This window comes from Acanthochromis polyacanthus, chromosome 21 (assembly GCF_021347895.1).
Source record: "Acanthochromis polyacanthus isolate Apoly-LR-REF ecotype Palm Island chromosome 21, KAUST_Apoly_ChrSc, whole genome shotgun sequence".
NCBI classification, from domain to species: domain Eukaryota; kingdom Metazoa; phylum Chordata; class Actinopteri; family Pomacentridae; genus Acanthochromis; species Acanthochromis polyacanthus.
In genome coordinates, this window is record NC_067133.1 from 30,049,638 (window position 1) to 30,337,995 (window position 288,358).

Consider the following 288,358-nt stretch of genomic DNA (forward strand, 5'->3'; position numbering starts at 1 on the left):
GCTTAAATAGGGCACGCTATCTCACACACACACCGATGTGAATACCAAATCCCTCTTTTGGGGAGTTTATTCAGCCCTCTTGCATCAGAAATGCCTGTGCATAAAGCAAATAGAAAAAAAAAACATGATCAGTGTGCTGGCCTGCTGCTGTGTGATTGGTAAAAAACCCAAACTCTACTTGCATATGAGAGGAAGCTCAAGGTGGAAACAGAGGAGTTTCACATCTGTTGCTCTGCAGAATAAGGCTTGTTTGCTGTTTTTAGTGATTCTGAAAGTTAATGCTTCAAACCAGCAGCAGTTCAGGGACCAGGAGGCACATGGCTGCTCAGGGCTTTCACACCAGGAGCAGCCTGAGAGACATCAAACCCAGAGCTGTTATAAAACCCAATCCGTTCAAGGTGTCATCAGTGATACGCAGCCCTTTGGTAACATCTAGTGGCAAACATGGAAAACTACACTGTCACCAGATGACTCGGTTTGGGGTTTGACTTTCAGACTTCTAGCTTGGCCCTGTCAGGTAACTAACGCAGTTCTTCAGAGGTAAATTAGAAAACACTGTTAGCCATTAAACATGCTGATATGGAGCCTCAACAGTGCTGCATATCGCTGCCAAACACGGCAAAACTTTAGACCAGCAAGTAAAAAAGAAAAAGAAAGAAAAAACTATCACAGATCTCTCAGTCTGTGTCTGTGTCACATAATTTAATTCCATCTCTGTATCGGTATCACAGACATGCAGGAATGTGGAGCGTAATCACACTATGCTGAGTGTTTCTTCCTGTTTGGGGAGAATCACGTCTCAGCAGCAACTGAGGCAGCAGAACATTTGATTTACTCCAATAATACCACTCAAAAACGCTTAAAAAGCCCACAGGAGCTTTTTTTCTCACATTATTAGCTCTGAATTACACTGCTCTGCACCATGACACCTCTATTAGGTCATGTCTTAAACTACTGTTGGTCACTCAAAAGTGACTTGGAATCGAAGTGCAAATTATATGTTTTAACCTTTTATCTACGAGACATTTCATAATCTATAGCTCCTGTTGCTCCAACTGATTGATAAATCCTCCTAATCTTCTAAATCAGGGAGGGTCAAACGGTGTCATGCAGGTGTTTTAGCTGCTAGTGATTTATCATGACTGCGACTCTGCTTTGTCAACTAAATGACAGTTAGTGGTGCAAATAGAACTGAATAAAATAGCAATAAAGGGTCCAGATATTATATGTTTTAATACATCAAACTGTGTTTTTATCTGTGCAGCCAAATATGACAAATTTATAGCTTGTCTGTTTTTTTCCTTCCTTGTGGAGAACTTTGGATCTTTAAAAGTGCTCAGTAATAAAGATTATTTTGATCATTATTCCCCCTTGATCTCTCCAGATATTAAGATTTTTGTTCCTTGTATCATCATTGTGAAATGATTCTATTGTCTTTATGTTTACTAGAAATATAAACTATAGTGCAGCACCAAAGACATGACTGCAGTATAAATGCCATTTTATTGGAACATAAATGTACAGTTTAAGGCAATGCTGGTTCCATATTACACCCAGAATTATGTGAACTAAATGAAGTCATCTGTGCACGACAATGCATGAGCCACACTGTCATTAATTGTCTTTTTTGACTAAACTCAAACCCACTTTGGCACTTCAAAAAAGGTAACTTCATCACAGCCAGTCCCATAAACATTTTAATATTCTACATCTCTGGTGTAAGCAGGATCATGAGCCGTAATATACATCATTCATTTATTTTCACAATTTATGAGAACAGGAAAAGAGCAACACATACAGAAATTCAGATGTCAGCATTAGATATTCCAAAGAAAATCCCACCAGCTATTGATCAATGTGCATTTCCCAGAATTAAAACCTTTAAAAGTACACACAGATTTTCTATTCCAAGGACACAGGTGATTTAAAAATGAAGATGACACATCACTGGTGCCTTCCAAAGATGATAAACAGCAGTAAACGGTTTTCTCTTCCTGCATACATCCATGTCTGATAGGGATATACAGTAAAATAAATGAGGCTAAACTAGGTCAGTGGGTTTTTATTTTCAGTCTTTACTATTAAGTTGAAAGAGTTTCTGAGCCCATCTGTAGTATAAGAGGTAAATGATGCCAAATTTGTCTTGTAAAGTTGAACACACACCAGAGTGTCCCAGCTGGCAGGTAAATGCAATGCAAATGTTAAGAAGAAGAAACAACTGAGACTTGAATGTTTTTACATTGTAGAGGATCTGTTTTTCTGAGATGGTGGCTGTGTGAGGGTGTGAGCTGTAGCGTGTTGGGAAAAACTTCCACACCCAAACAAATGAGACGCTCACAAATTTACATTATCTTCACAGCTGTCAGGTAGGACTGTGAGAGCTGCTAATAATATGGGCCTTCAGTGTGTTTTGGATAAAGCAGTAATGTACAAGGACTAAGAAAATCATAAAAACTCTGATTTGTGCAGTTACACGAGCTACATCTCACATATAATAAGCAAAATCTTACGAATCGATGCAGTTAACACAATATAAACTGTTGTAATATTATATTACACAAATAGTAAGATCTAAATAATCTTGTGATAGTTACTGTAGAATTTTTACTTTACCATTCACAGTATTCAAACTCAATTAAAACCATTTAACTTCCAACCCTACAAGAGCAAACTAGAACCTTAAGACAATAAAACACACCAGCTGTAGAGGCTCATGTGGAGAAACCGTCTACATGCAAAGAAGTGGAATTGATAAAAAGAATAAATAATAAATTGCTAGAGATGGTTTCGTCTCCTTTCTGTCTCTCCTCTCCCTGTTTTCCCCTCATCAGGATTACTCATCATCCTTTCATTTCTCACTTCTCTGTTATTCGGGCTTGTCCAAGTCCTCAGTGACTGAAGGTGCATCCTTCTGCTGAAATAAAATAATCAGTTTGCCTGTGAACTTAAAAAACTTCTAGGACTTGATAATGATTAGTAAGACTGATTAGAATAATGTGTTGGTTTTTCTGAGACTCACCACAGTTCTGTCTTCTCTGCAGGAGCATTTCAGCCACTTTCTGTACTCCTCTCTCACCTGGAACACAGAAACAATTCAACAGTTCAGTTCTACAGGAAACACTGAATGAAGGGCTGCAGCTGTGGATTATTTTACTAATCAAGCACTCTATTGACTATTCTGGTGATTAATCCAGTAATCAGAATCCAGGCTTGACATGCACGATTCAGCAGCAAAACAGGAAGTGAGCGCGCTGTGCAACAGTAATAACCCTCCTGGTGGAACATGGGCGGACATCTGTGGTGTATAGGACATATATAAACGGTAAATGATCTGTATTTATATAACGCTTTACTATACCTGCAAGGTACCCAAAGCGCTTTACATGATACATCACATTCACACACTGATGGCAGAAGCTGCCATGCAAGGCGCTGAACACGACCCATCAGGAGTTCGGTGTCTTGCTCAGGGACACCTCGACATGGCACGACAGGCCGAGGGTCACCGAACCGGTGACCCTCCGGTTGCAAGACGGCCACTCTACCCACTCATCCATGCCACCCCCTCTGCAATATAGTATAATGCAGGGGTATAGTACATATATAGTGTAATACATGTATAGTACAGGAGTGTTGTACTAAAACTGCAGCCATGGGAACCCCTCATGAATGTAGTTGTTGATGCAGAAATCACATAAATCTGTTTTTATATTTGGTCAGTTTAAACTGCAGCTACTACAGCTGATAAAACACAAATAAGAAAAACTGATCAGTTTATTAGTATTGATTACAGAGAATATTCAATCAGTAACTTTAGTTTCACTTTAATTTGGCTCAAATTAAAGTGATTTCCTTCATTATAAGTCAGTGTCAGACCTACATGTACTTCAATACAGTATCATGTTTGAATAGAAGGAGCCCAACAGTTTTATTGTGCATCTGTCTGTTGTCAATAATCTCTGGCATGTATTGGTAAAATAAATATATTAACACATTAAACAATTTTCTGCTGCCATTCCTGTCTCATATCATTTCCAGGCACAGCGCTTTTTACTGTCATAAATTGGTCCTCATTGTTCTCCATTAAAACAATCTGTTGACAGAAGCAACTGAACACCATCAATTCATTTTGTCCAGAAAACGAGTCAAATGATGATTAAACGCTCCTGTCTGTGTGGACGAGTTTGAAGCAGAAAGTCTGAGTTCACAAAGAAAGGTGAAAACCATCTTCATACCTGTTAACTCTGACTGAGGTTTTAGTTTTTGTCGATTCACACAAAGAAAGTGTGACTATATCAAACTTAATAGCTCATTTGATAAATATTGTAAACACCAGAAAGGCTGCACCAGTTTAAACAGAAGCGTCCCATCAAATTCAGAATTCCCTTATAATTTATTGATTAGAAATTCAGGTCAGTATAGGATAAAGTCTGGGTTTTGGACTCGGACCGCGGTCAGCCAGTTAGTGACCTGGGGTCTAGTGGATTAAATGAAGCCTCGATTCAGGGAATTTTGCCTCAAAGAATTTTAGTGATCTAATAACTCAAGGAATCATTCCAGCCCTAAATAAATGCAATGCAACGTTGCAAAGTGCTACACCATGCACATCACACTCTATAAAGTAAGTTTGACACAGAAATAGTGAGAATTAGAGAGATAAAGATGAAGCACTACCTCCTTGTTGAGCAGACAGTGTACGATGTAAAGGCAGGTGCCCTGCTGGGAGTTGAGGATGATGAAGAGGACCTGGAAGAAAAGGTTTGTCTGGTACAAACCCAGAATCCATGTGCAGCCCAGTATGACGAACTGGGCCACGATTTTAAACACAATTATCCTGCAAGAACATCACACACAGAAGACAAAACACTTCTTAATATGTTGAGATTCATAGAGGTTGACCTGAATATCCGAATATTCAGTCGTGATGGAGTTATCTGAATATTACTTTGGAGATCCGAATCCCCCCCCCCCCCCCCCCCCCACACACACACACACACACACACAAACTTGACTTAGGTTTTAACCTAAACTGTGTCTCTCTCAAATTCCATTTCCAAATCTACCAAACATCTTAGCACAACAATAAATGCCATTAGCCACTGGTATATACTACTTTTCACTCCATGAAACTTATGTTAGAACATCAAATTAAGTATCTGCATAAAACTACCAAATAGATTCCAAACAGTGGCGGTTTTTCACGGAAGCCAAGGGAAGCCTGGCTTCCCCAAAAAATATGCAAGAAAGAAAAAATATAAATAATCTTCACCACTATGTATTTTATGTTTTATATTTTTGTCAGTCCTTGTTGTCAAAACACTACATCAGGCATTTCTGCTTTGTGAGGAGCAAAACAGCGCCCCTCTTGTCAAGCTCTTTTTGTGCATTACACTACGTCTGTCATGTCCTCTGCGCTGTCTGTCTGTTCAGAGGCCAGCTTCGCCTTGCCTCCCTTAGAGAAAAAAACAGCCCGTATTAGCCAATCAGACTGAAGCAAGGCTCATCGCTTAATGGTCGATGCGATGCATCATTAAAAAAACATAAGGGAGGCCAGATCAAATCTGGCTTCCAACCAATCACAAACTGTGATGAACAATACCCACACAGCAAGTATAGCCATCCCGTCTCATCCCGGCTCATCCCGTCGTGTGATCACATAAACATATACACATATGTCTATGTGATCACTCTCTCCTCCCCCCAGACGAAAATAGGAATATTCGGAGCGTGTCTCTTCCCTTCGCCTTCGGCCCACTTTGGCTCATCCTGCCGTGTTCAGCTCATCTCGGCTCATCTCAATTCGTGTTTCTTACCACCACCTGAATGGCCGGGTGGCTGCCGACTCTGACGTCACGCTTCACTTCGTTGCATAAACACAAGACAAGATGCCGAAGACCTCCGCTGTTTGGGGATTCTTCAGTTTAACTGAAGACAAAATGAAGGCAGTGTGCAATATTTGCGTCCGGGAGACCAGACGAATGGATCCAAATACTCAGGTGGGTCTCCTCCGGTCCGGGAGACCAGATGAATGGATCCGAATATTCGGGCCGTCTCCGCCACATCCCCCCACCCCGTCAGACATTTAATAGGACATTTTTTAATAGGGCCCGAATATCCGGAGACCAGAAACCACTATTCGGGCCAGCCCTAGTTGGATGTACTGACAAATTCTCTGAAACACTTTTGGAGACGGCTTATGGTAGAGAAATGAACATTCAATACACCAGCAACAGCTCTGGTTGACATTCCTGCTGTCAGCATGCCAACTGCACGCTCCTTTAAATCTTGCCACATCTGTGGCATTACGCTGTGTGATAAAACTGCACCTTTCAGAGTGTCCTTTTATTGTGGGCAGTCTAAGGCACACCTGTGCACTAATCATGGTGTCTAATCAGCATCTTGATACGGCACACCTGTGAGGTGGGATGGATTATCTCACCAAAGGAGAAGTGCTCACTATCACACATTTAGACAGATTTGTGAACAATATTGGAGAGAAATGGTGATATTGTGTATGTGGAAAAAGTTTTACATCTTTGAGTTCATCTCATAAAAAATGGGAGCAAAAACAAAAGTGTTGCGTTTATATTATTGTTGAGTGTACTTATAACAACCTGAAATTCAGGGAAAAAAATATGGACTAACCTTGAAGATTCCTACCTGGTGTCTTTGGATTGGGAAACATCACTTTTCATGTTGGCCAAAGTGGGTCTCAGACTCCATAGAGTAGCAGAGAACAAAATGCAATTGAGCTTAAAGAAGAAGAAAAGCACAAAAGCTGAGATCATACAGAAAGTAAGGAAATATGAATAAATTCAAAGAAGCACAGTTTTAGTCAATAACAGGAAGTTTAGTTGTCAGCAGCATTTGACTGTGATGGACCAGGAAATGTTGTGTAAGAATGTTTGTAGAGTAGAAAAACCTGTAGGATTGTTGTTTACACAAGGTTTGCTCAAACTTTTTGCCATTAGGATTGACTCATACTAAACATTTTCTCATGAACATTCGGTTTGATGAGTTATTTATCAGTCTTCGAGTTTTTTTTGTTTCTTTTGGGTGGGGGAAACTTTCTACTCATGATTGAGTCTACCCTGGAGTCTCCTCCCAGGTGGACATGCTTGGAAAACCTCCAATGGATGTTTCCTTGGAGGGTCTGAATCAGATGTCCAAACCACCTCAACTGGCTCTTTTCGATGCAAAGGAGCAACAGCTCTACTCCAAGCTCCCTCCGGATGTAGGCAGGGATATTCGTCTAAGGTTTTGATTTCTTAGTCAACCAAAGATGTCTTAACTGATTCTTATGTAATTTTTCCAGTAGAATCCAATTCTGCCTCATACATTTTTGTATCATGCATATTTAATGAGTTAATTAGCATTTTTGCATAAATTAATGCTAAAACTAAATTTCTTCAAAATGCAGCTGTATTTAACATAATAAATGGCAAATTTTCATATTTCTGTATTTATTTGAACTTAAAACATCAATTTTTATGTCAATGTGTGATGCAAAATTGATATAAAGAGATAATTTGCATAAAGTCTGTTAACCGATTCTTCAAATATGCCACTCAAAGGAATGCATTACAATGTCTTTGAATATGATATCCATATGTAAAAAGTTTTTAAAATAAAATTGTCGTAAACGTAAACAGATGCTAATCAAAATATATATTTATCATATATTCAGCAAAATGTAGTATTTATGGAACCTAATTTGCATATTGTCAATGACATAAACTCCTGTTTGTCCAGAAAAAAATACCAAAGTAAGTAGGTTGCTTACACAGTCTGCTACCTGAGAGCCCAGTATGAATCTTCAATCAACTGTCGGGTTTTGATGACATTTTGCTGAATGGATGCCATATTATCTGATTTAATCTACAAGAAAATGGGCATTCTACTCATCAATTTAATGTATCAGTCACAATTTTTAAAAGCAGTATTTATTGTGTACAGACTTTATCATTTTCTCAGTTGATCATATTAATCTTCTATATTTAAAACATTACCAGAATTCAACAATAAACTTCTCTGATATAATAATTATGTCAGCATTAGACCTATTCTTAAATATCTTAACATCATTTAAATGCATTGAATACAAAAAAAATCAACAGAAAAAGAAATCAAGCAACTTCAACAATGCAACAGTTACCTTGATTCATTCTTCCTGTAATGCAAAATAAATATTTAAATCTATGAACATCATAAAGGTTCATGTACATATTTTTTAAACCACCAGCAATGTAGATCTAAGTTTTTTCAATAAATCAAAACATACACACGGCTACCTGCTTGCAACACTCTTTTCATAATGTAATGTAACAAATTTTGATTATTAAACTAATTTTAACTTTTAAAAATTACCAGCCTGAGTGCATAATATACTGGCACATATTGTAAACTCCTGTTTGCAGATGTATGTGCATCTAAACTTAAAAAACATCATTGTAACATTCACATAAACATTCAACTTTGCATTTGTATTAACCATGTATGTTGTTACATACTGCAATATTTGGATAATTTATGCTACATTTCTAATTTATCTCTTCATGAGCATGTAAAGTGGAAGACAGTTGATTGAAGATTCATACTGGGCTCTCAGGTAGCAGACTGTGTAAGCAACCTACTTACTTTGGTATTTTTTTCTGGACACACAGGAGTTTATGTCATTGACAATATGCAAATTAGGTGCCATAAATACTACATTTTGCTGAATATATGATAAATATATATTTTGATTAGCATCTGTTTATGTTTACGACAATTTTATTTTAAAAATTTTACATATGGATATCAAATTCAAAGACATTGTAATGCTTCTCACCCTTCGAAATAGGTCTCAAAGGCTGAGCCCATCCACCCTGCAGAGAAAGCTCATTTTATTCGCTTGCGCCTGAAATTCAATTTTCTTGGTCCCTACCCAGAGCTCATGACCGCAGGTGAGGGTTGGCATGCAGATGGACTGGTAAATTGAGAGCTTCTCCTTGCGGCTCAGCTCCTTCTTCACCACGACGCCGCACCAATCTGCCTGTCCATCTCTCGTTCCATTTTCCTGTCACTTATGAACAAGGTCCCGAGATACTTGAATTCCTTTGCTCCACAACCCGGACTGAGCAACCCACCAGTTTCCGGCAGAGAACCATGGCCTTGGACTTGGAGGTGCTCTACATCCCCACTGCTTTTCACGGTCTGAGGAAGCCTACAGGACCACCTCATCTGCAAAAAGCAGAGAAGAGATCCTGAGGTCCCCAAACCGGATGCTCTCCTCACCTTGAATGTGCCTCAAGAACCAGTCCATGAAGACCACAAATAGGATCAGAGACGAGGGGCAGCCCTGGCAGAGTCCAACACCTACTGGAAACATGTCTGACTTTGTGCCGAGTATGCGGACATAGCTCTCACTTTGTTTGTACAGGGACCAAATGGCTTATATCAGCAAGCCCATTTCCCCATACTCCCACAGTACCCCTACAGAGGCCCACGGGGGACACGGTCGTAGGCCTTCTCCAGATCCACAAAACAAATGTGGAATGGCAGGTTGAATTCCCATGACCCCCTCAGCAGCTCCGCAAGAGTAAAGATCAGGGGCCTCATTTATAAAACATTGCGTAGGATCCATACTAAAAGTTTGCGTATGCCGAAAATCTGAAATGGGCGTATGCCCTTCGCCCCTGATTTATAAAACTGTGCGTAAGCACAGCTGCATGCAATTTCTTGATAAATCACACACCAGCTGGAAGATTGCACAGGTGGATCCACCTCACATTCCGCCCACAACACACCCACATTTTACCATGAATGGTCAATGCAAAGTAACTCATGAATGTATCTGTATATAAATAAGCTGCTGATCCACGGCATTTCACGCAGCGCCCCCTGCAGTCTTTTCACTGCTGTGTGTCAGGATGAATGAATCATGTGTTGACCCAGGCCACCCTGCCACTAAATTTGTTATGATCATGTCCGATGTACAAATAATTTGTACACTGATTGAATGTACATTTTTTCGGTTCACATAGAAAAATTCATCTTCACTCGGAGCCCTTACAGCAACATGAGTGCAATCAGTTACGCCGATTACATTTGGGAAACCGGACATTGCTGCAAATTGCCGTTTAATGTTGGCCTGTTCACCCACAGTGTAAGGAAACCTGATGTACTGACTGGTCATGTTTATAATGTCATCCAAAACAGCTGGCATTATTGCGCTGAGGGATGGTTGTGATATCCCAGACCTAAAGGACATCATTTAACTGTATATCAGACCCAGATAGGATTTAGACAACAAATGTAATCTCATATATTCTTCATATAAAACACATACCTGTCGGCCAATTCCCGCTGGAAGGAGCAGGTCTTGCCAGAAACCCCCGAGTCATCAGCTCCTGTGTCTGTACCGGGATGGCGTGGTTTCGGCGGGTGGGTCTGTCTAAGACGGCCCAGTTCAGCACATAGATCCAAGAGTACTGCTCTAGGAAATCTGAATTGGCTTATTAGCCAGTCATCATCATGGGCAAATCCCCGTGATCCCTAAAATCTCTCTCCATTCTTAACGTGATCTTCCAGCAATGCCAGCGCATCCATTGTGCCACATTACGCACGGCTGTCACCCGCTATTTATCGGCTTGATCAGCGATTGGACTGATTGTCACATGCCTTTTCCAAATTAGTAATCAATCAGTGCCACTCACCGCTCTATATCATTTGAAGATGGAAGTTTGATATATGAACATAGTTCTGCAAATACAAGTCGTAGGCCGAATGGCGCACTATATGAACATCGACAACAATGAGGGTTTATGATTATCCGGCTCTACAAGTCTAATATGTGATAACAATAAAGGTTTGGCATCAATCTGGTTTCAATTCGCCACTTCACCTTCCGGCACTGCCGTTCCCTCCGTCTCCAAAATGTGCATAAGCAAGCATCAAAGTTGGCGCACCGGCGCGCACTTTCTCACGGCAAGTTTGTTTTTAGAAATCACAACGTACACAGCGTACGCCACTTTCTATGCAAAGGTTGTGATTTACGCCACTTTCTAGCCCTGTTTTGTGCGTAAGCAAGCATCAAGCATCAAGGTTGGCGCACCGGTGCGCACATTCTCACGCCAAGTTTGTTTTTATAAATCACAACCTTTGTGTAGAAAGTGGCGTACGCCACTTTCTAGCCCTGTTTTGTGCGTACGCAAGCTTTATAAATGAGGCCCCTGGTCCATTGTTGCACGACCAGGATGGAATCCACATTGCTCCTCCTGGATCTGAGGTCTGACAGTCGATCAGGGCCTCCCTTCCAGCAACCAAGACTAAACTTTCCCGGGGAGGCTGAGAAGTGTGATACCCTGGGAGTTGGAAAACACTCTCCGGTCACCCTTCTTGAAGATGGGAACCACCATCCTGGTCTGCAACTCCACAGGCACTGTACTCGATGTCAACGTGACATTCAGCATCTCAAGGCGAATCTCGACCACACCTGGTACCTTGCCACCAAGCATGTTCTTAACTGCCTTGGCAACCTCTACCACGGATATGGACAAAGAATCACTTGAGTCGTCAGGCCCGGCCTCCTCCGCAGAGGACATGTTTAGCGCGTGGTGATACAACTACGAAGTCGATCATCGACCTTTGGCCTAAGGTGCCTGGTACCAGGTACACTTATGAGCAACCTTATGCTTGAACATGGTGTTTGTTACAGCCAATCACTGACTATCACACAAGTCCAATAACAAAACACCGCTTGGGTTCAGATCGGGCAGGCCGATTCTCCCAGTCACTCCCCTCCAAATTTCTCCATCATTGCCCACATGTGCATAAGCACAAACAATAGTCAGAATATTCCCCTCCATGTCATACAGAAGTGATCTTCTCATTTTCCAGGGAGAACTCCAACTCAGGCAGGTGCTCAGGCAGGAGCATGTGTGTATCCCCACATTTGCCCAGCACCTCTCACCCTGGGCAACTCTGGAAAAGGAGAGAGTCCAACTCCTCAACTCCTCCCCAGGATTTTGGTTCTGGAAACTTTGCTGTGCGTGGAGGTGAGCCCAACTATGTCTAGCTGGTACCGCTCCACGTCCCACACCAGCTGAGGTTCCTTCTCCATTAGTGAGGTGACGTTCCATGTCCCTACAACAAGTCTATGCCACCATGGGGTGGTGCGCCCAGTCACCTGCTCTTGCCTACTGCCCAGAGGGCATAGCACTCGACCCCGATTTCTGGTCCTGCAGGTGGTGGGCCTATTGGGTAGTTCCAGTATGCAGCATTTTTCTTTATGAAGTTGGCTTAAAATGAGTCCAGAAAAGTTGAAATTTGGGAAAACTATGCTATGCTGGCCCGATATTTTGTTGCAATAGTTGGGATGCATTTTTAAATATGCAGCATACTCACTCCAAGGATAGCAATCACTGGGCCTGTTAAAGCCCAGTTGAAGTTGCGCTGCCTCGAGAGCCAGCACCTGCAGCAGAATCACACACAGACAATTTGTCAACATAGAAGAATGTAGGAGAACATGAATGTTACTGTTTGTTCTACTCACGCCTGTGCTTCAGTAGCACCGTATCCATCAGAATACACCAGCGCAGAAATGCCCACAATCACAAACGGAACTCCGTAGCCAATCAGGTAGAGCAGCGGCCTGGGGAGACCGTCTCTCTGGATGACCTGCACCTTGGAGAGCCTTCGGACCAGCAGATGAAGCTGCAGGGCCTCCAGCAGCATCCACACAAAGCTGGCAACGACTAAGAAGTGGAGAAGTCCTGCCATGACAGTGCAGGCCAGCTGTAGGGACACAGAAAGGGAATGTTGAAACCAATCAGAGCGTTCTCCAAACACCTTCAGCTCAGCTTCACTACACAGATGTTAAAGTGTCTCAGTCTGATTGTACCTCGTCATCCAGAAATCTGTCATTCCACAGTAGTAGCAGATGAGATGAACCGAGGTTGAGGCAGAGGTGAAGGCGAGCTGTGTTGTTGATTTTTGGGTTCCAGCTGCACAGGAGGAAGGTGAGGATGGCCAACGCAAAGAAGAACAGTCCGACAATTACACATATTCGGTTCAGCCACTCTAAGAAATCACTTTGTGGTGGAGTCTGAAAATGCAGAGAGACAGATGTTGATGGACATGATCTTGGGTTGTTCTCATGAGGAAATTGTAATGGTGAAAAAATGTATGTAAGTGCTGGACACATATTCAGACTCCTTCACAGCACTGGGTTGGCCAACAAAAGGCTATTTTTAGACTATGGACCATGTTTAGAGGTGGCAGTTCACAATATTTCCCAAAAACTTGAAAGTATCTGCCATGAAAAATGGAATAAACTGTCCAAATCCAGGTGGGCTGACAAGGAGGTCCCGCTAAGTACTGAATTAGAGGTGTGAAGACTTTAGAATCTGGGAGATTACAGTTTCTGATATTATGCAAAAACATGTTTTTAGGGTAAATTGGTGGGAAATTGCAATTTGATCCATTTTTAATTAGCTCTACAACACAATAAAGTGTGCAAATAGTTGTCACAGCCCCGGCATGACACCTCATTTTTCTGCCGTGTACTCCTCTGCTGTAGGTGGGTCTCCTCTCTTGTGGCTGCTGGTTGCCAGCATGGATGGAGAGCAGCTGTAGGAGCCGCACACCTGCAACTCATTGTCATCCTCACCAACTGCTGTACAGATGGGTTCTGCACTGCACACATCGTCGGATCCTACGTTCTGCTTGCCAGTTACACTAAGGTGATGGTGTGTGCCACATCCTCTAAACCTCCTGGAGCAGCTTGCCTTTCCCCTTCAGAAGATCCTCCTATCTGAGGACGAGGACCCCTGCCGTCCTCCAGGAGGGAGGACGTGGATCCCCAGACTGCTTTGGTTGACCCCGCTTCCCAAAGAGGACCTGGTGTCATCCCTGGTCGTCGCTGCCATGCTCTGCCGATCGCCGTGATCGCACGTGCCTCATCTGACTTCCCCCCTCCCTCACCTTTAGTGAGTTCTGGCCTAGATAATTATTTAAATAATTATTATTTGTAAATAAAAACTTGTGTAATTTTCCAACTGCCTGCCACCTGCTCTGTATGCTCTGACTTCAGGTTCACCTCCCATGTACCGTGACAATAGTGAAGGGTTGAGTGTATAACTCTAAAACAGGAGTTTCAGAATCCTCTACTGTGTCTCTGACCAAAAGGTATTTTTACAACATAGATAGAAATTGGAAATACCTCCCCAATCTGCATGATGAGGGCAAAGGTAGAAAGGTGAGAGCAGCTGCAAACCGTGTGGTTTTCCTCCGAGTGTGAAACCCAGCAGCCCTCTACTGACCAATGAAAGGTCTCTCCACCTTCTCCATCATCCTTCGGCCTCTCTTCATTGTTCGGGCTTCTGTTGTCCCAGTACACACAGGTGGCAATTCCTGATTCGGGTACTTTCTGCAAAAACCAAGAGAAATGGACTGAAAGCATGAAAAGTGTTTTTAGATAAACACACAGGAGGACAATTAATATGCTGCAGCAGCACCTTGTGGAAGATGGTGAAGTTGACGGGCTCTGTGAGGTTGGTGTTGATTGTTTTGGGTAATATGGCAGTGAAAACATCCGAATACATCTCCGTCTTGTTCTCTGATTTGAAATATTGATGACTAAGAAGGTTTTCTGTCCCATTCAGTGTCAGAAAGGCAGCAGCTGCAGAACCTGGGGATGTCCACACCACAAAAGAAATGAACAAATATTACTTTTTTCTTGGTTGCAGTCATCAACCAATTTACTGAATTTCCCTTCGTGGATGAATAAACTGATTCTATTCTATTCTATTCTATTCTATTCTATTCTATTCTATTCTATTCTATTCTATTCTATTCTATCATCTTTTCTTCCAATCCACTCTCTCACCATTGTTGGCGCTGGCTAGAGCTTCAATGTTGATTTCCATGGTCAGGTTTTGGACAGAGAGGCGGGCAGCCTTGTTGTGTTGACTCTCAGGACCAATGGCCAGAAGGTCCAAATCTTAGATGTGGATAAGGATTACTTTACTTTATATTCACTGTGGTTTTATATATGGGCCATGTAGACAATAATGAAGCTTTTCTCACCCACTGTTGGAGTCTTCACTGCTTTTCTGATGTCACTCTCAGTTGGTGGGACCATCGCAGCAACTAGGCGGTCTAAGATGACAAGAATGTAACTTCCAGTCTCTCCGTCTCCTTCACTGCCCACAGTTTGTGTCTTGGCACGTTTTCCTATTTCCTGCAGGAATTTAAGTCAGTGTGATCAAAAAAATACACATGCACACATAAGATATGGTATAAAGTTGGAATTCTGTTGGGTGTTTCGTACCATGAGTGCAGAAAAACAGTTTGCTACCGTCTGTAAAGAAGAGGGAAGATGAAGCATTATTGCTGTGTGTTACATTACATACAGGAACTGTGTCTTCAGTCTCCACACTGAAAACACACCATGCTGTGATTTGCATTTGTTGCTCAGAGCAAGTTTATAACTACATACCGCCTCTGGTAGGATGATGTTTGTGTTCTTCAGTTGTTCATCCATAATGTTCAGGAAAGTTCTTTCCTTTGTCTGTCCCTGAAACAAATGTGTGTGTGTTCAGTATTTATCTACTGTATACCAACTATCTGACCACTTTCAGTTCAAAGGAAAGTACACTGTAACCTTTTCTAATCTCAAAGTCACAACATTTTCATTGCACAGTAGTGAGACTTTTTTAATGGAACTAATTTACTCTCAGTCAAGATCCTGAAATATCACAGTTCTTTTGAGAGGAGTTGCATATTTGTTTGGACTTTATGATGTATTACATGAAAAATAGCCTTTTAAAAGACAAATGTCAATGGATCCTACCTTGTGGGGCTTGATTTCATCTAGAATAACTTCCAGACCTGCCAATAATTTACAAAAATATTGTGTGTGACCACTTTATATCTTCATTAATATTAACTATTAAGTTTGACAATGCTCACTTCTGCAATATGAGACGCCTTTCTCCCAGAAGATTCCAGTTGAGGGGTAGAGTCCTTCAGTACAGGAACAATGGTAGGTGCCAGGTACATTAGTACACTCAGCATTTTTACCACATATATCAGGAGTCTCACTGCACTCATCTGTATCTGTGGAGGAGAGAACACACAGGTCAGGAAGTTTCTGTGTGTCTGTGATCTATATGCTGCACATCTAAATAACACAGTGAATGTAAACAAACAGCAATCAAGAGAACACACCCGTGCTGTCCAGCAGATAATAAAAGAAGCTGATGCAGTTGTAAGATCCGTTTGAGTTCATGCAGTCAGTGTGAGGTCCACAGACAGCAGAGTCTTCAGCACACTCATCAATATCTGTTAAAGAAAAATAAATACAACACACACAAAAGTGGATTTGGGCCCACACTCTCTCACTGTGTGGCACTCACTTTCACAGCACACATTTTAATCTCAGTTATTGATCTTAAATTTAGAACTTATTTCACTCCCACCAGTGGTGTTTTTCTAGTGAGTATACTCCAATTTTTCCCCTTCTAGCCTCAGTTCTCATATATGTGAGAACTTGACCTGTGAGACACACACACACACACACACACACACACACACACACACACACACACACACACACACACACACACACACACACACACACACACACACACACACACACACACACACACACAGTAGTAGCAACTCCTTTATTCAAACTACCAATTAGATACACACGTGGACAAAATTGTTGGTACCCCTCAGTTAAAGAAGGAAAAACCCACAATTCTCACTGAAATCACTTGAAACTCACAAAAGTAACAATAAATAAAAATTTATTGAAAATTAAATAATCAAAAACAGCCATTACTTTTGAATTGTTGATTAACATAATTATTTAAAAAAACAAACTAATGAAACAGGCCTGGACAAAAATGATGGTACCTCTATAAAAGATTGAAAACTATTTGACCAGAGTGACATGATTAACTCAGGTGTGTCATTTAATTGACATCACAGGTGTTTCCAAACTCATAATCAGTCAGTCTGCCTATTTAAAGGGAGACAAGTAGTCACCCTGCTGTTTGGTGAAAAGGTGTGTACCACACTGAACATGGACAACAGAAAGCGAAGGAGAGAATTGTCCCAGGACATCCGGAAAAAAATGATAGACAAACATCTTAAAGGTAAAGGCTATAAGACCATCTCTAAACAGCTTGAAGTTCCTGTGACAACAGTGGCTCATATTATTCAGAAGTTCAAGACCCACGGGACAGTAGCCAACCTCCCTGGACGTGGCCGCAAGAGGAAAATTGATGACAAATTGAAGAGACGGATCGTTGGAATTGTATCCAAAGAGCCCAGAGCAACCTCCAAAGAAATTAAAGGTGAACTCCAAGGCCAAGGTACATCAGTGTCAGATCGCACCATTCGTCGTTGTTTGAGCCAAAGTGGACTTCATGGGAGACGACCAAGGAGGACACCACTGCTGAAAAAAACTCATAAAAAAGCCAGACTGGAATTTGCAAAAATGCATGTTGACAAGCCACAAAGCTTCTGGGAGAATGTCCTTTGGACAGATGAGACCAAACTGGAGCTTTTTGGTAAGGCACATCAACTCTATGTTCATAGACTCAAAAACCAAGCATACGAAGAAAAGAACACTGTCCCTACGGTGAAACATGGAGGAGGCTCAGTAATGTTTTGGGGCTGCTTTGCTGCATCTGGCACAGGGTGTCTTGAAAGTGTGCAAGGTACGATGAAATCTGAAGACTATCAAGGCATTCTGGAGAGAAATGTGCTGCCTAGTGTCAGAAAGCTTGGTCTCAGTCGCAGGTCATGGGTCTTCCAACAGGACAACGATCCAAAACACACAGCCAAAAACACCCAAGAATGGCTGAGAGAAAAGCGTTGGACTATTCTAAAGTGGCCTTCTATGAGCCCAGATCTGAATCCCATTGAACATATGTGGAAGGAGCTGAAACATGCCATTTGGAGAAGACACCCATCAAACCTGAGACAACTGGAGCTGTTTGCTCATGAGGAGTGGGCCAAAATACCTGTTGACAGCTGCAGAACGCTCATTGACAAATACAGAAATCGTTTAATTGCAGTGATTGCCTCAAAAGGTTGTGCAACAAAATATTAAGTTATGGGTACCATCATTTTTGTCCAGCCCTATTTCATTAGTTTGTTTTTTTAAATAATTATGTTAATCAACAATTCAAAAGTGATGGCTGATTTTGATTATTTAATTTTCAATAAATTTTTATTTATTGTTACTTTTGTGAGTTTCAAGTGATTTCAGTGAGAATTGTGGGTTTTTCCTTCTTTAACTGAGGGGTACCAACAATTTTGTCCACGTGTGTACTTATAGACATTATAGCATCAGCAGCTCCTCTTCCCTGCCATCTAGTAGAGCTGATGTTTCCTCTTCATCAGGCTCCCTTTCCTAAACGTTAACGTTAGCTTCAGCTAAAGTGCTCCCTAAAGCGGCAGTATTCACAGGACAAGCAACAGGCTTATTAAAAGACTGAAATAGTTTAATTTGACTTTGCTTTCTTTTTGTTATTTTTTCTCCACTGACTGGTGTTGGATCATTAGAGGTTGTTGACTCATGTCCCTCTTCTTCTAAGCCAGGGGTCTTCTTCTTTTCCTTTCGTCTTTTCCCTTCAGGGGTTGCCACAGCGAATCAATTGCCTCCATCTAACCCTGTCTGCTGCATCCTCTTCTCTCACACCAACCACCTTCATGTCCTCTTTAACCACATCCACAAACCTCCTCTTTGGTCTTCCTCTAGGCCTCCTGCCTGGCAGTGGGAAACTCAGCATCCTTCTACCAATATATTCACTCTCTCTCCTCTGGACATGTCCAAACCATCTCAGTCTGGCCTCTCTGACTTTATCTCCAAAGGCTCTAACATGTGCTGTCCCTCTGATGTACTCAGTCCTGAGCCTATCCATCCTGGTCACTCCCAAAGAGAACCTCAGCATCTTCAGTTCTGCTACCTCCAGCTCTGCCTCCTGTCTTTTCCTCAGGGACACTGTCTCCAGACCAAACAACATGACTGGTCTCACCACAGTTTTGTAAACCTTTCCTTTCATTTTAGCTGAAACTCTTCTATCACACATCACACCTGACACTTTTCTCCAGCCGTTCCAGCCTGCCTGTACACGCTTCTTCACCTCTTTTCCACACTCTCCATTGCTCTGGACTGTTGACCCTAAGTACTTAAAATCCTCCACCTTCTTGATCTCTTCTCCCTGTAACCTCACTCTTCCACTTGGGTCCCTCTCATTCACACACAGATACTCCGTCTTGCTGCGACTAACCTTCATTCCTCTCCTTTCCAGGGCAAACCTCCACGCCTCGAGCTTCTCCTCCACCTGTTCCCTGCTCTCACTACAGATCACAATGTCATCTGCAAACATCATAGTCCATGGAGACTCCTGTCTAACCTCGTCTGTCATCCTGTCCATCACCATAGCAAACAAGAAGGGGCTCAGAGCTGATCCCTGATGTAGTCCCACCTCCACCTTGAACTCCTCTGTCACACCAACAGCACACCTCACCACTGTCTTACAGTCCTCATACATGTCCTGCACCACTCTAACATACTTCTCTGCCACTCCAGACTTCCTCATACAAAACCACAGTTCCTCTCTGGGCACCCTGTCTGAAGCTTTCTCCAGATCTACAAAGACACAATGCAGCTCCTTCTGACCTTCTCTGTACTTCTCTATCAACATCCTCAAAGCAAATATTGCATCTGTTGTACTCTTTCTTGGCATGAAACCATACTGCTGCTCACAGATGTTCACCTCTGCCCTTAGTCTAGCTTCAACTGCTCTTTCCCATAGCTTCATCGTGTGGCTCATCAGCTTTATTCCTCTGTAGTTGCCACAACTCTGCACATCTCCCTTGTTCTTAAAGATGGACACCAGCACACTTCTCCTCCATTCCTCGGGCATCTTCTCACTATCTAAGATCCTGTTGAACAACCCAGTCAGAAACTCCACTGCTACCTCTCAGAGACACTTCCATGCCTCCACAGGTATATCATCAGGACCAAGTGCCTTTCCACTCTTCATCCTCTTCAATGCCCTCCTCACTTCATCCTTACTAATCTTTGCTACTTCCTGGTCCACAACAGTCACCTCTTCTACTCTTCGTTCTCTCTCATTTTCCTCATTCATCAACTCTTCAAAGTACTTTTTCCATCTTCCCATCACACTGTTGGCACCTGTCAACACACTTCCATCCTTATCCTTTATCACCCTAACCTGCTGCACGTCCTTCCCATCCCTGTCTCTCTGCCTTGCCAACCTGTACAGGTCAGTCTCTCCCTCCTTACTGTCCAACCTAGCATACAAGTCATCGTAAGCCCCTTGTTTGGCCTTTGCCGCCTCTACTTTCACCGTACGCTGCATCTCCCTGTACTCCTGTCTACTCTCTTCAGTCCTCTCAGTGTACCACTTCTTCTTAGCTAACCTCTTTCTCTGGATCCACTCCTGTACCTCCTCATTCCACCACCAAGTCTCCTTATCTCCTTTCCTTCCAGATGACACACCAAGTACTCTCCGACCTGTCTCCCTGATCACATTTGCTGTACATGTCCAGTCATCTGGAAGCACCTCCTGACCATCCAAAGCCTGTCTCAACTCTTTCCTGAAAGTCATACAACACTCTTCCTTTTTCAGCTTCCACCATTTGGTCCTCTGCTCTGCCTTTGCCCTCTTCATCTTCTTCACCACCTGGGGCATCCTACACACCACCATCCCATGCTGTCTGGCTATACTCTCACCTACCACTACTTTGCAGTCACTGATCTTCAGATTACACCGTCTACACAAGATGTAGTCTACCTGTGTGCTCCTACCTCCACTCTTATAGGTCACCCTATGTTCCTGCCTCTTCTGGAAGAAAGTATTCACTACAGCCATTTCCATCCTTTTTGCAAAGTCAACCACCATCTGTCCTTCTGCGTTCCTCTCCTGGATACCAAACCTGCCCATGACCTCCTCATCATCTCTGTTTCCTGCACCAACATGTCCATTGAAGTCTGCACCAATGACAACTCTCTCACTTCTAGGGATGCTCTGCATCACTTCATCAAGGTCCAACCAGAATTACTCCTTCTCCTCCAGCTCACATCCTACCTGTGGAGCATACCCACTAACAACACTGAACATCACACATTCAATTTCTAGCTTCATGCTCATCACTCGATCTGACACTCAAAACTCCTCCTTCAAGATAACTCCTACTCCATTTCTCTTCCTATCTACACCATGATAGAACAACTTGAACCCTGCTCCTAAACTTCTAGCTTTACTACCTTTCCACCTGGTCTCCTGGACACACAGTATGTCCACCTTCCTCCTCTGCATCATGTCAACCAGCTCTCTACCTTTTTCTGTCATAGTTCCAACATTCAAAGTCCCTACTCTCAGTCCTAGACTCTTGGTGTTCCTCTTCTCTCTCTTCCTACGAACACACCTTCCTCCCCTCCTTCTTCGACCAACAGTCGTCCATTTTCCACCGGCACCATGTAGGTCGACAGCACCGATGGCAGTCGTTAACCCGGGCCCAACCGATCCGGTATGGAAGTCATACATTTGATTCACATGCTTGATTTGGCCAAAGTTTTACGTCGGATGCCCTTCCTGACACAACCCTCTGTATTTATCTGGGCTTGGGACTGGCACAATAAGACACTGGCTTGTGTCCCCTTGCGGCTACATTTCTTTTTCTAAGCCAGGGGTATTTAGCTAAAATTCAGAGAGGTCCAGTCAGAGAAAATGTATTAAAGCAAAAGTCCAGAACATCATAATGTCTAACTTGAGTTAGTGTGATATATGTTGTTGTAACCTGGTAGTTTTATTAGGGTCTACCTGTAATCAAAAAATGACCGTCAAATAAATTCAGTATGGTTCAAAAACATTTTGACAACATTTATTAAAAAATAACTTTTTATATAACTGGATATCTTTAAGTGTAGAACTTGAAAAAAAATCATGAACAACCTGAACCAACTTCTATACATCTTTAACTATATCTAAATCTCATAAATGTTAACAAATGAACCCTTTTACATTTTTTCCTGTCTTCTATCACTCCCCTTTTAGATCTGCTGATTAATGTAGTGACTCTGAACAGCCAACTCCCATCGAGTGAGAACCGACTCCCAACTTATTTAATGGAGTATGGAGTTGAACACTGTTCTCTCAGAAACCGTGTTATGGGATCCTAGGTTAAAGATGCTTGCCTTCAGTGACAACAGAGCTGTTGATGAGAAACTTCAGAGAATAAGAGCAGCAGCAGCCTGACACCTCCACCATTAGAGGACCAAGTGGAGGAGGAACCTCAAACTTCTGCTGTGTGGAGCCTCTTTGATGGAAGAGCTACAGGAGATGATTCAGGAGAAATTCTACAGCTGATGTGGTAATGGAGGATCATATCTAGAGGAAGCCCTCATCCAACCAGCAGACGACCCACTGAGCTGGAGGCAGGACAAGGCCTCAGTCTGCCCCACCTGATGAAGGTGATGGAGGGGAGACTGTGTATTGTGACAACTTCTGTTCCATCTGAGAGAATCTTCTCAAAAACAGAGCCGATACCAAAAGGAGAAATATCAGCCCACCCAAGCTCAGCCATCTGATTTTTCTGAATGTCAGCCTGCTCCGAGGACATTTATACTGTTTGAATACTGAGTTTGGTTCTGTTTCTGTTCTGGTTGTGTGGGTTTGTGTGCAGAGTTTTGTTCATTTGTTTTTTGTGCAAAAACGTTTGATTGAAATATTAAAACAAAAGTAAGAATGCCTGTTTTTGTAACAAAACAAATGCACAAAATGAGGCAATTATAAGGCTTCTCATAAAAACACTGAATGCAAAAGAGTTTGTCAGTACACAAATTATTCCTATTTGCCAGGTTAGGCTAAAATATGAGGCTACAAACAATACTAAATTAGGAGCCGTTTGGGAGCCAAAAGAGCTGGCTCTTCTTTGGAAGCCATGCCAAAAGAACCAGCACTGAAAAGAGCTGAACTTCCATCACTACTGTCCTCCTCTCTGTCCCTCACCTCTCAGCTGTTTTTTGAAGGCAAAGCTGGGATGCAATGCAGCGACTTCATTGGCTGAGTAGCGTCACGTGTGATGGCTGAAATTGTACATAATTGGTTTGTGTGTTTTCTGAGCTAATAGACCAATGATAAACACTGGAAAACTGCGCCGGTAAAATAGAAGCGACCTGTCACAGGGTTTCTGCAGGGCATTAGTCATTAAGTTGATTTTATGAAAATTAAGGAGTTAAATGGCATTAAAAATCATTAAACTTGATTTTCAGTGGCATTCAAAATTATTTCTGCAGTTTAAGAAAATATTTGACAATAATAACATAATAATATATAATTATAGACTGCAATTCATCAGATATGTGCATCTGCGTAAACATGCCGAAGCATAGTGATAATTGTACCGGCCGGTTGGGTACAATTGCCAAAAACTGGATGTATGTAAAGTGGCCGCCAGGCTGGACCAGGAGGAGAGCTGGGAAATGGGAAATGGAAATTCCAACAAAAATAGTTAGAAAATGTGGATTTCAGAGAATGACTGCAGCCCTTGGGTGGTCAGGGGTGGTTTCCGGGTTCAGAAACAATGAAATATAGGGACAGTTTTCATATAAAAATCATCTTTTACAAAAAACAAATCTGTGTAATGTGTTGAGTTCACGGTCGTGGCATTAAATTTTTACAGTATAGCATTAAAATGGCATTAAAAATGGCATTAAATCTGACTGACTAATTTCTGCAGAAACCCTGTGTCAAATGTACACCCATCTGGACAACGTTAGGGTCCACCGGATCCGTACCACGGTTCATTTAGTGACCCCTGTTCTAAGCCATACACCTTCACTGCTTTGTAACACTGATGTAGCCAGGCTAAAAATTTCAAACTTTATGGTGTAGTAGTGTTGGAATAAGGTTTAATAAAATTAGGGATAAGAAGTACATTTGAATAAATAAATATTAAATAGTCAACAATAAATAGTTTAGTAAACTGTTGTTAAAATCCATACATTTCATTGTGACTAACATTGTTAAGTTCATGGTTAAAATGTTTGATTGTGAATATTTTATTTCATGTTTAAAATATTTAGTTGTGATCCTGTTTGTTCTTTGACCTGTGACCTTTGACCTGTGAATGGGGAAGTGACGTACAGGCAGTGAGAGAGAAAGAGAAGGGACCGCACGGACGGCAGAGAGAGACACGCACGTGTTCAGACGGCGAGCGCTAATGCCAGTTTTGTGCTGTAGATTGTCAGTGAGATAGTCTATGAAAGGATGTGCCATGAGACCGCTGAGTAAGCGACAGATAATTTCTACTCAAAGTTCTGTTACTCATGCTTTCGTTCATTAGCTAAGTGAATGGCTAAGCCAATTAGCATTACGATCGGACTGTGGTTTCAGTTAGCTAACACAGCTAGCCACGTAGCCTATCCTGGATTGTGTCCGACCTGGAGACCGTGAGAGGGATACCAGATAGCGCTCTGAGTGACCGGAAAAGCTCAGAGTTCCTTTGGCAATGTGGAAATATATGAGGAGAGCGCCGCTGGAGTTGCAGTGTGTCGTCGATTCGTCTGCTAATGGACCGAGGTTATAGGACCGGTAGGAGTCACTGGACGCCGACAGTTCGCTGAACAGAGGTATCACGCTTATTGCTTTGTTTTGCTCATTATTGAGTGAAGAACTGTGGAGTTTCCTTTGAGGAATCCCAGGCGACATATCAGGCCTGCACCTTGTGTTTTTTTTTTTGGGATGAATTGCTGGCTAAGAGACTAGTTAATGGTGTGCACACCCTAGCTAAAGGGACAATTTGAAATAGAAAAAACTGTTATTGTGATTCTTTCAGTATTAGCATTATTATGATGAAGTTGGTTTGATGTGAAGCTGAATTGTGGCTGTGTTTGTTGCTTATGTGCATTCATTCCCATGAATCTGGGTTTAATTAAAGTGGGATTTGTTGTAGTTTGACTATTCTGCTACAGTTATTGATTTAAATGGTCCATAAACTAGTTTATTCTGCACATTGCACTGAATATTTTAGCCTCAGAATTGAAGTGTTGAGATTGCTACATAGATCCAAGAGAGTCAGGTAAGACTGTTCATCCCAGAGTATAACTAAAAGGAACTCAGGGCCCTTTCCTATATAACATAAGGATAGGTGGGCTACACTGAGAAGGCGAATTTATAATTGGGAAAGTGAACGTTACGTTATAAAACATACTGATCTGTATCTCTGCGCATTTTAAGCGGTTATACGGAAATTCAGAACCTTTTCTAGCGGGTATATGGCGTATACCTGCGTATCACGTAGACTACACCCCTGACTCCCACCTAACAGTGACCTTCCATTTACCATTATTTTTTCATGCTGTAAAAGTTGGAGCTAGCCGTGAGCATTTGAGGTGATTTTGTTGACACTGTTGAGCTTTTCTTTTAATGATCTACAATCTCCAGGTGCAGTATTGTATTAAAACTCAAGAGTGGTGGGTTAAACCGTTAAACCTGAGGCAACACTGCTAACACTGCAGTCTGTGCTACATGTGGCCATAAGCAGAACAAACAGTGAGAGAACGCACCTGTGCATGAATTATTGATGCTGGCTTCAACATCTGGGATGATGGGCTGATAACCAGCGAAGCAGGTGCAGTTGTACGATCCAATTAAGTTCATGCAGTCAGAGTCAGGTCCACAGACAGTAGAGTTTTCAAAACACTCATTAATATCTGAAAAACATAAATAAAAATAAAAGAGGCAACACACAAAAATACATTCAGTCCCACTCTCTCGCTGCGTGGCTCTCATTTTCACAGCACACATTTTAATCTCAGGTCTTGATGTCACATTTAGAACTTTCACCTGACAGTGACCTTCACATGGCCCACCCACATCACACACCAGGTGGGGAGGGCCCAACAGAGACTGTACTTCCTCAGGAAACTCATCTCCGTAAAAACTGTTCATAAACCTTTACCGCTCCACCTTTGAGAGCCTACTAACCTACTGCTGTACAGTGTGGTTCAGCTGCTGCCATACCCCGAGACATTTACACCGGCAGACTTCAGAGCAAAGCCAGAGGATTCACCGGAGACCTCTCACACCCAGGACACTCGGTTTTCTCCTCCCTCCCCTCAGGTCGATGTTGCAGGACACTTAGAGCCAAAACCAACAGATTCAAAAGCAGGTTTTATCCACAAGCTGTCAAATGTCTTCTTACTCCCTCCTGCGCATTTTAAGAGGTTACAGGGAAATTCAGAACCTTTTCTAGTGGGTGTATGGGGTATACCTGCGTATCACCCTGACTCCCACCTAACAGTGACCTTCCATTTACCATTATTTTTTCATGCTGTAAACGTTGCAGCTAGCCGTGAGCATTTGAGGTGATTTTGTTGACACTGGTGAGCTTTTTTAAAGGGGACATATTATGCAAACCTCACTTTGTGAAAGTGGTCTTACAGTAGTGTGTGTTGCAGTAGCTCATTATGAGGTTCGAATTTGAAAACTGTCTGTTTCCTCCCTGCCTTGCTACACCACATTTTGTGAAAATGCCTGCTCAAACGTCCGATTTTGATTTGGGTCCGCTTATGACGCAATAAGTGGATTTAACTCCTCCCCCTGACTGCGCCCCCCCCTCCGCACTGTCCTACCAGCGTGCGTTGTCCTGGGTGAGGGAGGGGGTTCTGGAGTGGCGGTTCTCTCACAGCGCCACTCTTCTCTTGTTTCCCAGAGCTCGGCTTCTCAGTGCGGTGCCGGGCAGTCTCGTGCGAAGTGACCAGGCTCATGGCACCAGTAGTAGCTGTCTGGAGAGCAGCGGCGACGTAGGCGACGTAGGCGGCTTGGTCTCTCACCCTTCTTCTTCTCCGGGCCCACTCTGAGCCATCCTGACGTGCAGCTTGAACGCGGAAGTCGTGTGGGGGCCGGGACGTGAGCCTCTCTCGGCTTCTCGTAGTGCCTCGGCTGCCGGAGCATCTCCTCGGCTGCCGGAGCATCTCCCCAGCCGTCGGCAGCCAGCCACCGGGCACCACCAGCCGAGAGTGGGGAGCCGCCCGGCGCCGCTGCTGTGCAGAAAGCAAACACTCAGCGAGGCACTACGAGAAGCCGAGAGAGCGGAACGCACGCTCACGTCCCGGCGCCCCCACGACTTCCGCGTTCAAGCTGCATGTCGGGATGGCTGAGTGCGGGCCTGGGGAAGAAGAGGAGCGAGAGACCGAGCCGCCTACGTCGCCGCCGCTCTCCAGACGGCTGCTACCGGTGCCATGAGCCTGGTCACTTCGCACGAGACTGCCCGGCGCCTGCACCGAGAAGCCGAGCTCCGGGAAACGAGAGAAGAGTGGCACTGTGAGGGAACCGCCACTCCAGAACCCCCTGGCTGGCTGCCGGCTGGAGCATCTCTCCTGCTAGCAGCTGCTGCCTGTGGCGGCCCACCGTTTTGCGGCGGCGGGTTCTAGGTGTGGTGGAGCTGTCGGGGATTACGGGAGCGAACTCTCCGCTAGCCGGCTCTTTTCCTCTTGGGTTTGCTCCCAAGAGGCGGCTCAGTCCCTCGGTGACAGCTCGTTGGAGCTCCCTCAGTTCTTCCTCCATCTGCAGTCGGGCGAGCGCCATCCCACTTCTGACACCAATGTAGCACTGAGCGCATCCTCTCCCAGAGAGGGGAGGGGGAGTGGACAGATGCGTTCATTTGCATACCTGGAAGCAGGCCCAGAAACAGCTTGTTCTGAGGAGGGCTGGTGAGAGTGAATTTTTTGACCGCTGAAACTCCGAACAAAGGATGATTTTGTGGCGAACAAACTTAAATACTATGTTTTTGGGCTTCTGAGACCTATATGACGTGACTGAAAAATAGCATAATATGGGACCTTTAATGATCTGCAATCTCCAGGTGCAGTATTGTATTAAAACTCAAGAGTGGTGGGTTAAACAGTTAAACCTGAGGCAACACTACTAACACTGCAGTCTGGGCTACATGTGGTCATAAGCAGAACAAACAGTGACCAAGAAAACGCACCTGTGCATGGATTATTGATGCTGGCTTCAACATCTGGGATGATGGGCTGATAACCAGGGAGGCAGGTGCACACATCAGCTCCAGATATGTTGGTGCAGACAGAAAGAGGACCACAGGCAGTACAGTTGAAACACTCTGCAGTATCTGAGGAAGGAACAGGTACTCATTCAACATATGTGTTGTTTGACTGTGTGATGCTTTACAGGTTGTTTCTTAATGTAGAATCAGTTTTGGGTTGAAAATTAAATGAAGCTGCTTCATTTTAGAGGCTCAGTGGAATTGGGTCATTTTTAACCTTTAGGATAAGTGAAGTGTACAGGATGTTCAGACCACACAAGGGTTCAGTAAAATTTTGCAAACTGCATAAATATGATGGAGGTGCAAGAAAGAGAGACAAATGAAGATGTTGCCTTTTAATGTTACCTTCGCAGTTGGTGCTTGTTCCAGGTGCATTTCCTGGATCTGTTGTAGTTCCTGGTTCTGCTGTATTTCCTGGTTCTGTTGTAGTTCCTGGTTCTGCTGTATTTCCTAGATCTGTTGTAGTTCCTGGATCTGCTGTATTTCCTAGATCTGCTGTATTTCCTGGATCTGCTGTAGTTCCTGGTTCTGCTGTAGTTCCTGGTTCTGTTGTAGTCAGTCCATCATCACACGTCACACACAGGTATGACCCCTTGGTGTTTTCACAGCATGAGGCCGGACCACAGATGCCTGGGTCCCTCTTGCACTCATCAATGTCTGAAAAAATGACATGATATCAACACGCTGTGCACATGCTGCCTCTTGATGCATCTCTTCACTGATTTGTAGCAAAGTTTTCTTCATTTTCTCCCCATAGTGAAGCAACCCAAACACTATAGACATAAGACATTACAGATATGTCTATGCACTCATGGTGACAATAATTACCACCCACAATTTCAGAGGACATCATGGTTGTTCAATTTTTTGCCTGTACTTACCAGTACAACCAAATGACTCAGCAGTAGGCAGGTGTGTTGAGGGGATTTCATATCCTTGAATGCAACCACAGCCTCCGGGTATGTTCAGAGTACACCCAGCGAATGGCCCACAGGAATCCTGATTACAGTCATGATGATCTAAACAGAGATAAAATGATTATAGCATGATCATATAATTAATGAGAATAAAAAAAACAAAACGAAATAAAACCTTTTCAACTGTTTACCAACATTGTATCTGTTGGGACTTAATTAGTGTGCAAATAAAATCGTCTTAGAACCATATCATATGTGGATCCAGACATGAAACATTTACTTATTCTCAGTCAAGCAGCGTTAAAAGAGCATCTCATGTCATAGTTTTGTTGAAGCTACCAGTTCCATGACCCAGTCATACCTTCCCTTCCTCTTATACACGACCATTACAAACAGCTGCACAACAAATAATAAGTAGTTTAAAAGTTCAGCTAGTCGTCAGAAGTTTGATTTCCCTGAAATCTGCGTGTAATGTATGATTCTTCTATATATTCACAGAGAAACAGAAGCTATATGATTACAACAGGAAGCTACAACTCACAGGTTACATAACCCAGAAAAGATGCTGGGTGGGGTGATGATTTGAACACGTAGAATCCTCCAGGGCACCAAACTACACTCATTGGTATCGCTAAATCACCACAGATCTTTTTAGAACCTCGAGCTGTTCCTGTCCAGACGTTATCAGACAGCTCGGTTGGATATTGAAATTCAATAAAAATTCCAGACAGTGATCCACCAGTATATATGTTGCATTCTGTAACAATTCTGTCTCCTCCAATCCCTGTGAAGCGCAACCATTGGTTAACAAGTGAGGAATCATTTTTAGGAAAGCCTGGGAAAGACTTCGATCTGAAGTTCACGTTGCGCCATGGTTCATTTATGGTGGTGTATCCATCACAGGAACCTGCAGGTCACAATAAAACATGAGGGCTATGTCATCCATTGTTAAAAGCTGTGTTGTTTCGTGTGTCACTGTGAAAGTCAAAATCATTCGTACCTGGAGGGAAATCACAAAAGACCGGAATGACAAGCAAACCTAACAACAGGAAAAACACTGGAGTGAAGAAGTTGCTGATGCATCAAAATTATACATTTTAACTGCAAACAACAGACTGATACCAAAAGACATCTGGTTTAATTAACACCACGTTCACATTTACCATAAAATACCAGCTGCATCTTTATAGAACTGTCATTAAAGGCATGAATCATAAAAAATTACCAATGTTTGATTGAGATTAATCTTTACTGTCTGTCCAAAATAAACCATATTCTAGCTAAATAAATGAGCCCTGGCATTAATTTAAAAAAAAGGATTTCCTCTGATAAGCTAAATTTATCAAGGATGAGCACAATAATATCAATTCACTTACAGAGAAGTTGTGCCAGGACACAGTCCATTGTTCCCATGTCAAGTCTGCAGATCAGCTCTGACTGTGTGAAGTTTTTACACATTAAAAAAAGGAGTACACCACCCACAAATGTATTCCTAAAAGGGATTATGGAAATGCAAAAAACAATGCAAATTCACTGACTTGAGGTGTTTGATAGGTTCAGAGGTGAAAAGGGGAAGATGTAGCCAAGACTTCAGCATGTAGCAGGACGAGGCAGCATCTGTTAGTAGAATGCAGCCCATGTGTGTTCTCTGTGACCCACTTTTACATCTGAAAAAATCCAACACAAAACATTTTTGCTGCTCTTTTTTCTTTTTTTCTTTCTTTTTTTTTTTTTTTACCAAGGTCATTGGTACTTGAACCGATCAAACCTGGATTACATTGTCCCAGAGACACCAGAAACTCTTTAAAACACAGTTTCAGATTTCTATTTCTAGTGAATGAGAAAAAAAGGGACATTTCCATGCTTTTTTATTTTTTGCATCATCAATCAATGTCTACGTCTGTCTATGCCAACCCTGTCTTACAAAAAAATTACATTCCTACACAGTTGTACTTCAGTTTCAATCATCATGTTGAGTCTAATATATGACTGGTTGGCTGAAAAGAAGCAATACTTGGAATGCAAGACAATAAATGTTGCTTAGTAACATATTTGTAAAACATAATGGAGAACGCAGGAGAGAATATCAGGACAAGTGACACAAACAGAGCAGCAGCACATGCAATCTGTGTCAGCACCACTACTGAGGATTCTCTCTGTTTTTTAGGTTTATATTGTAGTTGGGACCAACATGGGGACAACTAGTCTGGTTAGTCACTTCAGAACAGACAATATCTAACCTCGACCAGAGCAGAGAGTCCTGGCATTTCATCCTCGCACAGCATCGGCCTTTTTGGAGATAATTTAGGATGATGTCACAGCTGCAAGGAAACACCTCAGAAAGAGGAAAGAGTCATTTTTCCTTCACACTGATGAGTGACTCTTTAAAGAATAATCATGTTTATTTTGGTGCAAAGTATATTAATGAAACTATGATCTTTTTTTTACAGACTTGATCTTGCTTCCAAACTTTTGGCCTGTAGCGCATTTCCTCCACTCGATGTTAAGTCCTTATTAAGGCTTTTTAAGTTGTGTCTCATGTCTGAAAGGAACAGTATTTTGATCTTTAATCATTATTACTAACATTTATAAATATCTGTAGATCAGAATTGTGCTGCCTCATCCAAACTGTAGCTTCACAGATTTTTACACAAACTTCTTTTACTCGTATTCCGATCAATTCAAAAACTTAACAGACAAATAGGAAATAAAAGCAAAATGGAGAATTCCATAAATTACTCACGAGTCATATGTCCCATGGAGCCGAATGGGTGACGTAGAAGTCTCCAAGAGAGAGGACCAGACTCATTTGGATTCCCTGTTGTTGGGGTAACAGACTCAGGTGGATAGGTATGTAAATGGGATATGAATGGAGTAGGCCTTGTTCCACCATGTGCCAACAAGATGAGCAATGTTTTTGGACTATCCAAAGAAAAGAGGTGGACATAAATGCTCGGTTGTGTCATGTTTCTGTAATGCCGGTGTGTCCGTCACAAGAACCTTTCTGTATTCAAACTATTAGATACATGCAAATGGTATGACTTAAGCTTTCACTGGTTTCATAGAGTATTTTTACTGTATCTTAAGTAAATATCACTCACATCATCAGGATAAACAGTGGCAAGACCTAGAATAAATCAAGTGTAACGCCCACCACATCTGCCGCCAGGTAGAGGCAGTCTTGTTTCGTATCTGCAGATGGAGACTCTGGTGGCAATAAAACACAGCGAGTGGGCATAGGCAATGCTAAAGAAATTCATTACAATAGCAATATTAACAACACAACCAAAAGAGCAACAGTAATGGTGGTAACACCAACAGGAAGTAAAGCGGAAGGCCACGGATCTAAGGAATACGAGGCTGAACTCAGACTGAGCCTCCTAGAGGTCTGGCAGACAACTACACCAGGGTCAATACAAAAACAGACAGAATTAACCACAAATCTGAACTAAGTACCACCGAGCCAGGAGAGTTTAGAATCAAAATGCACAAAAACTCGAAACACAAATTCAGCCATATTTAGCACTCGGAACTCAGGATTGACAAAGCAGAAAACTAAAAGCTGCTGATTGGCAACTACAGAGTAACACTACACAAGTTACATGATTGTGGAGGGAACTTATTGTCACAGACAAGAGAGGAGAAGGAGAAGAATCTCTCTTTCACCTCTCTGTCTCAATGACTGCACCATAGAACTTCTCCTGGGAGCCACTCGTCCTACTGGTTGCCCATATAACCTGTTGAAGCCTGGAGAACTACATCTGTGATTCTCTAGCTGCTGGTGTCACTCACCCCTCTTCCTCTCCAGCGGGTGCAGGATTCTTCTCTGTAGACAAGAAGGATGATTCTCTATGCCCCTGTATAGACTTCCAGGATGTTAACGACATTACCATGCTTGTGAGGCAGCTGAAAAGATTTTATTCCAACAGGCATTTTGTTGACCTGTAACTGCTTTATTTTATTTGTTTGATGCACTTTATTTTAGCTGATGCTTCCCATTTTAACAGTTTACTACCTTTAGCATTATTGTTTTTGCTTTTATCCTTGTTTTATTTTTGTTGTACAGCACCTTGTGTTTTTATATCTGTGAAAAGTGCTATGTAAATAAATTTTACTACCATCAAGAACACCTGCCCTCTGCCACTTACTAACTCAGCATTCACACCCTCTGCATGGATCAACAGTATTCACCTAACTGGATCTTCATAATGTCGACCATCTTATCCAGATCTGTGAGGGTGACAAATGGAAGACTGTCTTCATTACACCCTTTGGACATTTTGAGTGCCTCATGATGCCTTTCAGATTCACTCATGCACCAGCTGTCTTTCAGAACCTCATCAACAATGTCCTGAGAGATATGATCTGCAATTTTGTTTCTCTGGATGACATCCTGATTTACTCTTTACCTTCAAAGAACACATCCTTCATGTCTGCCAAGTCCTGGAGCAGCTTTTTAAGAAGAGACTCTTTGTCAAGGCCAAAAAATGCAACGTCCATGAACCCACTGCCTCGTTCCTCGGATATATTATCTCCCCAAGCGAGGTAAAGATGAACCCTGAGAAGCTGTCCGCGGTGAGGCACTGGCCACCTCCTGACAATTGCAAACAATTGCAGAGGTTCCTGAGGTTTGAGAACTTCTACTGACTATTCATCCGTATAGATGAATAGTATAGAAAGGTCGCAGCCCCACTTACTGCTCTCACTTCAACCACCAGACCCTTCCTATGGACCTGTGAAGCTGACCAGGCCTTTCAGGAAATCAATGTCTCTGCCCCTATACTCATCCAACCATATCCTGACCGCCAATTCATTGTAGAGGTGTTTGCTTCAGACACTGGATTTGGAGCTGCATTGTCCCAATGTTCACTGGAACAAAAACTACACCCATATGCTTTCTTCTCTCATCAAATCTCAGCGGCCGAAAGGAATTATGGTGTCAGGAATCATGAACTATCGACAATGAAGTTGGCTCTGGAGGAGTGGAGGCATTCGTTGGAGGGGACAGAATAGCCTTTCATCATTTGGACCGACCATAAACACCTTGAGTACATTCTTGGCATGAGCCAAGAGGTTGAATGCTCACCAAGCCCACTGGACACTGTTTTTTGGGCGATTTAATTTCTGTTTGACCTATCACCCTGGTTCTCGTAATGTTAAACCTGATGCCTTGTTCCAACAGTTCTCTGCCCCAGAAGCTGCCGGAAAACCTGAGTCCATACTGCACAGGTCCTGACTGGTTACCTTCCTCACATGGCAAGTTGAGACACAAGTCCAAAAGGTGCTGGAGCACCAACCTCAACCAGGGAACGGTTATCCTGATTGTTTGTTCTTGATGTAGTCTGTTCCCTGGTACTCCAGTGGGGCCACATCTCTAGTGTGACTTATCTGGGAGAAGCCCATACACTGGAGGTGGTGCGCCGTAAGTTTTGGTTGTCGTCCATGCAGGCCGATATACGGGTGTTCATTTCTGCCTATTCTGTCTGTGCTCGCAATAAGAAGTCAAACCAACCCAGTACTGGTCTGCTGCAGCTGCTACCCATCCCCAAGCGGCCCTGGTCCCATATCACTGTAGACTTTGTCACTGGTCTTCCACCCTTGCAAGGTAATACAGTCATTCTTGTGATTGTTGACTGTTTTTCCAAGCCAACTGTTCCTCTGCCCGAGTTCCCTACAGCTAAACAGATGGCTGAGATAATGATCCTGCTCTCTGGACTACCAACCGAATCTGTTTCCCTCACAAGAGCAGAAAATAGCCATCCCTTTGGTCCAATCCTCCATCAAGACATGTGAAGTGACCTGGAAACAGGCTTGGAAATCCCTCCTGTGGGCTGCTCAGTAGATGGATCTGCAGGCCAACCATCGTACCCCCGCTTCAGCCTACTTTCCTAGGGCAGAAGATTTGGTTGCGGGCCAAGGATTTACCTCTGTGGGTGGAGTCCAAGAAACTAGCCCCCCCCCCCCCGATTTATTGGCCCCTTCCCAAACGAGCGTGTTTTGAACCCCAGTACGGTTTGCCTTCACCAATATGAGGATCCATCCCACGTTTCATGTCAATCAATCAATCAATCAAAGTTTATTTATAGAGCACTTTACAACACACACTTGGTGACCACAGTGCTTTCGAGTTAAAAACAAACATTAAAATAAGAAATAAAAGTAGATTAAAAGAAAGATGTCTCTCAGGTGAATCCAGTCAAAGAGAGCCCTTTCCTTTTCTCTCCAGGTGGGCGTGACTGTGGTGCTTATTTCAACGTGGGCAGGTGCTGCTAATCCCAATCACCTGAGGAGGTACGCGAGCAGGTCGCCGTGATTCCATCAACTACTACTTTTCTCCAGAAAATCAAGTGTCAGACCACAAACTCAGCGCAAGACCATTAAACAGCCTTAGTCAGTTCTGATCCGTGTTCATTCTAGCTCCCTTTTGCCAAAACTTTATACTGACCATTGTTTCCTTGCATTCCAGCTCTGTATCTCCTGCCTGCTCGCCTACCTGACCTGGACCCACCTGCACTGTCCCTCTTCAGTACGGACTGCTCCCATCACCTGCTTGGTTTCATCTACGTCTGCCTTCATCACTCTGGACCACATTCCCCCATCAAAGTCCAGCTCCATCTCCCACAGCATCTGCCTGTCCTCCGCCATCACCAGCACACTACCACTGCCTGCCACTACCAACCCGGCTTTCCCCTTACGCTTTGTCAGGTAAGTTTCCCGCTCACTTTTAGAGTCCAGCTATTGCTCAGAGGTTTCGTGTTAGTTATTGTTCTGAGAGTTATTTTGGATTTTCTGGTCAGCCGAATTGTCAGCAGTCTAGTATGAGCGTTGTTTTATTTTTTGTATTATTTTCATAACCTGGTCTTACCAAGTACTGGTTAGTCTGTGAAATCTGTCCTTGTTTGACCAGACTCTGTTGTTCAGTTTACCTGCCAGCTCCACAGAGTTTAGCGCTGCTTAGCTTAGTCAGTTCTCACGCTCTGTTTCCTGTGTTATGTTCTCTGTCCCTTTGTAAAATAAACTCTTTAATTCACCACACCTGTCTACTGTGTCTTCGTTCCCGCACTTGAGTCTCAGTTCTCGGCCCTTGTAACCTTAAGACAATAGAAGGTTATGGAAAATATGAATTAATGCCCTGAAAACAACTGCACCTTTAATATAGATTTTATATATTAACAGGTCATTCTATAGCTTACTCTGTTTATGCACAAAAATGCCATCTTAATTATTTAAATGCACATTTGAATAAAATTCCATCCAAAGTTGCCAAGTGTGATTTTAAATAAATTTGGAAGTGATACTAAAGAAGAAAAATTGTTGTTTAAATATACTCTGATTCTAAACATTTTTCCCCAGAATAGATCTTTTCAGAGCCAAGTTTCTGTCAAAAACACTTCAATGATGCTACTTCTACTTAAATTTTCGAAGTAGATGTCACCATGACATTTATCACAGTACTTAGTGCCAGCTTTAATGAAAGCTTCCTGTGGTGTAGTCTAAAGAACTACTTTCAGATTATACATTAAGAAATACTGATACGAAAACATTCAAACACTAAATTTCATACATCATACATTTTAATACATCAAACTATGTTTTTATCTGTCCAGCTAAATATAACAAATTTATAACTTGTCTGTTTTTATTTCTACCTTGTGGAGAACTTTGGATCTTTAAAAGTGCTCAGTAATTAAAAAGGAATTTTATCACTATTCCCCATTGATCTCTCCAGATATTAAGATTTTTGTTCCTTGTATCATCATTGTGAAATGATTCTATTGTCTTTATGTTTACTAGAAATATAAAATATTGTGCAGCACCAAAGACATGACTGCAGTATAAATGCCATTTTATTGGAACATAAATGTACAGTTTAAGGCAATGCTGGTTCCATATTACACCCAGAATTATGTGAACTAAATGAAGTCATCTGTGCACAACAATGCATCAGCCACACTGTCATTAATTGTGATTAAATGCTGCAGCCTTGAGGAAGACACATGCTTTGCATTAAGCTCAGTGTTGTCTGTAAAGTACACAGAAACAAATCAAAATGTTGGTCCAGTCCTGTCAAACTATTCCAGAATATGCACTCATGCATAACCCTTTGTGTCATGCAGGTTTTTACTTGTTTTTCGGATTTGATTTGATTTTTTTGACGAAGCTCAAAACCTACTTTACCACTCCATTTCATCCACTGAAAAAATAGTAACTTCATCACAGCCAGTCCCATAAACATTTTAATATTCTACATTTCTGGTGTAAGCAGGATCATGAGCCGTAATATACATCATTCATTTATTTTCACAATTTATGAGAACAGGAAAAGAGCAACACATACAGAAATTCAGATGTCAGCATTAGATATTCCAAAGAAAATCCCACCAGCTATTGATCAATGTGCATTTCCCAGAATTAAAACCTTTAAAAGTACACACAGATTTTCTATTCCAAGGACACAGGTGATTTAAAAATGAAGATGACACATCACTGGTGCCTTCCAAAGATGATAAACAGCAGTAAACGGTTTTCTCTTCCTGCATACATCCATGTCTGATAGGGATATATAGTAAAATAAATGAGGCTAAACTAGGTCTGTGGGTTTTTATTTTCAGTCTTTACTATTAAGTTGAAAGAGTTTCTGAGCCCATCTGTAGTATAAGAGGTAAATGATGCCAAATTTGTCTTGTAAAGTTGAACACACACCAGAGTGTCCCAGCTGGCAGGTAAATGCAATGCAAATGTTAAGAAGAAGAAACAACTGAGACCTGAATGTTTTTACATTGTAGAGGATCTGTTTTTCTGAGATGGTGGCTGTGTGAGGGTGTGAGCTGTAGCGTGTTGGGAAAAACTTCCACACCCAAACAAATGAGACGCTCACAAATTTACATTATCTTCACAGCTGTCAGGTAGGACTGTGAGAGCTGCTAATAATATGGGCCTTCAGTGTGTTCTGGATAAATCAGTAATGTACAAGGACTAAGAAAATCATAGAAACTCTGATTTGTGCAGTTACACGAGCTACATCTCACATATAATAAGCAAAATCTTACGAATCGATGCAGTTAACACAATATAAACTGTTGTAATATTATATTACACAAATAGTAAGATCTAAATAATCTTGTGATAGTTACTGTAGAATTTTTACTTTACCATTCACAGTATTCAAACTCAATTAAAACCATTTAACTTCCAACCCTACAAGAGCAAACTAGAACCTTAAGACAATAAAACACACCAGCTGTAGAGGCTCATGTGGATAAACCGTCTACATGCAAAGAAGTGGAATTGATAAAAAGAATAAATAATAAATTGCTAGAGATGGTTTCGTCTCCTTTCTGTCTCTCCTCTCCCTGTTTTCCCCTCATCAGGATTACTCATCATCCTTTCATTTCTCACTTCTGTTATTCGGGCTTGTCCAAGTCCTCAGTGACTGAAGGTGCATCCTTCTGCTGAAATAAAATAATCAGTTTGCCTGTGAACTTAAAAAACTTCTAGGACTTGATAATGATTAGTAAGACTGATTAGAATAATGTGTTGGTTTTTCTGAGACTCACCACAGTTCTGTCTTCTCTGCAGGAGCATTTCAGCCACTTTCTGTACTCCTCTCTCACCTGGAACACAGAAACAATTCAACAGTTCAGTTCTACAGGAAACACTGAATGCATTGCAAAGTTGAAAGGTGCTACACCATGCACATCACAATCTAAAAAGTAAGTCTGACACAGAAATTAGTGAGAATTAGAAAGATAAAGATGAAGCACTACCTCCTTGTTGAGCAGACAGTGTACGATGTAAAGGCAGGTGCCCTGCTGGGAGTTGAAGATGATGAAGAGGACCTGGAAGAAAAGGTTTGTCTGGTACAAACCCAGAATCCATGTGCAGCCCAGTATGACGAACTGGGCCACGATTTTAAACACAATTATCCTGCAAGAACATCACACACAGAAGATTTAACGCTTCATCATATGCTGAGATTCAACAACCACTTGACAAAATGTTCCTAATTAAGTAAGTGTTCACATGTTTCCAATGCATCTCAATGTGTTGACTTAAGGTTTGACCTAAACTGTGTCTCTTTCACGTTCCATTTCCAAATCTACCAAACATCTTAGCACAACAATAAATGCCATTAGCCACTGGTATGTGCTACTTTTAACTCTATGAAACTTATGTTAGAATATCAAATTAAGTATCTGCATAAAACTACCAAATAGATTCTAAATAACTTGTAATACTTGTAACAACCTGAAAGTCGGGGGGAAAATATGAACTAATCTTGAACATTCCTACCTGGTGTCTTTGGATTGGGAAACATCACTTTTCATGTTGGCCAAAGTGGGTCTCAGACTCCATAGAGTAGCGAAGAACAAAGTGCAATTGAGCTTAAAGAAGAAGAAAAGCACAAAAGCTGAGCTGAGATCTTACAGAAAGTAAGGAAATATGAATAACTTCACAGACGCACAGTTTTAGTCAATAACAGGAAGTTGAGTTCCTATATTTTGTTGCAATAGGTTGGATGTATTTGCTAATATGCAGCATACTCACTCCAAGGATAGCAATCACTGGGCCTGTTAAAGCCCAGTTGAAGTTACGCTGCCTGGAGAGCCAGCACCTGCAGCAGAATCAAACACACAATCTGTCATGTGAAAAGAACGTAGGAGAGCATGAAAGCTAATTGGGACTCTGCTTTCAAGTCTGGAAATATGGAACTATCCAGCTCAGCCAGATCCAACCTGAAAAAGGGCAGGGGACTATATGTCCAACACTGTGGTTTGCAGTACGGGGGCCCCACAGGGGACTGTCCTTGCCCCCTTTCTTTTCATCCTCTACACTGCAGACTTCTCCCATCACACCACAAACTGCCATCTACAGAAGTTCTCTGACGACTCTGCCATCGTCGGCCTCATCACGGACGGAGATGAGGAGGAGGACAGAGAACTTAACCGGGACTTTGTGGACTGCCTGCTGAACAGCCTCCAGATCAATGCGGTGAAAACCAAGGAACTGGTGGTGGACTTTAGCAGGAACAGACACACTTCTACACCAGTGAACATCCAGGGAACGGACATTGAGATTGTGGACTCCTACAGGTACCTGGGTGTTCACTTAAACAAGAACCTGGACTGGACTACTAACACCAGCGCACTTTACAAGAAAGGTCAGAGCAGACTCCACCTGCTCAGAAAACTGAGGTCCTTTGGGGTGCAGGGAGCACTTCTGAAGACCTTTTATGATTCTGTGGTGGCATCAGCCATCATGTATGGAGTGGTCTGCTGGAGCAGCAGCATCACGGCTGCAGACAGGAGGAGACTAAACAAACTGGTAAAGAAAGTCAGTTCTGTCCTGGGCTGCCCCCTTGATCCTGTGGAGGTGGTGGGAGACAGGAGGATGATGACAAAGCTGTTGTCTATCATGGAGGACACCTCCCACCCCCTGCAGGAAACAGTAAGATCACTGGGCAGCTCCTTCAGTGACAGACTGCTTCACCCGCGATGTCTAAAGCAGAGATACCGCAGCTCCTTCCTTCCTGCTGCAGTCACACTTTACAATCAAGCTCCCAGTAGTTTCTGTTCACCCATTTACAAACTGTGCAATAGGAAGTGTAAATAATGACGCTGTGCAATTTCAAAAAGTCTTGCTGTAAATACTGCTTCTTTTCTTTTCTTCTTCTGAAGAAAATATTCTTATTTATATATGTATGCACTGTGTGCTGCAATCTCTTTTATTCGATGCCCTATCTGCTGCTGTACAATGTAAATTTCCCCACTGTGGGATTAATAAAGGTATCTATCTATCTATCTATCTATTAAGTGGGTGAAAGCAACATATGCAAGGAAGAGTGAGGGGCACTTCATGGAGAGAAATCCCCGATGTGTTTGACAGAGCATCTGGGTCCTTGTTAACATAAACAACTCCCATCACCTGCACCAGCACAAACCTAGCAGAGGAGCTAAACAGTTCTTTGCCAGGTTTGAAGTAAATGAGGAGGACGGTTCCCCTAAGCTGCTACCCGCTGACAACCTGGCCCTCAGGAGGTCAGGACGGCAGAGTGTGAATCCATCAAAGGCTGTTTGTTCCTTCTGTGTTTAGGGGAGGGTATTGAGGAGCTGTGCAGACCAGCTGGCTGAGGGTTTTTACTACCATCTTTAACCTCTCGCTGGCTGTCTGCAAAGTCTACAGCTTCCTAAAATCTGCCGCTGTCGTACCCATCCCCAAGAAGCAGTCGGTCAGCAGTCTGAATGATTACAGACCTGTATCTCTCACTTCAACTGTGTTGAAGTGCTTTGAAAGACTGGTGGTGAAGCACATAAAATCCTCACTACCTCCCAGCCTTGATCAGCACCACTTTGCCTACAGAGCCCTCCACACAGTGTGTAAACAGCTTGAACAATCTGGAAGTTATGCAAGGATGTTGTTTGTGGACTTTTTAAAAAATATTATTTTTATGGCCTTCTTCGGCTTTATTAGATAGACAAAGTGAGAGACAGGAAACAAGAGAGAAGAATGGGGGCTGTGAGCGAGAATCAAACCCAGGCTACACACGGTTCACATGCTTAATCTGTTGAGCTATAAAGGCACCCATTGTTTGTGGACTTTAGTTCTGCTTTTAATACACTCTTCCCAAGCAGACAGATGTCTTTACTGCACAGCCTGGGTAGCGGCGAGCACACCTGCAGATGGATCAGAGACTTTCTCGCCAACCGTCTCTACTCAGTCAGGCTAGGGCCTCATCACTCCTCAGTCCTGACAGTTAGCACTGGGGCCCTTCAGGGCTATGTGCTCAGTCCATGTTGTACACCCATGACTGTGCTCCAGTCCACAACAGCAACATCTTTGTCAAATTTGCAGATGACACCACTGTGGTAGCGCTGATTCACAACAATGAGAGAGGAGGTCCTGAACCTCAAATGGTTGTATTTATATAGCGCTTTTATCCAAAGCGCTTTACATGATACGTCACATTCACACACTGATGGCGGAAGCTGCCATGCAAGGCGCTAACCACGACACAGAGGTGTCTTGCTCAGGACATCAACATGAGCACGACGGGCCGAGGATCGAACCAGCAACCCTGCAGTTACAAGACGGCCACTCTACCCACTGAGCCATGCTCCCTCAACAACAACTCTGCCCTTTGTTGTTGTCATGCTTGTTCTTCTTCTTGTATTTACTTATGTTGTGCATTGTGTGTGTTTAATGACAATTAAAAGCTTTCTATTCTGTTCTATTCTAAGTTCCTGTTTGTTCTACTTACGCCTGTGCTTCAGTAGCACCGTATCCATCAGAATACACCAGCGCAGAAACGCCCACAATCACAAACGGAACTCCGTAGCCAATCAGGTAGAGCAGCAGCCTGGGGAGACCGTCTCTCTGGATGACCTGCACCTTGGAGAGCCTTCGGACCAGCAGATGAAGCTGCAGGGCCTCCAGCAGCATCCACACAAAGCTGGCAACGACTAAGAAGTGGAGAAGTCCTGCCATGACAGTGCAGGCCAGCTGTAGGGACACAGAAAGGGAATGTTGAAACCAATCAGAGCGTTCTCCAAACACCTTCAGCTCAGCTTCACTACACAGATGTTGAAGTGTCTCAGTCTGATTGTACCTTGTCATCCAGAAATCTGTCATTCCACAGTAGTAGCAGATGAGATGAGCCGAGGTTGAGGCAGAGGTGAAGGCGAGCTGTGTTGTTGATTTTTGGGTTCCAGCTGCACAGGAGGAAGGTGAGGATGGCCAACGCAAAGAAGAACAGTCCGACAATCACACACATCCGGTTCAGCCACTCTAAGAAATCACTTTGTGGTGGAGGCTGAAAATGCAGAGAGACAGATGTTGATGGACACGATCTTGGGTTGTTCTCATGAGAAAATTTTAAGGGTGAAAAATGCATGTAAGTGCTGGACACATATTGAGATTCCTTCACAGCACTGGGTTGGCCAACAAAAGGCTATTTTTAGACTATGGACCATGTTTAGAGGTGGCAGTTCACAATATTTCCCAAAAACTTGAAAGCATCTGCCATGAAAAATGGAATAAACTGTCCAAATCCAGGTGGGCTGACAAGGAGGTCCCACAAAGGAAATATTTTAGAAACTGGGAGATGACAGTTTTTCTAATTTCCTTTAATATGCAAAATCACGTTTTTAGTGTAAATTGGTGGGGGAATTGCAACTTCACCCTTGATAAATTAGATCTACAACAAGAGTGGTGTGTATAACTCTAAAACAGGAGTTTCAGAATCCTCTACTGTGTCTCTGACCAAAAGGTATTTTTACAACATAGATAGAAATTGCAAATACCTCCCCAATCTGCATGATGAGGGCAAAGGTAGAAAGGTGAGAGCAGCTGCAAACCGTGTGGTTTTCCTCCGAGTGTGAAACCCAGCAGCCGTCTACTGACCAACGAAAGGTCTCTCCACCTTCTCCTCCATCATCCTCCTGCCACTCCCAGTACACACAGGTGGCAATTCCTGATTCGGGTACTTTCTGCAAAAACCAAGAGAAATGGACTGAAAGCATGAAAAGTGTTTTTAGATAAACACACAGGAGGACAATCAATATGCTGCAGCAGCACCTTGTGGAAGATGGTGAAGTTGACGGGATCTGTGAGGTTGGTGTTGATTGTTTTGGGTAATATGGCAGTGAAAACATCTGAATACATCTCCGTCTTGTTCTCTGATTTGAAATATTGATGACTAAGAAGGTTTTCCAGCCCATTCAGTGTCAGAAAGGCAGCAGCTGCAGAACCTGGGGATGTCCACACCACAAAAGAAATGAACAAATATTACTTTTTTCTTGGTTGCAGTCATCAACCAATTTACTGAATTTCCCTTCGTGGATGAATAAACTGATTCTATTCTATTCTATTCTATTCTATTCTATCATCTTTTCTTCCAATCCACTCTCTCACCATTGTTGGCGCTGGCTAGAGCTCCAATGTTGATTTCCATGGTCAGGTTTTGGACAGAGAGGCGGGCATCCATCTTGTATGGACTCTCAGGAGTAATGATCAGAAGGTCCAAATCTTAGATGTGGATAAGAATTACTTTATATTCACTGTGGTTTTATATATGGGCCATGTAGACAATAATGAAGCTTTTCTCACCCACTGTTGGAGTCTTCACTGCTTTTCTGATGTCACTCTCAGTTGGTGGGACCATCGCAGCAACTAGGCGGTCTAAGATGACAAGAATGTAACTTCCAGTCTCTCCGTCTCCTTCACTGCCCACAGTTTGTGTCTTGGCACGTTTTCCTATTTCCTGCAGGAATTTAAGTCAGTGGATCAATAAATGCACATGCACACATAAGATATGGTATAAAGTTGGAATTCTGTTGGGTGTTTCGTACCATGAGTGCAGAAAAACAGTTTGCTACCGTCTGTAAAGAAGAGGGAAGATGAAGCATTATTGCTGTGTGTTACATTACATACAGGAACTGTGTCTTCAGTCTCCACACTGAAAACACACCATGCTGTGATTTGCATTTGTTGCTCAGAGCAAGTTTATAACTACATACCGCCTCTGGTAGGATGATGTTTGTGTTCTTCAGTTGTTCATCCATAATGTTCAGGAAAGTTCTTTCCTTTGTCTGTCCCTGAAACAAATGTGTGTGTGTTCAGTATTTATCTACTGTATACCAACTATCTGACCACTTTCAGTTCAAAGGAAAGTACACTGTAACCTTTTCTAATCTCAAAGTCACAACATTTTCATTGCACAGTAGTGAGACTTTTTTAATGGAACTAATTTACTCTCAGTCAAGATCCTGAAATATCACAGTTCTTTTGAGAGGAGTTGCATATTTGTTTGGAACTTTATGATGTATTGCATGAAAAATAGTCTTTTAAAAAACAACTGTCAGTGGATCCTACCTTGTGGGGCTTGATTTCATCTAGAATAACTTCCAGACCTGCCAATAATTTACAAAAATATTGTGTGTGACCACTTTATATCTTCATTAATATTAACTATTACGTTTGACAATGCTCACTTCTGCAATATGAGACGCCTTTCTCCCAGAAGATTCCAGTTGAGGGGTAGAGTCCTTCAGTACAGGAACAATGGTAGGTGCCAGGTACATTAGTACACTCAGCATTTTTACCACATATATCAGGAGTCTCACTGCACTCATCTGTATCTGTGGAGGAGAGAACACACAGGTCAGGAAGTTTCTGTGTGTCTGTGATCTATATGCCTGTGACGGCCCCAGCCTGTGGCCAGGGTGGTGGATCTCGTGTGTGTTTTGGTTTCAGGGAGCTGACGGCAGGAGGCAACCAAGGGGGTCCAGGTTGACTTCAGGTCCCGGAGGCGAAAGGCTGGCTTCCGCTGTTGAGCTGAAGAGAGTGGTCGGCTGGAGCAGTGGGCCGGCTTGGGCTCTCTCTCTTTCCCTCGCTCCGTCCCCTGCACTGACTCCGTTTTTTAATTGTTGTTAAAATGAATATAGTGATTTTTGGACTTTTAAACGTTCTCCCTGGTTTGTGCACCGCAACGTTTACGGCCCTTGGAGCCGGGGTCGTAACAATGCTGCACATCTAAATAACACAGTGAATGTAAACAAACAGCAATCAAGAGAACACACCCGTGCTATTCAGCGGATAATTAAAGAGGTCAGTGCAGCTGTAAGATCTGTTTGAGTTCATGCAGTCAGAGTGAGGTCCACAGACAGCAGAGTCTTCAGCACACTCATCAATATCTGTTCAAGAAAAATAATTACAACACACACAAAAGTACATTTGGCCCCACACTCTCTCGCTGTGTGGCACCTGTAGCAACACTGCTAACACTGCAGTCTGTGCTACATGTGGCCATAAGCAGAACAAACAGTGACCAAGAGAACGCACCTGTACATGAATTATTGATGCTGGCTTCAACATCTGGGATGATGGGCTGATAACCAGGGAGGCAGGTGCAGTTGTGCGATCCAATTAAGTTCATGCAGTCAGAGTCAGGTCCACAGACAGTAGAGTTTTCAAAACACTCATTAATATCTGAAAAAAAGAAAAAGAAAAGAGGCAACACACAAAAATACATTCAGTCCCACTCTCTGGCTGTGTGGCTCTCATTTTCACAGCACACATTTTAATCTCAGGTCTTGATGTCACATTTAGAACTTTCACCTGACAGTGACCTTCACATGGCCCACCCACATCACACACCAGGTGGGGAGGGCCCAACAGAGACTGTAGTTCCTCAGGAAACTCATCTCCGTAAAAACTGCTCATAAACCTTTACCGCTCCACCTCTGAGAGCCTACTAACCTACTGCTGTACAGTGTGGTTCAGCTGCTGCCATACCCCGAGACATTTACACCGGCAGACTTCAGAGCAAAGCCAGAGGATTCACCGGAGACCTCTCACACCCAGGACACTCGGTTTTCTCCTCCCTCCCCTCAGGTCGATGTTGCAGGACACTTAGAGCCAAAACCAACAGATTCAAAAGCAGGTTTTATCCACAAGCTGTTAAATGTCTTCTTCCTCCCCTCTGAATGATAATGTCACATGCCTACACACGTGGACAAAATTGTTGGTACCCCTCAGTTAAAGAAGGAAAAACCCACAATTCTCACTGAAATCACTTGAAACTCACAAAAGTAACAATAAATAAAAAATTATTGAAAATTAAATAATCAAAATCAGCCATCACTTTTGAATTGTTGATTAACATAATTATTTAAAAAAACAAACTAATGAAATAGGGCTGGACAAAAATGATGGTACCCATAACTTAATATTTTGTTGCACAACCTTTTGAGGCAATCACTGCAATTAAACGATTTCTGTATTTGTCAATGAGCGTTCTGCAGCTGTCAACAGGTATTTTGGCCCACTCCTCATGAGCAAACAGCTCCAGTTGTCTCAGGTTTGATGGGTGTCTTCTCCAAATGGCATGTTTCAGCTCCTTCCACATATGTTCAATGGGATTCAGATCTGGGCTCATAGAAGGCCACTTTAGAATAGTCCAACGCTTTTCTCTCAGCCATTCTTGGGTGTTTTTGGCTGTGTGTTTTGGATCGTTGTCCTGTTGGAAGACCCATGACCTGCGACTGAGACCAAGCTTTCTGACACTAGGCAGCACATTTCTCTCCAGAATGCCTTGATAGTCTTCAGATTTCATCGTACCTTGCACACTTTCAAGACACCCTGTGCCAGATGCAGCAAAGCAGCCCCAAAACATTACTGAGCCTCCTCCACGTTTCACCGTAGGGACAGTGTTCTTTTCTTCGTATGCTTGGTTTTTGAGTCTATGAACATAGAGTTGATGTGCCTTACCAAAAAGCTCCAGTTTGGTCTCATCTGTCCAAAGGACATTCTCCCAGAAGCTTTGTGGCTTGTCAACATGCATTTTTGCAAATTCCAGTCTGGCTTTTTTATGAGTTTTTTTCAGCAGTGGTGTCCTCCTTGGTCGTCTCCCATGAAGTCCACTTTGGCTCAAACAACGACGAATGGTGCCATCTGACTCTGATGTACCTTGGCCTTGGAGTTCACCTTTAATTTCTTTGGAGGTTGCTCTGGGCTCTTTGGATACAATTCCAACGATCCGTCTCTTCAATTTGTCATCAATTTTCCTCTTGCGGCCACGTCCAGGGAGGTTGGCTACTGTCCCGTGGGTCTTGAACTTCTGAATAATATGAGCCACTGTTGTCACAGGAACTTCAAGCTGTTTAGAGATGATCTTATAGCCTTTACCTTTAAGATGTTTGTCTATCATTTTTTTTCGGATGTCCTGGGACAATTCTCTCCTTCGCTTTCTGTTGTCCATGTTCAGTGTGGTACACACCTTTTCACCAAACAGCAGGGTGACTACTTGTCTCCCTTTAAATAGGCAGACTGACTGATTATGAGTTTGGAAACACCTGTGATGTCAATTAAATGACACACCTGAGTTAATCATGTCACTCTGGTCAAATAGTTTTCAATCTTTTATAGAGGTACCATCATTTTTGTCCAGGCCTGTTTCATTAGTTTGTTTTTTTAAATAATTATGTTAATCAACAATTCAAAAGTAATGGCTGTTTTTGATTATTTAATTTTCAATAAATTTTTATTTATTGTTACTTTTGTGAGTTTCAAGTGATTTCAGTGAGAATTGTGGGTTTTTCCTTCTTTAACTGAGGGGTACCAACAATTTTGTCCACGTGTGTACAAGTGCAATATTCATGGTCAAGTGCAATACACGGGATCCTCGACTTACATCAGAGTTCTGTTCCTACGGCCCGACCTTCACCATAAGACGGAACTCTGGCAAACATGTAAACAAAGCTGTCACAATATCGACCAGTTCTTCGGAAAAGTCAAGAATGCCAATGACTTTCATGCATGTATAGTCATTTTTCAATAAGGTAACAGAATATGTTGCACTTGGGAGCAATAATGAAGACCAAAAAGTTGGTGAATGCAGCACAATCCAAGGTGGCGTACAACCGACAAATGTAAACAAAGCCGTCTTATAGCGCCGTGTGACGACGTATTCATCACAACAAACACTATACGTCGTACACCGAGGATCCCCATAACCAGTTCTGACATAATGACGACACGTTGTAAGTCGAGGACGTCGTAAATTGAGGATCTCCTCCATTTATGTTTAAATGCAATATTTGTGGTTGTGTATTGTTCATATCTCTGGTCCATACTTTCTCTTCTGTATACACCCCCTGTTGAAAGTTTTGAGACACTTTCTCATTCAAATAAATTAGAATCCGTCTCAAAACTTTTGACAGGGGGTGTATATTTCGGTTGTATATATTTTTAATCTGTGTTTAATATTGCTTTTTATAATCTATCTTCTATTGCTGCTCATACAGCGCGTGCCAAACTGATTATCCATTGTTTTTTGTAAATGTGAAAAACTTATTCTATCCTATTCTACATGTGGCCATAAGCAGAACAAATAGTGGCCAAGAGAACGCACCTGTGCATGGATTATTGATGCTGGCTTCAACATCTGGTATGATGGGCTGATAACCAGGGAGGCAGGTGCACACATCAGCTCCAGATATGTTGGTGCAGACAGAAAGAGGACCACAGGCAGTACAGTTGAAACACTCTGCAGTATCTGAGGAAGAAACAAACTCCATAAATGTGATATAGGTGCAGGAAAGACAGACAAAAGAAGATGTTGCCTGTCAATGTTACCTTCGCAGTAGTTGCTTGTTCCAGCTGTATTTCCTAGATCTGTTGTAGTTCCTGGATCTGCTTTAGTTCCTGGATCTGTTGTAGTTCCTGGATCTGCTGTAGTTTCTGGATCTGTTGCAGTTCCTGGATCTGTTGTAGTTCCTGGATCTGCTGTAGTTTCTGGATCTGTTGCAGTTCCTGGATCTGCTGTAGTTCCTAGATCTACTGCATTTCCTAGATCTGCTGTATTTCCTAGATCTGCTGTATTTCCTGGATCTGCTGTAGTTCCTGGATCTGCTGTAGTTCCTGGATCTGCTGTATTTCCTAGATCTGCTGTATTTCCTGGATCTGCTGTAGTTCCTGGTTCTGTTGCAGTCAGTCCATCATCACACGTCACACACAGGTATGACCCCTCAGTGTTTTCACAGCATGAGGCCGGACCACAGATGCCCGGGTCCCTCTTGCACTCATCAATGTCTGAAAAAATGACATGATATCAACACGCTGTGCACATGCTGCCTCTTGATGCATCTCTTCACTGATTTGTAGCAAAGTTTTCTTCATTTTCTCCCCATAGTGAAGCAACCCAAACACTATAGACATAAGACATTACAGATATGTCTATGCACTCATGGTGACAATAATTACCACCCACAATTTCAGAGGACATCATGGTTGTTCAATTTTTTGCCTGTACTTACCAGTACAACCAAATGACTCAGCAGTAGGCAGGTGTGTTGAGGGGATTTCATATCCTTGAATGCAACCACAGCCTCCGGGTATGTTCTGAGTACACCCAGCGAATGGCCCACAGGAATCCTGATTACAGTCATGATGATCTAAACAGAGATAAAATGATTATAGCATGATCATATAATTAATGAGAATAAAAAAAACAAAACGAAATAAAACCTTTTCAACTGTTTACCAACATTGTATCTGTTGGGACTTAATTAGTGTGCAAATGAAATCGTCTTAGAACCATATCATATGTGGATCCAGACATGAAATATTTACTTATTCTCAGTCAAGCAGCGTTAAAAGAGCATCTCATGTCATAGTTTTGTTGAAGCTACCAGTTCCATGACCCAGTCATACCTTCCCTTCCTCTTATACACGACCATTACAAACAGCTGCACAACAAATAATAAGTAGTTTAAAAGTTCAGCTAGTCGTCAAAAGTTTGATTTCCCTGAAATCTGCGTGTAATGTACAATTCTTCTATATATTCACAGAGAAACAGAAGCTATATGATTACAACAGGAAGCTACAACTCACAGGTTACATAACCCAGAAAAGATGCTGGGTGGGGTGATGATTTGAACACGTAGAATCCTCCAGGGCACCAAACTACCGTCATTGGTACATATATATCACCACAGGAAAATGCAGATGCTCGAGCTGTCCTTGTCTTGAAGTTAGCAGACATCACGGTTGGATATTTAAATGGAATAAAAATTGCAGACCGTGTGCCACCAGCATTTGGCCCGTAACATTTTGTAACAATTCTGTCTCCTCCAATCCCTGTGAAGCGCAACCATTGGTTAACAAGTGAGGAATCATTTTTAGGAAAGCCTGGGAAAGACTTCGATCTGAAGTTCACGTTGCGCCATGGTTCATTTATGGTGGTGTATCCATCACAGGAACCTGCAGGTCACAATAAAACATGAGGGCTATGTCATCCATTGTTAAAAGCTGTGTTGTTTCGTGTGTCACTGTGAAAGTCAAAATCATTCGTACCTGGAGGGAAATCACAAAAGACCGGAATGACAAGCAAACCTAACAACAGGAAAAACACTGGAGTGAAGAAGTTGCTGATGCATCAAAATTATACATTTTAACTGCAAACAACAGACTGATACCAAAAGACATCTGGTTTAATTAACACCACGTTCACATTTACCATAAAATACCAGCTGCATCTTTATAGAACTGTCATTAAAGGCATGAATCATAAAAATTACCAATGTGTGATTGAGATTATTGATCCTCACTGTCTATCTAAAATGGACAATTTAAAAACATAATTAAAAATAGTATATTATTAAAGCACAAAGAAATGAAATAAGAGCATCATAGTGTTTGTTTTGAGAGAAAACTCTGATCAGAGTGAGAGCGGCTGCAGGCCTCTCAGACTTTACAGTCATTTTGTTTGTTTTTAGTGCTCATTGTGAAGTCATTGTTATAAAGGGACAGATTGCATACATTTATTATTCTTTCTGCTCCCTTTCATTCAGAAGTTTGGAAAGTTTTTTTGTATTGCATTGAATTCTTGTTTTTTTTCTTTTGTCAATGAGTGACATAAAAACTGACAAAATAAATAAACCTTATTCTATCCAAATAAATGAGCCCTGGCATTAATTTAAAAAAAAGATTTCCTCTGATAAACTAAATTTCTCCAAGATGAGCACAAAAATATCAATTCACTTACAGAGAAGTAGTGGCAAGACACAGTCCATCGTTCCCATGTCAAGTCTGCAGATCAGCTCTTATTGTGTGAAGTTTTTACACATTAAAAAAAGGAGTACACCACCCACAAATGTATTCACAAAAGGGATTATGGAAATGCAAAAACCAATGCAAATTCACTGACTTGAGGTGTTTGATAGGTTCAGAAGTGAAAAGGGGAAGATGTAGGCAAGACTTCAGCATGTAGCAGGACGAGGCAGCATCTGTCAGCAAAATGAACGAATGAAAGTTTTTATTTTGGACATATGAAGAAAAAAATGCCACTCCACATATCCATAAAGGAGTAGGACGAAGCCTAAGCTTAATCCTCCTTCCCCTACTCCATCTCAGTACACCACTCCTATAGTTATTTATGTACATATTTACAAACAAAATAGAAAATAAATAACATAAACAAATATTAAATAATCAGTCATATACCCGTGTCAAAGCCAATGGCGATTTTAGGGGGTGGCCTGGGGTGGCTGGGGCCACCCCTGAAATCTCATTGGCCACCCCTGCGGCCACCCCAGATCTGATAGGTAGTTGGTCACATGGGCGTAACGGACGCGGGGTACGCGTGGGACATGTCCCCCGCACTTTCCACATCTGTCCCCTCTGTCCCCCGCACTTTTTTCAGCCGTTACAACAGCTAAACCCGTTATTAGCATCCAGTAACGTGTTTTCCCGAGCCGTCTTTGAATGCACCATGAGCGCATGCTAACGCAGGTGTTCCACAGGAGACGTGCTGCTGTGCTGAGCAGTGCTGAACGTGCGTCTGGAGTAATGTTTAGCAAACCAGCCAGAGCTAGCAAGAAGCAAAAAACTTTACACAGTTTTTTCCAAACAAACCGTGTAAGTTGTGTGACCTTGTTGGATGTAAACAATGTTAGACTTGTTAGCTAAATGATGACAAGGTAAAACGTGGCAATATATCAATATGTTAAGCTAGTTAACAATAATTTAAATGTTGTTGCCTCTGTTACATTACTGCTAATTAGTTTATTCTTGGAATAAACCCAGTCCTCTTTCATTTCTGGGCAGAAGATGTGCTCACAATTGCTCTCCATGTATTTAAGTCTTTTGGTCCCAAAAGAGGAGAGTCAGGGAGGAGAAAAAAGAATAGGCTATCTATGGCATAAATTTACAACTATTTTTACTGCTTCTCTTTCTAATTCTATCTCAGAATTTTGATTTTCCGATTTTTTAATGATTATTTCCATAACAAAGAGCAGAGTCAGACAGGAGATGGACCAGAGGCGGCGTAATGTTGACCATGCAGGGTCTGCAGAGGTGAAAAAAATATATAAGTGGCTGAGAAAAAAATATGTATCTATGGGTTAAAGTGATTTTGAGGTTAAATTCTACTGCAATTTTTACTCTTCCTAATGCTATATCAGAATTTTTCTTACCACATTTTTTATGTTTATTGCCATAACAGAAAGAGCAGAGTCAGGGAGGAGATGGATCAGAGGCCAGCAGCAGGGACAAGGATGTAGGGTCTTTACAGGTAAGGACAGATTATAACTTCCTGAAAATAAGATATCTATTGCAGGGAGAAACCAGGCAGTACTGATCATTTCATGTTCAGTGTTTGGCACCTTTGGCTACTCGTCCAGTAGATGTTCAAGGGACATTGTTGTCAACTCAACTAGAGTTTGGCCACTAAAACTTTAGATTTTATAGTTTAAAGTTTTATACTTTATAGTTTAAAGAACTGGCCTAGTTGGTCCCCTGGTATTGTACTGTGGCTGTTAGGGATTATGTGGTTCTTTAGCCACTAAGGACGGAGCAATTAAATGTAAGAGAATGATAAATCGCTCTGAAAAATTTGTCCCCCTCACTTCTGAGATGGTGGTTACGCCCATGGTTGGTCAAGTTCGTCAACACGAGAAACAAGAGAAATTCTGTCAATCAATGATAGAAACGTCACACGTGTAGTTACTATGCAAGGTGCTCGGATATTTTTTTACAATGCTGGTTTTGCCACTCAACACTTAGATGCCGGACTTCTGTTCAGCCTATGGATGCTCTAATGAGCACTGTAAGGAAACAAGAGCTCGTGGGGTTACTTTTCACATATAAGATGTATGTAAGGAATAATATATTGTTAGCAGGTTGTCATAGCTAGAGTGAAATAAACGCCAAGAAGACGGATAGAACCCGTCAGCTCCGTGTCTGGCTTCTACTACCCATGATCTAACCAGCTCTTTACATCATCCTGTGTATTACACAGCTGCTTACTGGTGAAATAACTAATCTGAGACAATTTTTTGTTTAAAGTTCGATGTTATGAATCTTGCATTCCTAGCAACTTACTGCAGTAATTGGTACAAGATGGCGCTTCAGTTAGTAAAGCAACAATACAGGTAACACAGTTGATGAGCTGATGACTGATAATGTTATTCTACAGGATGAGTTGAGAGCAGTTGAATTTTGCTAATCTAATCTAATTTGTGAAGAGATGAGGACTTTAATCCAAGGAAATGGCTCTTAGAAAATTTGTACCCTATCCTGAACATATTTTACTGATTTAGAGTAGTTAAAATAACCAGATATAATTGAGGACTGTAATAACAGGAAATGGAATTTAAAAATAAACCAGAATAGACACCTTTATTCAACACTTATGAGACAGGAAATCATGGGAGAAAGAGGGGATGTCACACGCAGCAAAGTACTGGGATTTGAACTGTGGTCGGCTGTGTACATGGCATTAAACTCCGCTATGCCATAGCCACCCCACACTACCTTTGTGTCCCATCAAGGCCACCCCGGTAAAAAAGTCCTGGATACGCCACTGGTCAAAGCCCCTCCTCCTCCTTGGACCCTGTGAAAACCATGTTTTTGTGCTGCTTTTTTGAACTGGCTTGTGTTTTCTGTAACCCACTTTTACATCTGTAAAATCTAACGAGGGACATTTTTGAGCTTTTGGACTTCTTTTTTTTTTTTAACCTATGCCTTTGTACTTGAACCAATCAAACCTGGATTACATTTTCCTAGAGACACCAGAGACTTTTTTTTTGCTTTTTCTGAAGTAAATATCACTCATACCATCGGGATAAACAGTGGCAACAGGTGTGATAAATAAGCCTTGAACCAATAAAATTCAACGCTCTCCACATCTGACGCCAGGGAGAGGCAGCTCTTGTTACGTATTCGCAGATGGAGATCCCGGTGCAGGACAATAAAACACAGCAAAGCCGGTGTAGGCAATGCTAAAGATATTTGTAACAATAGAAATATTAACAACACAACCAAAAGAGCTATAATAATGGTGTTCAGGCCAACAGGAATTAACGCCGCGGAACTAAGAACACGAGACTAAACTCAGACTGAGCCTCCTAGAGGTCTGGCAGGCAACAACACCAGGGTCAATACAAAAACAGACAGAAGTAACTACAAATCTGAACTAAGTATCGCCTCTGATGATCAAGTGTCATGCCACTTTATACCACAGGGTGTCAGTAGTGGTTGCTAACAGCACATGGGGTGTGGCATTCGTGTACAGGTAGAAGAAGAACCAGGACTGGGTTATCTGTGGTTGTCTGGGTGAGCAAGCATGGGGATAAGGAAGCTAAGGCTAATGACAGAGGAGTGAATAGTGCTTCCTGTGTAACCAGCAAACATAACACCTCGCCAGGACAGTCAAGAAACAAAATCAAATCAAATCAAATCAAATCAACTTTATTTATATGGCACTTTTCATACAGTACAGTAACACAAAGTGCCTCACAGAGGATAAAAACAAGAACAACACAATATAAAACACTATGAAAAACCCGAAACCTCCCACCCCCCACAAATATACACACAGACACACAATCACATATACATTCACACACATACGTAGACATACGAACAGACATACAGACCCACACACACAAACATACCAACATACACGCACCCACATACACCATCTGTCAGTAAGGAGATATAGAGGAGACATGGCTGGGCACCGAAATCTGAGGTGAGGAAGAAGCTACCTTTGGGGGCCACGCACACCGAGAGGAGTCATGGACCATGACTCCAGGGGCGCCGACACAAATACCACCCCAGCCCAGGCAGACAAGAGGCTCCACACGAAAGTGTAACGCTCTCCAGCCACCCGGGCCAGGGCCATCCACGGGCCAGCACCCCCATCAGTGGACCAGAATCAACTCCAGGTGTGGTAGGCCCCCAGGAGGAAACACTGTAAAATCGAGGGATTAAAACAGTAAAACAAAACAAAAGGGATAAAAGAATAGAATGTATAAAGTAAAAATTTATATATAAAATAGTAATAAAAACTATAAGAATAGAGGTCTGCTTAAGAAATTATAAAGAGTTAAAATGAGTCAGTTAAAAGCCTGATTAAAGATACACAAAAACTCGAAACACGAATGACGTTAATTTGGCCGGGCTGGACATGGCAGGCTGGGCTGTGGTGTGGCTTGGCCAATGGCAGAGTGGGGCAGGTGCTGTGGATGGAGGACATTGTCCAGTGTGGGTGAGGGTCCAGGCATAGAGGTAGGGAGCGCAGGTGGATTCCAGGTGAGTTCCGAGAGTACAGACAGACGAGGGTTAGTACAGAGGAATCTGGGCTGGAGCAGGCGGGAGGTCCAAACTGGAAGAGCAGAAGACACAAAATTAGTGCGAGGCATGAAACAAGGAGCTAGACTTGAACAATAATCTGAAATGACTCAGACTCTTCAACTGTCTGGCAGAAGGTATTTTTGCAGAGTCTGGCTTTATGGAGAAGGAGGTAATCACCATTATCACTCCCACCTGCAATCTCCACTGAGTGGATTGGCAGCACCTGCTCGCAGACTGAGGATAGAAGCCAGATTCTAGACTGACTGTCACCTCTAGGGCAGCGCAAAAAACTTTCCATGGTTCAGAGGTGAACGGGGAACCATGGTCTGAAACTATGTCCACAGGGATGCCATGCTACTGGAACACATGCTGGATCATAATCTCTGCTGTCAGCTTCGTTGAAGGTAACTTGGGCAGGGGAACAAAGTGAGCAGCCTTTGAAAACCGATCAACAATGGTGAGATGGATGTATTCCTGTGATGAAATCCCAGCTATGTGCAATGAATGAGCAGGGGCTGTAACAGTCAAGGACAAGGCTGATCTGAGGTCTTGTTTTGTGCACAGGTGGAACAAGTGGCCACGACCTTCCAGATATCCACTTCCATAGACAGCCACCAGAATTTCAAACAGGTTCAAGCGACCCCACGATGGCACGTGATCCAGGAGGCATGACCCCACTGGAGAACCTGGGAATGGACGGAACCTGGTGCAAACAGTTGATTAGGAGGTCTGTTACTGGGATCAGGTTGATGTCTTGGAGCCTGATAGACCTGAGATTCCACTTGCCAGTTGAGGGCAGCAACAAGGCAAGACTTGGGCATGATGGGCTCTGGTTCATAGGAGGATTCGAACACTTAGCCCTTTGATGCACAACATGGGTCAAAATTGACCCATATTGACCCATATTCAATGGAAAACAGGTATCCTTTGACCCATGTTGTGCATCAAAGGGTTAAAATGTTGAGAGAGGGAATCCGGCTTTACATTTCAAGATCCAGAGCAGTAGGTCAGGGAAAACTTGACACTGCATGAAAGGGGGACTTTCGACAGTTAACGGCACTGAAAATTTCCGTGGAATTTCAAATTAACGGCAATAAACAGCCATTTTCAGGAAGCACAAAAAACTACTGAGAATTGTCAGGAATTGAGATGGGCGGCTGATCTCCAAGGGGGGAGCCTTCCAGTGTCAATGAAAATGCTGTGAGCTATACAAATTGTGAGAAAGTCCCCTCCATCTGCAACTGTCCCTGCCTGATATGCCGTAGCGACAGAGTTAATGACGTTACGGACGTAACAGCTGTTAACTTAAACGAGCGGAGCGCAGCCTGTCGAACGATCCCGTCAGAGCTGATGAACTGTTAATTCTTTGTTTCATTCATGGCAGTAACGTGCGTGACTGCAAAAAAGTAAGTTTATAACTCAGTTATATTAGGCGTTAAGTGCCATTTCTGTGTATTTGTTATGCTAATTGAACGAAGTTGTTAACTGCTATCAGTGTTTTAGCTAGTTCTGCATTCACCGGCTAATATGTCAGCAGTGACGATAACTTGTGTTTGTGACCTAATTTCATGATCTAATGGCACTTGCTGTTTATGTGGCTGGCCCAGTGTCTGGGTAACTTGTTGCTTGAAATTAATAAGCACTGGAAATGTTCGCTTACACCAAGTATTCAATTGCATTTCTTGTTTATTGTCTATTTCAGAACCACACATCTTGCCATGTTTGATAACTTTATGTAACTGAGTGGACAACAGTAAAGAGGAGAACTGTACATCTGCCTACTGTGCTTCTCTGACCGGAACACATTCATATCTTTCACCTACTCAGAACTAAATTCAGAAGTTCACACTTCTTCACACAAATGCAAATCAGACTGATGGGTGTGCGTCTGCGGTGGGAGGGTTGGTGGGTGTGGAGGGTGTAAGGTCGGGGGTTGGGGGTGGGGTTGACTTTTCACACTTGAACTGGTTTTTAGAGAAAAAGGACCCTACACAAACAAAACTATACAGTATATACTTTATTTGAATCAGGGTTCATACAGCTTTTATAAAAGTAAAATCAAAGCGCATCGCAGGCACTTAACACTCAAAATCCTACATCTCAAACTCCATGCAGAGCAGCATGACTACAGTCACCTTTTCTCTTGTGTTGCTTAACTGTACAGTGGATGTGTTTACCACACATCTGCCAGCAATGCCCTCAACAGGTATTTGAACATTAACATTTTGATAACTTAAGTGGGATTTTATTAACCCAATCATGCCAGATGGAATGGCCTTCACAATAGTAACAAGTTCTCTGTATCTGACTGGAAAGACTTTAGGCTTTAGGAAGTTTTCATAGCTATAAAGACTTCCATTATCATCAAATAAGGATGTCACAAAGATTATGTCCCTCCCAATCCAGCTCTCATTATATACACTTTTGTTTTTAATAGTAATTTATCCATTGTGCCAAAGTATTTCTTTATGTGGAGAAAAGTTGTGAACATAACACAATTTCCAAGAAAGTAATGCCTGCTGATAATACTTTGAGAGTTTCAGTGGCAATTTAGAAACTGAGAAGTTGCAGCTCATTAGAAATTGTAAGCCTCCTACTTTTTTTAAATACATCGTGTGGAATAAAATTCCAGAGTGATTCTGGTAGCTCCAAACATTTTTTAAGCCATTTAAATTTGAAGGTAGAATTTAAGTGAAAAAAAAATTAAACTTCTAAACCTCCTGCTGCCTGGAGAAGTCTTTTTTTTTTTTTTTTGACTGTGGCCCCACAAAGCAGGCCTGGAGAAGTCTGCTACTTTCAGAAATGCTGCGTTACTGATGTCATCACGTTAGAGTTGCTCATCCAATCACACGCATCGTCTCGCAAGAACCGCACGATAAACGAATGGACAAAGAAGTGGTTACGCGAGTTTCTACAATGGCGGCTCGGTATCGCCAGTCTCACTACAGGCTCCTCGTATGGAACAGTCAGGACATGACCGGCTGGTTTCAGTCAGACCCGCGACAGACACTGAGAAGAAACTGTTGAGCGTTATCAGCGGGCTGTCTGCCAGAGAGCACCGCTGGAGGAGAAACTGGAGGAGAAGCTGGAGCGGTGTCTGAGCTGCAGGAGAGGATTTCCGCCATGGAAGCTCAAATAAATACTTTCTCCAGCAGCGAGGAAATTCAGCGGAAAAGAGGACAACACAGTTCTAAAATTGTGGTAAGGATATATTCCATTTGTAGGATATTTTTTATTGAGTTTTGGTACAATTTTCTGAATTGGTAACGTTAAGCAGTGATATGTCGTCCTCCATCTTCTCAAAGCTAATAACGGCTTCATTTCACTCTTTTCCAGCCGCTTGTAAAACCCATTTCGAGACTCTGCGCAGGAATTTCCGCTATAGTCAATCCGACATGGCGGATCAGGCGGAGGCGTCTGCCCGGAGTCTGCAGAGAAGAAAGAGAGTAAGAGATATTACTTTGATTCATTTGATTACAATTTCATTGATGGGAGTGTGTGTTTTATATAAAATGTGGTTAGAATAGTATTGCTGGTCTCTATGATATTATTTTTCTGTTACATTAGTAAATGTATTGATTTCTTGTACTGATTGTGTTCACAGCTGCTGGATGCCAGGAAGACGGTCCTTGCTCCAGACGAAGAGGAGTTCTGGAATGGCATCACAACAGACATGATGTCGGATGAGGAGGACGGCAGTGTAGATGGCGTACATGGATGGATTGTGTGGCCTCCATCCTTCCGCAGCCAGGAGCTTTCCGACTTGTGTGCTGCCCTACAGGCCAGGCTGGAAGCTGATGGAAGGTACACAGCTCTTCATCACAGACGTTTTTACAATGGACAGCCGTCTGAAAGACTGAAGCCATTGAAATACGACAGGGCAGCAGCCAGGAAACATTTTATTCCAGAGCTGATGCCTGAGACCAGCCCGGAGTGACAGATCAACTATGTTTTAGTTTTTGTTTTGAATTTTTTTTTTTTGAAACTTTGAACAATTCTATTTCATTTTTTTCGTTTTTTTTTTTTTGTATTTTTTTTTTTCAAGAACAGCTTATTTTAATTTTGATTTCGGATTACTGAAACTGTAGACCAGTGGTTGGCAACTGGTGGCCCGCGGGCCAAAACTGGCCCGTCAGGAATAATATCTGGCCCGCCAGATGATTTTGAAAATTTGATTTGGCACAGAGCCAAGCCAGTCCGTCACCGCAACATGAAACTCGCGTGGTCAGCTGCTGCTGGGCATTTCCGCGTTTGCGCTACTGGACACGGTTGTACCAGCCAGATTTCACTGAGCAACAGTGTGTGCAAAACGTGTGTGTGTCTCGGCAGTCATTTTTAATATATCTGTGATCAGAATTGAGACGTGTGTCCCAAGCAGCGGTGATCAGCTGTAGAAGCTCCGCTGCTCGCGGTATCGCCCCGCGCACCCCCCCCCCCCCCCCCCCCCCAAACTCCACGCTCGCGGAATCGGAACGCACAGGGTCGATAATTTGGCTTTTCATGCAGTGTGAATCGCTCAAAAAAAGAGGGCCTGACAAGAATTCAGTCTCCTAGCTGGCTTGAAGTACTCAAGGTTTTTATGGTCGGTCCAAAAGATGAAAGGTAGCACCGCTCCTTCCAACCAGTGCCTCCTCTCCTCTGAGGTTACCTTGACAGCTAGTAGCTCCCGGTCCCCCATGTCAAAGTTCCTCTCTGCCAGGGAAACACATTGGGAGAAAAAGGCACAGGGGTGTAGCCTCTGGTCGGCAAGTGAACGGTAGGAAAGGACAAAAAGTGGTGCTTGAGGTCTTCAAATGCCTTATATGCTTCAGAGGACCATAGATGGAGCTTGGAGGTGAAGAGTGAGAGCTGTGAGTGGGGTAGCAACCTTACTGTAGTCTTGGATGATGCACCTCTAGAAGTTTATGAATCCAAGAAATGTTGTAGTTGCTTCCAAGCCTCCGATCTTGGCCAATCCTTCACTGCTGTTAGCTTTTCTGGGTCCATCTTTATTTCTCATGGAGAGTTGATGTACCCTTGGAATGACATGGAGGTGGCATGGAACTCTCACTTCTCAGCTTTGATGAGCTGCTTGTTTTTCAGTAGTCTTTCTAAGGCCTGGCGGACATTGAGTATGTGTTCCTCTGGGATTCTGGAGTAGATCAAGGTATCGAGGTATACAAAGATGAACTGGTTGATCATGGTACAGAGGATGTAGTTAATGAGGTTTTGGAATACAGCAGGTGTGTCAGTGAGTTCAAGGGGCATGACTAAGGATTCAAAGTGTCCAAGAGGAGTACTGAAGGCGGTTTTCCATTCATCTCCTTCATGGATCCAGATGAGGTGGTAGGCGTTGCACAGGTCCGGTTTGGAGTAGATGCCATCATCATGCAGGGAAGTGGTTAACGGCAAGGGGTTGGTGTTTTTGATAGGAACATTGTTGAGTCCACCATCTAGACAGGGTCGTAATGTTCCATCCTTTTTTTCCACAAAGAATAACCCTGCACCCACTGGAGAGGATGAAGGTTGGATGATTCCTGCAGCTAATGAGTCTCAGATGTAGGTCTCCATAGCCTCTTGCTTGGGTTTGAACAGGTTATACAGGAGACTGGTAGGCAGTGTCGCACCAGGAAGAAGGTCGATTGCACAGTCGTACAGTTGATGGGGTGGCAGAGAAAGGACCGTCTCTTTACTGAAGACAGGTAGATCACGGTACTGTGGAGCTGCTGCTCCACAATGCGCAATGCTGTCCAGTCAGAGCCTGGGCTTCCAGAGGCAGAAGAATTATCATTTTAATATTCACTGATTCCTAACATTTGCCCCCAGAATATATCTTTTCAGAGCCAAAGCAAAACCTCAAAGAGGAAACACTTCACTGATGTTGCTTCTACTTAAATGTTCGAAATAGATATTCTATCAGCTTCCTGTGGTGTAGTCTAGGCCTCAGGAGGGGTCCTCGGCTCCAGTTCAGCCCCCGGAGGGGTCCTCGGTTCCAGTCTCACGGCTGGCTCCACTTGACAATCAGCACTCTCCCCACAGAATCCGGGCAGCTGCGGCTCGTCCTGTGATTACACCCGTGCAATAAAAGACCGGTTCCTGCATCCAATCTCTGACAGATCGTAAACTCTGCCTACGCAGTCAGTTTCCCTCTCGCTGCTTTAAACCCGTCTGTATCAAGATTGATTCTAACGTTGCCTGCCTTTCCTTCCGTCCAGAATGACCCAGCTGCCTGGATCTCCTCCTGTCCTGCTTTCCCCCTCGTGTTCCTCTCCAGATTCCCCTCCTTGGTTCCCTCTCTGGTCCCCCGGATCCCCCTCATGCTCCTCTCCGGATTCCCTCCTTGGTTCCCTCTCTGGACCCCCGGATCCTCCTGCCGCCTCACCACCTCGGATCACCTGCACCTTGCTTCCCACCTCTGGCGTCCCAGCCTTCTGCCTACCTGCCGCCGCGAGTGTCCATCCACTCCAGACCGCCGCACTCTGCTCCGCCCAGCCCCCTCACTGTCTGCTGATCCCCTGCTCCACCGTTCCAACCCAGGCTCCTCATCACCACACCCTCCTGGACCCACTCCTGGCTCCCCTCTCCTCCGCTATCTCCCAGCTCCTCTCAATAAACCTTCATTCAGCCTGTCTCTGCCTCGGTAGTGTGGTCTCTGCTCGGGTTCGCTACCTCGTTTCGTGACATAATTGTACAGTTTAAGGTTATGCTGGTTTCATATTACACCCAGAATTATGTAAACTAAATGAAGTCATCTGTGCACAACAATGCATGAGCCACACTGTCATTAATTGCGATTAAATGCTGCAGCCTTGAGGAAGACACATGCTTTGCATTAAGCTCAGTGTTGTCTGTAAAGTACACAGAAAGAAATCAAAATGTGGGTCCAATCCTGCCAAACTATTCCAGAATATGCACTCATGCATAACCCTTTGTGTCATGCAGGTTTTTACTTGTTTTTCGGATTTGATTTGATTTTTTTTGACTTAACCTACTTTACCATTCCATTTCATTCATCCATCCATTCTCTATACACTGCTTTATTCTCACTAGGGTCGCGGGGCGAAGGCAGGGGACACCCTGGACAGGTCACCAGTCTGTCACAGGGCTACATATACAGACACACAATCACACTCACACTCACACCTACGGACAATTTAGAGTAACCAATTAACCTCAGCATGTTTTTGGACTGTGGGAGGAAGCCGGAGTACCCGGAGAAAACCCACACATGCACAGGGAGAACATGCAAACTCCATGCAGAAAGATCCCAGGCCCAGGCCGGGATTTGAACCGGGGATCTTCTTGCTGCAAGGCGAAAGTGCTAACCACTACCCCACTGTGCAGCCCCCCACTCCATTTCATCGACTGAAAAAATAGTAACTTCATCACAGCCAGTCCCATAAACATTTTAATATTCTACATTTCTGGTGTAAGCAGGATCATGAGCCGTAACATACATCATTCATTTATTTTCACAATTTATGAGAACAGGAAAAGAGCAACACATACAGAAATTCAGATGTCAGCATTAGATATTCCAAAGAAAATCCCACCAGCTATTGATCAATGTGCATTTCCCAGAATTAAAACCTTTAAAAGTACACACAGATTTTCTATTCCAAGGACACAGGTGATTTAAAAATGAAGATGACACATCACTGGTGCCTTCCAAAGATGATAAACAGCAGTAAACGGTTTTCTCTTCCTGCATACATCCATGTCTGATAGGGATATACAGTAAAATAAATGAGGTTAAACTAGGTCAGTGGGTTTTATTTTCAGTCTTTACTATTAAGTTGAAAGAGTTTCTGAGCCCATCTGTAGTATAAGAGGTAAATGATGCCAAATTTGTCTTGTAAAGTTGAACACACACCAGAGTGTCCCAGCTGGCAGGTAAATGCAATGCAAATGTTAAGAAGAAGAAACAACTGAGACTTGAATGTTTTTACATTGTAGAGGATCTGTTTTTCTGAGATGGTGGCTGTGTGAGGGTGTGAGCTGTAGCGTGTTGGGAAAAACTTCCACACCCAAACAAATGAGACGCTCACAAATTTACATTATCTTCACAGCTGTCAGGTAGGACTGTGAGAGCTGCTAATAATATGGGCCTTCAGTGTGTTCTGGATAAATCAGTAATGTACAAGGACTAAGAAAATCATAAAAACTCTGATTTGTGCAGTTACACGAGCTACATCTCACATATAATAAGCAAAATCTTACGAATCGATGCAGTTAACACAATATAAACTGTTGTAATATTATATTACACAAATAGTAAGATCTAAATAATCTTGTGATAGTTACTGTAGAATTTTTACTTTACCATTCACAGTATTCAAACTCAATTAAAACCATTTAACTTCCAACCCTACAAGAGCAAACTAGAACCTTAAGACAATAAAACACACCAGCTGTAGAGGCTCATGTGGAGAAACCGTCTACATGCAAAGAAGTGGAATTGATAAAAAGAATAAATAATAAATTGCTAGAGATGGTTTCTTCATTGTGCAATGAAGCGTTTCTGTACCATTTAAAACTTAAAACCTTTAACTTTAGGTAAACTATTTAACCAGAATACAAAATAACATTCATTTAGCTTGTTGTCACTTTTTTCGTCCCATATTTTTTCTTGATATTAACATCGAAAAGCTCTTCATATTTAAAGAGATTTTAAAAAGTTAGTTTTTATTTTTATTTTGTTAAATATGTGTTCTATCTGGACAATACTGTGCAACTTCTGGACAAAAACTATGCACAAAACTTTTACATCTATCCTCCAGTTTGCTGGTTCAGATTGTTTTCCAGACTTTACCGCACATCACTGTGTTGTTTTTCTGGTTGAATTCATTTCAGTAGTGAGTCATCTCTAATGCTTTTAGGTTTTATTGTAAATAAGGCAGAGGCATTAACTGTCTGAAAGTGCACACTTTATGAAACGACATCGACAATGCAATCAAAAGAAGCCCCTTAGGTAGCAAGTTGAACTGGAAGTTGTAGAGTTTGGTTGATTAATTTAGAGAGGCGGTTGCTGGGAGAGTTTTGGTGCAAGATGTGAGGCAGTGAAATCTATAGAAGACATATCAGACAGAACAAGGTAATGATGAAGTCTTCGGATGGTTGACACTGTTTACCACGCTTCTCTGAGGTTTATTATGAACTGTACATTGTGAGTTCTACTCTCGGGCAGGATGGCAGCTTTAGCCACCTGAAGGATCCGTCATTGGTAGACTTTCACATAAGGGGCAATACTTGGACTTCTGCCCACCTACATTTGTTCTCTAACAGCACAGAAAAGTTCTGATCTTTACTGTCCGTTCACAGGATCATTTGTTGCTTTGAGTTCCGTATCGTGCTGAACTGGATGGAATATGTTGCAGAAAGACTGGAAGCTAACCAACTTAATTTCACTCAGCGCTTTTAAATCCAAATTGTGAGTCCTTGAGGCCACGCCTGGCACTTGTTTTTCATAAGTTGCTTTTAAATTTTATCTTTGTATTTGTTTTTTGCTAGTGTCACAATTGTGTTGTAACTGTGTAATCTTGTAGCTCTGTTTTGTATTTGCTGCTGCCTAGTTTGAGGTTGCTAATCTCAGTGGGATTTCTTCTGGTTAAATAAAGGTTAATAAATAATAAAATAAATAGTCTAACCTCTAACAGCTGCAGCACAAGGCTGCATTGTGGAAAACAACAATTTGCAAATGCTTAGCGTGAATTTAAAACCATTTGCAAGTTTTATCAGCTGCAGTTAAATTACATTTCCATAGACTCACAGTGTAAACACAGTAACTAGGCCGAGGCTCAAAGAGCATTTAACAAACCTCATCTGATGCAGGATCAACTTATTGTACAGAAATGGCCCAAATACAGTTCTATCTTTATGCAGTTGTGCTTAAACAGTCATATAAGCTGTCCTCTTCAACGTGAAGATGAGCAGCCTGCACTCCAATTAAAGGTGTTGAAATAATGAGAATAATGTAACATGTTCTTCAGACGCAATTGCTCATCAAAGAATCAGTATTTCTTTTGATCATAGCAGTTAAATTCAGTATTGTAATCTCTTTTTTTCTTATTTATTTAGTGCTCTAAATTACTATCTCCTCTCAGAGTTGCTTATTTAGTTATTTTTGGCCAAATTTAGGTTCTCTGAAGTTTGATTTAAGCTCCTTGATCTGACAGTAGAGTATCAAAAACATCAAAATAAAACTGCTAGAACACACCACATGCACACTTACAGAGACGCTCAGCACAAGGCTGCTTTTTTGCGACAAACAGCTTAAAAGTATCTTTGGGGTGTCAAAACCTCAAGTGTTTTTCAGTAAATAACTCTGAAAACTCTGAAGCAAGCGCAAGTTTATTATGGATTTAAAAGAACAAAAAGCCCAGCAGGCAAAGTGCACAAAAAGTACAAACGTGTTCACAAAAATACTGCTTATATGTCATGCAAGAAGCTTTATAGTACAGAGCGAGTGCATGCACAGCTATCCTCTTTTACAAATAAATTAATTCAGTGAAGAACAGATGAGAGGAAGTCGGAAATGGAAAATAAGTCTACAAAAGTAGTCAGAAGAGGTAAATATTTGACATGTAATTGCTACTGTGATTTCTCTATTAGAAGATTCCTAAAGCCATGTACATATGCGTACAATTTTGTAGTTTAAGTTCCTGGATGACAGAAAAACATGGCCTAAATAGCCACTCACAGAGCATCATTTAAAGGAAAATAACAGCAATATTGATGGTAATGCCATTGTTTCTAATCAAAACCAGAAAATGCCACGATGAATAATAGCAGACAGAGCTGAAGGGCACGACAGCTAAACAACAACAAGGAACTGCTCCACTCAGTCTGTCTGTTAGTCGGCCTTGTCCACATCCTCAGAGACAGACGGCACATCTTTCTGTTAAAATACAGTGTTCACATTATTGAATACACTGAACAAGACATTTAAATAAACTATGCACAGGTGAGATTCAAATCTGACACAGCACAGGGAGCAGCATGCGGGGTAGGCTTTAATTTATTGCGTTATCAGTGTGATGATACCGTAATTTCCGGACTATAAGCCGCTACGTTTTTCTCACGCTTTGGACCCTGCGGCTCATACAAAGATGCGGCTAATGTACTGATTTTTACGTGCGAGCTTCATGCCATCATTAAGTTTAGCCTCCTCACATCAGACCAATAAAATTACCAAACAGGTCACAGTGAACCACTGACACTGTTTGAATTAAATCAAACACACACTAAATTCTTTAGATCAGTCATTCTGTGCTTCATGCACACACCCTCATCATGGAAAACATGAAGAAATGCATATGATGCAGCTGTTGCAGGCCAAGCCTGCTCTCCTTTAACCTGGGCAGGTTATGGTGTGTGTGTGTGTGTGTGTGTGTGTGTGTGTGTGTGTGTGTGTGTGTGTGTGTGTGTGTGTGTGTGTGTGTGTGTGTGTGTGTGTGTGTGTGTGTGTGTGAGACGTGAGGAGGAGCGCTGCAGCTGTGTGTGTGTGTGTGTGTGTGTGAGACGTGAGGAGGAGCGCTGCAGCTGTGTGTGTGTGTGTGTGTGTGAGACGTGAGGAGGAGCGCTGCAGCTGTGTGTGTGTGTGTGTGTGTGTGTGTGTGTGTGTGTGTGTGTGTGTGTGTTGAAGAGACGAGTGTGGAAATGGAGGCAGAGTGAAATGCACCACGATGATGTACAATACAATACAGTAAAAAACCTAAAGATAAGTTTTAACGCTAAGGTAAGCGCGCTAGCTTAGCGTGTTGGAGTTGGCAGTGTGAACTGACTCAGTGTGTTTATTGCCGTGTTACAGGCACTGTTCGGGAAGAAAGTATGTATTTAATTACAATTTAAATAAAATCTTTCTGTGTAAATATCTCATGTTACAACGTGGACACCTGTGGCTTATAGTCAGGTGTGGCTTATATATGTACAAAACGTTTATCTTTTTAAATTTAGTGGGTGCGGCTTATATTCAGGTGCGCTCAGTAGTCCAGAAATTACGGTAATTAGTTTCTCCTGGTGAATAGTTTGGTCCGGTCAGTATGCTACTTTTGTAGTTTTGCTCTAAAACAATCAAAAACCAAATAGATTACAGGGGACACTACAAAGATCTATTTATTTTTAAATGTTTTATGGTTTTTAACGGGCTCTGTTCTGTTTTCTCAGTAAAACTCACCACTGATCCTCTTTCTCTGGGCTTGTTGAAGGAACAGGTCAGCCATTTGATGTACTCGTCTCTCACCTGGAAAATGCACGTTTTTCAGACACATTGATCCTCTACAAAGCACATCAAAATGCTACCAAAAAGATTAACTCCCATCTATTTACACGAAGAGCGTACCTCCTTGTTGAGCAGGCAGTGGACGATGAAGAGGAAGGTTCCTTGCTGAGAGTTGAGAACAATGAAGAGAACCTGGAAGAAGAGGTTTGTCTGGTACAGGCCCAGAATCCAGGTACATCCCAGAATAACAAACTGGGCCAGGATCTTGAACACAATCACTCTGTGAACAGAAAGACAGAAGGATTTAGTAGATTTGATCAATCGTGTGTAAAGGGTGTAAAATGGAAAAATATGAATAATTTGTATAATTTTTAACTACTTATTAACTAATGTTCATCTGCCTGAAGAGAAGAGGTTTGCAGAGTTAGAAGCTTCTTTTAAATCACTTCTTAAAAACCACTTTTATAAACTTAGGTGAAGTTTACTTTTAGCTTTAATTCGCTTTAGTGTTTTATTCTCTATTATGTCCTGTTTATTTTATATGTGCTCTCTCATTTTATTTTAATTTTAGCTGCCTGGTGTGATGTCGTCTTTAATTATTAAATTCTCTAATTATTGGATTTTTAATTCCCAACTTTTAACTTTCAGTTTTATTCTTCAAGAATTAAACTGTCTAGTTCCTTTGTTTGATGTGTGTTCTAATCTAGCTTTTTATTCATTTAACTTAACATTTTTACTATTTATTTTATTTGACTGCTCTGATTCGTCTCCTTAAGTCTTGCTTGATTGTTTCTGTGTTTTAACTGTCAAAGCACCTTGTGAACGCTGTTCTTAAGAGAGCATTATTATTATTATTATTAGTAGTAGTAGTAGTATTATGCTTTCTAATGTTGCTTTGTACCTCTGGTCTACAAGCAAAATGTTTCCAGAATAAAAGTAGTTAAACTTGAACTATTTTCACTTGCTAAAAAAAAGAATAAACAAGTCCAAACTGATGATTGGCTCAAGTTCTCAAGATGCATTAATAAGTCAAAAATTGAAATTCTATACGAAGTAATAAGAGAGCGATTATTAATTGAAGGGATGTGTATTTGTCTAAACGACAAGTTCTGACTCCAAACATTCCTGCAATGTAGAACATGTTCATCTGTGCTAATGTTTTGATAGAATATGCCCTCTTTGGCACATTATACACTTTATTACATTTCAGAAGCCATTGATCTAAGTCATACACACGTGGACAAAATTGTTGGTACCCCTCAGTTAAAGAAGGAAAAACCCACAATTCTCACTGAAATCACTTGAAACTCACAAAAGTAACAATAAATAAAAATTTATTGAAAATTAAATAATCAAAAACAGCCATTACTTTTGAATTGTTGATTAACATAATTATTTAAAAAAACAAACTAATGAAACAGGCCTGGACAAAAATGATGGTACCTCTATAAAAGATTGAAAACTATTTGACCAGAGTGACATGATTAACTCAGGTGTGTCATTTAATTGACATCACAGGTGTTTCCAAACTCATAATCAGTCAGTCTGCCTATTTAAAGGGAGACAAGTAGTCACCCTGCTGTTTGGTGAAAAGGTGTGTACCACACTGAACATGGACAACAGAAAGCGAAGGAGAGAATTGTCCCAGGACATCCGAAAAAAATTATAGACAAACATCTTAAAGGTAAAGGCTATAAGACCATCTCTAAACAGCTTGAAGTTCCTGTGACAACAGTGGCTCATATTATTCAGAAGTTCAAGACCCACGGGACAGTAGCCAACCTCCCTGGACGTGGCCGCAAGAGGAAAATTGATGACAAATTGAAGAGACGGATCGTTGGAATTGTATCCAAAGAGCCCAGAGCAACCTCCAAAGAAATTAAAGGTGAACTCCAAGGCCAAGGTACATCAGTGTCAGATCGCACCATTCGTCGTTGTTTGAGCCAAAGTGGACTTCATGGGAGACGACCAAGGAGGACACCACTGCTGAAAAAAACTCATAAAAAAGCCAGACTGGAATTTGCAAAAATGCATGTTGACAAGCCACAAAGCTTCTGGGAGAATGTCCTTTGGACAGATGAGACCAAACTGGAGCTTTTTGGTAAGGCACATCAACTCTATGTTCGTAGACTCAAAAACCAAGCATACGAAGAAAAGAACACTGTCCCTACGGTGAAACATGGAGGAGGCTCAGTAATGTTTTGGGGCTGCTTTGCTGCATCTGGCACAGGGTGTCTTGAAAGTGTGCAAGGTACGATGAAATCTGAAGACTATCAAGGCATTCTGGAGAGAAATGTGCTGCCTCGTGTCAGAAAGCTTGGTCTCAGTGGCAGGTCATGGGTCTTCCAACAGGACAACGATCCAAAACACACAGCCAAAAACACCCAAGAATGGCTGAGAGAAAAGCGTTGGACTATTCTAAAGTGGCCTTCTATGAGCCCAGATCTGAATCCCATTGAACATATGTGGAAGGAGCTGAAACATGCCATTTGGAGAAGACACCCATCAAACCTGAGACAACTGGAGCTGTTTGCTCATGAGGAGTGGGCCAAAATACCTGTTGACAGCTGCAGAACGCTCATTGACAAATACAGAAATCGTTTAATTGCAGTGATTGCCTCAAAAGGTTGTGCAACAAAATATTAAGTTATGGGTACCATCATTTTTGTCCAGCCCTATTTCATTAGTTTGTTTTTTTAAATAATTATGTTAATCAACAATTCAAAAGTGATGGCTGATTTTGATTATTTAATTTTCAATAAATTTTTATTTATTGTTACTTTTGTGAGTTTCAAGTGATTTCAGTGAGAATTGTGGGTTTTTCCTTCTTTAACTGAGGGGTACCAACAATTTTGTCCACGTGTGTATGTAGCAGCTTCTGTCAGTGTGTGGTACTTTTAGCAAACTGTCTCATGTTTTCTACACAACGCAGACAACTTCTGTCCTATTAGTGGTGAGATAACCTTTAAATCAGTGTAATGGCTGTTGTGAAAAAGGCATATCATCTTCATTTTGGGTGTAAAATAAGGGATCAGGACCACAGATGGGCCCCACATTATTGCTGGAACACATGTACAACTAATTACCATCAATGACTCCACAAAAAAAGAAAAGCTATGCCTTCTGCAGTTAAGGTGATTTGGTGAGAACCAGCAGATCATGGCAGCGGTTGCATTTGTTGTATGGTTCCCCCAGTTCCAAAAGGAATATCAAGAAAGAAAAAAATGGACTGTGCAGTATCCAAATGTTTCATCGGCTCTGCACCCTGTACCTCATGGAGAAGAACTAGGTCTAGATCCTGATTCTGGGTACAAGAGACGAGCCAAAAAGCGCCATGTATGAACTGAATAACTGTTGTTTTAAGTGATGTTTGTATTTTCCTAATATATTTAGATACAATAAGTCATGACACTTCTTTTGTTCAATCCTTGCCAGCACTTGGACGCTTCAGATATAAGTATTTATTCAGATTTTTGTACATATGTACGTATAATAAAACTTTGTCATTAAATACGTTGAAAACATTAGCCAATCATCAGTTCTGTCATTTCTTTTCCACTTCATCTTATCAAAGTATGTAAGATTTGGCCAATTTTATCTCTCCATCTTTTCATGCAAACAAATCAATTCCAGTCATTCTCCTTAGCTATTCATCTGATAAAGTGGAAGCCACACCTTGTGTCTTTGGACTGAGAGACGTCACTTTTCATGTTGGCCAAAGTAGGTCTCAGACTCCACAAAGTAGCTCCAAACAGGACACAATTAAGCTGGTAGAAAAAACACATTTAGGCTCAGTTTGGAGGTGACCAATGATCAGTTCAAGAAAATATGTAGTTTTTTATTACTCACTCCAAGGACAGTTATCACCGGCCCCGTTAAAGCCCAGTTGAAGTGTCTTTTTTCAGACAGCCAGCACCTGCAATTCAAACATGTATGACAGAGTATTATCCAGCCTCTCACAAGTAATAATTACATTAACTACATACAGTGCCTATCGTAAGTATTCACCCCCTTTGATGTTTTACCCTTTTATTGCTTTCATAAATCAATCATGGTCAATAAAATTTGGCTCTATTAACAAAAATTTATTGGAAAAAACTCTTTAATGTCAAAGTGAAAACAGATTTCTATACAGTAATGTTAATGAAAGAAAATTATAGAAATAAAAATAATTGTTTGCATAATTATTCACCCCCTTTTTAATTTAATGGTCTAATTCAATAGAGGTCCATCAAATTGTTGCTAATAGTCTCACAATTAGTGAAATGAAGATCACCTGAGTGGTGTGGGTGTGTTTCAAGTGACTGAGTTGTAAAACACCTGTCTGAAGGGTCCAGAGAGTGGTTGGTCAGTATTCCTGGCTACCATTACACCATGAAGACAGAAGAACACTCTAAGCAACTCAGGGAAAGGGTTACTGAGAAGCACAATTCAGGGGATGGTTACAAAAAACTTTCCAAGGCACTGAACATCCCCGGAGTTCAGTGAAATCAATTATCAAGAAATGGAAGGAATATGGCACTTGTGTGAATCTGCCTAGATCAGGCCGCCCTCGTAAACTGAGTGACAGTGCAAGTAGGAGACTAGTGAGAGAAGCCACCAAGACCCCTACAACTACTCTGAAGGAGTTACAAGCTTCAGCTGCTGAGATGGAAGAGACTGTGCATGTAGCAACTGCTGCCCGGGTTCTTCACCGGTCAAAGCTTTATGGGAGAGTGGCAATGAGAAAGACACTGTTGAAGAAAAGTCATATTAGATCTGGACTAGAGTTTGCCAAAAAGCACGTGGAAGACTCCATGGTCAAGTGGAAGAAGATTCTTTGGTCTGATGAGACCGAAATTGAGTTTTTGGCCATCAGACAAGACGTCATGTTTGGAGGAAACCAAACACTGCACATCACCAAAAACACACCATCCCCACTGTGAAGCATGGTGGTGGCAGCATCATGCTGTGGGGATGTTTCTCAGCAACTGGACCTGGAAGGCTTGTAAAGATAGAGGGCAGAATGAATGCTGCAAAATACACTGAAATCCTGGGGGACAATCTTTTTCAGTCTGCAAGAGAACTACGTCTTGGGAGAAGATTTATTTTCCAGCAAGACAATGATCCAAAACATACTGCAAAAGCTACACAGGAATGGTTAACCCTTTAAGCTTCAGTCAATTCCAGCCGTTTTCAGTACAAAAAATCGCTAATATTCTATTTTTAAATAAAAAAAATTACGAAAAATACGGGGAATATTGGACGCGCATCGGGAGGTGCATTTCCTTGAAAACGACCGATTCGGGGATTTTATACCGACTTCAGGACATGTTTTGGACAAAATAGTTTCCTGGCTTGTGTCATCTGATGTAAAAGGTTGGATTATAGCCGTTTTTTGTGGAATCTTTTTTTTTGTGTGTAATAATAAACCCGGAAATGTGAGTCGCGCTGTGTGCTTTGAAGCCGTGTATAGAGAACGGATGGATGAATATTTGTTTTTGTCGGACAAATGTGTTTTTCTCACCCGCTGTGGTAATCGCATCTGAAAGTGGTTTATACCGGCGGATTCATGAGAATCTAAGCTTTCCATCGGTGTATAGTGTTTGTATAATCGCGTTTGCACCCGTCGGACATTCCTGAAATTCCTATGCAAATTAGTAGGTGTACCGCCGGCGGTACACTGAAGCTTAAAGGGTTAAAAAAGAACCAGGTAAATGTTGTGGAGTGGCCGAGTCAAAGCCCAGACCTCAATCCTATAGAGAATTTGTGGCTGGACTTGAAAAGGGCTGTTCATGCCCGATACCCGCGCAACCTGACAGAGCTTGAGGAGTTTTGCAAAGAAGAATGGAGCAAAATTGCAGTGGGCAGATGTGCAAGACTGACTGAGACCTATCCACACAGACTCACTGCTGTGATTGCAGCCAAAGGTGCATCTACTAAATACTGACTTGAAGGGGGTGAATAATTATGCAAAAAACAATTATTTTCATTTATATAATTTTCTTTCATTAACATTACTTTATAGAAATCTGTTTTCACTTTGACATTAAAGAGTTTTTTCCAATAATTTTTTGTGTTAAAAAAGCTAAATTTTATTGACCATGGTTGATTTATGAAAGCAATAAAAGGGTAAACCATCAAAGGGGGTGAATACTTATGATAGGCACTGTATACATTAAAGGTGCTATGTGTAAGTATTTAGTTCCCCTGTCAGTCTCTTCGTCCCCCAGCTGCCTCTCCACTGAGTCTTCCATGCTGCAGACGATTTCAGCTCCACCAACTTTAACTACAGTTGGCGACTTTGGTTGGTTATCTAATCGGAGGTTGACTTCATTGTGTCTCATTGAGCTTATCGGCATTTCGGCGCACGACCTAGTTCTTCGTCTTTCGCAGGTTTTGCTTGGAGCGGCCCTTCAGTTTGCTTAGAACAAGGAGTAATATCGGCAACAGGAAGCCATGATGGTGGAGTTTGAGTCTAACCGCAGGAAAAAAAACTCACCAGAGAGGTAGCAGAATGACATCAGGATCATCCTGAAAGTGGGAAACACTGGAAGGGAAAAGCTTGTCAACATAAAATAGTCACATATAGCATCTTCAATGCAGAAGACTTAACGAAGCAGAGAAGTCTGGCATCAGGCATCATAAAGGCCAATTCATGGTTTCCTCATCTCGATGCCAATGAAACCGGACGGCATGCGTCCACATGGTTCGATTGATGCTACAGTAGGTTCATAGACGCCAGTCTGCACACAAATGGTCAAATTACCCTTCATATCAAACACAGAAAAACACACAAGGCTCCTGTGGATGCCTCTAAAAGACTTTGGTCTATAGCGCTATGGTAATGTAGTGTGCTAAAACACAGGTGGACAAAGCACAGGATAGCTGCAGAATGCAGAATTTCCCACTGTGTTCGAGCTCCGTCAATGGAAAGTATGTAGCTGCAAACTTAAGAACCTTTAGAGCCCAAAAAGTGACTGCTTAGTACCGTTTCAACTCTTTGAATGACGGATAAAAAGGTATGGATTGGCGCCCCTGTAGCTCAACTGGCTGAGTGGGTGACCCATAACCAGGGGCTTTAGTCCCTGACGCAGCAGCCATGGTTTGAGTCCGATCCATGGCCATCTACTACATGTCCTTCCCCCACTCTTCCCCCAACGTTTCCTGTCTCTTTCTCCACTGTCTACTGTAACAAAGGCTAAAAAAAAGTGTGAATCACAGAGAAGTTCCTCACATCACCAAAGCCAGCCTTTGTTCTGGCACATGTCGGCATGTTTGCCATGCAATCCCAGTATTGGGCTTCATGTGGACCCTTGTAAACTTGGGTAGATGACCAAAATTGAGGCGATATGTACCCAACATGGACACAGATGGCATAAACTGACTTTAACTGCAACATTTTCAGTTTGATTCCAGCCATGAGTCATACGCCTCACTGTCACCCTCCAAACAAATGTTTAAAAACACTAAAAACAGCAGAGTGAATTGATCTGTGTGTTCCTGATTGTTCTACTCACGCCTGTGCTTCAGTAGCACCGTATCCGTCAGAGTATATCAGCGCAGAAACGCCCACAATCACAAACGGAACTCCGTAGCCAATCAGGTAGAGCAGCGGCCTGGGGAGACCGTCTCTCTGGATGACCTGCACCTTGGAGAGCCTTCGGACCAGCAGATGAAGCTGCAGGGCCTCCAGCAGCATCCACACAAAGCTGGCAACAACTAAGAAGTGGAGAAGTCCTGCCATGACAGTGCAGGCCAGCTGTAGGGACACAGAAAGGGAATGTTGAAACCAATCAGAGCGTTCTCCAAACACCTTCAGCTCAGCTTCACTACACAGATGTTAAAATGTCTCAGTCTGATTGTACCTCCTCTTCCAGATATCTGTCGTTCCACAGTAGTAGCAGATGAGACGAGCCGAGGTTGAGGCAGAGGTGAAGGCGAGCTGTGTTGTTGATTTTTGGGTTCCAGCTGCACAGGAGGAAGGTGAAGACGGCCAACGCAAAGAAGAACAGTCCGACAATCACACACATCCGGTTCAACCACTCTAAGAAGTCACTCTGTGGTGGAGGCTGAGAAAACACAACACACAGACATAAACTTAGTGTAATCAGCACAGCATTCAATGGTGCAACCAGTAACAGTAAATGTAATCTGTAATACCTCTGCAATCTGCAGAATGAGGGCAAATGTGGAGAGATGAGAGCAGCTGCACACGGTGTAGTTTTCGTTGGTGAACACAACCCCACAGCCCTCTACCGACCAACGCATGATCTTCTGTTTTGCTGCCTCGTTACCTTCTCCCAGTGTTTTGTCCTCCCAGTACACACAGGTCACCATACCAGCTTCAGACTCTGCCTGCCTGTTTCTCTAAACCACAGAAACAAAGACTTTCAGATTTGTTGAAAAATGGCCCGACACGTGTGAGCTTAAAGCTCGATAAATGAGGCAGCACCTCTCTGTGTTGGATGGTGAAGTTGACCGGCTCGGTGAGGTTGGTGTTGTTCACGGAGGGCAGGATAGCGGTGATGACGTCGGAATACATCTCTGTCCTGTTTTCTGTTTGAAAGTATGTGTGACTGAGAAGACTCTCCATCCCATCTAGAGTCAGGAAGGCGACTGCTGCAGAACCTGAGAATGTCCACAAGGTGGAGGCGACCAACAACACTTTACAGTCCAAACAGTGCCGTTTCCACAGAGTAGTGTCCTCAACTTAAAATGTATTCTTCCTACAAAAAATACATTATGTTTGGGCGGGGCTATTTGCTATCTTAAAATCAAGAATATGAGAAAAATGGGAACACACTGAGTGTATACGGGTGCAAAAATTACTACTACGGCTTTTCTTTAAACTGTATTGTTTGGTGCTTGTTGGCATTTTTCTTATGACAAGCTTTTTTCTCACCGTTGTTGTTTTTGGCCAGACCGTCCAGGTTGATCTCCATCGTGTTTCCTTTGGCTGACAGAGAAGACCTCTCCACAAAGTCACTCCCAGGCCCGGTAGTTTCAAGACTTAAATCTACGACACAGATTAGAGTTTCAGCAGCTTCATCTTATGGTGAACCAGAACACAGAGTGAATGTCTGCAGTAAACCAAGGTGAACATACCCAGAGTTGAACCCCTTATGTTGGTCTTGTTGAGCTTCTGACCTGGCTGAATCATCGCAGCAACTAAACGGTCAGAGAGGCCCAGAATCAAGCTGCCCGTCTCCCCGTCTCCTTCACTACTCACCGTGATCGACCTGGCTAGTGGTCCAACACCCGACACTTCCTTCAACAGGTACAAATATGAGTGATGAATAAGTGACCTGGCTGATGATGAAAACAGAAAGCAGGATAAATATAATCATGGCGACTCAGCTTATATATGGAAGAACACGTACCATCGATGCCGACAGGCTGTTTGCCACGGTCTGCAGAGAAAACAGGAAGAGAAGGAAGAAAGAAAATACTATCACAGTTTCATCTAATGATTTTTTTGTAAAAGCAGCTCTGCACACTTTAAGAAACGACCATAACTAAGCAAAATGACAAGACTGGCTAAGAGTTCTCATCTCATTAAAACCAGTTAAAACTGAAAAACTTTTCAGCTCTTTCAACCACATCTCTGTAGACTTTTCACTTAGTATTGATCACATTACAACATTGAGTGCAGATTTATTTCTGCTTCCCTGTTATGAGATAAAATATATTTTATTTTTCATAATAGGATCATCACATTCTGTTTTCTACAGACCGGGCCCGGCACCATCATGCCAGCGTTGTCTATCAGTTGTTGCTCCATGTGCCCCAGAAAAGCTCTTTCTTTTGTCTCTCCCTGCAGCAGATACAGAAATAAAACCTTAGACAATAGCAGACGGAGTATAGGTTTGACAGTTTGTTAAATACGCTTTATTTGTTTGAAGGTAAGTGAGAAAATCACTTCTCACATCTGGACAGCTGCTGGTTTATTCAGTCAAGCGTAAAGATAAGAAATCAGGTATTATGGCTCTGAACAAAAGGTAGCAAATCAACCTATCAGAAACTCTAACATCCAGTACTCTTTTTGGTTTTTAAGCTATACTAACACGTAAACTTTTTTACTCTACCACCAGGAAAGGAATATACAGTTGTGCTCATAAGTTTACATACCCTGGCCAAATTTGAGAAATATTGTCCTTTATTTTTTAGCAAATATGTTTGTTAATGGAAACATTTTTATTTCATTTAGGGCTGGTGTTTAGACAAAGCTATTTATTGTCATGCAATTGTATTTGCTCTGATCATTCATGTTTCCATTAAAGAATGGAGTACATTTTACATATTCTGCCAGGGTATGTAAACTTATGAGCACAACTGTATATATATATGTATATATATGTATATATATATATATGTGTGTGTGTGTGTGTGTGTGTGTGTGTGTGTGTGTGTGTGTGTGTGTGTGTGTGTGTGTGTGTGTGTGTGTGTGTGTGTGTGTGTGTTAAACTTGTTAAACAAATCTGTTCCCGTTGCTGAGTGCATTGGTTCCCTTTGTGCGTCGCTGTGTGGTGAATGGTAGCTACAGATTTATACCGACTGAAACCACCAACAGCACAGAGACGCAGCAACTACAAACATCTGTGCATCCAGTTAAGAGATTCTTTTGGAATATGGGCTATTTTTTTCAGCGTTTCGTTGTTGTTTTTCTTTTGGACAGTATCTTTCACATTCCATGAGTTTAATTGATAATTCTGTCATAAATCTATGCTGTAGATGTCCTTCCCCACAAACACATTTACTCATAGTGTTAATGAAGATTGCAACAGCTGGACCATTTATTCAGCTTGGTAGTAAAATGCCAAATGGAGGACACTGATTTGCACAAAACTAATGCTTAATAAAACAAAATGTGATTGACCATATAGTAAAGTGTAAAAATACCAGAGAAGACATTAACTGCAGACTGTAAATTAGTAAAACTATAAATTTAAAATCATTTCTAGACCATGACAAGTTGTTTGGATCAAGTAAAATACTAGATTGCTCATTGTTCTTTTGTGTCTCATTTTTGTAATATTCTGTCTTGTTTTTGTCTTTTTGTGTTTACTTTTTATCTTGTTTGAGTTGTTTATTTTTATCGTTCTGTTTGTCTCACTTTTGTGTTTTTGTTTTTGTTGTGTGTTGGTTTTTTGTTGCTTTGTCACTTTTGTCTCTTTTTGTTTAGTTTTGTGTCGTTTGTCTCATTTTTTGTCATTTTCTTTCTCACTGTTGTCGTTCTGTGTCTCATTTTTGTAAAAATTTTGTCTTGTTTTCATTGTTTTTTGTCAGACTTTTGTCGTTTTGATCATAAAGTAAAACACTAAATCATTCAGTTCCAGAGATCTGTGATCTGTGTTTTGTCTCTTTGTAGACACTCTGTGATCTGGAAGTTGTAGTGTGGAAATGATAACCTGAGGTATAATATTGCTGAAGTTGAACCTATTTTTCTTCATAAATTTCAGCTTGTTCATGATGTTTTGAAAAAGATAACTCCTTAAATATGAACATTTTCAGAATGTACTTATTTGCACTAAAACAAAGGCAGCATCAGGAGTTGTGGTAATTTATGGGTTATTATGCTGTGGTTTTACTGGTCCGGGTCACTGGAGATCAAACTGGGCTGAATGTGGAACTGGACTAAGATGAATTTGACACACGTCTTAGATGCTTGATCCAGTTTCTTGTCTTTTAATGCACGTTCATCATCTGAATGACTACTTTTATGTTTTATTTCTATGATTTTAATGCTTGTCTACCTTTAAATATTTTTTCTGAATGTATTTATTTGTCCTTGTAGAGCACCTAGATTTGCCTCAAGTATAAATTGTGCTCTACAAATAAACTTCTCTAAACCCTACAGTGGGAAACGGACAGGACAGAGAAGAAAACAGGAAGTCACGGACTCAAGCTCGAGACTCAGTTCAGTCTGTTTCGTGCTTTAGTGCCTTTGCCATGATCTGCTCAGTTTCAGCCTCCATTGTTAAAAGTGCACAAAGAAACTGGCACAGAAACCCATCAATAAACACACCGACGCACAACGATAAACACTCCCAGTGGAGCAGGCCACCACATAGACTCCATACCAGAATATAAATACAGCTGTTTACTCTTTGTGAATGTTGGATTATTGATACAAACTTTACCTCTTTGGGTTCTATCTCATTTAGAATGTCCTGAAGGTCTGTTGAATTAGAGAAGAAAGAAACGCTGTAAAAATGTACAGATCATCTGACACATCAGAGTATATTAGTTGTAAATGGCATCTACTTTGCATTCTAAGCTCACTTTCACAGAATGATGTGCCCAAAATCCACAAAAGCCCCGTTGAAGGGAAGAATCCTTCAGGACAAGAACAGTAAAACGTGCCCGGTACGTTAGTGCATATAGTTTGTCTGCCACATATTCCAGGAGTCTCAAAGCACTCATCTATATCTGGAGAGAGGGAGAGAGAGACATATTAAAAACATACCAGCAAAATATTCAACAGTAAAGTCAAACATCACGTTAATCATCACCTGTGCATGGGTTAGCATAGCTGGCTATCACGCTGGGGTTGTTGAGCCGATAACCGCTGAGGCAGGTGCAGGTGTAAGATCCAATTGTGTTTGTGCAGTTGGCGTTAGGACCACAGATGGCGACGTGTTTGACACATTCATCGATATCTAGCAAATACCCAAACAGAAAACAACAGACCAGAACAGTTCGAAGTGTTTTCCATGATGTAAAAAAAGCCTGCACTCCACCTGCATCCTCTGTGTACAGAAAACCTTGGTTTGCTTAAAATGAGAAGGTACTGAATGTGGAGCGACCGTTGGGTCCTCCGTGCCACAGATAGCGTCTCAGTGCAACTACCGATGCAGATGTTGGTCTTGTTTGGGTCATGCTGTGAATCCGTCGGTTCGTATCCGATTTCACAGGCACAGTCATAAGCTCCAGGCGTGTTGGTGCAGATAGAATCAGGGCCACAGATGGTGGAGTTGAAACACTCGTCGATGTCTGAGGGAGGGACGACAGTTAGCATGGTTAGCATGAAAGTTTGTATTCAGGTAAAAATGTGGGGACATTTTAATAAGAATTCATTCTGAAATCTGCCTAAAAAATTGTAATCAACCGCATTTTTCTGTAAGAATAAGTTGGCAAAAATCTGGTATTTCCAGGCTTATTCCTGATGAAATGAAAAAGCAAATTTTCAGAACTGCAGGTAACCTCTAAAATTAAACATTGTTGTTATTGTTAATTTATATCTATCCAACGGTCTGTTTTTGTTTTTTGTAATATAATAGCTATGAGTCTCTTTAAATGGAATCATGCTATTGTATTGACATTATTTAACAAAATATAATGCTGGGAGTTACAATAAAAACTAATAATTGGCAGAGGACATCTTCATTAGGTTGTATAATTGAAATTCACAGCCCTTTGAAAACCCAGAGAGTGTGTTTTTTTAACACTGGGAGTGTCTGACTGACACTTTTTAAATAGTTCATCCAAACCACTCTGCTGCTGTTGAATCTGTCGCCTTCATTTGTCTGATTTATTCTCACTTTAAACAAAATGACCACAAGTCTTGCATGAGGTCAGACACTTTAACGATACACATTCATACAGGTTTACTGAAGAAACCTCAATAATTTACAGTCAACATAATAAACGTGCTGCTGTTTTAGCTTTCACACTCCTCTGGGACCTCAGCTGTTCATTCTATTTACTGCTATTCAGAATTTTACAGCATCATGTGTTGCCACTTTACAAAACATTTTAACATCTTTGGCTCTTCTCCTTTGCCTGACAGAAGCAAACTGGAAAAAGAGACCAGTGTCATGTTATAAAGTGAAATATTAATCGCTGAAACATGATGCTTTTCATGTTATAGCAGAATATTTTTACTTTATTATGACATAAAAGTCATGTCTCAGCCCAGAGGTAAACGTAATCAGACCATGTAAAAGAAGCATATTTCTCAACTGATCCATGCATCCACATGTTTTCCTCGTTTAAGCACAAGTTTCTCATTAAAACAATAGAAACCATCACATTATAGTTCAATAACAACATAAATAGTGTGTTGTTTTAACACGAAAAGCTTGTTGTTAGAATGTGAGATGTTCCTATGTTGTAATAATGTGTTATAGCAACAATAATAATAATACTGATCAGCTTTCCTGTTATCCAAATGATCCATCATTAAAGATGATCAGTTCAAGATTACACTTAAATATAGTCAGTGCATCTCCAGCTGCACCAAAGATGTGTTTTAAGAACTCAGAAAAGCTTGACTGAATCATGAGCAGAACGTTTGCTTCCACATTGGTGTTTTTCTTTCCATTGCTTAAAAACAAAACAGCATGAGGATCATTCCAGAGCTGGAGGAAATTTTATGCCCCACCCAACTAGGAGAAAAGAATATTCTAAAAATATAAAATAAGTCTGGAGTTCCCCCTAAAATAACATTTTCTCTTGTCCCACCCCAACGATGACTAAACTGAATCTCTAATAAAACAGTTCAAAAGAAATTTAAATTTTCTTTGATTGGTCTTGTTTTTTCATTGATGTCTTTTTTAATTGTGGGAACATTTTTTTAATCAACATAATATTCCAAGTGCTAATTATTATGCAAGGAATGTGTGTCACACACATATTAGCATAATCTGTTGATGATGTTTCAGTTGTTTATGTTTCGTTTTTGTCATTTTGGGTCCAGTTTTTGTCATTTTCTGTCTTGTTGTTGTCACTTCCTGTCTGGGTATTGTTGTTTTGTATCTCATTTTTGTGTTTTGTGTCTCATTTTTGTCATTTTATGTCTGGTTTCTGTTGTTTTATGTCTTGTTTTTGTTTTTTCTGTCTTTTTCGTCGTTTTCTCTCTTGTCTAGTTTCAGTCGTTTTGTGTTTAGTTTTTTATCGGTTCCATCATCAAACAGTTTTCCTAAAGAATGAGCAGAGCAAAGCTATGTCCTCTCTTCTATTCTCCATCTTTTCATCCATTGTCAGCCTTGATTGAATGTCTCTCTCTACCTCATATTATCAGGATCAGACTCATTCTTTGGACTGTTTTCCATCAGTCAGTTTGTCCACTTGGTCAGCAGTAACAGCTAGCTAAATATCTAGCTTCTACTGCTGAGAAAAAGATCACATTAGCATGGATTAGCAACCCTGTTACTGTGATTAGAGTAGGGTTAGCAAACAGCACAGAAAACATGGAATAAAAATGCTACCATTGATGTGGAAGCTGAGACAATCAAGCCTTTGGTAGTTTGTTAACTATTATTGATGAATGTGGAGCAGAAAAGTGTAAAAGAAAAGGTTTATTTTTCAAACATTTTGAGTCCAAATGTCCTCCAGTTCTGGAATGACCCTTATGATCCCTAGTGATATTAATGCAGCTTTGAATGCTAAAAATAAATATATGCATACATACCTTGGCAAACAGGAACTGCGTCAGCATCGTTGAGAAAGCCATCATTGCAGTCACAGCTGAAACTTCCTACTAAGTTCTGACAGGTTCCATATTCACCGCAGATATTGTCAAGACACTCGTCAATATCTGAAAAAACGAACAAATTTTCCTAATTTGAACACGACAATGTAACTGCAGCATAAGAAAGATCCTCCTGAGGCTTTATTTTAAAACTCTACCTTCACATGGGTTGGTTTTGTTGGGTGGTAGTTTTGGATTCTGGGCCTGGAATCCATCCAGACAGGTGCAGAAGAACGATCCCATGGTGTTGTTGCATGTAGAAAGAGAACCGCAAATCCCTGCTGTCTTCTTACACTCATCTATGTCTTTGAAGAGACGTTACAGACGGGAGTTAAAGGTGGGAAACACGATACGGGTTCACCAAATGGAGACCGTCAGCATGAAGCTTCTCAGTCTAATTCCAAGGTGAGACTGAATTAATTGTATTTACCAAGGCAGCCGTATGAATCTGGTGTCGGCAGGTTTTCTGGGATCATTTCAAATCCATCAGAACAAATACAGCCTCCTGTATCCCAGCACTCAGCATGCGGTCCACAGGAGTCTGATTTACAGTCATGATGATCTAGACAGAGACAACACACATAAACAAATAACACGCATTATGGAGGATGCATTACTGAATGGGTTTAATCCAGACCAGGGGTGTTAAACATGCAACCCGTGGGCCAAAAGCGCTCCTCCAGAGGGTCCAATCCAGCCAGATTGTAAATTATTAAAATTGTAAATTTAAAAATTATTTCTAGATCATGACAAGTTGTTTAGATCATAATGTAAAATACTAGATTGTTCATTGTTCTTTTGTTGTTTTGTGTCTCATTTTTCTAATATTTTTGTCTTGTTTTTGTTGTTTTTTGTCTTTTTTTGTCTGACTTTTGTCGTTTGTCTCATGTTTTTGTCGTTTTGTGTTTCCTTTTTTGTCTCATTTGTGTTTATTGTCTTATTTTTGTCATCTTGTGTTTTGCTTCATTCATTGTTGGTCATTTTGTTTCTCACTTTGGTCATTCCGTGTCTTGTTTTTGTTGCTTTGTGTCTCATTTTTGTAATATTTTGTCTTGTTGTTGTTTTTTGTCTTTTTTTCTCGGACTTTTGTCATTTTGATCATAAAGTAAAATCCCATATCATCAGTTCCAGGTGACTAAATGTTGTGTTCCTTTGTAGACACTCTGTGATCTGGAAGTTGGAATGTGGAAATGATAAACTGAGGCTGAATGTTGCTGAAACTGAATTAATTTTTCTGAAGAAATTTCAGATTGTTCATAATGTTTTGTAAAAAGATAATTCCTGAAGTGTGAACATTTTCAGAATTGTACTTTTTTGCACTAAAACAAAGGAAACATTTGGCGTTGTGGTTATTTATCAGTTATTATGCTGTGATTTTGACACTCCTGATCTACACTAAAGCAGAAAGCAAAGGATGATGATGAGAGATCATTGCTTACATATTGCATGAACCAAAGAGGAATGTGGATGCTGTAATGGTTTGTAAATGTAGAATCCTCCAGGACAGAGCACCACCTGCATCGTAAAACTATATTTTTTGCAGCTACTAACATCACCGTAGGCCGTTCCCTCTGCTACCGTCTCAGATTCATTTGTTGGATATGTAAATTGAAAATGCGTGGTGTAATCGCCACCAGCACGATTGCCTGCCGCACATATTGTAATAATTCTGTCTCCACCGATGCCTGTGAATCGCCACCACTTCCCAACAAGATGCGCGTCATCCTTTGGGAAACCGGTGAAAGAAGACGATGTGTACAGTTTATTCCGCCACGGCTCAGTTATGTTTGTGTAGTCGTCACAAGAACCTGCAGAGAAGAGCAAAAAACAAATGTAGTCAGTGTCAGAAATAGTGATTAATTTATTGGTATTTTACTGCTGTATTAATCTTCATCCATACCAGGGGGGAAAACACAATGGCCACAGGTGAAGAGTGAACCTATACGGGGAAAAAAAACACTTATTATTTACAAGATTGGTTAAGAAAGCATGTATTAAATTTACAAAACAACTCAATTTTAATGCCTTCTTTGAAAGTATTCTCACATAAGGGGAAAAGGATTAACCCTCCTATTATCTCTCCTATTATTCAGTGTTTAAAGTCTCTAAATAAGTCATTGACATCACTTTTTTTATATTTAATGATGTTTCCTAATTTAATGGGAACAGCTGGGTAATCATAAAATAAACGTGATGATATGTTTTTAATGTCCTGTACACATGTTGTACACATCAGCGTTCTTTGAGGCTTTTAGCTAGAAAACACAGAAGAAACATTAACATTTTACACGGTTTAGTTTTGGTTGTTTTGGATGTTACTGAGGTCAACAAAACATGTAATTTTATAATCTTCAAAAAACTTTAGGGTTCTAAACTTTTTTGAAATTGTGTTACATCATACATGTTACTATTCTTGATAACAGAAATAGTTTTTCATTCCAAATGTTATAGAGAATAAAAATATGTACTTTGAAATATTATAAAGGCATTAAAACGCTGAAAAACAGATCTCTGTCCAACTTAAAGTGAGATTTTATTGGGATCTGGTGGGGGGTTGTTTTACTGAAAGGACTGCTTAGGTTGTCAACAAACAGACATAAAGTTTCTGACACATAATCTTGGGGAACAATTTTAATTCTTATAATTTTCCGGAGGTTTTAATTGCTGGAGTCAAATTAACTCCAAGGATAAAAGATGTTGGTAAATTTGAAGGTAATAAGAGGGTTAAACAGAAAAACATTGTGGAAATTAAACTGAAATGCATATGTAAAAGGTGTGTAAAATGCATTTATCATAACAACATGTTACACTTTTCCATACCTGTCTATTTCACATGTGGTGAAAAAACTAAAACTTCTGTGACACTGCAGAGTGGTTTAGATGATAAATGAACATTTTAGAGCACTATGTGCCTTCAGCAGAGATAAAACATACTGAAGCTGTCTGCTCTCCTCACTAATCTTCTATTTTATTGAACTGATTAGTTTATATCCGCTATGTAAAAGAAGAATTAACTCACCCAGGAGCAGTGAAAAGGCAAAGCAGTTCATGTTCGATGTCCAGATCTACTCCACAAGTCACCTGTCATCACTCCTTAAGCCGTGTATTTGTACATTTTCATCATTTGCACACCATCCAAAAACAGTTTTCATAAGGTTTGGCATCAATGCAAAAATCTATGCAAATGGGGTTTCTTGTGATGGTAAAACTTTAAGATGAATGAAGCTCACATCCAAACATGCAGAAGGAGCCTCTGTGGGTTACTGATGGTTTCAACAGAGAGACAAACTAAATGAACATTCAGAAAACAACTGGCTGTTGTCCAGAATATCCATTATTTCATCAGGATTACATCATTAACGAGGTCTCCTTCAGTATTTAGAACCTGTGCATCCATTCGACCTGAGTAAAAACAAACAGAGAAGAAGCAAAGGACTTTCTTTTTCTACTTGTCTGAATGTTGTGTTTTCTTTTACTTAAGTAATAGAATAACATCCAGTAATGCCTTGCTAAAGGGAATAAAGGGCTCTAGTTTAAGGTCAATTTGAAGTTAATTTTAAAGGTGCACATTACCAAAAAATAATTCTACCAAGGTTTAATTTTCAATGATAAAGAAGATCCAGCTACTGTAGTACCTATTGGGGACACACAGCACAAGATATCTCAATAATGAAGTACAGACAATAAACTGCACAGTTTTAACAGTTTAAGATGAGCAGACAGCCTTAATCTCAGTCTATATATTAGAAACAAAGCTTTATGTTTGATGTTTGAATGCTGAATCCTAAATGTAAGCCTGCTGTCCAACAAAATGTTAAATGTACAGCTCAAGAAACTCTCAAAACATTGGGATATTTAAAGCACATCAAAGATATCCTGTTGTTCAAACGGTTCTCAGAAGGTCCACCTACATGTTTTTTATTTTACATGAACAGTTTTCAATGTGTCATAGTTTTGCAGTTTGAAGAGCATAACATTAAAAAATGTGATTTATAGGATAAATCAAACTGAATAGAAAATCCACCATGTCTTTTAAACACTGCAGGAACTGTAAATAAATTAGTTTAAATTCCTTCAAACACACACTCAAGTCTTCCTGATTCTTTTGTGTTTTAGCGTCAAAATGTAGTGAGATCATGGACAATACACCGAAAAATTAGTTTAAAGAGATCATTTCCTAATAATATGTTTATGTAAATAACTAAAAAGCAGTAAAATTATATCACTTGCTAGAGGATGATTTCAGACAGCAACAGGAGATTCTGACAAGTGGAAAGTAAACACAGGAGACAACTGATGTGATCAGCTGTTTCCCTTAGTCGTTTTTGAAGTTACATTATACATGGAGTTAATGTTTATTCTCTGCATTTAATGTCATCAGTGTTTTCTGCCATCTATTGGTCTAAATGAACAATTTCAACACTGCGCTTATAATCTATACTGACATCAGTGTAGACAGCTGTAGTATTTCTGTGAATATCAGGCTATTTACAGCAGAAATATCAGTATTTGAAGTTTTGTTGTTGATGTTTATTGGGATTTTTTATACATATAATGGGAACAGACTATATAATTATACAAATGGAAAAATAGATAAAATGCTTCTTTCCTAATTGTGGTCTTTGGGAGTTATTAACAGTTATTAAGATCCACGCACAAAGACTGGAAGAAATAGCGCGCTGCTAGGAACTAATATTTGTAGTGAAAGTTTCCAGTCGAACACACAGACTGACGGAGCAAGTACGGTAGGAGTACGCGCGCAGGTAAATCCGCTCCTGAGTTTCGTTCAGTTCATTTCTGTTTAATGTCTTTAAACGTTGGGTTTGTGTTTGTCTGTAAAACGTGTATTTGTGTGTCTTCGTTCCGCTCTCAGGCCGCTTCAGTTTGAAGGTGTTTTAGCCCAGTTAGCAGCTAATGTAGCGTTAGCATTAGCTGCAGCTAACGGCTTGTTGTTGTAGCATCAGGAGCTAATGCCACAAAAATCAGAGGAAGGAATTATCTTTTATGCTAAACTATTGTGTTTTCACGATGAATTAAACGTTAAATAACCTCCAGAGAACAGGTCATTTCTGTCAGTGTGTTGCTAAAATGGATAAAACTAAACGCACTTCGTTCTCAGCAAAGACAAACCTGTAGCTTCGTCAGGCTGCAGTTAGTTTAGTCGGGATGTAGTTTGAGCCTTTTAGGAAGCGATAAGAGCAAATATCTGGGTCACAGAGGTGCTTAGGTACTATAATGTGTTGTATTTGATTGATTAGGAAGCACAAATGCATATATTTTATATGTAAAGATTCTAGAAATACCTTAGCAGTTTTAACCGACAAACTGAATGGATCATCTGTACGACAGGAGAGCTGCAACGACTAGATGATTAATCGATTAGATGTAAACTTTTATAGTAATTGTCAACTATTAAGGTAAGCAGTTAGTTTGAGAACAAAAAACTCTGATTCCTGCTTTTTAATTTGTAATATTTTCTTATTTGTTTTATACTGAAAATGTTTGGGTTAGGGCTGCACAGTGGATCAGAGATTGGCACTGTTGCCCTCAGTTGGAAGATCCTCAGAAGATCCTTCTCAAGGAAGATCCCTGGAAGGCTGGAGGTCCAGGGATCTTCTACTGAGCATCTGCTAGCTGCAAGGCAACAAAGATGTAAATTTGCGTAGGTGTGAATATGAGTGTGATTGTTTGTCTCTAAGTGTAGCCCTGTGACAGGCTGTTACCTGTCCAGGTGAACATGTGACAGGCTGTTACCTGTCCAGGTGAACATGTGACAGACTGTTACCTGTCCAGGTGAACATGTGACAGACTGTTACCTGTCCAGGTGTCCTCTGTCTTCACCTAAGATAGACTCCGGCCCCCAGTGACCCTAGTGAGGACTAAGTGGTGTATAGATGGATGGATGTTTGAGTTGTAGACAAAACAAGATGTCTAAAGATGTGACTTTGAGCTCTAGAGAATAAAGAGTAACATTTCTTTACACCATTTTAAATACTTTCTAGACCAAGCAGGTCATTACTAAGTTGAAAGAATAATCAATTGTTGCAGCTCTGATAGACGTTCCTGATTAAATGTTAGCACAGGGGCCACTTTTCCTTTAATCATCCTTTTATTAATGCAGTTCTTCTTGTTTTACCAGTTCTTCCTCTAAGCCTGAAACAGCTGCTGGTGTGGTGAGTAAATCCAGGGATAAACCACCAACCATGACGTCTCTGGTAAGTCCTGACCTCACTCTGAACGTCTCACTTTTATTCCTGTTAATGAGGCTCAGTGTTGTGGCAGACGCACGACTTCAAACACATGAAAAGTTAACTGCATTAAATACGTCATCAAGACAGCATTAGTGTTTAATTTACCGCAGCTCAGCATGCTCTACAGCAGGGGTGTCAAACATGCAGTCCTCCAGAGGGTCCGTTAAAGTGTAAAAATTCCAGAGAAGACATTAACTGCAGATTGTAAATTAGTAAAACTATAAATTTAAAATTATTTCTAGACCATGACAAGTTGTTTAGATCATAAAGTAAAATACTAGATTGCTTGTTGTTGTTTTGTGTCTCATTTTTGCAGTAGTTTGTTTCTGGGTTTTTTTGTCTAATGTTGTCATTTTTTTGTCTCGCTTGTGTTTTATTTACTTATTTTTGTCACTTTTGATGTGTTTTGCTTTATTCATTGTTTTGTTGTTTTTGTCATTTAATTTTTTTCTCACTTGTGTTGTTTTGTATTTTTTTGTCATTTTGTTTCTTTTCTTATTTTTTATCTCATTTGTGGCATTTGTATATTTTTTGTCTTGTTTTTGTCTATTTTTTGTCATTTTGTTTCTCAGAATATTTTGTATAAAGATAACTCCGTAATATGACCATTTTCAGAATGAATTTTTTTGCACTAAAACAAAGGAAACATTAGGAGTTGTGGTTACTTATCAGTTATTATGCTGTGATTGTACTGGTCCAGATCATTTGCCATCGTCGATGAGTTTGACTCCCCTGCTCTACAGTAATGAGATCAAAAGATGCCGTGGTGTGAACTGTTGTGCCCATCATTAAAGTTGATGTAAAAATGGTAGAAAACAGAGAGCTGAGACGAATCCCTCTGAAAGAAATGTTGTGGATTTGTTTGTCTTGCAGGGGAGCAGCAGTTCCTCGACCACAGAATACATTGTACGAGTCCCCAAGTGAGTAACATGCAAATGTCCAAGGAGAAGTGTGTTTACAAGCCCTGTCCACGGCCTCACATGTCACCAGCTTGTTTTATTTAGAATCTGAAAGAGAAATCTTGAATGTTGCTTTTTCAGTGCAGATTTTTGTTTGCTTAGGGATTTCTAAAAGGAAGTGATATTAAATAAGGCTTTTAGAAGCATTGACTTCTGCCTCACAGTGACTAAAAACATAGTTATCACGTCAGTCTCCCTTATTCAAGTGCATGTGTGTTGTGTCATGATTATAGCGCCGTCAGGTGTTCCGTTATGGGTTTGGAATTAATGCGATGTTTGTAAGCCTTAATTTAATGAAAAATTGAGTTTGTTAAAATGAGTGGCATCATTTTGTAATGTTGTTGAGGATTTTTTTAGATTGTGAGGTTGTGTTCTGGTGATGTTGATGCTAAAATGTGTTTTCATGAACAGAAAATGATTTGTTGCTTTTTATGGTGAATACTGTAGATGTGAATGAAGCCGTTTGTCTTTTATCTGAATAGGTCTTGAAATGTAAACTGTTCTTTGACCCTGAATGGGAATAAGCAGGAAATGGTAATAACTTTATATTTGCACTTCTGTTTGTCCGCCCCACAGAAACACGAGCAAGAAGTACAATATAATGTCTTTCAATGCAGGGGACAGAGTCAGCTGTTCAACCTGGACACAGGTGGGCTTCTTGTCACTTATTTCTAGACCTGAAAAAGCTGGATTTACCTTTTGGAGAAGCCAGAGTCGGTATGAGACGAGGCGACCAGTGTGATTATCCCACTTTCCTTGCAGGCTCGTATGGAAAGAGACATGAGCGCTCGGCGGATATTCGGAGAGGAAGAGACGACGGAAGGTGCAGCCGGTAGCGAGTTTGGCAAAAAGCAGCGCGAGGAGGCTCGACGGAAGAAGTTTGGCATCGTGACCCGTGAGTTCAAAGTGGAGGACCAGCCTTGGATTCTTAAGGTTAATGGAAAAGCCGGCAAGAGGTGAGAAGAGAGGCGGCTCTTTATTCTGGAACTCATTCTTATTTTCACTGTCCTACTAACACTAAAAATGTTAGTTTAAATATACTTACACAAGTCATGAGAACAGCTCAGGGTATTTGTTATTATTTACAGGTATTCGTTTTGACAGCTACTTGAAATCTTCACTGAGTTTTAGATGTAAAAAGGTAAAAGCCTTTAGTGGTTAAAATATGTCCTGTATTTTTTTACAGTGTGATGACAAAACATTTGCCAAAATAAAGAATCAAGAAAAGCACTCTGAGAGCGCTGTACTCCACCAAGGCTGCTCAGTCTTTGAAATCTTTAATAGAAAATGACCTTACGCTGAGCACAGGCGTGTGTTCTGCATGTGTACATTATGAACGGATACCGGATCACATGATCTAAATATGTAGCGGCCGGAACTGATGGGACTCAGAAACACCCGCACAGTTTAATCAGTTGTTCCTTGGATCATTTCTGATGGATAAGTCCTGATAAGTCTTCAGACGTAGATTTGAAAAATCTAATCACTTGGTCCATGTGTCATTTCTGACCTTGCCTGGAAATTTTCTCCAAATCTGTTAGTCCGATTTTGACGTTTATCCATATGTCTGTCAGAGTAGTAATTCTTGGTTGTAATCTGTCTACACTACAGCCTCTCTCTCCCTCTGTCTGTCAGGTTCAAAGGACAGAAGAAGGGCGGTGTTACAGAAAATGCGTCCTACTACATCTTTACTCAGTGTCCTGACGGCGCCTTCGAGGCCTTTCCTGTTCACGGCTGGTACAACTTTACACCGCAGGCCAAGCACCGAACACTGACTGCTGAGGAAGCCGAGGAGGAGTGGGGCAGGTAGGAGGCCGGGAAACAAAAAAGGGATGATTGTTTGTGTCGGTGAAGAAAACTATGTGCCCAGTTAGAGATTCTGTTGTTTTTCCAGGAGGAACAAGGTGGTGAATCACTTCAGCATCATGCTTCAGAGACGCCTTCGGGAGCAGGAGCGTGGCGAGGAGGACGAAGACGATGGAGATAAATCAGGGAAGAAGAAAAAGAAGGGTGGTGGGAGAGGGGGTGACCTGCGCATTCATGACCTGGAAGACGATCTGGAGATGAGCAGCGACGACAGCGACAGCAGTATGGGAGACGGTAAGGAGGAAGACGCTCCTGACAGCCGCTCATAGAGGACAGCTGGAACACATTCAGTGTTCTGTTATTCTGACGTATTTGTCCATTTTCTCCTTTCCTATTTGATCTTCTGACTTTCTATTCTGCCCTCTCTCTGTTTTAGACGGAGAGAGCAAGGCTAAGGCGAAGAAAGAGGCAGGGAAGGGAAAAGGAAAGAAAAAGAAGCGAAAGAGCAATGATAAGGAGGCCCTGGAAGACAGCGATGACGGAGACTACGAGGGTCTAGAAGTGGATTACATGTCAGATGAAAGCAGGTCAGATCCAGAAACGCTCCGTCTTCATGGACAATAGTAATAATAGTACTAGATTACTGTTAGTAACGTGTTGCTTTGCTTTCCTGAATCAGCTCAGACGAAGAGCCAGAAAAGGTGAAGCCCAACAGAGGAGGAGAGGAGCACCCTAAAGGTCAGATCAGGTTTTATTGAATGTGAAAAAGCCAGAAAAATACAGAGGATGTGTATGATGTAGATAGGACCGTTTAAGTGCTTAATGGTATGAAAAAATCTGAAGAACTCGGTGATATTTAGACTGTTTCCTTCCTACGCGTTTGTCCGTTTTAGGGATCGATGAGGCGTCTGAAAGCGAGGAAGAGAGCGAGGAGGAAAAACAGAACGAAGAGGAAACAAAAGAGGAGGAAGAGGAGGAGGAAGGAAAAAAAACTCCAGTTCAAATGGAAAAGAAGAAGAAAAAAGGTGCAGGCCTTCTCACAAACACACTGGATTGATGGATGTTTTTAAAATGTGATGCATGAGGACAGAGTAACCCTGAGCTGTGTGGTTTGGTCCGTCGCAGACAGCAGCGGGGAATCGGACAGCTCAGACGACAGCGACATCGAGGGAGAGACGGCCTCGGCTTTGTTCATGGTGGTTCGTGTGTGTGTGGCTGAATAAATGGATAACTTTGATGATTTATCTTAAGAAACAACATGATTAGTGACACAGTTTTAGAGTTGTTGTATGGCAGTGGTGAGTGTGAACGTGTGAATGATTCTGCATTCGCATATTTGCTCTTGTAGTTTGTCATTGTTTCCATCAAACTGCTCTTCTGTTCCCTGTCTTTTAGAAGAAGCGTACGCCTCCTAAGCGCCCCGGCGGCCGCGGGTCTGCAGGGAGCTCCAGAGCCGGCAGTCGTCCCGGAACGCCGTCCATAGACTCCGCCTCCACCTCCAACACGCTACGGGCTGCTGCCAGCAAGCTAGAGCAAGGTGTTTGCTCATGATTCAACACTATGCCATATCCTAAAATGTGAATGTATTTATTTCTGTATTTGATGGAGACAGTGTGCATTAATGAACGTCTGTTTAGACGGCAACAGACATAAATATGCCAGGTTATAGCAACCATGCTAAGTTACATCCACAGACAGGTAAAAAAACAAACATCGCAGTGAAACATAGGACAGTAGGTCACAATAAAAGCACATTTAAGCAGGACAGATATTATCCTGTTTCTATTGCAGCTAAATCCTCCTTTTCTGCAGGTAAGAGACAGACTCAGGGTCCTGGCACCGACTCACCGGCCGCCAAAAGGCTGAAGATGGAGCCCAGCAGCCAGAGCCCCGTTCCCTCTGGGAAGAGCACACCTCAACCCCCTTCAGGAAAATCCACTCCCAGCTCAAGGTACTTTCTTCTTTTCTGCGTCTTACACGTGTCCAGTTATTTATTTCTTCTTCCCTGAAACCAGAGAACGCATCACGGTTCAAAAGCCAACATGAAAATACAGCTGGGTGTTTAACCCTCCTATCGCCATCAAATTTACAGACATCTTTTATCCTTGAGGTCAGTTTGACTCCAGCAATTTAAATCTCCAGAAAATTATTAAAATTGTTTTCAAAGTTTATGTGTCAGGAACTTTAGGTCTGTTTGTTGACTACCTGACAACAAGCCCCACCCACCTCCCCTCAACCACCCAGAACACCAGAAATAAACAGATCACAGTAAAATCTCACTGACTGACCTAGAATTGGAGAGGGATCTCTTTGTTTTCTGTAACATTTGGAATGAAAAACTATTTCTGTTATCAAGAATAGTAACACAAATATTATGTAACACAATTTCAAAAAGTTTAGGACCCTCAAGTTTGTTTTGAAGATTATAAAATTACGTGTTTTGTTGACCTCAGTATCAGCAAAACAAGCAAAACTAAACCGTGTAAAATGTTGATGTTTCTTCTATGTTTTCTAGCTAAAAGCCTCAAAGAACGCTGATGTGTACAACATGTGTACAGGACATTAAAAACATATCATCACATTTGTTTTATGATTACCCAGCTGTCCCTATTAAGTTAGGAAACGTCTTTAAATGTGAAGAAAAAAATGATGTCAATGAATTATGTAGAGATATTAAACATTGAAATTCACCCCAAATATAATATGTGTGTTAATTTCAGCCTAAAAAGCATGTTTGAGTGAGTTTCTCTTCATTTGCTTCGCAGCGATGTGCAGCTAACAGAGGAAGCGGTGCGCCGCTACCTGATCCGCAAACCCATGACCACCAAAGACCTGCTGAAGAAGTTCCAGACCAAGCGCACAGGTTTGAGCAGCGAGCAGACCGTCAACGTGCTCGCTCAGATCCTCAAACGCCTCAATCCAGAGCGCAAAAACGTAAACGACAAAATGCACTTCTACCTCACCGAGTAGCCGAGGGAGGAGAGGGGTGGGGTGGTGGGAGGCAGAGGGAAGGAGAAGGTCTGGAAATGAAGCTGAACCCTCAGGAGAGAGGGTTTGGGTCACAACGTGTGCAGTGACACGCCACAGCATGAAGGTGGAACTGTCTTCTCAAGTGTTTTTTGTCGAAAAGTATTTTGTCAATTTGTTTTTCATAGTCTGATAATTTCCCATAAATCAACAGACACCTCAGTGAGTGAAGAACAGCTCAGTTTCTGTGAGGTTCTCTACCTGTGTAAACTTAGAAGTGGATGAAAACAAAAGACTTTAACTGTTTTTTTTAGGTAGAAACTTTTCTAATAAAATGGACTAAAACATTTGCTTTAACCATCTTATTATTCAAACAGCATTGTACGGGGATGGAAACCAGCAACTGAAACATATGGAGAAATGTTTAGTAGTAATCTGAATTTGAGCCTGATTAATCTGAAAAAGCAAAACTAAACATCAGAAATAGAATAAGATGAACTAGACGCAGTGTTTCAGTGGCAGGCCGTCTTTCTAGCTGGACGGACAGAAACACAAACAGGTTATCTCCACCGAACTAAAGGAGGATGCAAATACTCATCCAAAGCTCTCATTTGCAAGCGTGCCTCGTGTTTGTTGTTGTAGCCGTGAGTTTGTTTCAACATGCTGGATAAAATGCAGGGTTTTATAGGAGAGGTTTCATTGTGATGTTGAGGTTTGAGCAGCTTTTTGTGTGTTCATCATGAAGACATCAAACTGTGAGCTTCTTTAAGGGTGTAGTGATGAAGTCTGGGAGACGATCTTCCTCATCTGGTAACAAACTGATTTATTAAGAGGCCAAAGGGATGCTGGATTTGAACTTTTGAGCTTAATAGGAAATATTAAGCTCAATAACCATAAGGGATACAATTTAAAGATTATATTCAACATTACAAAAGTAACTTTGTACAAAAAAATTCTATATAAAAATGCTTCTTAAAAGACCATTTCCTATTTTGAGACATTTTGCACAAAAGTTGACCAAACTGTCAGAAATGAAAACCGTCTAAGGAGGTTCTTATTCCAGATGTGGAGCAGATCCAGCACCTAACCTTTGTTCTAAACTGCACTGGTTAAAGCCTCATGCACAGTGCAAGAACACAAAAATACAGAAAGGAACATTCATTTAATAAATTCTTCTTGGTTTTTGTTTGAAGCCAGAGCAGCTGGTGTGAGGAGTGTCAGGACTCTACTGCATCTATTTGGCAGCTTTACTTTCTTTCAGATGAAGATGTTTCCCTCTAAACGTCACTTCTTTTCATTCGATGTTCTTCTCCCCAAAATCCAAACACGAGTGAAAATAGTTTCTTTTCTTTCCTCTGTTAATCATGTGATGAACCTCAGATTAGTCTTCTGACTTAAACTACATATGAAGTGGTTCAGACTAGCGCCACCTGCAGGAGCTGCAGCTGAGCATTCCTGCTGACACTCAGGGATCACAGATGTCCTGTATAATAATAATATCAGAATATCTCAAAAATGCTGGTATTTTTGCTTTTAAACTTTACATTTTGCTGCTACTTTTACTTGACTAGGATCTGGAGTATTTTAACGTCGCTGAATTGTATTTAAGTAAAGGATTAATCTCCTCCTTCCACCACTGCAACTCAAAACAACAGCTTATTTGAAAATCTTCAAGAATAAAGATAACTTCCGTTGCTCAAAAATGGAATTTAGCAAATCACAGGCAGTGTAATGTGCATAATAAAACTGGTCTGTTGGTGAATGTGGACAGAAAGAAGGAAGAAATGGAATGAAGTTAAATATCAGGCTGTCTAAAATCAGTTTTCCACCTGAGCGGTCAGAAAGGGAGCAAACAGTCACGTAAAGTTGTCTTTTCTTATTATATTCATTAATAATCCACCAAAATCATGATAAACTGAACCAAGAGGAGCCTTTAACACATTCATTTTCCTTTTATTTGGTAAAGTGCATTGGAAATGCTTCTCATAGAATCTCTGTATTATACAGAATTAGAGGAACACCAAAGTGATGGTGTGAATAGAAACACAGGATTTAAATGAAAGGATCTTCCCTGTATTTTAATGTTGAAGTCATTTATGTATCAAATATTTAATAGACTTGAAGCTGAGATACTCTCCAGTAGCAGGAAATAAGTGGGTTTGTTGTAATTTGGCTCATTTAAAGATAATCTGATGAATGTAGTCAAATGATAAGAGAACATTCAGTTAATTATGACGGTGGTGGAAACATCTGCTGGTTCTGTCTGACCTCATTTCTGTTCGTTAGAGCATCAAGTGCAACAAATATCAGCTTCAATATCTCAGACGTGGACTAAAACTCCATTTATGTTCCGTTAACATCCCAGCTGAGACCAGGCAGGTGTTACTCCGGAAGGCTGCGACAGATGACGGAGATCCGGCGCTGTCTGGGAACTTTCTGTCCGTTAAACACAGACTCCTCATCTTTCAGGATCTCATGAGTGTATTCGTACCGGGCCTGGTCCCTGTAGAGGAGAGGAGAGGATGAAACGCTTCTCTGTTCTGTCTGAGCGTAGATAATGTTTAAATTCAGTACAGTATGGATGGGTGTGGTTTTCCTAAACAACAGTCATTTCCAGGATTGAAGACATAGTCAAAAAGTTGAATACTTAATTAAAATCTTAATCCTGTAAAGCCTGACCCATCCAAGAATACCCAGAAAATTCAGGGGAGGGCTGAGATGTTTATGAACCATTTTAACAAAACCCATTTTAAAAAATAAAAAAACTGCCGTATCATTTTGTTTATGATATATTTTTTGCTTCACATTTGATACATTTGGAAACTTTTTTTCTCACAACAATGTTGATTTCAGAAACAAAACCTAGTTTTCTTCTATTTATTTACCGTGTTGATGAGATGGAGGTATCGGAAACTCGTGTGGCAAATGTGATACAAATGGTTCTATAGGGTTAATTTATTGTTTCTTTACTGTACCTCAGTATGTAGAGGGATCGTCTGGACAGCAGCAGGTCCAGCCGCTCGCTGGAGTCGTCCTCCTTCACTAAACGCATGATACTGTCCGACAGAAGGCTCAACCCCGCTATGGTGCTGCCGCAGAACTAGAACAGGAGCAGAGTTTCTTTATCTGGAAGTGATGCAGAATACTGGACAGGGAACTGAAAGGAAACCCACCTTGACGCTGTCGATGTGGGGCTTGATGTAGCCGGCTTTGTCCAGGTCCAGAACGTGCACGGGACCGAGGAGTGAACTGCCCTCAGAAAACGCTGCAGACCGAACACGAGCCAGGATCTCCTCACACGCTGCCCCCCAGCTCACCCGCTCCGTCTCCCGGTAGCCGTGGATCGCCTGAAAGTGAGTCCATCAGCTGTAAACTGGAATATGTTCATGTGCTGACTGATTTACAACAATATTTAATCATAATAAAATAATGTTTATATGTAAGGACAATATTTTGACAAAACTCTCTGTGAACGATTTAAATTTGTCTACAGGTCGGTTCCCAAGTGTCTGCTCAAAAACAGCTTCTGTAAAGTGGATTATAGGTTGGGTGAAGGAAAACGGTTTGATGGTAGAAATGACAAAAACAAGACAGAAAACGACAGAATCGAGACAGAAATTTTAAAAAAAGGACAGAAAAAACCCTCATTAACAGGTGATGCCAGCATGTGGGACATGTTCCATCTATTATAATTATTATTTAAAATGTTGGTTAAAAAAATGTTCCCACAATTGCAAGAGACATAATAGAAAAAATAAAACCCCCAAAAAGGAGCTTTATATTTAATTTTCACTGTTTTATTAGAGGTTCAGTTTGGTCATCAGGACAAGAGAAAAATGTCATTTTAGGGGAACTCCAGACTTATTCGGTATTTTTAAAAATGTATTCAGTCATTCTTTTCTCCCATTTTTTTTAGATTTGGTCTCAGGACAAGAACATTCACACAACTACTTCATGTTGTAGGATTTGGATTATTAGAAATTTGATGTAAAATGTCCTCCAGTTTTGAAGTGAGCCTTAAATTGCAAATTTGATTTAAATCTGTCAGAAAAAATGCACTTAGTTTCCACAAATTGTCTGCAGCTTTGCATTGGACTGAAAAGGGTTTGTGTGTTTTACCAGCCAGTCAGGGCTGTTTAATGCAGATTAAGAGAACCAAAACACAGTTTAAAGGCGGGAGTTGTTGTAAAACGGCTGTTTTCCTGCTGTCTCTGATCAACTGGAACCTGAAAACTGACAGAAATGATGAGGAGATGTTGGTGTGTCAGTAGCAGCATCTTGACTCTCACAGCTGGACTGAATTAAAGGTAAACACGCGTTCATTTCATCTCCCCTGGCTGATAATAACTGATCCGGTGGTTCTCTAACATCTGGACTCACATCGTCCCAGTGGTCGAACTCGTAGCGTTTCCTCCTCAGACCAGGTTCCAGCTCCTGCAGGAGAGCAGCCTCCTCCTCCTCGGTGATGAAGCCGGTCCTCACCTCCACCTGCAGGCCGAGTCTCAGCACCAGCTGCCGGTTTGACCCGACGACCGGAGCCTCGTCCCGGAGCGGAGACGTGCCGCCGGTGGTTCTGGAGCTCAGACGGCGGCGGTGAATCGAATAAACGGCCGGTTTGTGGATTTGTTTTAATATCGTCACCAAAAGTTTCATTTTTCTCTCTGAAATATGATCATAAAGGAGAGTTTACGAGGTTCTATTTACGTTTTAACTGCGTCGCACGAAGTCAAGCTCTGGGAGCCGCCATCTTGGAAACGCAATGCACTGTGGGGGTTGTAGTCTAACGGCAATAAAAGACGAAAAGACACGAATCACGGCTAGAAAACTTAATAGTTCTGTAGACAACTATAGACAAAGTAACATTTATTTTGAAATCGCATAAAAACGTCTATATATATACGCACACGTCAGGTATTTAATTATACCATAGCTGCTGTGTATTTTTTTTGTAAAATCAATGTCAAGATGTGGGGAAAAAAATCTTAAAGCTAATCTTTCATGTGGAGATTTGGCTTCTGTAAAGCATATTGAGACAATCTGACCTGTAATTGGCACTGTACAAATAAAATTGAATTGAACTGAATTTGCGTAAAATAAATAATAGATAATAATTTATATTTTTTAAAGATATTACCTGAAATTTACAAATTCACACTTTGCACAAAATAACCCACCGCAATGAGACTTTATTCTGTTACCCATCATGACCAGACTTTTATTTCTTTTCTTCTTTCATAATAATCTAATTATCTACAGTTTATACAGCCCATAATGGACAGTGATGGTGATTTTTAATGGCTGTCAGTAAGTCCTGGTTCGTTTTTATTCCCATCCATGTGTTTGTGCTTTATGTTAATGCGCTGGCTGTGCTTCCAGGCATGCATGCAAAGCCACAAAAGACTCCTACTGAGAGGCGGCCTTCCTCCTGCTCTCATGGCTCTGGGATATGGACGCACAAATAGATGAGCAGCGATGCAGAGAAAACCACCAGATGCACATGTTGGAGTTCTCTGCTGTGAACAGAGGAGGGCAGTGAACACCAGAGAGTGTCTGAACGCTCAGGTTAGTGGTCACCTGCCTCAACATGTGGTCAGAGCAGGTGGAGTTACCAGTTTGTTCACATACAGTCAGAGCTGGACGAAATCTGCACTAAAATGTCTCGTTTGTTGCTGGGCTGGTTGTTGAAATGCATCATGTGGATTTGATTTGTTGTAAATGTCATCCTAATTGTTCATTTATTAATAATATAGCTGTTTATGATGACATTGAGTGACAGCCTCCACCATAATTAAACAGAAGACTGAAATCTCGCTTGTAGATTTGAAAAAACAACAACAGTATCTCAGTATAGAAATTTATAAATACAGTACTGTTCAAAAGTTTAGGGTCACCCGGACATTTTCATGTTTTCCATTTTTTCCGTTTTTTATCGTTCTAAAATATCATAAAAACATAGCTAAAATATATTAAAAGACACAGTAAAACATGCAATAAAAAATAGTAAAAATATAGCAAAAAATATAGCAAAATATATTAAAAATACAGCAAAAATATAGTGAAATATATGAAAAATACAATAAAAATACAGCAAAAATATAGCAAAATATATTAAAAATGTAATAAAAAATAGTAAATATACAGCAAAAATTTAGCAAAAATATATTAAAAATGCATTACAAATACAGTAAAAATATAATAAAATATATTTAAAAAATGTAAAAATATAACAAAAATAAAGCAAAAATCTATTAAAAATACAGTAAACGTATAGTCCAAATTTGTAAAAATACAAATATAATAAATACAGTGAAAATATAATTAAAAATACAGTACATTAATAGTACAATATAATAAAAATACAGGATAAATCTAGTAAAGCATTTTATCATGTCTCGATCATATCTGCTATTTATATTTATCGTGCTTCAGAAATATGCATTTGACAATATTTGTGAGCTTAAGTCATGAGCATGAAGTCAACAAAACTGTCACGTTAGCGGTTTTGATTTTACCTTGTAACTCCACACATAAAGATGCTGCTGCCTGAAGTACCCATCTTTAGATTTCTCCTGAGTGAATCCACTTGAGCTCTAGAAAGTGTTGCTTCTACAAGATGAATTATGTGATTATTTGTTTATTTTTCCCTACCGTAAAAAATATAGTACAATATAATGACAATGCAGTATAAATCTAGTAAAAATATAGTAAAACATAATAAAAATACTCTCATTTAAAAGTTTGGGCTCATCCAGACAATTCCATGTTTTCCATGAAAACTCCTACTTTTATTCATGTGCCAACATAACTGTACAAGGGCTGGATTTATCATTTATTTAATGTCGTCACTGAAAAACACTGCTTTTCTTTCAAAAATAATGACATCAAAGTGACCCCAAACTTTTGAACGCTCTTTTTAATGAATTATATTTTTTTAAAAAGTAAATATAGAAAACTGAAATAGTAAAACCAATAAATACAGAATAAAGTCAATATAAAAGCAAAAATACAGTATTCTCCATTTCCTGCTCCTTCTCTGGGCTCAGTGAGTGAGAGCTGGGAGGTGGGGAGCCTTTCTCTTAAAAAAAAAAAAAAAAAAAGGGTTAAAACAGAATGGAGAGTGAAAGAGGCGGACAGAGGAGAGAGTTCTGAGAGCAGATAAAGTGGTGACTTCATCCTCACTGGAGATTCCCCCAGAAACAAGCCGCTGGCCTACTTACCACTCAGGACAGGTTAACGTCCTCACTCTGCTGCTTTCTGTTTTCAGTCGACATCTTTGTTGAAAGTGAGGCGCAGAATATCTGTGGACTTTAAACTTTGCGTGAAAAGAGGCAGAGAATCGGATGAAGGGAGGTTTTGCTTGTGCAGCACATCTTCTTTACCCCGCTTCTCACTAGGTTAATAATTCTAGGAGTTTAAAAATGCATTATTTATCTCACCGGGCTGGAAACTTCCTAAGTAGGTATTTTTTCCTCTGTTGCACTTTATCCACCGACAAACGTTGCTTTTGGTTCATGTGTGCATTAGCTCCTGCTTATAACATCCAAATGCGTTCTCTGTATGTATAAATAACGTCGGCTGGTCTCGGTCAGTGAGCATCCACAATAAAACAAACTCCCCCTGCTTCCTCCACACACACACAGAACCGATGCGATGCCGGGTCATTGTCAGACGCCACGCTGCTGCCCCCAGCATCACATCCATCCAGCCATGAGGAGTGTTTTGGGTTCTTATTTAAATTCCCAGTTGGTGATTCAGCGGCTCGTCATCGGTCAGCTTCTCCTGCAGGCGTCATTATGTCTTCTGTTGAATCATGCGATTAATGTGAAAATCACCAGAAAAACACTTGGCAGTGGTCGTTTTTTTTTTTTTTTAACCTGTTTAACCTGTCTGCCATCACTGCACAGCAATACAGCACCAGGAAGTCAGAGTGTCAGAGGACAGGGGAAAAACCAGGCAATCATTTTAGGGTGAGGAATAATTAGGTGGTCGTGGTGAAGGAAGGATGTGAGGTTTAGCTGACACACTGAGGTGGAGCTTAAACGTGTTGAAAAACAGAAGGAAAACTCCTGCTTGTTTGCTTTTTCCTTGATTGCTCATTTCATGTCAGTGAGTTCACTCATGCTCCGTCCCCTCCCTGCCTGGCTCCATCTGTGAGCAGAAAACTAGCCGGGCTTTCAGTCACTATAACAGCAAGTTGTGCTTTAAATGTAGATTTAGTTTATCTGTCAACGCCCATCTGCTGGAATTATTGTTTTAACTTGTATGTGACACAGTTTCCTGTTGATGGACTCTCTCTGACTTTTCACTCTTTTTATTATAACATGGTAAACAACATTTTGGACCCACACTGTAATCTGTCATTAAACGATGTTTTAGCCACATTTGTTTGTGTCTGATGTGCACCGGTCTTGCAGAAGTTTCCCTGGTGGTCTGTGGAGGAGCGGGTTCAGCAGGGGCGGAGTGCTCTACATGCATCCAGCCATTGAATTATTCAGCCTTATGAATCATTGAGTCACGACACTCCTTTTTAGGCCCTCGCCTCAGAGCTCCAGCCTCACAGCTACCCACCACTTGAACATCTGACAGAGAAAGAGAAAACAACAGAGAACCATCCAGACACTTTTAGACTCTCCAGAGACGGAGCGGCTGCTTTTTTAAACATGTCGCAGTGGAACCCATGATTCCCATCATTTTTTGGTGGGTTTTTTTGGGAATAATTCTGTTGTGATTATTCATCATCCCTCTTTGAATAAAATCATTAAAAGTTAATTAGATTCTCCATCCAGTTGTGCAGAATCATTGCTTGATTTTCAAAGATGTGACCGTCATTCCTGCAGCTCCCTCACTGATTTTAACAAGCAGGCAGAATGTGAAAGATTACCTGAAGTTAATCACAGCTGGTCAGCAGAATGTATGTTTTATGAAAGGCATGAGAACTGCTACTGTATGAGAGTATGAATTCAAATCCATCATGTCTTGATGCTAACAAACCAACATCTCGTCCATCCTACTGTCTAATAAACATCCATTATTAAGATGAATTAATTATGAACTTTGATATTAAAGCGTGGGTCACTTGGAGGCAGAGGGACGAGGTTTCAATCATGCAGCCCTGCAGGGCAAAGACGACCTCCCAATTAAACACGTTCTTAATACACCCGGTTTGTGCTGTGTCTCTCCTATAGAGACAGCGCATGTCTTTTTGTGAGGTAACGATGTTTTATGCATGGACGGCCTTGGACTTGTTGTCGCTCCTCACTGCTTCTTGTGCTGGCTGTGAGGAATAACAGGTTTGGACAGAAGGCTGCTGCTCCTCAAAGGCTGCAGCTCTGAAGCGCAATAGATAATTTCACAGATCATCACACCCAAATGTAAACACACACACACACACACACACGTTTATGGACACACACAAAGACACAAGATGTAGCGGCCTACAAACAGGAAGATAATTTTTCAAAATCAAATAAACAACAAGAACAACATCATTCAAATGTCGCAAGCCAGCACAAGACTGAAACATCAGAACTGATTCAGACTTTAATTATCTCAGTAAATGACAAATACACCAAGACAATGTGGTGACAACAGAAAATTAATAGCAACGCAACTTTTTCAATACTTGCTTTCAATATCAGATCACGTGTTGAAATATTTTTAGAAATTATTTGTCCCATCTCTACTTCCTCCTGTAATTTCTCTTAATTTGTCATGTTAGTCTGTGGATGGATGCATGTTATGGTTTTATATATATATATATATATATATATATATATTCATCATATTAATGCCACAAAGGGCCTTTTTTCACGTTTTTGTTGCCTGTATTTGTTAAAATTCTCATTACATTTCTTAGCCATTAACCTCAACCTTAAAACCAAATCTTAGCCTTCAAGCAATCCTAAAAATGAGTCCTATTAAACATAGTTGCACAAATATCCATATCACCTCAGGAGCTGGACCTTTCTTTCTTTAACCTTTTTGGTAAGGTGATAGCAACCATCTTAAAACAAACTGCAGAATATTGCACGTACACACACAAAGCGCATATCTAGAGTTGTCCCCCCCTACCCCCCACCTCCACAGGTTCTCCAGCTTCCTCCCACAGTCCAAAAACATGCTGAGGTTAACTGGTGATTCTAAATTGTCTGTAGGTGTGAATGTGAGTGTGATTGTTTGTCTCTATGTGTAGCCCTGTGACAGGGTGTTGCCTGTCCAGGTGAAACTGTGATAGACTGTTACCTGTCCAGGTGAGCCTTTACTCTAAGTCAGCTGAGATAGACTACAGTGACCCTAATGAGGATAAAGCGGTGTATAGATAATGGATGGATGGAAGAGGAACTATGCAAATATAAAGTATGACAAGAAGATAAAGCTAGCTTATCTTGCATATTTAAAACAGTAGTTACTCTGAATATTGCACATTGCTGACCATATATGAAAAAGAAATGGCTTAATGCGGTGTTAAAACTACACAAAAGGTGCAGCTGCTTGTGTGTAAATATGTAGTTTCAGACAATAAATATACATAAAATGTCAAAGTTAATGGTGAAATTGCTTGTAGGCACTCAGGTCCAGACAGGGTGTTTTTTAGGATTTTTATTTTCTTAATTTTCTTTATTACACTTAATAATAATTGCACTTTTTATGACACAGTTGTCGATGTTTTGGTGACATTGTCAAATGGATATTAATGATATTGAGGTGGGAAAATTAAAACACTCTAATAACTTCCCAGAGTCCCCACCAGCCCAGGTGTTGGTTCTGCAGCTGTCCATGGTGCTGAAGTGTGGTCATGATGCTGAAGTGTCACCATGGTGCTGTCCATGGTGCTGAAGTGTTGGTGGAGCTGTGGTGCTGTCCATAATGTTTAGATGGTGCCATGGTCCTGTCCATGGTGCTGAAGTGTTAATGATGCTGTGGTGCTGAAATGGTGCTTTGGTGCTGTCCATGGTGCTGAAGTGTTGCCGTGGTGCTGTCCATACTGTTGAGATGGTGCTGTGGTGCTGCCCGTGGTGCGGAAATGACGTCGTGGTGCTGTCCGTGGTGCTGAAGTGTTGGTGGTTCCATGGTGCCGAAATGATGTCGTGGTGCTGTCCGCGGTGCTGAAGCTGGGTGATTCCATCTATTTATCTATCTGTAATCAGGACTTCAGATCTGTCTTCTGGCATGCCCTTGTGCTGGGGTCAGTCGCGGGCCGGAAGTCTTTCTTAAGTGGACACGAAGCAAACCGATCCCTCTCTGACACATCGGATAGGCGTTTAAGGTCGTGCTGTTATCGATCCGCTCGCCACGTGCAGCGTTTCCTCTCGGCCTGTTCCATCTCTCACAAGAGGTGAATTAATTCCTCTGGTCACCCTTAAATCTGTATATGCATGATCATTTCCCATTCACAGAGGCAGCTATTTGTGGACTCAATCAATTAGGTCACATAACAGAATGTTGTGCTGTGATGTTGCTCCATCCTCCTGCTGCTCCTCCTCTTAACGCAACGTGGCACCAGCACTTAGCCGAAGGTGTGTATTGAGTGACTCATTGAATATGACGCCCCTCTGCGCTCCCCCCCTGCTTGGAGGATGTAAAATGAGATTTTGTAAACGCAAAAAATGACGTGCAGTGGTGGACTGGACCAAAAAAAATGTGATCAGGAGAGAAGAAAAAAAATACCGCAGCTCTTCTCATCTCTCGGCTATGTTTCTCTGTGGAGTCACTGGAGATGTGAGATGTGCTGCAGAGCATATGGTCACACCTTGGACAGGCACCGGCGGGTTTTTTTCTTTTTGGTGGAGGGATGATGAAAGCAGGAGAGGAGAGGAGAGGAGAGGAGGAAGAAGATCCTCGACTCTTCCAGGGAGGGAGGGAGGAGAGAGCTCTCTTCGTCCATTAATTTCCGAATGTCTGTTGCTAAGAATAGCCTCCCCCCCTCCACCTTCCCTAACAAACACAGGCAGACTCGTTCGTGCGCGCACACTCTGACGCGCATTTAGGCGCACGCACGCGCCCGTGTGCGCGCAGTCATTGTCAGCTTGGGTTGCAGCTGTATCTTTGCAGGAGCTGCATGATGCCAACACCCCCCACCCCCCTCCAAATCACACACGCACACCACAGACGCGCACGCATCTGGCTGTGATGCTGCTATATCCTTATGAAACACACATTTACATGGGAGAGACACGCAGTCACACAGGTGCAGAAGTCACCTCAGAGGCTGTTTTACGCTTTATTTAGAACTGATCTGGAGTCTGTAGAGCTCCGTCCACCTGAGCAGGGCTACAGCCTGAAGCACCTTAAGAGAACCAGGCGATAGACGGTTCCTCCGTCCATGACACACGTCTGGAAGTTGGACGAGCTGCGTGCGTCATGTGGCTGCAGATCTGAGCTGAACGGCTTCGAGGTGCGATTTGATTTCATTCTACGGACTCCGGCCTGAATTCCAAGGAAAACCAAGCCGGTCCCCTCCCTTCCTTTTTCTCTGTGTGTGCGTGTGTGTGTGCGCGCGCGTCTCCATCCATTCACCGATCCATCCATCTATCCATCCGTCCGTCTGTCCCTCTCCTCCTCCCCTTGGGGCTGCTGGACGAGCAGAGGAGGCCGTGAGAGGAGCAGATTCAATGAGAGAGGGAGGAAGGACGCTGCCAGGACATTCGGGCTCATTGGTGCGGACCAGAGCAGACTTTTTTTCGGGGCGGGGATGGTGAGGGACTTTCTCGGCTCTGCTGCGCCTCGAACGGCCGAACCAAGATCATGAGAGGCTGCAGGGCGGCGGAGAAGCGGCCGTCGTCCTCTTGTCTTTGACGCCCCGTGTGTCCCCAGATCAGCTACTGGATGGCCGCGCAGGTGAGGGATGGAAGCTGATGGTTGCAACGAGGGAAGATGCTGCTGCTGCTGAACTGAGAAAATCCATGTATAGGAGCGCAAGACAACAATGACACCGACGTTTCGAGGAAAAAACGGTATTTTTCTTCCTCCTTTCTGCTCGACATTGTGCTTTGTGAAATAAGACTCACATTTTTCCTTCTCGTCAGAGCGCACTGGTTAAACAGCTGGAAGGTGGCGGGAGAGACGTTCTAGTCACACACTGTATCAAACATTGCGGATGTTTTAAAATAAATAAATAATCGTAGCTTTTTCTCCCGTTTTTGATGCCTTCTAAGTCTTCGGAAACGCGACAGTTTCCAGAATGCCAAGTTGATCGTCATCGCAGATAACTGCAGGCTGCTCTTTATTCAAACATTCATTTTCTAGTCTTGTTTCTGGAGGCCTGTGTGACATTCGGGGCGGTAAGCTTGTCTTTACATGCTATCATGAGGGTAAACAAATGAGGCGTCCAGAAAGGTGCAGGAGCTCCGGCGCGCTCTGATCCAGGACGACATGAAACCTTCATGTTAACTCCGGTCTCCAGATGGTTTCATGTTGGGGACAAATCATGCTTTCTGCGGACTGAAGAGCGGACAGAGACCGAGACGCCCCGCAGCTCTACCCTCCGGTGCAACCAGCCAGCCAACCGACCACACATTTAATTTCCTCACACCCACAGCTGGCCGCCGGCAGAGACGCGCAGAGGAGACGCTTCATGGGCGTCCTCGTCTGCTGAACCAGGAGCTGCAGATCCGCTCCGGCTGCAGGTGTTCAGCTGAAGACACAAGACAACCCGATGTGCTTATGAGACGTTCCGATCCAGATGGGATGTAATGTTGTGTGGCTGCACAGCTGAGCATTGGTCTCCTTCTCCGCTGCTTCGTGAAGATTGGCTTTCGGTGTCCACAGAATGGCGCGGTTCGGAGACGAGGTACCGGCCAGGTACGGCGGAGGGCCCGGCGGAGGGGGCCCGGGCGGCCGCGGCGGTAGCAGGCAGGGTGGACCCCACGGACACGGTCACGGTCATGGCCACGGCCACGGCCACGGCCACGGTCCACCCGGAGGCCCCGGGGCCCAGAGAATGTACAAGCAGTCTATGGCGCAGAGAGCTCGGACAATGGCCCTCTATAACCCCATCCCTGTGCGCCAGAACTGCTTCACGGTCAACCGGTCGCTGTTCATCTTCAGTGAGGATAACTTCGTGAGAAAATACGCCAAAAAGATCACCGAATGGCCATATCCTTTCCCTGGCAGTGATTAGAGCTCTAAGGGCCTCCAGGTAGGCCTGAGGAGCCACAGCAGCTTCACCTTCTCATTTCTCAGCCTGCAGGCTTCACATTAACGCCCTGATAAGAGGAAAGGTGCAGATCCACCTCTACAGGTCCATTTGAGGTGAGCTGCTGACAGGAAATGCTTGACATGTAATTTATAGTTAATTAGGAGGAGGACGTGTCTAGCTTTACGAGGCTGTTGATCACCGTCAGTCACAGTTCTTAGTAATTTCATGTCACAGTGGCGTGGGACCTGCGTGATTACGTGTGTGTGTGTGTGTGTGTGTGTGTGTGTGTGTGTGTGTGTGTGTGTGTGTGTGTGTGTGTGTGTGTGTGTGTGTGTGTGTGTGTGTGTGTGTGTGTGTGTGTGTGTGTGTGTGGTGGTGGTGGTGGGGGGGGTGGTCTAGGGGTGCTTCTGGTTGCTGATGTCAGCATGTGCAGTGAAGGCCTCAGAACCAGCAGAGGGGAGGAGGTGGGAAAGCAAAAGACATGAAAATAAGCAGAATGTTTGTGTGTGTGATGCACGTTTCCATATCAGCATGATGCAGGTGTCTCTCTAGATATGGCCTCTCTGTGTATGTGTGTGTGTGTGTTTGAGATTGAGCAGGTTTGTAAATGTGACTATAGCAGATATTAAGGTACATGTTGACATAGTATTTTATTTTTCCCCCATTTTGAGGCTTCTCTTAATCACACAAGATGCAGGTGTCACTGTGTGTGTGTGTGTGTGTGTGTGTGTGTGTGTGTGTGTGTGTGTGTGTGTGTGTGTGTGTGTGTGTGTGTGTGTGTGTGTGTGTGTGTGTGTGTGTGTGTGTGTCTGTGTGTCTGTGTGTGTGTGTGTGTGTGTGTGTCTGTGTGTGTGTCTGTGTGTGTGTCTGTGTGTGTATGTTTGCATATTTCCTGAGTTCTGCAGGGGAAACGATGAACTGCTTTGTGATTTGAGTGTTTTCATTTCCAGGGTTTGTCTGAGTGAATGCGTGTAAATGTGGATGAGCCTCTGAGTGTTAATGACAGGAGGGGGAAATTGGAGTAATGATTATATTGATCCGTGCTGATGCTTGAGCCATGACATAACTACGCTCACTAATTGGGCTGTTCTGGTGAAATGCAGGAGCTCCTTCTAGTCGCTCTGAGTCACGTCTATTCACCGCCTGAACGACAGACAGACCAGGAGTGTGCACGATATCTGATGCTGCATATTCATAGATTTAAAAAACAGGAATAAGATTTAGCTTTTAGGTTTAAACATGCTGTGATGATGACACCATTCACTCACTTCTATTAGTAACAAGTTGTCTTCTGTGAAAAAAGCTGCCATACATTAAGTATAGAATTATTCTCTTTTGTCTCTGTAGAATCAGTTTTTGTCTTTTCCTGTCAGTCTAAACCAGGGATGTCCAACATGCGACCAAAAGTGGTCCTCCAGAGGGTCCAGTCAGGCCCTCAAAGTGTAAAATCAAATCCTGGTGGAGATAGGTGTGAAGTCTAATAAATAGGGCTTTAGAAGTCTTGACAGGTGTCACATTTGGAGTTCAGATGTAAAATCAGGGACACTGGGGTTTGTGTTTACAGCTGTAACACCTACAGGCAGCTATCGGACAAAAACTATGGTTGGCTGCTTTGGAAATACTTAGCTGTGTCATGTTAGGAGTTAATACAGTTCATTTTGTTGTTTTTTATATTATATTGGATGCTCTAGTTGGCAGAGAACATGAAATAAGAGGAGTGGATGCAGAATCTACGACGCTGTGGTTCATGTTTAGAGCCTTAAGCCCTGTAAGCCGCTATGGGAGGCCTCTGTCCTCACGCTTTTGTGCAAAGAATTTTTCATCGTTTGTCATGTTTGGTGGTAGTTTTTCTTCTTCCTTGTCTTTCTGTTCATTGTGTGTCTCTGCTGGTTGTTTTGCGCCTCTTTGTGCTCATATTTGCACATCATGTTCTCCTTTTGCACCATCTTTGTCATCTTTTTGTGTCCCTCTTTATGTCCTTGTGCGGCTGATTTGCGTGTTTCTGTGGTTGTTTTGCATCTCGTTCTCGTCATTTTGTGTCTCTTAGCAGTTTTTTGAAGTTATATTTTGTGTCTCTTTAGTCATTTGATTGAATTTCTGACAAGAAATGTTGAACGTCTGATCACTGGAGTCCCGTGAATCTTTGGTCTGTCCAGTAATCCATCCATTGCACTCGTGATGTTCAGTATTTTCTGAGATCATGTCAAGGTGTCCGTGTCAAGGTTTTCGATTTATCGGTCATTTCTGAAGCTGTGATTTGTGGTGATGTTGTTTACGGGGTTGTAATAAATTGTGAGGTGCATCTAGCCAGCATTGTGTCCTCATCCCCGGGGAATACAGGCGTGTTCTGCTGCCTATTGCCTGTACGTATATCATCTGTTGTGGGAAACCATGTAAGGCTGAGATGACGCTATCGATGTGGAAAAACTACCCGCGTTAAGTTCAGAAGAAGGAACAGAGTGGGTTTCATACTGCAGCTTTATTTCAGAGACCAAATGGAGCAAAGTTTCCTTTAAAAACCAGGAATGAAACCACTCATTTGTTGTTGCAGATTTAGTTCTGTCTGCCTGGATTATGTCCGGCCAAATTACTGAATGTGCTGAGCGAAGTCCTCACTTTGCAGATAGTGGTGTAGTGACAACGGCCGCATCAATCATAAGGTCATCTCAGGTAACCAGAGCCCTCTGCACCACTGTGGACCTCAGGGTGTCCAGTTTCCCATCAGCTGATGTGTTTCAAACCAACATGAACAATACGGGACTGAGCTGCAGAGTGACACAGTTCATAGTGGAGTATCTAGAACTGTCAGATGCACCTGATAGAAAATTTACACTGGAGCCAATAAAGGTGGATAATAATAATAATTAATAATACGTTTTATTTGTGTAGCGCTGTTCTGAGCACTCAAATGATAAAACCTGCAGCTCCAGTGCATCGTTTCTGTTCTACAAGGTATATAAATGTGTCTCCTACATAAAATCCTAGTTTCTCTGGAAAATCTTAATGTTTTTGATCATCTGAGTAAATTATTTTTCTTGTAGTTTGAGAATACTTTTAATAAAGATTAAAAATTCTGTGATTTTAGCTCCTTAAATGTGAATATTTTCTGGTGACACTAAACTGAACGTCTTTGGACAAAACGACATTTTTAAAAGACTAAATTTTAATAAATTTTTAAAAAGCTAACAGCAGACTGCAGCTCCAACACGTTTTTAAAGCTGCGAAATGATTCAAATGAACAATTAAATCAGTCTTTGCTTTAATAAATAATCAAAATTATGCACCTGCAGTCAGTGAATCTTTTAATTATATATACAGTAAATACCAATCAGTCACTGTGCTGTGGACGTCGCTGCTAAAACTGTCCCTTTACACCTCGTTAAACTCATATGAACTGATTGATTTGTTTTAATTACGTGATTCTCTTTATCAGTTTTATAGCTTCAGTGTAGCACTTTGAGATTTTGCCTAAATCAAAAGTGCATTACAAATAAAATGTATTATTATTAATATTATTATTATTATTATTATATCCATCTTAAAACACTGCAAGAAAATAACTCATATTGTGGAAAAAGCCTTTCTGCACCAAAAATGATGAAACATTCAAGGATTCAAGGATATTTATTGTCATTGCATTTCTGCAACAAAACTTTGTTGGCACTTCCACACCAAAAAAAAAAAACCCATAGTATAACAAATGGGGCTGCACAGTCATGTAGGGGTTAGCACTTTGGCCTTGCAGCAAGAAGATCCCCGGTTCAAATCCTGGCCTGGTCCTGGGATCTTTCTGCATGGAGTTTGCATGTTTTCCCTGTGCATGCGTGGGTTTTCTCCGGGTACTCCGGCTTCCTCCCACAGTCCAAAAACATGCTGAGGTTAATTGGTTACTCTAAATTGTCCGTAGGTGTGAATGTGAGTGTGATTGTGTGTCTGTATATGTAGCCCTGTGACAGACTGGTGACCTGTCCAGGGTGTCCCCTGCCTTCACCCGAGTCAGCTGGGATAGACTCCAGCACCCCCCATGACCCTAGTGAGGATAAAGCGGTGTATAGAGAATGGATGGATGGATAAAACATCTTTAATGGCTCCATTCTGCAGGATTTTGCATTTGAACCTGCATCATCTGACATGATTTCTCTGTTCAACTGTCCTTCATGTCCCTAGTTCTAAAAGTTTTCTCCTTCAGTGTCTCTTTAAAGACCAGCAGTGAAGTTCAGAGATGTGAGCTGATAACACCTGGAGTTTGGTGGTTGATTCCTTGTAACCTGCAGCTGATACATGTTGATCTGTTGGCTTTACTGGCTGATGTTTCGCTGGTTTTTGGATCCACCAGAGTCTCGGTAGATTCTCCACCCAGCAGAGTTCTGACCTGCAGCTTTATTTAGTTGTGAACTGACGGTGGACCCGAGGGAGAGCCGTATAAATAACTGTTCTCTCACATCCACCATTAGACGCAGCAGCCTGATATTTGGTTGTTTAATTAGAATTAGCATTCCAGAGTTCCCTCTCATTACTGAGCCGTTTTTAAAAAGAAACAAGTGGTGGACAAATAGTTCCTCAGTAAATAACGTCAGCGTTTATCTCTGAGTCTGAAATGTGGCTGTAGGGCTGAACTTCAGCACTAAGGAAACCGTTCAGATGAATCCAGTCTCAGAGTTCTTTTATTCAGAATCAGTGCTTATTTAGAAGATAATCAAGTTTTACAAACAATACTGTGCAGTAATCTTCATTAAACATGTTTTTATGAGAAAAAATCTAAAGCATCGGCTAAAGATTTATTAAACTAATTGTGATGCAATTATTTAAGTTTATAATTAATGCAACAGAATTTTACAGTGATTTAAAAGGAATATTAAGAGAACATACAGATTAATGTCATTTCACTTTACTTCTTAAAGTGATAAAGTAAATTAATAGTTTTATTTCCTTCACCTTAAATGTTTAAAATCTCATTTCTACATGGATTATTTTATATAGTGATACTTACATGAAGTTACTTTTATGCAGCTTTACTTCCCTTTGATCCTGGAGTGTAATGGGTGTAGCTCCCTGATCTGCAGCAGGAAAACGTCCTGTCGCCTTTTTTCACCTTTAGGCTGCTGTTGAAGTTCACAGTTCAACTTTATCAAGAGGTCCTGAAGAAAAGGGATATTTAGAACCAATGAATGTGCAACAAAAATGAAAATTATAGAATAATACAAACTCTAACAGATGTTGAAAAGCCTTTGGTTATTTATTATTTCCATATGTTTAGTGTAGAGAGAGCCTTTCTGCATTTATCCTTCAGTGTTGACAGGATTTCAATCAGAATGTGTAACCAGTCAGACAGTGACTAAATAAAAACAGTCAGGAAAAACAAAACACAGCGTCAATAAAACTGATTATGAGCATCTAAGATATGAATCCATGTCGGTTCATCTTAGAAAAACACTAAAGTTTTGACTTCTAATTACTGCACAGATCAGAGAACATTGTACTGTTGTCGTGTGGAACAGACGGTGGCTGAGCTCAGAAATAACAGCTCATGTTACATGCATGTGGAAAACTGCATGGATCACCCCTCAGAGATGAAACCCTCCTTCTCTGATCTATCAAATTTATACTGTTCACCTCTGTAGGACAATAAAGTCAGAACCTGCAAACATGTAGACACAGACACACACACACACACTCATGCGGACCATACGGTGTATTCTGCGTCATCATACTCTCGTGTTTTTTCTTGTTGTTGTAAACAGAGAGGAAGTCGATATATGTTCGATCAATAGCAGCTCGATATGAAACACGAGTGATGTGTTTTAAAATAAGCTCCATTCAGAATCAGCAGGGTGCCACGGAGGTCAGAAAGCAGCCGGTGGTTTCCTGCACTTTTCTTCCTGTCAGGATCATGTGTGACTCCGGAGCATCTGGTTCAGATCTGAGTCTGAGGATCCTCTTGCTGACAGTTCTGTGCTTCCTATGAGTGAGTAGAAGTGCTCCATACCTGATCCCAGAATCAGTGAGGGATCAGATGACCGTTAAAGACTGTGACTCCAGTCAGTCACAACCTTCTGTGGCTTTAAAACCTTCTCCTAATTTGTGGCACAGATTAAAACCGCTGTAGCGATGCTGGACGACGGCAGGTTCAGGTGTAGCGACAGGTCTGCTGCTACCTGAGAATCACTCGTAGGACGTTAAACTAAAGGACCAAACACCTCACAGCTGTAGTTTAAAGACGATGCCAGATCTGTGCAGTTTAACATGAATGTTAAAATGTTCACATCCTGCAGACTGTAGCAGCTGAATCTGTTCCACACACCGTGTACTCAGAGGTTAACCATCAAAATATCACACACAGGGGGATTGATTTATTGGTTTAGTATCGCAAATTTCAAACCATGACGGTAAAAATCTGTAAACTCAGTTTGATCCAGTTTATTTCTCACTGAACCAATCTAAACTAAGTAATTCTCTTGAAAAACTACATTTTACTGCTCTTACAGTTATTAAATCTGTGTATGACATTCAGTACTGTCATTTTTGCATTAATTTCTCCAGTTTTCCAGTTAAATGTACATACTGATAACAAGCTGTAATATTTATAAAAAAAAGTCACATTTTTGCGTTTATTTTATGTAAAAAAACAAAACAGTTTGTACCGGTCAAAGTCATGTGCTTTCATATTTATGACAGCTGTAACTGCAGTTTTTGCACATAAATGATGCTAAAAATACACATAATAAATGTTAAATACACCATCTGTTGTCCACAGAACGGAAAAATGCTGGAATATTTGTAACACATTGCGTAAACTTTATTTTATGGGTATTTTCGTGTGAATTTTCAAGTAAAAAACTTTTTTAAACACCATAAAATCAACCGTATCAACATGTTTCTTTACTGTAAATGGAGGACATGTTTTACCATGATTTTACAGTAGCGCTCTGGCGACCACAGCTGCTGGAATTTTTCCGTATGAATCACTTTTTTTATTTTTGGTAGCAAGAATTGTGGCTAATCGGTGGTTATTGGCTCTGACTATCAGATTTGAATGTATTTGCAGCGAATGTGACCAAAAACAATTCTTTAAAAAAACAACAGAGAAATAGATTTCTGGTCTTGTGAAACGTGGTCACAGCTGTGTTTTTGTGCATTTGCTGTTACCTGTAGACACTCTGCAGGAAAACCTCATTCAGAAGGCTGCTGATATAGAGGATACATGATCAAATGTCTTTCCTACAGTGGCTGACATGTTATTTTAGGTATGTTCTTGTATTCCTGATCATGTGAGTCCAGATGGAGATTCTTCACGTGTCTCGGTTACTTTGCGGCCACCAGGTCCGCAGACAGCAGAGCTTTATTTGGGTGATTATCAGAGGCAGACGGAGACACACCCAGGACCAGAGAGAGACCTGGCTGTTTGGGTGGATGTGGTAAGTCAGTGATCTACGTTCACTGCAGAATCTAAATTATTTATTGGCCGTTCTCCAGCTTGCTACTGTCAGCTGATAACTAAACACACTTAGTTTTTTTGTGGGAGTGAGTGAGGGGTTTGTGTGTTTTCAGTGCAATCACTATGAGACGATGCGGCTCACTTTTTTGTCTTCTTTCATATGTAAAACACGGACACAGAACACAGGCTGCTGGGTTTCTTCTGAGTGTTTGTCTGTATTTCCCTCCTGCAGTTCACACAGAGAGGACAAACTGTTGGCAAAGTTTACAGCTTCATCGTGGAATGTTTCCGTGTAGCTTCTCCCAGACTAAGGGGTTAATATGTGTGCTAATGGATGAAGTGTTGAGAGAAGGACGAGGTAAAAGTCTGATTCTAATGTGCAGCCGGAGCAGAGAAGCAGAACAGAGAGATGGACGGTGGAAAGACAGAAGCAGAGGAAGGAGGAGGAAGTCAGTAAGACAGACATTATAGAGAGTGATAGGCTAATGAGAAACTATGGAGAGAGAGAGAGAGAATCAAACTGCCTGTCTGCATATAAATCATTTAACACAAAGTGGTGGAGAGACAAACACTCAGGGACGGCCGGCTTCTCTGCAGCCTGGACCACAAACACAAACCTGTTTTTGTCACTTAGATCAGCGTTGCATCGTCTCACAAGCATTTCTTGGACAGTTTGTCTTAAAATAACCTGAAATCTTCATCAAATCTTAACCAAAAAACAAATGATTTGTCTTTTGGGCTATTTCTCCCCCCAAACAGGTCAGAGTAACACGACCACACGCTCTAAGTGCTAACCGTCCTCTTTCCCTCTTTTCTGTTTTTGATTGATGGGAAGTGAAGCTTTGTCATCTCCTCTCACTACCTGTACTCTTTTCTCTTTCGCTCAAATCCCATCCGTCATTCTTTCCTTCCTCTCCTGCGTCTCGTCTAATTGGCTGATTCTGTCATTTCTGGTGCTAATTTAAAGCGTTTGAGCTTTTGGGGGGATACTTTGCAGAACATCCTGACAGATTGTTCACATTTGTCCGTGAGTGTTGTCCTATGAAGCGACTGTGTGTGCGTCCGTTACTCCTGTTGTGTGTGTTTGTGTCCTGTGGGCTCAATCTGCCTGCCTGCTACCTTTGACGGCGTGGTAATAAATGTGTGAATTGATCCATATCTGGAGCCCCTCTGGGCAGATTCGACGCTGGAGTTTGCACAAGCACAAACAAGCGCTCAAGAAACTCCATTTAGACACAAATTATATATTATTTTTTCCCAAAATATGCAGCAAATGGTGGAAAAGCTCTCCTGACGCTGATCTGCTGCAGAGCATTGTTCGACCTCATCTAGGTGTATGCGCCTTTTTGCTTTGTTTTCTGTTCTTACTTAGAGGTGAAGAACACTGAGGTCATCTGAGGTAGTGAGGAATCTGCCTTTTCATCTCTTCCACCTCTTCTTCCTGTTTATCTGCACCTCTTTTTCCTTTAAACTGAGCGTAGCAATACTTCTTCATCGTATAGCATTAAATTAAACTCTGATATTTTATTATTTTGAAACATAATGAAGAAGTTTTTCAGTAAAATTTAAAAGACAAATATGTAAAGTGTTTCTTAAAGATGTATTTAGTGATTTTTGACTGCTATATTTACATATATCAGAATCGTATAGCTAACGTTTAGCTTCATGTGTAAATATAAATGAATTGGAGGACGGGGGAGTAAACGGGTCACTAAGAGCAAATGAAAACGACATGCTACATAGTTCTCAGATTGTAAATTGATCCTGTAAAACCTGATAAATGCGTCGTGTTGCTGTTTTTTGATATACCGCAGATGGCTGCCCTTGTAATATATATGGCAGTTGAGCAACGGAAGCAGAATCGATCCAGAAACACGGTGCTGGAGCGGACATCATGACAGAAAGTTTGCTATCGCTACCTGCTGGAGAAATCTGTCCAATGTGTCAGATGACCTCATGTGCAGATATTTTCATTTTACTGGATCATAGTTTAGCTTCTCTGTGTCTTTGTATCATTCTGGACGAGCTTTTAAAGCCCCTGAGGCACTGCATGTGCAGAGATCTGACATTTTAAACTCTTTAACACTTTAGGAATTATGTCTGAGGAAATTATAGTCCAGGAAACAAAGATTCCTGTCATTATTTACTCCTAAATTCATTGATCTGGGACCTACAGGGCATCTGTTCATCAGAGGCTTATTCTTTTTCCTTTTCATCTCTCTCTCTCCTTTCCCTCTGGATTTTTCTCATTCCTCTTTCTCTTAGCTGTGCGTTCTGGCTCTGCTGAATAATTCAGTTGCAGGCTAGTTTGGGCGTGTGTGTGTGTGTGTGTGTGTGTGTGTGTGTGTGTGTGTGTGTGTGTGTGTGTGTGTGTGTGTGTGTGTGTGTGTGTGTGTGTGTGTGTGTGTGTGTGTGTGTTTCTGTTAGCTGTGTGTTTGTGTGAGGGTGCAGTGACGTCGGGCCGAGTTATTTTTGGGATTCGGATACGTGGAGAGAGAGAGAAACAGAGTGTGTGATGGATTGATTTTTTCCCGGGCATGTTTTTTCGGTCACGTGTCGGCTGTTACTAGACAAACCCTGCTGGAAACCTGCGCTCCACCTGCAGGGCGAGCTGGCTCACACTCAGCCTCACACGTTGGCGGTGGAAAGCGAGTAGCACGGTTAAATCAGCAGCTACTGTCAGCCACACGAGCACGCTGCACATTCACACTACATGCCGCTGATGTGGAAAGAGAAAATGTCACATGATATTCTACATGCAGCCCGCAGCGCTCAAACACCTCCGTCAGCATCTTGGAGAAAGTGACAACTCGGCTGTATGTGGGTGACGAGGGAGAGGGGGAGGCAGGGGGGAGGCAGGGGGAGGCAGAGATGCAGCATATGGAAGAAACAGGGAGGAGGAGGATGAGTGGGCGACTGGAAGACCTGAGCAAAGTGGACCAGGAGAGGCCGAGCAGGGCGGAACAGGCCTCCGGGTGCTCTGATGGTTCAGCAAACCTGACGGGATGAACGCAAAAACGTTAGAATGATTCTTGGACACGTTTGGTTTGAATTATTCGTCAGGTTTGATCTGTGTCCTGCAGTCTTGAATCAGAATGAATGTGTTTTTTGCTTCAGAGGAACGTCGTCCCGTGTGGCAGTGCGACTCGGCGGAGGCCATTTTCTTCCTGAGTGTGCAGTAGAGGGACACAAAGCGAATAATCCTGCAGTGACACATGTGAAAGTATGCAGGAGGCCATTCCCTCCATGTTCTGGCTTCAAAATGGAATCACTTTATAGTTTAAAGATTTCTTACAAAATCATTTAAAAGATGCTAATCTTTACAAAGAAAGTTTGACTGCAGCATTAGACTCTACACAAAGAGTATAATATGGGAATAACATGCAGCCCTCATCTCTTGTCTTTATGGCTGCTGATTATCAAAATAATTACATTACTGTACATAAGTTAATCAGGGAAAAAATGCATTTTTTAGGTATTTTTCTCTTGATAAAATACATTTTACTCCTCTCACACAGTTTTTTTAATGGAAAAATGCTGTAATATTTAACATAATACTGTAATTTTTTCATTAATTTCATGAGTTTTACCAGTTAAATGTGTGTACTGGCAACACAAACATGCCCTAATATTCATACCAAGTAACATTTTTGCATTTATTTCATGTAGAACAAACATGACGGATAGCTCCCCCTTCTCAGCGCCTTGCAAAATAATTAAAAAAGATGTTAAATGTGAGGCAGACTTCAAAAAGAAAGTTTGACTGCAGCATTAGACTCTACACAAAGAGTATAATATGGGAATAACATGCAGCCCTTATCTCTTATCTTTATGGCTGCTGATTATCAAAATAATTACATTACTGTACATAAGTTAATCAGGGAAAAAATGCATTTTTTAGGTATTTATCTCTTGAAAAAATACATTTTACTCCTCTTGCACAGTTTATTTAATGGAAAAATGCTGTAATTTTAACATAGTACTGTAATTTTTGCATTAATTTCATGAGTTTTACCAGTTAAATGTGTGTACTGATAACAGAAACATGCTGTAATATTCATATCAAGTAACATTTTTGCATTTATATCATATAAAAAAACATGATGGACAGCCCACTGGATCCTCCTCCTTGTAAAATAATTTAAAAAGATGCTAAATGTGAGGCAGACTTTAAAAAGAAAGTTTGACTGCAGCCCAGAAGACTCTATTCAGATAGTCTAATATGGTAATAATATGCAGCCCTCATCTCTTATCTCTGTGGCTGCTGATTATCAAAATAATTACATCGGTTTCAAGCACACCGCTTAATTCCATTCATTTGATCAAATCAGCGCTTCTGAGGGAAAAGTGACAAGAAAGTGAGGAAATGATGGAGCTGTTCTGCCTCTGCTGCATAATGTAACAGGACACAGGCAGATATAAATACACTGACGGCCAAAAGGGGAGATGCTGCTGAGTTACCAGTTCAACTTCTTCTTTTTTGTCTTCTTGAGAATAACACAAATCCTTTCCTGAGGCACGTTTGCTTCTTTTCAGAATGGATCCTCACAGCAGAAGAAGTCCATTCATGAGGAAATGTGAACGCTGTACCTCCTTCACACCGTTACAGATAGAAAGAAAGAAAGAAGGATAAATGATAAGGTGATCACTGTGTCCTTCTTCTTTTGGCTCCATTGTTTAATAACAAAAGTGAAATAAGCCAGAAATCTGTCATAGCAAACTTTACTTTTTAATCTATGGATGGTGGTAATGAAATGTGGACGAACACTGAGCCAATTTTTGTTCCCTCAGAATTAAAGTGAGTAGACTGGGAATGTCAGAGTGATAAAGGTCTTTATGATGCTGCTTTTCTTAATGGGGAGGCAGCTGCTCCGTTGGCAGATGTGTGCACCGAACATGTATGATTCTACACACGTGGACAAAATTGTTGGTACCCCTCAGTTAAAGAAGGAAAAACCCACAATTCTCACTGAAATCACTTGAAACTCACAAAAGTAACAATAAATAAAAATTTATTGAAAATTAAATAATCAAAAACAGCCATTACTTTTGAATTGTTGATTAACATAATTATTTAAAAAAACAAACTAATGAAACAGGCCTGGACAAAAATGATGGTACCTCTATAAAAGATTGAAAACTATTTGACCAGAGTGACATGATTAACTCAGGTGTGTCATTTAATTAACATCACAGGTGTTTCCAAACTCATAATCAGTCAGTCTGCCTATTTAAAGGGAGACAAGTAGTCACCCTGCTGTTTGGTGAAAAGGTGTGTACCACACTGAACATGGACAACAGAAAGCGAAGGAGAGAATTGTCCCAGGACATCCGAAAAAAAATGATAGACAGACATCTTAAAGGTAAAGGCTATAAGACCATCTCTAAACAGCTTGAAGTTCCTGTGACAACAGTGGCTCATATTATTCAGAAGTTCAAGACCCACGGGACAGTAGCCAACCTCCCTGGACGTGGCCGCAAGAGGAAAATTGATGACAAATTGAAGAGACGGATCGTTGGAATTGTATCCAAAGAGCCCAGAGTAACCTCCAAAGAAATTAAAGGTGAACTCCAAGGCCAAGGTACATCAGTGTCAGATCGCACCATTCGTCGTTGTTTGAGCCAAAGTGGACTTCATGGGAGACGACCAAGGAGGACACCACTGCTGAAAAAAACTCATAAAAAAGCAAGACTGGAATTTGCAAAAATGCATGTTGACAAGCCACAAAGCTTCTGGGAGAATGTCCTTTGGACAGATGAGACCAAACTGGAGCTTTTTGGTAAGGCACATCAACTCTATGTTCATAGACTCAAAAACCAAGCATACGAAGAAAAGAACACTGTCCCTACGGTGAAACATGGAGGAGGCTCAGTAATGTTTTGGGGCTGCTTTGCTGCATCTGGCACAGGGTGTCTTGAAAGTGTACAAGGTACGATGAAATCTGAAGACTATCAAGGCATTCTGGAGAGAAATGTGCTGCCTAGTGTCAGAAAGCTTGGTCTCAGTCGCAGGTCATGGGTCTTCCAACAGGACAACGATCCAAAACACACAGCCAAAAACACCCAAGAATGGCTGAGAGAAAAGCGTTGGACTATTCTAAAGTGGCCTTCTATGAGCCCAGATCTGAATCCCATTGAACATATGTGGAAGGAGCTGAAACATGCCATTTGGAGAAGACACCCATCAAACCTGAGACAACTGGAGCTGTTTGCTCATGAGGAGTGGGTCAAAATACCTGTTGACAGCTGCAGAACGCTCATTGACAAATACAGAAATCGTTTAATTGCAGTGATTGCCTCAAAAGGTTGTGCAACAAAATATTAAGTTATGGGTACCATCATTTTTGTCCAGCCCTATTTCATTAGTTTGTTTTTTTAAATAATTATGTTAATCAACAATTCAAAAGTGATGGCTGATTTTGATGATTTAATTTTCAATAAATTTTTATTTATTGTTACTTTTGTGAGTTTCAAGTGATTTCAGTGAGAATTGTGGGTTTTTCCTTCTTTAACTGAGGGGTACCAACAATTTTGTCCACGTGTGTATGTGCATGAATATGACTGGATGTGATGGCTGCTGGTGGATATTTTGGAAAATAATGCTCTGTTGCAATAGATTTGTGTCTGTTTGTGGATATTTTTAAAGATGTTTGCTGACAGGACGGTGTGAAGTTTGTCAGCGTACACTGTAAAAAAAATTTGCAAATTTGATGGTCAAAAATTGTTAATAAAATTCCTTCAACGCTAAAAAAAAAAAAACAACATGACAGAGGATCCAACAGCCCGTTAGATCTTTCAGCTCAGTAGTGGTGAAATTTTTTGGGTCAATCGCTTGACTTTTTTGTTCCTCAGGATTTTTTAAGAAATTCAAAATGACTGTCTAACTGCGTCCAACCTGAGCAGTGATGGAGTGTTACCAGCTCAACAATCCTACCATGTTCAAAGACAGAACGCTGCTTTTCCATGAGGAGCTTATGACAGCGTGAACACCTGACAGGATGGAATTCAAATGTTTGCACAGATTTGTTTTTTTAAGGTTGTGGTCTTAAACTTTTGATCAGCTGGCTTAAGCCTGTTTGAGTTTAACCCTTGTGTTGTCCTCATTTACAGGCACCAAAAAACATTGTTTCCTTGTCTGAAAAAAATCCAAAAATTCTGCAAAAAAATCCCCCATATTTCTGAAAATGTGCAAAACCTTTAGGAAGAAAATTCGAATAATTCTTTACAAGTTTCCCTTTAAAGTTTTATTTTAAAAAATCCCCAAAATTTGGCAAGAAAATTCTTGAAAATATTTTCAAAAAATTAGTAAAAATCTTCAAAAAAAATCCAAAAATATCTAAAGTGATTCCATGTATATCAGTAAAACTTCTAATATTTTCTTTAAGAATATTCACATAAAAATCAACCAAAATCCAGCAAATTTCACTGGATTTTGGTTTATTTTTTATGTGGATGTTCTTAAAGAAACATCTTTAACCTTTCTTTTTTCCACCAAAAAATGTTCAAAGATTTCCCTAAAATGTGGACATCAGAAGTTTCACTGTAAAAATATGTTTATTTAATTCACATTTTCAAACTTTCAAACAGGTCAGTTTTGACACGCAGGATGACATGAGGGTTAAACGCAGTTTTCAATAAATTTCTTGCTTAAATGTTTTTTTTTCTCTTGCTCCCATTTCTTCTGTTTGCATTTTGAAGTTTAACTGAGAACTTTCTTAAGATCCACCAGTGCAAAATACACATTCTTGTAATTTTTCAACTGGTCGTTTAATTTTTTGGTGGGAGTAAAAATGTGCATATTAAATGTTGAACACACTAACTGTTGCCCTGACAAAGGAAAATGCTGTTATGTTTATAACAGGTATTTTCATGTGAATTTTCAGGTAAAACAAGCATTTTTAAAAAGGTTAAAACTTCTTTTTTATAGTAAGTGGATTGTTTTTAACCATAAAATCAACAGTATCAAAACATTTCTTTACCGTGAGTGAAGGAAATGTTTTACTGTGATTTTACGGCCACAGCTGCTGGAATTTTACTGGAACAGCAGGTTCTTGTGTTTTTTCCCAGCAGTGGAAGGATGCAGCGATCCTCCACGCGTGCATGCTGTATGTGTCGGGGTGATATATACTCCCACCCACCCGCGTCCTCTCCCCGTTTGTGTGTGAATTCTGCCACTAACCTACTTTCCTCTGGACATACATGCCGCTCAGCAGCAGAAAATACTGCAATACTCTCACACCCCCTTTCTCATTCTCTCGCCTTCTTTCTCGTTCAGCACTCCGGTGCTCTTCGTCTCTGCCCGTCTCTCTCCCCATTGTTGTCTCCCTCCTTCTCCCTCTTTTATTCTTCACCACTCACTCTTTTCCATCATGTCTGTGCCCACAGGACACTTTCTGTCTGTCTTTCTTTCTCTCTCTCCTGCTCCTCTCTTCTCTCTTTCGTTTTTAACCCTCTGTACATTTTCCTCCTCCTCTCCTTCGTTTTTTCGGTTTCTTCCTCATTCATTTCCTCTCATCCAGTCCGTGTTGTCGTGCATTTGCTGATGCGGCATCTCTCTCTCTCCTCGTCTCTCTCCTCTCATCCGATACTGAATGGAGATGGCAGGATAGAGGAAGGGATGATTGATGTGAGGGAAAGGTGGACGGAGGAGAGATGCAAGAATGCAGAGGGAAAATTGAGAGGGGAGAAAGTGAGGATCTGGAAGCATGGAGGGGAGGAGCAGAAAGGATGAGGCTTAGGTGGAGGGTGAAATATATCAGCAAGACCCAGGCGAGAGCTTTACTGAGGAGGAAGAAGAGAGCGAGCATAAAGACCGTGATGGACGAGGTTACAGAAAGGCCAGGAAATGAATTCATTTGTGTGTTTGCTTGTGTCGAACTTTAAGGGCCTCACTTGCCTTTTCTTGGCGAGACATCTCCGTCTACGACCTACTACTGTCCCCATTATAGAGCAGAAACACACCTAGATACAAAGCAGCCATATGCACAGCCAGGGAACACAAGGGAAGCAAACAGGAGACGCTGTGCACAAAGAAAACCGAAGGGTGGGAGAGTGGAGAGGGAGAAAAACACTCTCTCTTCCTTTCTCTGCTCCACCCCCCCACCCCCGTTTTTTTTCCCTCAGAAGTTGCTATATATAGTGGTTTAGGAAGCAGGAGGAGAGGATTTATAATTGAAGGTTTATGGCACAGAGTGAGTCATTTGTTTGCAGGGGGGCATCTTCAAGGAACCCTGCGAACATTTCATAAAATGAGGCGGCACCTTGAAACACAGCGCCGGCACAAAATGTTCCAAATGATCATCATATAGCAGTCGCTCCTCACGGGCGCCGTCGCTCGTGCACCATGCGCGCGCGCACACACACACAGTCGTCCCTTTTGTCCCTGGGTTTCTATATCAGCCGCTCTCCTTCTCTTTCCCCTTCTCAGTCGGCTACACTCCGGCCTCCTCGCAGCTCCAGCCGACACACGTGCACACGTACGGGATCGCATTTGTGCTCATAGCTGAGGGGCAGCGGGGCTAATTGAGTGGCGCCCTGCGTGTTCCTGGTAATGTGTTCAAACACACGATCACAAACGCTCTCATGCTGTAGAGCAGCGTTTCAGCTCACCTTCATCACGACTGCAGAAAACAAACAGAGGCGCATGTATGATGTATGTCTCTATAAATAGTCCTCTTCCTTTCCCCTCCTCCCACCACGCTGGGAATGACTCCCAAAGGAGGCAAGCAAGTAGGAGAAAGGTGAAGAGGAGTAAGGAAAGACTAATGAATGACAAGTGGTGTTTTCTTACACCGATATTTGGCCTTTTTCAGATTATCTGTGATTTATTGGTGGATTATTGATACATTCACCACTGCAGGTGTGATGCTGCCTCCTCTTTCTGTCTGTTGTCACTCTGTGGTCTCAGAAATGTCTCTTGAGCTGCAAAAACTGAAAAAGAAAAACAAGGAGATTAGTTTCTCACATAGTGACTAAGGCTACGCTAACAGCTACCACAGATTAACCTGAAACAGTCTGGAAGCAATAATTAATCAAGCTTTAAGATCCAGATCTTAGTGGACAAAAAGGAACAGAAAATAGAGGAGAAAAGATAGAAAGGTGAATGAGAGGTGTCGTTTCTTTCATGATATTTGTTTTTTTTTTCAGATTACCAGTTATTTTATTTGTCTATTATCGATAAATTCGTCACTTCCAGTCTGATGCAGCCTCCTCTCTCTGTAACAAGAAAAACAAGCCACAAAACAGGAAATTAGCTCCACACATAGCAGCTAAGGCACGTGTCAAACATGCGGCCTGGGGGCCAAAACCGGTCCAGCAGAGGGTCCAATCCAGCCCGCAGGACGACCTTATAAAGTGTAGAAATATCAGAGGTGGAAATATTTAAAGATGGGAACGTTGTGCAATAAACTGTGAGTCAGCTAGCCTAGCCACGCTAGATAACCCACGGCAATGAATTTAAATCTCTGCCAGGGTGGGTCTAGTTACCCTCCATAAGGCTCGAGGCTGGATTCTCCTAAAACTGGCCGGACCAATCACCATGAAGTGTAGAGTCAGAAGGCGGGCGTAACGAAGTGATGACAGAGGCGTGACGATTCTGACAGAAACAACCGGCGCACAATAAACAGTTATCTTTGGACTCGGCTTTGACCACAGCCCTTAAAGATTTGAAGCTAAAATTCAACTTGAAAGATAAACAAAGGACGGCACTGAAGTGTTTCATTGAGAAGAAAGACGTATTTGGACTTATGCCGACGGGATATGGCAAATCCTTAATATACCAGTTGGCTCCGCTGGTTGGGAAGCTAACGGGACTTAGCCACAATCCGCCGGCGCTCTAGGAACTACGTCAGCCTATTCGTTGCGTTGATTGGTTGTATACCTACCCAATTGCTGCAGAGTGATTTGAAAGACAACCTTTTAGCCCGCCTCCCTCCCTGTCGAGCTTCCCTAGACCCTTGTGCCTTCAGAACATGGGTGTAGCGCGGCTAGGCTATGAGTCAGCAGCTTCAGTAGACAGAGTTTGGTTTGATGGGACAGCTTTACCTTCTGCCTTTGTAGTGAGTCAGTTCAGGTGGTCAGGATTACTACACAGATGTGGAAATGAATGTAAATTATAAAAAAATCTTGTAAAATACTGGATTGTTGAGTTCCATACCTGTGAGTAAATGTTTTGTTCCTCTGTAGGTGCTCTGATCTGTAAGTTGTAAGACATAAATGATCAACTGAGACATAGTATTGTTAAGATTTCACTTATTTTTCTTAATAAAATTTCAGGTTTTTCATGATGTTTTGCAAAAAGATAATTAATTAAATGTGAACATTGTCAGAATGTACTTTTTTGCACTAAAACAGAGGAAACATTTGGACTTGTGATTATTTATTGATTATTATGATGTGATTTTACTGGTCTTGGACACTTGAGATCAAGTTTGGCTGAACTACGATAGGCTGATACCTCTGGGCTAATGCTACGCTAACGGCTAAGTTAGAAAACAGCCACAGATGAAACTGAAACAGAATCTGGAAAACAATAATCAATAATGTTTTAAGATCCAGACCTTGGTAGACAAAATAAGTGATAGAAAACAGAGAGTCCCACATAAAAAGATGAAGAATTGAATCGGTCCTGTCTCTATTTGACATGTTCCCTTATAGTCGCCTTATTAATGAAGAAGCCTAGTTATGATCGGCTGGTTCTCTGACATCACATGCTGTTAAAACATCTAATGTGCATTGATTGTAAATATCGGTCCTCGGCCTTTCCTGGTTACCAATCACTGGGATCGGCCCTGAATTGATCCCTACAAATTACCGTGCCCGTAAAAAGCAGAACTACTGCCACTCAGAAGGCATTAATTCTTCTTCCTGTTCACTCCTTCCTCTCTCCCTCCTGATTCCACATTCATCTCCATCACACATTTCCACTCTGCCTCTCAGTCTCTCTCCTCCTTTAGCTGTTCATCTTGTGACCTTAATGAGACAGGGCTGGGCTGATTTAAGAAGAGAGAAAAACACTGTGACAAACACATTAAGATGTACAATGAGACGCTCCCTCTTCCTGCCAGAGCCAAACGGTGACGTCGCTGCAGCTCTCGCCCAGCCTGCTATCACACTCTAACACTTTAATATAGCCCTGTGTCTGCTGGAGTGTTTGTTTGTTTTGCTCGTCTGTGTGGGTGGTGTGTTGCCAGAAAATACACTTAGCAGAACATATTTAACTGACTCATAATGATGGCTTGTGGGTGTGTGTTGGTGTGTATTTATGTGTGTAAACAGGCCAGACGTCGGTTCATTTGAGCCGTCGGCCTGATCGGTCTGACTCACTCACACCCGTTTGACCTTCGACATGAGAGCAGGGATAAAATCTTAACTGTCACTGTGAGGTTTTTAAGTTTGGCTCATCATACAGACCCATATCTGTCAGAGAAATAACACTGAGGGGATAGTTTTTATCTGATGTTCATATATAAATGCTATACATGTTACATATGGACACATGCATTTTTAGAATTTAAGTTATGGATCATTCCAGAACTGGAGGACATTTTATGTCTCACCCATCAAATTTACAATAATCAATGTAGAAAATACTAAAACATGCAGTAGTTGTGTAAATGTTCTTGTCCTGAGACCAAGTCTAAAAAATAAAATAAAAAAAATAAAAAATAGGAGAAAAGAATGATTGAAGATATTTTCAAAAATACCAAATAAATCTGGAGTTCCCCTAAAATGTCAATTTTCTCTTGTCCCACCCCCCGATGACCAAACTGGATCTCTAATAAAACAGTTCAAATGAAGTTTAAATCTATTTTTTTGTTTTGCTTTTTTTTCCATTGATGTCTCTTGTAACTGTGAGAACATTTTTTTAATCAACATAATACTTGAAATAATAATTATTACACATGGAACGTGTCCCACAACATGTTAGCAGAACCGGTTGATGATGTTTTTGCCATTTTCTGTCTCGTTTTTGCCATTTTGTGTCTTGTTTTTATCATTTTGTATCTCGTTTTTGTCATTTTCAGTATCTTTTCTGTCATTTTGTGTCTTGCTTTTGTTGTTTTCTGTCTCGTTTTCATCATTTTGTTTTGTTTTTGTCATTTTGTGTCTTATTTTCATCACTTTCTGTATCATTTCTGTCATTTTGTGTCTTGCTTTTGTTGTTTTCTGTCTCTATTTTGTTGTTCTGTGTCTTTTTGTTGTTTCCATACTTCAACAGTTTTCCTAAAGAATGTGCAGAGCAAAGCTATGTCCTCTCCTCTATTTTCCATCTTTTCATCCATTGTCAGCCTTGATTGAATGTCTCTCTCTACCTCATATTATCAGGATCAGACTCATTCTTTGGACTGTTTTCCATCAGTCAGTTTGTCCTCTTGGTCAGCAGTAACAGCTAGCTAAATATCTAGCTTCTACTGCTGAGAAAAAGATCACATTAGCATGGATTAGCATCCCTGTTACTGTGATTAGAGTAGGGTTAGCAAACAGCACAGAAAACATGGAATAAAAATGCTACCATTGATGTGGAAGCTGAGCCCATCAATACCTATTATTGATGAATATGGAGCAGAACACTGGAGAAGAGAAGGTTTATTTTTTAAACATTTAAAGCCCAAATGTCCTCCAGTTCTGGAATGACCCTTACTAAATGCTTTTATTTGGTGTTTCAGCCATCTGGACCATCTCTACATTAAAGATCTTTGTCTAATTTGCACCTACACAGAGCTATGGTGGATAATAAAGATTTATGTGCGTGCTGAATTAAATGCCACAACTGCCAGCAGAAAGTAACATTGATAATATACAAATGCAGCAGACGTGTTTGCTTTAATCGATCGCCAAGCGTTGAAGTTAAACAAACGTAATGTAATTACTGAATTTCTTGTTAGGTGGTGTCAGGCTGTGTTTTTCTGAATGTTGTGGCTTTCATTCTGAGATTTACTTGACATGTTCCTTGACTGGCCTCCCTCACTCCGTTTGAGTGGATGATTCTCGCCACCATCATTGCCAACTGCATCGTCTTGGCTCTGGAGCAGCATTTGCCTGACGGGGACAAGACGCCGCTGTCTGAACGCCTGGTGAGTTCAACAGACAGTCCTGCTCATCGTGTTTACACGTGTGTGCCACACGCAAACATGATTAAATCCAGTGACAGTTGTCTCCTTGTGGATTTCAGTAGATGTTTGTCTGCTGTGTAAAAGCAGATTTAAAGCACAGAGTTTTGTCACGTTGAAGTAAACTGCACATCAGAAAATTTAAACCTACATTTACAGAAATGAGAAAAGACCAATTAGACACATTAAAATTCTCGCTCATATCGTCATTAGCTGCTCATAAAATGTCACATATGTGAAAAAGATTCTTCTAACTCATCTGGTTGCTGGTCTATCTGTTTCTAAAACCCTTCTTCTCTCTCCTCCGTCTTCCTTTGCTTGTTCTCGCTCTTCAGGATGATACAGAGCCGTACTTCATTGGGATCTTCTGTTTTGAGTCTGGAATAAAGATCCTGGCACTCGGCTTCGCCTTCCACAAGAACTCCTACTTGAGAAATGGATGGAACGTCATGGACTTTGTGGTGGTGCTCACGGGGTAAGTGGCTGCAAACATCCAACCATCATCTACACAAAGCTTAGTCCTCATCAGGAACATGGGGGCTGGAGTCTGTCCCAGATGACTGAGGGTGAAAGTTCACCTGGACAGGTAACAGCCTATCACAGGGCTACACATACAGACAAACAATCACACTCACATTCACACCTACAGACAGTTTAGAATCACCAGTTAACCTCAGCATGTTTCTGGACTGTGGGAGGAAGCCGGAGAAAACCCACACATGTACAGGAGAACATGGAGACTCCAAGCAGAAGATCCCTAGCCTAGCCGCGCTAGACAACCCACAGCAACAAATTTAATTCTCTGCCAGGGTGGGTCTAGTTACCCTCGGTAAGCCTTGAGGTTGGATGCTCCTAAAACTGGCCGAAGAATCACCATGAAGTGTAGAGTCAGAAGGCGGGTGTAACTAAGTGACGACAGAGGCGCGACGATTCTGACAGAAACAACCGGAAACAACTAGCCTAGCCACGCTAGACAACCCACGGCAACGAATTTAATTCTCTGCCAGGGTCGACAACAAAAACAACAACAGTCGTTGAGCTCCATTAGCACCGACTCTGAATAATCTTTCTGTTAACATGTCTGTAATATACTTGAGCTTCACCCATTGACTGTATAAATAAGGCTTCACCGAACTACCGCATCCTCTGATTTCCGGCGCTCTAGGAACTACGTCAGCCTATTCATTGCGCTGATTGGTTGTATACCTACCCAACTGCTGCAGAGTGATTTGAAAGACAACCTCTTAGCCCGCCTCCCTCCCTGTCGAGAGTTCCTAGACCCTTGCGTCTTCAGAGCTGGATCTAGCGCGGCTTGGCTAGAAGATCCCAGGAAGAACCAGGGATCCTCTAGCTGCAAGGCGACGGTGCTAACACTGATTCACTGTGCAGCAAAAAAACACACATTCATTACAAACAAGGAGAATATGCAGCTGAGTGTTTCCATGCAAGGTCAGAATCAGACTGAAGTTGGACAGAACAACGGTTTGGTGACGGTTTGTCAGAGCCTGTCATGCTTTTCAGTGTGTGTCCTCCACATACATGTGTGAGTGTCCTTTCCCTGCTCCTGTGCCCTAATGAATGGCGCCATTCTGAGCAAGGCAGCCGTCAGATCACAGAGCAGAACCACAGGCAGCCAGCAGCCCGGGCAGCGAACAAATGTCACCACAATATATACAGAGAAAGAAGGGTTGGGGGCCACAGAGGGAGCCGACTCTGGAGCGAAGGCTGGAGGAAACATTTAGAGGTGTTACTAGCTCAGTAGAGAAAGAGAGTCCATGGGAAGGAATGGAAAGAGAAGCAAAGTAAGTAAAATGTGCAGAACAGAGACCATATTTAAAGGCCGGTAGGGATAATGTGGATAGATACCAAAACAGTTTGTTCTGAGGAAGATGAAAACGAGGTCAGAGGTAAGAAATGCAATGCAACCTGAGACTGGAGATAGAAATGAGTTTATATAGTTACTATCACCTTCACTCATCAGACTAAACCAGAGAAATTGGACAAAAATTTGACAGATACAAAGGGATGGAAGAGTAGCAGAACAGTTGTGTCTACAAACACACAAATAGCTGCACAGTTTCTATTCAGTGATGCTCTGATTTATCCAAGCCTGATTCTGTTTTCCCAACATATTCATCTGCTGATCCATCCGTCACACTGATGCCATTCGTCCTTTCATACGTATTTTTTGAAAGTGTCCTTGATGTGTTTATATCTGCTGGTGTACGGCTGCAGTTTGTGTTAAAAACTGATGTGATTCCAGTGATTGTGATGCATGATGTGTTCATGGAAAAGGGGAAAATGTGCTTTAAATGCTTGTGAATGTGCAGCCCAGTGTTATTCCCAACTCGTCACACACGAACAATTTGTGACAACATATGTGGCATTTCCTTTTAATGCAATGGCTGCACCTTGAGCGTCATTTATCAACATGCAAGACGTGCGTTAGACTCCTTAAATGTCAGAAGCAGAAACAGTGAGACTGCTGGTGGTGCAAAGAACATCACAGTTGTGTTGAGGAGTCAGTGTGGTAACAATGAAAATGGAGAACGTTTAGTTTATGTAATGAAGTCGTGTTTTTTACCTAAACTTGTGACTGAAAACAAATATTATAAAAATTCTAATAAATGAACAATAAATAATAAATGATTGAGTGTAAACATTTAATCACTAAAAACAATTTCTTTTTAGTCAGAAATTCAACAATTTCTGGCAATTTTTAAATGACTTGTTTTTTAATAAACACAACAGAAAAGGGTTTATTTTGATTTCAGCCACCTAATTCTGATTTTGATTTTGTTATTGATGATCAGAAATCACAGCAACATAGAATGTGTCCATTTAATATAGATATACCCACAAACAAAATGATCTTGCTCTGAGCACAGGCGTGTGTTCTGTATGTGTACATTATGTACGGATACTGAATCACGTGACCTAAATATGTAGCGGGTGGCAGGAATTGATGCGACTCAGAAACACCCCCACAATTTAATCAGTTGTTCCTTGGATCATTTCTGATGGGTAAGTCCTGATAAGTCCTCAGAGGTGGATTTGTAGTAGGATCACAATCAGCTGATGTAGCATTCACTTGTTGTCATGGTTACAGTGATGCCGTGCCGCTATCTGGCAATGATACAGAAATCTTTAACAAATCCTAAGCTGTATCACTGCAAAAATCTGATCACTTGGTCCTTGTGTCATTTCTGACTTTGCCTGAAAATTTCGTCCAGATCGGTCAGTCTGTTTTTGAGTAATGTTGCTGACAGACAGACAGACAGACAGACAGACGGACGTATGCCAATCATCACATAAAAATGCACAAAGAAATAAATAATGATAAACACATGGTTTCACCTTCCTAGCTGTAAAATAAAGAAAAAACCTGCAGGAACACAGGTCATGGTAAGGGGGAACCCTGCATGTCAGTGACGCTGAGGACATTCAGGCTCACAGGGATGGCTTGATCAGGTTTTATTAGAAATCCACATCCTGACCTAAAGTTTTCCTTTTGTTTTTCATGGTGATATGCATCTAATGCATTAAAATTAAACCATCGAGCAATCTAATGAATGAAAGGACCAAGAAAATGAAAGGACCAGGAGAGGACGGAGGTCACAGAAATGGCATGAACAATAATGAGGAAGAGAATCATGAGGACAAAGAAGAGGAGGTGGAGGAGGATGCTGCTGGTCGAGACAAGGGAACCAATCAGAAGGCAGAAACGTTGGGCGGTCGTAAACATTGACCAGTTGCAGCGCCTTTTTTGGGTGCCTGTAGAACCAGTCAGGTCTTTCTTTCTTTTGATACCTAATGGAATAAAACAGGCATTAGAATTCCAGTTAGGAAAATCGGGACATCAGGCCTGGAAGATGGGATTGGAATGGATCAGCTTCCACTGTGGAAAAAGACATGACTTGTAGGGCGCAAAGGGGATAAATATAGTATATAATTTTTATCCTTTAGATTTGTGTCTGAATAATGTTGTCAGCATCCGTCTTTATACGACCAGATTCACCAAGTTTCAAAATGATTCTCAAGGTCTCCCCTGAAAAATATGCTAAAGGGAACGACCAGTGTTTGTGAAGCTGTCATCAAGAATTCATGGCCCAGTCTCCTAATGGGACAATTTAGTCGTCAAATAATATGCTGGAATGCCTCGGAAACACCTAGATTTCCTGATGCACCAAACTGATTTGCCAAAACACATATTTAGTTTTTGATTTTTGTTTATTTTAGTTTTATTTATATAGTGGCAGTTTGTAGGAGAGAGAGCTAACAAATCCAATGTGATTACGCTTTTAGCAAGCATTTGGCAACAGGAGGAAGAAAAAAAAACAAAAACTCCCCTTTAACAGGAAGAAACCTCCGCCAGAACCAGGCTCAGGGAGGGCGGCCATCTGCCTCGACTGGTTGGGGTGAGGGTGAAGGTGAGAGAGGACAGGATGGCAGATAGAAAACACACAAACGACGCCCAAGACAAACAGCTGGGAGGTCAGTGAGGCCGGTTCACATATGTGTAGAAAAACACAACATATGAGAGAAGACACGAGGTTAGCGACATGCATATTAATGTCATTACAGCAGATTTTGCGTTTACTACGAGCTCTAATGTAGGACTCACTGGCACAGATTGCATGTTTTGGCCCATGCGTGTGGTGATTTGGAGAGCTTCATGGCTTACGTAAACCCGACACATCTCTGCTGACAAAGCACCAGTGGAAGCAGTGATTGCCCCCCTCTGCCCACCTTTTCTCTCTCTCACACTCAGTATGGCAGCATGTCCTCATGCTTTAATAAGAGCAATCGTGAAGCCAAGCTCCTCTCAGCGTGGCACAACGGAGTGACTGTAAGAGAGAAGAGAGGTGAGAAGACGAGTGTCAGCGAGACAGCAGGAAGCAGCGAGATGCAGCGAGGAGGAAGGAGAGGTTGAGCAGAAGGAAACCAGGCTGTCCTCAAAACTTCCTCACATTCGTAGACCCTTCCTGGATCTTTCTGTTGCACCGAGACGCGTGTTTGCTCGTTATTCCAACGGGAGCCTCAATGTGCCGATGGCTGAAAGGCAAGACGCTAAAATAAAACAGGTTGTGTTGTCAATCGATGACTGACGAGCGCATCAAAAAGCAGTTTTGGAAAAGGAAGAAAACCTCTGAATTTATTGTACATGTGACAGATCACTCAGACAGCCCTGAGCAGCCAGTGGAAACGACAGCGTGTTAGAAATGACACGTCATGAGACACGTTCAGGTGTGAAAAAAGCAAAGTCAATTTAACATCCTAAAAATACACAAAGAAAGGCTTTAGGTCCAGAGGAATATTTGAAAAAGTCGAAGGAAATTAATCAGTAACGGGACACGACTGTGATTAATTAACTGTAATTAATCACATTTTGTCAATTATTAATATTTGACACAATAAGAAAGGTTTTTCAACTCAATTAAATTTAGGTTGAGACTGTATGGATGAACAGACATACATGTGATCTCAACAACAAAAATGTTTGGTTCATTTCTATTTATCAGCATTTTTCATCTGTTTGCTACATTCACAGATTACTGCAGACTCAAAGTGACATTATAGTGATTAGATTCAACATTTTAAGACTTTCTGTGAACTCAAACACCTCCAGTGTCTTCTAAAGTGGTCTATTATGGGATGGCTCCACTGTTAGCCAGTACCAGGACTGTGGTAGCTAACGTTAGCTCTGGTGCTAACAGCAACATGTTTTACATTGAGGTGATCAGACAACAACCAGGCTTTTATCCAAGCTGCCATCGGGAAGATTTTTAGAAGAAAACTTTATTCCCAACGAGCTCAATGCGTCTCCTCTTCCTTCACTGTTCACCAAAATTTCTGACATCACTGACATCCACAGTGCATCCTGTGGATCTTCTTCACGGCTGGAAAACAGACTTTAGGTTCATTAGCGCCACCTACTGGGCTGGAGTGTTCATCAGAGTTACTGGTGTGCCACAAGTTAGGGAGCTGAGAAAGGGGTGATTAAATGAGTTATTTTTCTTAACAGATTATTAGTCCACCAAGGAACCGTGGAGTTATTTGACGATCGACATACGTCTGTCTGTCTGTCTGTCTGTCTGTCTGTTAGCAACGTTACTCTTGGGATGAAATTTTCAGGGAAGGTCAGAAACAACACAAGGACCAAGTGATCAGATTCTGGCAGTGACGCATCTTGTAGTCTGGATCCACGGATTAGTAAAAGATTTCTGTGTCATTGCCAGATAGCAGCACGGCGTCACTGTAACCATGACAACCAGTGAACACTACATCAGCTGATTGTGATCCTGCTACAAATCCACCTCTGAGGACTTATCAGGACTTATCCATCAGAAATGATCCAAGGAACAGCTGATTAAATTGTGGGGGTGTTTCTGAGTCCCATCAATTCCCGCCGCCCGCTACATATTTAGGTCACATGATTCAGTATCCGTACATAACGTACACATGCAGAACACACGCCTGTGCTCAGAGCAAGTCATGACTTTTTCAAAATCTTGTCCATCTGAAATGATCCAACGACTGAGCAGCCTTGTAGGAGGACTGTGCTCTCTGAGTGTTTTTCTTGTTTCTTCTGTTATTAATTAATCAAAATTGACGTGTTAAAGTTCCAGCCCTAAAATTAATATGTCAATGATAAATAAAGGACTAATTCAAAACCTTTCTTTCAAAAAATGACAAAACACATCTGTTGCTTTACTTCTGTCAACCAAATTTGTTTTTAACGATTTTGCAAGATTTCCAGACGCCTCTACACTGCAGCTCTTCCAGCACTCATCCTGTGCTGTACATTCCCGTGATACATTCTGGACACTGACCCAAATCAATACATTTTACACTCACACTCAGAACCACACACTTTCTTTGTTGTGCTCTGTGTGAATGGTGGTTGTGTGTTTTTTCTTAGCCGTGCAGCTCTTTGAAGATGAAAGCCTACTTGGCCTTTCTGCCCACCTCTGGTGGAAACCTTTGATAACACACTGACCGGCGCAGAAGCACAACACACACGCACACAGACACACACACACACACACGTTTGTACTTCTATCTTAGTGAGGACATCCATAGGTGTAATGCATTTCCTAGAGCCTTACCCTAACCTTAACCATCACAACTGATTGCCTAAACTTAATCCTAACCCTAACCAAACCTCAATTCATACCTGTTCTCTAAAAACAAGTCTTCACCCTCAAACATGGCTGTTTCAAAGTGAGGACCGGCCAAAATGTCCTCACTTTGTAAAAATGTCCTCACTTTGATAGTTAAATGCAGAAAATGGCCCTCACAATGTAGCAAGTACAAGAACACACACACACACACACACACACACACACACACACACACACACACACACACACACACACACACACACACACACACCTACACACGGACACACACACACACCTACACACGGACACACACACACACAGACATTTCCACTTCAAACATTCTTTTCTCTTTCCCATCGTGCACGTTCAGCCGCTCTCTTCAAACACGTATAGAGACAAACACACTTAACATGTCTGAATGGATTAGCTATTCATTCTACAACCTTGTTGGGTGTCATTTGATTTGTGTGTGTGTGTGTGTTGACCCCTCTGTTGTAGTAAATTGCCAGAGTGGTTTGGCACTGGGAATAAGCTAGTTGTTTTTTATACCCCACTATTGATTATTAGTCCAATTACCCTTAGTTTACAGCCATTCCTGCCTTGCACCCTCCCTCCTGTCACCTTCCTGTTCACATTCTTCTCAACAGACACAAAAGGAACAAAGAAAGGTCCTTTCAGTGAGTTTGCAATTAACTGATGTTAAAATTTAACCCTGTTGTTATGTTTCAGTTCAAACTGACCCATTTTAAAGTGGAAAAAAAAATGTTCAAAGTATTTTTTTGGTATGAAACTTCTACTCCTCGGCTTAATATGTGCAAACAACAACAACACCAAAGAAAACGGTTCATTTCACATATTCGTAAACCTGAACAGACGCGACACCTCGTATTAATTTATCAATATCACTCTATAAAAAGAAAAAAATTCAAAATATAAAAAATGTTAGAAATCAGTGTCATGTAAAACTGTTGTCATTTATTTGGATGTCTTTCCAATGTGCATTTCAAAAAGTTTTAACATGCATTTTTTGTGAAAAACAAGTGAATTTTCCTCATTGAACCATGATCTGTGAAGGTAAAGAACACCACAGCACTGATAGAAACGTTTAGCAATGGAGTAAGTAATGAGATAGAAACATTATTTATTGGGACTTTTTGGTTTCTGACATTTTTAGATCATTACACATCAGTGCTGTTCCTCAGAAATGAAGCTAACAGGAGGATTAAACACACTAAACATGCTAACATGCTAAATCTGTGCTTGCAATAAACACACTTTGATACTTAATGTCAGTGAGAATGATGACAGTTTTTAGCTGAAATGGGTGAAGTATTGTGGAATCCTGCTTTAAAAAAAAGAGGCATGTCCATCCATCCATCCATCCGTTTTCCACTTCTAGCCACAGGGTTTCAGATCCACCTTATATAGGTCACCAGTCAGTCACACATAGAACCAGACTGCCTTCTATGGGCAGTTTAGAGTCCCCGCTTAGCTAAAACTGTCTTTGGAATGTGGAAAGAAACTAAAGCACCTGGAGAAAAATAACACAGCCCTCCATACGGAAAGGTTCCAGCTGGTTCCTGTGGGGTGATCGTACCGCCCACTGCAGCACCGTGCCGCCCTGAAGGAGTGTGTTTCCCAGTTTAAAATACATTTCAAGGTTACTGTGAAAAATTATCGCAATTCCCTGTAGCTTTGACATTCAGATAATTAAATACTGTTTAGGCCGGTCTAGAGGTAGTGCCTTTCCTTCTGTCACTGGGTTTCTGATAGGCAGCTACACACTGGTGCCAAATTAAAGGAAAACCCGACATTTGGGGGGTGGAGGGGTGGGTGGGGGTGGGTTTGAAACAGTTTGAATTCTGATTCCAATTCCTCTCTACTGGAAGGACTAAACACCATTCTTCCAAGATCGATACTCCCAAATTTGGAGTTCTGATGACAAGGGTTCTGGATTTTCCTTTAATTTGTCATCCATCTGTACACGTTTGTTGATTTTTCCACTAATTTACAATTTAGCAAATGTCATAATGTGACAATAATGTGATAATGTTTCCTGCTAAAGGAGGCAATAATAATAATAATAATAACAACAACGTGAGAAACGCTAAAGATCACGCAGACACAACAGATATTTAAATTATGGTCGCTGAAGCAAACGAGGAGACGAGGAGAGATAAGTTCGGGAAAGAGATGGTTTAGAGCACGATGTGGACGAAGATAATTGGCCTCGTTTAGCTGAAGTCAGCAGGAAAGCAGACGGAGAGAAAATACTGTTTGTATAACGTGTTAGATTCCCATGAGGAGGACGGTGGGGAGGCTGTGTAACATCAGCGTTGCTTAATGCAAGTCTCCTTAATCATTTGTGTTCTTTGGCCAGGTGTGTGTGCTTACTTGCGCACGCACACGTGTGTGTGTGTGTGTGTGTGTGTGTGTGTGTGTGTGTGTGTGTGTGTGTGTGTGTGTGTGTGTGTGTGTGTGTGTGTGTGTGTGTGTGTGTGTGTGTGTGTGTGTGTGTGTGCGTGCGTGTGTGTGTGTATGTGTGGTCAGGTGCTGGCTATACTTGTGGGGACCAAATGTCCCCACAACTGTAGGAAAACCAAAAGAAATATCACTTGTGGGGACCTCATTTCAGTCCCCACAAGTTTAAACAGTGTTTTACTTGGCCATGTTGTTGTTACTGAAAAAAGTAAAAGTGCAAAAACGTTTCTTTAGGGTTAGCCATTGTTTTGGTCTGGGTTAGGGTTAGGGGTTAGATATGAATGGGAGTCAATGGTATGTCCCCACAATGATAGAAAAACATAGTAGGTCTGTGTGTGTGTGTGTGTGTGTGTGTGTGTGTGTGTGTGTGTGTGTGTGTGTGTGTGTGTGTGTGTGTGTGTGTGTGTGTGTGTGTGTGTGTGTGTGTGTGTGTGTGTGTGTGTGTGTTTGGTTTGAGAGACGTTTCAGTACAGTCGACAGCATCTCTGTTCCAGTTGCTTGTTCCACATGACCCACTTCCAGTGTGCATACTTGAATAAAATTATTCTCCCTCAGTATGTTCCAGCTCCAGCTTTTTAGCCCATTTTCTGTGCAGATGTGCGTTGTTTGTGTCTGTGTCCGTGTGTGTCATGTGTCATGTGTCCGTGTGTCCGTGTGTGTGTATATCACCCACGAAACATTTACATTAAATAGGGAAACGAGGGGAGGAGGGAAAAAACAAAAAAACAATCAATCTGGCTCCTCCCTCGGCCCTGTTACCAAGGTGATACAGAGATTCTATCAATGAGCTAAGGTCCCTGTTGCCATGGAAACACTTATGAATGAGAAAGGGCCCAGTAACCGTGGAGACGGTTGAATGAGAAACTGCCTCATCAGTCTGACACCGTTTGTGATGGCGGATGCTGTTTCGAAACTGAGTTCTTCATCGTTTTGCCATCATCATCATCCTCATCCTCATCCTCATCCTCATCATCATCCTCAGTGCTTTGACTGTAGTTTCAGTCATAAGTAGATGAGATGCATTAATGTGGAACTGCAGGGTTTTTATTTTGGTTTCTGTGTTAGACGTACCCATTTATCATTCCATGTGTGGATGGAAACAGGTGTTTGTGTTATTTCAGCACACAGTGGGTTCAGTTTTTGCTCCATATTTCACACCAGATGTGCAGGTTATTCACTCGCCTCGATCTGGAAGGTAAATACTGTGCTTTAATCCTAATACTGTAGGTGTCAGTGGTCTTTTTCAACCTGTTTATCGCTTCGTTGTTTTTAGTTTTCCTCTCTTTTTGTTGCTTTCCTGCCACCTGCTGTGTGGGTCATGTTGTGACCTCCCAGTGAAGCTCCACAGTAAGAGTACAACCATCTATTTACTTAAATACTACTGTTAGAGTAGTACAATGTGAGATCAAGCGTAAAAAGACAAAGAGCTAATTCAGTGTAGCACTACAGTCAAAATAATAGTAATCCACACTAATAGTTGATTACGAGAGGTTTCAGAGGAGTAATTGCTGTGAAAATAATATAATTATCAAATATTAACAAGACAACATGCAGCGTTCGTTTTGTTTTCACCATCAAACAGCTTATTCAAAGGGAATTGTTAGATTTTCTGGGTTTGTGTCTGTAGTGTAATATTGTAAAGCATTGAAACGATCATGTGAAGATCACTGATGTAAACTGGAACAAAATCAATCAAACTGAATTGAATTAAAATAGATTAAATCTGCAAAACTGCATGTTTTGATGAGACAAAATCTCTACAGACGAGGCAAACATCATAGCCTGCTTGTCTGGTTCTGCTATGTTTTATACATTTGTAGCTTGTATTTTTTTAAGATTAACCTTGCTGTGTTTCTTTGCTTGACCTGAGCCATGAAGCAAATAGTAAGGATTTCTTTTCTTTTTTTTTACATTTGCTGGCCTGACAAAACCTAAGACATAACTTTTTTGGTTAGATACACACGTGGACAAAATTGTTGGTACCCCTCAGTTAAAGAAGGAAAAACCCACAATTCTCACTGAAATCACTTGAAACTCACAAAAGTAACAATAAATAAAAATTTATTGAAAATTAAATAATCAAAATCAGCCATCACTTTTGAATTGTTGATTAACATAATTATTTAAAAAACAAACTAATGAAATAGGGCTGGACAAAAATGATGGTACCCATAACTTAATATTTTGTTGCACAACCTTTTGAGGCAATCACTGCAATTAAACGATTTCTGTATTTGTCAATGAGCGTTCTGCAGCTGTCAACAGGTATTTTGGCCCACTCCTCATGAGCAAACAGCTCCAGTTGTCTCAGGTTTGATGGGTGTCTTCTCCAAATGGCATGTTTCAGCTCCTTCCACATATGTTCAATGGGATTCAGATCTGGGCTCATAGAAGGCCACTTTAGAATAGTCCAACGCTTTTCTCTCAGCCATTCTTGGGTGTTTTTGGCTGTGTGTTTTGGATGGTTGTCCTGTTGGAAGACCCATGACCTGCGACTGAGACCAAGCTTTCTGACACTAGGCAGCACATTTCTCTCCAGAATGCCTTGATAGTCTTCAGATTTCATCGTACCTTGCACACTTTCAAGACACCCTGTGCCAGATGCAGCAAAGCAGCCCCAAAACATTACTGAGCCTCCTCCATGTTTCACCGTAGGGACAGTGTTCTTTTCTTCGTATGCTTGGTTTTTGAGTCTATGAACATAGAGTTGATGTGCCTTACCAAAAAGCTCCAGTTTGGTCTCATCTGTCCAAAGGACATTCTCCCAGAAGCTTTGTGGCTTGTCAACATGCATTTTTGCAAATTCCAGTCTGGCTTTTTTATGAGTTTTTTTCAGCAGTGGTGTCCTCCTTGGTCGTCTCCCATGAAGTCCACTTTGGCTCAAACAACGACGAATGGTGCGATCTGACACTGATGTACCTTGGCCTTGGAGTTCACCTTTAATTTCTTTGGAGGTTGCTCTGGGCTCTTTGGATACAATTCCAACGATCCGTCTCTTCAATTTGTCATCAATTTTCCTCTTGCGGCCACGTCCAGGGAGGTTGGCTACTGTCCCGTGGGTCTTGAACTTCTGAATAATATGAGCCACTGTTGTCACAGGAACTTCAAGCTGTTTAGAGATGGTCTTATAGCCTTTACCTTTAAGATGTTTGTCTATAATCTTTTTTCGGATGTCCTGGGACAATTCTCTCCTTCGCTTTCTGTTGTCCATGTTCAGTGTGGTACACACCTTTTCACCAAACAGCAGGGTGACTACTTGTCTCCCTTTAAATAGGCAGACTGACTGATTATGAGTTTGGAAACACCTGTGATGTCAATTAAATGACACACCTGAGTTAATCATGTCACTCTGGTCAAATAGTTTTCAATCTTTTATAGAGGTACCATCATTTTTGTCCAGGCCTGTTTCATTAGTTTGTTTTTTTAAATAATTATGTTAATCAACAATTCAAAAGTAATGGCTGTTTTTGATTATTTAATTTTCAATAAATTTTTTATTTATTGTTACTTTTGTGAGTTTCAAGTGATTTCAGTGAGAATTGTGGGTTTTTCCTTCTTTAACTGAGGGGTACCAACAATTTTGTCCACGTGTGTAGATATTTTTCCTTCATAAAAGGAGGCATTTAATACACCTTTTAACTCCTTTTCCAAACAAAATGTCCCCAGTGTGTGCCACCTACCTCAGCCAAGAGTAAAAATGGACACATTTATTACCATGAAAATCACTGTTACTGCAAATAAAGCGAGAGAGGAACTGTCAATACTGTGAATTAGGATATTTAATTTCCTACACAGTAAACTCTCAGTTCAGCTGCTTATTTTATTAACTTGCCATCAGAGCTCTGAAACTTCATACGACTAAACATGATCCTCATTAAGCCCATTTAGGTTCAACACTGTCCCATAATAAAGGATGTTTCTGAAAAAGCAAAGTGATTCATATTATTGTTATTAATAAATGCTAATAAACTGATCAATTTTCTAATCTGCTTGGTATTAGCTGCAGCACCAGCGGCGTAAAACAGACATGACAGTAAATCTGAACCAAGAGTAAAACCTTTTTTTTTTTTTTTTTTTGCATTTTCTGCATCAGCAGCTGACTGCAGGGTTCAGACGGCATCCGGAAAAGATTCGGTCAAAGGGTGGAGCTTTTTGTAGCAGATGCTAGACTCTGAACAGAAGCTCCTCCAAGGCAGGATAGCTGTGCAGCATCAGTTACCATGACGATATCACTGTGCAGCATCAGTTACCATGACGATATCACTGCCCAGCATCAGTTACCATGGCGATATCACCGCACAGCATCAGTTACCATTGCGATATCACCACGCAGCATCAGTTACCATGTCGATATCACCGCACAGCATCAGTTACCATGTCGATATCACCGCACAGCATCAGTTACCATGGCGATATCACCACGCAGCATCAGTTACCATGTCGATATCACCGCACAGCATCAGTTACCATGGTGATATCACCGCGCAGCATCAGTTACCATGGCGATATCACCGCGCAGCATCAGTTACCATGGTGATCTAGCAGGTTAACAGAGAGCCACCTTCATGACATTGTAAACTGTGGCTTTAGGCTCAACATGTGCTCCTCTCTGGCAAAGTGCTTGTTTGTTTGTTTGTTTGTTTGGTTGTTTGTAAGCAACAAACAAACAAATAAAACGAGGTTCTACTGATAGAAATGCCTGCGTAGCTACATAGCTCAGTTTGTTAGTGATCCTCCTCATAGCAAGTCTAAAGAATGCTGCTGCTCTAAGTCACTTTGATTTGTGGCTATTTTTTTACTTGGATTAGCCATTTTAAGAGGCTGCCTGGAACGTGTTTATTAAAAATGTGTGCTTTGGCAGGCAGGCTTTGTTAAGTGCTTCTGTTTCCAGACTCTTTGATTTATAGGTCTGGCTTTAATTAATATCACTCCTATTAATGCCACGGACTAGTTTCTGTTCTTTTGCAAATGTCACAATAAGATACTGTGCAGCCGAAACACATTAAAGCCTCATGACCAAACCGGGACCCTCTCAGTTACAAGTCGGGCTCTGATGAGGCATTTGATATCACACAATGTCATCACAAGGACCCAAACCCATGCTGGCGATGAGCCCCCACCGCTGGGGGGCCTTCCTGGTAACACAACACCCAGCTAGAAACCACAGTTAAGTATACCTCCACCCGTAGAGCCTGACTCAGTTTTATCCTTCTACCCGTTTAAGTTTGCAGGATTCCAGTCAAAGCAGGCGGACTTCAAGCCTGTGATTAAGGCTCTGTGGTGTCACTGGGCCTCTTAGTGGAACAGAGCAAAGTAGAAATGTGTCAGAATGATAGAGAGAGGAAGGGATGGGAGAGAGAAGTGGGAAGTAGGATGATTCACAGTGTGCGTCAGACGAAGGGACTGACTGGAAGTCTGGCAGCACGAGGGAACATCTTAACCCTCTCCAGCGCACGCACGCACACACACACACACACACACACACACACACACACACACACACACACACACGCACGCACACGCTGTTTACAATTTCTAATTCAGATGATGAGTGGCGGTTCAGGTGCCACGGCTCACACCGCAATGTGTTTACTCTGCACTCTGAGGACTGGTTGGAGAGAAACATTTTAAATGCACTGAGAATAAGAATAGGCAGAAATGAGCGAGTCAGCATGTCTTCCTCGCCATCTGCCAGTGCCCCCTCGCTCTCTTTGTCTCTAGATGCCACCAACTTTATCTCTCCTCCGTCTTTGTCCTCCCATCTCTCCATCTTCCTCCTCTTCTTTCATTCTACAGTCCATCTCCCTGCAGCCCATCCCTCCTTCCTCCTGATACACTCCTCCATCCTGCTTCACTTGTCAGCTCTATTGATCAGCTCGGCTTTTACAGGATTTACATACGGCGCTGGCTCGGCTGTTTCTAATGACCTGGCATGGGTTTGTGTGTGCGTGTGAGATGGAAAGCGAGAAACAGGGAGGCTGATGGACAGTGACAAACCTAACTCGCTTAAATATTGATTCTCTGTGCTCACGTCTGTGCATTTGTCTTTCCCCTTCAGGATTCTGTCCACTGTGGGCTCAGATTTCGACTTGCGGACCCTCAGGGCTGTTCGAGTCTTAAGGCCTCTCAAACTGGTGTCTGGTATTCCCAGTAAGTCTACGCTCTTCATTTGAACCCAAGACACTGACCAGTAAAGAATTCCTTGAAGATTTTGCCAACCTCTTCTCTTTATAGCAGCTTTTCTGTCGCTTCTGAACAACTGAGGAAAACATATTTCTGAAGGAGTGATTTGTGTTCAGGCTTTGTGCATCTTCTGTGTTGTTCTGCATAATGCACCAACAAAAGCCATTTTCTGTGCCCACAACGCTCATTTTTAAATGTAGTGGCGGTCGTGTTCCAGCTCCACTGCCACTGCAGAGTTATTAATAGCCTGTTCTCTACTACAGGTCTGAATAGGCAAAGCAGGGCTTACTCATCAGAAAAGTCTCTTAGGTTTGTGTGAAGACCAAACTAGAAAACCACACATGGAGGCATGAATTAAACAGAAATAATAATTATGACTGAATTCAGTGATCCACAGGGAGCAGCAGCACGATAAACCCAAGAATCCTTACACAGGTGACGGACTTTAAAGGAGGTTTCATATCAAATCTAAAAATCACAGTGCTTAAGGATATCAAATACTTAATTTTCCCATCAAATAACTCACAAACTAGCGTTCTTGTATGGTTTTGGAACTTTAAACAGTGTAATAATGTCCAGCTGTGGAGGGTATAAAGAGATTTCTTCATAAAAAAGGTGATGAAAGGGCAGTTTTTGTTTGTTTTTTTTGCATTCTGTGATTCTTATTGAAAACAAAACACATTAATATTAAACTGATTAAACTGTAAATGCTAATGCTACATAAACCGTGTCCTCCAGGCTTACAGGTGGTGCTTAAATCCATCATGAAGGCCATGATCCCCCTGCTGCAAATTGGCCTCCTGCTTTTCTTTGCCATCCTCATGTTCGCCATCATCGGCCTGGAGTTCTACATGGGCAAATTCCACACGACCTGCTTCGACAATCACACAGGTAACGCACGGCGCGTGTGTGTGTTTGCCAATAGTGAAGTCAGGATTCATTTGCTAACTGTTTGCCCCAGAGACGCCTGCACCTGCTCCTGCTGAGGTAGACTTTAAATAGTCGCAGTGCTAAAATTAGAAAAGCAATGTAGTTCAGCTGAATAGCATACTTGGCATCGAACTGCTTTGTTTTGTGACGGTAACAGAAAAGATGTCGCCGAAATCTGTTTTTTGCAGGCATCTACGAGTATATCATTTTATAGAATTCGTATTTCTCTATCTATACCTGCGTTTTGTCCTCGCCTCCACCCGTGTTCAGGTGAGATCAAAGAAGACTTTCCGTGTGGAGATGAGCCTCCGTCACGGCTCTGTCCAGAAGGCACCACCTGCAGAAAGTACTGGTTGGGACCAAACTACGGCATCACGCAGTTCGACAACATCCTGTTTGCTATTCTCACCGTCTTCCAGTGCATCACCATGGAGGGCTGGACTGAGCTGCTCTACTGGGTACGGCTGAACACACCTGCATGATCAGTGACCAGTTTAATGGGAACCCAGCCAGCAAAACAGAGCATGTGTGCAGAGGGCGAAGCAGGAACAAACTCTGCACGATCAGGTTTCTGTGAATGTAGCAGGGATTATTCAGACAACTTAGAGTCACCAATTAACCTCAGCATGTTTTTGGACCAGATAAAACCCATGCATGCACGGGGAGAACATGCAAACTCCATACAGAAAGATGTCAGGAAGGCCGTTATGAGAACCAATGATCTTCTACCTGCAAGGCGACAGTGCTAACCCTATCCACTGTGCAGCCCTGGGAAAAAGATGGAACACTGAATGCAGTTTTACAGTTTCAGTTTGTTTTGTGGCTCTTTTAATATGGATAAAACTGCCACACAATATTCTAAAAAAGAAGCAATTAAAATTGCAAACCGAGCTATCCGTTCAAATGCACCCGGACTTAGGATTTATTTTTTTGGATTTGTGCCTTTTTTGCCCGTAAAATACCTAAAATCCACCTGTACACTCTCTGCATCTGCCTGTAAAATGGGTACCAGGTTCTGAACAGTGTCATCACTCTTGTCCAACACTGAATAGTTCCCCTGCTGTCAGTGGCAACGGTTGCTATGGAGACCAGAGGTAGATGAGGGTCTCTGAGTGTTACTGTAGTCGTCTCGTCTCTCATCTCCTTTCCACATCAGTCGCTCTTATTCCTCCCACTGTTCTTTTTTTTGCTCTTTGTTCCCCCCTTTTCCTTTTCTTTCTCTCCCCCATCCCTCCTCTTCTTCCTTTGCATCCCCCTCTCTCCCTCTCTCTCCTCGTGTCCCTCCTTCCCGGTGCTGCTCTATATTTAAAAGGGCCTGTTCAGCCCAAGTTATTCTTGCAGCTGCTGGGGAGGGGAGCAATAAAAGTTTAATGGTAGAAAAAAGGGTCTGCGGTACATTGGGTACACAGCGGCGATACCAGCTAGCATGCAGGAAGAAAGAAAGATGGAGGAGGTGGGGGAGGACAGACAGAAAAGCAAAGGGTCTCTGGGTGGGGAAATGAAGAATCAATGCAGAAGCTGATCAGTGACAGACAGACACAGGGAGAGGTCATGAGTTTAGAAGATTAAAAAAAGTAGGATTGAATGAAAATATGAGCAAAGAGAAAAATTAATTTAAAAAGATGCACAAATCACGGTTCAGGGGTTCCAGAAGACGAGACGAAACAATAAGGAGGGACTAAAGAAATGAGGAGACAGTCTGGACAGGAGGATGGCAGAGACAGAGAGGGAGGGAGAGAAGTGTTTGCTATACATTATTTACTCCGCAGAGCAGCTAAATAGAGTGGCAGATATGCATTTACTTATTGAGATGACTTAAAGCAAAACCATGTCAGCCCTGCTGTTGTTTATATTTCTAGCACTGCTGAGAGCTTCCACCTTTTAATGACGGGACGTTTAATCATAAGATTATTAGCATGATGCCTTTTTTCAGTTATTTTTCAGTTAAATTAAAACATTCCTTGGCTGAATATTAAGGACTCGGAACATTTGTGGAGTACATAGATGCAAAAACTACTTCTTAATTCCACAAGCAGGATTAAAAAATGACATTTTCTGTGCAGACAAACCAAAATATGTGTCAGTGCAACAAATTCTGTGCGTCCTCGTTTGCCTGCTTTACTGATTTACTGAATATTATTGTAAAGTTGGTCATATATATATATATATACACATTTTTTTCATTAAAGAGTGTTGATTAAGTCTTTAGCTCGTTTCCTGGTTCTCATGTTAGTGCTCTGTTAACCAGCTAATGTTTCTGTTAGCTCAGGTGCTAATATGAGCGCAGAGAGCAAAGCATTGATTGCTCCGTCTGATGTCTCCGTGTGTGTTTCCAGAGCAACGATGCCTCAGGGAGTGCATGGAACTGGATGTATTTCATCCCCCTCATCATCATCGGCTCTTTCTTCATGCTCAACCTGGTGCTGGGTGTGTTGTCCGGGTGAGTCTGTTCAGGCGACCCCACAAAGGTTGTTTAGTCAGAATTTTCCGTGCTGTTAATCATTTAGTGGATGTTACATGGATGTATGTTTGATTTAAAATGCAACGCATCTACAATAAAAAAAATGGCCACTGAGTTTTCATGCTGTCCGTCCCTGTAGGGAGTTTGCCAAAGAGAGGGAACGAGTGGAGAACAGGAGCGAGTTCCTGAAGCTCAGACGACAGCAGCAGATTGAGAGAGAACTCAACGGTTATCTGGAGTGGATCTGCAAAGCTGGTTGGTACAGTTTACTGTGCATTTAATGACACACGCAGCCATAAATCTGCTGTTTTTTTAGCCGGTCAGAGTACATTTTGTCACAGAAGCATGTGATAATCGTATGTATTTGATGCAAACTCAGTGCTTTTCACAATAAAAGCCTATAAATAAAGGGTATAAATCCCTTTTTGTGGATTTCACAATGAAGCAGCTGCAGGAGGTGATGACCTGCAGTCCCCTGGGAACATTAGCTTAAACACTTTCACAAGGATCTATGTCAATTTGCAATAATAAAATGTGAGTTTCTAATGAATTGCTGCCATTTTTAGGCTTTTTATCAGATACACTTCAGACTGTATCTGCTATAAATCTTCTCCTCACCTGTTTTTATTTATTCCCTTCTATGTAAAACCCACCTCTAGCTCTTCAAATCAGACACATTCAGTATCTCAGTACAGGAGAACATGTATGTAGTGTCAGTAAAGCCCTCCTCAAACTTGAACTGTGGTCAGTGCAGTCTTAAATGACCACTTTGATGAGAATGAAAGACGATGCTCAGATAGAGAGGACATAGTTGTCTTTCTCTGGTCTTTTGGCCCATCTGCTGAATGAGGGAAGGATGTAGAGGAGATAAGAGGAACGGAGGGTTGGATGCTAGATGTTGGAAGGAGCTGATGAAGGGGCAGATAGAAGGGACGGACCTTTGATCTTCTTGAAAAGGACGATCTACATGAAAATAAGGAGGCTGAAAAACAGAGGAGGGAGGGATGAGTAACACACCCAGGTGCAGGTCGACAGGTACACAAACCCTATTAACATTTTTGTTTGTGTTTTGTAGAAGAGGTCATCTTGGCGGACGATGAAAACGAAAATGATTACGATGGTATGGGTTTTTTTAATACATAATGCAAGACATCGATACGATCAAGCCAGTGTCAGGACTGTTGTGTTACAGATGGAGGTTCTTCTTCTGTTGCAGGTTCCCGTAGGAGAGCTACAAAGAACCACAAGAGCAAAGCTGAGCTTCTAAACCCAGAGGAAGGGGAGGGAGATCTGGCAGTAGGTAAGATACACTCCGTCTCACACACATCAGAGGACATTACACTGACTGACATGAATTCACAGGACTTAACTAATATATCCCTAACCCAAACCTCATCCTAACCTTCATTTATGGCACGTTGTGACTGTTTAAACACACACACACACACACACACACACACACACACACACACACACACACACACACACACACACACACACACACACACACACACACACACACACACAAAGGCAAACCTCGGGTACACAGAGATGCTATCTTATCTTGCGTATCAGCATCACCTGACCCTCCTCTCCTCTCCTGCCCTTTTCTTTCCTCTCTCCTCCTGTTACATTTTTCCTCATCTTCCTCTCGTCTCCAACCTGCCCTTGTTGTTTCATTCCTGCGTCTCTCCTCCGAGCCCTTCTTTTTTATAAGCAATTCTCTCTGATTCTCACAAAAACACAGATGATTAATTTATTTTTTTAGCATTCTGCGTAGTGATATAATGTACGTCATGTAATGGGGACAGCGCAGTCTGCCATGTTGAGCGTAGATGGTGTGCTACCATAGCTGAATTATGCATCAGTATTTACTTAACCCCTTAGTCCCTACAGCCCCCGCCGGCAGGGGCTGTAGGTACTAAGGAGGTGCCTCAAAAACAGGGCTCAGGGACTAAAAGGTTAAATATAAAATGGATAGAGAAAAATGTTTGCTGTTACAACCAATGTTCCAACAAGCCAAACGTCTGTATGAGATGTTCTTTTTGTTGTTGTTAGCGATGATGCTAAACTCATTAAAAAACAGCATCTTTTTTATCTCCGATATCCTTTCATTAACTTGTACGCCATAGTATGATTGGGATGCGTATCATTTACTGTCAGTGTCATCATTTAATAGATGTACCTACACAAAGGTTTTCTCATCATCAGTTAGCCTTTCAACAGCGCTAGCTAACACAATGTACTCTCAATGTTGCTCTAAATTAGTTAAAATTGCCCCAAAATGAGTTAACGTTGACCTACAGTATGTGTCACTCTGCACAAGTAGAGCTTTTGGATGCAAACATAAGCTCAGTGATGGATTTGTTGTTTTTTACCATGCATTCATATGTGTATCATACATTCTGTTTTTCTTTTTAGCATTAATAGTCTTAGTAACAGGATTAATCTGCGAGATGCAGTTCATCACATGACCTATAGGGGTAACATCACAAAAGGTCAGCTGCAGCTTTTGAATAAGTATAATTATGAAAAGTTAAGACAAAAAACACTAATGGAGCTTATTTTAGAGTTTACAGCATCAATCTCAGTGTCAACAACAGTAATCACAGCTGTGCAGATTTATTAGTGACCTGTAGGACATACTCTAGTTTTAGAACACCGTCCTTCCATTAAACCACAGGTAAACTCACAGGTAAACTGATAATAATAATTTTTACTCTTCCAGGTTCACCGTTTGCTCGTGCCAGCCTGAAGAGCTCTAAACTCGAAGGCTCGACTTTTAAGCGGAGGGAGCGGAGGTTACGCTTCCTGATCCGACACATCGTGAAGTCTCAGGCCTTCTACTGGACCGTCCTGTGCTTGGTGGGCCTCAACACGCTGTGTGTGGCTGTAGTTCACTACGACCAGCCGGAGCCGCTCTCAGATTTTCTCTGTGAGTAGGAGGGAGATACGAGCAGACCTGGTGCCAGCATGCACAGATTTTCTCCACAAATGCACAAATACTGTCATCACAGATTACTAGGAAGCGGTGGGTGAGCAAATTCTCCAGTAATGTGACTAAATCCTTCAAAGAGCTGACCCAAACATTTAACACAAGCTCATCCAAGCACAGTGTTTTCCTTCTACACAGACTCTCGCCTTATTTCTCTCATTTTTACAAGTGTACACAAACACAGACACACATACACACACGCACACACAGAGACACACACACACACACACACACACACACACACACACAGACACGCACAGACACTCTCACATGATAACTGAAATAAGAGACAAAATAGCCATAAACAGGCTATGAAGTTCTAAAAATCCTTATGAAATAGAGAAAACAGGAGATGCGTTAAAATGATTTGCTGTATTTTAATATTTGGTTTAGTTAAATATCGCAGACGTAGGATCAGTTTCACACATCCTGACACTGTGGAGTAAAAGGGGCTGATCGTGAACCATGCAGTGCAGTGTCTGACCCAGTAACATGCCTGAAATGAACATCTATACATATGTGGACAAACCAGCAGCTCTGCAGTTAGTGGACAGTGTTTATTACATTTTATACCCAGGTAGAAAATATCTGCACTTTATAATTGTACAACTAGACACCTCTTTAACGACATACTAACAAATCTCTGACAATAATCCTGGAAAAAGAACAAATTTGATGTGCTTACTGGCATTAAATGAAATGTCGCTGGACTAAGATAAAAAGTGTTGTTTCTGCAGTGAGTCTGAGCTTGATGCCAAAAACACTGACTTTACTGCTGCACAATACAAAATCAGAAGAACTTAAATGCTTTTTCAAACACACATTCCAAAACAGAGTTTTTATTTTACATCCATGCTTCAGTAAACACATGAAACCCTGCCCTTCCATGCAGTTCTGTACAGATGGAACAGATAAATTGCAGATCCGTGTTGAAGGACGCGCTGACGGACGGCCTCCGCCTCACTTCTGACATCTTCCCTCCTTCCTCTCTTCTTGTCTTCACCCCTCCGTGCAGATTTTGCTGAATTCATCTTCCTGGGGATCTTCTTGTCAGAGATGATGATAAAGATGTATGGCCTGGGCAAGCAGGCCTACCTCAACTCCTCCTTCAACTGCTTCGACTGCCTGGTGAGTCCCAACGCACTTCAGCACACAACCCTCAGAAACGAACAGAACAGAACACACACAGCCAGGTGCAAACACTCGCTTCAAGCCCGGACGTGTTGACACTCACAAACATATTATTTACTCCTTATAATGAGTAACAACGCGCTTGCATGTGCTTCTGTTGGTGTCAGGTGATATGTGGGAGTATATTTGAAGTGCTGTGGTCCATCATCCAGCCGGGCACGTCATTCGGCATCAGCGTGCTTCGAGCTCTCAGGTTATTGAGGATCTTCAAAGTCACCAAGTGAGTCAGCTGCAGTCAAGTCACTGTTCTGGTTAAATAAAGGCAATATTAATACGCTGAAACTAATTCCTCCTCTGCTCATCAGGTACTGGGCATCTCTGCGTAACCTCGTCGTCTCTCTGCTCAACTCCATGAAGTCCATCATCAGCTTGCTCTTCCTGCTCTTCCTCTTCATCGTTGTCTTTGCCCTGCTGGGGATGCAGCTCTTCGGAGGACAGTCAGTGCCGTTTCCTCATTTTAATAGTTCTCATTATATGTCCCACTAAGAGATTGGTTTCTGTTTCCTGCCAGGTTCCCTGAGTCATTTCTGAGGCAGAAACTTGCTGTGCTTGTGTCTGATTCTTGCTGCTCTTTCTGTGTTTTCCCTCACATTTCTCTTTTCTGTCTCTCTCTGCTGCTGTTTTTTTTTCCTTGCTAGGTTTAATTTTGAAAATGGCACCCCTTCGACCAACTTTGATACCTTCCCCGCAGCAATAATGACAGTGTTCCAGGTGAGCTGAGGAGACTGTAGGAGGGAAGAAAGCAGGAGAAGACCGGGGTTGGATTTAGGAGGAAGCGATTAAAGGATTAAACAGGATTTATACATGAGGAAGTGATATAAAATATAGAATGGTACTTTTAACTTCTTAAATGTGATTAGCCGGGGACCGTGAGGGTTAGTGAGCGCTACATACATGATATGTGACTGTACATGGATGCATTAAATGTTGTCTTTTCTGATTGTTTGCCTTCCAGATCCTGACCGGTGAGGACTGGAACGTGGTGATGTACTATGGCATCAAGTCTCAGGGTGGAGTCAACAAGGGAATGGCCTTCTCTGTCTTCTTCATCGTTCTCACACTTTTTGGCAACTGTATCCCTCAACAGAGAAGTTTACATGCACACGAAACACACGATGCGTCTTAATGCTCACACAGGAAACCCCATCATTCTGTCATTCTGTCCCTGGTATGAGATCAGTGTCATGTTTCTGTAGCATGCATGCCAGACTAGTCTGACCTCAGTTCTTGCACAATCCATTGTATTAACTTGCTGTGAATTACATGCTAAGTGGTTCAGCCAGGTCCTTTATGTGCACGCCGTATGCTCGTGTACAAACACTCTCTGCTGTGCTGGATGGCTTTTAACTCCGTGTTCAGACACTCTGCTGAATGTGTTCTTGGCCATCGCTGTGGACAATCTGGCCAACGCACAGGAGCTGACCAAGGTACAGTCACGTCCAGTTCTGCTTAGCATCTTTGTATTATTCTGCTCCAGTCGATGAACTGTGCCCTCATTCCCCATTCATTCATCTCTTCCCTCTTATTTCCTCTCTGCAGGATGAACAGGAGGAAGAGGAGGCTGCCAGTCAGAAGATCGCTCTGCAGAAAGCCAAGGAAGTGGCTGAAGTCAGCCCGCTGTCTGCTGCCAATCTCTCCATAGCCGCGTGAGTTTCTGTCTCTGTTGCGCTCTTTCTTTTTTTTTTCTTTTTTTTTGGACTACAGCAGGACTTTATGACGCACATATCTTTAAAGAAACTCCCTCTGCATCTAGGAGCCAAGCACAGTGTAGAAAAACAGCTAATGGACCTCCGTCTTCTGTTGTGTTTTCACTCTCACAGTAGTGATGCTCATGCTTGTAAAGAGCTTTTTTACATCACAGTGAGCTTCATAGGATTCTTGTACTTGTAAAGATTTTATCAAGACACTGACCTAAAGCACACTCATTGATTTTTCCTAAATTGGGAATCGCATCCTGATATCATTTTAGTGTACAGAAGGTTTTCTTATCACAGAGGCATAAATCACCTTTATCCAAAGTGTTTTTTTTTTTTCAGATTTTAGTTTAAATTGAAAGCAAAATATTTTTTATAATTGTTTCATCACAGCATACATTTATCTGGTAAGAGCCAGTTTAGTGAAACATGCATGTACTTCCCTCTTTGTCCTCTCGGACTCCCCTTTGCTTTTTTCTTTCTATTTTTTGTCACACTCTTTTGTGCGTAGTAAAGCTCAGACACACTCATACACACACACAGGCCGGCGTTGGATTGATCTGTCCAGCTCTCCTCTGGTCGGGGGAGTCTGTGATCTCTTTTCTCTGTATACACAGGGGTCTTTCCTTTCACCACTGGTAAAGTTCACACACAGACACACACACCTGGACAACAGGGGGAGTCCACCTCTGCTCATGAAAACCAGACACACACACACCAGGTACATGCAGGTCTGACCTTTCCTCGTAGATACAGCAGCTCACTCAGCGTCACACAAACATGTCCAGGAGTTAAAACTTATTTTACACGCTCATTACATGTGGATAGTTTCATGTTTCTTGTTACTGTTTGTGCTGTATTTCACTGTGCTTGTGGGCATTTGTGTACGTGTACCAGTAGTCCTTATTTTAACTGGGATTCATATTTAAGGTTTAATATTTCTTTTTGTCAATGCAGTGCATGTGTGTGTGTGTGTGTGTGTGTGTGTGTGGGTGTGAGTGAGGAAGAAATGTTAAGTGTATGTTGGTTTAGTGAGGATTAGCAGCACAAAACAGTCATTGAGATTCCAGTGAGGATAGTCTTTGTTTTACCAAGCAGGGATTTTAAACTCGGGGCCATCAGTGGTGCATGAAGAATCTCTTAAGAAGATATCGTATGTGGACTCAGGAAGGAGGCAACATAAAACCCCCCCGAAAAATAGTTGTGAGGCTGTATAAGTCCAGCTGTCAGAATTAAAGTCCCCTTCAGCAACTTAAACAGAATCAAAATTTATTTAAAACTTTTATTGTCCTCAAGAGATTCCAACAGTACGAGCAAATTCTGTTTTTATTGCAACATATTTGCACAAAAAGCTTGTTGTTGTCTGTGTTATGCACATGAGACCGTTATTTGGTAAGTGTCTTTGAAATGGAAGAAAAACTGTACTTTCTTAGACATATAAGAAGAGTAAAGTAATAGAATAGTACAGTGAGAACAGGGCAGATCTACACTACTGTTCAAAAGTCTGGGCTCATCCAGATAATTCCATGTTTTCCACTTTTATCCATGTGCTAACATAACTGAACAAGGGTTTTCTAATCATCAATGAGCCTTTCAACACCATTAGCTAGCACAATGTAGCATTAGAACACAGGAGTGATGGTTGCTGGAAATGTTCCTCTGTACCCCTATGGAGATATTCCATTAAAAATCAGCTGTTTACAGCTACAATAGTCATTTACCACATTAACTATGTCTGCACTGGATTTATCATTCATTTAATGCTGTCTTCATTGGAGAAAAAAAAGCTTCTCTTTCAACAACACCATTTCTAAGTGACCCCAAGCCATTGAATGGTACTATACATAGTATTAAATATACAAGAAATGATCAGGCAGAGTAAATGAGTGATCCAAATAGTGGGTTTTGTGAGAGGACAAAAAGGAGAACACAAAAACCCTTGTTACATATTCAGACAGAACAAATTGCAGAGGTGAGTGTGTGTTGTGTGTTGAGTGTGTGTTGTGTGTTAAGGGTTGCATTCCAAAATGCGGAATCTTTTTTTGGCAAAAAAAAGCAACAGAAAAAGCCTTTCTGAGATTTCTTCAGTTTTTTGCATTTCAGAAATATGTTCTTCTTTTTTGAATAATTCCGTTTTTTCGGGACATTTTCTTCGAATAGCTTCCGGTAGTATTCCCTTTGTAAATGGCCCATTTTGGAATGAAATCCTTCTTCTGTTCTTTCGTGCCATCTCACTCACCAGCTGTTTCCCTCCTCAGCAACAAAGTACACAGTGAGTGTCACAACGCTACCGACCCCTTTCTGGACTGGTATTTATTTATTTGTTTATTCATTTCTGAATCCCTTCTGTTTCTTGACTTTACAACCATTCCTTGCTTTCTTTCTTTTGTGTCTTAAGAACACCCTCCTTTCCTTTGTCCTTTTGTTCTAAACTTTTCTCCTCTACTACATTCTTGGCTTTCTTTAGCTGTTCTTTGTGTTGGCTTATTTTGAAGAGTACTTTTTCCGTTGCCTGCACCTCGCAGTACGGCTGTTGCTTTACTGTGGTTGACTGTTGGCCCTGACAGAAAAGGGAGTTAAAGTTCATCATTGGTTAAAGTTCTGGAGGGTAAGAAAGGAGGTAGTCACTGACAGTCTGGGGTGTTTTGACTGCTCTATCCTTTTAGCTTCAGTGGGGACTTTGGGCTTCTATTTCCATTCAGCTTCGGGTTGATTGATTATGCATTATTCTAACAAATTCTGACCTTGCCTCAGTGTTATCCTCCAAGTCGTGTCCCCACATGGTTTACCAAAGTAGGGCTGTCCCGCCTTGTGCTTTGGCAAGCTGTGTAGACACCCAGAGCCTTATTCTGTTGAGAGCTGCCCTGATCTATAGGTCCAGCCAAATGACCCTCTAGATGTTTGTGGCCCCCAGTGTGTCTTTCTGTCCTGGCTATTTTACGTATTTTTGGTGTTGGTTTCCACCTCATCATTCTCATGTCTTTATATGTGTACTACATTTGCACAGCGTCGAGTCTCAGAGCAGGCCCTAACGCCGCCAATGCTCTCTTATCCCGCTTCGTCTTGCAGTAAGGAGCAGCAGAAGAACCACAATAAAGGAATCAATAAGTCGGTGTGGGAGCAGCGCACTAAGGAGCTGAGGAAGCAGACCCTAGCATCCAGCCGCGAGGCCCTCTATAACGAACTGGACCCCGACGATCGCTGGAAGGCAAGGACAGGGAGGGAGGAGCACAACAATGTAAAGGACAAGGCAAACAAAGGCCCCTAGACTTGTGATATCAGTGTACACAAGTTAAGGCTCTGATGATGGCATGTTTTTAGACTAGTCAGATACCTACAGGCGGTAGATTTGTCAACGGTAATTTACATGCTAGCTTGAATTTCCCAAATGTTACTATAAGTCCCATTTTTGATCTAGCTAGCTATACAGTCTCATTCCTCTACTCTCCTCACAGGTGAACTTTTCACGCCACATCCGCCCAGACATGAAGACCCATCTGGATCGACCCTTAGTGGTCGACCCCCATGAGAACCGCAACAACAACACCAACAAGACCACTGCCAACAACTCAGACCTCTGCGTCAGCCAGCACCACCCTGCTGACGAGCTCAACAGGCAAACCCGCCTCCACGAGCACCACGGCCAGGTAGGAGGAGGCGGTGGAGGGTCGGGTCCATCCAGGCCTCCGCTGGAACGCGGGGAGTCCACGGAGAGTAAACGGAGCCGTAAAAGCGACCACCACCGTGTCTCTCACCGGCTGGACGCTACGGTGATCCCCGGGCCAGGCTCGGAGGAGAGGCCGTCCAGGCGCCATCACCACACCCGGAGCGGCAGTCGAGGGGGAGGACAGTCGGAACACAGGAGGCCCAGGTTGCATCGAAAGAACACAGAAGACAGCGAGGACGGCGCAGGAGGAGGAGGTGGAAAATCAGGGAGGCATAAGAGGAAAGGGGTGGATGGAGGTGGAGATGGAGGAGAGCATGACGGAGGTGGAGGTGGTGAGGGCGTCGAGAGGAGGCCGAGGAGGAGTCGCCATGGAAACCAAACAGACGGGGAAGGGAAAAGGATGTGCCAACACAGAAGGAAGTACGTTCATTGGCTGTAGATATGATTCAAGCCACTGTTTTTCTTGTATTCTTGTGTCTTCTAATGCTTGCTACTCTTGTCACACCTTCTCTGTCCATCGTTTTCTCTTCTTCTAGGGACTGCAGTGTCCCGAACCTCTCCACCACACGTCCCATCCAGAAGACCCTCTCCAGACAGAACAGCCAGTACAGCGAGGATATGGACAACCTCATGAACACCAAACTGGTTTCCGGCTCCACTCCCCCCGGAGAGGGTCGCCCCAATCCGATGGCCAATCACGCTGTAGCCCCCGCCTTCGGATCTGCCCTCCACCTCGCTAACAGCGGCACTCATGGAAGTTTGGTCACGTTGGACAGCTATGGGAATATCGGACATCACCGTGCCAACAGTGTGATCAGGCTGCCTCACCCTGACTACACAGCTGTGGATATGCCAATTTTTCCTTCCACCAACGCCATACTGCAAGGTGAGCACTGACGAAATATGCTTTTCCTTTGTTTTCTCTTTACTGAAGTACCAAGCTCTCATTTTCACACCTGTCCCTCTTTCCAGTTAATAAAAATGCCAACACAGAGCCTCTGCCAGCCAAGGAGGACAAGGACGACGATGACGATGAGAAGGGAGGCGAAGGAGGACCCAGGCCCATGCCTCCATTTAGCTCCATGTTCATCCTGTCCACCACCAACCCGTAGGTTTCACATGGTTAAGATGTTAAGCAAACACAAGTACCCGATTAATTTGCTTAACATTTCATTTTTTGTGTGTTTATCTTTGGTTTATGTGCTAAATTCTGGTTGGAACATGGACAAAGAGTGACTGATATTTGACAGTAAACTACGTTATTCGCGGGGATGTGGTGGTAAAATAAACTGTGCGAATGACCTACTTTACCTCAGCTGTTGTTGAACGATGGACTTTCTGGTATCAATCTCAAAGAACGATCTCCAATCCAACGCTATCTATATGGTCTCTGTACGACTCTGTGATAACCTGCTAACAGGATATATTCCCGCAGAAATACGGTGGCTGTATTCTAGACAGAAAAAATGAGTAATCCTTGAATTAGTAGACAACACTGAGAGAGAGGAAGCCTAGTTTTAGCACATTAACAGATGTAGGGTCTCTGTAGGTGTGCTTAGCCTCCACTATAGTTCTAATTCTACGGTCTAATAGCATGTAGCACTAATACCAGAGAAAAACATGCTTCTTCTTCAGGTTCCGCCGGGCCTGTCACTACATCTGCACCCTGCGTTACTTTGAGATGTGCATCCTGCTGGTTATCGCCATGAGCAGCATTGCCCTGGCAGCTGAAGACCCCGTCTGGCCTGAATCCCCCCGAAACAACGTAAGGAAGTCGCTGCACATTCATGTATCGATGCCAGAAATACCATGTGGGCGTCAAATTTACCACTTGTGTTTTTATTCAGGTTGTTTTTTTCTTATTAGCATGACTGAAGACCTCGTTTGTGTGTGAGGGCGGACTGGTCAATGAGTAAAGTGTGGCGTAAAATATATGAATCAGGCCTTTAGGAGGATTATTTATCATTCAGTAAGAGTTTTTTAAGCTCATCCAGACTGACACATAGTCAGCATTTTTACTGTATCATTTAAGGTACTGCTTAGAAAATGTAAAAATAAATCTATTATTATTATAAGTGATAACAATAATAATCACTTATTTTATTTATATAAATAACAATAAAAGTTGTCATCAAAGCTATGACAATAATAGTAATAATGAAAATAATAAAGTATCATAGTTATTATTATTGTTAATTTTATTACTAAAAATAAAATAAAAAATCATTATTATTATAACAACAATAATGGAAATAATAACAATAACAAAAACAATGATTATTATTGTTATTCTTATTAATGTAAATAAAATAAAGAATTATTGCAAATGTTTGAACAACAACAACAACAATAATAATAGTAATTAGAACCATTATAATACTATGTTTCTTATTTAATTCTTAAATTCGTCATTGGTTGACGCCTTAATTTGAAAACCAGTCCTACATATCTGTCTTGCTGCTCCTTTCCACCTCCTAGATGCAGCATCCAATCATTCCGTCTGTTTTCTTTCTGCAGGTTCTCCGTTATTTTGACTACGTCTTCACGGGAGTTTTCACATTTGAGATGCTGATAAAGGTAAAGCAATGTATGAAATCCAGAACGGACGTTTTCCTTCAGACGTGACGACAGTCCGAGCCCAGATGAGGATCGAACATCTGCACTTTTTAAGGCCAAACTGTGCGTCTCGTTGTTATTCATCCATGTTTTATGTCTCCCTCCAGATGGTGGATCTGGGGTTGGTCTTGCACCAGGGCTCATATTTCCGGGACTTGTGGAACATCCTTGACTTTATAGTGGTTAGTGGTGCTCTGGTGGCCTTCGCCTTCACGTAAGTCTCCCTCCTGCCTCCCCCTTTGCTCTCCTCTCTCCTCAGCCCTCCCCTCCTGGCTGTCTACTGCCTCACTGGTACCTTGGAGTACAGCCTCCCCCGTTCTTCTCTGCTCACCCATGGCTCATTTTTGGCCTCTCTTTCTCTCTCTCTGTCTGTCTCTCTTGCTCTCTGTCCTTTCAGACATTTTATCTCACTCTCAGCAGTTCTCCATTCTCTCCTGTCCCCCTCCTCCATTAAACATTTTAATTTACCTGAGCTTATAATACAAATGGCCAGTTCTCTACTTGTGGCCATTTCCTTATGCTGTCACACTGGTCTGAACTCCTGCAGTCCTTCCATTTCTGAGCTCCTCTACCTTCTGAGTCCCTCCACCAGCTGCTTAAACCCCTACATGTTATAAGATAGTATCCCGGCATCCTCTTCCTGTCCACTGCTTCTTCCCTCTGTGAGAGGTGAGGACCACCCTTTGCACCTGTAACCCTTTAGTGCCCAGGGCGTTCTAGAGTTAAAGGCCCCATGAAGAGCTCGCTTCCCAAAACCTCCACAACCCTCTCCACGACAACGCAGGTACTTTAAACTCTACTCAATCTGCATGACTGTGAGGATGAAATGCAGTAATATCTGTAGAACTGTCAGAGCTGAGGTAATGAGTACTATGCTGGGTACAAAGCATGACTTTTTTGCTTTTGCATGGTTGGAGAGAACATAAGTAAACTAGATCTTTAGGACTGCAATCAACATTTGACATGTATTTTTTTTTAGATATGCAGAAATTAAAGTAAATTAAAGCTGAAAGCAGCATTGGTCTGGTCAGTGAATCCAAACATGTCCACCAGGTGGCGCTGCGGCTGAGAGCGTATTTCAGCCTGTGGATGTGATGAAGGCCGGACTCTGATCATACATGTGAAGTTTCAGGCAGATTGAAGCATGTACAGGCTAGTCACACAGCACTTCCTGTTTCATGGCGAAATGTTGACATTCCACCAGCCGCCATTTCCACACAGGCAGACTTTTGTGGAGTATTTTGATAACTTTGACCACCCATAGACGGTGTACATCCTGGCCAAATGTGAGCTCTCAGGGTAACCTTGTTTGAGTTTATGGACCCAGTTTATAAAAATGACCCAAAATTGTCCAAAATATGACACATAATACAAAATGGCTGACTTCCTGTTGTGTTTTGGGTATGGGTGTCACAGTTTTACAGTTTTGTGCGTCTTGAAGAGTTACATATGTGTGCCAAATTTCCAAAGTCTCGGGCACACACACAGGGGGCGGTATTGATCCATTTAGGCACATACGTGGGCCATTCCCCTAAAACATGGTCCTGCCGTGTGTGCAAATTTTCGCGTGTTTTTGACAATTTTTAGTTTTCTTTCGTCCGAAAAAAACCCACCCTTGATGCTCAGACCCTAACAATGACAATGCTGCAACCTCAGTACTTGACTCAATTTGGTGTTTTTAAAAGTTCTGTATGAATTTTCAGGGAACAAAAAAGCAGATTTGACCCCCAAAAGAGTAGTTTTCGTGGCTTTGTGTTTAAGTTCCACATGAATGGGAAAAGGTGACGGCTGACATAATAGATCTGGCAGAAGCATGTTCGCATGGAGGGCAAGAATCTCTGCAAGAACAGTGGCTGATGATGCTTCACCAACTAAAAACAAAGGATTCCCAAGTGATCCTGCAACGAGTAAGTGACTATTTGTGATGTCACAGAGTGCAACTTTAGCCTTCTGTAGACGTCAACATTCACTGGTATTAAGTCTGAAAACAGTTCCAACACATGAGCCTGTTAACCACTGAAGAAAGACCTTTTCTTTTTAGTCTTCTGTTGCTAGTATCATTTGCAGTTTTTGTCGTTTTCAGTTTTCTGTAATCATTCATCAAGAATCTTCACATAGTTGAGTCCAGACATGTTGTTGTTGTTGTTTATGTTGCTGTGTGACCATGTGGTGATGCAGTAATTATGAACTGAGGGTTTAATGCAGTAAATGTTAACTGTCTTGCTTCAGTGTGTTTTCATGGCTTCAGAACAGTGTGTTTTGTTAGTTTACACTTGTGTGCTTTCTCCTTTTGCCATTCATGTTGTACAGCACCAAGCCTTCTCTTGGAGTTTTTCCATTTATCTAATTCCCATCAACAATAAATACCTGAACACGTGTGTATCAAATACATTCCAGTGCTGTAGCCCTGCGATAAATCTACTGTTCTGCAGAAATTTCAACATATTGCAGTCAAATACAAACACACTAACTATGCAATTTGAAAACTCAACCATCCAAAAGGATGATTCCTGCAGGGCTGCTGTTATGGATTTTATTTGATTTTTGTTTACTGGGATGATAACTCTTACAACAATTAATCCAGGTTTGTTTGCAAATTTCAGCAGCAATGAATTGAAATGAAACTGAGACGATCTTTCAAGTACTCGATGATTGAATGAATGTATTTGATGAAATACACTCGGGACGCCTCGACTCTTTCGGTTTTAACCAAAGCAAACCCAACCACTTTGCATTTTTCCCAGCATGGTATCCTCTGACTGTCCCTTCAGAGCTCCTTTAGCAGGTCTGGAGGTATTGATGAGTCATTTTTCCAACCATTTTACCCTCACTGTAGTAAATCCTATTAATTATAGCCTAAACAAAATACCCTGAAGTATAGAATTGCAATTCTCCCCATCATTAGATTTTTCCCCCAATCCTCCATCGTTCAAAATCTGCCTTCTTCTTCCTCATCATTCTGGCCTCAAAAAAAGTCCATAAAAATATATTTTTGTAGATATGAAAAGATACGATCCTACTAACTTAGAATCCAGGAGAAGTAGAGTCACTGTGGGTTTTTTATTCTTCACACCAGGTATTTGTAACATGTCCATGTCCAGCAGCATCCATTAAATCCACCACAGCCTAATCTGACGTCTATCCTGAGCTCATGAATCAAAGCATTCAAGGAATTTTTTGAGGAGTTCTTTTATTATTATGCATTGCTTTGTTTATTTTCTACTGCTGCATTGGGTGGGGGTATTTTATCAATGAATGAACTGGTGCCTTTGGTGGATTTCTTCCATCATAATTCTATAAAATTATGAATTTTTAAATTATTTTATTAAAATGAAAAAAAAAGTCACCTGGGAAGAAAAAAATGCGAAAATGAATGTTTTCAGCTGTTTAGAACCATTTTACTGTCGAAGTCCACATAATTATGCTAACTTCCACAAATCCAGCCCCTGCTGCGTCTTTGTGCTGTTCTGTTGATTGTGGACCAGCTGAATAAAAACACGGTGAAGACGGCAGGTGCTCCAGGGTTCTAGTGCTGGTGCTCCATCTATCAGACTGGCTTCTACCCCAGTCATTCCTCTGAATCATCTTTATATGTATGTGTGTTTCACTAACACTCTTCCCCCTTTTTTCAGTTGAACATGTCTGCGTTTCTGTATATTTCTAGTATATAAATGTGTGTGTACATCTGTCCTTATCTCTGTGTCCTCTAACATCTCTGTGTTACATGTGGGTCGGTTGTGTAAGTTTCTGCACTTCTTCTTCTCTCTTGTAGTTTCCACAGAAATGTTAATTATGATCTAAGGCGTTTAGTGTTTTAAAAGGTGGAGCATTTAATCACGAGCAAATAATAGCCAATTTAAGCAACAGATCCTGATTTGACTGCGGTAGGGGTTAACAGCGGAGATCTGAACCAGTCAGAACAGACACATCCAGATAGAGACTTAATTCAATTGGTGGAAATCAAGCAGGACTCCAGAAAGGATCAGTGGTCTCATTGGAGATGTTTATCGCTCCTTTAATCCAATTAGTCTGGTCTGAGGGCTGCTGTGTCTTGGACCACTTTTGCCACCGTCCTGCATATTTCTGCAGTCAGATTCATGTCCAGCGGCGATGACTAATCGAGTTTGGTTAGCTTAAAGGAATACCTGGACATTGTGAGATGCTTTAATTACACCAGACTGGGTTTTTTCTAATGGCAAAATGTTTGTAAAGTGAGTTTAAATGAGGGCGTGTTGGTCTTTCTGTCACTCACAGTGATTTATTTATTATTCATGGGACTCCTCCTCACAGAGAGTGAAAATTTACAGGTTTCAAAAGTTGATGTACTGCTGTTAAATCCAGTGGTGTTCGGTGAGAACATCTGTCCTGTAGATCCAGCAGTGGTAGCCTGATGCTGTGGTTTGTCTGAACTGTGAGAGTGCATGTTTAGGTGCATGTGTTATCTGTAGAGTGTGGGTGAGAGGGTTGATCTAACAAACAGCAGGCCTTGTGTTCTCTTTTCTTCTCTCTCTGTCTCTCATATGGATGTTTTCCTGCTTTCTCTATGTCCCATTCTGTCTCCTTCTCCCACCCCGGGTCTTCTTGTCTCCTCTCTATCTTTGTCTCGCTGTCTGTCACTCCTTTACTCATCTCTTCGTTTGGAATCCACCAACAGCGGCGGCGGGTAAAGTTCTCTTTCCTTTTCCTCCTCATTTTCTCCTTCTGCACTCTCGGCATCTGTTTCTTCTGACCACACTGGCTCTCTGTCGTCTCCATCCATCCCTCATCACAGCTGAAGCGTGTACTCGTCTGTTCGTCCCTTTTCTCCATTGTTCACCATGGAACAGCTCCGACTCAAGCACAACTAAACCTCACGTTAACCTGCAGCTGTGAAATGATATTTTGTGCAAATTGCAGGTTTATCACAGAAAAAATACGATCAAAGACAGAAAGTTATCATCAACCAGCGACTGGTGACCAAACAAATGCAGCGAAAATAGAAAACAGTTTGTCGCACACACACTTTAGCACACACATGTGCACAGAACCAGCAGCGTTCTCCCATCTGGTCAAACAGCTGGATGACACATGCAGCTGAACTCACAGATGCTGTCTCCCATAAGGACCGCTAATGACGACCTCTGAACTTAATCTCAACATTATCTTTACGCTGTGAGGATTTAATTTTTTTAAAATAATAAATTAGAGCAAAAGAACTACCGTAAAGTTTTTCTTGATGCTGGGAAGTTTTGCATTTATTAAATAAGCAGGCAGAGCCACATTTTAGCATCAGTCGACTCTTTAGACTCTCAGCAGGCGCCGGCTGTAGTTTAGTATTTAATGCAGTCTTTGAGCTTTGACTTTTGATAAATGAGTAGATTCTGAGTTTTTCTCATACCTGGGTCATTCCAGAACGGGAGGACATTTGGGCTCAAAATGTTTGAAAAACAAACCTTCTCTTCTCCAGTGTTCTGCTCCATATTCATCAATAATAGGTATTGATTGTCTCAGCTTCCACATCAATGGTAGCATTTTTATTCCATGTTTTCTGTGCTGTTTGCTAACCCTACTCTAATCACAGTAACAGGGTTGCTAATCCATGCTAATGTGATCTTTTTCTCAGCAGTAGAAGCTAGATATTTAGCTAGCTGTTACTGCTGACCAAGAGGACAAACTGACTGATGGAAAACAGTCCAAAGAATGAGTCTGATCCTGATAATATGAGGTAGAGAGAGACATTCAATCAAGGCTGACAATGGATGAAAAGATGGAAAATAGAAGAGAGGACATAGCTTTGCTCTACGCATTCTGTAGGAAAACTGTTTGGTGATGTAAACGGCAAAAACAAGACACAAAATGACAGAATCAAGACAGAAAATGACAGAAGCACCATCAGCAGGTTCTGCTTACGTGTGGGACACGTTCCATGTAGAGTAATAATTATTGTAAATATTATGTTGATTAAATACAAAATTCCCACAATAACAAGAAGCTAATAAAACGATAATGCAAAAAAGGAGATTTAAATTTGATTTGAACTGCTTTATTAGAGATCCAGTTTGGTCATCAGGGGGGTGGGACAAGAGAAAAATGTCATTTTAGGGGAACTCCAGATTTATTTGGTATTTTTAGAATATTTTTAAACATTCTTTGCTCCTAGTTTTTTGTAGATTTGGTCTCAGGACAAAAACATTTACACAACTACTACATGTTTTAGTATTTTCTACATGGATTATTTGATATTTGATGGCCGGGACATAAAATGTCCCCCAGTTCTGGAATGACTCTTACGTCTACATAGAAAGAGGTTTTGCTTTGCATTTTGTCAAGAAATGCTCGGTAGAATATCTTTGTCTTGGCCAAAAGTCCTACAAGACAAGATTCCATGCTGTCTGAACAATGCTGTGAAAGCAGCTAATCCAAGTTTAGAGCTTCTAATTAACAAGTTGAGTCATCAAAAGAGAGAGTTTGGCACTTCATTTTTTACTACAGTTAATCACAGTGATATTACCAAATTGTGACCTATGTTTGATGTCTGTGGAGTTATTTTTTTTTTAAGTTTTTGTAATGGGCAGCATGAGGTCACTTCGCTGAGACCACGACTAAACTCTCTCTGTTATTGCCTCTGTATATATAGGATATAGAGTTCCCCATCACTCAGACTGCTGCTTAAAAGAAGAACTACTGCAGCATGGAAAGCAAGGTTTCAATGCAGCATGAATATATTTCACCATTAGCTGGGCATGTGCAAGCCAAGGCTTAAGCCATCTCTGTAAAGCATTGAAATACGTTGCAAAGTATCAAACAAGCGTAGCTAATGAGATAGCATTCAGACAGGAATGATATCAGCCGTTCCCATAGCATGTACCGTAGTAGTAAAATACCACCTAACTCTAGCATGTAGCCAGAATGCTAACCTCACACTTAGACATGAGGCTAAAGCGTAATATGATAGCAATGCTGCATGTGTTGCTATGTATTTAACCCAGACGCAGTTACTCTTTTTGAGTTAACTCGGACGCACATCAAGAAATGGCCGCCCACTGCCATTTTGGAATCGAGAGGACTGAAACTGTCGTGTTTCTCCGAACCCACTGACGCTTTTGTACATGTATGTATTTGTGTTGCGGTGTGTGTGCATGTAGGGGGAGCAGTAAAGGAAAAGATATCAGCACCATCAAGTCTTTGAGGGTCCTGAGAGTGTTACGACCCCTGAAGACTATTAAACGTCTTCCCAAACTCAAGGTGCGTACACATGAACAGAAAACTGAGGTATTTTTGCCTGTGACGCCTTCAACCCAGTGTATTTAGTTTTTCACACAGTAACCAGAACCTCTGCTTCTGTTGTCGTCTTCTTCTGTCCTCAGGCTGTGTTTGACTGTGTGGTGAACTCTCTGAAGAATGTGCTCAACATCCTGATTGTCTACTTACTCTTCATGTTCATCTTCGCTGTGGTGGCGGTGCAGCTCTTCAAGGGCCGATTCTTCTTCTGTACCGATGAATCCAAAGAGTTTGAGCGTGACTGCAGGTCAGGAAAATGTTTTCATCTTTTTTTTGGCCTCTATGTCCTCAGTATCTCAGAAAGCCTAAATGATATCAGTGTGAGAACAGACTCCTCCTTTTATTCATGGTGTTGATGATGCGTTTTGTGTATTTCAGAGGCGAATATTTGGTGTATGAACGCGATAACGGAGTGAGGGCGCAGAAGCGGGAGTGGAAGAAGTACGATTTCCACTATGACAATGTGGCTTGGGCCCTTCTCACCCTCTTCACTGTGTCCACTGGAGAGGGGTGGCCGGAGTGAGTATCCATCAACATATGCAGGTACGAACAAAATACATGCTTCCTGATGACCTCTAACCCTGAACCCGACCCGTCTCTGCCTCTGCAGTGTGCTGAAACATTCAGTGGATGCGACCTATGAGAATCAGGGTCCGAGCCCAGGGTACCGGATGGAGATGTCCATCTTTTACGTGGTGTACTTCGTGGTCTTCCCCTTCTTCTTCGTCAACATCTTCGTAGCTCTCATCATCATCACCTTCCAGGAACAAGGGGACAAGATGATGGAGGATTACAGTTTAGAAAAGAACGAGGTGAGGAAGGAAGTGATGGAAAGTGCTGGGAGGGCAAAGAAAAGGCAGGATGAGATTTAAACCGTGTTTTATCGAACAAAAAACGAGGCTCAGACAGGGATGTGTCTCCTGACCTGTTCTCCCGTACAGAGAAAACATCATGAGGAAAATACAATAAGACTTACCAGGAGTAACCATCACAGGTTATAACTTAAAATCATACGTTATGCAGATGACACTGTGCTGTTAGCAAACAGCGAAGAAAACTTACAGATCAGAGTATCCATAATTAATACAGAGAGACTTGGTCTGTCTGTAAACAAAAAGAAAACAGAAATAACAACTCCCAATCTGTAACCTAGAATCAGAGCAAGAAACACTGAAGCAGGCTCATTGTTTCAGATATCTGAGGACTCTCAGCTGTTAGCATCCTACCAGTTCTGATGTAAGGATGTGAATCTGGGAACATACATAATAAAATGTCAAACAGAATCACTGCAGCAGAGATGTTTTACAGACGCTACGTTTATCTGATGCAGACAGAATAACCGATGAAGATGTTTTAAAATGACTAAACACTACTTATACGCCACTGAACAAAGTCAGGAAACGGCAAGCTACATTTTTTGTACACATCATGAGGAAACAGACCCTGGAATACATCATCACAACCAGAAAAATGAATGTGAAGAGAGGACGAGGCAGACAGAATAAAGATGATAGACGGACTGACATCATGGATACACATGGAACCATCAACAGAAACAACTCAGAAAGCAAAAGATCGGACTAGATGGAGAGAAATGATCGACTACGCTGAATGGCGTGGGGCTTTATTGATTGATTGATTGATTTTATTTGTTCACAGAGAGCCTGTATAGACTTTGCCATCAATGCCAGGCCTCTGACGCGTCATATGCCTCAGAACAAGCTGAGCTTCCAGTATCGGATGTGGGAGTTTGTGGTGTCGCCGCCGTTTGAGTACACAATCATGGCGATGATTGCACTCAACACGGTTGTACTGATGATGAAGGTAAAGAATCAGAAAGAGTCATGCACACATCGACATAAAGAGGAAAAACACCAAGTTAGCATCTGTCTGTGTTTGTAGCTTTAGCCTTTTCCCCTCAGTTAAAAACCACATGTCAACACTCATTTGCTGTTTTGCTGAATTGTGTCTCTGTGTGTGTCTTTTTGTGTGTACACCGCTTTACTGTCATGAACGTGTGTTCTTCCTGTGTCGTGCTCCCAGTATGACGGAGCTTCTGATACCTATGAAGACGTGTTAGCCAACCTGAACATAGTGTTTACCTCGCTCTTCTCCATGGAGTGTGTACTCAAGATCATCGCCTTTGGAGCTCTGGTGAGTGTGTGTGTGTGTGTGTGTGTGTGTGTGGTGAGGATGCTCTAGTTTGTATAAATCATGGTGTTGCTGTGTTAAGAATAAACACTAGCGCCACAATAGAAGTGAGAAGTTGAAATTCATTCAAATGCTAGCAAACATTTTATTAGGATGAAACAAAATAATTGATTCTCACCGACAGCAACACCTACAATTCTTTGTAGATCTGCTCCAGCGTGCAGACAAATCCACCCTCATCCTACATCTTTTAAACATTGTTTTATTGTCAAATTTTTTGTCATCTTTATTCTTTTTGTGTTGTTTTGTCTCAATTTTTGTAATTTAAGTCTTTTTTGTTGTTTTTGTCTCATTTTTTGTCATTTTCAATCTTTTTGTTTTTCTTTTTTGTCTTATTTTTTGTCATTTCCAATATTTTTGTTGTTTTTTTGTCTTATTTTTTGTCATTTCCAATATTTTTGTTGGATTTTTTGTCTTGTTTTTTTGTCATTTTCAATCTCTTTTGCTGTTTTTGGTCTATTTTTGTCATTTTCAATCTTTTTGTTTGTCTCATTTTTTGTCATTTTCAGTCTTTTTTTGGTTTTTGTGTATTTTTAGTCATTTTCAATCTCGTTTTGTCGTTTCTTTGTCTCATTTTGTGTCATGTTGAGTTTCTGAGCTGCACCGAGCCATTTTGTGTGAGAACAGGATGTCTTATTGTGCCTGCATGACTCATCGCCAAAATAATGTGCTGAAAGAGACCAAGATGTGGAAAACAGTAGATTCAGCAAATGCTATTCTGTTGTTCTTGTCACATTGTCACACTTTGCCGGTTGTGCATTATGGTTTACATATTTAATGAGAAACCGGGGGGAAACTAATGAGCTGCTTTCAGGTAAAACGCAAAAGAAAAGTGGCAGAAATCTGCAGTGAAATGTGCAGTCATTAGAGCTGCAGAGGAGGTGGAAAAATGGATGTAGGAGATAGTTTAGGGATGAATGCTGGGAGGAGATAAGGCACAGAGGAGGGAACTGTAATACAGTAATTAGAAGAATGAGAGTGAATGACATATAGGCGGTGAAAAGAGAAGCAGAGATTAGAGAGCGGGTGGTGATTAAGGACGAGAGGATTTAAATCTTAGAGAGCGAGCTTGAACAAACTCGGCATGCATGTCATAAACAGAGGAGGTGTGTGTGTGTGTGTGTGTGTGTGTGTGTGTGTGTGTGTGTGTGTGTGTGTGTGTGTGTGTGTGTGTGTGTGTGTGTGTGTGTGTGTGCGTGTGCGTGTGCGTGTGCGTGCGTGTGTGTGTCAAGGTGGTTTATTTTAATAGCCTCCTCCTTTGCTCTCTCCATGTCCCTTCTAAGGTCTAATGCACAGTTTGGCTACAGGCAATATGTAGGAAAACAAAGAAGAAGATCTTATCACAGTTTGGTTCCACTGTCTTCCCTTTGAGTTGCTCTGAAGTATTTTTAATAATTCTGTGCTTTATTATACTATTACAGTTGAATCTGATTAGAGTTTATCAGTGAGTTCTGTAGGAGTTTCTGTTGTACGTTGTTGCTTTGTGCTCTACGCTAACATACAGTATGCGATGTTTGATGGCTGCTGTAGTCTTCTGATGCGGTACAATTTTTCCCGAGCCTGTCTGCTGGCGTCCGTCCAACATGCCGTCACTGATGGTCCATTTGTCTCTTCTAATTTCTTCCTTGTTCCCGTCCGACACTGACATGTCTCTTTTTTTTCACTTTCTTGTTCCTCCTTCTCTGTCTGTCTGACGCACATTCTCTCTGTCTCTTTTCTTTATTATTCCTTACCTTTCAATTTGCCTTTTATGCTTTTTCATTTTAATATTACTTTAATTTTGACGTTTTCTGTTCAATGTGCTCTACCTCTATCTACCTCTATCTCTTCACCTCGCCCCGTTTCATTTCCCTGTCAATATTTATCTCTTCTGTTCCTTTGCTTCTCTGCCACTTCCATGTTCCTCTGTCACCTCATACTATCCCTTTTCCACTTCATTCTCCTCTGTCCCTGTCTCGCTTCTCTCGCTCTTCTTTTGTCTCTCTTTTGTCCTGATCACAGAATTATTTCAAAGATGCCTGGAATATTTTTGACTGTGTGACAGTTCTGGGCAGCATCACTGACATCCTGGTTACCGAGCTTGGGGTAAGTAGCGGCATTGGAGGCTTTCCTGTGTGCAGATGTGTATAAACTGTTCACAGACAGACTTGATATTGAATTAGCAACGTTTGCTGAGCTGAAATATTTGTTAGGTGAGCTCCAGCATGTGTCTGTGGATTTCCTGTCCACAAAACATACAGCAGGCAAGACAAGGAGTGCAGGGAGAGCATGAGTTAGAGGCCACTGCTGAGTCGAGCTTTGCTCAGTCATGCATGAGCATCTCTTGAAAGTCTTATATAATTGTCCCAGTTGGTGGGATGGGGATCCAGCTAGCCAGCTCTGAGCCACTGACAGGAAGACAGGAAGCATGCTGATGCTCTGCGGTGAGTCAGTTCACGGCTTCTCTGAGCAGCCTAATAGTCAATCATATGATCAGGTTGCAGCTCAGGTGGCCAGAGGAGGCTTTCAGAGTAACTCCAGCTGAAGGCTTGAAAGTCGCATAAAAATCTGGCTGTACACAAACAATTAAAAGAAAAGATGCCTGGAAAAGAAAAGATGTGAGTCTATTCTTCAGCATCATAGTCAGAGATGGATGAGCATAACAGATGCATTTTTGCTGCATAAATTACCCTTTATTCAACGTTTAAAATTTACAGTCAGGTACATCACGTGTTCTGCCTGATGTTTTGTATCACCTGAAAGATGTATGCAGGGCAAAATGAAATGCCAGAATGAGGTAACAGAGCCATGAAACTGTTGGTTTGTACATGTGAGGACATGTATCATGTGTAGAACTGAAGACAGTGTTAATATTTAAAACATTCTTGAAACCCTCTGAACCCCAAAGTAGTTTCTGGGCGTTTCTGGTCTCATTTTTCTTTGTAATATAAAGTATAAAGCACCTCTATTGAAACAGCAGAACCATGACTGCTAACTGACAGAATTAAAAAATGTGGCTGTGCAGTTAATCTGACAGGTTCTACGGGGAAAAGACTCTACATACGGTACATGTTTTACCTACACAGCCTGCAGTTCAGCCTAAATAGAAGTCCCTGAAGTCAGAGGCAGATTCTCTGTTATATGTCTGCAGAATTTTTCATTTTTTTGACATAATTTTGGTGATTTTTCAAAGACAGAGCACCTTTTGGATCCACTGATGGACCTTGGGGTCCAGAGGGTTGATAAGAAATATTCTAAAGTTGTGCTCAGACAGAGCAGAATGTCGTTTCCAGATGCAGCACGTCTGCATACAGAGATGGTGTGTTAAATATGTGAAGATATTCCAGTCAGAGCAAAACACCTCATTTGTCCTGGAACTGCATAGATCTTCTATAAACCTCCAAAGATGAGAGTTAAATGAAACATCCAGCATCATTGCCCTACTGGCTGTTTGGAGTGAAGACGCTGTAAGATGAAAACCGTATTCTGTCTGAACACACCTTAAAGCTCGTGTTGCTTGAGGACTGAACTCATGCAGAAGTACAGGACTAGAATAATTCAACTTTATCCATGAAATATATGAACCTCTTGGATAGCTTTGATTCAAAGCAATTCAAAAGGTTACACCTCAAAAAAGTCAGATTTGTGTATTTTCTGTACCAAGATTCAAGAGCAGCATAGCGATAATAATGTGGCCCACTAAGAAACAGCGGTGACTGGAGCTCTCTCAGGGCTTGGATTGTGTGTAATTTGTGATTATGTGGTTATTTAGAATCCATAGATTGTTCCCACAGTCGTCTGCTGTCTTGATTCTTGGTATCAGCTCCATATGTTTGTGCTTCATGTGCAGACAGACTCCTGCTGCTGTACTAATTCTTCTCTGTAATGACTCTTGATTTCTTTCTTGTTTTTATCTTTTCACATGCTTTCTTTAAATCGTCCACAAACTTAACGACGACCTACTGTAATCTACTTCGCCCCATCCCCTTCTCTCCCCACAACACCTACTACCACCACTACTACTACTACTTGCTGTGAATCCGTCCAATCAAAATGCACTATGAATCCTCTGTGTCCACCATGACTACTGGCTGGTCAATCTGTCTGGTTGTTCTACGAACCAACCAAAAAAATCCAAAAATTTGCTGCTATAAACCATATGTCTGCAACATCCACATGTAGATGGTTTGTAATTTTTTGGAGATCTTGTTTTACTGCATCTGTTTTATCTGCATGCCAGCGAAGTGTGATGAAGTGTGATGAAGTGTGCATGATGTGCTCGACTCCCACAACTCAGACCCTCGACTCTGAGTGAGCTTGAACCTTTACTTGTTGCCTCTCTGCCAGTCACTGTGCCTGTGTGTCTGTAGAAATATATATATTTACATATGCACATGGATCATTCCAGAACTGGAGGACAAATGGGCTTCAAAATGATTGAAAAATAAACCTTCTCTTTTCCAGTTTTCTGCTCCATATTAATCAATAATAGGTATTGATTGGCTCAGCTTCCACATCAATGGTAGCATTTTTATTCCATGTTTTCTGTGCTGTTTGCTAATCCTGCTCTAATCACAGCAACAGGGTTGCTAATCCATGCTAATGTGATCTTTTTCTCAGCAGTAGAAGCTAGATATTTAGCTAGCTGTTACTGCTGACCAAGAGGACAAACTGACTGATGGAAAACAGTCCAAAGAATGAGTCTGATCCTGATAATATGAGGTAGAGAGAGACATTCAATCAAGGCTGACAATGGATGAAAAGATGGAAAATAGAAGAGAGGGCATAGCTTTGATCTACACATTCTTTAGGAAAACTGTTGGAGGATGGAAATGACAAAAATAAGACACAAAATGACACAAACATGACGCAAAACAACAAAAACATTATGAACAGGTTCTGCTAGCATGCTGTGGGACACGTTCCATGTATAATTATTATTATTTAGAATATTATGTTGATTAAAAATGTTCCCACAATTATAAGAGACATCAATAAAAAATAAAACCAAAAAAGGAGATTTAAATTGGATTTGAACAGTTTTGTTAGAGATTCAGTTTGGTCATCAAGGGGGTGGGACAAGAGAAAAATGTCATTTTAGGGGAACTCCAGACTTATCTGGTATTTTAAATATTTTCAAACATTCTCTTCTCCTAGTTTTTTTACATTTGGTCTCAGGACAAGAACAAGTACACAGTACTGCATGTTTTAGTAATTTCTACATGGATTATTGTACATTTGATGGGTGGGACATAGTTCTGGAATGACCCTTACTCAGATCTATGTGTATGTATATATATATTATCCTTTACTGCTCTTGTTGTAAAGGATTGGACTCTGTAATCTGGAATAGATTTCCACATCTATCCATTGAGATTCAACACATACGAGATACGCAGACACACGTATGACAGTGACTGGGAGAGTGTTTCCAGTAAGTCCAAAGCTTCGCCCGGGGCAGAGAGAGCAAGTGATGCATGCTGCCTCTCGCATGTCTTTGGCAGGAAGCCTTTATTTTCACAGCACACACACACAGAAATGTAAAACATGCTGTATTGTAAGTGGAAGCTGCATGTGCTGCTGCCCGTCCCTGCAGTAGAATACACATTATAGGGTTGATTCCATATAAGTTTATGATGCATTTTTTTCCTAAATCAAACAAATAGAAGGGAAAAAATGAATTTATTGCCACAAAACCAGCTGTAACATACACCTTATACTTGACATAATCAGGCTGACGAGACATAAAACATGGGAAACTAGTGAAAGCCACCTGAGGTTTCATGACCTCCGTTCGTCCTTGAACCACCCCCTGCTCTTATGTGACATGACTACAGAGTGTCACGTGACTCGGGCGGTGGATCCTATTGGATGTTGCATGAGCTGCCATTAGATTTGCTGCTTTGCCTCGTATTAGTTCATATCTGCATGCTGTGGGCTTGCTTCATGGTAAAAAAATAATAATAGTTTGCATATTTTGCCTTGAGAGAATTAGTGCATTTGGTTGTGTTTCCAAGAAAGGGTCCTGACGCCCCTGCACTCTTAACTACTCACCACTCCTACCATGATTACTACTAATATATCCCAATTGGATGAAACTAGTTAGATCTGGATGATTTCCTTCCCCTTGTGTTGTATTGTTTGGTTTTTGACTAACTTTCTGGTCATGAAAAGCTTGTCGGAGCCTTGCTGATTTGAGTTTGGTTTGCTTTGACTTGTTTGGCTCCTGATTCTTTTGTTTGTGTTGAGTTTGACTTTGAGTTTGACTGTTTTCCTCTCATTTTTTGTTCTGTTTTGGTTGTCTAAGGAAACATTTTGGCACACTGCGGTACATCTAACTACTCTTTCTATTCCAACCCTCCCCACTCTGTCACCTTCCTCCGTTATTCCCTTTTTCTTCATTTTCCTGTCTCCCCCGTCTCTCTTCCTGTCTGGTTTTGTCGTGGCTGTACTGTAGAATAATTTCATCAACCTAAGCTTCCTAAGGCTGTTCAGGGCAGCTCGTCTCATCAAGCTGCTGAGGCAGGGAGAAACCATTCGGATCTTGCTCTGGACCTTTGTTCAATCTTTCAAGGTTTGCTTCCAATTATTCCAATTATGTGTAGACTTCACACACACGAGCGGATGTACATATACATAGGTGCAGTCTTTTATATCTTGCACTTTTCAAGCAGATTAATACCAGACAATTAATGTGTTCCTCCTCAGGCGCTGCCTTATGTCTGCCTCCTCATTGCCATGCTGTTTTCATCTACGCCATCATTGGATGCAGGTGGGTGAGAGGCTTCAGTCTAAAAATTGCTACAGTGCTTTTGGGATGCATTAAATATGTTTTATAGTGTCATTATGATGAGGAGGACATGGTGGAGGAGGAGAATGAGGATGATGATAATGGTCATAAGGATTTGGTGCATGATGGGAGGAGGAGGAGGAAGATTATGGAAACGGCAGCGACGGCGTGCGTGTCGTAAAGTTTCAGAGTGTTAATTAAACTCTGGATGTTTTGGTGGCAACGAGGGACTGAAAGGTCACCGACTAACAGCCGCACTCTGGCTTTTGTTTGACAGTTGTTTGGAAATATTGCGCTCGAAGAAGAAGGAGAGAGCGCCATCAACCAACACAACAACTTCAGGACCTTCATACAGGCTCTGATGCTGCTCTTCAGGTGCTTCTGTCTGAGTGTGTTTGCACGTACAAGGGTTTTCTGATCATCAATGAGCCTTTCAGCACTATTAGCTAACACAATGTAGCATTAGAACACAGGAGTGATGGTTGCTGGAAATGTTCCTCTGTACCCCTATGGAGATATTCCATTAAAAATCAGACGTTTACAGCTACAATAGTCATTTAGCACATTAACTATGTCTACTCTGGATTTATCATTCATTTCATGTGATCTACACTGCAAAAAATGCTTTTCTTTAATAAATAAGGACATTTCTAAGTGACCCCAAATGTTTAATGGTAGTGTAGATGAATTAAAGTTGCTCTGTATTAGCTAAAGTTGCTCAAAAATGAGCTAAAGTTGGTCTAAAGGAGTTGAAGTTGCTTCATATTGGTTAAGTTGTTTTATATTACAGTTGCTCTATATTAGTTAAAATTGTTCTACATTTGCTAAAGTTGATGTTATTAGTTGAAGTTGCTCTATATTAAAGTGGCGCTATAATAGCAAAGTTGCTCTAAATGAGTTCAAGTTGCTCTAAAGGAGTTATGGTTGATCTACATTAGCTAAAGTTGATATTATTAGTTAAAGTTGCTCTATATGAGTTAAAATTGCTCTAAATTACAGTTGATATTATTACTTGAAGTTGTGATATATTAAAGTTGCTCTGCATTAGTAAAAGTTGCTCAAAAATTTGTTAAAGTTGCTTTTAATATGTTAAAGTTGCTCTATATTATTTAAAGTTGCTCAAAAAGTAGTTAAGGTTGCTCTAAAATGAGTTAAATTGCTCTACATTAGTTAAAGTTGCTCTATATCAACTAAAGTTGCTCTAAATGAGTTAAAGTTGCCCTCTACTCATATGTTCGTCTGACTGTGAACCTGTATGTCTGTAACATGCATTATCGTAACAAAACTGATGATAAAGGATTTTTTGTGCCTTTGTAGGAGTGCAACAGGAGAGGCGTGGCATGAGATCATGCTGGCGTGTCTGGGGGGTAAAGACTGCGACCCCATGTCAGGAAACACGGACCCAGAGTGCGGCAGCCAGGTGGCCTACCTCTACTTTGTCTCCTTCATCTTCTTCTGTTCGTTCCTGGTGAGCACACGCTTCATATTCTGCCTTCCACAACCTGCCACACAAAGCATAGAAAAGTATTACTGCTCATGGCCTGGTATGAAGTAGGAAACTCTGTAGCTCAGGTCAGAAAGCCAGCTTTGGGTTAGTCTGCTCTAAAAAGTGGAATTCCATCGATACAAACTGAAGATGCGTCCAGGTTTGCAGGCTGAATGATTCCCTGCTATTTATTGCTTTTACAGATTTGATTTATTATCTCACACTGATGGACTTTTGTGTTGTTTCATGAAGTGTATTTGTAGCTCAGGGATCTTTTCTGTACCTGCTGGAGGACAACAGGAGCACATAAGCCACGAGCTAACTCTGGTGCAATTACTTTAAGTTGAAATCTGAAAATAACAAACTCAGTGGTAATGTCGGTGTAACCTCCTCTGGCATGTGATGTTAATTAGCTAAAAGATTCTACTTGGAAACTGTAATTTTATTATGAATTTAAACAATGAACCAAGCTTTTCTTTATTTATTTATTTGATAGGGACAGTGCACATTAATGAACGTCTATTTAGACAGCAATAGATGTAAATATGCCAGATTATAGCAACGATGCTAATTTACATCTGCAGTCCATAGGCAGGTAAAAAAACAAAACAAAACAAAAAAACAGTGAAACACAGGACAATATGTGACAATTAAAGGACAATAAGTCACAATAAAAGGACAATAAGTCACAAAAAAGACAATAAATCACAACATAAGCACAATAAAAGGACAATTTCACAATAAAAGGACAATAAGTCACAATCATCAGGCCTCCGTCGGTCAGGGTCGACCATGGGTATAGCATCCTAGTTGAGTACTTGACTGGAGCATCGGCGACTATGGCTGTGAAGACCGATTTAGGAGGGCAGCAAATTTTTGGTAGGATTCTGAAGAGACCCTCTCTGCTAACGAGATCGAACGCCTTGGTCAGATCGATGAAGGCGATGTACAGGGGCATCTGCTGCTCTCTGCACTTCTCCTGAAGCTGGCGGAGGGAGAAGATCATGTCTACTGTTGATCTTTCAGCTCGAAAGCTGCACTGCGACTCTGGATAGACACGCTCAGCTAATTTCTGTAGTCGGACCAGAATGACCCGAGCAAAGACTTTGCCCACAGTGCTGAGTAAGGAGATGCCCCTGTAGTTGCTGCAGTCACTGCATTCTCCTTTGTTTTGTAGAGGGTGACGATCTTAGCATCCCTCATGTCTTGTGGTATGGTCCCTTCTTTCCAGCACTCACAGAGGACTTCATGTAGAGGCTGTAATAGTGTAGTCTTGCAGTGTTTGATCAGGTCGGGGGGATCCCGTCACTGCCTGGAGCTTTCCTTGAGGCCAAGCTGTTGATAGCCTTGCTGAGTTCGTCAATAGTGGGTTCGTTGTCAAGCTCTCCCATAACAGGTAGGCATTGTATGGCATCAAGGGCTGAAGTTGTTAATACATTCTGTCGGGAATAGAGTTCAGAGTAGTGTTCCACCCATCTCTCATCTGTTGTCCGTTGTCTGTGATGACTTCCCCTGTGGTGGATTTCAGGGGAGCTGTCTTGTTCTGAGTTGCGCCCATTGCTGTTTTGATGCCTTCATACATCCCTCTTATGTTCCCAGTAATTGCTGCAGTCTGGATGGTTTCACTGAGCTCTGCCCAGTATTCGTTGGCACAGCGTCTTGCAGTGCGTTTGACTTTGTTCCTTGCAGCTCGAAGAATCTGTAGATTTTTCTCGCAGGGTGACCGTTTGTATTCTGTTAGAGTGGCACGCTTTGCTTCTATGATGGGGGTCATCTCAGTGGATTTGGCCTTAAACCAGTCGTGCGATTTCGAGGTCTTTTTTCCAAAGGTGGCCAAGGCAGTGCGGTGCATGGTTTCCCGCAAGGTGGTCCACTTCCCAGTAGCGGAGTCCCCTGGCTGTGAGGTTTCTAGTTCATTCTCAAACCTCTCAGCAAATTGCTCTACAAGGTCAGGCTGGCTCATCTTGGTGACATCTTGCTGTGGTGGAACCTTGCAACACACCAGGGAGTGGTCTGTGTCACAGTCTGCGCTATGGTAAGAGTGTGTGTGGAGGACGTTCTTGATAGCGGGTCGTCTGACCAGGATAAGATCCAGCTGATGCCAGTGCTTTGAGTGCAGGTGTCTCCAGGAGACCTTGTGCTGGGGTTTGGTCTTGAAGAAGGAGTTGGCTATGCAAAAGTTGTGATAAGTGCATAGCTCGAGCAGTCTCTGGCCATTGTCGTTCATCTTGCCAATGCCAAACTTTCCAAGGCAAGAAGGCCATGATCCTTGATCAGCTCCTACTCTGGTGTTGAAGTCGCCCAGAAGTATGAGTTGTTCCTTGTTTGGGATGTTGCTGATCGTGGCTGCGAGTTGATCATAAAACTCGTCTTTAATGTCAGGTGTAGCGGAGAGTGTTGGAGCATACACGCTGACGAGAGTGACAGGGCCTGCCATGGTGTTCAGGCGTAGAGTGAGGAGTCGTTCTGAGCCGTTGTTGCCTGGCCTTTCCATATTCAGTTGGTTGTTCCTCACTGCAAAGCCCACTCCATGCTGGCTTGGTTCGTCAGAGCTCTTCCCCTGCCAGAAGAAGGTGTAGTCTTTCTCTTTCAGGGTTCCAGAGTCTGCAAGTCGCGTTTCTTGTAAGGTGGCAATGTCCACATGAAGCCTCCTGAGCTCGTCATTGATGACGGCCGTTTTCCTCGAGTTGCTGATGTCCTGAAGGTCTTCCGAGACACCCGTCAGCAGTGTCCTAACGTTCCAGCAGCCTAGTTTCAGGGCTGATTTCTTTTTATGATTTTTGTTATTGCCTGGTGCAAAGTTTGCGGTCTGCCTGTCGGGTGTCTCCTGATCTTCATGCACCCAATGAAGAAAGCAAACCGTGGCGGGACAGCACCTTACTGACTGGGGGCTACCCAGCTTGAGGCGGGCGGTAGCTGTCCAGTGGGACTCGAGGATCCCTCCCACCGACGAGAATGACCCCTGGCGCTTCACTCTACGCCAATCGAGCAGCAGCTTATCACCGGTAAACTGCCGTTCTCCGTGTTGTGTCAACGCCATAGGCGTAGCTGGAGTGTCCTCTCCAGGTGTGGTGCAGTTGGTGTGTGGTGTAATCGGATGTTAGCCTGGGCAGTGTTTTATGGAGAACAGGCTGTTGCCCATGTATCATGTCCCCCTCTCCACGTCACTGATGGGGCCAAAGGAATAACAGGGTCATTACAGTTTGGGACCAGTGCTGTCGCAGGAGCTGCCAGAATGAGTTGAATACAACTTTGAGACTCTTGACTCCGGATTTTTCCTCGAGGTTTACTCCTGAAGCCTTTTCCATGAGTAGATATAGCCGCAAGGCAGTGGAGGTTTGAGATAAGGGTTTTCCTTTCTCTAGGTAGACTGCGTTCCCAGGCTGACGCGCTCCATCTGCCCTTGGTGCCACCACTAGATAGAACCCTATCTACCCTGTGCTGTAACTGTAGCAGGGGTGGCTGCGGGGCTGTGAACACTTGCCAAAGGTGTCACCCCAGACTCTGGTGGGCGGGGTCGTCCATGTCTCCGTGGTAGGCTGAGGTCCTAAAAAACTTTTTGACTCCCTTTTGGCAGTCTGTAAGCAGGAAGCAGAGGTGGCTAAAAGGTTAGAGCCAACTTTTATTGTCAAAATAAAAGGACAATAAGTAACAATAAAAGAACAATTTCACAATAAAAGGACAATAAGTTACAATTAAAGGACAATAAGTCACAATAAAAGGACAATAAATCATAAAGGACAATAAAAGGACAATAAGTCACAATAAAATAACAATTTCACACTAAAAGGACAATGATTTAATGAACTGTTAAACTGATGTTTGTGTGTTGATGTTTAGATGCTGAATCTGTTTGTGGCCGTCATCATGGACAACTTTGAGTACCTGACCAGGGACTCCTCCATCCTGGGACCTCACCATTTGGATGAGTATGTCAGGATTTGGGCCGAGTATGATCCTGCTGCTTGGTGAGTGGTGACGTGCACGCACTCAGGTGCACATAGACACACATACAACTTTTTATTGATTTTTTGTAACACGTCATCTATTTTAAACGGTAAAAGCAGAAATGAACGGTATCAACTAGTTTAAAGGAGGTAACGTTTTAGCCGAACAGCTGCAAGGGGGCTGTAACGGATCTGAGCATAACCGCATCAGACATCTGGTTATCTCTGTCGCACCGTACAACCCCGCCCTCCTCCTTCTCCTCCTCTTCCTCCACCTTTTCTGTAAAATGTCCTGAGATAGACTCAACCCCGTTCCCAAACCTTCTCCCTCTTCTGGAATACTGCCAAAAACTTCATATGGCACGTCTACACTCCAAACCACAGCCTCCCCTGTAAGTGTCTCCTGTAGACGTGCTAAGTTTCACGGCATCTGTATTCCAATGCCTGTGTGTCGCCCTCTTGCTGTCCTGTCGCCTGCTACAAACACAGGAAATGTGACCTAAAAGAAAAGGAGGAGAAGAGAGACGAGAGGAGAGATGGATAAGATAATTGAGGAAGTTCAGGATTGTCGTTGATGATGAGAAAGCGTCAGAAGTAGTTTCTAGTAATGTATAAGTTGCTATTTTTCAACTATGAAACAGACACTGGGACAGAAGAGACGAAGCAAAGGCACACGGCTGACACTGCACACATATTTAGTGGGAGGGCGTCTGCACACCATAAGTAGCTATTAGCAGTAAACCATTTACCAAACACATGTTTTACTGGTCTGATGCAATTCCCTAAATGACACTGTGCATACATTTAGTCAGAGATAGAACAGCAGTAGGACTGAGGAAGAGGCAGAAGAGGCCGACTAAATGACGAGGGATTGGCAGCTCCTAAGGACCACGTTTAACAGAATGTGCAGTGAAGTGATGTGTTTATTATCTGTGTGCGTGCATGAGGAGAAAAATGAGCCAGTTTGTACATACTGTAAAGTATTTTCAGATACTGTGTTCTTGTCAATCTTGTGCTCTTCCTCCCAATGTTTTCTCTTCTTTCTGAGTGTGTGTGCGTGTGTTTTTTTCCCGTGCGTATGTGTGTGTTTGTTAACTCCCCTGTATTCTTCTTGCAGCGGGCGCATACATTATAAGGACATGTACAGTTTATTACGAGTTATCGACCCGCCTCTCGGCTTAGGCAAGAAATGCCCCCATAGGGTGGCCTGCAAGGTTTGACTTCCATTCAAACAAAACCTCTCAACCACACTTGCTAGCCACAGCATCCAGGAATGGAGTGAATGCCGCTTTGTTTTTTGTTTTTTTCATTTCAACTTTACGACTTCTTTTCCACCATTACTGACTTGCATTCTGAACTGCTGAGAGAATGTGCGGGACAATGCAGACACCCAGAGAAGCATGTGAAATGCACAGACTGAAATGGGGGGGAATCCACATTAGGATGTTTTATTACGTTGTAAAATCTGTTTTATTTCTTCTTATGAATATCCTTTTCTTTTGCTTGCTGTGGAGCCATGGCTATAATGTAGCAAGCTACGGTTTCCCACTGTAGTGTTGCATTGTTCTTGGTTTTTTGGGGGTTGGGGGAAAGACTGAAACTGCATTGACACCCCTCCCTCTTCCTCCCCTCTCTGGTCCGAGCAGGAGCAGCTTGGTGAATGCTGTCAAGCTCCGCCCTGCTCCTCTGTTCAAGCACACACATGCCGTATAAACCTTTATCTCCTGAGAATAATTACCTGTTAAAATCCAATCGGTAGCTTCCTCTTGTTGTCCCCCTGCCCTCTGTCATTTCCTTCCTAACATGGCAAACTTTTGGGAAGAAAAGCCATACGGCCAAAGTCTCTCCAAATCACCCCAATGACCTTGTCTTTTACTTTAAGTTTCAGTCATTTTTCCTTCTCTCTTCACAACTCTAATCGATTGTCTCTTCCATCTCTTTTTGCCACTCTGTGTTCTCCTTCTCAATATATCTGCATCTCTCTCTCTCTCTCTCTCTTGTGCTCTTTGTAAATGGGGTGGTGGCTCTGGCTGCTGGTGATGCAGTGGCAGGATCAGTTGCAGGGAAATGTATGACATGCTGAGGCACATGTGTCCTCCACTAGGCCTCGGGAAGAGGTGTCCAGCACGGGTGGCCTACAAGGTCAGAAAGGCCCCCATCCTCACCAAAGTCCTCTCTGGGTGTCGTGGTTTTTTCCGGGGTGGTCTAGGAGGGGAGGGAGCAGGGATTCCAGCGCTCAACGTGGTGTAAACTTTAGTGTCCTTGTTCCTTTGGTTCTATTTCTGTTCCTTTTTGTGGAAACGTGGGGGTGGGCTGGTCGGTGTTGTGGCGTGGTGTGGTGTGGGATCGGGGGACGGAGGCAGCAGACGGTCAGCTGGAAGGGTCAGGGGGGCGTTTGTATCCACAGGAGGGGACGAGAAAGAGGGACCTTCTCAGCTCGTTTGCACCGTGAAACACAAGCTCATTTGCACCAACATGCACGGACATCATGACCAGTAGGATCACGTGATTCTGCAAATACAGCCATGGTAATAAACGTACAGATTCATGCATCTATGTATGAAAACATTACATTAGACAAACTCTTTTCTACACATGTAGACAAACATTAAACATGCACACAGAAGCATGCGTGTGCAGCAGGGCTTGGAAGGTCTGCAAGACTTCTGTCCTCTGACTCGTTCCATCCTGTGGATGAAGCAGAAAACACACACATGCACTGAAACACACAGAATCAGGTCATATCAACCTACACATAGGTGTTTAGTGTTATTTCTCCTGGTAGAGAGAGCAGAAGGGCTTGTGTCAGTGATGTGTTTTCCTCAGAGAGCCTTTGGTTGCCATACAGTAGCAGCTCTTTTTTCTGTCACCCTTCATGTAGCAGCTCCAAGCCCCCAAGCAGCCTTTTCTATCTGCAAGTCCAATCTTCTCTTTGTCCTTTGGTTCTGTCGTCAATGCAGTTCTATTCTGTTTCCAGCCCCCTCCCTTCATCTCTGCATATTGCTCCACTCCTTCACCTGCCTTCTGCATGGCCGAACACCACCACCTCCTCCTGCACGCGTCTGTCGGATAGCACACAGACACAAGGAACCTGACACAAATTTAACAGAACTAAACAGAATAGCAGCAACACATTTACCACATGTCCCTGTAACTCCTCCTGTGATCACATTGAAATATCATTGGCAGACCACTGTGAGTCTTTTGGGGGGGCAGCCGGCCAAACAGCCTGTAGGAGATCATTACATCGCTAACCATCGCTCCATCCAACTCCCCTCCTTCTCCAGTAGACCTGGGGCAAACAGTGCAGACAGTCTACACTGGCTAGAGTCGCATAAGGATGAGACTTTAACATGAGAGCAGTTTATAACAGTCAGGCATCTACCAAATTCATTTCTTTGCAATGTAAAGTTTCTGTCCAGTATGGAAATTACTACCTATTACTGCCTCAGTGGTATTAAAATGTACTATTTGACCCAGGTACTTTTCTTTCTCTGCCTTTCTTTTAACCCTCAGCCCTTCCAGTGTCCATTCTTGCATCACTCTGTCCCTCCTTTTCTTTTTAGTTTTATCCTCAAGCTATTTTTAAACTCTAAGCCTCCTTCCTGAAATACTAAAACAAACCCTCAGTTCTCAACAACCTAACATGCTTTTCGTGCACGGTCTAACATCGTAATGAATCTATATCTACCCTGATGATTATCATTGGAACAGTTTTCCACAAAGTCACCATCTCTGGCTTCACCACCTTTAACACTTCTCCCCAAATCACTCTGCAATGAGAGAAATGCAAACCTTGTGTTTGACCTTCCAGCTGCTAAGCAGAACAATGACCCCCTTTAGCTCCACTGCTTTTAATCTTCAATTTTCTCTGTTCTGAAGAGAGACAGCAGAGCCTTCAGGCAGGACCGCTTCCTTTCTTTCTTTCTTTTTTTTTTACAGACAGACAACTGAGTATGGTGATGTTTCTTTTCTATTTTTCTTTGCATAGTTTTATATTTTTGGTCTATTTTTGTCACTTCTCTATTGTTTTTTCTTTCTCTATCATCTCTTCCCCTAAAGCTTTCCCTTTCAGTTCTTATTCTATCTTTATTGTGGCAGGAGAACTATGTCTTTTCACCTCATATTTCCTTCATACACCTGGATTATGTTCACCTGAACAATCATTACGCATCTTAGCACCAGGACAGCGCTTCCATAGTGGGCTTTTTCCCCCCCTCTTTCCACTTTTCCACAGAGTGCTGCTCTCTCTCACCTATTAACCCTCCAAGTCTGTATCCATTTTTTCACATTAGACATCAGGAAATGAGCGGTAGTGCTACCTGCTCTAAGTGTAGCCCCATCTTCTACAAATGTCCTTATCTCCTCCAGTAACAGCCACATTAAAATAACTCAAAATAACTCAACATTTTAATGTCACCAACAGAGGATGCTTTCTGTGTACAGCTGCAAAGCTGCTTGTCCTGTGAGGCATACTGTGTGTGCATTGCATGCTGCATGGGGGTGGGATGTGGAAGATGGATTAAAGGAGAGGCGTTTAATCAGAATGTGGGGGGAGCATGGCACGCTGCATGTCTGGGATGTCGCCAAGTTTTTTGTCACCAAACATGCATGAACGTCACTCCGGGAGTCGGTGTGTCCTCGTGTTGTTTCTACTACTAACCAGCAAGACCAGCCAAAGATCAAATCAATAAACCGAAAGAGTTCTCCTTCCTTAGAGCGGCCTTTCAGGTGGATTTTGGTTTATTGGTTTGTCAGCTGGTCTCTGTTGTTTGTACTCTGAACCTCCAAACCTCTAGGGGGAGCTCTGGATAAAAGTAGCTGCTCAGCCTGTCCTCCTGTCGCTTAATTTAAAGCTGAAGAATACAGATGAAGACACCTGGGGGGGGGGGGGTCTGTTGAATATCAGGAAAATTATAGTGGCAGAAGTTAACAAGTATCTGAGCCAAAAAAAAACTAATAAAAAGTCTTATGACCACTACCCACAGGTTCTTATGACAAATAAAAACACAAATTTATGCTGCCGTTGAAATGTTTGGGGTCATCCAGACAATTCCATGTTTTCCATGAAAACTCCCACTTTTATCCATGTGCTAACATAACTGCACAAGGGTTTTCTAACCATCAATCAGCCTTTCAACACCATTAGCTAACACAATGTAGCATTAGAACACAGGAGTGATGGTTGCTGGAAATGTTCCTCTGTACCCCTATGGAGATATTCCATTAAACCTCAGCCATTTAAAATGCTTTTCTTTCAAATTAAGGGCATTTCTAAGTGACCCCAAACTTTTAACGATAGTGTTTATTCCACACAGAGAGTACTTTCTGTTCCAGTACTTGGATCTTAAATTACGTTAAATTTGTTGTCGCTCCAACACTGGAAGTCAGGCGGGAATCATTTCAGCCTGTAGCTCAGTCTGAGCTGCTACTGCAGAAGCTATGCAAAGCTCCTCCAGCCTCCAACCCTCCCTCCTCCCTGCTCCCCTTCCCACCATCAACTCGGTGATCCTCCCCCTCGTCACCTGGAGGTTCCACAAACACAGACTTCCTCCCCGGTTTTCTCACTGCTCACCCTGATTGGCTCGTTCACAGAGACTGCTGCGTATGGACCTGCCCGTGGCCGACGACAACACGGTCCACTTCAACTCCACCCTCATGGCTCTGATCCGCACAGCGCTGGACATCAAGATCGCCAAGGGTGAGGGAGATTTAGAATCCCTTTAAGTCCCTCCGGTCTGATTATCACACGCTGCCTTCACATTTTCTCTTCTTCCCCTCCAAGTGCAGCGCTGTCAGCTCTTTCTGTCCTCAACCCAGAAACCATCAGCTCTTTCTGATGCTACAAGTTCTGTAGCTAAAATGCAGAAGAAAAAAAAATGCAGTGTCTAGAAAAGCGTTTTCTCCCTTTACTGCTTTTAGATTTTTTTTTTTTTTACAAATATGGTAAATTTTAGTTTTTTGTTTTTAATGAACATTTTTGTTTTCCTGCTAATTTGTTGTCCTCATGTGTGTGTTTGCTATAAACACACCCAGGTGGCATTGACAAGCACCAGATGGACGCAGAGCTGAGGAAGGAGATGATGGCGATCTGGCCCAACCTCTCCCAGAAGACTCTGGATTTGCTAGTTACGCCGCACAAGTGTAAGTTGCAGAGTGTGGGTGAAAGGCACGGCAGCATGGCCCGGTTCAACCACCTGGTGCCTCCCAGCGCTCCAACGTTGTTTCTCTTCACGCCACCAGAGGTCCGCTTCTCTCAGCCAGTCTTTCTCACTGCTGCACCCTCTGGATCCACCGGCACTCACCTCACAGCCAAACACACCACCAGCCAGAAGTCTGGACACACCCTCTCATTTAATGGTTTTTCTTTATTCTCATGACTGTTTACATTGTAGATTCTCACCGAAGGCATCAAAACTATGAGTGAACACATCTGGAATGAGGTAGTAAACAAAGAAGTGTGAAAAAAGTAAAAACATGTTTTACATTTTAGATTCTTCAAATGATTCGATTTCAGTTCAAAATTGCCAATAATGACTCAAAATTTGTCCAAGACAATTTGTAAAACAAATTGAAATTAGTCCAAAATGACTCGAAAGCTGTTCAAAATTTCCCAAAATGTGTTTAAAATGGCACAAAATGATTCAAAATATGTCCAAAAGTTGATAAATCTTGCCGTAAATGATCCAACTAACCCTGAACAAGTCCCCAAAAAACTCTAAATTTGTTGAGAATGATTGAATTTGTCCAAACAAATTAAAAGTTGCCAATAATGACTCAAAATCTGTCCAAAACAACTTGTAAAACCAGTTGAAATTTGTCCAAAACTGCTTTAATGTAGTAAATGCCTTGGAATTTTTGAAAATTCATTGAAACTTGTATTCAGTGACTGGAAATGTGTCCTAAATTGCTCAAAAATCATCCAAACTGACTCAAACTTCATCTATTATGAATCAATATTTGTCCACAATGACTTGAAACCTGCGCAAAGCTTTTCAAAGAATTAAAAATTGTCTAAAATTTGTTAAATCTGTGCCCCAATAAGTTAAAAGAAGTCCCAGATATCCCTGAACAAGTCCCAAGAAACTGAAAGTTTGTTCAAAAGGATTCAGTCTGAATTAAAAATTGCCAAAAATACCTCAGAATCTGTCTGCTCTGTTAGATTCTTCAAAATAGCAGCCCTTTGCTTTGATTCCTGCTTTGAACACTCTTATTATTCTCTAGATGAGCCTCATGAGGTAGAGCCTGAAATGGTTTCCAACTGTTTTGAAGGAGTTCCAGAGATGTTGAGCACTTGTTGGTCCTTCTGCCTTCACTCTGCGGTCTATCTCATCCCAAACCATCTGAACTGGGTTTAGGTCAGGTGACTGTGGAGGCCACGTCATCTTCATCATCTCCTTCTTGGTCAGATAGTCCTTCCACAGCCTGGAGGTGTGTTTGGGCTCATTGTCCTGTTGAAAATAAATGATGGTCCAACTAAACCAAACCAGATGGGATGTCATGTCGCTGCAGGATGATGTGGTAGCCATGCTGGTTCAGAATTCCTTCAGTTTGGAATAAATCCCCAACAGTGACCATCACACCTCCTCCTCCATGCTTCACAGTGGAACCATGCATGTAGAGACCACCGTACCTCCTCCATGCTTCACAGTGGGAACTAGAAAAGCACTCGGAGATTGCAGACCTCCGCCAGGCCATCGCTCAATTGTACAGATGACCAATCGGAGTTTGTTTGTCTGTCTGTTTGTCTGTTTGTCTGTTAACAGCATAACCCAAAATGTAATGGACGGATTTAATTTAGTTTTAACAGTTTGTGCACAGTCCTGACTCGCTCGGGCAGCCCGAACCGGCCGCGCGGAATTCGGCCGTCGCCTGGGATCGATCCGGCGACCTCTGTCTGTACAATTGAGAGATGGCCTGGTGGCCATCCCTCGCAATTGTCCTTCGACCTTCAAAAAAATCCTGGATCCAGACGGTGATCCCGATCACCTCCAAAATCTAATCGATTATTACTTTTGCTCTTCTGGACATCCTGTCAAAATTTGGTGAAAATCCGTCCATGACTTTTTGAGTTATGCTGTTAACAGAGAAACAGACATACACACACACACACACAGACGGACAGACAGACAAACAAACTCCAGTGATTACATAACCTCCTGGTGGAGGTAACTATGCATGTAGAGACCATCATACCTCCTCCTCTGTGCTTCATGGTGGGAACCATGCATGTAGAGACCATCCGTTCACCTTTTCTGGTCTCACAAAGACACGGCAGGTTGAACCAAAGATCTCAGATTTGGACTCATCAGACCAAAGCCCAGATCTCCACTGGTCTAATGTCCATTCTTGGTGTTTCTGGGCCCAAACTAATCTCTTCTACTTGTTGCTTTTCCTTAGTAGTGGTTTCTTAGCAGCTATTGGACCATAAAGGCCTGATTGTTCAGTCTCCTCTGAACAGTTGATGTAGAGATGTGTCTGCTGCTAGAACTCTGGGTGGCATTTATCTGGGCTCTAATCTGAGCTGCTGATAACTTGCCATCTCGGAGCTGGAGACTCAGATGAACTTCTCCTCAGCAGCAGAGAAGACTCTTGGTCTTCCCTTCCTGGGGCAGTCCTCATGGGAACCAGTTTGGTCATAGTGCTGGATGGTTTTTGCGACTGCACTTGGAGATACATTCAAAGTCCTTGTAGGTTCCTGGGTAGTTCCTAGATGGTTCCTTCAAAGTTTTTGCAGTTTTCCGGACTGACTGACCTTCAGTTCTTAAAGTAATGATGGACTGTCGTTTCTCTTAGCTGATTGGTTCTTGTCATAATATGGATTCTAACAGTTGTCAAATAGGGCTGTCAACTGTGGACCAACCGGACTTCTGCACAACACAACTGATGGTCCCAACCCCATTAAGAAGGAAGAAACTCCCCTAATGAACCTTAACAAGGAAGACCTGTGAAGTGAAACCATTTCAGGTTCTACCTCATGAACTCATCCAGAGAATGCCAGGAGTGTTCAAAGCAGGAATCAAAGCAAAGAATCTAAAATATAAAACATGTTTTGACTTATTTCTCACTTTTTGTTTACTGCATAATTCCAGATGTGTTCATTCATAGTTTTCATGCCTTCAGTGAGAGTCTACAATGTAAATAGTTATCAGACTCAAGAAAAACCATTAAATGAGGAGGTGTGTCCAAAATTTTGACTGCTGGCATACCTCTAGTTGAAGATCAACATGAAGAAGGTGACATGCATGTTAGACACCAAACAGCTGCACATGCACGCACAAATTTATCCTGGTGATTGTGGTTTCTGCAGGTGGAAGAGAGGACCTGGTCTTTGTGTCTCTTACAGAAACCAAACCCACCAGAACAGAACCTCTACTCGTCCCCAACCACAACACTTCCCCTCTTTGTGCCTGAGATCAGAGGGTGCCCTACTATAGATCAACTCTCTATAGACGTCTTTTCACTCCAGGGTTCTGTACGCTAGCTGTAGATTTCGAGATATATTTCTTGGTAATTACACTGAGAACTAATGCACAGGTGCCAAAGTATAAAACCCCAGTGGCTCTTGTTTCTTGTAGTGCATGAGACTCACCATGAAAACAGCCAGGAGCAAGGAAATTGATTCTGTATTTGCTAACAAGTCCAATGATGCCACAGATTTAATTCTAATTTCTTCATTAGGACGGACGGCGTTGCATGGTCTATATTAGAATGAGATTATTTGCTAGAAGTTTGCTAAACAAAACTAAGATAATTTTTATTTTTATTAATCTGTCAGTGAAAAGACTATTTGCTCTGTGTTCATGTGAGTCTGATTTATGTGTGAGTATCTTTGTGTGCATGCCTCACCTGTCTTACCATTCCTCGCGCTCAGGGTCCATACCAAAGGGTCTAATCTTGCAGGGTAACTTGTCATTCTCTCAGCAGCGACAGACCTGACAGTGGGCAAAATCTACGCTGCCATGATGATCATGGAGTACTACCGGCAGAGCAAGATCAAACGCTCTCAGGCCCTCCGGGACGAGCAGGTACTGCTGTCTGTAGCAAAGTAACGCTGTACTCGCATCCGAACCTGTAGAGTTAAAGGCAGACTGACGTGCTGAAATCAAGGCCACAGGTCCGTAGCCTCATTTTTAAAACCTGGGCTGTGACAGCCTCCGATCAAACCAGGGAGGAGTCTCTATTCAGACACACAGAATGCTAGCCTAGCCGTGCTACACCCAGCTCTTAAGACACAAGGGTCTAGGAACGCTTGACAGGGAGGGAGGCGGGCTAAAAGGTTGTCTTTCAAATCACTCTGCAGCAACTGGGTAGGTATACAACCAATAGGCTGACGTGGTTCCTAGAGCGCTGGCGGATTGTGGCTAAGTCCCATTAGCTTCCCAACCAGCGGAGCCAACTGGTATATTAAGGATTTGCCATATCCTGTCGGCATAAGTTCAAATACGTCTTTCTTCTCAATGAAACACTTCAGTGCCGTCCTTTGTTTATCTTTCAAGTTGAATTTTAGCTTCAAATCTTTAAGGGCTGTGGTCAAAGCCGAGTCAAAAGATAACTGTTTATTGTGCGCCGGTTGTTTCTGTCAGAATCGTCACGCCTCTGTCGTCACTTAGTTACGCCCGCCTTCTGACTCTACACTTCATGGTGATTGGTCCGGCCAGTTTTAGGAGATTCCAGCCTCGAGCCTTATGGAGGGTAACTAGACCCACCCTGGCAGAGAATTAAATTCGTTGCCGTGGGTTGTCTAGCGCGGCTAGGCTAACAGAATGCAGCCTCTGTACTCCTTCCTTAACAGCAAAAAACAGTGCTGCCATCTGCTGGAAACAGATTGCCACATTTATTCTAACACTGGCTTCACATGAGATGACTAGCAAAATTTGACATGCAGAATGTAGCAGGCTCTTTGTTTTGAAGCAGGCTGAAGTGTTGTCACAGCCCCAGAGGTGTCCATTCCTGAATGTCCCTGGATCCTTCACTATGGCCTGTTCCGCTGAGCTCCTGGCTTTCTTTTATCAGCTGGTTGTTCAGATACTGTTCCTTCAAACTCCCCATCTCCCATGCTTGTGATCTTGGGCTGTTAGCATCTGTTAGCATTACAGCACGATTCCCTGCCCTTGGGTTAGCACACTGGTTAGGGAAAAATGAAAGAAAATAGTGACTGTTCACATTGATTTTGCACTCTTCCATCATTTTTCACACTAAAATGTTTGAAATCATAAGATGGTTCATCCAGCTCGACTAAAAACATTCACATTCATCCATTTCTTTATTTTCATACTTACAAAAATGTCACTAAAACATCACCAAACCATCGCTTTCGTTTTTTCTTTCTCATGCTCATTTTCCTCAGTTCCTTCACACTCCTCAAGCTGTCTCGTTTATTTTTATTTCCTCCACTTCCACTAACAAATGCTGTACATCATCTCCACCATCACCTCAGCCCAAACCACCAAACATGTTGTTAGGCTGCTGCCTGTCTCGACTAGAGCAGCAGAACTGCTTATTATTTATCTTATTAGAGACCTCTGCAGTGTTGAACATATCCAAAACATGCCATTAGTGCAGACAACATCAGACAGTGATATAAAGTTATAAAATTAGCCTCATATGCTGTATATTTATTGCTTGAACACATAGATACACAGTTTGGAATTTAACACATGTCGATGGAATAATGACAGTTTAAAATCATAAAATTACTCTTACCCTTACATTTAGTTTTTTTTGTTAGTTTTTTTAAATCCCACTTGCATGTCCTGTGAATTACAAGCCACTTTAGAACTGCTAAAGGTTGCTAGTGGGCAGCACTGTTGCACCTTCTTCACCGTCTTTCCTCTTGAATGCTAATAAATGAATGTCAGTGAATGCGACTCAAATTTGACTTGTCCCATCATGCATTTCACCTGCAGTATGTTCCCCTCCACAGGATTGTTGCAGTGTTTATCTGCCATGATGTTCTCCATCATCCTTTGAATGGGGCCCTTATTTTACTGCTCCCCTCGTTATCAACCCCAGATACCTTCCTGCTCTGGAAACATGTTGTTTTATCTTATTTTATTGTGATGAAGATGAACCCCAAAATAATCACCGATTATTGTGAATCTGACTTCCTTACAGAGCACCAGATTGCACTCTGAATCCACCCATCTCTTTCTCCTGCTAGCTGTGGGGCATCACTTTGCTCCAGATTCCCACCCCCCATTTACCCCCTCTCCATTACCATGTTATCTTGCCTGGCTTTGCTTCGGCCAACTGCCCACTCTCTTTACCCCTTCTTTTCCTGCTCTGCCGATTTACCCCGCATTTCCCTGTCAGTCTGCCTGATAGCTGGCGACGGCCATGTTGTATATCTCACACAGAATCGAACGCCATTACTGTTTCAGCCCATGGTGCCGCCTACCCCCGACCAGGACGGGGGTCCGGGACTCACCAACACTCTGCCTCCACCTAAGACCACGGAGACGGGCAACAGCCTGTGAGTTACACGTCGCAGCAGTCGGTTTGTTGGAAGAGGACCGGAACAGGAAGCTGCATCTGTGACGGTGTGTTTGTGTGTCGCAGGCCGGTGGAGGGGGGGGTCCCGGAAAGCCATTCATGGATGACTCCTCGCGCTAAGGAAATATCCCGGAAGGTTGGCAGCTGGAGCCCAGAGGGACACCCTGAGGATGGCTTAGGAAGCATGACCAACTCCCAGGTAGAAAGCTCACAAACACACACACACAGGGCCAGACAGACACACAACACACACATCTAACACATCCTCATCATGCAGAGGTTTGGGTCAGCAAGCTTCCAAACACTCATTCCATTCAACATTCGCCTGTTATTTTTGTGTTTGTGCTACCAAACAAATTCCCAAAGACCAATTTCAGATGTGTAGATGGTAAAACGTGTACAGGGTGTCCCAAAAATTTGACATCATTTCGCATGCCAATAATTTTGGCAATTCTTGTTGAAATAACCTCAAATTTTCACAGAATGTATAGAAACAGATCAAGACTTTATATTTAATGTTTTATTTTTTTTCAGTTTTCAGGTTGAACCATGCCGTTCTCTCCCAAAGAGAAGTCATTTTGCATCTTGGAATATGCTCGCACACAGTCACCCAAGACTGTGCAGCATGCCTTCAATGTAAAATTTGGAAAAACTTCACCAACTGGCAAACAAATTTGGACTTGGTACCAAAGATTTAAAGAGGAAGACTGCTTATGCAAGGCTAAAGGATCTCATAGACCATCATCAACATCAGCATATTCCAAGACGCAAAGCGACTTCTCTTTGGGAGAGAACGGCATGGCTCAACCTGAAAACAGAACAAAAAAAAACATTAAATATAAAATCTTGATCTGTTTCTATACAGTCTGTGAAAACTTGAGGTTATTTCAAACAGAATTGTCAAAATCTTTGGCCTGCAAAATGATGTCAAACTTTTTAGGACCCTGTATGTTAAATGTGTCAGATAAATGCTGCATACATCAGGTTCTTTTTTATTATAACTGAGGTTAAAGCATAAGTTGTTGATGAAGGTTCTCAGTTTGTTTCACGTTTTGTGCACTATTTTTTTTTTTGATTGATTGAAATATTTATTTTGAACATGTAAAGACAAGTACCAAGTAAACAAGTAATTAATATTACATTAACATATACAGGGGGTCCTGGACTTACATCAGAGTTCCGTTCCTACAGATCGATGTGAGCTGATTTTCACTGTAAGTCGGAACTCTGGTGAAAATGTAAACAAAGCCGTTCCGTGCATCGATCAGTTCTTCAGAAAAGTCATGAATACCAACAACTTTCATGCATGTTTGAATCATTTTACAAGAAGATAACAGAATATGTTGCACTGTTTTGACAACTTGAGCGTTTTATTCTGTCTAATTTCACTTCCATGGGGACGGCTTTCCTTTTCTTCCAAGCATCAGAAGAGTCTGACTTATGCTGGGAGCCATAATGGACAAAAAGTTAGTGAATGCAGCACAATCCAAGGTGGATGGACCAGAGAATGGAAACAAAACCGATGAAACCCCGTTGGTCGTAGACCGAGGACCTCCTGTGTAGTCCCACCCCTTTTTCATAAATTATTGATTGATAATTTCCAGTATTCCATTAGAGTCAGATAGATAGATAGATAGATAGATAGATAGATAGATAGATAGATAGATAGATAGATAGATAGATAGATACTGTACCATCCCTACTGCATCATTTCTTAATTATTTCTTCTGAGGAGCTCATTCTGATTTCCTACAGTCTCTCTTCCATTGATTCTTCAGCTAACGATGACATGACATGACCGTCCTCCAGCCTGTCTCTTAACACCAGTTTTTTATCACACTGAATTTATCCGTCATCGAACATTTCCGCCTTTCATTTGGGGTCCATCTTGCCTCTTTCTTCACAGTGGTTCACATCTCTATCTTCATGCCGTTAAGCCTTTCTGCTCCTGACCCCGTGGAGGGCCCCTGAACATATCTCCAACATTTCTCCATATCAGTGAAGTCTGGAGAAACTCAGTGGTTGGAATAACAATCTAACTGTAGACGCAGGGAAGATCAGCTAAAAACTTCCACACCTCTGTTGAAAGTGTGGTTAAGCCCCAGCTGTCAGCTCCAATTCTCAACGTATACTCCAAACAAAATAGAATTTTGCTTATTTGCAAGGAAATATTTGCATTATTGTGGCCAAAACAACGTGCTAATTTGGCTAACCTGCCCAAGCAGTTGTCATTTTTACCTCATTGACTGCCTACAGTGTATCAGCACCTGATCAGCATCTTCATTTGATCAGCTGTGTTTTCCTCATGGCCTTTGGGCTGCATCTGATTTTCTTCCTGTATCCATTCCTGCTGTAACTCATAAGCACCTCCATCTTGGATAGGAACCATTAAAGAAAGTAGAATCACTGTCTGCCGGCATTTGCTTGCAACCTTATTGACAGCAGCAAACACAAAATTAAATTTTGTTTGGAGTGTACCTGCAGACTGACACCACCGTTCAGAAGTCTGGGGTCACTTAGAAATGTCCTTATTTATTAAAGAAAATCTTTTTTTTCAGACCTAAACAGCCCCTTTTTACCATTCATTGCACAGTTTAAAACCAGCTCGTCAAACACACACTCACCAAATTCTCCCACTGACTACACCCTCAGGTCTCTGCCTTCTTTGGATAACAACCTTTTCCACCTATCCCCCTGCTCCCTGTTAGCGTTCATGGCAGCCAGTCACACCATCTCCTGCTCTCCTGCTCTGTTTGCAGACGGTAGAGATGAGAGAGATGGGGCAGGATGGGTACTCGGATACTGAGCACTTTCCACCAATGGAAGGCCACGGCAGGGCCGCTTCCATGCCCCGCCTCCCAGGCGACAACCAAGTGAGCAGCATTCTCACCTTTCCACTGTCTTTCTATATCCCCCATTATGTCTGTTTCTTACCTCCTTTTGTTTGGAAAAATCACATTTACAAAGTTCTGACTCGTTGCTTAAAGATTTGTTGCTGCGGTTCCAGATTGGAGAGAGTTTGGAACAGAGTTAAAGGGACTTCAGGCCGCAGTGGACAAATTTCTACTATCGCTAATTTGGGTTACATGGTTTTAAAAAACAGCCAGAAATGTGACGACCATGTGACTGTCCGATCATGACAATGTTTCTGAGTAAAACATGAGAATGTTTTGCTGAAATGTTGACCTCCAAGCTTGAATTGAAAAGACCAGAGCAAGGCAAAGTCAGACCTTCTGTTTCTGTTCCTTCCTCCTGTCGTCTCGTCTCCCCTCCACCTGCATGAAGGTTTCAACTCGTGGTTGTCTTCTTTTCCATCTCATTCATTCTCTATTGTTTCATATCCTGGTGAGTGCTCTGGTTGTCATCTGCACACGGCACATTAATGAACACACACACACACACACACACACACACACACACACACACACACACACACAGTTTTTTTCCTCTTCTTTTGTCTGAACCCTGATTTATTCATTTCTCTTTTTGTGGTTTGTGTGGTTTTACTAAACTGTCTCTTCCTCCCTGCCCAAGGTGTTTTTTCTAGCGCTGAACTTTTTGGAATTCTTGGTGCTTTTTTTAATTTTAATTTTTTAAACCAGGCCGGAATGTTGATTGTTACCAACGTGTGTGTGTGTCTGTGTTGTGTGTGTTGTGTGTGTCTGTGTTGTGTGTGTGTGTGTGTGTGTGTGTGTGTGTGTGTGCAGGTGTGTAGTGTCTATGTGCTGTGCAGTTTTCTCTGCTTTCTCTGTTCCTGTCAGTGTGCTGTTTGTGTGTCTGTGTGTGTTTTTGTGCGTATCCATTTGTATTTTCGCTACCTGTCGTCATTGCTGTGGTGATCGATCGTGCTGCCGTTGTTTGAGCACTTTCATGGTGATCTTGTCTTTAAAACACTGCTGTGACTCCAAACACCCCCAGTGTCTGTGGTAAGTGTTTCTCTTCCACCTCCACTGCTTCCTCGGTGTCTAATCAGACCTTCTCTCTCTGTCCCTGCTTCTCTTTCTGTCTCTTCCTCCATTGTGACACCCCATCTTTTACTTCCTTTCTGTGCTTTCTTGCGTCCCATCCCTCCTGGTTTTGTGTGGATGCTCCATGTGTGACCATCCCTCTGGTGTTTTTGTGGCTCTGTGTTTGTGTCTTCTCTGTGCTCATACAGCAGCGGAGGAAAGGGAAGCAACGTGGCAGTAACCTCAGTGTATGTACCCTGTCTTGTCTGTCTTTTCCTCTTCCTCTCTTTATCCTTTTTTCAATTCCTTTCACTCTCAAACAGTGTTAAAGACGTTATTTTTCTCCTCATTTGTCACGTCTTCATGTTGTGTACTTACCATTTTTAGGGCAGGGGTTTCTTAGGATGTATCATAGCACAGTTTTTCAGCATGAACTCATTTGCTAGCCCAGTTTCCAAGCCTTCTCTGATGAACTTTGTTTGGAATTGGGTTGACCTCTGCTCGTCCTCCTCCATCATCGACACTGTCTTCAGGCCTCCTCTGTCTCTCTTTGCTCAGCTGCTGCTTGTGCTTTGTTGCTTTATGTCCTCGTACTTGTCTGTAAAGTTCTTACCCCCATCTGCGTCCAAGTCTCCATTCAGATCCTGCATGCCAGAAATCTGTTAAGACGTGTTAAAGCGGGCGTGTGTTTGTGTGTGAGAGAAAACCAGAAAGAGGAGGAATTTGTACGAATGCGTGCGTGAACCGAGTGTCGTTGGGATTCTCAGTGCTACTCCTACGTGGCCACATATTCTGATATTAATTTGTGTAACACGCAATGACTGTAAAACTCGCCTAGCTCAGCTGCCAGAAGGATTTAGCACTGAAGTAACCTGATATGGTCTCCATGCCCAGGTCAGCACCTTGTGGCACCATAGGCTCTGTCCTGCTGTCCTGCATTAGAGCACTGCAGAAGGAAGTTCTGCTGCCGTCAGAGGACTCAGGACAACCCCTATGTACATGCATGGCTGTAGGAAAGCACGAAACAGCAGAAACACCAGTATTTTTTGCAGCCTGGAATGTGCCATGTTGGAGGCATTGATGGAGGGGAGGGGAGAAGTTGTACTGATCCTTCTGTCCCTTTTTTTCTTTATCGAAGCAAGTTACAGAAGCATGGAAGGCATGGCCATTTGCCATCATATTTCTGTTTATTCTTTTTCTTATACACTTTTTTACTCCTCTATATCAGGGGTCTGCAATGACATCAGCCCTGCTCCAACAGAGAACCAGCAGAGTTTTACTGGTGCAGTTCAGACACATGCGATTACATCCTCTAAATGTGATTTTTCTTTTTTAGTTTATCTAGGCGTACCCACGCTTAAGCCAAAATCACTGAAACACGTAGACTTAAATCTCTAATAGAGGTGGAGAGATGAGACATAATCTGTGTGATTCATTAAGACCCTCATTAACTGAGGCTACAGCCAAAAGCCAGTACATTAAAAAAAGAAGGGATGTGGGAGTTTTAAGGCAAAATGGACAAAGAAGTAAGTATAGCTCACCCAGCTAGCTGTGTCGCAGAACTATTAGTATAAAAATGGTCTTGCCTTGAATCTTTTTTTAATGATTGGAGCTGAATTAAAGAGGTAAGACGTAGTTTCATTTATCTAACTGAGTAATGAAGATTTTTTTGGTCTCTACCAGATTGTGATGCATGTTGCCTAAATGCTGATATCTTCTAATAGGAGCAGAGATAGTTGTGATGTTGGGCCTAACTTGACCTATGGGCTTTGTTTTGCAGACCCCTGCTCTTTAAATTGTATAGCGTCTGTATTTTTGAAGTGGCATGATTTCTATTATGTGGAAGTGTATGATGTGGGTTGAGCTCTGGGAGGAACACACACACACATGTATATATTTCTATATCTATCCACATGCACATTTCCACTTACCCCATCGCTTACAGAAGCCTGACAGTCAAAGGAAACCCTTCTTCTCCCTGCATCTCTCTTTCTCTCCCTCCATCCCTCGGTGGTTTCTTTCTCTTTCCCCATCAGACCATCAACGACAGCAGTCCCATGAGGCGCTCGGCCTCGTCGCTGGGTCACAGCAGGACCGGACGTGGCCACCGGGACAAAGGAGGGCCAGACGATTACAACATGGAGCGCACAATACCAGAGGAGGGCAGAACGTCCAGACACGGACACCGGCGAAAAGACCGGAGCCATCGGGCGTCTGAGAGATCCCTCTGTCGCTACACGGAGGGCGACACAGGTGAGAACATCACGACAATCCTATAAAGAGGAAGTCTGACAGATGTTCTACTAACACAGCTGCAGTAGAAACTAGAAAAGCATTGGAGAGCACAGTCCTCCTCCAAGGCTGCTCATTCCCCTATATGGCATTGTCAGAAATTCAGAATATTTACTCTGTCGAGGAACGGTGGCGTTATGTGACGATCGATGTTGGTCTGTCTGTCTGTCAGCAACATTACTCTAAAACAGATTAACTGATTTGGATGAGGGCTGCACAGTGGGGTAGTGGTTAGCACTTTCGCCTTGCAGCAAGAAGATATCCGGTTCAAATCCCGGCCTGGGCCTGGGATCTTTCTGCATGGAGTTTGCATGTTCTCCCTGTGCATGCGTGGGTTTTCTCCGGGTACTCCGGCTTCCTCCCACAGTCCAAAAACATGCTGAGGTTAATTGGTTACTCTAAATTGTCCGTAGGTGTGAATGTGAGTGTGATTGTGTGTCTGTATATGTAGCCCTGTGACAGACTGGTGACCTGTCCAGGGTGTCCCCTGCCTTCACCCGAGTCAGCTGATAGACTCCAGCACCCCCCATGACCCTAGTGAGGATAAAGCGGTGGATAGAGGATGGATGGATGGATGGATGGATGATTTGGATGAAATTTTCAGGGAACATCAGAAATGACTCAAGGACCAAGTGATCAGATTCTGGCAGTGATGCAGCTTATAGTCTGGATCCACGGATCTGTTAAAGATTTCTGTATCATTGCCAGATAGCGGCACGGCGTCACTGTAACCATGACAACCAGTGAACACTACATCAGCTGATTGTGATCCTACTACAGATCCATCTTTGAGGACTTATCAGGACTTATCTATCAGAAATGATCCAAGGAACAGCTGATTAAACTGTGGGGGTGTTTCTGAGTCGCCCGCTACATATTTAGATCACGCGGTTCGGTAGCCGTACATAACGTACACATGCAGAACACACGCCTGTGCTCAGAGCAAGGTCATTTTGTTTGGTCACATTCTACACTGCAGTGATGTCTGCCCCAAATTTTTTCAAGATTTCAGCCGTCAGAAATGATTCATCTGAGCAGCCTTGACGGAGTACTGCTCTCTGAGTGCTTTTCTTGTTTTTGAAATGCAGCATTTATTTATTTTTTATTGATGATTAAAAATGATCGTGCTTACTGAGTTCCATCGGTAAGCAGAAAATCTGACTGTTTTTCCTGTCTCTTTGCAATGTTTTTTTAATTAGAATGCTTCTAAAATCTGACAGTAGATTTGTGCGTTTAGAGGATTTAATGTCAAGATAAAATAATTAAGCACATGTTAACAACGGAGCAAAACCACATCATTTGACCTTTATTTGTATAACTATTACGTCAAAGTGTTAAAATGCGATGCAACCTTGTGTTTTTTCACCACATTCTATCTCTATAATAATGCCAACAACCTCCACCGTCAGGCCTGGGCACAGACCTGAGCACCACCACCCAGTCGGGTGACCTCACATCTAAAGACAAGGATCGTGGCCGGTCCAAAGACCGTAAGCACCACCACCATCACCACCACCACCACGGCTCCGTGGACAAGGAGCGCTATGTAGCAGAGCGAGGCGGCGAGTATGGACACCGCCACTCCCGAGACCGAGAGCACGACCGGGAAAGGGAGAGGGAACGGGACCGACGCTGGTCAAGGTCACCCAGCGAGGGTCGCGAGTGCCTGACACACGGACAGGTGGGCTTCTGGATAATTGTAATGTCTAGTTAGGATGCCTTGTGTTGACAATGATCTGAATATGATACTAACTGAAGGGCCTCTGATTTGATGGCAGTTAATTATGAGCCAATCAGAGCCTTTTCTTGCTCTAACCAATCACTGTTCTGTAAATCTGCATTAGGTTTTTCTTGTGGTTGTGTTAATGTTCCCAGCAAACGGATCTGTGAGTTTCTGAGAAGCTTTTAAATTAAAAAAAAATAGAGACATGATTAAAATAATTAATCTAATTACTTAGAGGCTTCGTGTATAATTAATCATGATTAATCTCATTTTTGTCAAATAGTAACATTTGACACAATAAGCAAAGTTTTTCAAGTTAAATAAATGCTGGCTGACAACAGAATCGATGAATAGACACACAGGAGGTCCTCAGTTTACGACGTCCTCGACCTACAGCGTCGAGTCGTTACGTCAGAACTGGTTACGTGGAACTAATTGACAAGTAGAGCGGATGAATACGTCATCACACGGCGCTATAAAACAGCTTTGCTTACATTCTCCGGTTGTTCTCCACCTTGGATTGGACAGATCGCTTGTCTCCCTCACTTCTGATTGGCTGTGAAATTGGAGGGATTTTTTACGTTTTCAAAGAGTTTCATGACAGAAAAGCCTAAAGATGATGAGCCAGAAGATATTGCTTGATTTAGCTGAAATTTTACTATTGACATTGGCTTATAAAAGTTTACCTGGCGCCAACCAACTCCCATGCAGCAGCTTTTTTATTTATATCACGATAGTCATTAAGGGAAGGATCATAAAGAATCGGGAAATCAATCACGGCTAAAATAATTTGCTCCTCCATGTTGAAAAGGGCTGAAAACAATGGTTGAAAACCGGAGCGGACCATTAATGTGTAGGAGCAGACTGTACTGTGTAACATGCTGTGAGCTCATTGGTCAGTGAGTGAAACCCTCACTGATTGGTTGAAGCTCCAGGCGACAGTGACAAAAGTTTAACTTTTTTCAACTTTTTTGTATCGCGTCGCAAGCCAGCGGGTGCACGTCTACGTGAACGCGCACGAAATTTCACATGCACGAATGTCGCCGTCGCGTTGTTGGGAGGGGGGAAAGCGATGTTTGTCTCGTCGCACAGCAGCCATAGAAAATGAATGGAGCGCAACTGTTGTCGCCTCCCGTGTGTCGAGCCCCTAAGTCAGACTCTTCTGATGCTTGGAAGAAAAGCAAAACCGTCTCCATGGAAGTGAAATTAGATGTAATAAAATGCTCAAGTTGTAGAAACAGTGCAACATATTGTTATCTTCTCTCACACAGACATAAAAGTCGTTGGTATTCGTGACTTTTCCAAAGAACTGATTGACACCATGATGCACGAAACGGCTTTGTTTTTTCGCCAGGATTCCAACTTGCAGTGAAAATCAAATTATTGAACAGTAGAAACAGAACTCTGGCATAAGTCGAGGACCCCCTGTATACATGACCTTAAACAACTAAAATGTTTATTTTATTTCTGTTTATCTGCATTTTGCCTCTGTCTACTACATTCACAGATTGCTGCAAACTCAAAGTGACATTTTAGCGATTATATACCAGGCTTTTATCCAAGCTGCCATCAGGAAGATTTGTATAAGAAAACTTTCCGTCCAACAAGCTCAATGCGTCTCATCTTCCATTACTGTTCACCAAACTTTCTTTAGGTTCATTAGCACCATCTACTGGGCTCTAGCGGTCATCAGTGTTACCACTGTGACAGAAATTAAGGAACTGAGGAAGGTGCGATTATATGCAGTATTTTTTTACATGTTAATTTTTCTGTAATTAATCAATCTAAATTAACGCATTGAAATCCCAGCCCTAAAAAAAAAATTTAATTCATAATAACTGGGTGTTCTGTTGCTGCTGTCAAATCAGAGGCTAAGATGTGGTTTTCTTTACCAGTAATGTGTTCAAAATGACAAATATAGTCTGTTCCCCTTTATGTGCATTTGTATATACGTTTATGTTTCCCCGTGTTCACACAAACATATGCATTATTGTGAGTATAATAATGCAAACACAAGTAAAAATGTTAACAAATCACCCAACAAATATGCATAATTATGTATATTTGAGTCCCTTACTGTCTCCAGCTGCCCTGCCTGAATGTGTTCAGAGCACCAATGTTCTGTTATGTTCCTCCCACTACGTTTCCCTTTATGGCATCTTTTTCCAAACACATTAACTACAGCATTTCAGATCTAAATGCTCTTTTGTGAAGCACATTTTTATAACTTGAAAAATACTGCTAAGGAAGACCATTTCTCTCCAGAGGGAGAGGTTTGGGTGTTGCCATTTGAACTGTTTCTTTAAAAACAAACTTTTTAAATCTTGGTATGTTGCACACATCACACACAGCTGACTCAGAATATGTTCAGACACAGTTTCTGTATGTTTAGTTGCCATATTTACCCTGTTCTACATTTGTTGGTCTGGAAATCAACCCTTTACCCTTCTTTTCTCCTGTCGTCTTTTGTTTTCTCTCCTCTGCGTGACATGTTGCTTCTCTATGTACGCTGCTGTATGGACTCTCATCTTTTTTATCCACATCCTCTGCTCTGCTCCTTTTGGATGCTTTTTATTTTTCTGCCTTTCTCCTCCTCCACATACATGATGACTGGTGCTTTTATTCTTATGGTTGCTGTGGTTCTTGTTCTTGTCCTTTCTCGCTTTTCTATCTGGACTCTCGCCTCTCGATCTCGCATTCCTTCTCTCCTTCTCTGATTTTTCATCCTCTATCGTTCCCATCCTCTACTTTATTCTACATGTTTTGTCGTTGAATTTGTGGTTCGTTCTTTTTATTTGCTTTATTTCACTTTTTGTGTAGGGCAGTAGTTCGGTCAGCGGAAGTCCCGTCCCCTCAACCTCGGGGACCAGTACGCCACGCCGAGGCCGCCGACAGTTGCCTCAGACCCCGGCGACACCCCGGCCCCATGTCACGTACTCCCCTGTGGTCCGTAAGGCCATGCCCACCCCTCCTGGGGGGCCGCAGGGCAGACCCCCAGCCCCGGCCCCTCGCCGCTTTTCTCCAGAGCCTCCCCAAGGCCAGGGTCCTCCCCCTGCTGGCCTTCCGTTGGCCCACCACGGTGCACCCCGCCAGGGTCATCATCCCCCGCCTCGCTGGGGGGACACAGGTGGGGGAGGGGGCTCCATGGAGGGGGACGGCTGCTTCTACAACCAGGACTACCAGGACTATGAGCCCCACCATGAACCTCCTGCCTATGAGCCAAACCCCATGCAGGGTGGCAACCCCCACCCTCATGCCCTGGCCAACCACCCACTGCCACCTCCCACGCAGCCACAGCCGCATAACCCCCACCCCATCCCTCCACCGCAGCCCCACCCTGTAAACAACCCCCACCCTCAGCCCAGTCGCACCTCCCCAAGGACTGCCCACCACGCGCCTCCCCCCACCACGGCGCTGACTGGGCCGGTCCAGGGCCAGGTCCAGCCTGCCGCTCAGCGCCGTCTGCCTAACGGCTACCGATCTTCATCGCCTTCCACTCATCTCCATGGACCCCCGCATACCGGGCCTCACAAGGTCCCTCCTCCAGCTGGGCATCCCCGGGGTCCCCGCAAGGGCCTGCATGAACCCTACAGTGAGACGGAGGACGACGACTGGTGCTAGCCTCTGGGGATCGGGGAGGGACGTGAGGAGGAAAAATAATTGATAATTTGACTGAAAGAAGATGGGAAGCTCTGAGCCAGAGCACTGACTGCCAAGGGAAACCACGACTTTTCTTTCCTGTCTATTCAATTCTTTCCTCTCCTCCTCTGCTCGGCGTGTCCCAGGGATGATGGGCATGATGGAAGGACGGCTTTGGGATAAAGGGATGGAACAAGAATGCTGAGGCAGAATCTGGAGTCGTAGCGTAAGGGGTCAAAAAAACCACCTCCACGTTCTGCTCACATTGTTGTTGATCATCTCTGGAAGCCAATGAGACCAATCTCCAATAGGATGCAGGCAGGAGGAGCAATGGACACTCGTCTTTGTGTCTTAAATTATGCCTCTGGCAATGAGCTATAGCCACTTACAAGATGTCAAGAGTTGCGACTCGACAAAAGACACTTTACAGTCAGAGACAAAAGAGCGACCACTTTTTTCTTTTTTTTTTTGTTTCTCAAAGCTAACTTCTGTCCAGTTAGCTGCAAAAAAATCAAATCCAACCCTCCCAGCCACCACTTGAATATTGATGAGTTTTATCATCTGTGTTTTTAAATAAGAACAAAACTGACAGAGAGCCGTCCGCCTGTATGAGGTGAGGAGGCTACGTGGGTGGGAGAGTTGGGAAGCATTGCACGGGGTTGAAGTCCCTCTGTGGAAAGCTCTGGAGGACAGGATGGGTGCATTGGGGATGCTCACCCTCCCAGAAATAAACTATTAAACCAACCTCAACCTGTGACCTACGAGAGAAGAAAAGCAAAGATGTGGCGATGGGTTTCAGAAACAAAAAAACAAACAAACCAGTAACTGTTTTCTGCAGTATTTCTTCTTCTATTCCTGCAGCTGCTTCTTCTTCCTCCTTCTCTTCTACTTCTTCAAAACATTGAAGCTTGAATCTTCTGTTGCACCCCACACAGCTTCGTTTTTTAGACTTGCGGAGTTGTACACCCTTTGGAATCCTGCATGAATGATACAAAAGAATACTAATAATAGCAACAATGAGAATCTACTGTCTGTGGAGGGAAATGTTCCTCAGTCCTTTCTGTTGTGGTCTGTAGGGTTTCTCTCTTTTTTTAATTAAAAATGCTTTCTGTCTCTCTCTCTCTCTCCTCTGAATGACATTCCTCTCTGTGTACCTTCATTTACACTAAAATCAATCAGCAGACGGTTATGGGGAGATCAGATAATTCCTGTATGTAGAGGGAACAAAGAAAATTACTTTTGCTTGCTTGTCTACTGTCTGTTCTGTGCCAAATGCCTGCCACTGATACAAATGGAACTGCACATAATTTTTTGTGGAAGTAACTTTTTGTAACCAAGGTTTAAAATGATGAAAATGGAATGCAGGGTACAAACGTGGATTTTAAAAAAAAGAAAAGAAAAAAATGTCAGTGCTGAGTAAGTAAGTCTGATGACAAATCCGTCACATGTCAAAGTCTTCCAGGGTTTGGGGGTTAAAGCAGAGGCATCGGAGAGAAAGAGACCAACAGAAAGGAGAGAAACTCTTCATCTTCCTTTTCTTTGTCACTGAACGTAATAATGGCTAACCTGATAAATCTTCTAACTTCAAATGATGGTAGGAATGAGACAGATTCTACATGTCTGCTTTGGTTCTGTATGTTCTGTTTTATTGTGAGCTCAGCTTATTTTTCCAACCCTGGGGTGGAGCTCCAAACACAGCTACATTACGGGAGAATGAGGAAAAAACACAAATTTGAATTTAACCAAAGGCAGCAAACATCTGTCTTATCACTCTGGAATTCAGACAGTGGGTGGATTCGACTCAAACAAGGCAGCGGCCCACAGGCTTCCACTCTGCTGCAGTTAAAACGTTAAAACCTCCTGTGACCTTCAGGTGGCGCTGTATGACCAGCAGCGTGCCTCTGGTTTTTCTACCGCGCCCTTTACTTCTGATCCAGAGGCGTCCTGCACAGTCTCTGCTCCAGTAAAACACTCATTCTCTCACCAGTAGACCACCTCGTCTGTGTTCACACGCGTGTAAACACAGGCGGCGGACTTGTAGCACGGTTCAGATGGGTTGGAGAAAAGATGTCTGGGCCTCGTCACGGTCCTGGAAAGCACCTTTATTCTGTGTATGTGTCACTCCTGACTTTTATTTCGATCTGTGTGTTTCTCTGTGTGCCTCAAACTAACACTTGTCACTAACGCACACCACTGTCAGCCCCGACACCGTCCTTTTATTTCACCTGCGTTTGAACCTGGAGGCCTATCACATGTTGACCAGAGAATGCATTGAACAAAATAGAAATGGAAAAAAAACTGCCTATTAGTGTCTTTCCAACCTCAGTGGAATGTCACAGACGAGTATATTTCACGTCACTACACTTTAAATCAGAAAGCACCGTTGGTATGTAGCTCCTGGTTGTGGTGTGTGTAAGTGGGTTTTTGCATTAATGTGAGTTACACGAGTGAGTGGGACAAATTTAGGCTTTTTTGTTTGTGCTCGCTTCGGTTTCTATTCTTTGTCTCCAGAAATCCTTTTGAAATCTCGAAATGTTTCAGTCATGTCACTGTAATGATCTTCGTGTGTGTGCGTGTGTGTGTGTGTGTGTGTGTGTGTGTGTGATGAAACATGCAACGCCCCCAAAACATTCACCTTCCATCTTTGTGTATATGCTGCAGTAAATCCACTAACACGCTGATTAACCACACAAAATCTTCAAAAAGCAATGTAAAGTCGCTACTGGGAGAAAAAAAAGAGTTTTTTTAAGTACAAAAGATTTAAAAAAAAAAAGGAAAAAATATCTAGTTCCAGAAATGCATGTGCTATGTGCATGCCACACCGTGGGTTTAAAGTCATCTTCAGGACATAAAAAGAAAAAGCAGATTAATTAATTCAGAGGAATAAAAAAAGAAAAAAGAAATATAAATAGATAGATGTTTTTAAAAAGCAATGTTTCCTTTTTTCCTTCTATTTTTGAGAACAAAAAATGTTTAAAAAAACAAAAAAATGTCTAAAGAGTAAAAACACTGAAGAGACTTTGGTGAGAGTCAAAGTCTTGTCTTTTCTTCTATTACATGGGGTTGAGGCACAACACGACCATGTTCAGGACACCACAAAAAAAGAACTGTTTTTATTGAAAAAATGAAAAAACTAAGAAAAGAAAGTACAGTTCAGAAGATGGTGTATTCTCCCTTCTCCTTGGTGTGGGGCTCAGAGGCTGTCCAAGCCAAACCGATGATGCTCTCATTCTGATTGGCTGTCGGACCTCTGATCGCCCACTCACTCCCTCTTTTTCTCTCTCTCTCTCTCTAACTCTGTCTCTCAAACACTCTTTACCTGTCGCACTCTCAACCAGTCTCACCGCTATTTCTACCAGTGCATTTTGTAATTCCAAACAGAACTCTTCCTAAAGAATAAAATCCAGAGAGAATGCACACTGCTTGGCCTCTTTACTTGTCTGCACCATCACAGTAATATTTTACCTGTTTATGAAGCCCTTTTCAGACACTCATCAGCCTGTTCAGGTGAAAACGTTCAGACTTTGGTCACTTTAGTAATTCCCACGGCTTCGTTGAGACGCACCCATGAAAGTGACAGAGAATGCTGTTGTATGGTGAGATATCTGTCATACACGAGATTGGAAAGCACATGCCGTTCAAAAGTTTGGGGTCACTTGGAAATGTTAATGTGGTAAATGACTATTGTAGCTGTAAACGGCTGATCTTTAATGGAATATCTCCATAGGGGTACAGAGGAACATTTCCAGCAGCCATCACTCCTGTGTTCTAATGCTACATTGTGTTAGCTAATGGTGCTGAAAGGCTCATTGATGATTAGAAAACCCTTGTTCAGTTATGTTAGCACATGGATAGAAGTGGGAGTTTTCATGGAAAACATGGAATTGTCTGGGTGACCCCAAACTTTTAAACAGTGGTGAACATCTGAGAGTAGATCCAACACCAGCAAGGATCGAGTCAGGAGAAAACCTGGATAAGAGCCATAAAACAAGTTGTAGTGTGACTAAATCTAAATCTGCTGTGCAACAAATGATTCAACTGCATTGAGATGAGAGGAGAAGACTGACTTCACTTCAAATCCTGTGTCTACGTTGGGAATAATTTATAATTACATGGATTTCTGTGTAGATTTTGTGGTTCTTGAAAATGTTTCAACTCTTATCCTAAAACCTTTTGTGACTGAAGAAGCCTCTTGGATCAGAGCTGGAACATCTCCAAGAACTAAAAAGAGAAGTCTGCTCTCCTTCTACTGAAGCTCTCAGGATAATTATAAGCAACTCTCTTACTTTGCAGGTCCTCATTTGGATCCCACTGCAGTTTGATGCTGCAGGAATGTAATCATTTCAGAGGAAACACTGCTATAAACAGCTGGACGTGTGTTGCCCATCCATTAATACTGCATGTAGTTCACACAGTGCTGAACGTGATATGGAAAAATCTTGACCAGGATGCTAGTTTAGAAATAAAGGCAACATGTTACATGGGTCATTCCAGAACTGGAGGACATTTAGGCTTCAAAATGTGAAAAATAAACCTTTTCTTTTCCAATTTTCTGCTCCATATTGATCAATCTGATCAAAACAGTCCAAAGAATGAGTCTGATCCTGATAATATGAGGTAGAGAGAGACATTCAATCAAGGCTGACAATGTATGAAAATATGGAAAATAGAAGAGAGGACATAACTTTGCTCTACACATTCTGTAGGAAAACTGTTAGAGGATGGAAATGACAAAAAGAAGACACAAAATGACAAAAGCAAGACATGAAATGACAAAAACAACAGAAAACGACAGAAACGAGACAGAGAATGACAAAAACATTATCAACAGGTTATGCTAACGTGTTGTTGGACACACGGTCCATGTATAAAAATTATTATTTAAAATACTACATTGATTTTTTTAGATCTGATCTCAGGACAAGAACATTTACACAACAACTGCGTGTTTTAGGATTTCATTCTTGAATTCTTTGACATTTGACGGGTGGAAAATGTCCTCCAGCTCTGGAATGACCCTTATAGGTATTCAGATTAAAGGGAAGGAGTCTGAAAGGGGCTGGCGTTGTGGGTCTGATAAGGCGTGTTTCTCTCCTCTTTCCTATCACCTGTGAGTCAGTGGAAGCAGGGTTGTACATCATTCAACATAAACTACATGGAGGCTACTTGAGCCAACAACTGAAGGTCAGACAAACTGTAAGTTACCTTTGAAGCTGCTTTGGTCATTTTTGGGGGGTAACTCCAGGACACTAGAATAGGTTTTAACCACAACACTGACATATTATCACCTTATAAAGCTGTCTGCAGGAGATGTTCATTGAACTGTTTCTGTCCATTTGTCAAATGTAAGTCCAATATTCACTTTCTTAATCCCCAGTTCTGACCTTCCACCTCCCATTAAAGAAACATCTGGAGCTGCAGTCACCAAAAGTGGCTTATTGTGTCAACCAGTAATCAGCTACCTCTTTCCATCTGTCGTCTGGTTGTTTTTATTTCAAATTTCTGATAAGAAACACCGTAAAAATTGCATGATATGATCGTAAAAAGAATTAGAACAATACAGCCAGCCATCTCAAGTGGATGCTTTCTGAGTTAATGATTCCCTAATGAAACTAAACTGATCTGTCAAAACATTAAAACCACCTGCCTCACAGTGTGTGGCTGTTTGTTCCACCTAAACACCGAGACATGGACTCCACAGAGCTCCGGTGGTGTCCTGTGATACTGAACACCAAAACACCAGCATCAGATCCTTCATGATCTGTTTTTTTCCACCGTTTCTACACAGATGCTCAATGTGTGGCATTTCAAGGCTAAGTCGTGTTACTTAAACCATTCCTGAACATGTTTTGCAGTGTTCTAGGGGGTATTATCCTGCTGAGAAGCTGGTCCCAGGGGTGGATCCAGATTAATTCTAGTGAGTGTGGGGGGGGGGGGGGGGGGGGGGGGCACAGGAGGGTACAACAGATATTTTTGGGAGGCACCAAAAACTTGTAAGAAAAAAATGAAAGCTGCTACTGACCTCTCACTTTTACAAAGTATTTTTCGTATTTTTTGGCTCTTTAACCCAGTAGGAAAGCTGTATATGATCTTTTTATTTTGGACTGTTAACATTCAAATTCTGATGGACTTGTTTCCTTGTTTATGTGAATTCCAGCATCATCAGCTGCAGCATCTGCCTGTTATGTAAAAGTGGTAAGCTCAACCACAGAATCCTGAGGGCAGTAAAGAGACAAATATTGTGCAAGAACAGCTCTATATACAACCCTGTTAGTTTCCACTTCTTAGAATGTTTACTGACAATTATCACACCTAAAATAAGAAATAATATTCTGGACTTTTAGCAACTAGTTCTCAGCTGTAAACTATAAACATCACAGGGTTCTGTATGCTAATCAGTCTAAATCAAAATGAGTTCTACCCAATACACAGTGAACAACAACAATCTGTACCCTTGATCTGTGGTAAATAATCTGAAATGTTCTGTGCAGGAATGGAAATTTAAAATACAGTAAGTAGCACTCTGTACATTTAACAGTAAACCTGAGAACAATAATAAACAGTAACAATACTCCACATTCTTCAGTCATTTAATAGTTCACAGCTCAGCAAACATCACAGTGTTCTCCATAGAAATCACAAAAAGCTGCTCTCAGTGATCTTCCACAGTGAGCAGATGTTCTTGTGTTGCAGGTCCATGGTCCAGACGTGGACATTGAACAGGCCGGGGGGTCTGAGCACCTGAGCAGCTCAGTGTCTTCCTGCTTTATGTCTGCAGTCAAACATTTCCTCTGCTTCTCTTCACTGAACCGGGTTTGGCTCCGTTGCTTTAGTTTGTTCTTTAGGCGTTGGCTTGCAGCTTCCAGCAGTAAAATCCTCTTTAATGTGTTTCTTGGTGTGTTTTAGGGCTTTGTACTGGATAGTAGTCTTGGTAAATGTGGTTCTTTAGCCACAGTTAGCACATGGTGCTAATGTGTGCAGTGATTAGTGGATTTGGTGCAGCTGAGTTGTGTCTTTATCTTGGCTGTAGTGAGTCTTTAGAGGTTTTTGGTTGTTTGTGAACCAACGTTGGTTGTCCAGAAGGTAAGAGTTCCTGTCCTGATTCTCTGTTTAAAGAGCTTCTCTGGTAGGCTGCAGGAGACTTTAGCGGTTGGGTTGTGCTAGTTTGGTTTTTGTACGGTTTCATTTGGACGACTATCTTGAGGCCCCTCCATGTGGTTTAGTGAGGTTTTCTGGAACAGTTCTACAAAGCAACCTGCAGCAGAAGAGACTTTGAGAGTTTTTAGGAAGTTCTGGAGACCAAACTTTAGAGCAGCACAAACATTTGTCAGCAGTTTGAGCAGGAGAAGGTGAGCTTCAGAGTAGAAATGAGAAGGAAACCTTGTTGACTGTGTGGTGAGGTCCTGTACCAAGAGTTTGAGCAGGTTGTGAAGAGTCTGTAGTTCTTTGGTCTGAAAGCACCAGAAGAGGAGAAAACAGGAGATATTGTTGGTTCTTCTGTCGCTCTGCAGTTTCCTTAGACTGAATATCAAGTTTCTATTTTGAATGATTTACTGTGTGAGCCCAAGAAGACTTCAATAAACTCCCTCCATCCCCTGAACACAACACATTTTATTACCATAAGTCTTTTTTAAATGTTTTTGAGTTTGAATCATATTTTTCTCTTTGCTTGTTTAGTTTTGTCATCTGTGTGAAAGGTGCTAAACAAATAAAGTTGAATTGATAAACTGAATAAGTGACTAACTCATGATTGTGACAACAGAAGTATTTTTATTGTGATTTAAGGGTTTGTTTCATTTTTAAGGTTGGGGTTAAAATCTTGGCAGAAATAAACTAAATTAAAAAGCAATTAAAGGAAAAAACATTTAATACAATAAAACTTACAAAGAAAATTAAACATTAAATACAATTAAATTATATTAAAGACAAAATATTTAATTAGATAAACAGAAGATACAAAACGTAATTATGAAATTTAAAAACTAAACAAAAATATTAAACATTAAAGATAAAATATTTGAGAATTAAACATTTAAAAAATACAATTAAACAAGAAGAATATTCAACATTTAATTAGATTATTAAACCTTTAAAAAGACAAAACAATTAAATGAAATGTTTAATTAGAAAATTAAATTTTAAAGACAATAAAACTTTAAATGGGAATGAGGGTTAGGGTATACGTATACACTGCTCAAAAAAATTAAAGGAAAACTTTGAAAATGCATCACATTTCAATACGGGGATAAAACAAACTGGATTTTAGCATTGATATGGACTGGTTAATGTGTTAGGAATGAAAATATGCCACATTGTTTGATGGAAATGAAAATGATCAACCCCCCAGGAGGGCTAAATTCAAGACACCCCAAAATCAAAGTGAAAAACTGATGTGGCAGGCTGGTCCATCTTTCTGAAATTCCTTGGCAGCAACTCAAAATGGTATTCAGTAGTTTGTATGGCCTCCATGTGCTTGTATGCAGACTGACGATGCCGGGACAAGCTCTGAATGAGACGATGGATGGTGTCCTGGGGTATCTCCTCCCAGAACTGGACCAGGGCATCACTGAGCTCCTGGACAGTCTGAGGAGCAACCTGATGGTGTCGGATGGAACAAAACATAATGTTCCAAAGGTGTTCTATTGGATTCAGGTCAGGTGAGCGTGGGGGCCAGCTAATGGTATCAGTTCCTTCATCCTCCAGGAACTGCATGAGTTCTCTTACCACATAAGACTGGGCATTGTCGTGCACCAGAAGGAATCCAGGACCACTGCACCAATGTAGGGTCTGACAATGGGTCCAAGGATTTCATCCTGATACCTAAAGGCAGTCAGAATGCCATTGTCCAGCCTGTAGAGGTCTGTGTGTCCCTCCATGGATATGCCTCCCCACACCATCACTGACCCACCACCAAACCGGTCACACTGAACAATGTTACAGGCAGCATAACGTTCTCCACGGCTTCTCCAGACCGTTTCATGTCTGTCACATGTGCTCAGGGTGAACCTGCTCTCATCTGTGAAAAGCACAGGGCACCAGTGGTGGACCTGCAGATTCCTGTGTTCTATGGCAAATGCCAGCCGAGCTCCACGGTGCCGGTCAGCGAGCACAGCGGGCACTAGAGGATGCTGGGTCCTCAGACCACTCTCATTACATCTCTTTCTGATTGTTTGGTCAGAGACATTCACACCAGTGGTCTGCTGGAGCTCATTTTGTAGAGCTATTGTAGTGCTCATCCTGGTCCTCCTTGCACAAAGGAGCAGATACCTGTCCTGCTGATGGGTTGAGGACCTTCTACAGTCCTGTCCAGCTCTCCCAGACTAACTGCCTGTCTCCTGGAATCTCCTCCATGGGCTTGAGAATGTGCTGGGAGACACAGCAAACCTTCTGGCAATGGCACACATTGATGTGCCATCCTGGAGGAGTTGGACTGTCTGTGGAACCTCTGTAGGGTCCAGGTATCGCCTCATGCTACCAGAAGTGACACTTACCCTAGCCAAATGCAAAACTAGTGAAAAACAGTCAGAAAACATTAAGAAGGAAAAAAATATCAGTGGCCTTCACCTGTAAACTCATTCCTGTTTTGGGGGGTGTCTCATTGTTACCCCTCTAGTGCATCTGTTGTTAATTTTATGAACACCAAAGCAGCTGAAACTGACTAAAAACCTCCTCAGTTACTTACTTGACCAGATCAGTATTCCACGTGTTTCACTGATTTGATGCAATACTTAGATTAAAAAGTGTTCCTTTAATTTTTTTGAGCAGTGTAGTTAGTTTTAGAGGAGAAAGTTATTTTAATTGTTGATTAGTCTCTTAACCCGTTGCGCTTCAGTGTTTCGCCCGTGGTACATTTTGAGATCTGCATAAGCAATTTGCTAAATGTCTGAAACTGCAAACCTGATTATACAAACACTATACGCCGATGGAAAGCTTAGATTCTCATGAATCCGCCGGTATAAACCCCTTTCAGATGTGATTACCACAGCGGGTGATATAAACACATTTGTCCGACAAACAACGAATATCCATCCATCCTTTCTCTATACACGGCTTCAACGTACACAGCGCGACTCACATTTCTGGGTTCATTATTACACACAGACGAAAATATTCCACAAAAAACGGCCATAATCCAACCTTGGACATCCAGACAAAACAAGCCAGTAAACTATTTTGTCCAAAACATGTCTTGAAGTCGGTATATGATCCACGAATAGGTCGTTTTCAAGGAAATGCACCTCGCGATGTGTGTCCAATATTCCCTGTTTCTCGTCATATTTTTATTTACAAATAGAATATTAGCGATTTTTTTTTTTGTACTGAAAATGGCTGGAATTGACTGCAGACAATAATAAACTATAATAAACCAAATAATAAACTGGATTAGTCAAGAGGTTTGAATTTCTTACTTTGTCATATTTTAAATACGACAAAAAAATATAAAAATAAAGCGTCTTGAGACAATTTGACCTGTAATTGGCATTCTATAAATAAAATTGAATTTAAATTGTATTTATCTTGTAATGTTGGAGGAATTCAGACATATATGTTGGAAAACACATTTTCTTTGCTTTTTTGGAACAAAGGTTATTTATTTAGAATTCAAGCTTTACAACATGTAAAACCCTCTCAATTCCATCCTCTTGCAAAAAGCTTCAAATATTATAAAACAGTAAAAACCAGAACAAAAATAAATAAATAAAATAAATATACATGGCTGAATGTCTCGAAAAACTGGTGTCACAAAATAATGTACTGTTATAAAGGAGAAAGAATCTTTATATGCCTACCTATTATATCTGTCTACAGTAATTTATATATTTACACAAAGGTATAATCTTTCAAATCAAAATCTCATATATTAGTGTCAAATCCAAATAGGTTATCAGTGGGTTCCGCCTCTTCTTAAACCGATCAATTGTCAGATTTAGTTTTGCTGTTATTTTCTCCATTGTATACACCTTCACACTATTTTCCCTCCATTGATTTAATGTTGGAGGAAGTGGTTTATACCAGGATACAGTTATCATTTTCATCGCCACCAGCACAAGGACCCTCCGAAGATATATTTTTTCTTTATCTAAACATACTGCAGGGAGCATTCCAAAGACAAAAATCAGCGGGTCCAATTCAATAGAAGTATATAATATATTAGAAAGTTCCCCCCTGATTCCCTCCCAGAATGTTTTAAGGTTCGGGCAGTCCCAGAAGATATGCGTGTGATCCCCAATAAGTCCACATTTTCTCCAGCATAAGTTTGTTTTAGTCATATTTAGAAACAATAAATGGTGTCCTAAAATATCTAACATTCACTTTCCAAGAGAATTCTTTCCATGTTGGACTACTAATTAATTTATGTCCATTTTCACACACCTGCTCCCATTCTTGGTCTTCAATTACTACATTCATTTCTAATTCCCACTTTTCTTTTACTTCAAGAAAACACCCTGACATATTTAATTTTAAGCATTTGTACAGGTTTGACACAATCTTATCACAATTACCCTCTGTCATGATCTTTAAGAAAAACCTTTCCTAATCTGTGGGTTGAATGTGGAGAGATGGCCATTCTTTGTGTGACATCAAATAACTTTAAAATCTATAAAAATCTGAAGAAATCAAACCAAACTCCTCCTGGATCTGACTAAAGGACTTCAAATGTTCCCCCTCGAATAAATCATCTATAAAACTGAGACCCTTCACTTCCCATTCATGGAACCTTGAATCTACTTGTCCTGGTAAAAGTCTATGATTTGAGAATTTTTTATAGCCCTAGATATAGACTGAGGTGCGTTAATCTTTTTCCTAATACTGCTCAACACTTTTTGAGTGCAGTTCATCCAAATATTTGAAATTTTGTACTGATGCCACGTCTCTTTTAAACAGAGTGCATAAGCCTGCAGTGAAAATCCAGGGCATGAACTTTGTTCCAATGATAACCATGTAGTTTCTGCACTCTGTTTTATCCATTCCACCGCCCAGTAGTATAGTTGTAAGTTTGGTCAATTAAGACCTCCATGGGCTTTACTACTGGTCAGCTGAGTAAATTTAACTCTGGGTTTCTTTTGTTGCCAAATGAATGTAGAAATCATTTTATATATCTTTTGAAAGTTTTTTGCAGGGATCCAAATAGGAAGGGACAAAAACAGATATAGTAGCCTGGGAAGAACATTTATTCTGACAGATTCCAGTTCTTCCAAAAAAGGAAAGTGGCAATATTTCCCATCTTTGTGAATTTGATCAATCAGTTTCCCATAGTTTGCCCTATACAATTGAGATATATCCGAGGTAATAATAATTCCTAAATATCAGAACCCACTAGAAGACCAATTAAACTTGACTCGTTCAGGTAGCTCCAAAGGCCAGTTCCCTTTTATCATCATGGCTTTAGATTTTGATTCATTAACTTTGTATCCTGAGACAACACTGAAATCCTTTAAACATTTTAAAAGTGCAGGAATAGATGTCGTTGGATCTCTGATGTACAAAATGACATCATCAGCGTACAATGACAACTTATGGGTCCTGATCTTATCTGATGTACCTATAATTGATGGATCATTTCTAATTAATTCTGCTAAAGGTTCTATGCTGATGGCGAACTAAACTGGTGACAGACAGCACCCCTGGTGTGTTCCCCTTTTTAAAGGAAAACTTTCAGATATATGACCATTAACACGTACTCTTGAGGACGGATTTGTATACAGTACATCAAACCACTCAACAAAACTTTTATCAAAACCCATTTCAACCAAAACATGTTTCAGGTATGTCCAATCCCCCCGATCAAACGCCTTCTCAGCATCAAGGCTGAGAAGCATTGACGAGTGGGTCCCTCTTGAGGAAAACACATTTTCTTTGTCCATTAATTTGTTGATTGTTTTCTCCAGTAATTCATTTCTTGTTTTGGTTTCTAAAATGTCAAACCCAAATATATTCAGTCTACTGTCATAAAAACCAAAAAGACTTACGTTCACAATGCAGGAATCAGGCAGTTTTTCACGTTTTATCTTCGTTTAGTCACAAAGATAGTTGATAATGTGTGAATTGTTGCAGCTTGTGAGCCGTAGAAGGTTTTAATGTTTGGGGCCGAGTGTCAGAAAACATTTAGAAACCAACATCAACAAAACACTCAAAGATTTGATCATCATTAAAGGGAAATCCAACTTTTGCATGACAATGTCTAATTAAAGGACATTTATTTCCAACGTAAATGTGTGATATTCATTGTACTGTTACACCCAGTGTGACTCCTGTCCTATACTGGGATTCACAGATAAACTCTCCTCTGTACCGCATCCTCCAAGGAACAGGCTGGTGTGGTGGTTGAACGGATTTTAATACAAAGAAATGTGAAACTGAAATAAACATACAGAATACGCTGGTCAATAACAGTACAAACTGCTTAAGACTTCAAACATCATTATTACAGGTAAGTATGGATTAATTTACATGAGAAAACCACTGCAGGTGACTGGTAAGCAATAAGGTACATAAGCTGAATGAAAGCTAAACTACCCTGAAGCTACCCCAAAGCCTGAAACCACGACTATTATTGTAAAAGTAAAAACAGACTGACACTCACAGCACTGCAGATATATCACAGCAACTATAAATCTACACTCCAACAATGTCATCGGCATCTTTACTCACTTGTTTTGCCACTCAGAGGGTTACGGACAAACTGGCAGACGGTGAAAAGAGACCAGCATTCTCACGCTAATGAAGCTGTTAGCGCTTCCTGTCGAGCCGGTCATTGGCTGAGGCAGCGCCGTCACATGAGCACTGACTGCAAACGATGACACCTGAGACAGTTATGCCCCCTGGAGGCCCGGTGGTTCAAACAAATGAGTGAAAGTTACAGCACAGTCCCCGCCCGGCATTGTTATGAAACTGCCACGATAACTTATGGGCAGAAGTTATTAATATCTGATCTCCTGGAGACCACGGAAGGATGCTCTCTGAGCTGGGTTTGGAGACCGTCTGATCTCGTAAATAAATAAATAAAGACAAAATCAGACGGTCTCCAGACCCGGCTCAGAGTGCGTGATTGGTCACTCCAGAGAAGGCGTCTCCACTGCTCTAGAGTCCAGTGGTGGCGTGCTTTACACCGCTGCATCCCACGCTTTGCATTGCACTTGGTGATGTACGGCTTGGATGCAGCTGCTCGGCCATGGAAACCCATTCCATGAAGCTCTCTGCTGAAGCTCTGTTCTTGAGCTGATCTGAAGGCCACATGAAGTTTGAAGGTCTGTAGCAATTGACTCTGCAGAAAGTTGGCCACCTCTTGGCACTATGCGCCTCAGCATCCTCTGACCCCGCTCCATCAGTTTACGTGGCCGACCACTTGGTGGCTGAGCTGCTGTCGTTCCCACACACTTCCACTTTCCTATAATACAGCTGACAGTTGACAGTGGAATATCTAGGAGCGAGGAAATGTCACGACTGGATTTGTTGCACAGGTGGTATCCTATCACAGTTCCATGCTGGAATTCACTGAGCTCCTGAGAGCGACCTAGAAATGTTTGTAAAAGCAGTCTGCATGCCCAGGTGCTTGATTTGATACACCTGTGGACATGGAAGTGATTGGAACACCTGATTCTGATTGTTTGGATGGGTGAGTGAATACTTTTGGCAATATAACGTATTAACACAAGAGTCATGAATGTGCAACTGTGTTGAGGAATATCAATTTGATGACATTTTTTTCTGAGGTAAAAATGTACATAATACTCTGTGAGGTCTTTCTGTTTATAACAATCTTCCTGATTGACTTCACTTCTGACATAGAGTGGATGGTCCACAGTAAATACAGGAGTGGAAGAAAGTTTTCAGACACCCTTAAAATTTTACACAACCTCAAATATTATCATGAAGTATTTTTGGAGAGGCTGCTCAGTGGAGTAGTGGTTAGCACTTTGGCCTTGCAGCTAAATGATCCCTGATTCGAATCCCAGGGTGGGCATGGAGTTTGCATGTTCTCCCTGTGCATGCGTGGGTTTTCTCCGGGTACTCCGGCTTCCTCCCACAGTCCAAAAACATGCTGAGGTTAATCGGTTACTCTAAATTGTCCATAGGTGTGAATGTTAGTGTGATTGTGTGTCTGTATATGTAGCCCTGTGACAGACTGGTGACCTGTCCAGGGTGTCCCCTGCCTTCACCTGAGTCAGCTGGGATAGACTCCAGCACCCCCCATGACCCTAGTGAGGATAAAGTGGTGTATAGAGGATGGATGGGTATTTTTTTAAAAATCTTTTTGGTGTTTCCAAAACACAAACAAATGAAAATTATATTTTTCTGTTTATTGTTTGCAAGAAAAACTAAGAAAACAAAATTCTACTAAAATGACCCAATATTCAAAATTTCTTATTTTTATGGAACCAATCAGTTTTAAGTTTTAAATTGCTGTTTTTAGGATTTGTTCAGTAATATGGCTGTGATTGTACGAAAAGAAATTACACTTGAAGACGTACGAATGATTCTTAATGCAATATACATCCATGTATGGGGCATCCGAAAACTTTGTCCACCACTGTATGTTCCTGTCAGTCACAACTAATAAGAATAGCAGGTTTTCTTAGATTCTATAGAAAATGCATGCAGGTCATTTTTGACCCACTTATGGACGCTTGGGGAGGTCATACAAAAGTTATCATTTCTTAAAAAGTATAAAAGGTAGCTTAAAAATTTAAATGGAATGATTAAAAGGAATATGACATAATGTTTCATAATAAAGATATTGCAAGAGCACCACATCACCGATTCATTTTAGATCCTCTGATGCATCTAAGAGTTTAAAATCCAGAATAAAAATAAAAAGATGTTTGATGATCAAAAACAAACTAACTGAGGAATAGGTGGAGTGTTGAATAATAAAATATAGAAAATAAAACTCATCCAGGTCACTTTGGACTCATGTTGTGCATCAAAGGGTTAAACATGAAGGTTAATGAGGGCACAGAATCACCCGGTGGCTCTGATTTCACCGCATTCCAGATCTGTCCAAATATCCTGTAAAAATTCTGCATTTAATGCTTAAAGACATGAAGGTGTCAGCAGATCCCTTCACTATGGAAAGAAGTTGGTTAAGTGTTTGGACTGGCGTATCTGAACCCACATCAGAGGCTGAGAGAGCGTGTGATGTGCATGACGTGTGCGTTTTCACAGGCATGTCCACACGGTTCCGGCCTCCCCCTCCCCTCCTGTGTGCACAGACAGGGTGCTCTGGTTTCAGCCGGAAGAATAAGCTGCACAGTCGGAGGCCTCATGGGGGCTCAGACCGGAGCTTCCACCTCCCCCTGCATTCCTTCTTGGGTTAACCCCCTTCCCCCAACGCAAACAGCACCTCCATGAATCCCTGTACGAGCTGCATGGAGCTGGAAAAACGCCACATGAAACCAGAAGCTGACACTCGTGCCCTACTTTCTGGATTTTAACACGTAAAAGTTTACTTTAGTCAGCACAAGCATTAGTGAATCTCTGCTGGCCCCATACCTGCCTTATTTTGACAGATACAAGGTCAAGTTTACTTGATTAAGCACTCAGATTAGTACAAATTTGGACTCTTAATATCTGGAGTCACTGTCATTCAAGTCATTTTTTAAATGAGCAGAATGTTTAAGCATATTATAGACAAAATGAATGAATTTGGTGCTTACACCTGACCGGTCTGGTATAAGCACCAAATTCATTCATTCAGTGACAGCAGTATACTTCTTAAAGAGCAACAGGACCCTGACTGTTCTCCGTGTTTGGCCGGTCAGTGGCTTTACGGCCTCCCTCCCCCTGCCTCATTCTTTGAACCCCCCATCTCCTGAATCGTCCACGCTTTTGTCCTACAAATCAGTGTTGGGGGATGTGAACTTGTGGGGGATGGAAGCAAACTTCTCAACACCCAAACAGGCTTCCTGTCAAACACACCCACACACCACTTTCACACTCATCTGACCTCTTTCACATTTTCTTTGACTTTCTGACACATCCAGGCCACTGGTTCTGCATCTAATGTAGGTTTGACAGTTCATGTGAGAGAAACAAACAACAACAGAGCGGCTCATATTTAGTAGAAAAACATTTAATAAATACTGAGGTAGTTGTAGTCAGAGAATGTTTTACACTTTTCCCATCTCCAGTCAGCATGTCGCACAGAAACACGCTCATTTCAGGTTACATTTGCAGTGTAGAGGAACCAAGCAGCTCCTAAACAGACGTAAAATGTTCAGAAAGCTTCGACCCTTCAGTTCCACCTTTGGCCAGCTGTAGCCAGAAATAGGCCAAAAGTCAGTGGGGCTGTTACACACCACCCGGCTGCTTTCGTGGAACCAGTCCAGACTTGTTCTCAGGCATGTCTGGGGCTTCTGTGACTCTGTTTGCCGGGCCGCGTGTCCAAGCCCAGGCCGTGGATCAGGCGCACCGTGGGTCGGGCGCACCGTGGCCGCCTTCAGGCTGCTCCGGGCCGCGTCGAGAAGAACTTCACCGCCTCCAGAGCGCGGCTGTTTTCAACACGCTGCGATGGCTCTGTGGAGGGGCATGGCGTTTCCCAGTTCACTGCCACACTTCACATAGTCCACCAGGACGGAGTTCACCACCAGGGGCTGCTGGGGGCAGCTTCCCGGCTCCAGTTTTGCCTTCTTCCGTGGCAGAAAGTCCGGCTCGGCGGCCGCCTTGCCCCGCCGCTTCCTCGTGTGCTGCGCCGCCGGGCACCGGTTCTCCTTGTTCTCTGCGCTTTTACGCGTCTCCGTGGAGGCGCAGGCGACCTTCTCCTCAGGTAAAGTCCTGCTGGGAGGTGAAGCCTGGAGATCCGGAGCTCCAGCCGGCTCTGTGGTCATCATCTCCGCCGCGGGGTGTTGTTGTTGCTCACAGCCCGGTTCAGCCGCCGCCTGGGCCGCGTGGTAGATGTCCCGGGCGGATTTCATGACCAGGGTGAGCAGGAGGCTCCGGTGCAGGCGGAGACCTCCTCTCTGGGTGCGGGAGCTGTACAGTTTCCCCAGAGCCACCACCATGATCCTCTTGGCCTCGGCGCTGACCTCCATGTCCCGGCTTTGTTTTGAAACCAGTCCAGGACAAACAATCACGGCTTCTGCGGTTCGTTCCGTCTTCTCCCCTCTGACTTCACGCACAGACACAATACAGACGGACGGAGTGCGCGACGGATACTTATCACCTCGTCGACGTCACCCGCCATGCGTCATAGCGCAGGCCCCGCCCACAGGTCTCACGCTCGGGGCTGCTGTTCAAACAGCCGCGCAACAGCTGGTCCTCAACCGTTTCTGAATCCATCTGCAGACCCACAACTCACTGCTGTTACACCGAAAACACCGCAGAATGATAGGAGAGCTTTTTACTGTAACGAGAAAAGAAATAATTAAAAAACAGCAAAACAAAATATCCCCAAAGACTCTGAACACAAAAACACAAAAAACACCATAAACATGCACAGAAACGGAAAAATATCCACCAGTGAGGAGTAATAGTGTCAGAGCTGGTTGTTGGACTTCATATATTATTATTTTCAGGCATGCATTCCAGTAATTTATGACTGATTCATCAGTTTTTTGTTTTTGCAACATTTTCAGCTATTTTTGGTTTTAAAATGTCCTGAATGTAAGTCTAACCTCATTCAAAGTGAAATAAACATTAATATTTCCATACATTAGACATCAGCTGCACATCCAGCTGATCTGGACTCTGGTATTATTATCTGATATTGCACTAGGTAAAAGCTTAGGTTTAGCATCACAACTTCAGTTTTGAAACCCCAGATGAGAATGTAGATGTTACACAAACAGTTACACACGAAAATAAGTGCAGTTATGCTTTTGCATTTTCCCCTTTAGTTGTGATGTATTAAATCTATACATAAATAATGTCTCATATTAAACAAAAAAATGTCTTTGGGTTGATTCCGCTTCATCAAATTGCACATTTCAACTGAACTACATCTAATTTTATTGGCAAACATGTCTAAGAAGATGCAATAAAGATACAATAAGTCGGCACATAAAGTATATGAGAGAAGTCTGTGCTGGACCAAGTTTAATGTGTCATTTTTTAAATTTTTTAATTCTTTATTTTTCCAGGTAAGATCAGTTGAGGACAATTTCTCACAACAACGACCTGGCAAGTGGTCATTATCTGGAAAAATACAGTCCTTTGTTTCACTGTTTTCTTCCTTGCAACATTAATTTAGTTCACTTCCTGGAGCCTTATCACTTATGTGCAGAGTCTGGTTCTGTAGATGCCGTTAGCCAACTGTCATGTGCAAATACACCTAAGTGTAATTCATTTGTGTGTATTCTTAGATTTGTGTTGTTAGTATCCTTCTGTTCTTCTGTTTTTCTGGTTTATATTGTATGTATAGAGCATATATCTCACATCTTTCATTCACAGTTGTGTTTTCTTGATTTTTCTTGCTGTGATGTTGCAAATTTCCCCTTGTGGGACTAATAAAGGATATTCTATTCTATTCTATTCTATTCTATTCTATTCTATGATAACATTTAAAATAAGGTTTTTTTTGTTTTGTTTTGTTTAAAGAGCATCTCTGCTCAAAGCAAATAAAGTTCAACAGGAAAGATAAGAACCTGTCTTTCAGCCCATCATTCCACTTGGACCACCGTGTATTTCTGTATTAGGGAACGCCGGAGCAGATAAAGTCTAATCTGTGAGAGTTTTTTCTGCCTATTTTTAGCTCCTCTCTCAGGGATAAATGCCATTCCACTCCTCTAGTCATCTGGAACAGTCAAGAAGGACCAGAACTGGCTGTGATCTCCCCTCCGGTCTCACCCATCCCCCAGCGAGACGCTTCCTTTAGCAGGAAAAGAGAAACGATGGGGGAGGCGGTGAGCGCTCAGAGCCCATATTAAGCACATCCGGCTGCTGTGGCTCCTGCAGAGGAAAACCCGTGACGTGAGTGGGAGCCCTGGTTTCCTGCAGCCATTTAAAGTAACAGCAGGGAGGATTGCGTCAGGCCTCGCTGCTTCCTTCTGACCATATTTGGCCAAAGGAATCCATTCCCTCAGGTTTTATGATGATTAGAAACTGTACCTCCTCCTTCACTGATGAGCACAACTGCCTACCTAAAATACGACATGAAACTGGACATTTGAATCATTTCTACGTTATGTTTTCTCCCCAGAGATGTGAATTCTTCAGAACAAATGAGTAATATTCTGTTTCCCCAGCTGCCCTGTGTGTTCAGAGGAGTCATGCAGGTGATTGTTTCTTTAGCGAGTCCAGTCCAACAAAACATCTCTTCAGACGATCACAGTTTGCATCCTTTAGAGAAACTGTAACTGTTGGCAGGAGGAATAAAACGGGCATGTTGCGAAAGAAAAAGACGGCAGTTATCTTTCCTGACGCCTGCAGCTAATTCCCAACCAACTATCCTTTTTTTAATTGAATAGTTGCTTCTTTTAAAAACACACTTTCCAGTAACTGCTACAGCATCCAGTTGTAGTTCTGCTTTTATTATTTCCTCCTCTGTGTTTCTATGCAGCTTGTGCTTGAGTTTCTCATCGAAATAGGGAAGAAAGTTTGTTTTTGCTTCAATTTTAAATGCTGCAACAGAGTATGAGTCCAGTGACAGATGAAAGAGCGTCCTCTGGTGGTGGCTTCATGCAACTGACCCAAAATGGTGGAAAATGAGCCCATTGGAGAGGTGCAATTTTTACATTTTCACTCCTCTCATAATCCCCCTTTTTCAAGAATAATTTTCTAATAACACAAATACTGATAATAATAATAATAATAATAATAATAATAATAATGAAGCCTTGAAAAGTCTCATTCAAAAGCTGCTAAAATAAATGAATAAATAAATGAATAAATAATAAAGATTATCTGTATAGCACTTCAAAATCAAAAACTGTTCATTTTCAGAAAACGGGGGGGGGGGGCACAAGAAAACATGCAGTTGCATAAAACAGAAAGTCGTTTTCTTAAACGGGTGATAAAAGTAAAAGGCAAACTATAAAATATAAAAATTGGGTTTATTCTGGGTTAGAGGGAGAATAAAACACAGTGCGACTCAAAAGATAAGAACAGAAGTTGACAAGAAATGAAATAAAAAGTTCTAAGGAAGCCTCCTGAATCAAATAAATCTCCAAACGCTTCGTCTCCTTCAGTCACCACTCTGTCTTCTGGACTTTCTTCTTTAATCCACTCTTCATCCACTGTCTCATGTGATTCTTGCATTTCAGTCCTTCTGTCCCTTAAATGTTACAGAAGTCTCCAGACAGTTAAAACAGTCTGAAAGTGAGGTCATTTTGCTTTTATTGGTAAAAAAAAAACAAAAAACAACAACAAACCAAAAAACAGTGGAGGTTTTAAAATCCTGCCATGACATCACCTTGAAGATTAGAAATTTCTTCCATTTCTTCCCTCCTGGTGTTTGTGAAAGTAGCTCTGAAGCTGGTAGGAACTTCACATATAATGCATTAACCTGATCACACAGCTGTTTGTGACATCAGGAAGGTTTAGTTTGCTTTAAGATCCACCAGAGGGTGCAGCGTGTCTGAAGATCAGACAGCCGGACCGGGTCAAACGCCACAATATTCCAACTCCAGCCCTTTCCAAGCCGTAATATTCCAACCACCGTGTTTCACTGCAGGTCTCCTCACACACACAACACATCTTTAAACTGGATTCATCAGTAAGTAGCTATTTTTTCCCATCCTCCCCAGTGAAATGCAAAGAGTTTGGTCTTGTCCCCCCCCCCCCAAGAAGGGTTTTAGAGCTGGTTTTCTGAGAATCTATATTTACACCCATCAGCCACAACATTCTGACGTCTGACAGCTGAAGAACATCCATCATCTGGTTATGATCCAACGTTCTGCTGGGAAACCTTCAGTCCTGAGGATGTTTGACATGAACCACCCTCCTAAACTCTGCAGGTCACCAACCCTCCACCCCCCCGTAGCAACAGCAGTCCTTGATGCCAGTTTCCTCCCTCAGCAGGACAATGCACCCCCGACACACCACAGAACCTGCTCAGGAGAACCCGAGGAACACGACAGAGTTAAACTGTTCACCCGGGTTCCACACTCCTCTGATCCAGATCCAACTGGGTATCTATGGGATGGTCCAGGATCAGCTGATCGAGGTAGGTCCCACCCTGCAACCCACAGGACCCACAGGACATCCCCAGAGGTCCTGAGTCCATGTCCCACTGGGTCAGAAGAGTTTTAGCAGCATAAAGGGACCAACACAGTATTAGACAAGTGGTTATAATGTTATCCCTGATCGGTATATATTTACACCACCACTCCTTCTCATTTCATGTTTTGATTTATTTATTTTTTATTCTCATGACTGTCTTCATTGCTATGAATGAACACATCTGGAACAAAAAAAGTTAATGAAAGTGTGAAGTAAGTCTAAACATGTTTTAGATTCTTCCAAATAGCTCCCCTTTGCTTTGGTTACGGGTTAGCACACTCTTGGCATTTTCTGGATGAGCTTCATGAGGTAGAACCTGAAATGAGGAGACTCTTGGTCTTCCTTTCCTGGGCCGGTCCTCATGGCAGCCTGTTTGGTCGTAGCGGTGGATGGTTTTTGTGACTGCATTTGGGGATACATTCATAGTTTTTTCAGTTTTCCAGACTGACTGACCTTCAGGTCTTAAAGTAATGATGGACTGTCGTTTCTCTTAGCTGATTGGTTCTTGTCATAATATGGATTCTAACAGTTGTCAAATAGGGCTGTCAACTGTGGACCAACTTCTGCACAAAACAACTGATGGTCCCAACCCCATTAAGAAGGAAGAAACTCCCCTAATGAACAAGGAAGACCTGTGAAGTGAAACCATTTCAGGTTCTACCTCATGAAGCTCATCCAGAGAATGCCAGGAGTGTTCAAAGCAGGAATCAAAGCAAAGAATCTAAAATATAAAACATGTGAGATGAAAATCTACAATGTAAATAGTCATGAAAATTTAAAAAAAAAAACATTAAATGAGGAGGTGTGTCCAAACGTTTGACTGGTGGTGTATCTTAGCTCTCTTACTGTCTGTAGACACCACGTCCTACTATCTGACTAGAACTTGTTTTATGGTTCTTATCCAGGTTGTTTTCTCCTGACTAGATCCTCTCTGGTGGATCTGCTCTCAGATGGACGTCGCTTTGGATAAAAGCATCTGATGAATGAAACTGTAGAACTACCAGAAAGCTTTTCTTTGACTGGACTCACTGTAAAATCTGCATCAGTAATGAAGTTGGTTTTCTGTCTCCCAGTGAACACAGCTGGTTTAAATGATCCTCCGCTAACTGGGATCACTTTCAGTCTGTCAGATCCTGCTTTGAATGCAAGAAAATGTGACACTTCAACATGCAGCTACATTCGCTTTCATGGATTCAGCTTTGTCACTGTGCAGAGTTCAAACACAAAGCCGAAGAAATGCAGTCAACATCAAAGCAGGAGTACGAGAGAACAGGACATTATAGTGTATTAAATACGTCCCAGGTAGAGGTAGGCTGTGTGCACACTATAAATAATCGTATTCTGCTTAATGTGGGGTTCAGCCTGTCCAGAAATTAGCAGCATAAATACAACATTTGGATGATTCCCAGACTCTAAGACAAATGTTCTAAGTGGCATCAGCCCCTGTTTATTAATCAATGTGAAGGAGCAGCAGTAAAAATAAAGAAATGAATCCAAAAAGTCTGATTTTATGAAGGTTTTTTTGTTTTGTTTGTTTGTTTTGTGCATCAGCTCAGCCCTCCATAAATCACAGACTCAACCGTTCATTAGATGTGTAGTGAGTAATAACTGAACAAGTAAGAGTCCCTCAGAGCCAAATAGTGAAATAATTACTGGCAGCAACCAATTTAAAATCACATAATGGATTCAGGGCTGCTATGAAATATAGCCTAATGCAAATAAAGCTGCTTTATTGGTCCCTGCACGGTTCATTACTGAGGCAGCAAAAGACTAAAACACCGAATGTTTTAGCTGTGGGTCAGTCTGGCTGTATTTGCAGTCTATAGGAAAAAAGTCACAGCTGAGCCTATTAAACAGCAGCCAGTTTCAGTGCTGGTCTGTCAGTGTCAGACGTTTAAATCTGAGCTGTTTCCTCCTCCGTCTGCTGTCCTGATGGTCCTGAACACTGGGGGGTGCACTAACAGCAGAAACTGAAGCCGCTCTGCTCTGAGCTGCAGGGTTTGCTGTCTGCTTTCCAAACGCAGGTTAAAAGAGGTCACGCGTGCAAAGAAAGAGAAGACAGTGATGAATGGTTTACGTCGTACACGCTCCGTATTCTAAAGGTTACAGCGCTTCTGTCTGAATCTGCTGATCTGAAGCACCACAGAATGAACCACAGGGACTAAAGTCAACCAGAGCTCTACATTTACACTGATAGTTTCTGGTGCCAGAGATCCTGATGAACTATTGATTCATCATGCTGATTATTTATCATTTACTCATTTAGGACAGTTTGATTGACAGAACAGAAACAGACATGTTTAACTGAACATTTCTGCCATATTCCACCGTTTTTAGTGCAGAACATGAAGCCTGCAGTGACCGGAGGCCTCATGAGGCAGCGTTTTTTTTAAAGTGTGAAAGCAGAAACTATCACCAAATGAAAGCAGAAACAAATGTGTGAGATATGTTCAGAAAGCATAAAAGAATCCGTCATACATGGCAGCTTCCAGGTGTGAAGAAAGAATGAGCACGCATGTTTTTGTCTTCCTGTGGGTTCATGAGAACTGCTTACTGAAGTACATGAAAATAAAACGCTAAATATTTCATGGAGCATTTCTCAGATGTGATTAAACATTCGTTTGGAGGATTATTTCTTAATCTTTATTCTTAAATTATGGCTGCAGTAGTTCAGTTATAGATCATTATTTAATTCTGTTTTTATAAACACAGTATATAGAACCAGTTCACAGCAGAAGTCATGAAAAGTAGACGACAAAAATGATCATTTCAGATGTTATTTTTCATGTTTTACACAAATGTTGCTGTGAATAAAGGTACGAGATGCTCAATGAAAGTGGGAAATCTGTGGGTTACAATCAGCTGAATGTAGAGTTTAAATCACTTTAATTAACTTTATTCAAACTTAATTATCAGTTTATCCATTAGAATGTGTTCAGCAGCCGTATAAACATCCATAAAAGAAACTGATAAAAGGCTGCAATGTTTATATGTATTTATTTATTTTTAGAAAGTTTATTTGTTTCAATTAAATGCAGATTTATTTATAGCAGGGGTGTCCAACATGCGGCCGGTGGTCCTCAAGTGGTCCTCCAGAGGGTCCAGTCCTCAGAGTGTAAACATTTCAGAGAAAACAATAACTGCAGATTGTAAATTTGTAAAACTATAAATTCAACAAAATTTCTAGACCATGACAAGTTTTTTTTTTAATCATTGTTCTTTTGTCATTTTGTGTCTCATTTTTGTAATATTTTGTGTTGTTTTTTTTTGTCTGACTTTTGTCATTTGTCTCATGTTTTTGTCATTCTGTGTTTCCTTTCTGTCTTGTGCTCTGCTTGTGTTGATTCTGTATTTTTTTGTCATTTTATTTCTCATTTTTGGTCTCATTAATTTTTTGTCTCATTTGTCCATTGTTTTGTCACTTCGTAACTTTTTTGTCTAATATTTTGTCTCTATTTTGTTTTGTTTCATGCTGTTTTTCTCATTTTTCTCATTTTGTCTCACTTTTGTAATGCTTTCTCTTGTTTTTTTTGTCTGACTTTTGTCATTTTGATCATAAAGTAAATCCTCTCTGGTTCAGGTCCAGGTGACTAAATGTTGTGTTTCTTTGCAGACACTCTGTGATCTGGAAGTTGTGATGTGGAAATGATAAACTGAGGCTGAATGTTGATGAAACTGAATTTATTTTTCTTTAGAAATTTCAGATTGTTCACGATGTTTTGTAAAAAGATAATGCCTTAAATATGAACATTTTCTGAACATTTTTTGTAGTAAAACAAAGGAACCATTAAGAGTTGTGGTTATTTATAGGTTATTATGCTGTGGTTTTACTGGTCTGGATCACTGGAGATGAAATTGGGCTGAATGTGGAACTGAACTAACATGAGTTTGAGGCCACTCCACGTAGTAAGGTGAAGATCTTACTCTACTAGCTCTCTTTTAAAAGAAAACCCAATGAATCCAATAATATCCTGTTTAAGCAGAACCAGGCAGAGGGAGGACAGCCGTCTGCCTCGACCAGCGGGGTGAGGTGAACAGAAAACACGATCATGTACATAACACGTAATAAACAACAAAAAAAGGAGTCAGAGAGAAATTGTTACAAATCTTTTATTAAGATATTCATTATTTAATCCATTTTTGACATTTTCTCTATGATTTGTATTTATTTATTTTACAGTCGTTAATGTGCAATTACCTTTGATAATGTCGGGTCACAGTTACAGGGCTTTCACGAAGTTATTGGCACTTGGAACACAGAAAGAAGAGGATGAGCGGTACAGGAGGTCCACTGGTGCTACAGGGTTACAGAGGGCAGGGAGCAGGGGCAATGGGCCGACCGTTTACTGCACAGGCTGTGAAGAAGCACTGTTTCTGGGTAAATATACACCTCATGCTGCGAGTGCACAACAAACAATCTATGTGTGCATCTATATATAATATACAGTATTTATCTATACATGTATATAATCATATTTATATATGTACTGTTTAGTGACAAAAGGTTCCCCATGCCGTGCCACACCTTATCCATTCAAGTGTGTAGGTCTACATGTTGTGTGTAAACAAGCTACAGAAAGTACAGTTTGTTTTGCTTTTTAATGTGCTGGAAAGAAAAAAGAAAAGCTTTCTGTTAAAGTAAAACAGACTCACACCTACTGGAGATGAAGCGCTGTGCAACGAGGCTGTGAGCGACGGACTTTCTGGACATCGGAGAGGTTAACGTTTACATGAAAGCTGAATAAATAAACTCCTGTCGTGTACCGGAACCACACTTATTTCCACTCAAGTCATTGCAGCGTACTGTCGCTCTAAACCAGTGTTTAAGAGCAGCTTATGAGGTACAACAGCAGGGTATTATCACCGGTGTAACAGGCCAGAATGAAGCCCAAAGTGCACCCGGCTGGGCCACTTTTTTACCTCGGGGGACGCTCTGGGATGGGCCGGTTTATACCCCGGGTGCTGGAGTAGTCTATCCCAGAATATTCTATCACATATTTAGGCAAACATACAGGTCTGATATAAAGATTGACTTTTGGAGCCCAGATCAAGTCAATCAGACAACACAAAGAGACATTAAGCTGAAATGTGTTAAACAGAAACAGTTAAGTAACACCAGCCAGGTGGACGTTCTTCCAGAATGTTTTGCTTCAATTTTTCTTGGTTTTCAGTTCAGTTTTTCCTTTGATTTGAACTTTTTAAATCATAATTAGCTCAAGGACCTTCTGGTTCCGTTCTTTCATAATAATTTGCTTGCTCAGCATACCTTTTTGTAAAAATAAAACCCTAAATAACTGAACAATTCAGAGTTGAACATGCTTGATCTTTATGTGTTGGCGGTATAAACTGGCCTGTTACAGCGGCTCCTTCCTGTGTTTGGGCTGACTAACACGGCTTCCTCTGATAATTTAGCACTTTGCAGCATGACTTCTGCAAGAATCCCGGCTTTAAACAAATCTTTATTTTCTTTCAGCTCTCGGCTTCTAAACACTCGGCAGCGGCTGACTTTTGTGTCGTCATGCCCTCTCTGTATCATAATTCATTTGGAACCACCTAAAACCGCCGCTTTGCCTCTCTCTGAAACACATGAATAAACTTGTGGAAGTGAAACACGACACCAGCTGCATGAAGGACAGAAACAGTCTTCAGAGATCCTGTAGAGGTATGTGGGGGAGGAGGTGCATCGAACGCTAAGCTGAGGTTATTCTGTTATTACTGAATACTCACAAGGTACTGCATTATTTGATCTGTCCATAAATCTCCCAGTTAAACCACCAGAAGTCAAGTCATCCTGTAATGTTAAGCTGTAATAAAAATAGGTTGCGCTGTGATGCATCCGTCCTGCTTGGAGTTATTGTTTGTAAGACTGAGAGCACTTTCCTAGAACAGGAAGCATTTATTCCTCCCTAGCTTTTACTCCGTACCCGTCTTTAGAGAAATAGAACCTTTTTGAAAATGTCTTTCCAGAAGGAGAAAGTAATCAGTCATTTCAGTTTAAAGAACACATTCCCAGTCAAACCCTGACCACTTCCGTTTTTATCCACCTGGAACAGGAACAGTCTCCTGCACTGACTCCACTCGTCAACATTTTAAAGGTTCCTAGCAAACACCAACTTTCACATAAAATTAAAAAAAGTTTCTCAGTCATCCAGCAACAGAAAGAAGGAAGAACACTTGGGATTTAACTCAACAGTCTTCTTGATTATTTACAGCAGCAGTTTGTGCCACGTCTAAACAAGAAACACAAGCAGGCATGGAGAGAAAACCCCCCCCGACAAATTCCACCTTAAGGGGATTGATTGCTACACAACGTTTCTCAAAGGTGCTTGAACCACTGGTTCTTCTCATTAAGGTGCAGAAACCTCTCCTCTACTGCTCATGGAAGGTGCAAAATCAGACTCCACTTTGAATTTCCAGATTAAAGAGGTGGTGCATCGAACACATGAATAAAGGACAAACCAACGGACAGACGCGCCTTCTTCACCAAACCTTAAAGCCCGTTTGCTCTAAGCAGCATCGCCTCCACACCGTACCAGCTGCTTCTGCTCATCCATTTCAATTAAAAGGCACATTCCAATATCCCGTTTTACTCCCGGTGACGTCTGCATTTGCACAAAACGTCACTAGTTTGTTTTTATTTGTCTCTTTTCAATAATTTTAGCACAAAGACCAAACTAGCTGAGCTGTCAGATCAATACAACCTTTAGATTTTTACAAGCGATCTTCAAAATTATGGGCCAACGTCTAATCAAAGGAGACGAACGCTGCAGGTTCATAATCTAACAAGACACTGATATCACAGACAGTCAAACCACCTCAGCAGTCTTATTATTCCTTTTAAGAAGTGAACAGAAGATGAAATGTGTCAAATTTAGCAGTTCAACTGCTCATTCCATCACTTTCACTGTAAGATAAAAATAAATGACAGAGGTTCCTATGATAAGACTGCTTTATTATACTCCTGCAAAAATAGCACTTTAACCTTATTCGGCAACAACTCTGTCAATAAAAGCTGAATATCGAGATTTTAAAACAATCCCTCTCTCTCTCTGCTCACACCATTCCAGGCATGGGCACTGGTATAAATATAGTTTGTCTTCTAAAAATATGACCATCTTTGATTACCTGTTGCCCTTCAGTTTACTTTACAATCATCTGAGTAAAAAGCCTTCTCTCTGGATCACTCCTTTCAGTTCGCAGACAGAGGAACATGCTAGAAATGTAGAAAACAGAGAAAGATGAGATAGATTTCTGTAAGACACCGCACAGTGAAACACTCAGGTGAGATTCTCTGGTCTCAGGAAAGGTGAGGTGGGTTGAAGGGTTCCTGCAGGGTGATGAGTGGAGGAAGAACGGGTAGTGTTAATTTGTTTTAATAATGGATCTACTTTGAAATTTAGCTCCTTTCCCGAGGCTGGAATACAAGTTGTCAGGCTTGCATAGAGAGAAATGCCACCGACGCTTCCATGGGACACACTGGTCAGCTTTCCTCCCATCCCTCCTCCTCAGGTCGCCCCGGTAACTCCCCCCACCACCACCTGCACCTCAGGGAATGTATTTAATCTGCAACAGTGGATGCGCTTACACACCTTAAAAAGACAAGGGGAGGCAGAGGGCAGTTAGGAGCAAACTAAAACACCCCCTTATGCTCTCCCTTTTCTCCACTAACGCCATCATACAGTCATAAAGCAAAAAGATTTAAGTTTTCACGTCCTGGTTACATCGGGGCGTCGACCCCTAGCAGTGTAGTATAGACAGTCAAGATGTGAGCGATCAGCCAAAGAGTGAGGAGGCAAGCACAACTGGGGAATACTGGTATGTGCGTCATCAAAACTCAACCTTCCCCCACCCTGGACACAATGTTCAAAATAACGGTCCTCCGTCCCCGCCCACGCCGGGCAGCGATTCACCTGACGAGCCGCCCGACTCCATGCCAGCAGCACCGGTGGCCTCCAGCGAGGCCGGGTCGAAGGCCGGGTCGGCTCCCAGAGCGTCGTCTTCCGTCTTGACGCCGTCGGGGAGGAAAGCGGTGTAGGCGTCGCTCTCGGCCATCAGTAGCTTCAGTTTGGGTATCCAGCTCTTGCGGACCACGCGGCGGGCGTTGGTGCACATGTCGGCGGCGATGGCGTTCATCTCGCTCTCTTTGAAGCTGGTGGCAAAGTTCTGGCAATAAACTGGAGAGAGGAAGGAAAACACACAGTTATTCTGACAGCGAACCACGAAAACACAACTAACCTACCATCCATCCACTACAGGAGGTCCTCAGTTTACGGCGTCCTCGACCTACAGCGTTTCATCGTTACATTGGAACTGCTTACGTGGAACTAGTTAACGAGTGGAGCGGATGAATACGTTGTCACACGGCGCTATCAGACGGCTTTGTATCCATTCTCTGGTTGTACTCCACCTTGGATTGTGCTGCATTCACTAACTTTTTGCCCTTCATTACGGCTCCCAGCATAAGTCAGACTCTTCTGATGCTTGGAAGTGAAATTAGAGTAAAAACAAACTTGTAAAAACAGTGCAACATATTCTGTTATCTTCTTGTAAAATGATTCATACATGCATGAAAGTTGTTGGTATTTATGGTTTTTCCAAAGAACTGATCGATTTCGTGATGTACAGAACGGCTTTGTTTACATGTTCGCCGGAGTTTCGACTTCCGATGGTCAAAAAAATCACTTACATCGATCCCTAGGAACAGAACTCTGACGTAAGTCGAGGACCCCCTGTATCTATACACCGTTTAATCCCCATTAGGGCCACAGGGGGCTTGAGTCAGGTAACAGCCTATCACAGGGTGACACATCCAGACAATCACACTCACATTCACACCTACAGACAGTTTAGAATCACCAGTTAACCTCAGCATGTTTGTGGACTGTGGGAGGAAGCTGGAGAACCTGGAGAAAAGCCACACATGTACAGGAGAACATGGAGACTCCATGCAGAAAGATCCCAGGAAGGCCGGGATGAGAACCGAGGATTTTCTAGCTGTGAAGCGACAGTACTAACCACTGATCCATTGTGCAGCCCTCCTATCATCTATTACTGATATTTTCTTGATCTTATAAAGTGTCCTCTGTTCTTCTCACATCCTTTGATCAACCATCACATGAGGCAGACGCTTCATAAAATGCAGGTTTTAAATATCTACTATATGTGTGGAATCAGTATGGCTGCTGCATGCACACTTAGAAGAAGAAGGGTTGGCTTTCCCTCTTATCAGTTTCTTCTTTAAATCTGCTCTTTATGCCTTTACTTCTTTAAATTCTCCTCTGTTACACTCCAACTATTAAAATCATGGCAGATTATTGTCTGCTCTACAGACGGGGTCATAATCTCATAAAAACAGCTGCCAACTCAATTATCCAGCTCTTCTGTCACTTTTAGATGTTTATTATCTTAAACCTTATCTTTATTCTACAACAGGACGGATGCTTTACAGCCCTAACCTGTGCTGTGACCCCAACTAAGAACTGCTGTTTTCTGATGAGAGAAACACACGTGACTCAGCGAATAATTCTGTTTTCCACTCAGATTCTAACATCACCGACATGCAAAGCAGAACATCCCGCCCAGACGTATAAAATACTCTGATTTCAATAAGAATTTGTGTCTGATGTGTTGACATTCTGGAAGTTTCATCTTTGCCGATTCCCTCATTAAAACTCATCAGTTAAAGGCTGTTCTTAATGGATGTGGAGCAAACATCAGGTCTCCAAATCACACTTTCAGCAGAAACATCTTAAAAGTTTTAGAAAGTGTGTAAAATTCATATATGTCCATATATATTTATATAGTTAAAGACAAACATTTAAGAAAAAGAACATAAAAATTCAGGTGGAAACTAGCTTTTCTGCTAACTCATTGTTAAAATGTTGATTAATGTACATCGTCCTTTTCTGAAAAATAAAGATTAAATAACATGAGAGAGAGACTTTAAACAAGCTCAGATGCCAAATCTACTCCAGAGGAAGTGACTAAATGTGGACTGAACTAATAAAAACACTACATGTATACACAGTTTACATATTACTGTTAATTTAAAAGACATTTTTGGCTGATTTCTATGAGCAGACCTTTATCTGTCCCAGCTGTCTGCTAATCCTCAGAATTCCAAACATTTTTACTCACTGTGGGATCATTTCTCCCTAAAACCTCTACAGAAACAGCACAATCGTGGCTAGAACTCATTTTACAAAAATCTAAATAATTTGGAATATGAACCACATCTGTACAAATATTGAGAACACGGTGGCTTAACGTGTATATACACGTGTTTCCACACGGCCTGCAGTTCAGTCGAATAGTCGGTGACTTTTTGTCTCCTGACTGTTGGTTGGAGCTAAGTTTCTCATAGCCTCCTGGCTGCACCAAGGATCACAGAATTTTTTGTTTTTTACAGAATTACATTAGAGTAAACTGCTTATTTTTTTTGCATTTTTATGTATTTATTTATTCTGATAAATGGACTAGTTTTCAAGATGTATTAAAGACACGACACCTTTCTAATCTGCAGGTGGATTCTGGGTAATCAGAGGGTTAAATATAAGATTAGAGCCATTTAAAGGACAGACAGATCTTTTAAAAGATTCCCTCCTGCCAAATTTGTTTCACTACTGAGATGTAAGGAAGTGAGTTCATCTTCACAAAGCCACACAGAGCTTCACTGAGCTGCTGCAGGAGTCGCTCATGACTTCTCCTTTAAGCAGACGCTGCATATGTCCAGAAAACAGCGTTTACTCTGGAGGTTGTATGCATTTAGCTGCAGGCTGAATGTTGCTCTCTAGTGGTCGCTGTGAGGTACCGTCTGTTGCTAATCATGAGGGTGCAAATATTCTCCCATTTGCATTAAAAAATACCACAAACTGACACTTTCTACTGTTTAAGGAAGTGGAGCAAACCATGACCTCAGCAGCAACGTGCTTCAGAGTGAAAACATGCTACGTTTAAGTGCAGTATGGATGCATGTGTCTGAAAACCAAATGCGTGAGCTGTCTGCATGCTTGCGGGCCGACCCCCTCAGACAGACTCACATTTGACTGCGTGCAGCACTCTGTTGTCCAGGGGTTTGCGGCTCGGGTCGTTGGTGGACGAGCGGATGCCGGTTCCACAGCTGTTGGCCAGAGTGTTCCTGATGCGAGCAAACAAGAACAGAGCAAAACAAAAATAGCTGATTTATCCCTCTTATGATAGCAGACAGAAAAAAAGACCACTTTAATTTCTATATTAAAACTAAGGCTTTCTTCTAACTTTACATGAAACGCTGGCATAAATAGACGCAGACAGCACAGGAGGAAGAACAGACCTGTCAAAGAAGGCGGCCAGCAGCCTCCTCAGCAGCACCTTGTGTCTGGTCCCTGCGCTCACATGACAGTTCATGAGCTGGGCTCGCGATATATACACAGAAGTACCTGCAAAAAGGAAAGCAAACACAAAGAGCATGAACAGAAACAGCACTGGTCATCTACTCAGATTTATCGTCTCACTTTGTGACATTTTGACCTTGTTCTACTTTTCTGGGTCACAAATCTTTGCCTTCCTTTGCTGAAATGAGAGTTTGTTTGTGGAGCTCTGATTCATATCACATGGCAGCTGTAGGAGGGAGTGACGAGGCTGTGCTCCAGCTAACGTCACACCTTTGAAGTTTACTGTTGCCTTAATGCCACCCTGACTTTCTTTTTCTGTGTGATTCTTCGTGTGATCTACACTTTCAGTTGTCAGTCTTGAAATTAAAAACAGTTTATTCATTTCCGTATTATTATGAATCTCTCTCGGATACATTTCTTGGATTTTTCTTTCTTATGATTCACTATTAAACCACTTGGTTGCTTGGCATAGTTCATATTTTTCTCTCTTTAATCATGTCTTTTTCTTGCTTGTGTCACACACAGGCAGGAATGTAAGGTGAAGGTGTGATCCAGGCTGTAAGGTAACAGAGATATAGTCACAGGACGTCCTACATAAACACTGAGTCACATGTGCATTACAGCCGGCATGCCGATGCCAAGCCCAGTCATCTGAGGACAGCTTCCTCTAACGTGCATACATAATCAGCGCCCTTTGCCTCGTCCTGTACAGATCCCCTGAACAAAGCAAACTGCAGCACGATTACTATGATAATAACAATAAAAACGCACTTTATACAGACTCACAACAAGGTAATAAAATGCTTTACTGAGCTGAACTGGGATTAAAATAACACTAAAATAAAATGGAGTAAAACATCCAACAGTAACTAAGATAAGCTAGAAAAGCACTCAGAGCTCAGTCCTCCTCCAAAGCTGCTCATTCCTCCATATGGCAGAAATGCAGCATTTGTTTATTAGTTATTGATGAGCAGAAATCACAGTAATTTAGAATGTGTCCTTTTAATATAGATGAACCCACAAACTAAATGACCTTGCTCTGAGCACAGGCGTGTGTTCTGCATGTGTACGTTATGTGCGGATACTGAATCATGTGACCTAAATATGTAACGGGCGGCGGGAATTTATGGGACTCAGAAACACCCCCACAGTTTAATGAGTTGTTCCTCGGATCATTTCTGATGGATAAGTCCTGATAAGTCCTCAGAGGTGGATTTGTAGTAGGATCACAATCAGCTGATGTAGTGTGCACTGGTTGTCATGGTTACAGTGACACTGTGCGACAGACAGACAGACAGACAGACAGACGCACGTTGATCGTCACATAACTCTGCTGCATTCCTTGGCGGAGTAACAACAATAAAAGCACACTTTACACGGTTGTCACAACAAGGATATAAAATGCTTTACTGAGCTGAACCAGGATTAAAATAACACTAAAATAAAACGGAGTAAAACATCCAACAGTAACTAAGATAAAAACATGATATGAACAAAGAAAATAACAATGAGTGCTCACTGTGTTTGTGTGCTACCATGAATAAAAACGTTGTAATAAAAAGGTGTTACTTATTCTGCAGACTTGTTGAACAGCATTTAAACTGCCACATAAATCAGGATGTGCTTTCAAGGTAACCAGTAAAATACTAAAGCTAGCTGGGTGAGTTTTATGACGCTGTCCTCAAACTATTCATTAAAAGCTGAGAAACCGCGTCCTAAAATATCTGAAGGTTAGAGACAGTCCATTGGTTTACACCTGAATTTACAATCATCTAACAGTAATCCAATGTAAACATCTATCTCTGCATTCTCTAGATGAGGTCAAGAGGAAAAACGTGATTTTTCAGCTGATGAAAGCACAAGCACATTACTTCTCTTAGGTGATTTAAAACAAAAGCTCTCTGGTTTAAGGCTGAACATTGGATACAGGGAGCTGAGGTTATTAGTAACATGTAGACAGACCTGGGAGGAGTTGGTTTTAGTTTAGTGGTGAAATCTTTGCGCCATCCATCAATTCATTCCTGTAACTACGTCCTTCTTTCAGCACACATACCTGAGACTAACTCCAGCTTCTCAGCGGGGTCTCCTTCCTCGTACAGTTTGGGATGGCAGCGGTTTCCTATCTGAGCGATGAGTTCTGCAGGAAGACACGTCAGATCTCTTCCTCGCATCCGACCCCGAGTCTCCGTGTGGTCTGGTAGAGCCTCGACACGTTCGCCAGCTGCTGAAGGAATCCCAGAAAGTTACAATAAACCCCTCGTGTTTACACACAAATACATATTTAGTGCTCACAATCCTGCACCACAATGTGGAACAGAAGACTACACCCCCTGTCAAAAGTTTTAAGACACTGTCTCATTCAAATAAAGTAGAACCTGTCCTACAACTTCTGACAGGGGGTGTATTTCATCACATGGATGTGATCAGGGCAGGACTCTGATCATACATGTAAAGTTTCAGGCAGATTGGAGCATGTTCAGGGCATTTACACAGCATTTGAAATTTCATGGCGAAGGATCAAAATTCCAGAGGCCGCCACGGACACGCCCTTTGACTTTGGAGAAAGATTTTAATAACTTTGGATCATTAAGGCCTCCTGTATGTACTGGCCCAATTTGAGGTGAATTGGAGTTTCCCCCTAGGAGGAGTTCACTCTAGAAAAAAATGAAAAATGGGCAAAATCTGACATTCAACACAAAATAGCTCACTTCCTGTTGGGTTTGGAATGTGGCCGTCACTGACTTTTTTGTTCAGCCTGATGTGCTGCATATGTGTACCAAATTTGGTAGATACACCCCCTGTCAAAAGTTGTAGGACAGGTTCTACTTTATTTGAATGAGAAAGTGTCCTAAAACTTTTGACAGGGGGTGTATATTAAAGCTGTATTCTCTGCACAAACCAGGAATACAAAGAAACTACTGTGGATCAACTTTAACTAATGCAGAGCAACTTTAATTCGTGTACACCAGGGGTCGGCAACCCGCGGCTCCGGAGCCGCATGCTGCTCTTTCAGCCCTCTGTTGTGGCTCCCTGTAACTTTGGAAAATAAATTGTTCTGCCTTTCAGGCGCGTTTCAATGCATTTTAATATAGAGAGTTTTATTGTGAAATTACCGCTCTTATTTTGACGTGTCACTCCACTGGATGTGCTGCTGGGGGTTTCCCCTGGGACATGAGAGCACAAAGTTGATGCAGAGAGACAAAACGGAGCTTCCGATTCCTACACGTTTCATGCCTTTTTGTTGTTTTACTCCTGGAGAAGCAACGCCTGTAGTTTCACATCGTTTTGTACTCAAGAATGGCAAGTCTGTATATTAAAGCTCCACTCCAAGAAAGACACATCTGTCTTTGAGTCAGAAGTACTCATGAGTACTAAGGTAAACTACGGATAATTGTCTTGCTCAGTATCTACTCTTTGATAGGGTAATACACATTACTCGCAAGAACACGTCCAGCATCCAGGCAGCAGGTCAGAGAGTCAGAGGAGTGTCGTCTTGGAAAATAGGGCAGCGACTTACTGGAGAAAAGTTATTAGCTCAAGATAAATAGATTTTACAAGTTAAATAGACATTCGCAAAATATTGATTTCTAGCTAACATTATGTAACATATGAGGTCCAGGAACAAAAATAACATTAACCACGTAAGATAAATATTAGTGGAAGGACATAATTAAAAAATAAATCTATCTAATTAGAGGCTTTGTAATTAATTAATCACGACTGATTAACAAGGGCATAGAGGTAAAAAAGCGATATATGCAGTGTTGTCTTCATTTTAAATGCTAAAAGGATTTTGCGGTGTTTTCTTTTCTGTGGGAAACGGGTCGAAATGGCTCTTTGAGTGTTAAAGGTTGCCGACCCCTGGTGTACACTACCATTGACAAGTTTGGGGTTACTTAGAAACGCTTATTTTTTACTTTTGCAGGCTGGTGCGTGTGTGTGAGGATGCTACCTGCAGCTCCCATGTTGAGCATGCTGTACATGGTGTACATGTTGCAGATTTGCCTGTACTGCTCTTCGGCACATTCTTCTGTCCCCTCCTCCTCTTCCTCGTCGTCATGGTAGCTGATGGGTGAGTCACTAGCGTAGGTGCTCAGGGTGCCGGGACTGGCGCCCTCTGACATGCCCAGCACCGTTGCAGAGCTCCCGTTGGCGCCGGCGCCCCCGGCCACCATCCCCGCCAGGCTGGTGGTTGTGGCGCCCATCCCCATGGCCAGTCCGAGGGCCCCGGGACTCTGGATCGCGCTGCCCCGCACCGCCTCCTGGGAATACCGGGCCGCCTTTCTGGCTCCGCCCCCTCCTCCAGAGCCGACCCCGCCTCCATCTCGGCTGCTGCCCCCCTCCCACAGCCGCTTGGCCACCGGAGTGCACACCACGGAGTACGGAGCGGCCGCTTCCGGCTGGCCGGCCGGCTGCTCCGTCTTCACTCGGGACACCAGAGGCAGCGGCGTCAGGCAGGAGGCCGGCCGGGCTGCACTGCTGCCGGTCTGTGTTACTGGGCTCTGGGGCTCCGAGGTTGGGGCCTCCTCTGCATGAAGGCCCTGGGAGTCACAGCTGGGAGAGGACACCTGGAAATGAAGGTAGACATCAGCGCTGTTAGCAGACACACAGACCAGGGGGGTCAAACTCACTGGTTCAGGTTCCACATTCAGCCACAGCAGTGAAATCACAGCATAAAAAACAGTAAATAACCACAACTCCTCTTTTGTTTTAATTAAAAAAAAGGACCTTCTGAAAATGTTCACATTTACTGAATTATCTTTTTGCAAAACATCATTTCTTAAGAAAAATAAATTGACTTTCATCAACATTCAGCCTCAGTTTATCGTTTCCACATTAAAACTTCATCGAGCACAACATTTAGTCACAGCTATCTGGAACTGATGATATAGGATTTCACTTTATGATCAAAACAATTTCAGATCTAGAAATTATTTTAAACTTACATTTCATTTCCACATCTGAGCACCAAACAAACTAAAGTGGGAACTATTAAGGGTTCTGTTAACGCCCTGCCCGTGAAATTTAGACAGAAAAAAGACATTAAGTTGTGAAAGTACAGCGGACAAATGTATTATAGGAGTTACTTTTATTGAAAAATCACAGTTAACCCTTTGCGCTTCAGTGCGCTTCAGTGTCCCGCCGGTGGTACACTTACTAATTTGCATAGGAATTTCAAGAATGTCCGACGGCTGCAAACGCGATTATACAAACACTATACACCGATGGAAAGCTTAGATTCTCATGAATCCGCCGGTATAAACCACTTTCAGATGCGATTACCACAGCGGGTGAGAAAAACACATTTGTCCGACAAAAACGAATATTCATCCATCCGTTCTCTATACACGGCTTCAACGTACACAGCGCGACTCACATTTCCGGGTTTATTATTACACACAAAAAAAAGATTCCACAAAAAACGGCTATAATCCAACCTTTTACATCCAGATGACACAAGCCAGTAAACTATTTTGTCCAAAACATGTCCTGAAGTCGGTATAAAATCCCCGAATCGGTCGTTTTCAAGGAAATGCACCTCGCGATGCCCGTCCAATATTCCCCGTATTTTTCGTAGTTTTTTAATTTAAAAATAGAATATTAGCGATTTTTTGTACTGAAAACGGCTGGAATTGACTGAAGCTTAAAGGGTTAATGTCTTCTCTGTAGTTTTTACACTTTACAAAGTCGTCCTGCGGCCCGGATTGGACCCTCTGGAGGCCCGGTTTTGGTCCACCGGCCGCATGTTTGACAACCCTGAGTATCAGACGGTCACATTTTATGGTGCCGTGATTTCTGCTACTAATTCTTTTTAAGATTTCAGCTGTTGGAAATGATCCAACGACTGAGCAGCCCTGGAGGAGGACTGCTCTGCTCTCTGACTGCCTCTCTAGTTTTGGTGAAAGTGTTTAGTTTGTCCTGTTTGAGCTCAGAGACTTCAATACTATTGATCTCAGAGGCATTAGATTAGGTTTGTGTTTGTGAGCACTTTAAAAATACCCAAACATTAACTTTTACAACTTATTCCTGCTTCTCTGCTCCTAAGTTTCTCCTCAGAACTCCTTGGTTTTACCTTCAGGAAGAACTCAGTGCCTTTCTCCATGATCTGTTGGATCTGCAGGAAGCCGGCGGTGTACATGAGGAGGAACTGGTCCCCCACCGTCATGCTGAGACGACCCGTGTAGCAGAAAGCCAGGATCTGCTGGAAGCTCTGGGGCTGGACGGCCGGTGGGAGCTCCACGACGGTCGGGCTGGCCTCGATGCTGCCGCCTTCACCGTGGCTGCTGCTGCTGAAAAGGTCCCGGAAATAAGAACTGCTGGCGGCCAGAACAGCTCGATGAGCCTGAGATGAAGGGAAACGCACGGACAGAGCCGGTCAGAACCAATAAGTGTGATATCTGAGGTGTTTATCAATCCACATTAACAAACATATTCATATATTTAGGGCAAATGAGCCTAAATCAGTTTTAGTACAAAGCTGGTGATGTTTCTGAGCTGATTTCCCACTCTGCATCCACAAGAAAAAACATTTCTTCTATTGAAAATATTAATAAGTAAAACACAGGGTGTTCTGGACAGAAATCAAACTAAAAGAATACAAAGATACCGTGCCAGTTTTTGGTAAATTAAATTCAGTCAGTGTTTAAATATTGACTATTGTTCTCTGCTCAGTCGGTGATCTGATTTATATATTGATTTAGTAGGTCTGAAATGAAACCCTGATCTGGAGTTCTCTCATTGTTCTTGAAGAGAAAGCCACAATTTAAGCGCGAGATCACTTAGTCTTGCAGCTATTGAATTTTAGAGCCTATAAATTAACAAAGAAAACAGTTACATTATTCATTGTTGTCCACTGGAGTGACAAACTAGAAAACAAGTGAAGGGAAAATGCTTTCTTCTGCATATGATTCAGGCATTTCACTGTTTGTTTACAGCAGAAAAAAACATCTGACAACACACAAATCTGAATGATGCATCGTCAGACGTAGTTACACACGAAAAACCCCAAAACTTCCCCTACAGCCGTCCAAACAGGACTTCTGTTAAAGAAAAACGGTTTTCAGTCCAAACAGAGCCACAGGACAGTCTACACTCTCGTGTTGATTTGAAGTGCAGTCGCTCCGGTGGAAGAAGCAGGAAGTTGGTGTTTCATCGGTACCTTGAAGGTGTGGCCTTTGACCACCACGGAGACGTCGCAGTAGAGGCCCTGCAGACGCTGCTCGTTCAGACACTCTAAAACGTTGTTGCCGAAGTTTGGGATCGCCATCTGGAGGGTCTGGGCCATGGTGCGCCGACGCACACCACCGAAGGGTCTGGATGGGAAAGACAGCGACGGAAAGACATAAACAAAGAGAACAAAAAGAAGAACAGTAGCCCGTACACACATCTACACACCTACATCTACACCAGCATCCAAAAGTTTGGGCTCATCCAGACAACTCCATGTTCTCCATTAAACTCCCATTTATCCATGTGCTAGCAGAACTGCACAAAGGTTTTCTGATCATCAATGAGCCTTTAACACCATTTCATAGCAGGTTGTTATTAAGGAGATGAGGAGGAATATGTTCCTTAGGTTTAGAGAAACATGGTCTATTGGTATTTAGCATAAACCAACCGAGGAACTTATCCTCTTCTAAAGCAGTGGTTCTCAACCCTGTTCCTCAGGACCCCATGTCCTGCATGTTTTAGATGCTTCCCTGCTCCAACACACCTGATTCAAATGATCAGGCTTCTGCAGAGGCTTGATGACGAGCTGAACAGGGTTGAGAACCACTGGTCTAAAGGACAGATGCAGTGTGGAACCTTATGTGAAGTAGAATTCAAACCAGACACAGAGATCCCTGTGAGCTCAGAAACCATCAGCTGTAGAGACTGGAAGGTATAAAGCTGCTCCACAGAAGGACACACTTTAGGTGAAGTGGAGAATGAGATTCATTCTATGTTTGACTGTCCTGTAGACGAAGATATCAGGAAGAAGTCCTCTGTTTACTTTGATCTGTTTAGGTTAGAGGATCATGAAAAACTAGAGTTGTGTTTTAGAAGAACCTTTTTCATGGAAAGTTTCTTTGACAGGCCGAGATAAAAGGAAACATATTTAGTTTGAGAACTGAGCAGCAGAATAACGTGTTTGGATGTCCTGCTGTAATGCTGGTATATTGGCGTCTTGGAAACCCATGAGGGTCGGACACGAAAATAAAGAAATCAATCAATCATTAGCTAACACAATGTAGCATTAGAACACAGGAGTGATGGTTGCTGGGAATGTTCCTCTGTACCCCTATGGAGATATTCCATTAAAAATCAGATGTTTACAGATAGAATAGTCATTTACCACATTAACAATGTCTACACTGGATTTATCACTCATTTAATGTGATCTTCATTGATAAAAATGCTTTTCTTTCAGAAATAAGGACATTTCTAAGTGACCCCAGACTGTTGAACGGTGGTATATGTGCTAATAGTGAAGCTTCAACATGCATGTTTAGACTGTATTATGTGCACATACATGCATGTGTGCTTGTGCATACTTAGACGCACATGTATGTGCCAATAATGAGACAGTTTTGTATTGTTTGCACGCTTTGTCTGCTGTATAGTAATCCTACGTAAACTTCAACACAAAGCCAGATCCTGTAAGTTTCCGTGACGAAGGGAAGAATTTAAGTTGTTTAAAACAGACTATTTGTTTTCCTCCTGAGGTTATTAAAGTGTAGAGTAGCTCAGAGAGTAACACTTTGGGTTACGCTGCTTCATCTACAGTTGCTTGCAGGATCGTGGGCCCAGCTGGCAGGACGTGGATAGGCCCATTCACAACAATGACAAAAACTGTTTTATCTTGAGCTGTATCTGTGGTGCGAGGAGCGTTTCAGCAGCCAATGTGAGGAGGAGGTGCGACCTAACAGGCCTACGTTACAAGACAGAAAGCTCAAAGAGAACAGACCTAAAGCAGAACAGGTGAGGAATGTCAGACGGCTGCATTAATAGACTCAATAAAACGGCTGACGGTCCTTCATCAAACATACACTAAACCTAATGGAAGTCAATGTTTATTACTCACATGGCAGATTATTTAGAATCAAATGCCTCCATTGCAGAGAAAAGCAGTCCTGAAGAAGAATTATGTCCTTTGGCATATCAGCACATGCCACACATATTTCTTCACGTCGTCCTACCGAGGCTCACGGGACGCTGGTGTTTAAAGGTAAGTTTTGTAAAACTTGTGTGGATAATCTACGTTGTATTAATCCTATACGTCACTTCAGTCTTGCAGCGGTTGTTGTTGCCAGGGGCAGGCTCAGTAAAAGCCTTTTTATTTTCTGTCTTCTGTGAGCTATAAAATCCCGTGTCCTTAGATAACTGGGTCATGTTGTGTTATTCTATGTGCAATAGTGTGTGTGTGTGTGTGTGTGTGTGTGTGTGTGTGTGTGTGTGTGTGTGTGTGTGTGTGTGTGTGTGTGTGTGTGGCCTAAACAAAAACCACATAGCATGTTTCCATTCACTTCAGTCAACAGTCAAAGCAAACATACCCCCTTGCCCTGTACCTTCTGTAAGACTGCAGCATGATGCCTTTCCATGCTAAATGAAAATGAAGCAACGTTCCCTCTGCAGGGTCAGAGTGGAGCGCTGCTGGATGCTGTGAGGAAATGTAAACACTCTGGGAAAATATTGGATTTTAGCATTTCTCTGCATGCATTACCTCATGCTGCTGGGATTCACATGATCCTATATGCCCTCTGTACCCTCAGCCGCTATATTAGCCCTACAATAAGAGCACAGCGGAGCCATTGTTCAGCCCACATGGCATTTCACTGCCCACACACCTTCACTTAAAGCAGAAGACCCGTCATATGTGTGCTCATAGACACCCAGATGAGCAAACAGCCTGCAGAGTGCACACAGAGCTACGTTTCACAGAAGACTTTCACCACTTAAAAGTGTTGCATGAATGCAAGCTGCACCCAGAGACACGCCAGCAGAGCTTACTATGAGAGCAAAGCGAGCGCAGGCCACCCTGTTGGAGGCAACACAACCAACTTTGGTGTGAGTGACTGATGAGGGCTGGAGCGAGCCACCCCATCATATCCAAAGCCTTTCATTTGGGACCTCGCCAAGCTCCCGGGTAAAGAGAAATGCTCTCTTTGTCTCCGTCTCACTCAAGCTCCCTCTCCCTCATACTAAAACACAGATGCGCACACACAAACTCAAACAAACCCACAAAAGGCACACTGAGTCACACAGAGACATTAGACAATACTGCTTGTTTACAGTTTGGCGAGCCGCAGTAAGCACACATGCATAAAGACACTGAGAGCTGGGTGTGTTTGCACAGTTTGCCCTGACAGTCAGAGAGAATGTGAGCGAGTGTGTGTCTGCATGTACAGTGTGTGTGTGTGTGTGTGTGCACTGAGGAGGTGCCTGCAGAGATGAGAGGGATCATCTCAGGTTCTTATTCCATTAAAACACACACAGAGTGCAGCAATGCCAGCAAAATTAAATTCACCCATGTTGCTGAAGATCTCCTGCAGAGCAGCCTGGGGAGGAAAAGTAGGTCAAACATGCTCCAAACATACTTAGAGGAACATTTAGCCTGTGTTCAGATGTGTGGTGATGTGATGGGGCAGCTTTCACACAGATCTTACAAGGCCTGACTGCTCTCCAGTCAGTCCAGTTCTGCCACTGGAAGCAGCTTTTAGATGTGAGCTGTGATTACTGTGAAGTCATTGGTGCAGCTGGCACACAACGCATTCCCTCTATAGGCATTTCCTGGTTCTCATGTGCCCCTGCATGCATAGCTCAAGTCAGGACACACACACAGGCCCTGTTCCTAGACAACAAGCCGGATACCAAAGCGTGCAAAGCCCTGAAGTTGCCTCTATACGTGCAGAAATGTTGGGAAGGATGAGGAGCTCTTTACCACTGTGGGATGAGGAGGAGGTGAGGAGGGGGACGCACGGGATGGCAGCGAGCCCCGGTGATACCCGGCTCAGGGCGACGGTGTGCTGCTGTTTACAAACGCCATTCAGGTAAATAAATGTGAGCCACACACCGGAATATCAGCCCGGTTCCCCGTCCTCGTGGTCTGCCGTGCGCTTTCGTGCCTCCGCAGCGGGCCTATGGGAGGCGGCTAACTGCTAAGCTAACAGCGGTGTTAAATATTTTGGGTTCGCCCCGGCGGCGCACCATCCACCTCAGCCCGGCTGCACAATGTCAAGCATTTCCGCGACAGAAGAAAAAAGGAAAACCAAAACAGACCAACACTTACTGCCTGAGCGGAGAGGAGCCGAGCTGCGACGCCGCTTTACCAAAGCGTCCCCCTAAAAATGTAGCTTATTTAAATATTTTGGTGATGGGGGAAATCGCTCCCCCTGCCATTCTCCATTCTACCGACATCAACAGGTCATCCCAGGACACGCAGCAGCTGAGGGCGAGCCAGACGGAACCAGTGCGGCACGGAGCGCAGGGGGGGCGGGAGCACAACAAGGCTCGATTCTTTGCAACCGGCGCTCGCAAAAAAACGTCCCGAAATCAAACCGAAAAGCAACAAAAACGCCTCCCTGCCGCTGCATTTTTGCGTAATGTCGTGAAGTTAGCTGCGTAAAAACAGCACACGTGCTGACAGAGTGTCATGATTAACCTAGAGAGGAAAAGTTTGGATCGTGCCAACCCACACCGACCCGTCCCCTCCAAGTTAGCCCAAACTTTAATTGTCCCGGATCTGCTGGACCGTTCATCATTCCGCGGTGCTAAATAATCCAACCCTCCCCCTCCTCCTCCTCCTCCTCCTCCTCCTCCTCCTCCTCCGCTGCCGGTGGAAACTCAGACGAACCCGGTCGGGACGCAGCGCACGGCGGCCAACACACACCGAGACACTCACCGCCGTCTGTCGCTGCGGGAAGCTGATGCGGAGCCGTCGGTTCACAGGAGGGGACGCGGCGCTCTCTCTCCCCGTTTGCTCGCCTCGCTCCGGGCAGCCATTCAGTGCGAGCCGAGCGGCGATAGCAGAGCCATCGAGGGCGGTACAGTATCCCAGGGGATTGCGGAACGCAGAGCCACTGATCGCACGGAGCAGGAGAGGAGGAAGACGAGCATGACGCGCTCGTCGTTCAATCGCATGATCGTTCGGAGCGCAGCCTCAATTTGGGGGAGACCTATCCCAGCGGCGGACAGGGTTTGCGCATTGGCACAGCAGCAGCAGCATCCTGCGAGCAGAAGCAGCCTCTCTTTCTCTCTCTCTCTCTCCGCATATAGATTTGGGAAAAGTAGGCCGAGCGCGGACTTATTTAACTTGAGTGAACTCGCATATAAAGTAGGAATAAAGCCGCGCCCTTGCTGGCAGTAAACAAGTGAAACTCTGTGCAGAATCACACCTACACGTTGACCCCGGTTAACGGTGCGCATTATTTATGGCGCCATATAGAACATGCTGGGGCCTAACTGGAACCCAGACCTCAGCTTTATCACCGCTGTGGTATTCCAGTCATTTATGCACACATGAGAGTCACAGCATATATGCATACATATTTCATAAGCCCGCAGAAAAATGGAAATTTCATCGCTGGAGTCATGAATAAATGCAATTAAAGCAGCACATCCTCACACGTGGCAGCAGTGGAGGTCTGGACATGATACAACATGATCAAATGTGAAGCTCCTGGAATGTGAGGAAGCAGCAGCCAAATCATATTCAACAGTAGCATGGAAATATACACAACAAAATACAAATGCATGAGATCTTTTATTCAGTTCTGCACGTTATTTTAATGTGCATTCTCTGGAACAGAACAGACACCAGTCACATCTGCAGGTGGTACCATGCAGCAGTAAGGGATGTGTACAAACTGCACTAATAAACAGTAAATCTCAATAAACAGCAGCTTATCAACCTGTCTGAATAACTGAATCAAATTGCTGAAAACTGCCCCATGTTTGAAGATAATCTCTTATTTTACTAACAAGTAAAATAAAAATATCCTTCCTGCTGTTTAATAAACTCAGAGGAAACACTCCTACAAACAGCCAGAAACAACAAACTCTGCACCCGTTAGCATCACATTCATCGGTGAGTGTCTGTTAAGTTTGTTTTTAGGAAATTTCTGTAAAATTGCAGGACAAAATAAATGAAGAAGGTGTTTCTTGATTTTGGTACACAAACTTTATCTTCCTGTATAACCAGGTCTGGACTAGTTAGACTGTTGTCGCAGCTTTTACAGCAGAATAACCACATTTACATCAGATATTTTATTGAAATAACCAAATTTAAAAATACAAACAGGAGCTGCTAGGAGAGGAAAATATTACCAAGTAAATGAAAATTACGAAACAACCGAGTAGGGTTTTATTTATTACACTTAAAAAAAGGCCTCAATGCAGCATGTAAAACTGCAAGCATGTTTTAGAATATGTAAAATAATCCAACACAACCCAGATAAAACTACAGACAGTGAGCTGGAGCTTCCTCTTCACTGAGGAGGACCCATGGGTGCTCCCATCTCAGTGTCAGCCAAGAAAAGAGCACAAACTACAGTCAGGATCACTCATAGGCATGCAGTGCTGGGATTTCACCAACAAATGGGAGCCTGCTTCATGGAAAACATTCAAAAATGCGACGAAACGCATTAAATAAACCATTTAGTTGGTTGAACAACAAATACATCACAATTTCAGTAGAAAAGGTCGACACAGAGCCAACCAGAAATCATGACCAGCTGGGCTCATTATCCTGGAACTAAAGCAGTATTTTATACCACCACCACCTCTAGTTTGGTCCATCAGACCCAACTGTAACAAAAATCAAACACCATAGAAGCAGAACAAAGTTCTTTTAATTTACATACATCTGGATCATTCTACGTCCCACCCATCAATTTTCCAATTGTCCATGTAGAAAATTGTAAAACATGCAGTAGTTGTGTAAATGTTTTTGTCCTGAGACCAAATCTAAAGAAAAAATAGGAGAAAAGAATGTTTGAAAATATTTTAAAATACCAAATAAGTTTGGAGAGACTAAAAATGTCATTTTTCTCTTGTTCCACCCCCCTGATGACCAAACTGAATCTTTAATAACATAGTTAGAATCTAATTTAAATCTCCTTTTTTGGTTTTATTTTTTCATTGATGTCTGTAATTGTGGGGAAAAAATGTAATCAGCATAATTTCTCTTATGATAAGATCATGCAAGTAACACATGTTCTGTCTTTGTACTGCTCTGATATCTTATGACTGATGTATGATGACTCCTCTGTAACATATGATTGTGTGAGAAGGAAATAAAGAGACAAGGAGAGAGGCAGGCTCTCCAGAGTTTGTGAGGCTGTAGTGATGCATACTGCAGAGCTGTGGTCTCTATTTCTCTCCTTGTGCGCAAGTAAAAGACCGGAGTTCGTGAGTGCTGTCCTTTCTTCCTGTGCTGTTTGTGTATTCTTCAGGTTTGAACCTAACAATAATATTTACATAATATTTATTATTAATGAAACATGTGACATAACGTGTTAGCGGAACCTGTTGAGGACTTTTTTGTTGCTTTGTGTCTCGTTTTTGTCATTTTCTGTCTTGATGTCTGTGTAGGTTCTCATCCATCCAGGTCATGGTTATCCAGAGTAGTTTAAATCAATCCACTGGACTTTAAGAAAGTTCCTTGAAGACGTTTCACCTCTCATCCAAGAGGCTTCTTCAGTTCTGGTGGTGGTTGGTGTTGCCTCAGCTTTTAAACCTCTGTGAGGTGTGTCCAGGGCTATTATTCCAACGACCCAAAACCAAAACTCATCTGACTACTCAACGATGGTTGTCGTATTGGTGAGAGTCGTTGAAATGCACAGATGTCACTGAGCCCTCGTGTGCTAATGGTGGTCATTAGCATGAGTCTGCTGAGTAGTTCTTTTGGGGAGTTTTGAAAGGACCTGATTGTAAAATGGCGAAAGATGATGTCGCAGACCACCCCCCCTGTTCAGAGATGGCTTCTCTACTTTGACATGGATGGCTTCTTTCACTCCTCTCTCAAACCATCTGTCACACCTCACAGAGGTGTAAAAGCTGAGGCAACACCAACCACCACCAGAACTGAAGAAGCCTCTTGGATGAGAGGTGAAACGTCTTCAAGGAACTTTCTTAAAGTCCAGTGGATTGATTTAAACTGCTTTGGATTTTCTGTCTCGTTTTTGTCATTTTGTGTCTTGTTTCTGTTGTTTCCTCTCCGTTCAAAAAGTGTTCCTAAAGAACGGGCAGAGTAAAACTATGTCCTCTCTTCTATTTTCCATCTTTTCATCCATTGTCAGCCTTGATTGAATGTCTCACTCTACCTCATATTATCAGGATCAGACTCATTCTTTGGACTGTTTTCCATCAGTCAGTTTGTCCTCTTGGTCAGCAGTAACAGCTAGCTAAATATCTAGCTTCTACTGCTGAGAGAAAGATCACATTAGCATGGATTAGCAACCCTGTTACTGTGATTAGAGTAGGGTTAGCAAACAGCACAGAAAACATGGAATAAAAATGCTACCATTGATGTGGAAGCTGAGACAATCAATACCTATTATTGATGAATATGGAGCAGAACACTGGAGAAGAGAAGGTTTATTTTTCAAACATTTGAAGCCCAGATGTCCTCCGGTTCTGGAATGACCCTTCAGCATTAATCTCCAGCCTCTTCAGAACGAACTTAGAGCCTTGCAAAGAGATCAGACTGAGTAAACAAAGACCTGGATGTGTCTCAGATATTCTGGCCCTGATGTGGGAACTGATGATGTCTGGACGTCAGAAGTGTTGCTGCGTTCAGCGACATGAGATTCACCTGCTCTGGAGCCCAGCAAACAGCCTCATCTCGTCTTTCTCCTGACATCTGTGGCATTGTGTTGTCTGAATGAGGCCGTTTTTAAAGCTTTCACTTTATAGTCAAAGGAGCGTCTTTGTACGAGTCGCCCTATCTCATAATTGTTCCTGACAAAGGTGTGGATTAACCGTCACCAGTTGAACAGCTCCAGAGCTGGTTGTTGGCTCATTTTTAACCCTTTTATGCCCACGTCGGTTTAGTTTAGGTTAAAGAAGACCTACTGCATGCTGCGTCTATATGCTGGTTCATGTTGCATTCAGGACTCGTGTCTTCACGTGTGTTTACTTTTCTGTGCATGAGAATGATCATTTGGACACCATAAAGGCAAATCTTCCAGTATCTGTTCTACTTTAAGAAAGGCTGGCAAGAGCAGTTATGTTGAATTAAAATGTTTTTAAAAGCAACAATGCATTCACTTTGGAAGAAGGTTGTAAATGTCCAAAAGAGTTCTAGTTTCGAGCTATTTATTGTTTTTTGTTGTCATTTCATCAATTTTTGAATTCATGTGATCATTTAAAAGTAATTAAAAGCACAATAAATAAGATGTTCAGAAATGTAGCTCTGACACGTTTCCAGCTGATGATTGGTTTAAAATGTAACGCTGTTTTACACAAAGTTCATCTGATGGAGAACGAAACACATCACATGACCACAGTTTAGTTTCGGGTCACGCCCGTGGAATTGTGGGTAAAACGCCAACACTGCCAGAGAGGAAACGGTTTGGCCTAAAAAGCATTCTGAGAAGAGGCCACAGCAACTGTGACTTTTATGTTTTATTTATTTCATATTTGTCGGCATTATTTGTTAAAGTGCTTCGTATGGACAGTAAACGAGCATATCGGACCATCTAACAACAGAAAACTGGCTTGAAAGACTTCCTTTTGGAATCTGTCTAATTAGAGACACTTTTTGTGAAACTTTGTGTTTGTATCTGAAATGTTTGTACGTCTTTATTTTCACTGTTTTCACAGCGTCCCCTGACTGAGGAATACATAAATGTCTGTATGAAGCCTTCATTATATCAGACCGGAGGATTTAAAAAGGGTTCATGTTTTATGTGTGTTTGCTGCAGGGGTTCTTTATTCATTTCCAAAATGAACAGAATGTGTATGTCCTTTAATATCAGTAGCATGTTCTTTATGTGACTGTGTCCGGCTGATTTTAATTTGAGCAGCTGACTAAGCTGAATATGTCGTCGGAGACAGAGTTCGTGGTGGTTTTATTGAGAGTCTGAGGCCTTTTTCTGGTCCAAATCTGGGAGCCACAAATTCAAACTACATGACCTGCACCCACTCTGTGTCGTTTATAAAATTAGTGACAGTTCCTGCATTTTTTTTATAACTGCTGCTAAACGCAGCTCCGATAATAACATCTCATATGAAATTAAATGATAAGTATCTCAAAAACCAGGTAAGAAAATGTCCATGTCTGCTTATAGGACTCAGTTAAGCTAATAAAAGCATCATAAGAGACATTTCCTGTGCCACATTAAGAAAGCAAAGAGTCCTGATAAGCACTGCAGTTTTATATCCATGTTTAAATCGATGCACTTTGTATTCTATTGTCTTAGCTGCATCCAAGGCCAGAGAAGTGCAGCTTAAACCAAACTTATTTGTTGTTGTAGATGTCTCTAGCATGACTCAGACCACATTTCACATCGCAGTCTAGAAACTGTTTCTGAAGTCTAAACATCTGTCAGCAGAGAACGAGTCCCTGAGTTCCCATTATGCTGGATGTCATGGGAGATGTTGGAAGGACACCCTGGTTCAGATCCATTAAATGTCCTGACAGTGTCCCCGTGACTCGAATGAAAATGAGATGAAACCAGGAAGCAAGAACTTCAGCAATAAATACAACAAAGGAAATTAAACCCAAGAACGAGCCAGTTTAACCAGTAGAACGAGGAGACAGTATGTTATTTCACAGAGAGAATATATAGTGCTTTCCTTCTATTTTTCCTGCTGAGCAACACTCTAAAGTTATATGCCATATAGATGATCATGAAAAGGTACATTAATATTAATTCTGCACTGTTCTGAAGAAAAACTAAATGTCCTGATACGTGTGCTGGTGGAAGATCAGTGAAGTCATCTAAGCCTGCTGAGTGATTCACTCGTAATAATAGAAACGGTTACACCTTTTTAATTACGCTGATCAAATTAAATTCAGTCGCTGTTTTTCTGGACAATGCTCAGATTAAGAGTGTTGAGCTTGTTTAACCTTTAAAGATCCAGTTTGGAACAAAAGAAAAATGTCATTTAAGGGGGAACTGCAGACTTAATTGGTGTTTTAAAAAATATTTTCAAGCATTCTTTTCTCCTAGTGCTTTTAGATTTGGTCTCAGGACAAGAACATTTACACAACTACTGCAAGTTTTAGTGTTTTCTACATGGATTATTAGAAATCTGATGTAAAATGTCCTTCAGAGCTGGAATGATCCAAACAATCACATTCACACCTACAGACAGTTTAGAATCACCAGTTAACCTCAGCATGTTGTTGGACTGTGGGAGGAAGCCGGAGAACCTGGAGAACCCAGCAGGAGAACCTGGAGAACCCAGCAGGAGAACATGGAGAACCCAGCAGGAGAACCTGGAGAACCCAGCAGGAGAACCTGGAGAACCCAGCAGGAGAACATGGAGAACCCAGCAGGAGAACCTGGAGAACCCAGCAGGAGAACATGGAGACTCCATGCAGAAAGATCCCAGGAAGGCCGGGACACGAACCGGGGATCTTGTAGCTGCAAGGCGATGATGCTAACCACCAAACCACTGTGCAGCCCCAGGCCCTTCTGCATCAATTTTATTTTTCTTACTATCATATCAAAAAACTGCATGTGCATGAAGCCTGTAGCATGCGTAAAGCAACTGATTTTCTGGTGGGAGCATCTCCCCATAGTGCACTTAAAAAATTCAAAAATACAGCATCCATGAGGTAATAGCAGTAATGAATAGAAAGAACAGTAAAAGTCCACGTGCACACACTCATGTCCCATGTTTGACCAAAAGAAATACTGTCCAGAAGTAAAGTTACTCCTCTGAGTATTTCCCATCATCAGCTCCGTGTTATTTATCATGATTTCATTCCCAAAGACTATAACACAGTACATATACATGCATATAGTTTATTGCTGTTATATTTCTGAATTAAACTCATTGAAGTTCACAAATCTGCCCATAATCCAGTTAGGAGAGGCAGGAGGAAGGCTGCAGACTGAGTAGAACGAAGGACATGTCTGTGCCAGTTACGCCTTCACCAGCACTCCCCTCACTTTCTGCTCCATGGAGTCTTTCTGCATTTAGTTTGGTCTTAAAAAGCGGAACTGCAGCTCAGTCAGATGCAGATTCCTCAGTGAGTTGAGGATATTCCACCTCCTCTCCCTGAAAAGCTCTTTAGTTTTTGATTTGGCTGCGTGATCGTTGCCCCGCTAAATGATGAAACATCATCTAATGAGTCCTGATCAGAGCAGAGAAAGCTCCTGTCTGCTTCTGCATTCACGCTGCTGCTTCTGTGAGACGTGAAATAATCAATAAATTAGACCAAACCAGACCTGTGTTTCTTCATCTAGCAGGTTAGCAAAGTTTGTGTCTTTTTCACAGATTAACCACATTAATTAGCTCTGAAGGGAGCTGAAATGATCCTGAGACATTTAATAGATTACCATGCAAAGCTGACTGTCTGTGTTTAGCAGCATTATATGTCTCAGGTGGTTTTTTTCAATCCTGAAGCACCCTGATGAAATTAAAGCTGAGACTTGGCATTTTAATTTACAGTCCATTACTTTAATTTCTAACTGATTTTGCTGAAGGACAGACGCTGAAACAGAAACGTGTCTGTAATGAAACTGCAGGTCAGCTGGGATGTGTTTATTTCATTATCAGTGCTTTTTTTGTTGTTCTCCATCATGTTTTAAAGATAGAGACACTTGTGAGCACTGTCCTCTCTGTCAGTTTTCATTTATTTGCTGTTATGCTGGTTTTATAACGTGTTTTGTCGGTGAAGTTTGTCAGGTTTGGTTTTTGGCTGAAAGTCTCATTAACCTAAGAGGAAATGAAAATAATTGTGTTAATCGGGTCGGCCCACTAATGAATGCAGCAATTCAGCCACTTAAATCGGCTGAAGCCCCGTTTACTCGGGTTTGTGTCGTTTCCTTACGTCCTTCCCTGCTCTGCTCATTGAAGCCATAAAGCAGCTCCAGCTTTTATGATTTAAACTTTGCATTATAATGTGAAGCATTTCTTTTGTTTTATGACAGCAGTGGTCTGGAAATTTGTTGGGGAACACGGGAGGTGAATATTCAGATGTTGAAGCAGCGTCCAGACCGATCAGTGGAGCAGGTATTAAAGTGTTGGATGGCACACCAATCACATTTACCTCTGAACAAACGGTTATCTTTTAAAATAAATAACTTGAGGAAGTTTGAACATAGGAGTCTCCGTGGTTAAAGAACACCTGATTACTTTAAACTTTATTTTAAATATTTATTTTTGAATTATCCAGTTTAGTTAAAAGCAACTGCAGAAATGCCAAAGACCAGAGGAATAATCCCATCCATCCTCCTCAGACAGACAGCAGACAGAATGTTATAATTGTGAGGAAAAGCAAGAAAACAGGCGAGAAAGAACAGGAAGAACTCTGTTTTTAGAACCATCAGACTGAACTGGGCTCGCTGTCCGTCTGAAACAGGATCAGCAGATACGGAGAGTCGCATGATGGAAGCCATTCACAGCCTCAAAGAATAATCCAGGCTGGACTACATCTGAACATGCACAAAAAGACAAAAGGTTTTTTGAAGTCGTTTGCTATTTTTGGACCGGTCCAAATTTAACTGAATATGGATCTGATGGTGTGGAGGAATTCTGCTTTGATGATCTGAAACATGGAGGAAGCTTTCACCACAGCGTTACCCTCAGGGAACTAATCACCTTTCTGGATTCACACCCGCCCCTTACATGCTTAAATACGTAGTAAGACAAGACACGCGTGGGTCCTGTGAGATGAAGGGCTGCATTGTGGTTGACCTTCTGTCCGGGTTTTCTTTTAGGAACCAAAGCTACATGCTAAGAACCACATTTTAACAAGCTGGAACTGATAGAAAAATCACAGACAATGCACATGGGTGAGCAAGCACAGAAATGTTCTGTGCAGTTAGAACACATAGGTTTGCTCAGGGTTTCTACTTTAATGTCAACCAATGCTCACAAGAAACAAACACAGGAACTTTTTACAGATGGAAGGAACATGAGCATTCCTCCACTGTGAGGAAACTGCACTGTATTTAAATGCAGATTTTTTCCTCAGTAGTAGGTGAGTTCTAACTGAGCTACATCAGAGCCTTTAGTGCTACTATACTAGAATGTTTTTGTTAGATGCATGTGATGGATTATTCGGCATTACAAATGGCATCTATGCATACATGCATAAATGTATAAATACATACATACATACATACATACATACATACATACATACATACACACACACGTGGACAAAATTGTTGGTACCCCTCAGTTAAAGAAGGAAAAATCCACAATTCTCACTGAAATCACTTGAAACTCACAAAAGTAACAATAAATAAAAATTTATTGAAAATTAAATAATAAAAATCAGCCATCACTTTTGAATTGTTGATTAACATAATTATTTAAAAAAACAAACTAATGAAATAGGGCTGGACAAAAATGATGGTACCCATAACTTAATATTTTGTTGCACAACCTTTTGAGGCAATCACTGCAATTAAACGATTTCTGTATTTGTCAATGAGCGTTCTGCAGCTGTCAACAGGTATTTTGGCCCACTCCTCATGAGCAAACAGCTCCAGTTGTCTCAGGTTTGATGGGTGTCTTCTCCAAATGGCATGTTTCAGCTCCTTCCACATATGTTCAATGGGATTCAGATCTGGGCTGACAGAAGGCCACTTTAGAATAGTCCAACGCTTTTCTCTCAGCCATTCTTGGGTGTTTTTGGCTGTGTGTTTTGGATCGTTGTCCTGTTGGAAGACCCATGACCTGCGACTGAGACCAAGCTTTCTGACACTAGGCAGCACATTTCTCTCCAGAATGCCTTGATAGTCTTCAGATTTCATCGTACCTTGCACACTTTCAAGACACCCTGTGCCAGATGCAGCAAAGCAGCCCCAAAACATTACTGAGCCTCCTCCATGTTTCACCGTAGGGACAGTGTTCTTTTCTTCGTATGCTTGGTTTTTGAGTCTATGAACATAGAGTTGATGTGCCTTACCAAAAAGCTCCAGTTTGGTCTCATCTGTCCAAAGGACATTCTCCCAGAAGCTTTGTGGCTTGTCAACATGCATTTTTGCAAATTCCAGTCTGGCTTTTTTATGAGTTTTTTTCAGCAGTGGTGTCCTCCTTGGTCGTCTCCCATGAAGTCCACTTTGGCTCAAACAACGACGAATGGTGCGATCTGACACTGATGTACCTTGGCCTTGGAGTTCACCTTTAATTTCTTTGGAGGTTGCTCTGGGCTCTTTGGATACAATTCCAACGATCCGTCTCTTCAATTTGTCATCAATTTTCCTCTTGCGGCCACGTCCAGGGAGGTTGGCTACTGTCCCGTGGGTCTTGAACTTCTGAATAATATGAGCCACTGTTGTCACAGGAACTTCAAGCTGTTTAGAGATGGTCTTATAGCCTTTACCTTTAAGATGTTTGTCTATCATTTTTTTTCGGATGTCCTGGGACAATTCTCTCCTTCGCTTCTGTTGTCCATGTTCAGTGTGGTACACACCTTTTCACCAAACAGCAGGGTGACTACTTGTCTCCCTTTAAATAGGCAGACTGACTGATTATGAGTTTGGAAACACCTGTGATGTCAATTAAATGACACACCTGAGTTAATCATGTCACTCTGGTCAAATAGTTTTCAATCTTTTATAGAGGTACCATCATTTTTGTCCAGGCCTGTTTCATTCGTTTGTTTTTTTAAATAATTATGTTAATCAACAATTCAAAAGTAATGGCTGTTTTTGATTATTTAATTTTCAATAAATTTTTATTTATTGTTACTTTTGTGAGTTTCAAGTGATTTCAGTGAGAATTGTGGGTTTTTCCTTCTTTAACTGAGGGGTACCAACAATTTTGTCCACGTGTGTACATACATACATACATACATATCTACACCACTGTTCAAAAGTTTGGGTTCATCCAGATAATTCCATGTTTTCCATGAAAACTCCCACTTTTATCCATGTGCTAACATAACTGCACAAGGGTTTTCTGATCATCAATGAGCCTTTCAGCACCATTAGCTAACACAATGTAGCATTAGAACACAGGAGTGATGGTTGCTGGAAATGTTCCTCTGTACCCCTATGGAGATATTCCATTAAAAATCAGACGTTTACAGCTACAATAGTCATTTAGCACATTAACTATGTCTGCACTGGATTTACCATTCATTTAATGGTATCTAAATTGAAAAAAAAAACGCTTTTCTTTCAACAATAAGGACATTTCTAAGTGACCCTAAACCTTTAAACAGTACCTGTATTTCCTTTAGTGTTTCCTCCTCGACCCACAGATTTTAAAGAGACTTTCTTCTTTTTTCTTTAACTTTCCATCATCTGATGTTGTTGATAATCCTCATCTGTTTCCTTGTTAATTTTCTAGAATAAAGACGTGCTATTGTCATTTGTTCCACATGTTTGCAGGTGACTGAACATCCACACACATGCAAACACGTGGAACATGTGGACAGTAACGCGTCTTTGTCCTCTGGAACAGCAGCTCTCTTGTACGTTCTTCACATTTTCTTTCATCTCCTTCCTGTTCTGTGATGACTTCACTTCTTCCCAAATCTGCTCCATCATCTTTATTTTTTTGGCCTCCATGATTTGAAGTAACTTTCAAAATAAGGACATTTCTATGTGACCCCAAACTTTTGAACGGTAGTGTGCCTGCATACATACATAACAGCTACATCATACATACATGCATAAATACATACATACAACATGAATTTATTTGTACAGATATTGCTGCCTTCTCCATAAATGCAAACCATAAATTCAAAAATATGCAGCTCTCATTGTGTGGTCAAACATTTTTGAAAAGCTTCATCTGTTTTCCCTCCACTGGTTTATCTTCGTTTTAATGAAATGTGAAAATGTGCAAATAATACAGAAGTGGTAGTTGTAGTTTGTGTGTTTGTTCGGTGTGTTTTTAAAGCATATACTGTATTTCATGTTTTCTCCCTGTTCTACTGATCATATGTTCTAAAGAAGACCTCAGTGTTTCTGTGTCCTTACAGCCCTGAGGCAGCACACCAGTGTCAACTACAAAACTGCAGATTTTATAATGAATGTGTAATCAGGGATTCCAAAGCACTCAAAATGTTAATTTACAGAAAACAGTTTATTGCATGTTCAGACTCTTCATGTTTTTGTTTCTAAGCATTTATGATGCATTCTGATTTTTTCCCCGTTCAGAATCACTTTTGTTCTCCTTCTGTTTTTACCAGACAGGAGTCAGTGGAGCAGAATGTCCCTCTGAGATCGTCTCTGTCCTGTCTTTGAGGTCACATGCTAAAGTCATGCCTGTATTTTGTATCCGTGTCTTTTCCCCTTTTCTCCTTCAGAGCTGACATCTCTAAGCACTGGTTTGATCGTGGCGTATGCAGACTCACCAGAGCATCAGCAGACTGTCAGCGTGAACCATGAAGATTCTTCATCCAGAAATCGATTTTTTTTGCTTTAGAGCTCTTTCAGGGTTTGGGTTAAAACGAGCTTAAAGTTATTGAACAGTTCTGATGTGTTAAAAGCTGACGTGTGTTTTGTTGACCCCACCATCCACCCCGGCCTCCTCCCTGTGTGGACTGTGTCTGCTTGTGGCATCACCTCTCTTTGCTCCTCTGTCTGCTGCTGTGTTTCTGTTTTAACCACTGCAGCCACTAGAGGGCGCTGTTACAGTGAAACACAGCATGAGCCACAGCAGCCTGTTTCCTCAAATAACCTTTTCTAAGGACAGTCTGTGGAATGATGTAGGTGTTATGGTTGGTCTGTGTGGTTGGCCTCTGGATGGAGGGTTTCTGCTCACTGTGGTGTTTGAACGCTATATATATATTTATATATACTGCAGGTTTTACTGCTGTTAATCCTGTTTGTTTCTTCAACAATAAGGAGAAATTAAACACTCAGGTTTAGAGGTTTTACATTTAGGTGGAGTGATGAGGTTTATATTAGGGAGTTTTCCCCTCATTTCTTCAGTTTAATCATCCATCCATACTCTAAGACTATAGATCTGGTAATAATTTTCAGGAATAAATAAAATAAATAGTTTTTAAAAAGAAAAACAAGGATGAATATATCCTGTGGTTCCTACAATGAAATCAACAATAATGCTGTAATGTTCTCTACTGAATAAAATGCTATAAATGTGCTTATTCTTCTCTATTTCCACATATGACCCTGTTTCAGGAAGCGCTGCATGTTCAACAAACTGTTTCACCAAGATAAAGCTTTATTTTAAGACAAGATCAACTTTCATTTCCAAGTTTAAACTGATTCATCGTAATACATTACGTAATACAATTAATTCTGGGCCTGCTCGGTGCCGTCAGCCTCGGTGGTTCAGGTACCAGGATGTTTGGTTGTAAGTTTTCCCTGCTTTGTGCTAGCACATGAAAGGGGTCAATCCAGGACCTGGAGGGAGGGCTCCTGGCCTGAGGGGATGGGAGGCTCTGAAGGTGTCAGACAGGGAGACGCTCTGAGGCAGCCTGCTGGGCTCCATGCCCTGCTTCCCCCGTTACCGGCCCCTTGGCACTTGGACTGGCAGCAGCATGCCGTGACTCCATCCCAGCAACAGCGTCACAGATTAGGGCCGGCTGCCACAGGGTTCCCAGCCAATCAGGGCGCACGCAGCACAAGATCACTCCGGACGTAGCCAATAGAAGCCCTGATGTGCTTGGTGTCATCCCTCCCAGATGTGAATTCCTATAAACCCACAATGTACACAAATGCAGACACAAACACACAAAGACAACGTGTGCACAGATCTACAGGAACTCTGTGTTTGCATGTATGGAAAAGGGAAGACATACAGAAACGGTCTCTGTGCTGTCAGATCAATGCAGCTCTGTGCTAAACCTCTGCCACGGTAAATCCACATCTGTCAGCGTCTTTAAGTGACTCTGTAGTAATAATTCAGAACAGCTGCTGCCCATGGAGCTTTGTCTCACTCCTATGGTTCATCAGAGTAATGCAGGAGTGCTGAGAATAAAAACTGTAAATCTTCACACAAAGCATAATCAATGAGGCAAATTATGACAACCCTTGTTTAAGAATTTTAATCATTATACATGTTTTTACAGCAAGAATCAGCGTAGTGAGACAAAATGCAGTCATTACACAGAAGTCCAATTTTACTTCTTATATTTATTCATTTCTTAAATGTATTTTTGTTACATTTCCTCGTACATGCACGATGAAAACCCCAAAAGAAATGGACATTATAAACCTATTACACACAACATGATAAAGCAAGTCATTATACTTTAAAAATCCTTAAAAGTCGATATTTGATTCATAAAATGGGATCTTTCCTGTGGTCATCATCGTTTAGTCTAAAAGGGAAAAAACAGAGAATGTCTCAGCATCAGTTGACGGCCTTGTGTAAAGTAAAAATGTAGAAAAATATGATTCAATAAATCCCAGATGATTATATTACTTTAGAATATTCTTAATATGAAGCCGTACATATATAATAAAACCAAACAAGTGGCATGATAAACCAGACTGGAAGAATGACTACTGCTGGATCTTACCTTAATTAAGATACTAGATGACGGAGATGAGAAATAAGGGGCCGAAAATAAAATCCATATACCAGCTTTCCACACCGGTGCCGCTGCATGTGTTAGCAGGACGTCCTCTAAGAAATCAGTGTTCCAATGTGTCTGTGAAGGAAGTAAAATCAACCAGGCAGTCATTTATTACACTGACTTAGTTCCACCAAGAGAAGAATTACAAAGATTTGAAATGCCTAAAAAGTGATGCAGTAACTAAGAGACTTCCTGTGTGAAATATTTTTGACATTTCATGTGCAAGAAGACGTGGATGCTCCACTGCCTGGTTTGGATCCATTCAGGGACCGGCTGGTGTTTGCAGGTGAGGACCCCACCAGGTAAGGAGTCGACCTGGGACAGACAGAGGCGGCTGCTTTGGATGCTGAACTTTCCATCTGGACCTCTGTGGAGCTCGCTGATGTTGTACTTCCACAGCTCTGTGTTACTATCATGTAACCAGGTGATGCTAATGGAGGCTGGGCTGAAGCCAGAGACCAGGAACACCCTGGAGCAGAGAGGCTGAAGGTTCGCTGTAGGTCACTGAGCCTGCACGAAAATCATAAAAGGTTGTTTTTTTTTAATTTTAAGAATTTGAGGAGAAAAATAAATCAAATCCACTCAAACACAGCATCTATAGTGCTTTCAAATGCTGATTGTGACTCATAATAATTATACATGGAACGTGTCCCACAATATATTAGCATAACCTGTAGAATCTATAAAATTCACACTGTTTCTTAGGAAAGACATTGAACAGAAACTTGAAGCTTTTCCACGTTTGTCCTGTTGTGTAGATTTTAAGGTTGTCATGTTTTATTTGTAGGAATTGTAGATGAGAAATAAAAGCAACTTTAAAATCTTAATAATTGTTTAAATGTGACACATTCACAAAGTTTACACTATTTTAGTATGTACACATTTGTTTGAAAGACAAAGTAAGAATCTGTGGCCTGTAGTTAAAAATACCTGTTTTAAATAAACGTCCAGAGGTCAGGAAGAACCCAGCATGTGAATGTTGTCTTACTGTTGTGTTACTTTTCTTTCATCACAAAATCTCCAGAATAAACAGCAGCTCCTTCAGTCTTCTGCTTTTTCTCCTAAAACTTATCAGAGATGATGAGATTCTGAAGTTCAGCTAAATTTTCACATGAAGCTGCTCTCTCTGCTGAAAATACTTTTCATTTTTATTTCATTAAAGCTCATAATGAAGTCGCTGCTTCCAGGGTCCATGATGAGGTCAAACCTCTGAGATCAGTTCAGGGTTTCAGTGGGAGTCAGCAGAGGTCAGTAGATTCTGGAGGTTCCTTGTTGTGACAGAGGAGAGAAGGACTGGATCCTGACTGCCCTCTAGTGCTCATTTAAGAGAACTACAACCGGACTAATTTCTGATTTTAAAACTTCCATTACATCCCTAAACTTTTGACATGGAGCATTTCTGTTTTTCATAACTGGACAGTGAGTGTTGAGCACTGATCATTAGAGCCACAATATGTGCTTTATTCATGGTTTAATGGTTGTTGTTGTCTGCACTAATGATTATTTTCTGATGCAGTTTCATATAAACCATCAACAAATATTTTCCTCATGATTTATTATTTAAAATCATAAAGTTAACCAGTGTAGGACTGTTTGGTCTGCAGGGGTTGGAGTTTGAGCTGCATTTCTAGCAGCAATGGATTTTTGTCGTAAAAAAATAAAAAAATAAAAATCATACTGTTCTAAAAAACAAAAAAAAACCAAAAACAACAATCCCCACAGGCAGATGACAGAGAATTTAACATTAAAGTTTTAGTCGTCCTGTTTGAGCCACTGGAGTTTTCTAAAACAAATCAGAAATGGTTTCTACTCACATTATTATTGCACCAAAATCTGAGATTAATTTTATGTGACTGGTTGGAGTCTGCAAAGAGTCACATTCACTGGGGTTTATATGTTTTAGTGAGAAACAACTGAAAGTGCCTCACAGTGTTTTTATCAAATGTTGTATTTGACATTATTCTGAAACATTTATAAGTTTAGGTCTAGCAGTACATTTAAGAATGACATCCTGGCCTTCTTAGCTATTTTAGGATCAACCCTGGAAGCTCCATGTGGAAGACGAGTTTTCTCATCACTAGGATCATTGTCATGGTCTGAGTCTGGCTTTGACTCCAAGAAGATGAGGGTAAAGATGAAGAAATAGACAAAGATGTGGAGTCCTCATCCTGAACATCAGCCACATTAAAGTGGCATGAAATATCCATCCATCCATCCTCTATACACGCTTTATCCTCACTAGGGTCATGGGGGGTGCTGGAGTCTATTCCAGCTGACTCGGGTGAAGGCAGGGGACACCCTGGACAGGTCACCAGTCTGTCACAGGGCTACATATACAGACACACAATCACACTCACATTCACACCTACGGACAATTTAGAGTAACCAATTAACCTCAGCATGTTTTTGGACTGTGGGAGGAAGCCGGAGTACCCGGAGAAAACCCACGCATGCACAGGGAGAACATGCAAACTCCATGCAGAAAGATCCCAGGCCGGGATTTGAACCGGGGATCTTCTTGCTGCAAGGCCAAAGTGCTAACCACTATATCACTGTGCAGCCCCTATGAAATATTCAAAATACAATATATTTTAACAAGGTAAAAAAGTGAAATCTGTACAGTTTATGGGGTATACCAGTGCTATATCTGCTTATATAGGTTCATGTTCATCTGCATGTGTCTCTATCAGGAGGTAGTGAGATCAGAGGTTCTGCAGGAGTCATAGAGCTAATTTACCTTTGTATGTTTAGCTTTTATTTTTATTTAATGTTATTGTAAAACAAAATAACAGTTCTAAACCAGTAATCTGCACAGGAACCCAAAAGCTCAAACCTGATAACCTCAAAGGTTGGGAGCTGACGCAGCAGATATACATAACTAAATAAGTATAACCTACATCTGGTGTCACTAGGGCTGGAGAACATTTCTGACTCTAGGGGGGAATGTACATGTGGAACAACAGCCTCCTCTTCCTTCTTTCTAGGGAGCCTCCTTTCAACAGATGAATACAACGATGGTAGGCATCCGGAGGTGAAGTAGGTCCGCAAGCTTCAGGGACAGAAAGGTGCACAGGTTTAATTTTTGTGCTTTTCCATGCCACCATGTTATACTAAATGCTAAAACTGCATGGTGAGCCTCTATCTCACATTTGCAAAATCTAGGATTGCCACCTTTCAGAAATGAAAATGAAGGACGCCCACCACGGCTCCTCAGGACCACGCCCACCACGGCTCCTCAGGGCCACGCCCACCACGGCTCCTCAGTAGAGTGCCTGTATGAGAGTGGCGACATGACGGGTCCAAAAAATTTTGGTCACGTGATCTATAGGAGCCATTTTGTTTCAATTCAATTCAATTCAATTCAATTTTATTTATATAGCGTCAATTACAGTCAACTCGTCTCAAGACGCTTTACAGAACCCATAAGCCTGACCCCCAGAGCAAGCCCAAAGGCAACAGTGGCAAGAAAACACCCTTTAACAGGGAAGAAACCTCAAGCAGAACCCGGCTCTAATGAACGCCGGTTAATGCCTGTTAACGTTGTTTACAACGCAGAGAGTAATTCTCGGTCCTTTTTCGCTTCCTAAATACCTGAAAAATGACGGGCTGTTGTGCCTTTGGGTGCACAAATCGATCGGAGAAGGGATTCCACATGTTTAGATTTCCCAGGAGTAGTGAAAGAATGAAACTGTGGGAAAATAAAGTCCGGAGAGTGGGATGGAAACCGACTTCATCATGGTTTTTGTGCCAGGTTAGTCCCATGTATGTACTTTCATGTTATGATGTATGGGTGAATGACCGATAGAAAAGTTTGATGTGATTTTAGGCAGATGTGGTTATTTTGACTTTGACCATTTTCATGCATGGAGATGCATGAAATACTGCTGAAGTTTAACGGGGTAACCCGTTAAACTTCAGCGGCCCATCTGAGCTTCGACAACAGCCTCCCTGTTCATTCACATGATTTCCAATTCAACAAACAGCTGACAGTTTTCTGTTTCCTATTTTCTGTTTTCCGTTCAACCTGCAGTCACTTATCAGCCTCATATGACCCGAACAGGCTCCGTGTTGTTCACCTGTTTCTGGGCTGTTAGCCGCCGTTAGCATGAGGATGCTGTTAGCCATATGCTTACAGCTGCAGCAGCGTACAGGCGGACGGGAAAACGTATTTTACTAAATTGACCGAAGCTGCAAGCTCGATGATAGAAACATTATACACCCATGGAAAGCTTAGATTCTCATGAATCCGCCGGTATGAACCACTTTCAGATGTGATTACCACAGCAGGTAATATAAACACATTTGTCCAACAAACAGCAAATAACGTAAACAGCACAACTCACCTTTGAAGGCTCAAAACTAGTCACAGATGAAAATATTCCACAAAACGGTCATAATCCAACCTTGGAGATCCAGACAAAACAAGCCAGTAAATTATTTTGTCCAAAACATGTCTTGAAATCAGTAAACAATCCATAGTTTTCGTGAATGTGCACCTCGCGCTGCGCGTCCCATATTGATTGAATGGAAACAAAATGGCGTCAAATCCCCAGTTGTCGCCACTCTCATTATACAGGCACTCTACTCCTCAGGGCCACGCCCAGCACGGGTCCTCAGGGCCACGCCCACCACGGCTCCTCAGGGCCACTACCACCCAAGCAGTGGTAGATTATATTTTGAAAGAAGCATTTCAATGCAGAATACTGTAAAAATAAATTCTCTACAAACATTTTTTTTCTAAATACAAATCTTATCTTAAGTCCCGCCTCTGGGCTAGATTTGGTTCAATGGAGCAGTTCCAGACTGACTTTATGTGTATTTGTAATACACAATATAAAGGCTGTCTGGTCCCCAGGCAAGTCTGATACTCCTTCCATTTCAATATGATTGCTTGCACAGTGCTCCTTGAGATGTTTAAAGCTTGGGAAATCTTTTTGTATCCAAATCCGGCTTTAAACTTCTCCACAACAGTATCTGGGACCTGCCTGGTGTGTTCCTTGGTCTTCATGATGCTCTCTGCTCTTTAAACAGAACCAGGCGTAAACTAACCGTGACGTCACCCGTTGGTTTCAACAGCGAGAAAATGAAGCCCGGATTTTGCTACTTCCTGGTCGCCGTTTTGGATTTTTTGGAGCCAGTGACGTAAAAAGCGTCATCAAACAGACTGGACCGGAGAGCAACTAGGGGCAGGATTGGCTGAGGACTCTCTTATCCCGCCCACATTTTACCGCAGAAGCTTCTGTTGCTGTCTATCAAGTATAGCCACGCCCCCTGGCTCCGCCAACTTTAACGATTTATTTAAAATTCAGTATTGATTTATTTTAAGATCAGCCACCTGATCTCTCATTTTGACCATGAAAACTAACGGGAAAAAAATCCTGAGCTGTAGAACATCAGTCTATCAAATTTTATTTTTTCCAAAAATGAATTGAGGTCTATGGAGAAAAATCTTTTTGGAGCCAACCCTAGCGGACGGCGTGATATTGCAAATTTTTGACACTTCCGGGTGGACTTCAATTCTGGAGCCAGATGCTACATCCATCTATATATACAGTCTATGAACAGAACCCTGAGACTATCACAGAGCAGGTGCATTTATACGGAGACTTGATTACACACAGGTGGATTCTATTTATCATCATCAGTCATTTAGGACAACATTGGATCATTCAGAGATCCTCACTGAACTTCTGGAGTGAGTTTGCTGCACTGAAAGTAAAGGGGCCCAATAATATTGCACGCCCCACTTTTCAGTTTTTTATTTGTTAAAAAAGTATAAAATATCCAATAAATTTCATTCCACTTCATGATTGTGTCCCACTTGTTGATTCTTGACAAAAAATTAAAATTTTATATCTTTATGTTTGAAGCCTGAAATCTGGTGAAAGGTTGAAAAGTTCAAGGGGGCCGAATACTTTCACAAGGCACTGTATATCTGCATATATGACATGGTGGAAAATCTCAAAATAAAACAGCGAGGCCCAGATCAGCCTAATATCAAAATAAGTCAAACCAGCGAGAAAGGTAAATTTTATACAAGAGGCTTCTCCCATAATTGGTACAAGAGGAAGGCTTGGCTAGCTGGATGCAATCATGCAAATGCTTTATATTGCTTCTCGTGTTTGCTCTATAAAACGGCTGGGACAGACACGACATGGACTGTTTCAGGAGTAAGAGATATGAAACATTTATCCGAGAAAATAAAGAAACATGTGAGTAGGAGGGCACATATGGAGAACACCGTTAAGCTAACGATGCTAGGCAAGGCTAACATCGCGACACAGCTAGATGAAGAGATGAAGAGTGACACACAGTTACACACTGAACTGTTCTGAAGTGGCCTCCAATGAGCCCTGATCTGAATTCTACTGAACATCTGTGGAAGCAGCTGAAACATGCAGTCTGGAGAAGGACAGCCTTCACACCTGAGACAGCTGGAGCAGTTTGTTCACCAGGAGTCCACAGGTGCAGAAGTCTCACTGAGAGTTACAGAAATCACCTGACTGCAGTGACTGCTTTAAAAGGTTGTACAACAAAATATTAAGTTAAGGGTACCATCATTTTTGTCCAGGCCTGTTTCATATTCATGCAAAGTAATCTTTAACAGCAGAGTACTGTCTGTCTGTAAACACACATTTATTCCTTTGACCAGATTTTTCTTTGTATAAAGTTGACTTTAGCACATCATCCAGCAATGTATTGCACTGAGTAATTTGTGGATATTTTGTCTAAATAGTGTTTCTTATGTAATCTGCTCATCATTTTCTGTCTTGTTCACTGAAATGTTGAAATCATCAAAATTGTTGCAGATTGTATTTTTCTTTGTCTGCTAATTGAAAAATCACTTAATTGTTGCAGTTCTGATCAGTTCGTAACATTTAGCTTTATCATAAATTACTGTACAGTATTTTTCTGTTCTAGTATTAATTTCTTAATATACTTAACACTTAACATAATACTTGAGTCGTCAATTCAACACTAATGCGCTGTTTCATGAGCTCAGCTGTAGAGATAATTTATTGCCAAAATTGTGGTTACGCAATATGTTGTTCATGTTTTGTACAAAAATGCCTCAAGTCATTAATATTGGCATTAAATAATAATTATTTCTCAGAGCACTGATATCCTGCCGTTTCTGTTCAGTTGTATCGGGATGGTTACTGAAACTGACTTGATGTGGGACAGCCCCACCTAGAATATTTTTCACCAGCCGCCACTGTTTCCTGATGTTCATATTCATGGTGTTCAGGTGTGATCAGTTTGGTTTGTGTAGCGTTTGACAGCAGACTGTAAATGTTGAGTGATGGAGGTGAAGCTGACAGCAGCAGGTCCACAGCAGAGACATCATCATCTTTCTACTGGAACTGTTGACTGAAACCAACTCAGTCACAACATCCTGAGTCCAGGAAAAGCAGGACAGAAAATGTTCTTCTCAGCAGGAAATATCAAGTGTCCTCTCTCACAATAACATGTTTTATCTTTTATGTCTCATTACAGACTTAATGGCTGGAAACTTACAGAGAGTCACTGTGAAGTCGTGGCCTCAGCTCTGAAGTCCAACCCCTCCCATCTGATAGAACTGGACCTGAGACTGAGTTCAGATGTGTAGCTCTGTCATTAAATAGGAAATTATTTCTCAGAATTCACAGAGAAAAGTCTGAAATGTTTGCTAGGTTAGCGTCCCACATGTTCTTTGGATCAGCTAAAGCTCACTGACAGATTTTTTTAACAGGTATAAATATTGTACATAACATCATATGGCAATAAACAACCCAAATGTAATAAAACTGAGTCCCTAAAAACAGTGGGTGCTCATTTTTATCTGTTAAAAAAATCTGTCACAACAAAACAAATTCAAAACAATGGACAGTTTTTCTGGAATTATTTCTGAAACAGTTTTGATCCTTACCCCAGACCAAAACCCTCTTATATCTGATAAGAGCCTAACTTGTGTACAGCCTCTTCAACTGTGGCTGCTGTACAACACACAATACCAAGGGGTATTTTTGTATCTTTTTGATCTTCTGGCTGCAAGGTGAAAGTGCTAACCACTACCTCACTGTGCAGCCCTAATAACATAATAATAAAAAAAAAATCCTTAAAATTCTTATTTTTAATTTAGCACCAAACCAAGAGTCGTAGTATGACCAGCAGGAGCCCATTGAAGACTGCAGTGATTTTGGTGTCTCTACAGTGTATCAGAGTGAAGTTATTGAATATTTGTGTAGTGTCTCTTTTCGCTGTTGCAGCGGTTGTGCTATTTGCAGACGGTCCCTGTTCACTCGTCACACCGCCAGCTGCTCATAGACACCAATGTTATTTCTGCAGCTTTAAAGACAGAGACTTTTGATAAAACTGGCCTTGTGTCTAGCTTACAACGATTTGAAAGAGGCATCGTTGATGTTTTGAAAACATATGTCTCATGAGTTATTGATGCTGGAAGTCCCAATTTGTGAATATCTTTCCAACTTTGCCTAACTTGAGTGGACTTGAACATTAGTAATAAAGAGACACGGTGACATGAAGCTGGTTGTCTGCTAACTAAACTCAGTGCTCTAATTAGCTTCATGCAGCTGTTAGCGAGGGCTGAACCATGTGAAAATAACACGACAGGAAGGTTTTAGTGTCCATTAAACAGTGAATATTTGCTGTGAGTGAATGTGCTGCTTCTCTGCTGACGTGTTGAAGAAAGGAAACCCACAGGTAGGAACTGCGGTGAAGTGAGCCGCCCGCACTCTGGGCGTTGCGTGGCTATTCCGTGTAATACGGTAATGCTATCACAGGTGCTGAGCAGCCAGGCTGAGAGACGTCCGCTGCAAATACATGCTGTTATTCAGATTTTGACTTTCAATATCTCCAAATCCTGAGGCGGCGACAAAGATCTGTCACTGTGGCCTTGTCAGGGGTCATCCCAGCTACCACCATGTACAATATCACCTGATTTTACTGTAGAATTTTAGAGAAAATAACAATTACAAAGCCATCGTGTCATTTGCAAACCCTGGATCACACTGGAAGTTTGTGGTTAATAGCAAAAACATTAGTATGGTATTTGTCTCCATTGTCTTTCTTTCTAATGATGTAATAACTTCTTCTCTGACAGTGAAAGTTTTTCCTTTAGTTACAGTGCATCAATGCAGCTGAAAGCAGTGTACCTGATTGATCCTGAACGCAACTGAAAGAACAGATTGAGTCTGATTTAGCTGCAAAAAAAATCTGCTAATTATTTAATTCAAGTACTTAGTGTGTCCCCGGACTATGTTCTGTTAATGGCTTACTATGTTGACCATATATTATTGATATGTGTATTTCTTCTTGCATTTTTAACCTCAAAATGAGAAGCATGTGACATTAACAATAATAAATTCATTTATATTCTATATACAGGTAAAAGCCAGAAAATTAGAATATTTTCATAAACTTGATTTATTTCCGTAATTGCGAACAAAAGGTATAACTTTTACATTATATGTAATCATTGCACGCAGACTGATGCACTTCAAATGTTTATTTATTTAATTTTGATGATCATAGGTGGCAACAAATGAAAATCCGACATTCCGTGGGTCAGAAAATTAGAATATTACCTGAGGCCAATACAAAAACAGGATTTGTAGAAATGTTGGCCAACTGAAAAGTATGAACGTGAAAAATATGAGCATGTACAGTACTCAATACTTGGTTGGAGCTCCTTTTGCCTCAATGACTGCATTAATGCGGCGTGGCATGGAGTCGATCAGTTTCTGGCACTGCTCAGGTGTTATGAGAGCCCAGGTTGCTTTGATAGTGGCCTTCAGCTCTTCTGCATTTTTGGGTCTGGCATTCTGCATCTTCCTCTTAACAATACCCCACAGATTTTCGATGGGGCTAAGGTCGGGCGAGTTGGCTGGCCAATTGAGTACAGAAATATCATGGTCCTTAAACCAGGCACTGGTAGATTTGGCACTGTGTGCAGGCGCCAAGTCCTGTTGGAACATAAAATCCCCACCTCCATAAAGCAGGTCAGCAGCAGGAAGCATGAAGTGCTCTAAAACTTGCTGGTAGACGGCTGCGTTGACCTTGGATCTCAGGAAACAGAGTGGACCGACACCAGCAGATGACATGGCACCCCAAACCATCACTGATGGTGGAAACTTCACACTACTTCAGGCAACGTGGATCCTGTGCCTCTCCTGTCCTCCTCCAGACTCTGGGACCTCGATTTCCAAAGGCAATGCAAAATTTGCTTTCATCAGAAAACATAACTTTGGACCACTCAGCTGCAGTCCAGCTCTTTTTTTCCTTAGCCCAGGTGAGACGCTTTGCGCGCTGTTTCTTGTTCAAAAGAGGCTTGACACGAGGTATGCGGCAGTTGAAACCCATGTCTTTCATGCGTCTCTTGGTGGTGGATTTTGAAGCACTGACTCCTGCAGCAGTCCAGTCCTTGTGAATCTCCCCCACATTTTTGAATGGGTTTTTTTCACAATCTTCACCAGGGCGCGGTGATCCCTGTCGCTTGTACACTTTTTCCTACCACAGTTTTTCCTACCCTTTGCCTCTCCATTAATGTGTTTGGACACAGAGCTTTGAGAACAGCCAACCTTTTCAGCAATAACCTTTTGAGTCTTGCCCTCCTTGTGCAATGTGTCAATGGTTGCCTTTTGGACAGCTGTCAAATCTGAAGTCTTCCCCATGTTTGTGTAAGCTTCAGAACTGGACTGAGAGACCATTTAAAGCCCTTTGCAGGTGTTTTGAGTTAATCAGCTGGTTAGTGGGTGGCACCAGGTGTCTTCAAACTTGACCCATTTCACAATATTCTAATTTTCTGACCCACGGAATGTCGGATTTTCATTTGTTGCCACCTATGATCATCAAAATTAAATAAATAAACATTTGAAGTGCATCAGTCTGCGTGCAATGATTACATATAATGTAAAAGTTATACCTTTTGTTTGCAATTACGGAAATAAATCAAGTTTATGAAAATATTCTAATTTTCTGGCTTTTACCTGTATATCTGTCAAGCCAAACAAAGTTATACAGAAGGAGAAATTTGTTGTTGTAATGTTGTCTACATGTTTGATAACATTGTGCATTTTACATATTTAGAGCATAATTAACTTTTTTCAAACGGTGAATACTTGCAGGTGAGAAGGACCTGCCACAGCAAAACAGACTGGGTTCATTTAGAATTCAAAGGAAATGTCATGAAACACCCAACTCAGCAGGATGGCGATAGCTGCAGTGTTATTGTTATAAAGGTAACAATGTAAGAAAAGATCAGCAGAAACACCGTGGAAGACTTCCTCACATACTTAGTGACAAGTGAAAATGAAATGCATAAAGTCATAGCATCATTTCCATTCTTTTTTTGGTTTTAATATTCAATGACATGAAGGTCAGGTGCTTCCACTCTCCAAAAGACACAGTGCATCTAATCTACACAATGTGTGTGATGTTTGTGAAGATGGCTAAGGCAGTCATGGAGGTCTATCCACATCAAGCACAATCAACCAGAAAGGAAATGGCACAGGAACGTAGAAAGATGGCCGAGGAAATACTGAAAGCATCAGGTGTGTGGCAACTTTTGTTCTTCTTAGTTGAAATTGTGTACTTTTGATATTTAACAGTGGTTTCATGGTTATATGACAAGTAAATGTACTCTTGAACAACTAAGGGTTTAAACTTTTCATTCCCTTGTTAGTGTTTGAGACAGAGAGCGACTGTGCCATGTGTGCAGCCAGAAAACCAGCAGGACCTTTGATGACAGACTGGCTAATGTCTGCTTTTCACATTTTATTTTCTGCTTGTTGAAGGACCCGACTGGTTTTACACGTACACTATGGTTTGAATTTGAAGTGTGTTTTAGAAAAGATTCCAGGATTCCAGTTAGATCCTCTGTGGATTTAATTCTTTGGTTTTTGATCTAAATGTCTGTCGTTGTTTTTCACAGATCCAGTGTGATGGTTGTTGCCGGTGGTTCCATCCACAGTGTGTGCCAATGGACACAGCACAACTTCAAGCTGCAAAGACGACTGACATTGCTGTCTTTGCCTTGCATAAATTCTTGTTTAGTGGTCTTGGTAAGTTCTTTGGATTCACAACTTTATCACAACATAATCAGTCAGCAGTCCATCAGTGCAAACTGATACTTCTATGCATTATTTTCTGTTTGCTGATGGACACTGTGCTTTAAATGTGAAGTCTCTTTTACACCAAAAACATCCATCCATCATCTTCTTATTCCTCACTAGGGTCATGGGGGGTGCTGGAGCCTGTCCCACCCTGACAGAGGACCAGTACACCACAAACAAACAGGATTATTTTGAAACCCGTTTGTCTAATTTTTGCTTTTTGAACTGCATTTGTTTCACATTGGCTTCTACAAATGAGCAAGGTTCTGCTCAAGGTTTGTCCTGGCTTCTGTTACGGTTCACGAGTGGAGTGGAAAAGAATTTGCCTGATCAGAATAAATAAATAAAACTATCTTGCAGCGTAGTGTCACTCTGCAGCAGTGCAGTGCTCAGAGAGCTTTGTGAGCTCAGCACTTCTCACTGCTTCTCCCTCTCTTCCTCAGAAGCTCATAGTTCGCTGTGGCTCTGGTGACCCTGACCCAAACATTAGTTCTGCTGCTATAGACTCTGAGCTCCTCTGTTTATTACACATGGATTTTCTGTATCGTCTGCACGTCTCTCACTGTGTGTCCCCTGTCTCTCTGTCTGTCTCTGTCTCCAGAGCAGAGGTGGTCAGAGGTTGCTGTCCAGGTCCACCGTAGGGCGCTGCTGCAGGTTCTGCTCCACCCTGCTACTTCCAGCTGCTCACTCACACCAAACTGCTGATTCTGGACACTCTGGGGACCAACTAAGCTCTGGAATTACTGACATTATGTCAATAAATCACGTGAAACATTAGGTTTTTTACCCCCCCCCCCCCCCATCTCTTCCACCCTTCTAACTGTTTACCCGGCTGGCCAGCGGCAGATGCCCCCCCCCCCATATGAGCCAGGTTCTGCTCAAGGTTTCTCCCTGTTCAAAAGGACTTTTCCTTGCCACTGTCGTCTGAGGGCTGCTCTGGGGGTTTCAGGCCACATGGGTTTGTAAAGCGTCTTGAGACATTTTAATTGTAATTGGTGCTATATAAATAAAACTAAACTGAACTGAATTGAGTATCAGCCATTATGCATCAACACAACTGAAATTTCAGCATACTTTGACATTAATTTTCTCTAAAATTCTACAGTAAAATCAGGTGATATTGTACATGGTGGTAGCTGGGATGACCCCTGACAAGGCCACAGTGACAGATCTTTGTCGCCGCCTCAGGATTTGGAGATATTGAAAGTCAAAATCTGAATAACAGCATGTATTTGCAGCGGACGTCTCTCAACCTGGCTGCTCAGCACCTGTGATAACATTACCGTATTACACGGAATAGCCACGCAACGCCCAGAGTGCGGGCGGCTCACTTCACCGCAGTAGCTAGGAGGAGTTAGCTGGAGTCATGAGATTTACAGGTAGAGGAGGAACAGAAGAACGAGGAAACGAAGAGTTCAGACTCCATTTTACAGCCGACAGAGGACAACAAGGTGAGAGTTAGTTTAACGTTGTTATTCTTCTGCTGTCAGAGTCTCAGTCAGCTGTCTGTGGACTGAAGCAGAAAATCAGGATGTTTTCATTCACCAGGTGGACTGTTGACTGGTTTAGTTCCTCTCTGGACTCTGTTTTATTTCCTGATGTGAAAGTTTGAACTGATTCTGGAACAATCTGATTCTTGTTGTGCCACTCAGTGTTTCTGGTTTTCCTCTCAGACTGACTGAAGTCCACAAGATGAGGGACTGTGAGGAGGAGGAGTTTCCATCCTCCAGCCGTCTGTCTATGAAGAGTGACCGGTCCAGAGATTCTCCTCTAAACTTCAGAAAAGAAGCTGAACCCTCAGACACAAAGTAAGAAAGTGTTTCTGCTGTAAAGATGAAGGTTTAGGATGAAAGAAGACGCTCTGCTGAAACAGTCACACAGTGGTCAGAATGCAGAACTCTTTCAGATCAGATGGATCCTGGTCTGGGTTTTAGAACCAGTTCTTCATTCAGTTTTATTTCTATAGCACCAGTTACAGTTCAGATTGTCTGAAGACACTTTCCAGAACCCATAAGAACCCCCAGAGCAGAAATAAGGAGACAGTGGACAGAAAAACAGCCTTTAACAGGAAGAAACCTGGAACAGAAACTGGATCTTTATGTGGAACAGAAGAGGTAGAGGAGGACAAGGAACATAGAACACACAATGAGATCCATGTATGATCAGAGTAACACAGATGATTCATACAAAGTAGAAGCTAACATGTAAACTGATCCATAGTTTCCTGTTCTCAGGCATGTTATTTGGTCGCGGATCAGCGAAAATTCGCGTATCGAGGTATCAATTTTGAGACCCAACATGAATCGCCCAAATTCGATGAGAAAAAAATATAGGGTGTAAGGGGTATAGGGTTGGATCGCACGTAGTTGTCAACAGTGCGCTGGCAAAAGCACGAGTTGGAAACAACGATTGGAGAGCATTATCGAAAGTTAGATGTAGCTGGTAAAGCGAGGTGCATGGTGTGCGACGATGAGACAAAATACAGCGACAGAGGATGCAAAGCGCTGATAGACCACATGAAAACGAAAAATCATGCCAGGAAATTGTACGAAAAGCGCTCTAACCACCAAATGCCCAGCAATTTTTTCCCCCGGCAGAGGGAAGAGACGCGACAACAGGACCAAACATACGGGATCAGTAGTGTGTACTTGCAACCATAGACATAATAAAGAGTAGACGCCGCTCGGGCTGCTGCGCAGAGAGAAATACGGCCGCCATCTTGGTCTGGTCAGCCGCTCCACTCAGCGCTGTTTGACAGCGCATTTAATCCATCTTAACTCTGAATATTAAACTGATTTTCACGCGTTTTTATTTTTATGTTTTGCTGCAAACATCATACATGTAGCTATGATACAGGACAAATGGTTCGGCGTATTTTAATATTCATAGCGGGATTAACAGTAATAGAATATTCTGATATTAAGCTCAACTGTAGACAGGTATTTTGCAAACACTGTAAACACACACACACTAATATATGTTAGAGGAGCAGATAATGGCAGTAAAGTCAATTATTTTAATAATTTGAAGAGACAATATATGATTACGCTATATATACATATATAAACAAAATACTGACTAATGAACACATATTTCTATAGAACTATCGTGAAGTGGAATGAAATTTATTGGATATTTTATACTTTTTTAACAAATAAAAACCTGAAAAGTGGGGCGTGCAATATTATTGGGCCCCTTTACTTTCAGTGCAGCAAACTCACTCCAGAAGTTCAGTGAGGATCTCTGAATGATCCAATGTTGTCCTAAATGACTGATGATGATAAATAGAATCCACCTGTGTGTAATCAAGTCTCCGTATAAATGCACCTGCTCTGTGATAGTCTCAGGGTTCTATTTAAAGTGCAGAGAGCATCATGAAGACCAAGGAACACACCAGGCAGGTCCCAGATACTGTTGTGGAGAAGTTTAAAGCCGGATTTGGATACAAAAAGATTTCCCAAGCTTTAAACATCTCAAGGAGCACTGTGCAAGCAATCATATTGAAATGGAAGGAGTATCAGACTTGCCTGGGGACCAGACAGCCTTTATATTGTGTATTACAAATACACATGAAGTCTGTCTGGAACTGCTCCATTGAACCAAATCTAGCCCAGAGGCGGGACTACCGATCACAGCTTGAATTGGAGAGAGCCAATCAGTGTAACACATGTGTGACGCAATCACTAAGCGACCTAACAATTGCCTTTCCGCCATGATGTTTTGTAGTTTTAACAGCTTCCTTCGCCGTACAGGGGTCCTGAGGAAAATCTAAGCTCTCCCTTTCAACAGTGGAGGGCAGCATTACGCATTCTATCGTACAGCCTGCCAGTATTAAAAATACATCCTTTTTAAAAAGAAAAGCTTTAAGAGCTGCTTCTTGTTGAGGTTTTAAGGACAAATTCAGCCCGTGCAAAACAGAGGAAAGCGCACGAGAGAAACCTCGCTCTGTTGCGGTCGCCATTTTGTTTGTATGCGGGAGGTGCACAGGTGTTAGATGGGTAATCTCGGCCCTGAAGATGACGCATCGTTAACTCCCGCCTCTGGTGCTCTGATTGGTTCGGTCTGATCTGCTCGGAGCTTGAAAACCTGTCAAAATGTGTCAATGGAGGAGGGCTAGACCGTATTCCCGTATATCCCTTATAACGGGAATACAGTCTAGCTAAGCTAGGCTAGTATCAGACCACTGCAAATCTACCAAGACCCGGCCGTCCCTCTAAACTTTCACCTCGAACAAGGAGAAGACTGATCAGAGATGCAGCCAAGAGGCCCATGATCACTCTGGATGAACTGCAGAGATCTACAGCTGAGGTGGGAGAGTCTGTCCATAGGACAACAATCAGTCGTACTCTGCGCAAATCTGGCCTTTATGGAAGAGTGGCAAGAAGAAAGCCATTTCTCAAAGATATCCATAAAAAGTCTGGTTTGAAGTTTGCCACAAACCACCTGGGAGACACAGCAAACATGTGGAAGAAGGTGCTCTGGTCAGATGAAACCAAAATGGAACTTTTTGGCCACAATGCAAAACCATATGTTTGGCGTAAAAGCAACACAGCTCATCACCCTGAACACACCATCCCCACTGTCAAACATGGTGGTGGCAGCCTCATGGTTTGGGCCTGCTTTTCTTCAGCAGGGACAGGGAAGATGGTTAAAATTGATGGGAAGATGAATGGAGCCAAATACAGGAGCATTCTGGAAGAAAACCTGTTGGAGTCTGCAAAAGACCTGAGACTGGGACGGAGATTTATCTTCCAACAGGACAATGATCCAAAACATAAAGCCAAATCTACAATGGAATGGTTCACCAATAAACGTATCCAGGTGTTAGAATGGCCAAGTCAAAGTCCAGACCTGAATCCAATCCAGAATCTGTGGGCAGAGCTGAAGACTGCTGTTCACAAACGCTCTCCATCCAACCTCACTGAGCTCCAGCTGTTTTGCAAGGAAGAATGGGCAAGAATTTCAGTCTCTGGATGTGCAAAACTGATAGAGACATACCCCAAGCGACTTGCAGCTGTAATTGCAGCAAAAGGTGGCGCTACTAAGTATTAATGCAAGGGGGCCGAATAATATTGGACGCCCCACTTTTCAGGTTTTTATTTGTTAAAAAAGTTTAAAATATCCAATAAATTTCGTTCCACTTCACGATTGTGTCCCACTTGTTGTTGATTCTTGACAAAAAATTACAATTTTATATCTTTATGTTTGAAGCCTGAATTGTGGTGAAAGGTTGAAAAGTTCAAGGGGGCCGAATACTTTCACAAGGCACTGTATGTGGTAGTAAAATTCAAACAGTATGTAGAAGAACAGATCAAGTATAGTGAGGGTGATGCAGAGCAGACTGGTGGAAATGAGCAGCTGGAAGCAGTGGACTGGAGGAAGGTCAGCAGCAGCATCCCACAGTGGACATGATGGAGACTGGACCAGCTGGTGGAACATCAACCACAGATCTGAAGCATCCAGCTCTGGGACCAGGGACACTCGGAAAAAGGACACAGGGAGAAACAGAGTGAGTGTAATGCAATAACGGTATATATATTAAATGTAAAGGTAGATAGAGAAGGGCTCAGTGTGTCAAGAGAAGTCCCCCAGCAGCCTATAGGCCTATAGCAGCATGACAAGAGGCAGAACTGAGGGACGTCCAAGAGGGAGTCAGCTGTGCAATGAAGACACAAGCCGAACCCCTGTGGGTCACCCAGTCAGCCCCAACTATAAGATTTGTCAAAAAGGAACGTTTTAAGCCTGGTCTTAAAAATAGAGAGGGTATCTGCCTCCAGAACCCAAACTGGGAGCAGGTTCCACAGGAGAGGAGCTGATAACTGAAGGCTCTGCCTCCCATTCTACTTTTAGAAATTCTAGGAACAACAAGTAAGCCTGCAGCTTGAGAGCGAAGAGTTCTACTAGGATAATAAGGTACTATCAGATCTTTAAGATATGATGGAGATTGGTTATTAAGAGCTTTATATGTCAGAAGAAGGATTTTAAATTCTATTCTGGATTTAACAGGAAGCCAGTGAAGAGAAGCAAGTATAGGGGAAATATGATCTCTTTTGCTAACTCCTGTCAGTACTCTCGCAGCAGCGTTTTGGATCAACTGTAGATGTTTGAGAGAGCTATTTGGACAACCCGATAATAAGGAATTGCAATAGTCAAGCCTGGAAGTAACGAAAGCATGAACTAATTTTTCTACATCACTCTGAGACAGAATGTTCCTGATTTTTACAATATTACGCAGGTGAAAAAAGGAAGTCCTACAGACTTGCTTTATGTGCGAGTTAAAGGACATGTCCTGGTCAAAAATAACTCCAAGATTCCTCACAGTAGTACTGGAGGCCAATGTGATGCCATCCAGAGTAACTATTTGCTTTGAAAGCGAGTTTCTAAGATGTTTGGGGCCAAATACAATGACTTCAGTTTTGTCTGAATTTAGCAGTAGGAAATTAAAAGTCATCCAGGTTTTAATGTCCTTAATACAATCTTGCAGTCTAGCTAACTGATCAGTTTCATCTGGCTTCATAGATAAATACAACTGAGTGTCATCAACATAACAATGGAAGTTAATACCATGCTTCCTAATAATATTGCCTAAAGGAAGCATGTATAATGTGAAAAGTATCGGTCCTAAGACAGAACCCTGAGAAACTCCATGGTTAACCTTAGTATGCTCAGAAGAGTCAAACTGGAACCTATCTGATAAGTAGGATTTAAACCAGTCCAGTGCTGTCCCTTTAATGCCAATAAAATGTTCTAGTCGCTGTAATAAAAGTTTGTAGTCGATTGTGTCAAACGCTGCACTAAGATCTAACAAAACAAGTATAGACACTAGTCCATTATCTGATGCTATGAGAAGGTCATTAGTAACTTTCACCAGAGCTGTTTCTGTGCTATGATGCACTCTGAAGTCTGACTGAAACTCTTCAAACAAGCTGTTCCTTTGTAAATGTTCACACAGTTCTGAAGGTGTTTCTGTGGTGAAACAGCTGAAATCCTGGATTTCACAATTTACAGCCAACATTCAAACATCTCCAGGCCAATGTTGAAGCCACTGTAAAGACTCTGAGAGTGAAAGAATGTTCTCCAGATGTGTAGCTGATGTTGTGGTTGGTCTTCATTGGTTCCTTCTCCAGATGATCCAGATGTTTAAATGAAAGCTGAACGCTATGTGTCTGAGGCTGCTGCTCTGTCACAGTTTCTCCATGATTTGTTCTCTGAGTTAAAGTGAAATGAGCCGAGCTGAGCTGCCAAAGTGAGTAAAGCAGTGAAGAACAGAAGCAGCTGTCTGTGATGGAAGGCTGTTACTGTGAAGCTGCTGCACAAAGTGTTGAGTTTGTATGAACAGCAAACTGCAGGCAGATGAGTGAGAGTTTAATCAGACAGCTGATGGGAAAAGAAGTGAGTGGAGTTCATAATAAAAGGAAGCAGCTTTTTATTAGCGGCTGAATTCAGAACAGTAGCCTC

The 288,358-nt window shown here is 42.0% G+C and overlaps 9 protein-coding genes and 1 long non-coding RNA gene across 13 annotated transcripts in view; 3 read left to right on the plus strand and 7 right to left on the minus strand.

The window, feature by feature from the left end:
- Positions 1–2,848: 2,848 nt before the first annotated feature.
- Positions 2,849–35,666, minus strand: LOC127531693 (adhesion G protein-coupled receptor E3-like). The gene is given in 15 exon segments (XM_051941528.1): positions 2,849–2,911; positions 3,020–3,076; positions 4,675–4,834; positions 6,661–6,752; positions 12,388–12,454; positions 12,536–12,777; positions 12,884–13,087; positions 14,204–14,410; positions 14,499–14,671; positions 14,870–14,983; positions 15,070–15,223; positions 26,669–27,109; positions 27,384–27,630; positions 28,450–28,650; positions 35,515–35,666. Coding segments are annotated over 15 exon segments (2,574 nt in total).
- A 2,750-nt stretch (positions 35,667–38,416) lies between these two features.
- LOC127531694 (adhesion G protein-coupled receptor E3-like) lies at positions 38,417–44,004 on the minus strand. The gene is given in 10 exon segments (XM_051941529.1): positions 38,417–38,470; positions 38,579–38,635; positions 38,789–38,948; positions 39,315–39,406; positions 39,570–39,636; positions 42,280–42,521; positions 42,628–42,831; positions 43,322–43,507; positions 43,596–43,768; positions 43,932–44,004. Coding segments are annotated over 10 exon segments (1,308 nt in total).
- A 22,463-nt stretch (positions 44,005–66,467) lies between these two features.
- On the minus strand, positions 66,468–81,347 carry LOC110964670 (putative adhesion G protein-coupled receptor E4P). The gene is made up of 17 exons (XM_051940882.1): positions 81,187–81,347; positions 80,850–80,996; positions 80,620–80,766; positions 80,478–80,515; positions 78,071–78,151; positions 77,718–77,747; positions 77,443–77,605; positions 77,240–77,353; positions 76,790–76,965; positions 76,498–76,704; positions 76,203–76,406; positions 75,855–76,096; positions 72,205–72,271; positions 72,031–72,122; positions 68,476–68,635; positions 68,311–68,376; positions 66,468–67,032 (listed from the first exon to the last, which is right to left on the minus strand). The coding sequence occupies exons 5-17, from the start codon at positions 78,116–78,118 to the stop codon at positions 66,988–66,990; spliced, it is 1,614 nt and encodes a 537-aa protein (XP_051796842.1). The 5' UTR covers positions 78,119–78,151; positions 80,478–80,515; positions 80,620–80,766; positions 80,850–80,996; positions 81,187–81,347; the 3' UTR covers positions 66,468–66,987.
- A 7,137-nt stretch (positions 81,348–88,484) lies between these two features.
- Positions 88,485–96,141, plus strand: gtf2f1 (general transcription factor IIF, polypeptide 1). Its single transcript, XM_022213453.2, has 14 exons — positions 88,485–88,572; positions 89,949–90,024; positions 90,934–90,980; positions 91,596–91,668; positions 91,782–91,975; positions 92,655–92,825; positions 92,914–93,119; positions 93,262–93,412; positions 93,505–93,563; positions 93,719–93,850; positions 93,951–94,021; positions 94,221–94,362; positions 94,638–94,776; positions 95,591–96,141. Exons 2-14 carry the CDS (start codon positions 90,013–90,015, stop codon positions 95,793–95,795), a joined length of 1,602 nt encoding a protein of 533 aa, XP_022069145.1. The 5' UTR covers positions 88,485–88,572; positions 89,949–90,012; the 3' UTR covers positions 95,796–96,141.
- A 1,583-nt stretch (positions 96,142–97,724) lies between these two features.
- On the minus strand, positions 97,725–100,568 carry alkbh7 (alkB homolog 7). Its single transcript, XM_022213454.2, has 4 exons — positions 100,173–100,568; positions 98,966–99,139; positions 98,768–98,892; positions 97,725–98,295 (listed from the first exon to the last, which is right to left on the minus strand). Exons 1-4 carry the CDS (start codon positions 100,443–100,445, stop codon positions 98,175–98,177), a joined length of 693 nt encoding a protein of 230 aa, XP_022069146.1. The 5' UTR covers positions 100,446–100,568; the 3' UTR covers positions 97,725–98,174.
- A 7,280-nt stretch (positions 100,569–107,848) lies between these two features.
- cacna1aa (calcium channel, voltage-dependent, P/Q type, alpha 1A subunit, a) lies at positions 107,849–212,003 on the plus strand. The gene is given in 49 exon segments (XM_051940890.1): positions 107,849–109,885; positions 131,333–131,439; positions 131,811–131,950; positions 147,139–147,230; positions 148,002–148,154; positions 148,464–148,651; positions 150,530–150,633; positions 150,794–150,909; positions 151,730–151,774; positions 151,871–151,954; positions 153,383–153,589; positions 154,665–154,777; positions 154,948–155,060; positions 155,146–155,277; positions 155,479–155,551; positions 155,796–155,913; positions 156,200–156,267; positions 156,380–156,486; positions 159,604–159,742; positions 159,990–160,621; positions 160,738–161,087; positions 161,174–161,309; positions 161,837–161,966; positions 162,719–162,778; positions 162,925–163,031; positions 169,942–170,041; positions 170,164–170,324; positions 170,456–170,596; positions 170,688–170,889; positions 171,737–171,901; positions 172,121–172,231; positions 174,290–174,373; positions 178,725–178,841; positions 178,976–179,009; positions 179,012–179,043; positions 179,335–179,432; positions 180,375–180,525; positions 184,384–184,511; positions 186,536–186,632; positions 190,086–190,191; positions 190,527–190,634; positions 194,418–194,518; positions 196,850–196,965; positions 197,052–197,184; positions 199,745–199,858; positions 201,142–201,180; positions 202,969–203,185; positions 204,634–204,905; positions 207,768–212,003. Coding segments are annotated over 49 exon segments (7,467 nt in total). The 5' UTR covers positions 107,849–109,560; the 3' UTR covers positions 208,569–212,003.
- Positions 212,004–225,639: 13,636 nt separating this feature from the next.
- ier2a (immediate early response 2a) lies at positions 225,640–226,735 on the minus strand. Its single transcript, XM_022221350.2, has one exon. It carries the CDS (start codon positions 226,616–226,618, stop codon positions 226,085–226,087), a length of 534 nt encoding a protein of 177 aa, XP_022077042.1. The 5' UTR covers positions 226,619–226,735; the 3' UTR covers positions 225,640–226,084.
- Positions 226,736–234,836: 8,101 nt separating this feature from the next.
- On the minus strand, positions 234,837–254,381 carry LOC110971020 (nucleus accumbens-associated protein 1). Of its 4 annotated transcripts, none has more exons than XM_022221346.2 (8): positions 253,998–254,381; positions 249,276–249,429; positions 248,190–248,459; positions 246,069–246,684; positions 244,170–244,340; positions 242,056–242,161; positions 241,784–241,881; positions 234,837–238,918 (listed from the first exon to the last, which is right to left on the minus strand). In XM_022221346.2, exons 2-8 carry the CDS (start codon positions 249,399–249,401, stop codon positions 238,608–238,610), a joined length of 1,698 nt encoding a protein of 565 aa, XP_022077038.1. In that variant the 5' UTR covers positions 249,402–249,429; positions 253,998–254,381; the 3' UTR covers positions 234,837–238,607. The 4 variants fall into 4 exon arrangements, with proteins under 4 accessions (XP_022077038.1, XP_051796840.1, XP_022077039.1 ...); XM_051940880.1 differs by lacking the exon at positions 253,998–254,381 and adding an exon at positions 253,386–253,876 and having other exon boundaries at positions 244,170–244,337; XM_022221347.2 differs by lacking the exon at positions 253,998–254,381 and adding an exon at positions 253,386–253,876.
- A 13,857-nt stretch (positions 254,382–268,238) lies between these two features.
- LOC110971025 (uncharacterized) lies at positions 268,239–268,856 on the minus strand. Its single transcript, XR_007938578.1, has 2 exons — positions 268,731–268,856; positions 268,239–268,529 (listed from the first exon to the last, which is right to left on the minus strand). It is a non-coding gene; the product is annotated as an uncharacterized LOC110971025 (long non-coding RNA).
- A 13,384-nt stretch (positions 268,857–282,240) lies between these two features.
- LOC127531492 (NACHT, LRR and PYD domains-containing protein 14-like) overlaps positions 282,241–288,358 on the plus strand; it is a 22,062-nt gene continuing 15,944 nt past the window's right edge. The window contains exons 1-2 of the mRNA XM_051940891.1: positions 282,241–282,351; positions 282,574–282,708. Of these exons, the coding sequence (XP_051796851.1) occupies positions 282,593–282,708 (116 nt within the window). The 5' untranslated portion in view covers positions 282,241–282,351; positions 282,574–282,592. The remainder of the gene's footprint in view (positions 282,352–282,573; positions 282,709–288,358) is intronic.

Coding starts and splice junctions, on each gene's coding strand:
- alkbh7 (XM_022213454.2), bottom strand. CDS start 100,445: ATGAAACTTTTGGTGACGATATTAAAACAAATCCACAAACCGGCCGTT. Junction 98,893..98,965: donor CCCACATCGACAGCGTCAAG/GTGGGTTTCCTT, acceptor CTCCTGTTCTAG/TTCTGCGGCAGCACCATAGC. Junction 98,296..98,767: donor CGATCCCTCTACATACTGAG/GTACAGTAAAGA, acceptor TCTCCTCTACAG/GGACCAGGCCCGGTACGAAT.
- ier2a (XM_022221350.2), bottom strand. CDS start 226,618: ATGGAGGTCAGCGCCGAGGCCAAGAGGATCATGGTGGTGGCTCTGGGG.
- LOC110971020 (XM_022221346.2), bottom strand. CDS start 249,401: ATGGCCCAGACCCTCCAGATGGCGATCCCAAACTTCGGCAACAACGTT. Junction 244,341..246,068: donor GCTCAACATGGGAGCTGCAG/GTAGCATCCTCA, acceptor GGATTCCTTCAG/CAGCTGGCGAACGTGTCGAG. Junction 241,882..242,055: donor CTGGCCGCCTTCTTTGACAG/GTCTGTTCTTCC, acceptor TGCTCGCATCAG/GAACACTCTGGCCAACAGCT.
- gtf2f1 (XM_022213453.2), top strand. Junction 90,981..91,595: donor TACATTGTACGAGTCCCCAA/GTGAGTAACATG, acceptor TCCGCCCCACAG/AAACACGAGCAAGAAGTACA. Junction 93,851..93,950: donor GGAAAAGAAGAAGAAAAAAG/GTGCAGGCCTTC, acceptor GGTCCGTCGCAG/ACAGCAGCGGGGAATCGGAC.
- LOC110964670 (XM_051940882.1), bottom strand. CDS start 78,118: ATGGAGCAACAACTGATAGACAACGCTGGCATGATGGTGCCGGGCCCG. Junction 77,748..78,070: donor GCATGATGGTGCCGGGCCCG/GTCTGTAGAAAA, acceptor TTTTCTCTGCAG/ACCGTGGCAAACAGCCTGTC. Junction 76,407..76,497: donor TCATTCTGCAGATTGCAGAG/GTATTACAGATT, acceptor GTGTTTTCTCAG/CCTCCACCACAGAGTGACTT.